This window comes from Orbicella franksi, chromosome 13 (genome assembly GCF_964199315.1).
Source record: "Orbicella franksi chromosome 13, jaOrbFran1.1, whole genome shotgun sequence".
Classification (NCBI taxonomy): Eukaryota; Metazoa; Cnidaria; class Anthozoa; order Scleractinia; family Merulinidae; genus Orbicella; species Orbicella franksi.
The window spans coordinates 18107676-18388520 of record NC_138157.1 but is presented as its reverse complement, the minus strand read 5'-3'; the positions used below and the strand labels follow the sequence as shown (position 1 = coordinate 18388520).

The 280845-nt window shown below is 39.1% G+C and overlaps 25 protein-coding genes and 1 long non-coding RNA gene across 33 annotated transcripts in view; 13 read left to right on the top strand and 13 right to left on the bottom strand.

Moving 5' to 3' along the window:
• Positions 1-4928, bottom strand: part of LOC145465602 (uncharacterized) — a 10618-nt gene extending 5690 nt beyond the window's left edge. Inside the window, exons 1-2 of one of the 2 annotated variants that reach the window (XM_081449379.1) lie at positions 3480-4928; positions 544-1837 (exon numbers count right to left, since the gene is read on the bottom strand). In XM_081449379.1, coding sequence (XP_081305505.1) covers positions 544-1726 — 1183 coding nt within the window. In that variant the 5' untranslated portion in view covers positions 1727-1837; positions 3480-4928. Of the gene's footprint in view, positions 1-543 lie in introns of both variants that reach the window. The other variant, XM_081449378.1, reaches the window with a different exon arrangement.
• On the bottom strand, positions 4928-8193 carry LOC145465093 (Fanconi anemia core complex-associated protein 24-like). Its single transcript, XM_081448878.1, has 5 exons — positions 8083-8193; positions 7501-7650; positions 6291-6435; positions 5712-5743; positions 4928-5029 (listed from the first exon to the last, which is right to left on the bottom strand). The coding sequence occupies exons 1-5, from the start codon at positions 8191-8193 to the stop codon at positions 4928-4930; spliced, it is 540 nt and encodes a 179-aa protein (XP_081305004.1).
• Positions 8194-9137: 944 nt separating this feature from the next.
• LOC145465605 (beta-catenin-like protein 1) lies at positions 9138-25903 on the top strand. 2 transcript variants are annotated; one of them, XM_081449383.1, is made up of 16 exons: positions 9141-9522; positions 10857-11012; positions 12019-12125; positions 13071-13210; positions 13852-13949; positions 15337-15430; positions 16381-16472; positions 17192-17264; positions 18189-18247; positions 18972-19120; positions 19497-19629; positions 20121-20169; positions 21224-21402; positions 22012-22149; positions 23471-23543; positions 25033-25903. In XM_081449383.1, the coding sequence occupies exons 1-16, from the start codon at positions 9244-9246 to the stop codon at positions 25119-25121; spliced, it is 1908 nt and encodes a 635-aa protein (XP_081305509.1). In that variant the 5' UTR covers positions 9141-9243; the 3' UTR covers positions 25122-25903. The 2 variants fall into 2 exon arrangements, with proteins under 2 accessions (XP_081305508.1, XP_081305509.1); XM_081449382.1 differs by lacking the exons at positions 23471-23543; positions 25033-25903 and having other exon boundaries at positions 9138-9522; positions 22012-23464.
• Positions 25904-26594: 691 nt separating this feature from the next.
• On the top strand, positions 26595-33552 carry LOC145465742 (uncharacterized). Its single transcript, XM_081449508.1, has 2 exons — positions 26595-30033; positions 30227-33552. The coding sequence occupies exons 1-2, from the start codon at positions 29943-29945 to the stop codon at positions 30889-30891; spliced, it is 756 nt and encodes a 251-aa protein (XP_081305634.1). The 5' UTR covers positions 26595-29942; the 3' UTR covers positions 30892-33552.
• Positions 33553-38197: 4645 nt separating this feature from the next.
• LOC145464919 (terminal nucleotidyltransferase 4B-like) lies at positions 38198-58454 on the bottom strand. The gene is made up of 11 exons (XM_081448734.1): positions 57505-58454; positions 57295-57418; positions 57118-57164; positions 56605-56725; positions 54068-54163; positions 52145-52285; positions 51353-51499; positions 50331-50403; positions 47010-47124; positions 43450-44212; positions 38198-42453 (listed from the first exon to the last, which is right to left on the bottom strand). The coding sequence occupies exons 1-11, from the start codon at positions 57810-57812 to the stop codon at positions 42202-42204; spliced, it is 2187 nt and encodes a 728-aa protein (XP_081304860.1). The 5' UTR covers positions 57813-58454; the 3' UTR covers positions 38198-42201.
• A 2345-nt stretch (positions 58455-60799) lies between these two features.
• LOC145466055 (RNA polymerase II subunit A C-terminal domain phosphatase-like) lies at positions 60800-76171 on the bottom strand. Of its 2 annotated transcripts, XM_081449832.1 has the most exons (7): positions 75843-76171; positions 74040-74132; positions 71224-71314; positions 70582-70707; positions 69853-70094; positions 66106-66770; positions 60800-63314 (listed from the first exon to the last, which is right to left on the bottom strand). In XM_081449832.1, exons 1-7 carry the CDS (start codon positions 76076-76078, stop codon positions 62200-62202), a joined length of 2568 nt encoding a protein of 855 aa, XP_081305958.1. In that variant the 5' UTR covers positions 76079-76171; the 3' UTR covers positions 60800-62199. The 2 variants fall into 2 exon arrangements, with proteins under 2 accessions (XP_081305958.1, XP_081305960.1); XM_081449834.1 differs by lacking the exon at positions 74040-74132.
• Positions 76172-76541: 370 nt separating this feature from the next.
• LOC145466054 (enhancer of mRNA-decapping protein 4-like) lies at positions 76542-107537 on the top strand. Of its 2 annotated transcripts, none has more exons than XM_081449831.1 (26): positions 76542-76720; positions 78823-78889; positions 79874-79916; positions 81935-82020; positions 82386-82494; positions 82704-82803; positions 83743-83926; positions 84152-84311; positions 85570-85683; positions 86412-86593; positions 87512-87607; positions 87709-87738; positions 90124-90202; positions 91391-91674; positions 92303-92403; positions 96566-97598; positions 97886-97946; positions 98615-98822; positions 99312-99523; positions 100522-100581; positions 101098-101263; positions 103507-103693; positions 104333-104510; positions 104672-104725; positions 105323-105486; positions 107289-107537. In XM_081449831.1, the coding sequence occupies exons 1-26, from the start codon at positions 76633-76635 to the stop codon at positions 107464-107466; spliced, it is 4224 nt and encodes a 1407-aa protein (XP_081305957.1). In that variant the 5' UTR covers positions 76542-76632; the 3' UTR covers positions 107467-107537. The 2 variants fall into 2 exon arrangements, with proteins under 2 accessions (XP_081305957.1, XP_081305956.1); XM_081449830.1 differs by having other exon boundaries at positions 78820-78889.
• A 2531-nt stretch (positions 107538-110068) lies between these two features.
• On the bottom strand, positions 110069-112203 carry LOC145466052 (E3 ubiquitin-protein ligase RNF181-like). The gene is made up of 3 exons (XM_081449829.1): positions 111872-112203; positions 111447-111562; positions 110069-110774 (listed from the first exon to the last, which is right to left on the bottom strand). The coding sequence occupies exons 1-3, from the start codon at positions 112077-112079 to the stop codon at positions 110733-110735; spliced, it is 366 nt and encodes a 121-aa protein (XP_081305955.1). The 5' UTR covers positions 112080-112203; the 3' UTR covers positions 110069-110732.
• A 5-nt stretch (positions 112204-112208) lies between these two features.
• Positions 112209-113720, bottom strand: LOC145466053 (uncharacterized). Its single transcript, XR_014041802.1, has 3 exons — positions 113625-113720; positions 113448-113530; positions 112209-112782 (listed from the first exon to the last, which is right to left on the bottom strand). It is a non-coding gene; the product is annotated as an uncharacterized LOC145466053 (long non-coding RNA).
• Positions 113721-114988: 1268 nt separating this feature from the next.
• Positions 114989-134547, bottom strand: LOC145464949 (uncharacterized). The gene is made up of 12 exons (XM_081448762.1): positions 134166-134547; positions 131427-131487; positions 130551-130689; positions 129383-129470; positions 128512-128599; positions 128343-128440; positions 127300-127396; positions 121632-121734; positions 120875-120921; positions 119756-119869; positions 118024-118138; positions 114989-117256 (listed from the first exon to the last, which is right to left on the bottom strand). Exons 1-12 carry the CDS (start codon positions 134257-134259, stop codon positions 117170-117172), a joined length of 1131 nt encoding a protein of 376 aa, XP_081304888.1. The 5' UTR covers positions 134260-134547; the 3' UTR covers positions 114989-117169.
• Positions 134548-139264: 4717 nt separating this feature from the next.
• LOC145465092 (creatine kinase U-type, mitochondrial-like) lies at positions 139265-142580 on the top strand. The gene is made up of 4 exons (XM_081448877.1): positions 139265-139817; positions 140690-141088; positions 141658-141737; positions 142437-142580. Exons 1-4 carry the CDS (start codon positions 139265-139267, stop codon positions 142578-142580), a joined length of 1176 nt encoding a protein of 391 aa, XP_081305003.1.
• A 1698-nt stretch (positions 142581-144278) lies between these two features.
• On the top strand, positions 144279-148514 carry LOC145466051 (histamine H2 receptor-like). Its single transcript, XM_081449828.1, has 2 exons — positions 144279-145117; positions 147379-148514. Exons 1-2 carry the CDS (start codon positions 144346-144348, stop codon positions 147702-147704), a joined length of 1098 nt encoding a protein of 365 aa, XP_081305954.1. The 5' UTR covers positions 144279-144345; the 3' UTR covers positions 147705-148514.
• A 698-nt stretch (positions 148515-149212) lies between these two features.
• On the top strand, positions 149213-153734 carry LOC145465594 (uncharacterized). The gene is made up of 2 exons (XM_081449371.1): positions 149213-149657; positions 151901-153734. Exons 1-2 carry the CDS (start codon positions 149348-149350, stop codon positions 152449-152451), a joined length of 861 nt encoding a protein of 286 aa, XP_081305497.1. The 5' UTR covers positions 149213-149347; the 3' UTR covers positions 152452-153734.
• Positions 153735-155390: 1656 nt separating this feature from the next.
• LOC145466455 (uncharacterized) lies at positions 155391-157696 on the bottom strand. The gene has a single exon (XM_081450177.1). It carries the CDS (start codon positions 157027-157029, stop codon positions 155530-155532), a length of 1500 nt encoding a protein of 499 aa, XP_081306303.1. The 5' UTR covers positions 157030-157696; the 3' UTR covers positions 155391-155529.
• A 565-nt stretch (positions 157697-158261) lies between these two features.
• Positions 158262-159587, top strand: LOC145466753 (collagen triple helix repeat-containing protein 1-like). The gene is made up of 2 exons (XM_081450461.1): positions 158262-158477; positions 158900-159587. The coding sequence occupies exons 1-2, from the start codon at positions 158262-158264 to the stop codon at positions 159251-159253; spliced, it is 570 nt and encodes a 189-aa protein (XP_081306587.1). The 3' UTR covers positions 159254-159587.
• Positions 159588-162410: 2823 nt separating this feature from the next.
• On the top strand, positions 162411-165050 carry LOC145465091 (collagen triple helix repeat-containing protein 1-like). Its single transcript, XM_081448876.1, has 4 exons — positions 162411-162466; positions 162998-163100; positions 163193-163402; positions 163967-165050. The coding sequence occupies exons 1-4, from the start codon at positions 162411-162413 to the stop codon at positions 164318-164320; spliced, it is 723 nt and encodes a 240-aa protein (XP_081305002.1). The 3' UTR covers positions 164321-165050.
• A 783-nt stretch (positions 165051-165833) lies between these two features.
• Positions 165834-185271, bottom strand: LOC145466751 (ATP-dependent DNA helicase Q4-like). The gene is made up of 17 exons (XM_081450458.1): positions 184343-185271; positions 184112-184200; positions 182546-182579; positions 181918-181985; positions 181362-181538; positions 180529-180662; positions 179263-179994; positions 178896-178973; positions 177591-177887; positions 173857-174074; positions 172454-172546; positions 171757-171893; positions 171003-171272; positions 169749-169931; positions 168759-168970; positions 167850-168138; positions 165834-167487 (listed from the first exon to the last, which is right to left on the bottom strand). The coding sequence occupies exons 1-17, from the start codon at positions 184353-184355 to the stop codon at positions 166015-166017; spliced, it is 4497 nt and encodes a 1498-aa protein (XP_081306584.1). The 5' UTR covers positions 184356-185271; the 3' UTR covers positions 165834-166014.
• A 124-nt stretch (positions 185272-185395) lies between these two features.
• Positions 185396-190371, bottom strand: LOC145466752 (uncharacterized). Of its 2 annotated transcripts, XM_081450459.1 has the most exons (4): positions 188868-190371; positions 188199-188262; positions 187150-187557; positions 185396-186345 (listed from the first exon to the last, which is right to left on the bottom strand). In XM_081450459.1, exons 2-4 carry the CDS (start codon positions 188247-188249, stop codon positions 185725-185727), a joined length of 1080 nt encoding a protein of 359 aa, XP_081306585.1. In that variant the 5' UTR covers positions 188250-188262; positions 188868-190371; the 3' UTR covers positions 185396-185724. The 2 variants fall into 2 exon arrangements, with proteins under 2 accessions (XP_081306585.1, XP_081306586.1); XM_081450460.1 differs by lacking the exon at positions 188868-190371 and having other exon boundaries at positions 188199-188276.
• Positions 190372-195313: 4942 nt separating this feature from the next.
• On the top strand, positions 195314-205686 carry LOC145466111 (uncharacterized). Its single transcript, XM_081449887.1, has 2 exons — positions 195314-197025; positions 202226-205686. The coding sequence occupies exons 1-2, from the start codon at positions 195359-195361 to the stop codon at positions 202872-202874; spliced, it is 2316 nt and encodes a 771-aa protein (XP_081306013.1). The 5' UTR covers positions 195314-195358; the 3' UTR covers positions 202875-205686.
• Positions 205687-205801: 115 nt separating this feature from the next.
• LOC145466108 (uncharacterized) lies at positions 205802-214459 on the top strand. The gene is made up of 3 exons (XM_081449882.1): positions 205802-209889; positions 210512-210688; positions 211218-214459. The coding sequence occupies exons 1-3, from the start codon at positions 206990-206992 to the stop codon at positions 211714-211716; spliced, it is 3576 nt and encodes a 1191-aa protein (XP_081306008.1). The 5' UTR covers positions 205802-206989; the 3' UTR covers positions 211717-214459.
• An 83-nt stretch (positions 214460-214542) lies between these two features.
• LOC145466110 (uncharacterized) lies at positions 214543-218289 on the top strand. The gene is made up of 2 exons (XM_081449886.1): positions 214543-216768; positions 217166-218289. The coding sequence occupies exons 1-2, from the start codon at positions 215267-215269 to the stop codon at positions 217770-217772; spliced, it is 2109 nt and encodes a 702-aa protein (XP_081306012.1). The 5' UTR covers positions 214543-215266; the 3' UTR covers positions 217773-218289.
• A 76-nt stretch (positions 218290-218365) lies between these two features.
• LOC145466109 (pyruvate dehydrogenase phosphatase regulatory subunit, mitochondrial-like) lies at positions 218366-238929 on the bottom strand. 3 transcript variants are annotated; one of them, XM_081449883.1, is made up of 18 exons: positions 236587-238929; positions 234318-234458; positions 233291-233497; positions 232818-232951; positions 230046-230127; positions 229404-229488; positions 228533-228614; positions 228140-228261; positions 227583-227603; positions 226166-226412; positions 225256-225380; positions 223580-223928; positions 222951-223075; positions 222252-222403; positions 221401-221611; positions 220912-221007; positions 220110-220292; positions 218366-219381 (listed from the first exon to the last, which is right to left on the bottom strand). In XM_081449883.1, the coding sequence occupies exons 2-18, from the start codon at positions 234392-234394 to the stop codon at positions 219079-219081; spliced, it is 2601 nt and encodes an 866-aa protein (XP_081306009.1). In that variant the 5' UTR covers positions 234395-234458; positions 236587-238929; the 3' UTR covers positions 218366-219078. The 3 variants fall into 3 exon arrangements, with proteins under 3 accessions (XP_081306009.1, XP_081306010.1, XP_081306011.1); XM_081449884.1 differs by lacking the exon at positions 236587-238929 and having other exon boundaries at positions 233291-233492; positions 234318-235391; XM_081449885.1 differs by lacking the exons at positions 234318-234458; positions 236587-238929 and having other exon boundaries at positions 233386-233465.
• A 141-nt stretch (positions 238930-239070) lies between these two features.
• On the bottom strand, positions 239071-242108 carry LOC145466112 (plasmanylethanolamine desaturase 1-like). The gene is made up of 3 exons (XM_081449888.1): positions 241856-242108; positions 240804-240923; positions 239071-240220 (listed from the first exon to the last, which is right to left on the bottom strand). The coding sequence occupies exons 1-3, from the start codon at positions 241992-241994 to the stop codon at positions 239649-239651; spliced, it is 831 nt and encodes a 276-aa protein (XP_081306014.1). The 5' UTR covers positions 241995-242108; the 3' UTR covers positions 239071-239648.
• Positions 242109-242201: 93 nt separating this feature from the next.
• On the top strand, positions 242202-253669 carry LOC145465565 (ribosome-recycling factor-like). Its single transcript, XM_081449339.1, has 6 exons — positions 242202-242360; positions 243271-243420; positions 245798-245919; positions 249918-250009; positions 251002-251161; positions 251590-253669. The coding sequence occupies exons 1-6, from the start codon at positions 242255-242257 to the stop codon at positions 251668-251670; spliced, it is 711 nt and encodes a 236-aa protein (XP_081305465.1). The 5' UTR covers positions 242202-242254; the 3' UTR covers positions 251671-253669.
• A 71-nt stretch (positions 253670-253740) lies between these two features.
• On the bottom strand, positions 253741-256847 carry LOC145465662 (uncharacterized). The gene is made up of 3 exons (XM_081449434.1): positions 256060-256847; positions 254924-255009; positions 253741-254759 (listed from the first exon to the last, which is right to left on the bottom strand). Exons 1-3 carry the CDS (start codon positions 256212-256214, stop codon positions 254410-254412), a joined length of 591 nt encoding a protein of 196 aa, XP_081305560.1. The 5' UTR covers positions 256215-256847; the 3' UTR covers positions 253741-254409.
• Positions 256848-269344: 12497 nt separating this feature from the next.
• LOC145465772 (protocadherin-like protein) overlaps positions 269345-280845 on the top strand; it is a 32862-nt gene continuing 21361 nt past the window's right edge. The window contains exons 1-5 of the mRNA XM_081449529.1: positions 269345-272075; positions 272615-273263; positions 274027-274118; positions 275159-275601; positions 276445-276566. Of these exons, the coding sequence (XP_081305655.1) occupies positions 269918-272075; positions 272615-273263; positions 274027-274118; positions 275159-275601; positions 276445-276566 (3464 nt within the window). The 5' untranslated portion in view covers positions 269345-269917. The remainder of the gene's footprint in view (positions 272076-272614; positions 273264-274026; positions 274119-275158; positions 275602-276444; positions 276567-280845) is intronic.

Sequence of the window (280845 nt, the reverse complement as noted above, 5' to 3'; positions counted from 1 at the left end):
ATAGCTAATCACGTTCGAGAATTTTGTTATAGTTTTGATTAATAAATGTAATTACGAGTAATCGATGGGTAATCAACAGGTTATCTATGAGTTATAAGATAAAAAGCATCAATGAATAATCGATGACATTGACATGACATCGTGTTGGTCATCGATTACTCATCGAATTCGATGTCATCGATCAGCGATCGATTAGTTACGTCTGAGTAACAGGAGCAGTTAGCACAGGTTGGATTGGAGCCACAACTCAATTTTTACATGCTACGACCACTACACTGACTTTCCTTGACAACATTTCTTCCGATGCGGACTTTCAATGGAATGTTGGTATAGAGTTTGGTTGGTACTGATATTGTTCCTCACGATCGTTAAGTTGGGATCTCACATAATTAGAGGAATCAACTATTTTTCTTGGGACGCCACAGTAAAGTCAAGTCAAGCTAACAGGTTTTGGTTGGTTTACGTCACCAAACAAAGAATAACTACATACTCTCTTGGCGCACACCTACTCGACAAATTAGATATCACTCTGAATTAAAATACCTTTTGAACTCCCCGCTTGCATTTCCCCTTTTATGTCATCAACGCGTGCATTTAATTCCTTCACGTCTGACCCGACTTCCTTCACTTGTGTCTTCACATCTGTTAGTTCAGCTTTCACGTCTGACCCCACATCTTCCACTTGTGTCTTCACATCTGCTAGTTCAGTTTTCACATCTTTCACTTGCGAACCGACGTCTTGCATTTGTGTCTTCACATCTGTTAGCTCAGTTTTCACGTCTGACCCCACATCTTCCACTTGTGTCTTCACATCTGCTAGTTCAGTTTTCACATCTTTCACTTCCGAACCGACATCTTGTATTTGTGTCTTCACATCTGTTAGTTCAGCTTTCACGGCTGACCCCACGTCTTCTACTTGTGTCTTCACATCTGTTAGTTCCGTTTTCACATTTTTTACGTCTGACCCCACATCTTCCACTTGTGTCTTGACATTTGTTACATCAGTTTTCACCTCTTTCACGTCTGACCCGACATCATCCAGCCTTGACTCGATCTTGGTAAGGTGATCGTCGATTTGTTTAAACTTGATGGCAGCATCTTTTTCCTTCTTCAACTCGTCTTCCAATTGTTGAAGTCTTGTTGTGGGAAAGTCGTCTTCGCCAAGCTTTCCAATCTCATCAATCTTAGTGGTGTTTTGTCCAAGTGCAGTAAAAGCATCCTTTGCCAGCTGTATATAATTATCAAAGGTGGCCTTGTCAATCTTTTGTGTACTGATCTGGTGACAAAGCGCGTTTCGTAGCAAGCGAAGCTGATCCAAAGCTAAGGCGTACGTCTCCGCTTGGTTTCCAGTAGGGCTGACAACCGAGTGATGAAATGTCCCGGCTGATATACCACGTGGCTTCACATACAGTTTGTCCAACGTGCTGACGCCTCCAGTCCCGTCTGGCATGGAAAAGGTCTGAGCAAAGAGAGTGGCTTTGAATAAAGCTGTACAGTCCCACTCCTTGTAGGATTTGTTCAGAGTTGGTACTTTCTTCACTCCACCCTCGTTTACAAGTAACAAGTTTAGTACCGTTACAGAGTCATCCCATTTTGGGACGCATGGTGAAGTAGCGACCCGGTTGTCCCACATGGAAACAAAGACTTGACGCAGGACAACAGGGAAGTCATCTAGCACAACAGTGGAAAACTTGAAAAAGTTCAGTTGTTCCGGAGAAAACGTCATTGTCAGGCGTCCGGAATGTCTCCAAGATCCTCTGTTAATGATACTGGGTGGCAAATTAAAATTTGACAAGGGTCTTTTGAAACAGTTCAGTTGAAGCTAAAAACAGAGCATCTGCAAAGGAAACACTTTTTTTAAAGAGATTTTGCATAGCGGCAAATTTCATTACGAGGTGACAACACCACTTACTGGATGTATGTTTTAATTCAGCTTTAATGCAATCTGAAGTGTGCTGTTGTTTGTTAATAATATTAGTGATCACCAGAAAATTAGAATTCTAGTACAATTTAGAATTTAAAAAAAGAACGCGTGATAACAGGTGTTATTATACATTGAACTCACTATCTCTTTTCTGATTGGCCGAAAGCGTACAGTGAATTTTCGAAATCAGCCCCTGTGACGTCATCTAGCTGCAGATCATACAATAATTATGTCAAGGACACTCAAGGTCACGGGTAATCATGTCATGTCTGACCACGGTGCATGATTTCTAAGGGTAATCATGTCAAGTTCGAACGCTTTGTGTTACTTGCCGTTAGTGAAGCAGCAAAAAATGACTTCCTTTTTTTTTCGTTCAATGTATAATAAAACAATTATTAGACTCGGTTTTTGTGATATCCAGAATAATCAAGGTCTGCTAATAATCAAGGTCTTGAAGGAGCTTACAATTGACAAAGCCATATGTAAGCGTTTTGTCCCAAATACACGATTTAGTGTATCAAAATGTCTCAAGTTTTCCTAACATTTTCCAAAATCGGGCACAGTAAGTATGAAGACACACTTTTCTTCACATTCCTTGCTATCTACGAGATATGACAACTTGTGGGGAGGCAAGGAGAATTTTAACTGTTGTGCTTTCCTTAGGCTGCGAGCTGGCTCTTCACGGGGAATACTTAGACCATTTTCGATATATTAAGATTCTATCTTGGCTCCGAGGCTTGGGGGAATGAAACAAAAGGAATCACATCGAGTTTAAGTGATGAATAATTAATTTCTTTTATTTTATTCCCCCAAACCTCGGAGCCATGTTAGAATTTTAATATATCGAAAATGGCCTAATTGTCACGACAACTTTGCGGAGAGGAAAGCAATGAATATGAAATATTCTCTTCAGAAAGGAAATATAAAATCGGTGCCCTTCGTTTGCATTGTAATTAATAATTGTTATTCCGTGGGTTCGATTACGTTCAAGAAACTTCGAATGCGTTCCGAGGTGTAAAAGGGAATTACCCGAGTGTTTCAAATAGTGAAAGCGGAAGAGAAACTAAAACATTTTCTGAGAGGATTACTATGACAAAACCAGTGAGTTTCAGGACAAAAAAACTATAAAAGTGAAGTGACTGTACCTTCCTTAAGAAACCGTAGAATTTAAAACACTATTATACTTCGATTTTGACAGCGAAACATAGTATCTGGGCAGGGAAAATGGCGATCACTGCATGGTGTAAGAAGCGAGGCACAGGCAAAGATTCCAGTACTCCTGCTTTCAAAACCCCTAAGTCTGCATTCATAAAATAATAACGGACTTAAGAGCCTTCTCTCCTCAAAGAATAAGGCAATGATATACAATAAAACTCAAATTAAAACTATTATAAACTTGGTACAGCCTATTATGTTTACGTTCGATCTGGCTTATTTTCATGCGACGCGACGATCTTAATTATGCTGTATATTTACAAATGAATAAGCTTCAAATCGAAAGCAGCAGTCAGGTAAAAAAGAACAGAAAACGTGAAATAAATTGTGTTTTACCTACCGATTCACTAAGTACCTTCCGTCTCCACCGTATTTTGCCAGACATCGCGTGATCTCTGCACGATTGCACTCTTCCCCAGAACCCTAAACGCTGCACGGGTGCGCGAGGGAAGATTGGACGCACGCGCGAGGCGATCGCGCGCTCCGAGCTGGGTTGCCCCACGTCCCACACTGTGTATTACTGGGGAATTTAGAAATACTTCAATCTAGAAGTCCTCTCTCCACTAATTCTTTCCTGACTGCGAGGGATTAAGACAAGGTCGACTTGTGGCAAGTCTTTTTCCTGGCTGAGAAGTCCTTTTAACTTTGAACTTATTTACATGCATCATTATATTAAATGCATCAACTGATCAAGTCAAAGGAAAAGAAATTATGACTGTGATGGTGGTTGGAAATGTGCTCTTTTTTTATCATGGATTTTCACATTTCCTTTTGAAAAAAAAAAAAATTAGGTTTAGCTTTGATTGAGAAAATTTCTCCACCACTGGACAGAGTATTTCATCACAGTTCCAAACACCTCAGAGATACCCTGCTGCCTTTTATATGATCAACTCTCTTCTGGGTGTCTGGACATGTCACAGTTGATACATTACAAGTTCACTGATGCAAACGTTCCATTTGTCTGATTGACAAACAAATGGATGTTAAAAAGAATGATACTAAAAGGAAAGGATCTCTAATGTGGTATTTATTTGCTCTTATTCATTTCAGTTCAGCAACTACTGAATCATTTGTAAACTATAATTTCACTAAGTTGCTGAACACTATAATGGCTTGGTACAGCTACATATTTTTCAGATTTGACATTGTTTCCAAAACAGTTTTGTCATTTATATATTATTTTACAGAAGGCATCACCATCCTTGGTGAGGTCTGTCAACATTATAAACGTGTCTTTATTTAGAGTACGAGTAGTTCCTCTTTCTCTTAGTCTGTCATGTGTGATGTGAAAGAAAGTTGCAAGAGAAAAACGGCTGCATGAAATCATAGGGGCGAGATGCACTTCCCGCCCCCAGGATTTCATATTTTTTCGTGCGGTTTTCTTTCACGTCATGCATGACGAACCAAGGGAAAGAGGGAATACTCGTAGTCTAGTCTTTATTGCGCCATGTATTTTGTAATCTAAATTTCACTGCATGAACCTATGTACCTATGTAGTGTACAGGAGTGAATAGAGCACCTCTGAATGAATTGACCTTTTTACTATATTTTGGATAAAGTTTAAATTACAACCAGGCTGCGAACCTGAAGAGAAACAAAGAGTTAATCAGGGTTATGCACCACTCAGAAGTTATCAAAGTGCTCCACGTTTTGCATATCCAGTTTGGCCCACGTCTTAAATGTTGTATTATTTGACTAGTTTTTAATACTTTTTAATAAACAAGAACAGAAATGACATAATTTGTTATTTTATAATTTAATTTATACATCTTCACTACCCTTCCAGATTCACACTCCTACACTACTTCTTCTGTTGTTTCCATGTGGCTGAAGTTGAAAGAAGTCCTTTAGTTGCTGTGCATTGGCATTTCCCACCACAGTAGCCAGAGACTAAAATTAAAACAAATTAACAAGCTGAGTCTTCATCTAGTAATACTGTAGTTATGAAAATATCTGAAAGTTACACTGTGACTACTCAAACCTAGGCCACCCAACAAAATTCTCTACAAAATAATGAATGAAAACTTTGAATGTTCCCAATAGATTTCCACAAATTACCGATCTGATCAAGTGGCACATTGTTATTTTGACCATTTTTATAATTTTAACAGGCAAACACTATTTGTCAATTTGCAAAAACAATCACTTGGATGGCTTCGGTTGGGGTAGCTGCATTGTAAGTTTCAATGTTTTGCTCAACAAATGACTCCAGAATTGTTCTACATGTATATGGACTGTGTATAGTATTATTTATAACAAATTAAATTGACAACAGTCATTATTAATGGCAAAGGTAAATGCATCATTTCAATTATCAAAATGTTGCATCACATGTACTCCAGGTGTATACTGGGCTGAATGCAGCACCTTGGTGATTATTTGGCTTAGACTAGTACAGACTATAAGGTGAGAAAGTGCAAAGTGTAGTCTGTTCTTAGTCATAGCATATACAGGCATCATGCAATAATCCTACAAGACACTCTCTTCTTTGCTGAGGCCAATGACTTTAATGACAGTTTGTCAAGGTAGTGAAATCTGTACCATAAAAAAATTAACCAAATAGATTACTTACAGCAACTGAAGCCTTACTGATTTGTTCAATACCTAAAAGAAAATAGTAGATTTAAGATAAATTTTACCACAATATCAAATTATATCCAATATCTTAATAATAAGCATATGGATTCACTAGGTTTCCTTGTGTTCTGTTCTTGTTCTTTAGGTCGGGTGGCGATGAAACATAACCCCTTCCACTCCTGTACACACATTGAGTACATTCCTTTTAGGCTTGCAGAAAATGGGCTATTTCCGAGTAACCTCTTACCACTGTGAGAATACTAGCCTCCTACACAGACAGATGCTCTTTGGGCTGACACCACACAATCTTCCTCCCCCACCAATGGCATGAGTCCGAAGAAAGTCTGCATAGGAGGCTGTGTTAGTACAAGTTTTCATGGGAAGCCATTCATACATGTATGAAAATGTATTTCACCTTTGCATTCATTTTCAAGCAAATCAAACTCAATTTCATGCGCAATGTTTTGACCGAAGACTCAGAAACAAACTATTGTCTCATAAAACAATTACCACATAAAACAACACCATGTTGAGTTTATATAACAATGGTGAATAGCTATAATAACCTACTTACTATTAAACTTGGATAACAGAGCCATTGCTTTTTTCTGTCCTAATCCTGGCACAGTCTGTAAAGTTGTGAGAACAGCTTGGTCTGTAGGTTGTGGTTTCATTTTGATGCGGTAAGGGTTACTTTGGGGCTTGCTCTCCAACAAGACCTGGTATGAATTTTTGAATTCATGTAACAGTGATACCAATAAATTATAATACTGTTTTATGCCTGGGGGTTTTAAAAAGGGACAGGCACCGGGCAAACTAACTGGCTGTGAGGACGATTTTGCTTGCCTAGTTTGACCATCTTGAAGGAGGTTTTTTTCTGAAAAGAAGTTCAGTCCCATTTCAAAAAGTTTTGCATGTGTGTGTAAAACAATTGCCTTCCTGCTGAAAACCTTAATGAAACCCCTGCAGTTATGCCAAATGATAATTGTTTTAAGTTATAAATCACATAAATCTGCATAAAATCATCAAAGTGTTTCTATTGGCTCAGTGACATGTTTATCAACATTAACATAATGCACATATATCATAAAATTACATGGGCAATATACATTGTATATCACTCATTATATCACACACATTATTAGGTCAATTCCTTTTGGTAAGGCTAACACTGCTCTGTGGATAGAACCCTTAAGTTAGTATATTAGCTAAAGGTGCTTCAAAAAAAGACGCTTCTTGCAGACAGTAAAATAACTTTCTGAAACGTTATCTATTGAAGTGGGAAAACTTTTAAAACTGTTATCACTTGACAGTGTGAAATTCCATGCATGTTCCATATTGATCATGGGGTAAAAGTAAAGAAGAGCCCTCCCCCCCCGCCCCCCACCAAAAAAAAAACACTGGCGGTTGACTGTTGATTAACTGTCGGCCAATAATCATGGTAATCTTCCTCAATGTATAGTCCAATAATGAACAGTCTCCCAGTCCCCAACCTCATGACACACTCGTCAATATAAGAATTATTATTTTTCTGCTGCAGGGGTTTCATTAAGGGCCGGTCACCAGGCAAATTGACCGGCTGGTTTGACCATCTAGTGGAAAGTTTTTCTTACAAAGAAGTTCAGTTCAAATAGTTTTGCCTGCCTGTGAAAACCAGTTGCTCTCCTGCTGAAAACATTAATGAAACCTCTGCTGCTCTATAACATTTTGCTATTCCAAACTCTCTGGGGGACTGAAACTGTTTAAACTTCTGGAGGTTCATTAGAAAGGAAACGATAGTTTACCATTTGAGCTAAGATTTTGCCAGCTTCCACAGGTGATGCTACCGGAAGAAGTACCAGTCCCCTCTCAATTACAACAAACTTCTGCAAATCATAGAAGTATTGGGAACTAAGGGATGTCTTTTCAGCCAATATCACTCTTCTAAATGTTGCCTGAAAAAGATAAAGAAATAGCAATGCTGTTTTGATTCTCTGCCAGAGGCTGTTGGGCATCCTACTTATTGGACTGTGAGTTTGATGTCATGAAGACCTTAGTTAACTGTCAAGAGTTGGGCAGTCCCAGTGACTTATCCATTAAAGATAGAATATCGATAAAAATGATGATTGGTTTCATTTTGTATGTTTCAACCATAATGCATGACAAACCATCTGCACACTGTAAGAACCCTCTATGACTTGATAATAGGAGGTTGTCTTGCCAACCAGATTGCAGGTTTGCTGGAAGTGAGCCTCTGGGATATAGAGTGTATGCAAGGGTTAAAAAAGAAAGACAGAAATTTATTATAGTTTCTAGAATTTGCAGCATACTAAATGGGAGAATCCAAAAAAATCTTACTCCATCCCACCGAAATAATTTTACAATACCTTGGCAAATTTGAGCAGCTTCCCTTTGTAATTGTATCCACCCACTAGATCTGCTTCAGTGAGATACAATACTCCAACATCTGATGATGGGTTGAAGTCTATTATTCCCATGCAGTCATCAATTTGAACAGTAACATGGCTTTCTGACAATAAACCAAATTATTGTACATTGTAGCCACTATCTGTCTTTTCATTGGCTAAAAGCCTACGGTTAACTCTGGGAAACAGCGCAACCTACAGATTATTCACTAATCTGCGAGCAGACTAGTGAATAATCCGTAGGTTGCACGTGCAATGCATGATTCCAAGAGCAATGTCAAGTTCACGTAAGAACATGGCTTGTGGAAAATAAACTGTGTTCGGTGCAATAATGTATTTGTTGTTATTTTCTTTAAAACAATGTATAATAAAACAATTATGAGATTTGGTTTTTGTGATATCCGAAATAATCAAGGTCTCGGTAAGTGTTATCAGCCGAAGCCGAAGGCTGAGGCTGATAACACTTACCTTGACCTTGATTATTCCAGATATCACAAAAACCTCATCCAATAATTGTTTACAATCAACTGATTATTCATCAAGTAAGCATTATCAGGTGGTCATCCATGTTGGTTGATCAGTCAGTCAGTCAGTTCATTCATGCATCTGTGCGTCCAACCGATAAATCAATTAATCAAACAACCAGATAATCAATTGATCAATCAATGAGTCAGTCAGTCAGTGATTTTGTCAGTTAGTCAATCAATCAATCAATCAATCAATCAATTAGTCAAAACAACAATCAATCAGCCAGCCAGTCAATCATCCTACAAGTCCATCCATCTGTCAGTCCGACTGTCCGTCTGTTTATCCATCTGTCAGTCACTCAGTACTCAGTGAGTGAGTCAGTCAAGTCAGTCAGTCAGACAGACACATTTATATATGAATCAATGAATGAATCAAAATGATAAAACATTGTACAGTTGGTAATAAATTAGGTCTTGATCAAGGCAGAAAGACAAAGAGCATAATGATTTACACGCTCTGAAACAGTTGCGATTGTTCTGTCGTGTTGTTTTCAAATTTAAATTTTGGCGCGAAATAGGCGCGAGCAGTTACTGTCAAACAAAACAACTAAATTACAACAAACAAACCTTGGAGCGTTTTGACGATCTCACTACCATGGAATCTTTCGTTGACAAGTATATGTCCGGGGAGAATGCAGGCGCCATGGAGCCTTGGTTGAGTTGTGACTTGAGAAGAACGCGACGCCATTTTGTTTGGGCTGAGTGCGTGATTTGGGATCAGCGGTGCAAAACAAAGAAGGAGGCGCAAGCTACGATTGCGCATGAAATTCGAAATGCTCGTTTGGAAGTTTCTCTCGCGTTGTCAACACTTTTGGTGAAAAATCCGTGTTTTTCCCCCATCAAAATGAATGTTTCAGAGTTACTAGCATTTCAGGTATGTGGAGTTTTGTGTTGGGTATTATGTTTGTCTTGTAGAGGTTGTAGGACGGTTGCTATTGGCGATAAAGATAGAAATCTAAAAATTAAGCGTACGGAAAAAGCTTGAAGCTTATTTGCTGTTTTTACTAAGCCTAAAATTTTTCTCTACTAGCCATAACCCTTTAAGCCCCTGTAGGAATGCTGCATTTTTCTAAAATGGTAACTGTAGAAGGGAAGACCACAAAGTAATACCATAAATTATGGTTATTAACCCTGGGCTTTTTCAAGTTCCCCAGGGGTTTTCCGGTGGGCTTGTAGATGGGATTTGGAGGGGGGTCTTAATATCCGGAGAGAGGCTTTTCAGCGGTATAAAAAAGGCCTTTTGAAATAAGCTGATGATCCCAACACCCAGCAGTATAAAAAGATGTTTTATGTTTGTGGGAACAAGAAACACTAGGCACAAGTAAGGAAATAAGTATGCAAAGCACAGAGGTCATTGTATGAAGCTTCCTCATAATTGCAAATACCGAACAGTGAGGTAAAAAAAGTATAGGAGACCTTCTATCCTGAGTGTTTATAACTGGAATAGTTTTTTTATGTATACATATAGATGGGCCTCAGGGCTGTGCTCTAGAAGCACCCGGGTGCCACAGGCAACTAACTTTTGCCTGTGGGTGACTGGAAAATCTTACTTCTTTCCTATAAGTTTAAGTGCTGGGCACACAGGATTTCATGGTTAGGAACCTTTGGGCTCCTTGTAATTTTTCTTAGTCCAGAGCCTTTGCCTTATAACCGGCAGGGCTTTAAACCAGAATTTTACAGTAGAACAATTGAAAGTTATTGTTTGTGTTATCTTAAATTACCGAAACAAACATAAAGGATATCACAGACTGGATTAAAGGATGTCCAAAATAAAAAAAGAAAAACTTTCAAAAATGCCTCATCCCTTGTATGTAAAGTGTCTACTGGGTACATACCGCTACACAATACCTTGATGTATATTCTCTATTTTCCAGTTGCTGTAATGCACTCTGTTTGTCCCCAAAGTTTGGATGAACTATTGTTGTGAAATGCCCTTGGGAATATGCAGACCTCCCAAGAGAATTTCACAACAATAGTTTATGCAAAATTTGGGGGGCGGGCAAACAGTTTGTATTTTGGGGAGGTGGAAAATAGGGAATGTGTTTTTATCAGACGTTCATTTTGCCATAAAACAGGCAAACGTTGCAAAACTTGAGGAGGTGGTTAATCAAGGCTTATATAGGAGGGGTTATGTTTGATTCCTGACACAATCAAAACCTCAAAACTACCAGTTTGTATGTCTGATACTGTGCCTGCTTATTTGTTTAGCCTGAAAGAGGAACAAAAAGGAAGAAAGGAGAAAATGCCAATCAGCAATCTAATGATTCTAAAAAGAGACCGATAGCCGCAGAACTGTCAACAGGGTCTGGTCTGTCAGAGGAAGAGAGACTAAAAATATTGGAAATGGTGGAAAATGAACCTGAGGTTAGTGATCAGGTTGAAAGAAATTCCAGAATTTGTTGGGATCCATACTGGTTATTTTATAGTTTGTTATTCTTACATGTACAGTGTACATGGTTAAAGACAGAAACTCAGAAATTTGTAAGTACATGTATCTGTACATAATTAATGGAGGGGAATGGTTATGAAATGTGTCAAAGTTCTTTTTTGTATTTTTTTGTTCTCTTTTTTGGCCTTGACCGTGCATAAAACACAATAGTTGTTTACTCCATACTGGGGAACTAACCAATGGAAACGTGTTGGTTACGTAATTCATGCATAGTGTATGAGTGCAAACATAAGATTGTGCATGGTCATGGACCTTCCAACATAAATCTTGGCATCTTGGTTTGCTCCTTTGATGTTTTCCAGGCTTCATAACCAGTCCCCTCTATTAACTATGATCTGTACCAGTGATATATTTTATTTATCTTGCATGTACAAAACCCTTATGTACAATACAATAATACAAATACAAACTTTATTGACAGTCCCTTAAGAGGGCTTTTCAGTGACAAAGAAAATTTATGTACTGTAATGGTAAAAAATAATTTAACATGCTCCAATGGAAAGAATATTGCAATTGTAACATCCCCAAAGTAGATGTGCCACTTAAACTGTTTCCAGATTAAATTAGAATTTAGAAGTACTTTTTTTTGAAATAGGAAAACCAGAGAACCTGGCAAGAAACTCTCAGAGATAGACTGAGACCTTACACCAAACTCAAACCACAATTTATTGAGTCCTGATCAATGTTTTGTTCCAGAAAATATCCATTCCCTATCCCTCTGGAAATTCCACTTTTTGCTCATTCTTTCATTTGGGCTTTTAGCCTTTGAGACCCCCCTCCCCCTTGAAATTTCCAATAGCACTCCTTGAGGTGGGTATGGGTATTTTCTGGAACCACACAATCTGGAAAGATGTTTAAGTATTGTATTCAGTCAACACTCTTCATCACCATTTTGATTAGTGATTTATGTTTTACATTTAGGTTGAAACTCTTGATGTGGGTTCTCTCAAGAGAATGCTACTTTTCTTTGAAAAGAAAGTGACAAAAAATCAAGAAATGAGGATAAAATACCCAGAGAATCCTGAAAAGTAGGTCGTTTTACTTTAATTTTGCTAAAGTTGACAGTTTGACACTTGGTTAAACACTGACTATAATTTCACTTAATTAATTAATAACTAGAAGCTCCATGTAATGCTTGATCACATATAAATTATAAAATTTTGAGATATTTTAAACTCTTAACTTAAATAATAATAACCGTTTCACATTTCATTACAAGCCAGTGTTTATATTATTCAGTTCTAATGGCTGGTTTATTAAAACTCTGCTGATAGATAATTAATGCATCCAGTTTCAGTAGCTGTGTGTCAAAGTTAAGCGTCTGTTGAATTGCATTTTCACATTGTTTTTTTGAAAGTTTAACCAAAATTGTCTGCCAGACGTAGTGGGTAAAGGATTTTTGCCTAAAAACAAACACTTCAAAAAAGAAATTAGTGACAAATAATTCACAAGGATCCATTGTTGTGGTCCATATCACAAAATTTAAAACCATTTACTGTAAATTAGCAACTGCCTCGAGAAGTGGAGGTTGGGTGTCTGAGGCATCCAGAAGCTTCCACTATTGGAAGCCAGTTCCTGGATGGAGACTGCTCTCATGGCTGGCAAATCCTGGCAACCCAGCCTTGAGCCCCCACATAGAAGGAAGAAAGCAGGCACACGTCACACTGATAAAACAGTGGAAAGAAAAGGGGGGACAGGGGAGGGGAAAAAACCTCTGGGCAGAGTCCCTGTGCTTGAGACTCGGATGCTTGAGGAAAGCTGACATTGTGAAACTACTTGAACGCCTTGTGGCCCGAGGGCACATGGAAAGCTGGCACATGTGCAGATCTTTGTGCCACTAACCGCAAAAGCAAGACTTGTTGTTAACTCTGTTAGATTGCATTTAACTTCATTTAAAAGTGATGTTTTTTTTCAATTTTCAGAGATTTCAGTAATGCGATTCTATCTGTAATAATTGTATTTTGTTTGATTAGATTCATGGACTCGGAGCTTGAACTTAATGATGAAATTCAGAAGCTACATGTTATAGCCACAGTACCACATCTTTATCATCACATTGTAGAGGTTAATGCTGTTGGAACCATACTGGGCTTGTTAAGCCATGAGAATTCAGGTAGATGCTGATCAATGGTACATGTATTTCAAAAATCAACATCAGGCTAAGCATATTGGCTACTCACTCCAAGGAAGGTCATTAAAAATCTCAAAAATGTGAAGGAATTTTTAGAACCAAAATTTGTAAGGGAACACTTGAGACCAAGACACATACCAAAGACTAGTTGAAGTACAGCAGGCAAATTAAGTCATGTCTGATAGCTCCAGGCTAGTGGATTTTGCTGTTGGGCTAGTGAATTCCTTCTTTTGCTTGCCCTACAGGCAAGTGAAGTTTTTTAGAAACATTTTGTTAGGAAATTTAATTTGCAGATTGAAGTAATGTCTGTTAGAGATGAAGTTATTGACAGTATCTAACTGAGTTTTGATTAATCAAAAATGCTATTAAGAAATTTTCAGGGGGATACTGAAATTGACTTTTGGTCCACTACATCATATAGTACTGTTAGAGCTTGCCCAAGCTCAAACCCTGGCTTTTTTTGCACCCTGCAAGTGCGCTCCATGGACTATTAACAGAAGATAGCAATGCCATCTTATGCATGGGTTTCTTCTCGCACACTATTTCCATTGTGTGTTAAATGAACATGAATGTATGCATTTGGTGATACATGTTATGTCATTTGTTAAATATTTTTCCCACAGACATTTCCATAGCTGTTATTGATCTGCTTCAAGAGATGACTGATGTGGACACACTGAATGAGAGTGAAGAAGGTGCCACTGCCCTTATTGATGCACTTGTAAGTTTTTTCTTATATCTTCTTCAAGAAGACAAGGGTCTTACTCTTTTGGGAAATTTTTGGTAGTTTTTGATCCCTACTGTCCATCCGGAAATAATATGAACTGTCTCTGCTGAAAATTACCAATCATCTTAGGGACCGTTCAATAATTACCTGGAGAGGAGGGCTGAGAAATGGGTGAAACATGCCCCAAAACTAAATCATACCCCTCTCTCATTAAGCAAAAATTAATTTCAACCCCCTTCACATAATGATAATATTAATGCGAAACCCCCCCCCCCTTGAAAAGAGTCTCCCCCCATTGATTCCGTCATGCCTTGTTTACTTGTTGGAGTTCTTCCTCTGGTACAAATATCACTTCAAATACTCTTCGACATATGTCAAAGAGTCATTTGAAGAGTCATCAGAATCACTGGACTCTGAGCTTTTGTCATCTTTGCATGAATTGGGAGATTCCTCATCTCCTACAGCATCTCTGGCACTAAGGTCACTGCGTGCGTGGGTGAGAACTCAATCAATCAACTCAGCCTTGCTTCCACTTATCTTAAGACCTTTTTGCTTTAGATATATTTTCAGCTGCTTGTTGGTAAGTGCTTTTACATCTTTTTCAATTGTCCAAGAAATAAGCGGAAGAGTGTTTCTTTCTCTTACTCTTTTTTTGGCTTTTGCATTGAGGAACTAAAGGTGCTGTACATAACTTTTACATGCAGTCTCGTCCACGTTGTACTGGGAACATACCTCTTGCAAAGACCTTTCTTCAGAAGAGGGCAATTTTCCCTTGTTGAACAATCTCTTTATTAAATTTTACATCCAACCCCCCCTCTCTTGTTGTCATTTTCTCCTATCCCCCCTTCTAATTTTCCAAGCCCACCCCCCCCCTCCCCCTCTAGGTAATTATTGCACAGTCCCTTATTGGCCCTAAGTTTTAACAACTTCTCTGACAGACACTGGGGGCTTGAATCTTAAAATATTGTTATAAAAATCAAGTCCACACTGTCTGACAGAGAAGTTGTTAAAACTTAAAAATCCAAGCATATTCATTTGGTGATGTCTGATGGTCCCTACAAGTTCACTATGGTAATTTTGGAAATATAACTTCCTTTTGTGAGTCTAGCAAGGTACACAACTAGGTGGAGCTTTCATAAAATTTAAATTTGGAGAATATAGTGAATGTCAAGCAAAATATTAGTACAGTCTTAGAGCACCTTTGATGGCTGCACATGTTTTGATTTCTTCATTTTCATGTTGATCTGTCAATGGTTTTAACATAATTGATGAGTACAAACCCTTGTTGTTTCCCCAGTTTACTTTCTTGTTACTTTGTACATGTATGTTCTCTACATTGGCTTTCATTTAATTATGATACAATGTCTTCTTATTGTTATAGATGGATGGTCAAGTTATTGCCTTGTTAGTGCAGAACCTGGATAGGCTGGATGAAAATGTCAAAGAAGATAGTGATGGTGTACATAATACTTTAGGTTTGTCAACAATGAAACTGGGTTTGTGAACAACAGTACAACAGTACTGTTCGTTGTGTTGTTCACTCCTCTAAAATTTGGCGCAAATTTAAAATCTTATGCATGTTAGTGAGATTATAGAGATGTCTCTTGTCATGCTCTGTTCATTTTCTACACTGAGGAACGGCAACTATTACTGAGAGTCAACTCAAAAAAATTCCCCGCTTATGACACAGTTCTGCAGAGATCTGTATGGAATGTTTTGATTCGTGGCTATTTATGCTTGGAGATAAATAAACAATAACTGATTTCCGAAAATGACAGTCACCAAAGTCCCACACAAACTTCTAGAGTGGGCCAGGGCCAGGGCCAGGGCCACGCTCTCCCAGGAAATGTTTTGGATTTTAACTCCTTAAAGTTCCTGTTTCTTGGGTTTCTGAGACATTCTAAAAAATCTGACCTATTTCCATAAAATGATGGAAACTGATATGGATCTGAAGCTGAACTGAGTAGTAACCAGTCACAAATGCTCTGCAGAGTTTTGTAGAGTTATTTTTAGGTCAGTTTCAAACCTCTATCTCACGGGGAAAGAAATTTAGACTTAAACAAGTTTTGTTTCCCTAACCTAATGTACATAAATTTGAATGATATGTGAATCAGTTTAATTTTGTGCATGTTAAAAATCCAGAATATTTTCCTAGGTATTATAATATATGCTAAATGTGTTCCTCAAATTAATGACTGAAAAAATATCCTAGTGACGTGATAGACAACAGACAGTAATTTTCTGTATTCTGACAACCTTAGGAAAGATCCTTGAAGATCTTTGATAAAATGTTTGAAGTTCATTTAAGGTCCTCGTAGATTTTTGTTAAGATCCCCAATGGGATCCTCTAAGAAGCACCATGAAGATGTTCAAGGACCCTTGAAGATCCTTGAAAGACTTTCACCATGTTTTTACCCCTGAATAGGAATCATAGAAAACATGACAGAACTCAGACCAGCTGTTTGCCAGGCGGCAGGTGAACAAGGCATGCTTGGATGGCTTCTAAGAAGACTTAAGGTAACTGTCCCCTTAATTGAGTGACAGGGTTTCTCTATATGCATCTTCTGAGTTATTGCGTCTGAAGACAAAATTCAAGGCCCTCAAAAGTCCTTGAAAAGTGCATTATGTGCTTAATGGTCTCTACCATTTGTTGTCTTTATTACTGATGCAATTCCTTTATGTATCTATTAAGTAGTGCACTCTGGCTCTTCTATATGGACGTATGGGTTATTGACCACGTGTGAGGTCAAGATGGCTGGATATTGGCCAAGTTCTTTTTTTTGCATGTCTATGGACCGAGACAGAGTTGAGGTTCATAAACTCGCAAAAAAAGAATGAGGCCAATATCAAGCCATCTTGACTGAACAGGCTTGGTCAATAAAGGATTTATTATATGGCTCTCGGGGAATTTTTCTTGCGGGACACGGCGGGTAGTCCCAAGCGGGCAAGATAGCATATCTTGCCTGCTTGGGTAGCCAATCACAGCGCAGGATTTGATTCATCTTGCCCACTATCAGAGCTAGCAATATAATAAATAATATTATAGCGGAGTATAATAGCATAGTTACATACATGTATCTCCTTGAAAACATTGAACATTGGTCTTTGAAAGTCCTTTAAAAATTCCATTGATTTTGGTGCTAATAAGTCGTTTGTTTGATTTTGATTTTAATATTTTGGAATAAAACTAGGAATTGATCTTAACAAAGATATCAAACACTTTACACATTTTGCAGCAAAAACCACCTTATGATGCCAACAAACTGTACTGCAGTGAGATTCTTTCCATTCTTCTTCAAAACACAGAAGGTAAAAAACACTAAAATGTATTTTTTAGTGGTGTCTTAGATTAGATTAGATTTTTTTTGTTTTGCAGTATTCCCATTATTGTTAACAATCAATCTATAAATAAATTTTTCATAATATTAACAACAAAAGCACAGAAACAAATATTGCAATAAATAGAAAGTAAACGTGTGTAGTGACCAAGGGAGCTAAGGCTTTTGGAATGGTCACTGCCACGTTACATGGTACCCACAGTACATGAGCAAAGAAATGACAACAAATCAGTAGAATAGGGACACTCAGAAACAGTGTACAGTGAAACAGTGTACAGATTAACAATTGAAATTGATTTCATTTGCCCTCATTTACAATTGAATCATTTACCCTCTAAATAATATTAACCCTTTCTTTCACTTCAACAAAAATGTAGTAAAAAATTATTGTCTATGGACTGCTAACTGTGAAGAGAGAGAAATAATTTGGCAATGTTGCATGTGTTGTGGGTTGATGTTATTTAAGATTTTTCAAACCAGTTTGATTTTCATTTCCCTTGTTTCAGATTATGATAATGATTTAGAGACAAATATTGAACATAAAAAGCATTTCGGTTTTGAAACATTTTGAACCAAACATGAATGTAGACCACAACTCATAAGCTTACATGTAGTTCATGGCAGTCTCAATGAATCAATCAATCAATCAATCAATCGATCGATCTTCATTTGTACTCACTCTTGCTCAAAATAAAAAAAAATTACAACTAGCTGCCTGGAATAACCATAGGGGCTAGCGGAGTTAGGCAGCCAGTTAACATCAGCATTAAATAGAAATTAAATACAGGTCAGCAAGAAACTTCAAATGATCAGTGAAACTGGTCATGAATTCTACTAAAAAATAGTTTTTATGAATGAAGGAAGATGACATGACAATTTGTTTTCTCTTCACCAGAAAACAGACAACTTTTAGGAGAGCTCAGTGGAATAGACACCTTGCTACAGTGCCTATCAGTAAGTTCCTTCAGCTGAAATCTTTTAAAAGGTCACAAGCCCCCATAAAAACAAGACAGTGTTTTAACATCGTCCAGGGCGGAGAAAAAAAATTGAAATCGAGTTGCCCAGTAGGCCAGTATATTTCAGTTGCCTCCACTAAAATATTACTTGCCCAATACGCCGATTCCAGAAAAAACCGTAAGTTGCATGCTGGCGGGGCTTAATAGTCTTTGAGCTATCAAAATGGCGGACAAATTGTAGGGGGAGGAGGAGAAATTTTGAATGTATGTGGGTTAGAGCTACTTGTCTGGGGCAAGGAAAAAAGGGAAAAGGTCGGACACAAGTGTTGTGCGGCCGCAAACTCTATAAATTGAAGCAAAAACGTATTTTTGTTGCAACTTATGTTGCAATTACCTGGTATAAAATGCTCTGGAGTAAGCGTGTTGCAGCTAGTGTTGCTCAAGAAGAATATGTTCTACTTTTTGCAATGCTTACTGCAATGAAAACGTTGGAAAACAAGTTCATTTATATGTTATACTGCGCAACATCCCTTGCAACTTGTCCAACAACAGCACAACAAAATTGCAAGACAAGCTTCAGACAAAATTTCGTAGTGTTACAGGACCTTTCATAGGCTTGTGTTTTCAAGTCTGGAACGTAGACATCTTCAAGATGAGACCGGTACATTCTCTTCATTTCAGTTCCTGAAGCTTCTAATCAGTATTTATTAACACCATTGCAGCTGTACAAGCGATATGATCCCACAACTTCAGATGAATTAGAATTCATGGAAAATCTCTTTAACTGTCTATGTTCCTCATTGATGTACAATGCCAACAAAGATCTTTTCCTGAAAGGCGAAGGTCTTCAACTTATGATCCTCATGTTAAGGTAAGCTTTACATGTAAACCCATTTTCTTCCCAGTCCTTTATCATTCTTTTTTTATTTGTTAGTTGTGCTATTCTGCTAGTTTTAAACAACAGTTCTCATTAAAGGAACTATGGCATGGTTTGTGCATCTTGAAAAGTTTAGCCTAAATATTTCAGGTTCGTCATTTGCAATCCATGTCAATCGTATCCATCCTTAACCATCCTTGTTCAATTATGGTTTATTAGTATCTCTTAAGTGTTTTTCTATCTTAGTAAACTATTATTTTTAGGTTTCCTGAACAACTTAAAGGTATTTTTCTAGTTGGCCAAAATAACTCAAACTACCGTGACTGAGCTCCTTTAACCAGAGAGTGAGTTGGGCGGTATTACTTTGCAGAGAAAAGAAACTTTCTCGGAGAAGCTCCCTGAAAGTGTTAGATTACTCCATGCAAGGAGCTGAGGGCACAGAAAACTGCAGCAAGTTCATTGAATTTCTGGGACTCAGAAGCTTATTTCCGTTGTTTATGAAGGTAACTGAATGCTGCTATGCATTTTCGAGCAATAAGCCAGAGCCGGACAATATTAAGTTTCCCTTTACATTTTTGTATTTTAAGTGCTAAGACTTGCTTTTGAAATTGAAACCTCTAATGTTCCTAATCAAAACCTTTCAAAAGCAGCAAAGAATGCCCATATGAAAGTAAAGTGAATGTGACAGAACTCTAAAAGGGATTGCTCGTAAGCTCATAAGTAAGGAAACAAGGCTTGAGGTGAATTTTGAGTAAGAGAGTCATATACATATGCATAAGACCGATTGACCATACCCCTGTCATTTTTATGCTAAATATGCTTTATGGACCACTCTGAAAGCTTTTGGGTACACCAGCATTCGCGAGACAGAGAAGTCAGTAAAATGCATTCTATCACATGGCCAAATTCTCTTGAAAAGATTGTAGAACATTTATGATGAACTGTGAAGATAATTTACCTGTTGGTCTTAGTTTTCACACTGCCTGTATTTCAGCCTCTTAAGAGCAACAAGAAGGTTGGTTCTTCAGAGAATGAAATAGAAGGTGAGTTTTGTAATTTTTGCTGTTAGGTCAATCTCTTCACCCAACTGAAGCAAAACGCTGGTAACAACAACAACAACAACAACAACAACAGCAACAACAACTTTATTGTACTCAGTCAGCTAGAAACTGAATGAACAAAAATAAGTAATAAATAAAGAGTAATGGCTGCCCGAAATAACCTTAAGGGACTAATAAGACTGGGCAGTCATCCTTAGTGATTTAAAGCCATTATTTATTTGGGTCAAATAAGAAGAGGAAATAAGAAAAAGACATTAGGTAACCTGCAAAGGACAAGGATCTCATTCAAGAGGGTAGCAGCCTGTCACTGTTGAAGAAGTGATTACTATCTAGTTCTGTGCACACAAATGCCTGGTGTACTCCCCTCAATCATGCGTAACATTGATAGAAGCATAACGTACCCGCTATCTCGAACTCTAGGGGAAACGAAAAATAGTTTGAGATGTCGCAGGTTCAAGATAGCTGACAGTAAGATAGCGGGGAGTTTGAGAAAACCGAGTTCGACGGATAGCCAAATTCAAAGAGAGTTTTAAACTTCAAGTATTCTCCTGTTTATAGACAATACGCAGTGCTCTTTCTCTTATTCTCATGTTTATAGACAGCACGCAATGCTCTTTCTCTTATTCTCTTGTTTATAGACAATGCGCAGTGCTCTTTCTCTTATTCTCTTTTTTATAGACACTACGCAGTGCTCTTTCTCTTATTCTCTTGTTTATAGACAATACGCAGTGCTCTTTCTCTTCTTCTCTTGTTTATAGACAATACGCAGTGCTCTTTCTCTTATTATGTTGTTTATAGACAACACGCAATGCTCTTTCTCTTAGCTTATTCTCTTGTTTATAGACAATACGCAGTGCTCTTTCTCTTATTCTCTTGTTTATAGACAATACGCAGTGTTCTTTCTCTTATTCTCTTGTTTATAGACAATACGCAATGCTCTTTCTCTTATTCTCTTGTTTATAGACAATACGCAGTGCTCTTTCTCTTATTCTCTTGTTTATAGAAAATACGCAGTGCTCTTTCTCTTTCCTTACAGAGCACACCTGTTCAATAATCATGTGGCTGTTCAGAAACTTATCCGGGAACTTGAGAACTCGTCTTGTGCAGAAGTTTGTTGAAAATGATCACCTTAAAGTGGACAGGTTAATGGAACTTCACATCAAGTACCACAACAAAATACAAGACTGTGATGCCAAGATAGAGAAAGAAAAACAGGTAGGATGTTGGGTTTTATCAGCTAAACAGCAGGTTCTATTATCTCTAACAACTTCTGCTGAGATGGGTTGTTCAAAGCCCGTTTAAGGTGACCCAGGATTAGCGAGAATTCTGATTTCAGCTTTGTAACTTTTCGGTGAGGTTTTTTGTTTATATTGTAGGTCCTTCATTTTTGAGTTTGAATAATCTCAAACTACACAAAACATAAGCGGCGAAACACAATTTTTTACAAGAAAAATTAATACTTTGATTAACATTTAATCCCGGGGGCCGTTTCTAGAAAGCCCCGGAAACTTTTTGGGTCCGCAACGCCATTTTTAATTAATCTGCATCTAAAAACAGAGAGGTGTATACGCCTGAAACGTCTAGTATGAAGGGAACTTCTATTCATATTAAGAACGTGTGAATAAAACAGCTCTGTAATCAAAAGGTTAGAGATTTTGCTACGGCTTTCCAGATGTGAAAACCTTTCCGGACCTTCGAGAAACGGGCCCCTGCAGCTGGTTTAGCGTAAAGCGGCTTTCCAACAACCGTGCCTTGATGCATGTGTGATGTCTTTTCAAAAAGCATTTGATTCTAATTTTTTTGTTGTTTGTGTAATCTTAATAGGAACTCTTAGATGAAGGTGAGGAGATGGACGAGGCGTTAGAGGACGAGTTTTACATGCGGAGACTGGACGCTGGTCTGTTCACTCTTCAGCTCATAGACTGTATCATCATGGAAGTTTGTTGCTCTGGTGTGACTTCGGTAAAGAACACAATCACTGATATATTTTGTTCCTTTTGTTCCTTTATAGTTCATGGTAAGGTTAAGTCTGCATTCGAGGGAAGTAGTCCATCAGGCCGGAGCTTATTCCTGTTTCGTTTCTGTAGCATGAAGCGACTAGGAGTATTTCTACTCCCCCCGGATGGGATGCTAGTCCCTCGCAGGGTTACCCCCAGCATTAAGTTCGCCGGTGCCTATTTATACACCTGGGTGGAGAGAGGCACTGTGAGAGTGAAGTGTTTTGCCCAAGAACACAACACAATGTCCCCGGCCAGGGCTCGAACCCGGACCGCTCGATCCGGAGTCGAGCGCACTAACCATGAGGCCACCGCGCCTCCACAACAATTCATAACTGAGGAAAAAAAGGGGGGCAACTGGAACAGATCTTCTAAACACAGACGGTGGTACCATGGCCCCCAATTGTCATTTTTAGGTTAACATTATCGCTCTTTACAGTAAATATATGAAAGATATGAAATTTGAACCGCGGGGAAATATGTAAAGACATGCATGATCATCACAGTTAAAATAACGCCTGAAGAAAAAAAATCAGTCTTGAACGGGATTCGAACTCATGACCTCTGCGATACGGTTTATGTTTCGTGGTTCGGTAGAGACAAAAATAAAGACAATAAACAGTAGAAAACTCATAGAAAACTCAACAACTACTTTTAATGGCGGAGCACATGGAGCGAGAAAGTACATTGCTCAAAGTACGTGATCAGGTCTCGTGTAGAAATACTGGAGTGCGTGACAGCATTACGTTACAGTGTAGTCAGGCTCTACCCATTGAGCTATGAAGCCAACTGGGAGCTGGACACATAGTTCGTAATATACCCGTAGGTGGTGAAGAATACAGTGAAATATGAAAAATCTTAAATTTGGACTGCAGAGAAAGAGGTAAAGACATGAAAATTATTTCCTTTTCGGTGTCTTAATATCTCGGCAAGAAATATTAACTTTGGAATTTCCTTCCATCGGAAAGTCATTTGAAACCCTTACAGTCTGGTTAGTCCTCGCGTTGTGTTCTTGGACCTAGTGAACGTAACTTTTGCAATGCCTCTTTTCACGTTGCTTAAGAAAGGACAATGACAAATTCTTTAACAGTTTGTCGGTCTCCCAGTGAGGAAACTTGTGAGGGACTAGCTTTGTATGCAAGTTTAAATTGACCGGTGTGCAGTATTCTTACTTCCTTGGGGTTTTCTATTTGAGCCTTTGCACTGAAATTAGAAACTGAAATTTATTGGTCAATGTTTCAAGTCTGTTTCCTTGTTTGCGTAATGAACAACTGTCATCTTTATAGATAAAACAACGGGTGGTTACTCTGTTAAATCAACATGGAGGCTCTATGAAGGACATTAGAGCGATTATGAGAGGTAAGCAGAGCAGTTTTTCAGTTTTACTTAGCGGTTTCTCAAAATGGCTGCTTTTTGTTGAAGTTTTGTTTGCATTTGTTTACTGAGCTTAGTAATGACTGGGCCAGAACCGAAACCAATCACGTGACTTTTCCCGCGTTTGACACCGGCGACGGAGATTCCACTTTGCGTTCTGATTGGTTTGCGACTTTGTTTGCAGCCACTGTGATTGGCTGGTTGGTAACTTTGTTTTATGCTTAACCACGGTCGATAGAGAACTGCTCAAGGTAGTGGTAGGGTCATATATTTAGATTGTCTTTAGAGAGAGATTTTGGTAGGAGAGATAGATGCAAAAATATGCTACTACAGTAGGGAGAGTTACCTGCGCGGCTATAAGGTTTGCTAAGAAAGTAATCAAACGATTCCTCTGTGTTCGATACCAGTATTATGCTACCAGCTGAATTACTAGTTTTACTGGAAACATGCCGTGATTTCAATTCAAACCTATTTCACTTTGTTCTCTATTGCGAAATCATTGTCAAGGAGAAGTTAGAAAGTCTCAAAATAAGCCTTCAGATTTTCTTTACTCGGCGAGACTCGAAAATAGTTCAATACCGAGAAAAGATTTATATTGAGAGAACAAACAATCAAACTCCCCCCGGGCACTGAAACTATTTGTGTTTGTATCAGAGTTTCACTGCAGATAAGTAAAATGCTGAAACCATTTTAATTTTCGTTATATAACGTGGCCTACATTACTCTATACGAACTAATACAATGCGAAAAAGAATCGTTCTTCTATGGGAGGATTCCATATTTTAGTCCTGTTCCGGCCGCTGCGAGGCAGACAGACAAAAGGAAGCGCCAGGAAGAACAGCTTGACAGAGAAGTAAAACTATTGTGCTTTGGCAAAACAAGTACCTGCAAAATTGCCGGAAGAGAGACTGCACCAGCGTCTTGGTTTCCGTCTGACGCGTTAGCAATGTAGCAGGCCTTTCCACAAATATCTATCTTTTCGGAAATTCTCTAAAAATCTTCTAAATTTCACAAAGTTTTCTAAATATCTCTTATTTTGTTTTCGTAAAAATACACCGATTTTGAATCACTTGGGCCGAAACTTTGAAACTTTTCTTGCAGTAGTAGGAGTTGAGGAAAGACGATTCAGGCACCTGGATGTTACCAGCCTTCGCCATTTTGGAAAATTTCTGCTTTAGCGCTTTTAGTGAAACGGAATACATTTTTCGAGTGGAAAATCGCTGAGCTGGATTGTTTCTGGCATAGAACTGAGAATTGCTTCAAGAGAACAGCGAGGGAAACACATGGCTTAGCCAAAAAAAAAGCTATGAATATTTCTATAATATCCTTAAATTTTCGTAATACCTTCTTAATATCTCAGAAACTTGTAAATATCCCAAAAAATATCCGGATATTTGTGGAAAGGCCTGCAATGTAGACCGCGTGGTTTTGGTCAAAATCCAATGGCCGTTTTGTTTTGCTTGTATCTAATTAGAATATGCCGCGAGTGTTGGAGACGCCAAGAGTAAAGAAAGCCGCGAGGCTGAGAAGAAGAGAATCCTGTCGCTCATCGATCGATTTTAACCCATTGAAACATGCGGTTGTCTGAACAAGCTCCGTTTGTAATACTCGAACAGTTCCGATTTGAGTTCGAGAGCACTCGAGTCTCCGAACAAAGTCACGACAGCTTGCCAACATGACGAAAATCGCAGGATCAGTGGATTTCTCAGTGGCGTGATTTTTTCATCGAAGGAGAACTGAACTATTATCCGTCTGTTCTTTATACGCCTGCCATTCATCGTGGATTCAAGATAACACATTTTAGCAGCAATTGGGCAAATTTATTAAATACTTGCGAACAAAACACTTGTTGCTTACAATTTCTACGATTCTAAGCAGTTTTTCCAGTAGAGGTGTTTTGTAACCGAAGTGCCTCAACGACGTGCAGTTAATGCTACAGTGCTTGACTAAAGAATAAACAGATCAAGAACCAAGACTTGGGCTTTGATTCTTGCATCCACAGATCATTCCCCTCTAAGCTTTCTAAACTTTTTGTCAGGAAACCACGTTTCTGTTTCGCAGGTTCCCCTTCTCGTTATAGAAAACAGCTACTTTATTTGTTTGTCCAGGATAGGCGTCTTCAAGACACTTCTTGACTGACTCTGACTGAACGTTTTCGAGCTATCCTAGCAGCGCGCGTTTAATATGAGAGAAAAAATAGTTTCGAATACCATTCGTACAGGTGTTAGACGAGATAACTTGGACTATGACAAAGCCAGTTTCGACATTTTGTCTGTAAACGCAGCTGAATGGTCAAATTTAACATTTTTCCTTTTTGGCAGGGCCTCACTGAATAACACCTTTTGGTGATGTGAGTTCCCTGGTTAAATAACATTATTATTATTATTATTATTATTATTATTATTATTATTATTATTATTATTATTATTATTATTATTATTATTATTATTAGACTTATTAGACTTATTAGACTTATTAGACTTACCGGCTTTTTTGTCGACTTGCTGTCATATTCTTTGGTTTGCGCGGTGGCGACACAACCTGTACGTAACAACCTCAGTGTACATGACCCGGGAAATAACTGTTCCTTTGTGAGCGTTCTGTGACAAGTAGCATGACATCTGTGCATGACAAGCTAGCCCAATGAGGCGCTGAGTTGTAAAAAGTGGCGTATCCGAATTTTTTCGCAGTGTTTGTGTTATCCTTCCACTGGACGAAAGCTGCTTCGGTCAATTCTCGCAGCTGAACTGTTCTTTCAGTCATAAAAGTTAAAGGAAGTAAAGGCAGATGTCAGCTGCATTTGTCTCGTGATTTTTTTCTTCCTCCCTTTTGTACCGATGGAGGCTTCAGTTTAATCTTACTGTTCGTGAGATGTTTGGTAAGAAATGTGACCATGCCTAATCCATACCTTGTATACATACGAGTCCTGTCAACAATGTTCTTTTTAAAACATAAATATTTCATCTACACCTCTCCACTTGGTTCCCCATATTTTTGGTGAATACTTGAGGTCCTAAAGGGGGGGGGGGGGGGGGGACAATTTTCAGTCAGGTACTTTTGCAATCCACCGCCTTTCCGCTCTACACTCCCTACTTCGGACTTAAGTCGCGATCCGTTGCTGTGCTTCTTTCACACAAAATCGTGCTTCTTAAGGAAACGTGTTATAACAGGCAATATTTGAAACAGCCATCGGTGAGGAAACTCCGTCTCGTGTGTTAATGGTGGACTATCACAAGTGCTTTTTTTAATTGATCTATCTTATCTAGCGTGCGTTGATTAATTTTTACTCCCTGGATTGTGAAATGTCTGGAAATGTTAAGCTGTTTTACGTGGTCGTTACAATGTCTATTTACTTGAAAGCACTTTGCGTTCTACTTGAAGCATCGGGTTTGATTGTAAATTATTTTATAACACCAAATGAATTATTCAGAAATTCAATTATTTCAAGTACGTTATTTTCCCGCGAATTATTACGTGGAAAACAGCTAACGATGTTTATTCAACGTAATTCCTCAATTTCAATGCTGTTGGCTGACTGCAGGATGGTTTCTGTCGAAATCTTGGTTCGTGTTGAAAACATTTTCTTACAATTTCGTAGCGATGCTTAATACTCTCAACATTTTTTTTTTTCATGATTTAGATTATTTTTCCACTAATTTTGTCCTCGGCACATATTTTCCTGTGGCGACTGTTTTATTGATGAGTTAACGACAGCAGACTACTAGTGATTTTAAGAAAACCATCATAATGCAGAATGCAATAAGCCCAATGAATTACGTGACGTCAGAAGGCGATTCGGAACCGAAAGCTAGCCTTCTGTTTGGTGCGCGAAAATCCTGTTATAAATAGCTTTTAACTGGGTGAATCGGCAAGTCATCTTGAGAAAACAAGTGCATTGCTTGCTGTTTGACAATTTGTTTTATGCAAATGAGAGACGCTGCCTGTCACCGAACGGGCGTTCTTTTTAAGCCGTAAATCATTCAGTTATTTTGGTTTTAAATGGTTTCCCACGTTTCCGTGGCAACCTGTCTGGGCAATTCTACAATGTGCTACTCTGTGAATTGAAACTCGGAACAAAATTAACGAAAATAAAGAAAGCTACGTTGTGACAGCTATTTATAATTTTGTCTTAATTGCAGACCTAAAGTTTTAAAAAAAGGTTTACGGCGAAACACAGCAAAGAGGATGAGATTCGTTTTTAAGCTTTTCCGCTCTTTCGGTTTCAGCATACAGTGAAATTAATAGTGGTACATGTTCTTTGTGTTTGTAAGTTCATGCCACCAAAGTGTGTTTTGTGGCTGTCAATTAAGCTTGCGGTTTACCTTCTCAGCCATTCGGTGCTTTCGTAATTGAGCAATATTACAGAGACACAGCGAACAGGAGCTTTCTAAGCCGAGTGTGCGATTTTAATTCAATTTCTGCGAAAGACATCTCTTGTTAGTTTTGCTTACGAGTATACCCCACCAGAAATAATTAAAATTTGTACAAGTTAGCTTAAAACTTGATCTTTTCTTTTTCAGTGTCCGATGTTTCTTTTAGTGTCAAACATAGCAAAACGTTTATTGTTTAGCTGTGCTAAAATTTATGGCTTTCACTGATGTTTTTTGACATGAAAATGAGATTTATGTGAATATCGCCTCGGAGCAGGATGATAGCTTGTGATATTTATGATTTGTTGGGGTGATATTACATCAGGCGAATTGAGAAATTCGAACTTCGCGTAGGATGGAGGAAAAGGAAAAAAATAAAAAACACTGTCGTGTTCGACCTCGAATCTTTTAGGCAATTTTCTTCCGAGTATATTCCAGTATGCTGCCAATATGGTTTGTTTTGCTTGGTGGGAAAAAGCATCGTTTGACCGAAATGACATGTTACTCTACTTGTCACTTCGTTTCGTTGTAAACAAAACGAAATGTATAGATATATTTATATTCCTGTATCAGTAAGCTCCATAGGAGCGTTTCTTGACGGAAATTGCATTCAACAGGCTTGATGTAATGGTTTTGACCCGTGGTAAAGTGACGGTTTTTTACGTCATGGGAACCACAAGTGTTTTCAAGAACAATCTCCCGCGTGGGTTTTTATTTTACTTTAGAGTGTAAATAAATCTTTTTTCAGGGTAAATTATAGTAGTTTGATTCTCAGTCCGGATGTCAACAGATAAAACCCTATTTTAGTTTTTTCCCTCAGGTTTTATATCATGTCGTTTCTTAGGTTAAATTGAAGAAAGGGAGAGAGAACTAAACTCCTTGGTTTGTTAAAACAGTGATTTAAAAGCAAGTTTTAAAGTATTCTGTTCTTGAAGATCTTCAAATTTTGATGTCTACCTCTCGCTTGGAAATTTGGACAAAATATTAAAATCGGACCTGACAGGTCTCTGTGCGTTTAATGCCGAAAAAGAAAATAAATAAATAACATACAGTGTCGACAGAGGAAAAATTAAATACCTTTCGTCTTTGTCGTTGAAAGCGATTGAGAAATATCTCATAATTGATACAGGAGAGTTGAAAAATTGCAAATATATTCTTTTTTTTCACGATTGCTAAGATAAGACCTGAAAAATATGTATAATATTAAAATAGGCGAGAATATTGTTTGAATCCCTACAAGTAAATCAGTGAAAGTGGTTAATAATGTGGACTCGGAAATGTCGCTAATGAAGCTTCCTGTAATGATATTTTCAGCCAATAGTGTTGAAGCGTGAACCGCTCAGCCAATCGGGTGACAGCTGGTCGCTTTTGGCGCGATTTCGTGCCCGTCAGGCCGCATTTACCGCCAAAACTCTGGTGCGCCGGCGATAGCTCATGCATATTAATTTTCATAAATTATTTGTGATATTTTGTATGCAGATGAGTGGCCTGGCAACAGGTGGCCCAACAAGTAGCCTAGAGATCTCATCGAGTACAGCTTACACAGCTCGAGTTTCCCCGTTCCACAGCAAACCCCGCCTCCAAAACACCCTGAATAATAGCCGAGATGTTTCGCTAATGGGCCCGAGGCCTTGTCTTGAGTGTTTATATCCCCCTTGCTTTCTCGTATTATCGGAAATGATTAGAAACTGCATTTTATTTGAGAGAGGCTCCACTGGACAGCCACTAGGATTTGTGTTCTGAGCCCGAGAGTCGGTGTGGGAGTTGCGTTTGAATGAACATCGACCGTGGTTTCCGGTTGGATTTCTGAAAATTCTATAGGAACATGTGGGCAGTGAAATATTGTTAATAGCTTCTGTTGACGGATGATCGCGAGATGAATTTCCAAGACAAGAATTATCTCCATTTATTAAACTGTGGTATTGGCGCGGATGGCTCGTTTCTTTCCTGGAGAATGGTGAATTTCGTACTGGTAAGATATGACGTTGTTGTCAGTGGACGCAACTACTGAGAAATGCCGAAATCGTTCTTGATCAAAAAGGGAAGAGAATATGGAAGCCTGTCTTCAAACTCCGGCTTCCAAACAGACCCGGCTGTTACCGAAGGTGAGCTAGGCGTTTTCGCCTGTTTCAAAATATCTTTCCTTTTTATTATTATTTTATATAATTTTTTTCGGGCCAAGCTTTTGTATTTTGCTTGGTTGTTTCGTTTTGTGCCGTGGCCTGACACAGAGAAATTTGTTGATTGTATTCTCTTGGTAACACCTGTTGGGTTTTTTTCTCTCGCTTACCTTTTTAGGAGCAACGAGCGAGTCGGGAAAGGCATCGGGCTCACAAACCGTACCACATACCAAGCTGAAACACCGCGAAAACAGTAAAAAAGCGAACGGACTCGCCGAGGAGGACACTAAAGAAGAGAGTTTAGATGAAAACGGGAATTGTGTTGAAGATTGTGGCGCTGAACGACGTGGGGATCGACGCCAAAGAGGCGCTGAACACACCAGCGGTGGTCGAAGCCGGTACGTGTGTGCCGAATGTGGTAAATCGTATGCCACGTCGTCGAATCTCTCCCGACATAAGCAGACTCACAGAAGCTTGGACAGTAAGCTTGCCAAACGCTGCGAACACTGCGGCAAGGCCTACGTATCTATGCCGGCCCTGGCTATGCATGTTTTGACGCACAAGCTTCTTCACAAGTGTGACGTCTGCGGGAAAGCCTTCAGCCGTCCGTGGCTTTTACAAGGACACATGAGGTCGCACACGGGTGAGAGGCCTTTCCTATGCCCTGAATGCAATAAGGCATTCGCAGATCGCTCGAATCTCCGGGCGCACATGCAGACGCACTCCCCGCTCAAGCAATTCAAGTGCGACCGCTGCGATCGAACGTTCGCTCTGAAATCATACCTCAATAAACACGCCGAGTCCGCCTGCGCTCGCGAGATCACTACAAGCAAAGCGCAGTAAACGGCAACCGACACGATTCTTCGTTCTAGAAGCTGAGGTGAATAAAGAAAAAAGCTAAAGCAAAACACAACTAACATAGGTAGTTAATGTAGCATTGTGTTCATGTAATGTTATTGGTCGTATAACCTGTAGAGCGTTTATCGTGAAATAGAGGATGTAGATTTAAAATTGCAGATTTGGCTCTGCGAAAAGACGCTTCAAAAATTGTGGAAAAAAAATATTTCAGGCTGAATTTATCTTAAGCCAAAGGATGAGTTTGTCATGATTAATCTGCTATATGTCTCAACTGAGAGACATGCAACCAAGAGTATTAAGAGATTTAAGTTCTTTCTGGGAAAGAAAAAATATATTAGCTGTCATTTTTGGTAGTATTTACCTTGTCCGACAGTGAAAAATAAGCGTATTTGCTTTGGCTGTTCGAGAGGAAGTTGATTGGGCTTCGCAAAAGGAGAGTTTTTATTTATCCGCTATGCCACCAAGAGTTCGATTTCATTTGAAATCTCACGGAAATATCACTGAAGTAAAATATATTCACTATGGGAAAATTCTCCTCCTGCTATGCTGTAAATCCATTATCTTATTTCGCTAGAAAGTAAGAGTTTTTTTTCGTGTTTATTGGCGCAATTTCTAAGGGTATTTGGCTCCCTTCGTTAGTGGCAAATTCGTTGTTAATTTTAGCCTTGTTGGTTCAGTTGTATTTTGTATTCATTTTTCTTACGTTTTTAATATTAATAAGGGGCCATTTCCTTTACTTTAAAACTGAATAATTCGACCGCGTCGATGATTTTCTCCGCTTTATAATTTCAAAACGATCATACGGAAAATAAATTCAGCAAAGAAAATAATTTGTAGAAAGATTTCGAATTTACACAGGCTGCACTGCCAGGCGGTTTGTTTGCTATGTTTCATGAATTAAAATTCATAATTTATTCTTTCGCTAAAAACCACGTCTTTTGAATTAAGTAATTGTATTGAAGACGTCGTGAAGAACCTTGGGGTATGGTTTGGAAAGGATTTCCATTACAGTTGGGTTTCAAAATATAATTAAATAGAATTTTTAATTTTCCTCGCCATTGTGAGGAATTGGCCGAGGCGCACGACAAGATGTTTTAAGCCCTGAATTATCAATTTAAATCCTTGAAACACAAGACCAACGTTAGCGCGGAAAGCTAGGAAGTTTGCGTATCGTTTCATTTATTCCACGGCCTTTTTACGGCCGTTGAATATTTGGTGATCAAATTATATTACACTCGTTTTGGACGATAACAATCTGTCGTTAGATAGTGAAAAGGTTCGAATCCTTCCCGGTTCACCTCTAGTAAAAGCGTTATTTACATCATAAATCTTCTGATACAGGGTTTATGGAGAAACTATCGCTGACCTTTAGTCGTTAATTGCCATTTTCTCTGTAATTAATACATTTGTCGTTGTTTCAAGAAAATGTAAGACATGAGGTTACCTTTTGGCAAGCTTTATTGGACTGACTTATAAATTACAATCTCCATTCGTGTTTCGATTGCTCTAAGAGATTTTAAGATTTGATATAGGTTTTGGGGTTCCTATTACATGTCTGTACACGATGTTCAGGTCATTTAAAGGGCTAAGGTTATTTGCATGTATTAAGGGCATTTGTTGAGATCAATGAATTACAGCCATGTAAAATTAATTGTACATATATTAACGTGTAAAAAGGAAATCTTAGGAAATGCATTTTATCCTTTCAGTCCTAATCAGAAAGTAATTTTTTTTCTTGAAATGTCAATGAACAGTCGGCATGCAGGTCATGGGAATTTGGAAATTGATCAGCAAGAGGAATTTGGTACTGGGATAAACGAATTGTGAGGGATAATATGTACATACCTGGCGATATCAGGCGATACCAGGGGTTAAGATACGGTAGTAATTGATCGCACTGCTCGGTCGGGCGATATCAGAGGACTTTCTGCTCTTATGGGGCTCCTCAGTTTTATCTGCTTCACAGATTTTGAGATATTACTTGCGTACACTGAAAACACGCCTCAACATTGTTAATATTTTAGCTTGTATATTTTAAATACCGTATTATTAAGGTACATTTGTTATGTAACCTTTAAAATTTCTATTTTGCTAGTCAGAAAAAATGCTATATTTGCGCTTTGCGTTAAACTGCTTATTTCACTTTTTGTGGAAATGTCGTTGTCATTTCGTTGCAAGAAATGGAGTGTAACCTAGCAGCAGCAGGTCTGTGAACAGATCCAGGGGAATATTTTCTGTATTAACTACTTTAAAGGCCCCCAGTGAGCACCTTCAAAGACTTGTCTGACGTCACAGGTCAAGTTCATATCACGTTGATAATCTGTTTGTAATCTATTGTGGGTTTTCTTCTCATTCAAAAGAGGCTTCTGCAGTAAATGTATTCCTTTGTTGTGGAATCTCTGATTAAACTGTGACAGGTTGCCATTGAGTCTGTGTGTTTCCTGGCTAGTCTATTTTCTCATTCAGCAGCACGGCACGACAGGTTCCGTGTTTAAAAAAGTTCTTTTGTTTCGGAGAAATCGGAGCCGAAAGTCGTGCAGACAGGTGTACTAAATGGGGAAAGGGGCTCGTGTCGGGCTCCGCTCATATCGAAGCAATTTAAGAAAAAAGCCACTAAAAGAAATAGGGGCAATGTTTGCTAGATTCTAACGGACAACAGTTTTTTTTTTGGGGGGGGGGGGAGGGTAGGGTGAGGTTTGAGGGTTTTTTTTTTTTTTTTTTTTTTTTTTCATTCTTTCTCTTGTGACCAGCTAGTAAACGAGAAAAAAGGAGCGGAAAAATAGCCGCGCAAATTTTACGGACGAATAAAAATGGAGTAAAATGAAGGCGAAGATGTTTTTGTAGTAACGGCTATTCGACCTGTGAAAAGTCGATTTTGCTGTTTTTTTTTTCTATCTGACGGGCTTCAGTACACACTGATTATTATGCTGAGCGCTTACTCGTGGGGTTTTCTCGAACTCGCGATTCATCGTATCAAATGCTAAACACCTTCAATGGTTTCACATTATATGACTGAGAAAACTACTTCATTGTGATTGGCTGAGAACAGACCAATTTATCGCTAATTTTTAATTTGCACTACAGTGCAAATTAACGCGAGTCCGTTCGTAATTTTCTCAGCCGTATAATAAACGACTAATCGTATGAAAGCTCGAGCAATTAAGCATTTACACTACTCGTGAAATTGGAAAATTCTTTCAAATAACACTTGCCTAAAAGCTCGTGCAATTTTGAGAGAACTTTCAAATATCACTCGTGGTGTGGATCCTTAATTGCTCGAGCTTTCATACGATTACCCACTCAAATATGGGTTTTCACGAGCCAAAATACAAAATGCACCCAGAAATTGAAAGAAATGAAAACTGCCATCTGATAAATGTAGAATTCTAAAGGACGTTCGCGCTTATTGTTTCTGCGCATCCTTACTGCGCACGCAAATTCACTCGAGGGCGCGCTAAGCAATAAAATGAACAATGATAGGGCAGATGGCCATTGCTATAGCTTTGCCTGGAATTAACGACCTCGGACGTTCGGTGACTCCTATTTTTCTTTTTGATGGATCATTTTCTCTACTGATTTTCTACGTTTAGCGAAAAAATGAAGAAAACCTATCGACTAGAAGTTTGAATTGTTTGCAAAATGCACCATCGAATTCCGTTCTTTTTAGCTCTTCCTTTATCCTTGCGACGGTTTCAAATGCCTCTTGAAGGGTTAAGTTTTGTGAAAAAGTTGATAGAATTTGGAATTATTTACGCAACAGACCCACTTCTACAAAATATGACCAGGATCGTTTGCCTCCGTTGACTCACCTCCGATATTTTTAACTATAAACCCCTGTAAACCATGCTGAATTACATGCGCCAATTTTTCAAAATCAGGCTAGTTTTCCAAACGCTTTATCTCTGAAACGAAGTCGGTGACGCCCACTTTTTTTTCTTTTGCATTTCTGACGCAAGTAACCCGTTATCTGACTGCCGTAAAAATTAAAAAAAACCTACTGACTGGAAATTTTTCGCCCGAACGTGCTTAATTAGGCATATATTACTTTGCCTAATTCTCGGAGCTGTAGACAACGAAAGTTGCCGAATATCTGCACAGCTTTGAGGTGATCAACCTCGTTCCCAGGTATTTTCCCTTAGAAATTAGGAGGGGCGGGTAAAGCCCTGGGAATGAGGTTTTTCAAGTGAAAAATGTCCTACAGAAGAGTGAAAGCATACGCGGCAATGCCGAAACGTATTATGGGTGGTGGAAGTATACTTTTGTAATTTCGAAACGGGGACCAATATGGTAAGGACATTTCCGCCCAAGTAAAGTTTCCAGTAGCGAATGGGCCACTCGGGCCGGGAGCGAAGAAGGACGGCCCTTTTCGCAGGCTAAGTTTCCAGAAAATCCAGAAATTGTTGAATTTCCGAAGAGGGAACCATTCCACCGAAAATTCCGGAAATTCCAGGAGGAAAGCCAAATGGAAAGGAAAATGGATTCAAAAATTTCGGTATACCTTGCAACGTTGTCCTCTTTTCCGGAAATTCAAGAAAATACTGTTCCATTCGCCACTGGAAATTTCCGGAAAAGCAAACCGGAATTTCTTGTAGAATGGAAAGCGTGCAAGGTTTTTCCTTCGCTCGGTGTTAGTATTACCCATAATAATATGTGTCCCATTTTCCTCTCATCCAACTTTAGCGATTCCCGGCGGCCACTGTATTTTTCTGTTTACTGGATGATCAATGCCTAAGACAGAGACAAAGGACTGCTCGCGGTCTTGAAGTTTAAATCATTTTTGTCATATGGAAAGGTGAAGAGACTATGATCTAAGATCAAAGTCTCTTTTCTTACGTTTGTGGTGGGCAGTTCCAGGGCGTAAAAGATCAAAAGCCACACAGTTGTGTTTCTGAGATGGGTTTATCATTTAAGACCCAAGGATTCCGATGAAACAAACGTAGATGTTTTTTTTTTTCGATTGCGAAAAGTTTAATATAGCAGCTTATGCGTCCCATGGCGAGGCAAGGACTGGTGTGATGTATAAAACGATCAATGAGATCACGAGAAAGTACTTTCTGAACCGCCTCGTCACACTGAACCTTAAACACTACAAAGAAATATAATTTTTGATGCAAGAATGCAATGATTGCTATCCTCGTGGATGAACACCGTGTTTGCTTTTATCATAGTGCTTTTATTCAGTGAACATTACAAGAGACCTTTACGCATGCGCTTGAAGAATGTCGTAGCGATGTCCGTAGCGATGTATTGCATGCAGAGCTAAACTATTACGCGCGTGCAGTATTTGGTCAGCGACCATTCACGCCAGTCATGAAGCTTCTGCGAACTCCTGAGAATTAAATAAAGTAGTTGTGTACGTTCGCGAAGGGAGCGGATGTGCACAGGTTGAGAGGAGGCATCTATGCTAGACTACCAAAAGCACTCTGGTGACACCTTTATAACGAATGTTTGACAGTTACGTGATCTATGGCTCAGGTTGTCAACTTTATGACCTAGAGCCAGTGATCAACCGGCCGGTGATTCTTCCTCAAATATGCTCGTCAGGATAATTTGTGTTTGATAACGAATTTTGGCAGACGTAGCTTTCATACAATTGTGAGAAATCACAGCGCACTTATTTCTCCGCCGTTGTTCCAGGGCGGTCGGTTGGTCTCCACCCACAACCGTTCAATTAGGTCACCAACAGACCTTCGAGAAGTTTTTAAGAAAACTCGCTTTTCTCCTCCACACGAAATTTATGAACCCATATTTGTGTGGGTAATTGTTTTATTACTTAGCTCTTATTAACCGAGCAGGAGGTTTGTATGGGAGAATCTTGATCGAGGTCGTGAGTACAGACCGAACGCAGTGAGGTCTGTACACACGACCAAGGTAAAGATTTTCCCATGCAGACCGACGCAGGGAAGGTACGTTTTTTATTGGGGGGGGGGGGGGGCCGGGGCTTCGGAGGGGAGGGTCATTAGTAAATGTTTTACAAATTGGGGAGGGTCAAACCCGTTTTATTCGCAAACGAGGGAGGGTCACAGTTTTTTTTGGCAAGGAAAAAAATTACTCTATGTCGCTTAGTTGACTCTTATTTGTTAACAAACACGCGAAGTGTATAAAACCTAAAACTTGTATATACAAGCAAAGCTACCAGTCAAGATTCATCTAAATTATTTACAGGTGTCGAAATGTTATATCAAAAAACTATCTTCTCCCAACTAACATAATTGTCTCCCTCGACCAGTGGCACTTTCGTCCATATTTTGATGGCAGTAATGTTTCCGCGCGGGGTTCTGGTATAAAATCAGTCTCCGGTGACGATTCGTTACTTAAGCTACTCGGGCTTGAACAGATAACTCGATCTACCACATCACTTTGCGAGTCAGTTTCGACCTCGAAAAGTGATGAGGTCACTTGTTGCTGCAGATTTCTTAGCGGGGGCTGCCGAGGTTGTTGACACTCCATTGAATCGTACAGCAAGCTGCCAATGTGCGCTTTGATCATTGCGACCTTTTCAGCTTTTTTCTCTTTGAAGGTGATCTTGTGATGGGAAAAGTACAAGGATAGCTCTTCCACCCTCAAGGACGACAGCTTATTGGAGTTGTACAGTCCAACCCAGTCAATGTCATTGTACTCCCGGTTCAGCCGTTCCATTCGCTCCCTTTCAGTCTCCTCTTTCTTCTTCTTCTTGCACATTTTTATCTGGGCAAGGTGCTCAACATACTCTGCCACAAGCTTTCTGGGGACAATGCATTTATCTGGAAACTTTCTAATAGCTTCACTGTCCCCACTGACTAGTTCACTTTAATTCCCCAAACAATTGTTTAATCTGAGCAAGTTGCTCCATCTGACCTCATGAAATCCTCGCATTCACCACAAGCGCATTTCTTTCTTTCTATTCCTCGCGCATCCTTGCTCATTTTCAAGTTTTCACCGTGCAATCACACGCCACGCAATTAACTGCTTTGTGCACAGACGCGGTTATGTGAGTAACACTTCCGGTTAGTTATTTTCACTTCCGGTTATTTTTGTCTTGGAGGAGGTGGGGGGAAGGTCTGATGTTTTTGTGTAGGTATTTGTGAAGGGTCATGTATTAATCCATTCTGGGAAGTGGGAGGGCCACGACTTTTTTCGGAAAAAATTTCTAAAATACCCCGACCCACCCACCCCCCCCAATAAACAACGTACCTTCCCTAAGCTTGGTTAATAAGATGTTTATTATATGACAAACAAGAACAATTTAATTCGTTTAATGTAACTGGTTTGTACTAGCTGACATTTTGCTTATGAACTGCGATGAGCTGAATTTAATTCTGCCAAAGTTTGCTCGTCCTCTACTTTTTATCCTCATTAGGCTTTTGGCACTTCTATGAATATTATTAGAAGAAATAGTCAATGATTTTGCATTTCAGTTTTTTTTCACTACATTTCCGGTCTAGATGGGAAAATCTAGACCGTTTCAATATCGACTTCAGCCAGTCAAATTCGTGAGTTTGGTAGTTCCCAGTCCTTGTGAGACAGGGCCATATAATAATAGCTACTTATTAACCTCGATCGTTCAGTCTCTACGGGAAAATCTCACACGGCAAGGCCGAGGTTTGAGATTTCTCCGTTAAACGGAACTTTCGAGTTATATGGCTTTTTGCTTTGTTTTTGCATGCCCGTAATCGGTCCGTGGGCATTACTGGAGAATACCCTAGAATTAGCCAATCAGAGCGCGCGTCATATCGGCTATAAACACAAGCCATATAGTAACATTTGTTAAAATCTTTGAAGGTCTGTAGGTAGTGTAATCAAACTGTTTAAGTTGGGGATCAACAAGTGGATATTTTAGGAAGGAACTAGCAGCGAATAGGTGACAATCTTATTTCAAGCATCTATCCAATCAAATCACGCCTCCAGAACAGCCTTTTCCTCGGCCAAAGGCCCTACCGGCTAAGCAGGGATAGACGATTTTGAGGACGAAAGCGAGTCTCGCTGCCCGTCATCAAGCCCCGCACTTTGTTTCCCGCCATGCAACGACGCTTATGCACGAGAACGCTCTGGGTACGAGTTGAGGACAAAGAGGGACTATTTCGGGCCTCGAGGCCGGGGTCAAGTTAGGCTTTCATTAAAACCAGGACTTTTATTTGTGATCTGACACAACTTTATTAATTTTTTTGGAAGACTTTTGTAATTTTACATAACGTCAGTATAAAAAATCTAATATTTTCTGAGAACGTAGTATGCAATTCAGATACTTTCATGCGTTTCAAAATATAGCGCAAACTCTCCTCGAGCCTTAATTTTCTATATACATAAAATCAGTTTAACGACTTACAATAATGTACAAACATATTACTTTTACTTATTCAACGCATGTTAAATTTAATTTAAAGTCTTTAAATATTGTTGATGGGTGCATTTCGCTGGGAGCTAGTCACCAATCGACCAATTCTATTTGACTCCTAAAGTCAGCCTTAAAACATTTAATAGACATCCTTCTCAGCTACCTTCTGTTATTGGCTAAAGGTAATATTTAAAGCAGGCTCGAGAAGCTAAGTATAAACTGGACTACCGCTGAAACCAGTTCAGTAATTGAAATTAAACTGAATTCTGAATACAACAACTTAATACGAGAAAAACTTATGCTTTGATAAAACAAATTCAAGCATTTCCTTTCTATTCAGTCTAGCCCCATGTGGTCAACTACGTTGCTAGCAGGGTCCTCAAGTCAAGATAGGCTCCTGTTTTTCATTGCGTTTCGACTCCATAATCACTCTCAAGAAAATCAACTTGATCACTTGACTTTCTTTGGCTAAATGACAAAAGAATTACTCAATTGAGTCTGCCACTGTCGGTGAAAATTTATGGTAAGGGCAAGCTTCTCTTGACTAGTGACACCTTGTGCAACGTACATGACCATAAAAGCCATCCTGGCACATTTAACATGTGCAGATAATAAATTAAGTACGGGAGACTCCGACTCTTTAGGTACTACAGTGAAACCCCAATTTGATGAACATCTGGTTAAAAGGAACAGACATACAAGACAGAAAAATGGATGACTGACCTGTGGAACCGGCCACTGATATAGTCATGAACTGGTCTTTCAGAAACACAATGAACATTTTATAATTATTTGAGCAGTGGTTAACGAAAGTAATGGCTTTGGCTTCTCAAACATTCACAGTTCACTGGATTGAGGTTGCATGGTACTAAAAGGACTTGCTAAAACTTCCTTTCTTGATTTTGACCTGCCTGGTTTTAATTAACACCAAGAACTACTGTCTTAATAGTGATATTAAGGTTACAGGAAATCCATACTGTTAAATTGCAATATTCAACCCTTTACACTGTAAATTCCCACGGAACAAAACTTCTACTAAAAGCCTACAATGCGTATGAACACATATTTGTCACGCCGACATGAGAATTGGAACAAGATCTAACAAACTCAGTATGATGTAAACAAAATTGTAACTCCATCCTTTTAATTTTTTTGCTCCCATGACCTATAGCTCATGGGATGTCCTTGTGTAAATTTTGCAAGCATTTGCCATCAAATATATTATTGTAAGAAATATTCATTTCACTATTTTTGACTGGGAGAGTGATTTCAAAAAGGCCAGCCCAACAAACTGTCGGTCACATCCACAAGCTTATGTTGAGAAAAAAAAAAGGTTTGAAACACTACGTACAGTACTGCCGAGTAGTTTTTTTTTTGAATGAAAAGAAGAAAAAACAAGAAAGAGATATGAATGTGTTTTACTATAAGAAAACACAAAATCAAACAAAACCCCTCCTGGATTCAAACGAAACTGAAAAACAAAATAAAACAAAACTAAGTCTATAATACAAACTTATTCTCTGTGATACAGAGTTGAATCTGGTCGTGACGCTTGATTTCTCATCTTTTCCAGAAAATATATAACAATCTGCAATCAAGGCTTTCCTCATTTTAACAAGTTCAGAAACTATAAGTCACCCTACAGCAGCAACGACCCATTCTACATTTATTTTAAAAATGAATTAAATTTCATAAATAACACTTTGCATAATGTTTGACAAATATATACCCTCAAGTGAAAACATTATATACTGGAATGCAAAATAGATAATTCTATGACATAACATTCAAAGGTGCATATTTAAAGACGTAACATATTTATTAGAAATCGGTTCAGTTTGTTATTTTGTTCTTTTTTTTGAAACACTTAATTCTTATAAATTCTCCTTCTTCTTCTCCAAGAAGACACGAAAAGCTTCCTGTTCCAGTTTTGTAAAAAAAATGTTTCTTGAGATTTCTCATACAAGGTGTTTATTTTAACTTTGCTATGACAGTAAAAACACTTTAATAAATTCTACATAGCACAAGGAAAGCCTTCATGCATAGCCCCCGTTACAATTTCAAATTTTGTTTTTTAATTTTTTTTTTTTACCATCAATTAAGCCATCTGCTATTTCAACCAAAACGACAGTCAACTTAAATAGAAAAGACAGACTTTCATGGCAATAAAAAGATTAAGGCTATTATTTTCCACCACCTGTGTGAAATAAAATTACCAACAAACCCAAAGAAAGATAAAAGATCATAGTAAAATGAAGCCTAGTAAATATTTCAAATAAATACTGTCAATACTTATTTTCATCAAACACATATTAGCATGTACCTTAAGCAAAAAACACAAGACAGTCACTAGCACTTTGAAAATTATAACACAAATATACATTGTTTACACTGCTATTGTCAGTATAATGTTAACAAACAACAAAATAATTGACTCTCTGATGTTTAAATACTAAACAAAGAGCAGAATATGATCACACTTAAGGTCTAATCAGTGTGTAAACCATACAATGTACTAACTACACAGTATTACAATTAATTAATTTACAATTATTTTACAATGGTTTGCATGCTTAAATACAACTATCCTCCTGTGGATACAAAGCTTTTTCCCAAAAAGGTGAAAGATTAAATTTTTAAATTAATTATTTCTTAACTCTTGAAACACAAATTGTCAAATGCCTTACAAGAAAGGAGAATGGCAAAATGGAGGAGAAATTTCCATCTAACAGAAATTGTACATCATTTTCTTGTTCATTAAAAAATACTATGGTACATACTGCTTTTTTTTCTTTTGAAAACTATAATTTAAATTTTTCTTGAATTGATTCCTGTTTCAATGCCCCCTAAAAGACTATAGTAATATTTTTCATGATGTAAATGCATGTTTGAAATATCATATGACAATTTAGAGTGTAGTATTCCTGGAAGAGAAAAAGAGAATCATGGTTCTCCAAACCTCTGCAGTCTTTTCAACTTTGTCATGAGCTCCTACCCTTTTTGCTCTTTGGTGATTTTCCATGTTTCTGTTTGGCAGGACTCTTTGATCTGCTGTTTGTGTGACTTTTGCAGTTGTTGTTGTTGTTGTTGTTGTTTTGATTGCTGTTGTTATTGTTCTTTTTATGGATCAAAACAGCTGCAGGAGAAGAGCTTTGTTTTCCTATGCCATTGTCTTTGCTCAGGTGGCTAGAAGTCATCAAATCCAACTTTGGTGAACTAGCAACCACCGTATTCTAAATTCCAGCAAAAAGTAAACATGGAAATTAAACATATTTAAACCTTGAGATTGTCAAGTTGAGAAATAAGAATATTTCTTTTTTAACTTTGTCATCAACAGCAAATGGATAAAAACAGTATTCTGGAAAATTGTATTCCAAAGTGGAATCTGATATTGTCAAACACCTATCAATGAGTGAAAATACTTTGTTGAAAAATTGTTATCCTGGATTGGCTGAATGCTGAATAATAGTTTTAATGAGATTTGTTCAGAAACAGTTGTGATGTTCTCTAGCTCCTGTTGTACTTCATTCAGTCACAACATAAGCACTTCTCAGTGCTGCTAGAATTGTTACTTCAGAATGATAATTCTTATTCCACTCATGGAAATGGAATTCTCAAACTCGTTAATAAATCATTAAGTCTACATGAAAGAAATCATAAGGCTTTAGTGTGAGAGTGTTTCGACACCTGATCTTCATTAGCACACTTTTTGACAATTTAATTCCTCTGTTTTCTCCTCTAGTTTCGATTAGGAAGATGCATCAAACACTCAAGAGAGTGTTTCACCCCATCTCCAAACACCTTCAAGGTCATGAAAATTCTATGCTGTACATCATATTTTCAACTACCTTCTCTGTGTTTAGAAATCTAGCAAAACACTCTCTGATTATTACTCCCCAACATATAAGTACTTGAGAAAGATGAAGTGTTCATGGCATCACCAGGAGGGTTCCCACTTACACAGAGTCGCTACATTTGTCAAGCTAAAACTGTATGGCCAACATTATCAAAGTAGTGATTTAACCAGAAGTCTGGTATTTTCAGACTTTAACTCAGATCTTTCCAGGGTTACTCATTTCCCTACCACTAGTCAAGGGGAACAAAGAAATTGGGTACAAGGGGGGCTTATCCTTGGGTTTTTATGGTATCTTGTTGAAATATGAAATCTATTCTTAATGATCAATCACTTACACATTTTGCAACCTTAAAGATTTTCTGTTGCAACTTACATTGTTATTTGTTGTCGAGGTCTTATGTTCATCAGCCTTTTTTTGCACACCACTACTTGTCGGTCCCAAAACTGACACAGTTTTAGACTTTGATGAAAAGTCAAGTACTGAGGTCTTTGTTGTTGTCACCAGGGTTTGTTTTGATGAAGAAATCAACGACTGTTTTATCACCCCTGAATAAGAGGTAACTGGTGATGAAGAACTTGTGCCACCAGAGTTCTCAGCTGAAGGTTTTGGAGTTGAAGAAGATTTAACATTACCTGCACTGTTAAGAGTTTTTGTTTCACTAGTCATCTTTTTCTTTGCTATGTTGTCCTGGGCAAGTGAATCTGCTAGTTTCCGAACAGAGGTTGCTGTCCACACCGAGTTTGTGTTCAGTTTCATTTCAATTCCCCCAGCAAGAGCATAAAGGCCGTCAGCACTTGGATGTCTGACCAATGGCTCTCGCTCTTTCTCTGAAATCATGTTGTTTACCGAGACATATGTTTCAACATTTGATTGTGATCTTCCTAGAGGCCATGTGGCACTTTTGTTGCAGACATCTTGTGATGCTACTCCTTGAGTCTTAAAAACACCAGGTTGAATGTGTCTGTTTGCTATACTAGCATATGTTGGAGCTGACTGGCTAACTTGAGTTATTAATGGAGCACTGTATGCTGACCACACACTGGCTACCCAATCACGATATTCAACTACGTTATCTGTCAAGCGCACAATCCGGCTGAGGTAACCACCTGTTTCCTCTTCACTCTTCTCTAGATTTCTGTCAAACAAAGAGCATCAGTTAAACAGTCAGAAGAGGTCCAATTATAGACACTAAAAGTAAAAGGCAACCAAAATACCCATAAGAGTAATACAGAAAGTTCTAGCAAGCTTAAAACTGGGATGGCTGTTTGAACCAAAACAGATCCCGTGTTACAAAAAACATGACATTCCCCACGCTATATGCAGTACACTTTGAACCAAAACCAGATTACATGTGCTATGCTTATAACTCAACTTACGTCAGTCATTATTTAGGTTTCAAAAGGTTGAATGCAAACAAACGAAATAATTTCTGTTGTTCAGACAATCTTCTGTAAAACTCAAAGAAATGATCAAATACAAGTTTCCTTTTCCATATTCTGTTGTATTAGCCCTTTCTCACTATCCAAATGTATTTTGTTTTGTGATTTCCAGTGTGATGCCTCTGTTATTGATTTTTTTTCCTCCAAGCATTCATCTGTTTACATTCTGTGAAATAAAAATTTGAGGAAGGAAAGTTCCCAACCTCCCAAAATCTTTCTAGCAAAGAAGTGATTTTAACTCATGGTGAACTAAGGTCACATGGAGAGGTCTCAGTCTGCTCACATACAAAACCAAAACAACCCCTAACCATACTCAGCCCTAGGCCATCCTGGTTAGTAATTACTACTTATTATATGGCTGTGTCTCACAAGGACTGGTAACTACCAAATTCACAAATTTGATTGGCTGAAATCTATATTAAAAGCAGTCTAGATTTTCCCATCTCGACTGGGATCTAGACCAGTAATGTTTTGCGGTGAAAAAATTGCAAACTAAAATGCAAAAATATTGACTATTTTGTTCTAAGAATATTTATTTATTGAAGCACCAAAAAGCCTGATGAGAAAAAAAGTAAAGACGATGAGCAAACTTTGGCAGAATTAAGTTCAGCTTATCGCTGTTCACAAGCAAAACGTCAGTTAACTACAAACCAGTTACATTAAACGAATTAAATTTTTCCTGTTTGCCATATAACAAACATCTTATTAAGGTTACTTCCCACCTTTGCGGGTGCCCTTCAGAAAAAAATCGTACATGCACCAGTTTCAATAAAACCTAAACAAACTATATATCAGTAGAAAGCTTAATAAATGTAGTTTTTGAGAAAAATATAATTTAAGTGACTTTTTCTTTTGGGAAGTGTCAGCAGCCGGTAAACCATGAAATGACCGAGAGTTGTTCTTGTGAATTAATCGGGTATCAAATGCCGCGGCACGAGCAAAATGGCTGCACAGTCTTATTCAACAGGCACCAATCAACAAAACGGTGTCAGGCTTTTTCGATATTCTGATTGGTTAACAAGATATCCTAGTCCAAAGTTGAAGAAGCTAAAAACATACGAGACGCGTTACGTAAATGGTCGTCACGGGAAAAAAAGATTTCAAATATGGTAATTTCCTGACACTGTTTTGTTTGTTATTATCCGTGGAATGCTTTGGCCAAATTTTACAAAAATCCGTGAAATCTACATACCCTATTAATTCGCTCAAAGTCGACACATTCTACGAGAAATCAAACGCGAGATTTTCGCTCAAAAAGGTTTGTAAACAACTCGCGCCGCCCCAGGAGATTATGTCGCCTCTTGAAACTGCAAGCCAATGGCGTAACAGGACCTCCTGGTGTCAACTACAATGGGTTAGAATTTCCCGGGAAAAGTGTTGCATTACAGTCACGTTTTCGATCTTTTGACCGGCAAGACGAAAGAAAAGCAATCCTGGTAATGGGTAAAGTTGCCAAAGGCAAGGTGAAATCCCACGTCAAGAAACAAAACGCATCAACCGAAGAAGAATCAATTGAATCGAGCGAGAACATTCGGGCTGCTCTAATATCTAAAATGAGGTCTTTGGGGTAGGTTGTGTTTTGTTGATTTATAAATTATTTGAAGTCAAAGGAAAGCAAAAAGGCGACAAAGGTGCTTGGCCGAACCAAGAGCCTTTGTCGCTTTCTGCGAGGCTTTTTTTTCCTTTCTTGCCCAAAACCTTTCCTTTTTCTCTTCTTTGGCCCTGGTTTTTTCATTGATTTTACCCAAGGACTTCTTTCTGTTTTAGATTTCTCCATGAAACTCGAATGCGCAATGCACAAAGAAAATATGCAAATCACATGAAATAAGAACCCGCTTCCCGCGAAATTTCCTCCAAGACGTCACCTACTTATGAGATTTTGACACCTTCATTATTCATTAACTTTTATTGGAAAACAAATTTTGTTGAATAACGTCAGCGATTTTTGAGATTTTTAAGTTTTTTTTTCTGTAAATGTTAGATAAAATGATAAACTTCAATTTAGGCAAATAAAAGAAAAAATGATTTTTTTCACTCTTGAAGGTGGGAAGTAACTTTACTGAACTTAGTTGGTCTGTATGGGAGAATCTTGACCTCGGTCGTGGTTACAGACACAACCTTGGTCAAGATTCTCCCATACAGACCTCCTGCTTGGTTAATAAGAGCTAACTGCAGGTCCTATTACAGATATGCAATTTGCCACTTTAGAAACAAGAAGAAATCAGTCGCTTGTGGGATCATTACTGGGAACTTAATAGCTTCTTGTCTTTTGTTTTGTCCCAGGTAAAGGTCTCACGAGCCACTGCAAGATGAGACGTGCTCCAGTTTCCTTCTTGTTTCTGAAGTGGCAAACTGCCAGTTAAGGGGTTAATAGAATGGAAAACATTAACTAAGAAAAACTTGTTAGTTCTCCGCTAGCTTCATATAAACTTCTCAATAAATCTTAGTCTCTACATATGCGTTTAACTCTTGCCATGGTTTTCACTTTCTTACCTGTCATGGGTATTAGAAAAATCCTTCAAAACAGCTTTGCTCAAGGTTTGATAGGCAAATTCAAATGCTTGTTTGACATCCATAAATTTATAGGAACTCTTACCTATGTAGTTACCTGCCACAAGAACACAAAAAGATACATGAATTTCATAAAATTACTGTTGGCAACTAAAACAACCTTAGCAAATCCAAGTAATGACTGGCATAACATTAATTTATATCAATTATTTTGCACCTCTGCAGGCATTGGAAAGCTGACAGGGTGTATTTGCTTTTTGAATGAATTCTACTTTAAACAGAACCACGCACAGGAGAAAACCCTTTATGTAGAGTTTATACTCTTATGTCTGCTTAATACAGAAAATGAATTATACATTGTGTCAAATGCCATTTAAAGGAATGTTGGGTATTGTAGAATTACTCTCAGAAACTATATCATTGTATTTACAGTCAAACATGTATAAAGTGGACACCCTTGGGACCCTCCACTTAAAGTGCCACTAACCCCAAAAATTGTTTTCGCTAATATAAATTTCCTTTTTCTCCTGATCACCACTGCGAAAAAAATTATCGTTTTAGCTATTTTCGTTAATTTTCCATGAATTTTTAAAGTTTGCAAATTTGCCCATTTCCATGTTCACGACCGAGGAATAGCGGAGAATGGGACGAGCTGGCCTTCGACGTCACTTCGGGAATAACAATATTTTGTTTCTGAGAAGAATGTATGGGAACATGCAACAGTGTGTCAAAATCGTTGCAGAATGCAAGGAAGATATGTTGTTGGAGGCTGTAGCAATACAGGATGTGTAGAATAGAGTATTCCTCTTCATTCAATACCTCTATCTCGATGAAACTCTGCCAGAAACGAGAAAAAGACCAAAGAAGTGGGCTGATCTGTGCAAAGCTAACGCCGGGGAGCCGTTGAAGATTTCTTCGATCTCGGGTTCGCCGTTACTGTAAAAACCTAGAGATTTTCATGGCCTGTATATTCTTCTCTATCTCTAGTGGAAAGCTTAAAATTGTCTAGGTACTGCATAAGACACGAATTTGGGATAAGCTGGGAGCCATCTGACTATTTCGAGCGCAAACGATCCTCCGATGTGAGTCCCAGACGAAACTATAGGTGACGAAATTACACGGTAAATTAAACGCATTACGTTTTGAAATAGAGACTTGACTTGTCTAAACGAATAGTAAACTAAACCTACGTTCTACAACGACACGAAGAAGATTGTTGAGGCTTCGAACTGGTGAACTAGCTATGTATTTGTGGATTTTAATAAAAACACATGCACGCTGGAGGTTGCCTGTAATCTGGCTGTGTTTCTCAATGGCCATTCCGAATACAAAATTGTTTTGCTCTTGGAGTTTCATCTTCGAGGAACGAAATACATCTAAATTACAAACTTAGAATGGATCAAGCATTTATAAATATATGAGGAAAGTGAAACAAACGATTGAGATTCGACCCTATAGCAACCGATGGAGATTGTTGTGCTGAAAAGAGAATGCACTTATCAGTCAACCGAAACGCAAACTAATAAGTCGAGGACTCCCAGGTTATTAGCGTGCGTAAAATGGACATTTCATTCAAAATAACAGTGAAGTAGAAATGTATTCATTGAACTGAAAGTATACTGAATCTCTTTTCAAGATCTTGTTGAAGGATTTTCCATGATTTCACTAGTTCGGAATATGCAAATTTGTGTAGCTCGTGTTCGTACACAGTAATTGAATGTGCATATTCTACGGTCGGGCGACAATAACGAAGCGAAAAGTTACCTCACCTTCGAATATTGTTTGCTGACATCTCTGCTTATCTCTTATGTTAAAACTATTTTCAATCAATGATCTGGAGAAGTAGGCAGGAGTGGATTACGACTGCATCACATTTTAACTTGTATTTCGGGGGAAATTAATATTTGAATGTAAAAGTGTTTTGTCACTCCGAAATTTGCACGTTCCGTAAAGTCAAATTACCAACTCTTCGTGTTCATTGGCATCTCTATAACCCTTTAAGAGCTGTAAGCTAACTCTTCAGTCATTGTTTGTACCTTTATAACCCAAATGGACCGGCAAATTGTCGATCCTGGCCTTAATATAATTATACAACGTGGCGATCTCGACTAGCGACCCGCACTTCGAAATGGAAAAAAAATATGTACTTCACAGCTGTCCAAATCGTAGCTAGACTCCGAATTGTAATGCTAGATGATACAGTTCTTTCACTTAAAGTTCTTGTCCAGTTTTGATAAAATATGAATCACAAATACCCCGAAAATGTTCTGACTGCCCTCGAAGCTCAGTCAAAAGTCTCTTGAGTGTTTTAGCCCGGTTCCCGAAGTGACGTCACTAGTAGCTCGACCCAGATCCCGCTTTGCGCAGTCGTGAACATAGAAATTACATGTTTAAACGCTTATAGAAATGCAGGGATTTTATCAATCGAGATAATTTTTCACTGAAGTAATCAGGGAAACTAGTAGATTTTATTAAAGGAAAAAAATTTTTTGGGGTTAGTGGCACTTTAATACAGGGTGTCCATTGAAAACAGGTTCCCTCAGTATTCGTTGTAAAAGAGTCATATTAATATTCCTTATTAAAAAAAGGCCTTGAAAGGGTCAAATACCATTCCTGCAAACGTAGAAGAACTACACGTATGGAATACCGTATTTCTAGAAAAAGATCACTATCCTTTGTTCTCAAGTAAGGTTCTGAATGGTTAACTCTTTTCCAAGTGACTTGGTTCAAATAGTCGCATGTATTATGTATAAAAATTATTTTGTTTTGTTAGTTTGGTCATGTGACCCTTATGTATACTCTGTTTAACCATAATCTATATAAAATAGTTTGATCAATATTATTATAAAACAAATACAGTCAAACCTGCATTAAGCGGACCCCATATTAAGGGGACACCTTCTATTAAGCGGACTGCAGCACAAGTCCCCTTTTCTCCCCCCAGATTTACTGTAAAAAAGGCCTGAATTCAACGGACACCTCTATTAAGCGGACACAGACATCTAAAAATTTAACTTTTATGGTCCTTTCTATTGTTAAAAACCTGTATTAAACAGACATTGGAAAAACGATGCATGTTGTTCAGCCATGTTTTCATAGATTGGCCATTCAGAGGGGAGTAGAAATACTCCTAGTCGCTTCATGCTACAGAAACCAGGATAACATCTGGCCTGATAGGCCACTCGGTTCTTATGCAGACTTGAACTACCAAAACTTCTAAAGAGCAAACATTTCAGTGTGTAACTTGGTATAATGAGAAGAGAATGTTCTATTCGTAACATGTTAAGAAGGATTACTCTGTACCTGGAGTGAAGGGATCTTCAATGCACAACAGAGCACATGATGGACTGAAGACATCACCCATACTAAGCAAGACCTAAAGAGCACATAGACATTGAACATAATGACTAGATCAATGGTAAGTATAACTAGCAAGACAAAAGACCCAATACTTAATATATTTTTAGCAAGAACAAAGACTTACATAGAAGGTTTCTCATATTGCTGTGTCAACTACTTTTTCATTGATACTAAAACTTCCTTCCATTTAGAGCAGCAAGAAACACACAAAACACGTTAGTTCTCAGAGAAATCACACAGTTCTCAAAGAGACTGGTAACACAACCCTGTGAATTGACAGGCTAACTCACCAGAATCAAATTTTGGTATAGAGCAGTTTTCAATTGAGTGTTGTAAAACCAAAACCAAAGTAATCACTCTAGCCAATCACAAAGGACACAGACAATACAGTGAATGAATCAACACTTGAATTATATGTAGCTGAGGCAATGTGTGGGAAAATGTATACAAATGTGTCATAACTGGTTTTGGTTTTACTTCTGATTGGATGAAAAAGTGACGTGAGTTTTCTAAGCCAATAATGTAGTGTACATATAGTAAACTTGTAAGGTAAGGTAAGGTAAAGGTAAAGTCTGCATGCGAGCCAAGTGGCCCATCAGGCCGGAGCTCATCCCGGTTTCTGTAGCATGAAGCGACTAGGAGTATTTTTACTCCCCCCTGGATGGGATGCTAGTCCATCGCAGGGTTACCCCCAGCATTAAGTTTGCCGGTACCCATTTATACACCTGGGTGGAGAGAGGCACTGCGAGAGTAAAGTGTCTTGCCCAAGAACACAACACAATGTCCCCGGCCAGGGCTCGAACCCGGACCACTCGATCCAGAGACGAGTGCACCAACCATGAGGCCACCGCGCCTCCCACCGCGCCTCCCTCCCATAGTAAACTTGTACAAAACCAATAACTTTTTCACACTCAAATGAAAACTGCTCTTATTCAAAATGCTCTCTATAAATAGTTGGAACCCACCTCTTGCTTGCTGAAGTATGTCCCACCACCTTTTACTCGGATGCCAACATTTGTGTAGTTAAAGTTACGCCCATAGAGTTCAAAAAACTCAATGAGAAGAACCCCCAGGTTGTGTTTCATTGTTCTACCCTCATTCCGAGGGTGATGCTGTAGAAAATCAAAAAAGATGTTCAAATAACTCTTAACACAGCTTGCTAATGTTTGGATCTGATACAATTCACAGTCTTGCCCTTAAATTCATCATGTCGTACAAGTCAACTGGATATAATCCATACAATCTTCATGTGTTGTGACTAAAAATGTACAAAAGCACCACTGGCATGACATGCCATGTAGAAACATGGCTGGATAGTAATGAGAATTGCTACACCCAAGATTGCATCTAGCCAATCAGGTTTTGATATCAAGTGGCATCAAGTCTCTGACCTGGTAAGGCTGGATTTACGGCCAAATTTAGATACAATACAAACCTAATTGCCACCTGATAAGCCGCTGATCAAACTAGTCTTAAGTGCATTGTTCATACTTTAGTGAAATGCCCTCAAGTCAAAAATAGCCACACTTGACCAAAATTGCCTGATATGCCACTAAAGCAACACAAAAGCATACCAGAAAGGTAAGGTAAGCTACATGTATAAAGACTGAACAACGTGATTTTTTCTGTAAGGAAGCAACAGGAGTTTGGTAGTTTATCAATAATATCTCCAAGTTAACAATTTTTTTTCCTCACAACATTTCTGCTTGACAAAGTACTGTTACTGTGGGGAGATAGTAGATAATGATTAACCACACCTGTAGAAAGCTGATGGCCATCAGGATAAGGCTGTATGAACTAATACCACCAGTGAACACTTCGTTAAGTTCTCGTGTCAGGAGCAACTGTTTCAAAACTAACACCAGAGGAGGCAAGCAAGGGAAAAGTTCTATTTGGTCCTGAAAAATGAAAAAAACAAACCATATCTATAGTGTTGCTGGATTGACCATCCCAACAGACCTTATGGAAAATTTAGATACCCAGAGAACCAATCATACTGCTCCTGTTAACACAGATTAGTTTCCTCAATAAATAAAACAACTCAAAACAAACAATAATTATCAAAATTAGCAGTTGCTCTAAAAAAACAAAAAGGTTTAATACTGGGCAACAGTTATTTATCAAAACTAAGAGCCTGGGGGAGACAATCTGACCAAACACAGAAAACAAATTAATCAAAAACAACACCTGACTTTTATGACTGTTCTGTTGTTGATTGTTTGTGATGTGCTTATTGTTTGTGATGACATAAAGTTAATTGAATATTAATCAAATTGCCTGTGTCCCTGTCTTTGATAACTGTACATAAGATGTATAATTTACCTATGAAAACAGAGGACACAAAGACAAAGTTTCAGACTCGGAAATATACATACAAAAAAATGAAAAATCTAAATTTTTTTTCCATGACTGATGTCGCTCATGATTGCTTAGAACACAATAAACATTCCAGATATATTTTAAATGTTCACGGTTTTCTGAGTTAGACTGTAACTACTTTGATGTTAGAGTTTATTTCCAAGTAATTCACAAATACAACTACCTTATTTTTTTATTTGAAATATTATGTCTAAGTAACTATTCCAGTCCAACAAATATATTTTATTTCTGACTACCAAGGACTCACCAGGGCAACCAACTTCACAGGTTTAGTTGCCTGACATTTGAAATAAGGACAAACAATATAATTATATATATGTTTCATTTTGCCCACTGTTGCAAATAACAATTTAAGTCATGGACAGTGAATTCTAAAGTTTCTACCAAATTGTCCAATTCCTCAGACATATGGAGTGTATGTCAAGGTTTAAATTTTGCTTTGGAAGAGATCTTTCAGTTTAATTTTTTTCCTTTGCTTCATATTGCTGTAATGAATATGAGACAAAGGAACATGTAAATGAAATCTCTTTCCCCCCAAAACAAAGAAAAACTGAACTGCAACACTGTATGCTGCCCTAACTCACAATTCAGTAACAGTTAAAACAAAAAGTAGCAAAGGTTTTCCTCTTAAAAATAACAGTTTGACTATTTGTGCCCAAGTTTTAATATGGACTCTCATGCAAATCAAAAATGATTTTCTGATTATCTAACTTAGAGATGTCAAAATAAGTTGAGCACTCTTTCCTTTGCAAGCGGTACAGTAAGTTCCATGACTATGTTTAATTTGTGATTAAAAATTAGAATGTACATGTAGGTTACAGGTAACAGATTAAGTAACGCCGCTTATCATTTTTCAACAAAGAAACAACACTGGTATACGATCTATGAATATTATAACACCTCAGCCACTTAACTTAAAATAAATATTGAAAATTCTGTTTATGTCAGACAATACTGTTCCACAATAATTATGGAAAGGTGATGATAAAAAAATAGAGCAATAAAGATTGTGTAATAAAAGCTACTATTTTATGCCAAACTAACGAATTTCAACTGTATGACTAATGTCTTTTTTTCTTTTAAGAAATAATGGCAATGCTAATCACTAAGGGCAAACCACAACACTATGTCACACATTTGCATAAATTTACATCAACTGAAATTTATTGTTCCTAAACATGATACAATTATTCACACAAGTTTATTCACACCTGTATCTACTATCTGGTAGCATATATGCACATGTAACTCATCGACATGCTTTAAATACATACCAGGAAAGCATCTGAATAGACTATTACCTTGACAAATTCTGCAGCTTTTAAGCCCGCTGGAACATTAAAGCTGATATCCACTTTGACGTTAGTTTTTTGGTCTGTGAGTTTTATTATTGGAACCTGTGTAAAGGGAAAACACAACAAATGTCTTTTAAGTGCAGGTGTTTCATAACAACAATAGTGAATACTAAAACTTCAACATTTTAGTAATGAAGAAAATAACCATAGCTACCGGTACCACAGTTGGTGCTTTTTACAAAGAATGAATTTTCCACTGGAACAAAACAATTTATATCTTTTGAACACCATTAATTTGAAATTAGGGGTTAATGTTACCCAATGTATAAGTATATTTTCTATCAAAATAGAATTGGGGTACGCCTTCATATTTTATTGGTGACAGTAGGAAGTGCACCAAAATGCTGGGAGGAGAAGTACAGTAAAACCGTCATATAGTAAGAGTACAATATTTATTGTGAAAGCAAATCTGAGCTACATTGCATGGATATTAGAAGGTGGGAAATAGATAATAGAGTAATAAAGCATTAGCCTTAAAAAGGTCATGTGGAGTACCAAAGGAAGTAAAAAAAAATATTTGACCTTGGTGGGATTTGAACCAATGACTTGTGGATTAAATCATTATTACTCTACCAACTGGACTGCGAGGTCAGCAGAGGTAGCAGGTCGTGGGTCAATACAGAGGTGATTCATGGCAAGGTAGACATTAGCAGAGGTAATCAAATGAATAAAATTTTCAGCATTTACAAGTTATGAGTGATATTGGACAATTCTCTCAAAATTACATAAGTTATCATGAGTAGTGTAAATCTGAAACCCATCCTTCATTGCCCAAGCTTTGATACGGGTACTCATTTACTATTTGTGACTAAGAAAATTAAGTACAATAACATTCACTTTCACTGCAGTGCAAACTAATAATTAGAGATAAAATAACCTACTCTCAACCAGTAACACTGAAGTAATTTTCCAGTCATACAATAAAGGGTGCAATTTCAAATAGAGAGTAGCTTACTAATGATCTGCTCCCACCTGCCCTCGTAGTTAAGTCAACATATCAACAATGGTCTAATCCAGAGGTGGTGTGTTCAAATCCCAATGATGGCAAAGAATTTTCTTGACCTTGATGACTGGCCCCAAGCGAAATAGTGAGTTTTGTTTCCCAAGACCCTCAATGTTCCATGAGGCGAGGCTAGGGGGAACATTGAGGTCAAAGGGAAACAAAACTCACTGTTTCCCTTGGGGCCAGTCATTTAGTGTTTTGTTATACCTCCCAACTCAAAAATAGAAAAAACTGCGAAGAAATTGTTTGCTTGATGCCAGCTGGTTCACAGATTTGCTGCGGTTTCAAAGAGCACGTCCTGATCACATGCAAGTTGAAAGTTCAAGTTGTTGCTTCCCTAGGGAGTTAGTGAGTTTTGTTTGCCCTAGGAAGTTAGTGAGTTTTGACCCATGACACGTTCTCCTCCAATCAGAAAACGTATTTGAGTTGGGAGGTTTAACAATAACAGTTAATGGTTCAACAAACACTTTTTGAAACATGACTGCAACTGGAATAGTCTCATTCCAAAAAAGTTGTCACTGTGTTCCTTTGCCTCCTCAAGATTATTGAAACTCCACGAGAAACACTTGAAAATGAAATTTAAATGCCATTTGAAGGTTTGGTGGCTTTTATCCTCCACTTTGTAGGTTTTGTTATGTTAAACATGACCTACGTTTGGCTCTCATTACAACAGTCTTATAACCTGGCTATGGGAAGTTTTTATTAGGCTCCTTTACATTATTTTCATGCTTGTCACATTAACATGACTTGATCACAAGACATTCAAACAAACCAACACTTACCTTGAGATGTGAATACAGTCCACTTAAACCAAAAGACGTATTCAGGATTTAAAAACAAATTATTGCGTCTTGTATTTGTTTGCTTACGCGTATGATGGAAGCTATGCAGCTAACATTAAACGCAGTCTAGTATTCCTTCTCTTCTCATAGACAGTTATTCCTCTTTTAAGGAGACAGGAAATGAAAAGCAATCAGACATTTTGCAGTCAAAACCTATTATAGTTTTAGTTTCTGAGAAATGCCAAAGGGCACATCGTCTGACAAATACAGCGACAAAAATATATTCAAATTTCGCTGAGGGACGAACCCGCAATAAATTAGCATACCGAGAATGAGTTACTGTGTAGCTATCAATAAAGCAATCATTCGACAAGTATTTTCGCGCCCAATGTCCACAGTTTTATGACTGTTTTGAGTGCTAACACTTCCTCTATTTCACATCTTTATTAAGAAAATTATCTCTGTCACGCTACCCGTTAAATGCAAACAGCTGTCCGCTGTGAAATAAGCAGTAAAAAGCTTTAAAACGTCTGCCTCTTAGTGCAGTGAAGAGAGAGGATGTAGAGAATTTTAAAAGACAAACATGAAGCTTTTTACCAAAGTACATTTTAGAAGATTAACGTATTCTAATCGCATACAAGAACACACAACAGCCTGAGATGAATATAAAATAAAGACTCAAGTCATTTTTTTCTTACCGATGCTTTGTCCAAGACCTTGATCGAGGAGACTTCTGCGATCTTGTTTGCAGTGAGCGCTTGTTCCAGCGTCCATAATGGTGGTCTCTCCCAGTTTCCAAACACTACAATATCTATGTCGCTGAGGGCAGAAATGAAATTCAATGAACAAAAACAAGGTGCCATTGAATAGTGTGACACAAAGACTATTCGAGGGTGCTTACGTTCAAAATAGAACGACTGCTCCCTCGGTCTCGGGTTGCATTATGTGTACACCCTTATTCGTTATTTTGATCACCACAAAACGATTCATTGAAGTGAAAAGTACATGTTCAACTTTTGTTTTAAATACTTTTAGCCCATAAAACACCACAAATCGTTTGCGTTAGATTGTTAACCCAACGACAACAAGATCCAGCCAAGCGAAATAAAATAAAGTACGAAACACTAACGGCACAAATACAATCAAACACCTTTTGTCAATGCATACAAACGACTTGGTCTGTCTTCGCAAGAGAACTCGACTACTCTCACCTGGTTGGTAGATAGAGCCCCGTCCGAAAGCTTCCGTACACTTCCACCTGAAATGTAATACAAGGAATAATAAGTCGTTACTTTCTTGACTCTTCAGCTTATGTTTAAATAATTTCTTTTGAACTATTATAAGAATTCAAAGAAAAAGCCCTTGGTATAGTTTCTCCTCGTACGTACTTCAGCTGTAGGCCAGAGTCGTAAAATGACTTCTTGAACCCTCGCTATCACTTCTTGTCGCATAGCATGTTCAGCCGTTCGTGGTTTCATAAAATTGTAGAAGTCCAATATTTCCTCGTGAAGCCTTAACAAACGAAAGAAGAAGCGATTAGCTTTAACGCTTGAGGGTTGTCGCGTTTCCACAATAATCAATACTCTCACTAAACTTACCCAACTGGCCCGTCTGGGTAGCTTTTATCCTTGGACCGCCATGGGGTTTGATTCTCAAACCTTTTCTTCTTACTGGCATGATTCTTATCCGAATTTATCATGTTATTCAGTACGGTACTCTCCACTACTTCGTTTAAAGTATTTTTGCGATTTAAAGGGATGAATTCCCCTCCACGAAGATTTTCGACCAAATTCGCCGTTGGTGAGGTGACATCCTCCAACACGTTGCTCCATTTATCACAAGCTGGACCCTTTTGCTCTGGTTGAATCCAGCCAATTCTGGGATCCATCATCAGTGAACAAAACATTGATTCCTTGAAAAACGCTGGCTTTTTCTTCCAATTCTTTTACAGGTAGTATTCACTTCAGCCGTCTTCGCTTCCTTCCTCCCACCAGTAGTCAAGGCAAGTACGGTTTTGTAATAATTATGCACATGTCATTATTTCGACCAATCAGCCGTTCAGTCCTGCTGAGCCCGCGTACTTCCTTGGAATAAAATCAGCGTGCTACCGTAGAAAATTAGTATGAATTAAAAATTTCAGTGTTTCCTTTATAACCCTTTCCTCAACAACTTGACTAACCTATTTACTTAAATAGCTGATTAAAAAGTTTTGAACGGAAACCAGGATTGAAATTAATTTCTAAAGATTCTCACTCGCTGTCACGCTTATCAGAAAAGATGTCAACCATCCCACTCACTCCCTATGAATTGTTCTGCGCCGGAAAATATGTTATATAGAACATCGTCAGCATGACCCAGTCTTTTCACATTTATAAATTGTTATAAACTTGCCCGTCAACAAGAGTCAGAGCTTTATTTAGATGCTTTCATTTTGGGTTCAGCTTTTGAATATTATAAAAGACTTGTATCAGTCTCTTTATCAGGAACTGTCAGATTGTGTCTCAAGGCCCACTATTTCCTTTTTTCCCGTTTTGTTTCTACGGTTGATTCAAAATAACAAAGCAATATCGCTGAAATGTTTAATTAAGTAACACAATAGCAAAAAAACAGTAGCAGAGCTAAAGCCCTGTCGTCAGCGCGAGACGAAACGAGCAATATGTTTGGGAACGGGTCATTCCATAAATGTGCCCTATAAATCAATTAAATTTATAGAAAAAATATTAAAATTTTCAATATAATTGGGGCACTGCAGATAGGGAAGATTTCTTGTCAAAATAATTCACAATATTGCTGGGTTGGTAAACTTTTATGTATATTTGCTTTTAGGAGAGAAGTTTGTGTAGACAAGTCTCTAGAAGAGTAATATATCACATGTAAAGCATTTTTTTCGGCCTAAAGATTCTTCATAATTACGTAGGCAGAAAGCAGAAAGACGCGAACAATGTAAACTTGGCAAGTTTAATTCATCAATCTTTTCCTAACCCTGTGGTACTTAAGATTCTTTGCATTCTGATTGTGTGCTTCTTACAGCCAATCGGATATACTCCATTAATCTGGATAAAAATCAGTAGTTCAGTGAAGTTTGGCACGTTTCGTTGGGAAAGCCATTTTGTTCGCTTCGTGTTATTTCATTGGCTTCCGTTTTAATTACACTCTCAGCAACCGACATTGAGACTCCGAAATTTTCACGCTTTGCTCCCAGTCGTGCTTGAAGATACAAGAGAAATATCCAGTTATCAATTTGTAAACCTTTGATTTTCAGAAATTAAGATTTAATTGTTTTTTCGTTCTACGTATTTTAATTTTTCAGGGACTGACTATAAAAAAATCTCGTCCACGTCTTTCTATTATCTTTGGGGTTTCTGCTGTTAGGGAACGCGATTGCCAAATTTTAAGAATAAAAGGCGAATATGTGTTAAGATCATTAAGATAACTAAAAGGTAATCTCATGTAAAGAACGTCACGCCTCATCGTTATTAACGAGAATGTCGGTCTCTCGCGTGTGTCGAACAATGAAATCAGTTGTACCCAATTAGATCTCTTTATCATCACATCCCTTCCATTTCTCACCTCCTGCAGTTTGTTTTCGTCCATAAACAGCAGCATTGACTGTTTTATCTTTACTTCATTAGGATGACAATCAGTTTTAAAATAAGTTTATTCTCTCCCCTTTTACTGCCTGACTTTGATCACCACACGGAATAAATTAGTTTGGCCCCGTACAAGTCTTCTACTTGTCGAAATATTGGTTACGGAAGTTGCTCTAGAGCGTTACCTTGTATTAGCTTTGTATTTCAAATCGATTGGACTGGAGTACGTTTAAGCGTAATACAGGCAAAAAACGATACCACATTTCAGGCCTCATTAAAATTAGTAGAACTGGATTCCATTTAAAGATTTGACAAGGGTTACAAATTTGCTAATGCTGATGCGAAAAAAATAGTCCCTTGTAAACAAAGTATCCAATGCCAAGCCAAAGTGAAAACATGCCCTATTTCACACCAAAATGGTGAAAATCTGTGCCCCTTTTAGACGAAAACCGCTCAAAAATCAGGGGCTGCACATACCCTTTATAGCCCATATGAGGGAGTACCCCTCCAGGCTTTCAGGTAGCTTCACGACTGAAACAGGCTAAGTGTAATGGTTCAACAGTGGTTCAGAACCTACGATTAGGCTTTAAATTCTTCAAGTTTTATTTTACTTGTTTAGGAAACGTGAAAAAAGTGTAGAATTGCAGAACAGAATGCAGACGTTCTTTTGGCTTGTCACGCAATCTTTTCTCCGTCACGAACGAGCCCAAAGAGCGTCAGAGTAACAGGGGAATCGCAGATTTCATATTAAAAATGTTTTACAGTAGTTCTACATTAAATCATGATATCATTGCAGCTACATTGTACGCCTAAAAATGCCTGGCATTGTGTTTGATCGGAAAGAATCTCGCGAGTCGCATGTGCCGCCTAAATTACCTTTTACGGTTATGAATTTTCAGAAAAAACGTTTGATTACACTACCTGTCATTTCAAAATGCAGACTCCGTAATATTGGCCCGAAATTAGAACTGCGAGTAACTCTTTTATGGTTACTAGCAGTTGCTCTGTTCTCTTATGCAATCGATTAAGACGGTAAAAAGAAGTATATTTTGGTCTCACTTCTTTCTCCCGTCATGCTTGACAAAGTGAAGGTAAATGAAAGCCCGCTCGTAACCAATGGCAATGCTCAGAGATACGGTTGGTCACCGAAGTTGCTTTTTGCCTTTTACGGTTAAGAATGCTTCGTCCAAAATATGTTTGTTTACAAGTCGTTTCAAAGCGAACGATAAAAGCTGCGGGTTAAATCTGTATCGAAATACAAAGAGATAGACGTTTGTCAGGCACAAGAAAATCAGCGCCCACATAACAACATATTAGAGTGAAGTTTTATTCATAAAATTAACGAAGTTAATGACAAGTGGCTATATCTAACTACAGACCAGCTGCAAACGTGCGTGACCTTAGCATAAGTGATGCGAAATCTGAAGTTCTTGGCTTGTAATGACAGCGCCCTTACAATGAGCAAAGACAAAACAACTTTTAAAATCTCTTTGTAGTTATCTGTTAACAGACATGCACGTTCAGGGTATTTCACTATTTGTTTGCACAAACGATTATACATTAACCTTAGCAGGATTTAAATAAACATTTTTTCTAATAGGATTGTGTATGAGCACACGTTGTCACGCCATTTCAAGTGTCACGCAAGACATCTCGATAAAACCTACAAGGGGTTTTGGTTTGTGGATCTTGAAGGAAGCTACAAAGTGTTTGGTATCTCTACTTTCCCGTAAGTTTGTGCAAGGAACAGTAAGAAATGAGAACATTTCATTTGGCAAGCGGAGGTGACGAATGCGTCGTTGCACGTAGAATGGATGAATGCAATGGACCGTTTAATTTCTTCTGTGTCTAGTAATCAATGAGCACTAAATTGACAAGGTGTATGTAGTTTCTCTGAGCTGGCGATGTCAGCCACTCAAAAAGGGTTAGGTGCTAGGTCACGCGATTTTATAGTAATTTTGCCCATCCACTTTAAAACTATTTTCTGCAACCTTAATCTGCCAGTGACAATGCTCATTGATTTGTTTGTTAAAAGCGGGGTGACATTTCTTCAGTAAATTTATATTTCATTGTTATTTTCAGGATCGCAGCATAGACAGGAATTAGCAAAAATAGCAAGACCACGCCCTTTTCAAGTACGCCAGCATGATTCATTTCCCTTCGTGCTTAGTGGCACACAACACCTTACCATGCGTGCAGCCTTTCACCCCTTCTGTGAACCTTCTTTAGAGCTCTTATTACGTAAAGTGCTTACTTCAGATTCCGACATTATTTCTCCTTGATGATCATGTCCTAAATTCTCATAACCTCTTTGCTGAGTTTCACGATATTACGGGGAGAAACTACGCAGTGATAGCAATTAGAGCTGAAAGCTTAGAGTATTTTACCATACGTGCAACATTTCACCCCTTCCGTAAACCTTCTTCAGAGCTCTTGTCACGTATAGTGCTCACTTCAAATTCCGACATAATTTCTCATTGGTGACCATGCCCTAAATTCTCCTAACATCTTTGCTGGGTTTCACGATATTACGGGGAGAAATTACACAGCGATAACACTGCGAGCTGAAAACATTTGGTCCCAATTTTCACACCATAATCCACTTATGACCATTTCCTGAATTCTCGTAAACCTCTTTGCTTGGCAGTGTATTGATTTTACCGGGACAATAACACTTTATAACACAACGAAAACGTCACTGACTCATGAATGAGACAACTCTGCATCCAACATGGCCGCCATATCGTCATCGTCATCACTAGGTGTGGAACGGTGAGTATAGTCGTCAGAGTCTGAGCTGCTCGAATCTTGTTCCTCCTCCTCTTCTTCTTCTTCTTTTTCCTCGCCTTTTTCGTCGTCGTCGATCTTTCTTTTCTTGTTTAGCCAATCATTGTTCTCATCTTCCTGAGAGTCTTGTTCTTCCTCTCGCTTTCGTTTACTAGTTGATCCAGAGTCCGATGAACTACTCGAGTCCGACACACTTCCTATTAAATCGCTCTCTTCGTCGCTAGCATTCATGAGGTCCTCGACCTCCTTGTCCATAGCCTCCACTTCGGACGGTGAAAATGATAATAAAGGGTTTAAGGTAGACAGAAGAATATCAGCACTACTCGCCGAATCAGACCTGGATTTAGTTATCACGCCTTCTTTGTCGACAACATCCACGTCCAAAGTGTTTTCCACTGCAGTTGGCTCTAAACTTAGGCCAGGTGTCCCGCGAGGAGTCCCGCGAGGTGTACCTTGATCCCGAATCTGCTGCCTGTACTTCTCTAACCCTTCTACAGGAAACAAACGCTCGTCCACCCACTCCCAGCGTTCATGACAACAGAATAGCCACCCGGGATTGACGAGTTTAATTCCCCGAGATTTTACCGCCCGGTACGATTTCTCCGTGCCTAGCCTGCCTGCAATCACGTGAGTGGTGACGTCACTGTTGCATTTTGTGTCTTTGGGTGTAACAATCCCGTTGCTGACTTTAGCGCCCAGGCCGCGAGCGATGCGCCACGGTTGACTATCTTCCTGCTTCGCAGAAGTGGGAATAACGCCAGTAAAAACTACGTTTGCGCCGCGCAATACGTCACGACGTAGTTCGGTGACTATCACCTTCGCGTCGGGTGTTGTTGTTCCAGGGGAACAGTATTTGACGGTGCTCGGAATGTTTTTGGCTTCCTCAGGAGTCTTTGATCTAATGACGTCCATCGTTTCGTAAAACACTGCGTGTATGCGCCTTAAAATGTCCTCAAGATGGAGAAGATAATCATCGTCACCATCGCCAAACTCGTAGGTTTGTGGCTGTGATTTCCTGATCTTCGTTTCCACTAGGGCGTTGTAAAATTAAAAAAATATAAAGCAACGTTAGATGAAGGAAAAAAAAGCAAAACAAGTATCCTTCTAAAAGCAAATAAGCCACGGATGAGACTACTGTTCAATAGCTTTCATTTGAATAGTCACACACTTGGGTTCCGTCCAAGTACCATATGGAGCATAATAAACATCACAGACACATGGCCGCTTTATTTTGTAGCAAAACGGCAAAGAAACATTTATACGAATTCATTACCACAGAGATTAACCCACCGCACCATGGATTCCTATTTTGTCACTCCGCGCATATCTCCAGTCAAAATTGGTTTGCCAGTCCCTATCTAGTTTTTCATCACAGCCTTGCTACTAATGCGTTTATCATGGCTGATGAAAGAAAAGTGTGTCTTGGGTAGTTTTCACTTGAGTGTTCAAAGTAATTCCATTTGCTTTGGTTTTCAATTACCACGAAAGCGATTGGCTACAAAGTTCGCGCTCCTTTTCATCCAATCAAAAATCGCTCTACTTTGTCATCCAATCTTCCAATTAAAACCAATTGGTGGTTTTCAGTGTCACGCAATTCAAAATAGATCAAAATAAAAATCAATACCGGTCAATAGATAAAGTCCAGAATCTGGAAAATGAAAGAAGGTAAATATACAAAGACTCTCGCCAAAATTCTGGTCACAGCAATTTTTCTTTTGCGAGATATGCGGAGAAATTTTTTACCCAAATTTATAGAGATTTGTATGGAGACGCCATTCTGGTGCCCATCCGTATGGGCACCAACATGGCGGCCGGAAACCAACAGAAACATCTGTCATTGAGTTTTGCTATAAAAGCGTGAATTTATCCCTCGAGGAACTCTGAAACATTAAAATAATACTTTTTCTAAGACATGAACTGTTCAGATAGCCAAGTTCCCCGAAATAAGTCACTCTTTTAACCATCATGACAGCTGTCTAGGTCGTCATGTAAATACCGCGTCATGCAAAAGCTTAGAAATTCAAGCGTAGTTTATCACAAAACCAAGAACCCATTCGGAGCGAAAATTTGTATGAACATTAGTTTTCAGCTGCTCTTATACATCATTTAAGTAAAATCTCAGGAAGATCAATAGTTTTGTGGTTCGAATTTTAGTGACGTCATGTGAAAACGAGCTATCGTGACTCGCTCGCGCACGTTTTCCCGCGCTTTGAATCATGTATTTGCCTTGAGTTTTGATTGTTTCATTGGATTGCCTGTGTCCGTTGTTATTGGCCAGAGTGATTCCTTTGGATCTGGTTTTCCGGCACTCGATATTAAAAAGAAATAATAATAGTAATTAACAGATACATCATTTTATAAACTTATCGTCTGAGTTTTACTAAGGTGTTGTCCAAAATACAGGAAACTAGCACGACTGAAAAGGTCACATTCTCTAACGAAGAAAGTTAACGCGATGGGCTCAAACAACACTTTGGTAACAAACAACAGAACAGAACAGAATAGAACCATACATAGTGCACGATGTTTTTTAAGACTTCAACAAACTGTTTTAACGTTTGTAATTTACTGTAATGTATTCTCAAATGTAGTTTATGTAATGTTTTGGATATTTGTACTTGTGAAAGGACAAAAAAATAAATAAAGAAAAGAAAAGAACTAGGGAGAGCTTGAAATCTTGTACAAATCCGACTTAGTTATTAAAATAAAGTTTTGTCAAACAGAGAAAAAGTGCTTTTGAAGTTGCTTTGCGTTATTAAATTTTTGAATTGGCTGTAGGGCAGGATTCAGAATTATAGGTCAAATTAATCGATATTGGTGTTGTGAAAATTTACCCACTTCTTTATTGAACATGTCTGAATTAAATCTTCATGAAGATGGAGTGTTAATTGTTTTCATTAGTCATAATGTTCTTACAGACAAGAACTTAATTTCAGACACCTATAGCACTTTTGTCAAGGACTCTTCCTGAAACAAAGTTCTAATAAACTAGTACATGATCTAACAATTAATTTTGTTTCTTAACTACCCTTCCAAGGACACTGGAAGAGCTTTAATTCCCTCAGATTTTCATTAGTAAACTTTTACTTATAACTTTCGTAACATGGAAAAATAACAAGTACGTTTGTTTTTAGAATGATTTAAATATCGCTTTGGCCACGGACGATTTTCGGAAAGGCAACAGCTGTTCCCAGATAAGCGTAATAAAATTTCGTTTCATAAAACTTTCTGCCAATTTAATCTTCAGCTACAGAATCCCAACAGATTATACTGTCTGTTTACACGAATATCACTCTGCAAGGCCCTAAGAGATATGGATAAACAACACAACGACAGTTGGGGGAGGGGGGGGAGGGGGGTTTGGGCAATAGCTTGTGCAAGAATGTTTTTTTAAAGTCAAATAAAGGACCTGGTTAGTAGAAAGCACTCGCTCGATTTTTTTCCCCCACGGCTCTCCTTACACGGTTTGTTTTTCATCAGTTTTTGCTGTGCAAGAATTTTTTTTTGGAAATTGCCTAACGCCCCTCCCCCGTGGCCAAAGAAGTAATGGTCCGTCCCTGAAAAATATCCTCGTTGGGTAATCTTGTGGTCCGGCTGACTTGTCGTCTCTTCAGTTGTGAGTGACGATTTTTACATTGAGAGGCTCTGAAATGCTATTTTACGCATTCTTTTGGAGATATGTACTAAAATAAAAAACCGATTATGGAAAAGGTCAAAACGCCAAGAATATTTACAGATTACAAAGACTTTTACAGTCACATTTTTAGTACTTTCTCAGCTTGTCACGAGTATTGCGTGACACGCCGGAAGTGTGACACTTACCTCCTTCACTTCTCTGCTGAGCTGTTTCATCTGTTGTGTTATCACTGCAATCTGAGGTTTCTTGTTCTTCACTACTTTCAGCCTTTCCATTATTGTTCTGTTCAGTGTCTTTGTTATTTTCGTTCAATCGTTCAAACGTTTCAATCGATTCTTTCTTGTCGGTTACATCTTTAGCATCATCACTTCCTCCATTCTCGAGCACTTTGGATGAAGTCTCATTCAGTTCAACTGTTTCAACAACGGTTTTCATGTTATTATTATCTTTGCACTTTTCAACAATGGGCTTAGTATTGTTCTTGCAAGTTTCTGTATTTTTATCTACATTCGGAAGATCCGCCTTCTCTTCACGAACTGCTTTACTTTCAGTCTCCTCTGAGATGACATTTTCTTTCTCTTGTTCTTCTTTAAAATCTTCGCTGTATTCCTGAGAATTTAACTCTTTGGGTTTGATATCACCCTCCTGCATCTCAGGTACATCGACAGGTTCTGCGGGGGAGGTTTTCTCTTCCTTTGGAGAAGGAGAGCCACCGGATGGGGCATTGATATCCCCCACCCCCTTAAAGAACTGGTACGGCTTGACATGAACCAGGTTCGAGGCGAAATTCCAAACATCCTCGCGATCATCGATAATGCAAACCATGGTATCACCACAAGGAAATAAAGACCTGAAAACACGAGTTGAAATCAACAACAACAACAACAATCACATAATCAGCTTCGTGCCCACATAAAACAGCTTCTAAGCTGAACACTTTAGCAACCCGTGTTGACTGACTGCCTTAGATAGAGGTATCATAACCTGGCACATCAATTATTATTTTTTTTGTCCATTGTGAAACAACATTTATGTTACATGACAGCCCAGTCAAGATAAATTTCCCGTAATGTATATGTCTTGTTATTGGACATTTAGTCTGGAATTGTCTTTTTTTTACGGCATAGTGACTGTTTCTGCTAGTGTATGTAGTACTCTTAAGGTCATTCCACTGAAATAGAACCTGCGCTGAGATTTTTGTGCAACTTTGCCTATTCATTGTTATATTATAGGAACTTAAATTTTGAAATAAAAATGAGGGGTCCCCATGTTCGTTTAGGAGCAACAGCACCTTGTTTATACCCAATAAATTCTTATAATAGCACCATTATTGTAGTCACGATTACTTGCTAAATTCACGTTTCCGACGATTGTTTTTGTTCTACACTGAGAATTGGTCCGCATTTATTTTACACAGAGAAATTTATTACTCAATTCAAAACAACAGAAAAAAATGATAGGTCACCATACTCGTTTGCGAGAAAATGACGAGTTACTTCTCCCGGGGGGGGGGGTACTTTGGGAATTTCTGGGTGGGGATGTGCCACTGGGACCCTGGAACCCTTAGCCTATACCAGAGCTAGTTCAGCTGAATTTTGCTACGCTATACTAGAGTAAACTCCCCAAATCCCCCCATCTATCGACATTGTTGAGGCTGATTTGCGTAAATTTAAACTTGCCGATTTGATTTTTTTATATTTTTGAGTGGCAATTCCTGGTTTCCCTAGTCTAGATAAAATCTTCAACCAACTAGTCAGTTTGTGAAAAATGATACCCTATTCTAGACCCAAACGCTCTGATTTATATACCCTATCCTAAAGTAAACTGCTTGAAAACCATACCCTTCACAGCGGCACATACCTATATAGCCCATATATGGCAGTGCACCCCCCGGGTTACTTCTATGGCGAGGTCCAGCCGTAAAGAAAAAGCCGCCATTTTTTAATGCGCGCGCAATAATCACGTGTGAAATTATGCGTAGTAGGAATGCGCAAGGCAATACTGGGGAATGACCTTAAAGGCCCATTACCTGACCTTTTTGAGCCGTTGCCAAGGAAAATTTATGTTCACATAACCTCGTCACTTTCAGTTAGTTCAGAGTTATTTCATGTGTTTTAACTTTTTTATGATCAGTAACACCAGTGATGACATCATCAGGCCACGCCCCTGGAGATGTGACTAATTCTGAAAAAAGGCTCCCAAGCATATTACGTTATTGGGATTTTTTTTTCATGGATTTAATATTTTAATTTTAATCTTAATTACGCTATGCATAGATTTTGTTTCATTTTTAAAAGGTCAGATTTTGAGAAAATTTTAAAATATTGAAAAATTCACAATTTTCTGAAAAAAGCGTAATTTTACAAAGGAATGCATAGCTATGTTTCCAGCATTGGCTTAAATCATAACATTGTTAGCATTTAAAGAAACCAGAAGTGCGCGACATCTATTGGAAGTTACCCCATCAGCATGTACGCAGTTCACACTACCAGCGGCACTTCGATAAGTTCAAACGAACCACACAAAAAAGAAATCGAATAGTTTTTATTTTTCTGTTGCCCTTGTTTTTCTGTTTTTCTCTTATTTATTTTTTGCTTGTACCATTTTACTTTGCATTTTGTAAAACACAAAGAAAGAACATCTTAAGCGTAACCAAATTTGCAAGTTGTTGAATTGTTTCCGTTTTCCGTGCTCAGGCTGATGCAAGTAGCTGGAAGTGAAATTTCACCTCCTTATGCACACATAAATCGGGTATTGGACCCTTAATCAGTTCCTAGCTTCTACTCTGTAAGTGCTATTTACAGTTTCCCTAAGTGCCTGTAGGATACAAAATTTGAGAGTGTGTATTCACGGTGAAATTCCTTATGTATGACAGCGACAAGATGCATGGAGTGCTCTTTATTTGATCGACAATTTTATTCTGGAACTTTAAAAAGTCTGATAACTGCTGGATTTCTGAAATGCAAACCATGCTGCTGAAAATTTCAGGAGTAAAATTAACAGGAACAGAAATTTCTGATAAGAAATTTTCGATAATTGGGGCAAATACCCTCATACAACAAAAAAAATGCCACTTTGAACTTTTGAATCAATGGCAAATTGAACAGCATTTTACCAGAAATTACTGTTCCATTTGATTTTTGTTTGAAATTTCCAGGATGTTTGGTTGAAATGGTTCATATTGTGGAAATTCAACTTTTTTTCGGATTTTTCATAAACTTTCCAAGGACAATAATAGTTAGCGCAATTTGCCATTTTAAAAGTTCCAGAATTTTTGGTTGAATGGAAAGCCCCTTGTGATGATGTCGTCTTTACAGGGAATTCTGGAAAAAGCTGTTCCATGATCATCACTGGAAATTTCTGGAAATTTGAGCTGAAATTTTGGGTTGGATGGCAAGTGCACCTTGTGTTATCTAGTACAGAGGAATTTTTGGCTATAGAGCACAGACATTACAGGGCTTAATGCTAACTTTTTACACCACTTTCCACCTTGGAAAGTAGACTTCAAATTTTAATTTCCATCTCAAAATTTTACTTTTCAGAATGGAGGCTGGAGGAGTCCTGAATCCAAATGGGGGGATTTGATTGCACCATACTACATGTATTTATCGCACCCAGACCTACTGGGCAGCTCTCTTGGTATTCCAGTATGGTGGATCGGTAAATGCTAGAATGGTGTAAACTTGTCCTTTTGATGGAAAACAGAAAATCATTGCCAGATCTGATTATTTTTATCATTTGATTATTTTTTATACACATGTTTCTGCATAAAAGTTACTTTCCAGCATAGCCCTAACTTTACTTCCCAGATTGGGTAAGTAGTTTGGTTCATTTTCAATTTGTTAGTTTCCAAGAAATAAATTCACTTTCCAATGGAAAGCAGGTAAGTGCTAGTGTTGAACCCTGCATTACTGTTACACAGTTATACTAACCTCAGATCATGAGATTTAGAAAATGCATTGAAGCATTCATCTCTTGAGCGAATCCTGTGGGCAAACAATTTTCCAGCAGGGTCCAACATCCTGGCAATGGTGTGTGCATACATCCTTGAGCCCATGGTAAAGATGTGAAGCTCATACAGTTTAGACACTCGATCCAGGAAGCTGATGGCTCCCGGCCTAATCTTGGTATGGTACCACACAGGGTGACCGGGTAGTTGGAAGTGATGGACATCCTGTGTACGTACACACAAGTAAAGGTGATGTTACACAAGCCGATTTTTAACACTGATTTATAACAGTTGTTCAAAGGATGGAAAATAATATTTACCAAATAACTCACTACCCAGTGGATAGCATTGTTGGTTTTGTTGACAGCAACATATATCAACTGGAAAGCGAATTACGGTACTTTGTATTATTCACTCTTTCAACAACCAGGGCTAAGCCACATTATTCAAACTTTGATCATCTCTAATCTGCAATTAAAGGTTGACCAGAGTTTTATTTCTCTCAGTTTTCAAAAAGAAATACAACTAGTGACCAATTATTATTTTTAAGATACACAAGTAAAACTAGACAAGCTTCATTGTGCAATGAGCACCCAGGCTTTGGGAGTACAAGAAGTACTGAGAAAGTCAAGTGTCTTACCAGTGAACCTAACACAAGTAGCATAACAATATGCAATATGCCACTGTGCTTCAGACTAAGAGTAGTTTATACCTCCGTGTCTTCTGGTATCAGTTCCATAGTTGTGTGAATAAGAGTCTGGTCCAGATCCACAACAAGGGACAGTCTGCGGGTTTGAAGAAGTCTCTCCTCATCCTTTTTTCCCAAAGCCTCAGCTTCCTGAAAATATAAGGCAGCAAGTTTATTTAGACAAGCTTATTAAACACTGTAATAAAAAAAACTCATCAAGTGAGGGAAGCACATTCCACTTGCTTCCCCAACCACTTCAAACTCTTAATTTTCTGAATGACTTTCTTGATGAAGTTGGTCATAATTTAATAGTAATTAGCATTATTCTGTCAAGAAGAAGAAACCATCAGTCTTTTTTTCCATTGAAACCTCTAACAGTACCAATAAATCATTATGTAGAGATAAGGGATGAAAATATTATGACAAAGTATCATCAATTACCATACTTTTTAAAAGTACACAAGGTACACAAAATTGCAAATAAATTAAGGATAGCACATGTTTTGAGCTTGGGATTTTAGTTATGAAAAGTGACCTGAGCTGTACTGGTACTGTCAATAACACAGCTTGTAAGTACCGAATTGGAACTCTTGGCTGGTAGAAATTTATTGAATACATAATTACCTGTTGAATGGCACAAAGAGGACTGAGTGAGAAGTAAATTACCTGCTGGCTCACTTTGAGCTCGGGAATGTTGTGTATGAGAGGTACAGATGCCAGGGTTGGAGAGGAAGGTTCATCTTGTTCTTCATTGAGTCTAAACCAAAAAATTGATATTCTGTTAGGGGGCTATGTCTACATCCAATGCATTTGCCGGTTAGCTAAGTGAAATCAATCTAACCAAATCAAGTCAAAGTCCAAGTCAAATGTCTGGGTTATGTTAAATGTAATATGCTGTATTATCTTTTTCTCAGCTTGTAAGCGGGTGGAATTTGACAAATCCTGCAATCTGATTGGTTCCTGGAGTGGGCAGATTTTTCTCATCTGGACTGCCACAGGAAGCTGAATCCATCAAGTTGATCTATTTTCACGAACGAATTGGCGGTAATTGTCAATCTTTCACCCATTCTACCCTTTCATAGATGATTAATCAACACAAGTTTATCTCTATTCACCTTTAAATGGCAAGGAGAGTCACTGTAAGTAAACTAAATTGAGTTTTTTGAAGTTCTAAGAGTTTGTTTCGCTGTTTGTAGCTCAGCCCTGTAATAGCGCTTAATCCTGGGCGTCTCTCTCCGTACAATTTTAAGTAAAAAAATGAGTCAATTTCAGTTGAATTTACCTATCTGATCGTTGCTGTATTTGAGAGAATTTCTGTGGAATACACATAACAAATTTCTTCGCTATCTGCTACTCAACTTACGGTAGAAAAGTCTGATTTCAAGTGATTCGCAACAACTAACAGAAATGGTTTTTGTAGTACAACTTCAAACTTTGCACAAAATTTCACACTGGAAAAATAAGTTTGGAGAACTTAACTGGTCAACTAAATGCAGCTAACATAAAGTAGTTCGAAATAAATCTGTTCTTTAATGTATCTTTCTTTCTCTAGTATCTGAGTTACTTGCTCGTTCGCTCTTAGATCTTCTACAAATGTTTTGTGGATGGCGCATAAGCCAATTCAATAACAAAGTTACTTAAACAAACCCAGTTGTAAGCCAATTTACCCCAAGAAAAAAAGATAAAAATGTTATTGTCCCGCTTAGGTCGGTCCGTATAGTGAAAAACTGTGACCTCGGGCTTGAAAGTGCTGCCCTCAGCCTGTGGCCTCGGGCAGCATTTTCAAGACCTCAGTCACAGTTTTTCACTATACGGACCTCCCAGCTGGCCAGTAACATATATTTATCCAAACAATTATTTGAGAGATAAAGTGTGTGTTTAAGTACTACCCAGGCCAACAAGAGTGCTGTTCATGAAAAACAGAATGCTACTGGTATTTAGAAACAGAGTGCTGTTTAGAGTTAACAGTGTGCTGTTTTCACTAGTCTGAGCACTTTTTTTGGATAATGGCAGGCACTAAATTGTGCCTATTTCCCATGAGAAGGTCACAAACTAGGGGAATTGGCAGGTCTGAGTACAGGTATTTTTTTTGTCCTGTAAGAGACCAGCTTAACAGGTTACTTGCACCCTGGGTTCAAGCCTGCAAATAACAGTCGGTCATCGGACAATTGTCCGGTAAATTTGAGGTTTTGACAGGTAAAAGCTTAGCCTGGTCGGACACTCTGACCGGGCATTTCTGCTAAAGTGAAAAATAGTTTCACTGAAAATTTGTGGCCGAATATGGGACAAGTTATTTTGTTATACTGCCACACAATACTATGCAAAAAAGCTTTGTTATTGGTTTTGTTTTTATTCCAATTCTGAGAATTTTATCACGCGCAGTGCGTCGTCTCAAATGTTATGTCAAATTATAAACACATCACATCAGCACCACTATTCCTACGTGTTAATTTACACATTTTGCGGTGGCATTGTGAAAGATCGTGAAGCCCCACTTAGTCTGAATTACTTTCGTCTGAAAACTACTAAAAACTGAGGTCTTATGTCATTACTCGTTGTTTGTTACCACCAAGTGTTGTGGAATTAATTTTCAGTCGTAATACATTGACCTGATTAAAATATTATAGAAATTGAATACACGGCCCAAATACTCATGTTTTGTTTATCTGAATGCAATCGCTTTCAAAAACTTTAAAACCTCTAAAACGTAACCAAATATTTTTCTAGTCCATATTATCAAAAATCAGTTTAATTTTTAACCCTTTATAGTTTTTTTTACGTCTGTCGGTGTGGTTGAAATATAGTTTCCGTTCCACAGACATGTTTTTGTGAAAAGCATGAATGTACAAATTAGTCACGCTTTATAGTCATGAACACCTCCAATTCCACATTTTAAATAATTACGCAAATGTTTTATTCAATTGACCCCGAAAACTTTCAGAGGAAACTTGCTTTCACAAAAAGTCGAAGAATTCATTTCAGCCAATTTTCAAGTCTCCGAATGTTATTGTGAGGTTTTATACTGACAAGCTGTCCACGCGGGAGATTGTTTCATTGCTTTTCCCGTTTTCCTTAGACGTCGTGGGAAACTTGTTACGTTGGAAACGTTTGTGTGACTAGGGGTATAAATGTTTGTAAATTTGTCAATTTTTTAACAGGTAAAATAATACCAGACGTGATGTAAAGGTCCCCTTGCTGGTGCTAGTAGCGATTTTACACTCAGTTGACTTTTAAGCTATTCGAATTTGCAACCAATATTTTGGCGAAGAGTCTACACTGAAATATCAAAATGTCTCAAATGTCTCTTTTTAATTTCTAACGACAAACAATTTTTTTTGTCCGGCCAGACTGGCTTTTTGTCAGGTCAAAACTTGTCCTTGTCCTGACAAATGACCTGCCTATGGACAAAAATTATTTGCAGGCTTGTGGGTTAATTTCAGGCAAGAAAATGGTTTGCAGTATATTTTATGGAAGGGACATACTTCCTGAGGTCAGCACCACAGTCACAGCAAAGGTCCTTCATAACCATTCTATGTTCGCACTCTGTTGCTTCATCTATTAACAGCACTGGAGTTCTAAAAAGAATTGATCAGGTAATTTAAAAGGTAGGTTAGAGTCTGCATACGGGCCAAGTGGCCCATCAAGCCGGTGCTTATCTCCAGTTTCTGTCATATGAAGTAACTAGGAGTATTTCTTTTCCCCACTGGATGTGATGCTAGTTCATTGCAGGGTTACCCCTCATCATTAAATTTGCCAGTACCAGTTTATACACCTAGATGGAGAGAGGAAATGTGAGAGTAAAGTGTCTTGCTCAAGAACACAACACAATTTCTCCAGCTAGGGTTTGAACCCAGACTGCGCAATCTGGAGTTGAGTGCACGAACCATGATGCCACCGCACCTTCACAAAGACCAAAAAGACTGCAGTTATAAAATTGTGTTGGACTCAAATTGAAGTCTCAAAATCTTAGTTTCTGTTGATTTTAAGATGGAAATTACTGTAAAATTCTGACAAGCTCCCTAAATCTGAGATACAAAAATCATTCTAATTTATTTTACTTGACTATGGGATTATATTTTGATTGCCTGAATTTTTCCATACAAAGAAGATCATAAAGCTCTTCAGAGATCTATGCATATGTAACTCACTGAAACTAGTACATGCTACATATTTATGCAGAAAAAGTATCTAAAACCAAGCAACAGCCAATTGGAGATACTGCAGGAAATTTGGCAGTCTTGTGTTAACAGTATGGATTGTTTAGGTTAAAATCTGTAATATTACTTTAGCAGGAGATAAACTGTGAGTGTTGTAAGCTGGATACATAATGCCAGATTAGTAAAGGATGGACCGTTATATTTTCAAGGTGGGTTAGGGCAGTTTTTCTGAACAGGAATTTTTGTTCAGTGTCAGACTATGCAAGAATTTTTCTATTTAGTCTGTGCATCTTTTGCATGGCTTGTTTTGCTTAATATTTTTTCTTTTAAATTTCTTTTCAAGACAGTTTTTTGATAATTGCCCAACCCTTCCTCTCATCAAAAATAGAATGGTCTATCTTTGAGTGTTAGAGATAAATGTATGCAGAAAGTTATGAAAACTACAGTATATTGGTTTGATGGAACGAAATATTCCCCATACTACAGAACACATTAATTCTGACAATTGGATTGGTCGATCAGTATCCAATCAAATCCTGTCAAAATATTAGCGGACTGAAATGGAAAAGACTCGAGCGTTTCAGTGGAGGCAAACTGGCCTCAACGGAACTGTCATGTGAAAACTAAAACGAAAAGATTTAGAGTTGGTTTCTGATCTTGATGTTTTATCAAGTGGAATAACACGGGAATAATGTAATTTCCATTCGCACAAAAACGAAGTTTTCATTTTCTTGTTTCCTCGAATTTCCAATAATTGCATACAAAAGCACTCGTTCCTGTTCAGTTTAGGTCGTTTAGTAATCTTAAAACGTGCAGCTATTCATGGTCTCATGTTTTAAACACACTTTGATCTTTCAAGGTCGTAGAAAAATTTCTAATGGAATAGATTTCGATACAAATTACCACAATATACGGCAAGATATTGACGAGGTACGATTTCTGTAGGCACTTGAATTGATCAAACAGATGAAAACAAACTTTTCAGCAGCAAGTCGGCTGAAATGTGATGGATGTATTTGCAAGACTTTAACTCTCTTGAAACCAAATAAAAATTGCTTAATTGTATCAAAAAATGGGAGCTTGCATTTTTGGACGTGATAGTTTTCAGCTTCATGATGTTTGCCTTACCTGGCTGCAACGATGTCTCCCTCAGAAACGAGCAACTCACGGACTTTGCCAGTGAAAACTGATTTAAGTTTCGGCTGAGTTATAAACGATCCAGTTCTTTCCGCTTCGCCAACAATTTCATAAAAGCAGAGAACACTTCCTTCTCTAACCTCTGAGCCCGCGCAAACTCGCCATCGCAACAGCTTTGCAGAGGACGTGGTGGAAATAACAACTTCTCTGGCTTTTCTGTCCGCCATTTTGGTTTCACTTTTCGCGCGTGGGGTCAATAATTAACTACGTAGGGTGGGGGGAGTATAAAAATCTACTCTCTATGATAGGGTAAGTAAACAAAGCGATTTCGTGTTGGTGAACAGGGGAAATTGAACGTGGAAAAACAATCGATTCTTTTTTAAAACCAAAGCTACCAAAAGATGTTTTAAAGCAATTAAAGTAATACAGATCAAGAGAAAAGTTGTTTCTTTCTCATTGCACACTTTGTATAAGTACAAGTTGCTGGTCCTTGGAAATTTTTTGACTACCACACCCTTCGTTGAAAGGCAAACTCATTTCGTGAAGCACACTATTTTTTAACCAGGGATTTCCATTCCTTTTCTTGTAAGGTCCTCCAGTGAGAACTCTTTTCGCGACTACACTGCGCCCGCGCGCAATCGAGGGTTCAAATTTGAATAATTTATGCGTGCGCCTTTGTCGCCATGTTGCAATCCAAGAGCACTTCCTCTCACACAGGGAATTTGCTAGTTTAGAGGTTTTGGTTTCACTTTTATAAATTTCGCTATTGAATTTTGTACTCATGGACGATAATGCAAGAGGAGTGGCCTCTAAAATACTCTGCGACTTGCTTAATATTCCAAAAGGTGGAAGTACGGTCGCTACTGATGGTACGTACTAATGTAGCACGTTTTACGACAGTTAAACACTTTTGCTTCTATTTGCGTACAAAAGACAAAATTAAGCCACGAAATGTGAATATTCAAGAGAGCATTTGAGTGTCCGTAAATATTAACCTTTGTTTCAGTGGACTCTTCACCTAAATTATAGGAAATCAAGTCTTTACTTAATTCTGTTCCTGGAATCAATTTTGTGATTGTTATCTGTCAAAATACAAATTTGTTTGTGACGGAAACGGCTTTGAATGTCGGCAAAACGTAGCTATTATCTTACATCATTTGTGTAATGTAATTGTACTGGTGTATGAATAGGCTCTTTTAGTAGAAATTTTACCATAAGATTTAACTTGAACATTTACACATGAACTTGTATTATCATATTTTTAAGTACAGTGAAACCTGTATTAAGCGGATCCCATATCAAGGACGGTGCCTAGTTTTTTTAGTGCACACACGTTCTGCGCATCATGCAAGGCATGTTTTAAGCACCACGCGCATTCTGGGGTTGACATTGACGCAATCAACTATGCTACCAAGCATACGAGTAATATGAAAGCAAAATTTTCCTTCTGTGACCAAATCAAGTTTAATGAACCTGTGCGTAAACCAGGAACACCAGAATAGAAGCATATCACTAACCATTAACTGTTAACGTCTTCCAACTGAAAAACCAGCTGTTATCTGTTGAAAATTATACTGAAATCCAACTGTAAACATGTACCTGCAGATGGCATAGAGTGCACGCAAAGCAAGGGTGAGATATTCAAATGTTTTACTTTCTGGGGAGGTAACAGGAAAATATGTAACGGGCACTGTGAAAGTTTTCAAAACAAGATCAATACCTTTAAAAAAACGCGTGGTTGGGTTACCCTACATTTTATGTTATGAAATGGAATTGGCAAGCCTATTCAATAAGTGACTAGTTTCTGGTGGTGAGCAAAAGGCATTTAGACTGTATTTTAGCTGAACCAGAGGAAGACTGTCAGAGACGTTAAAAGCACCATATGCACTGTCTTTAAGCAGACACCCTCTGTTAAGTGGACACCAGCTTGAGTCCCCAAATTTTCTTCCCACATTTCATCATCATCATCATCATCATCATCATCACTTCTCGAGGTGCCAGTAGGTTCATAAGGTCTTCCCACATTTACTGTAAAATAAACTGGCATTCAGTGGACACCTCTGTTAAACAGATGCAGACACCAATATTAAGCCATTTTGTTGCAGAAAACGTGCAACAAGCAGACACTTCAAGGGCATTTTGCCTCTAAAGGTTCAGCTGAGACTCCCTTAACATTGTTCAGTGATGTTGTTTTAAAACTAAGTGATTATTTCAGATTGATACATTGACTGACTGGACATTGTGCTATGAGCAGTCGTTGATCTGACACTGTGTTACACTGTGTTACAAAAGGGTTAATAATCAAGTATTATTGCACAACATATTAGAACCTGTTTTGAGAGGACACCCTGTATTAAGCGGACACTAATGAGGGTCCCAAGGGTGTCTGCTTAATACAGGTTTCACTGTACTTGCATTGAAGTTACTTTTATTTCCTATACATGGCTATTAAGGGTAACTAAAAGGGCCAGTAACTAAATTCAACCAATCAGAATGCTTTATTGCCATGCTATTAGTTTCTCAGCTAGTGTCACACAACACATTTACTTACGTATATATTTTATTCTCTTAATGCTAAGTAGCATATAAGACTGTCAGTCAATTCACCAGTTTACAAATAACATGCAATAGGTGTGCAAGTATCACATTAATTTTAGCAATGGGTTTAACAGGTTGTGTATAAGTTGTTTCTAAGTCTCTTCTTGCTGAACCTACCCAACATCTTAGCTTTTGTTATCCAGAGGTAATACACAAAAATAAGTATGCTTTACTGTCATTATTAAATAAAATTGTTACTGTACATTTAGTTTCTTAATAATTTGATCATGACCAATCAGGGTGATTTAAAGAAAACAATTTTTTGAACTTGTGTGGAATCTTATACAACTCTCTTTCTTATGTTTTTAATGCTTTTATATCAAAGTATAACATTTGTGAGTAGTAATGATATTAATCCTTTTTGCATTAGCAGATAATCAAGTAAGTAATGGTTTAGAAAGACAAGAAACCGGAGAAAGAGATGCTGATGATTCTATAAGGTAAACTGTGTAAAAATGTGTAAACTTGGTGCAGTGTCATAGCCAGTGAACAGGACTCTGAACCGAGTGATTTGTTTTTTTATGAATCAGTTTGGTTTTTATTTTGATTTCTCTCTGACAATAATCAATTAATATGAGATAAAGGAAAATCTTTCAAACCAGACTCAAATAAGCCTTCTTGAAATATTGAAATTCTAACATGGAGTAGCCTGCAGTGCAGGCGTATTTTGCACAAGTAAGTGCACATTTTCGTATTAGGCTGCCATCTTGGATTTGGTAACTGTGGAGGGTTGGGGTGAGGGAAAATTTGCTAAGGGATTAAGTGTGAGATGGAAGAAATGGCCTCTGCCCCCCTCTGCCCCAACCCCTCTACCAGTCAAGCATCCAATTACAATCTAAGATGGTGACATTGAAAACCTGGTTTCGTTCCAAAATAATGCCTGCACTGCAGGCTAAAGATGGGGCAAAGGTTTAGATTAACAGAACAAAAGAAATAATGTCAGAGTCGAGGAGTAAATAAATAAATCCCCTAAACCTTGCTGTCAGGTTACTCTGAATATTTTAACATTTTGAAATGGGCCTGTTTAATTATCACACTTAGATTGATTAAACTGAAGTGTGGCCTGCTCGTTTAGCAAAACACAACAACTTAGGTATGAACTAGCAGGCACCTGTCAAACAGACATTGCATGTCTGGGGAAAGAGACAAAAAAAGGAAGGAAATAGTGAGGAAATAGCCATGTCATCCCCACCCACCCCCAAAACTCCACCTTCAAGAGACCATGCATTGACATGCCAGAGTGCTATGCATAAGGCACACATAAGTTACTGCTGTGTACATTTACATCTCCACATTTTTATCACAGCTGTTTTTAAAATGTCAAGCACACGTGTTTCTCAGATTCAACTTAATTCTGGTTTGACTTACTACAACTTGTTATGCTTTATCTTGTTTTAAACCACATTGTTTTTTCTTTGTTGCAGTGAAACAGCATCGACAGCAAGTTCACTTTCACCTTTAAGAAGGGTAAAAATTGTTGACACTGTATAACCTCTGAGTTAAATGAAATGGAAATGATTTCATCTATCAATTTTGAATTTTAATTGATAAGCATTAAAATTCGCACTGGCTTCCCTGCAATTTGAGTGGCTACTTTAAACAAGCATTGATTGATTGGTTGTTTAGGTTTAAGTGTTTCATTCTCATGGGCTGTGAAACTAATGAGACAATCTCAGATAGTGCAGAGCGCAATTGATAGCTCTGGTACAGTAGTCCCATGAGTAGTCACCCCTGCTTGGTTCACTTCCGGTTTGTGTCTACCTTGTTAGTCTGCTACAGCTTCTCCCCTTTGCAGTGTGTATGTTTCAAGGTTGTATTTTCATTCAAGGTCCAAAAATTACGCACAAATTTATTACTACTGGTGTTTTACATTGATTTTCGTTCATTTTAAATTCAATAATATGCTGAAGCAGCAAACGTGACAATTTAGCTCTTCATGCCATCTCTGTAACTTGATACTTCTGTTTTCCTCGCAAAGGCATGTAATATGAAACCCTTGTTTTCTCCAAAACATATGGAAGATGTCCTTGTTTTTTGGAGATAAATGAAAGAAAGTTAAATATCTGATGTAGTGATGAAGAAACGGAACAGAAACGATGTTGTTTTACTAAAAATGCAAATTTTTACCGATGAACAAGAACTAATTTAATTATCAGATAGTCACGAAACACCACTTTCTTTTTCTGTTGCCACCTTTGTTGTTAACAATAAAACAATTCAAAATTAACACACAATGATATTGATGGCTGAGAAGCATTTCAACGAAAAGTGTTGAAGATAAACAGCGCTACTTGACCAATATGAATGAGTCTCCTCAAAGACTGATTAAATTAATTTGCGCTTTTCATTCGATGCCATGGTGTCTGCAGCAATATTTGAGCATTTTCCTGGTTTCTTTTGTTACAAATTTACAGTTTGCGGAGTATTAAAGCCACTAACTTGGGAACTTTTTGGTCTCTCTTACAGACACAATTAAGGCAAGAAATAAACAAGCCGTTAAGGAGAAGCAATACATTTGAACCCTGACAAGCACACTGTTGTAGATTGAAAACAGCAGATGATATTTGTTGAACCGATCTGTGTGTAATTCTAAAAGCTACGTAGCCATAGTAACGTTTCAGTTTTGCAATAAAAAGGGACAATTGGCGCTACCTGAAAAATAAATGCCGTCCTTGGTGCCATGACATGATATATAAAATACCACATGGAAAGATAGTGTATAACACTAACGATGCTAGAACGCATGTGTCTTACATGTTGAGCTCTACCATAAGTAAAAGCACTCAACATTTGTGCGTGATTCCGTATGCAATGTATCCTTCACCTGATAGAGAAGCCACGAACGCTAACTAATCTACGCGTGCATTTAGGGCAAATTAGTTTTGTTCTAAGGAGATTATTGTACCACAAGGAGAGCAAGGGGTTACCTGAAACAAATATATAGCTTTGCGATGTTCAAAGCTAAGTGATGGCGATGAAATGTGTTTTACGTAGAGTACACATGTACCTTTCCCACCCTACCCTCACTACTTCCTTGCCTCTAGACTAATTAATTAATTGAATTTAATTAATTAAACAAACATTAAAGTTTACACCTTAGCGCCATAGGGCCATAGTGCCATAGCGCCATAGCGCCTTAGTTCCTTAGCGGCAGGCAGCTCCCATAACCATCCCAATAGTGCACTCTGCACTGAAAAGGTGCAATGTTGAGCAAAAAGTACTGCAATTCCTGAATAAATTGCATTGCTGAGAACCAATCAGATTTCCTAGGAGTGATTTCAAAATGAGTGTAATAAATGATATAACATGTACCACATTGTGTCAGAGGAGGGGAAAGGGAAAGGGTGTCTCTGTAGGGTACCTTTAATTTCTGATTCTAGTGTCAGGGAGGGGAGAGGGAGGGTTGGTAGCATGCAGTGAAGAGTTTCTGATGGTTGTGAAAACTTTTAGGACTAATCCAAGTTTCTTATCTTGTTCTTTTGAAGGGAAAGGGACAAATATCTGATGTGTCTACTTCAGATAGTGAAGGAGTTGCTTCAAGAATGTCTCTTGAACCAGTAAAACAAGTCATGTAAGCTGTTGATTTTATATTACCGGTATTACTAATCAGTTATAAGATTAATGGTAACATGATTATGGTACTGTTTGGGAAAAAAAGAGAGTATGTACAACACTGTCAGCCACCTAAAATGCTATAGATGCTGTGCCATAGAATAGGGAAATATTTTTCTCCCAGGATTTCAGTGATTTTCTTTAGCTTCAGTGTAGTAAAAGTCTTTTTCAGGTGCTAATGTTTATCTTGTACCAAAGTAAGAAACCAGATTCAACAGAAAAAAATAAACAATAATTGATTTGAAGCACTATAATAGTGACCCATGGGATACCTCTGACTGAATGTTACGTGTCTGTTGCTGTATATTTTTGTTTCTTCTACAGACACATGACAGGCAATGATAACGAAGGTAGTCAGTCGGTATATGGAAGTGATGTTGAAATTGTAACCAGTGGTTCATCCACTCCAACAAGTGTTACGGCGAGTAACAAGGTGAGTTAGAATACATTGCATCTGTAGCAATTGGAAAAACCTTTCAAGAAACAGTTTTCTTTTCAATTATCTATCAGAATGTCTCCATTTTTGTTCCCTATAGTACCTGTTATAGGTTTTTCCAGCTCTATTTTTCACTCTGTCAACCTCTCCAAGCTGAAATGAGCTTAACATGGTCACATTCTCATATCTGATTCATTGTTTTATAGATTAAGTTTAATTCAATGGTGAATTATGACTGGGAGCTGAGGTATTATAGGGGACGTCTGATAGCCGTCAGCAGCAAGTGTATTGCTTATGCTCTAAGAGGTAATAAATTAGTCTAAATGATATCAAACATGAGAGTACATGTTTCATCACATTTTCAAATACTGAGAAGGGAGTGCAAAATACACCTCAGAAAGAATATTTTAAACAAAACTTTCAGTTGTTTGGAAAAGTGGTAAACACTCAACCATCTCAATTGTTTGATGTATCTTCTCAATGGAAAGTAAAACTAAAGAGAAAAGAGAGAAATAAATTGATAGAAGTCTATGTTAGTCAAAGTCAGATATCCAAGTACATTTACAGTTATGATTTTGCTTGTTTTACCCCATTTACTCCTGTACCAGCTCTAATCGGCTGTGATGAGCATTGGCCTTTGCTCCACCTTTGACCAAATTTGGTATCACTTATACCCAAGTTCTTCCTAAATTTAATGACAGTGCATGGGTTGAACAGTTTTAAAATTATGTGATTCAAGGATGTCATGCAATATCCATGTTTGAACAGTTTTAAAATCATGAGATTCAAAGATACCTGTAATATTTAACACTTAATGACTGGTCCCTTTGGGGACAGTGAATTTTGTTTCCCGCAAATCTCAATGTTTCCAAAGATGAAGTCAAGGGAAACATTGAGATCCAAGGGAAACAAAATTCACTGTTCCCAAAGGGACCAGTCATTACGTGATTTGTTATTTAGCAAAACAAAACAAAAGCAAATTGTGGAAAACGCGCTGAGATTCCAGCGACAACATCAGGCCACCTTCAACTGCACAGTTTGATCACGTGCAACAGCAGTCAACATTTTGCGGGTAACAGTAAACTGTTTCCTGTTTGACGTCATAGCTTTTGCAATGTTGCCCGCTCATGGCATTTGGCTATAAACAGTTTCATTGTTAGATGTCATGTGACCGTGAACTAGCCACTGAATGGGCGCACTGTAGCAGGAAAAACGCCAGCTATATAACAACAATGTTTGTTTCAGGTCGTCAAGGTTATGTTGTAAGGCTCCTTAACCCTGAGACAGCATCTAGGACTCTAATCAAGGGATTTGTTGGTATGATCAGTGAGCTGGCTTTTTCCCACAAAGACTCCAATACCTTGGCATGCGTTGATGAGGGCGGAAATGTTTACATCTGGGTCATCCATGAAGAAAATGGCCAACTAGAGTATCCTTTGGTATCATTAGCAAGGGTAATCCATAGTTTCATCCTGGCAAAATAATAATTGATTGTAGAACCTCAACTTAACACATTGTACTTGTGAGGTGTTTTAAGAACTACATCTACACCTAATTTGAAGAACTGCTTCTACATCGACATTTAATTTAGTTGGTAAAATCACAACAGTTTATAATAGTTGGTTGCTTAATACACACCTTAACCCATTCTTAGATACTCTGTAAAACTTCACATTAAACGTCCAGCGAGCACACTCTCAGAGTATCACCGACTGATATGGACTCCTTACATGCCTGATGCTGAGGAGCAAGAAGGGAGTGAAGAATCCATTGGAGAGGAAGGCCGTCCACTGGCCATCACACATGGAAATCAGGTTGTTACTCTTTTGGGTTTAAAGTACAAGTTCATTCACTCCACTGTTATTATATTCTTACTGTGGAGATGTTACTGTGTAAGTTGTTTGTGCTTGTGATGTCTCTAGAAACAAGAGCATCCTTTCACTTCTTGGATATGATGTCTCCATGAGGATTTACCTTCAGTAGGCTAATAGAGACTTCATAGCAGCCACCTCTCCACAATCTATTTTCCGTCCTAACCAGGGACGAACTTAAACTTTTTACTCTTGTGGAAACCTCCCTACAGCATCCACTCCTCTGCCACACTGATTCTGTCTAAGGGAGGCCACTTTAGAGAGGTTCAGCTTTATTTGCTATTTGACACACATATCTCATCATGAACACCGTGGTGATGCTTAGGCTATGGGGCATGTGTCCTCTCTTATTGGTCCTGGAAAGGACACTCTAATCAACAATATTAGATTATGACCTCGACATTTCTATGAGGTGATAGTTGTTGAGGCTTAAGACCGAATCAACTATCGCCTCATAAAAATTGGGAGTGAATCTAATTGCTAGAGTAGAATTCTAACTGAAATTTCCTTCAAATAACGAGTTGAATTATTTCTGGTCTTAGTATTAAACTTCATGCTTTGGAGAATTTGCACGCACTGAATTGTCATTTTGACATTAATTTTGCAGTTGTGTATGCACGCTTATCAGTTTCTTTAAAAAATCCGCAGCTTTTTTAGTTCAAGAAACCAGAAAAATTAATGCCCTCCGTATAGTCTTCTCAGGAATTTGATTATCCATTTATTTCTAAATGTTCTTTCAAAACTTTGGAGAAACGAGGAAACGTTGCAATTTTGTTGACCACACCAAGCCACTGCACGCTAATGGCTGAGAGTGTGCAGTGGCTCAGCCAATCAGATTTCAGCATTTGCCTAAGTGTACTAGTAGAATTCTACTAATCCTGAGTAATGTCTAATAAATGCAGGCATGCTTTTAGAAATTGGCACATTTGAAAACCTCAAGTGGTACCGGTACTCTGCAAAATTAATATTTCAGTATCATTTTTTGCCCAACCTGGAATTCCTGTAAGTAGAACTTCTTTTCACTTTGTGCATGTAATTCACTGTTCCTCACTTAAACGTTGTTTGTCCCTTGATAAGAAGTAAAAGTGGAACTTTGTTGATAGGGCACAAGGCGACCAAAACTGTGTCAATTTAAGCATTTCTGGCAGCATTACAAAACACCCTGCCACACTAAACATGTTCAACATCTTGCATTTAACAGGTGGAGGTAATAGATATCGATGCTTTGGCTGAATCATGTGGAAGAGCAGAAGTGTCGTTTGACGAAGTACAACAAAGAGAAGGATATCTAGAAATCCGAGATGGGCACTCAAAGGTAAAACACTATAACTTCCATTAATTTTTGTTGTGTGAGGAATATTTTGAAGAGTCTTGGGCCTTCTTAACAATTTTTCACTAGATACCAAACCAGATTGTATGATACTAGAAAATATCCCTATCCCCACGTGGAAGGTTTTTGGTTTGACCTCCCACCCACCTGGATTCAGTCATACATTCCTTTACAAATTTTAGCAGTAGAGACCTCCACCCATTTGGAATTTCCAGTGACTGTCCATTGGGTGGGTCTGGGTACTTTCTGGAACTGCACATTGTAGCACATACCAAGTAAGAACATGTTCGCAGTTATCACCAGGTAGTGATGTTTGTTTATTTGACTGTTTAGTCTAGTTATAAGAACAATAATTATTACATGCTATTTATAATCACATTATACTTTGAACTGATCTCACTATTTGAAAATTACTTCTGATCAACATTAAACTTTTTCTGAAGTATTTCACCTCTTTACAATCTTCTCATTGTCTCATTAGCAGGAAGTGTGTTAGGTTGGGCTGTCCAATTTTTGTGTGTGTGATGTTTTGAGCCCTTTTTTATGCCCTGAAGGTCTTAAGTAACAGTTTCAAAGCAGTCAAAAAGGTTCTGTTATTAAGGGCCTTAAGAAACAACATAAACATCCTTGAAACATCACCAAAATGTATTAAACGTACCATAGAAAAATTCCTGTTAAAGAAAGAATTTAAAGTTGTAAAATTGTTTCCTTAGCCAATATCAGAGGGAGCTCTTTCACCAGATGGTTCAGTACTAGCAACAGCCAGTGAGGATGGTTACATTAAGTTTTGGCAGCTGTCTGACAAAGTAGAGTGTATGCATGAATTCCAGCCTCATGGTGGACAACCTTTGTCCTGCATGATTTTTACCGACAATCAAACCTCACAAGATAAAGAGTGAGTGAAAATACTCCAATTTAGAGAATGATATTAGCATGATTTGGTATGTCATTCCAAGAACTCTCCTGTTAGCATTTTGTTTAGTTTTGGGGGGCAAATTTGCAGCACCATGGGTAATAATGAACACAGGACAAACATTGTGGGACACTTGTTGTTTTGCTTTCCTCGTGAATAGGTGATGGGACAATAATCCTACCTTAACCTGTTACAATGTTGTTGACTGAAAATTCATTGCCTCCCATTTTGCAACTTGCTTGAGAGGAGGAAAGTCCCTATTTCATTTATATTCAGAAACATTTCTATGCTTCTACTGTACACTGTACACTTGGAACTCTAATGCAGAGTGTATGTCAAGTATTAAGTGTTGAGTGTTTGAGAGTGTAGAGAGTAGAATGTAGAGTGTGGAGTTCTGTATAGTAGATGGTGCTGAGTATTCATGCAAATTGTTCACATGTATAGACAGTGTACTACACTGTCTACTTTCCACTGTTTTACTATGCACTCTGGTGTTCTCTACAAGTGTAGATAAAGAGTGTGGAATTTAGAGTGTAAATTGTTGTGTAGTTGTTGTTTTGGGTGGAGAACTCTGCACTTCTACATCATGCACTCTAGTGCTGTGTGAAAATGTAGGGTGTAAACGTTGGATGTGAAGGTAGAGTGCAGAGCGTTAAGTGTTGAAGGGTATAGCTTTACATTGCATGCTTCACTGATGTAAACTGAAGAGTATGATTTCAATTATTATATTACAGTATTATATATAAAATACATACATGTCTGTGTAGTCAGGCTAGGTCCTCAAAAATAGTTTTTTTGACAATGTTAATTGCTACCATTGATTTACTGAAAACTCATTAATAGTACTCTTGGTTGTAGGTTGTTGGTAAATAACAGTATTATGTTTTTTCTTCTTTTCAGTCTTCCAATGTGGCGATTTTTAATTACAGGGGCCGAGTTTAACAGAGAGATTAAAGTTTGGTGCACAGTTACATGGACATGTTTGCAAACAATCAGGTAAACTACTCTCAGAAACTTGCAATGATATGATATGTAATCAATCACATTGTTCTTTTAGGTTAAAGTAATATTTGTGATTTTGCTCATGTCACTTGCAGATTTACATCTCAAGATGTGCCAACTTCTGGGTGAGTTGTTTGAATAATTTAAATTATGAAACTCAGTGTTTCTACTTCACCCCTAGTCATGGCTTTTGATAATAAAAAAATGCTTTACCAATCATTTGATGGCAATTTATAGATCACCAGTTTGCCAACACATAACTAACAGCCCACCACCACAGTTGAGTAACACACTATAGCAGTGTTTCTGCCAGAGTGTGCCATTGCGGGAATCCTGTGTTGCAATCAGAGATGGCCCCCAGAAAAACGAAAAAAGGGCCAATTTGGCCCTTTCCTTTTACAAGACGTCAGGCTTAACACAGGCATAATATTTTAAAAGCCATCCAAGGACTCAAAATTGTGATCGATACCGTCGCCAATGCAACTAACATTTCATCCTTGGCGACCAAAAATTCTGGTTTAGTCGCCATATTACGGCATAATGGCGACTATATTTCTCTGTGTTGACGATCAATAACAGTTATTTTGTCACACATTATGTCCTTCTAGAAAATCATATTGAAAGATCTTTGCTTCTAAAACATTCAACATAAGAAAAGAAGTCAATCTGTCCTTTTGCTTTGCTGTATTGGTTCTCTCATATCGGAAAACTTCCAAATGGCTGACCATGTTTGAAATCACCCTATAATGCATTGCAATCCCTTGATCATTGACTCCGTCATGTACAGCTAAGGATTGTTCTCTTGTAATGCACGGATCCTTCATACAAGTACCTGATTCAAAAAAAACTTTATTGAGTACACTATTGGATGAGAACCTGTGAAAAAACTGTGAAAAACCTATGAATTATCCTGTGAAAAAACCTGTGAAATACTAATTTTCATGTGTTTTTTCAAAGGTTTTTCACTGTTTTTTGTTTCAGTGAAATGTCTTGATAGCTTATTCACAGCTTTTTTCACAGGTTTTTTGAGCATATTTTCAGTGAAATTTCTTCACAGGTTATTTCACAAGTTTATTCACAGGTTTTAAAAGTGAAATTTCTTCCTATAGATCATTTTCACGAGGTGTCATCACTTTCTAAAATCCAAAATGAAAGAGCCACCAAAGTTTTTGTCCTCATCAGGCACAAGAGGCGGTATATTTATATCTGCTTACAATTTTACAGCTCAATAGCGTGCTTCGTTTGGAATCCAGAGCATTTTGAATTTCAGGGTAATGGAGGTGCGTGACGCAAGGCTATGATCAAGTTTGTTGAAAAATATATACTTATCCCATGATTTTGAGCCTTTTTAGAAGTTAAAGCATTAGGAAAAGTGCTTATGTAAATGTTTGTTTGATCAGTACTCATAATCAGTTGCCAAGATAGCCAAAGTAAGTTCCAGATGTTCACACTATTTTCAGGCCGCTGTATTGGTGTACCACGGAGGTACACCAACATGGCGTTTTCATACTGGGCTTTGTAAATATCGGCGAAACATTTCGACGAATATCTGAAGTTTGGGAAAACGCACAGGCTAAAAAAACTTGGAGAAATGGCTTATTTAGTTATCTTCTATAACATCATAATTTCATAGCTTTTTCCACTGGATGGTTTTCGATTTATTTTTTTATTGTGTGACAGTGAAAACGATCTATTTTGTTCACATGTTTTTTCACATGTTTTTTCATAGGTCTTAAAATTCACAGGTTTTTTCACAGGTTCTAGATTTTGTGATTTTTCTACAAAATTTAGCCCTTGCAATATTCACAGGTTTTTTCACAGGTTTTTTCACAGGCTGTTTCTGTGTCACATGTTATTTCATAGGTTTTTCACAGGTTTTTCACAGGTTTTTCACAGGTTCTCATCCAATAGTGGTAGAAACCCTTCAAAAAGCACTTACTATTAAATTTTATCATAGATCCTAATACACTGCTTTATTTCTCTTGGTACCCTGATGTATTTTTTCCTTCTGTAGCTTTCTATTTAGTGGCCCCTTTTGTAAAAATTGGCCCCTAAAAAAGATCTTCAGGGGCCACTTTGGCCCTCAAGTAAAATTTTCTGGCTGAAACACTGCTATAGCTAGCTCTCAATTGACTCGCAGTTGACTGACTGTCTGACTGACTGACTGACTGAGTGGTTAATAAGACAGTCAATCAATAAGTCAGACAGACAAACAGTCAGACAGCCAGTCAGGTAGGCTGACATTCATTCATTCATTCCATTCATTGATTCACTGTTTCATTCAGTCAGTGCATCAGTGCATCAGTCCGTCAATCCATCAGTCCATCAGTCCATCAGCCCATCAGTCAGCCAGTCAGTCATTCAGTCCTGACTGACCATCTGATGGACTGGCCAGCTGGCCAGTAGTACAGATGGCCCTGTAATACATATGGCCAATTAATTGTGACAATGATTTACTGTGAACTTATTGATGAATAAATCATAGTGACAGCAATGTTTTCCCTTTCAAGTCCTATCCATCGTTCATTCCTGAAAGTGAGCTTGGACCTCTCAGCATCGTATTTGGTTATTTCAGATGTTCTCAAAAAGGTATAAAATAATGGCTTAGCTATTAATTTACTAGACAAGTGTTTAGGTGTTTTTTTCTACTAGTGTTTCCAATCTGTTTGTGTTTCAAGTTAGAATCTTCCCAAAGGAGTTCAGGTTTTCCTTTACAGTGAAGAAACTTGAACCATGAACACTCGGCTTTTTTGTACATTTTTGGGGCAAATAAGGTTTCTCTAAAGTATTAGCTTTTGTACACTGTAAAAATGATAAATCTTGTACATTGAACAGGCCTCATTCTATAGTCATGAAAACAAAAATGTTCAAAAAATATTAATGGTTTGAGTGTCCCTACTGTAATTAATGTTTCATAGATTTTCATAAATTTTGGATTGATCGGGTTTTTGGATTGTGTTCAACACCTTGGACAGATTCTTTCAAATTCTGGTTGTTGTCAGTTGGAACAAACTAAATAAATGAGGAAACTCCAATCTTCAAAAGATCAACTTTAATGAGCTACATGTAGGGTAAAATGTTTGCATTAAATTTTGGTTGTTAGCATCATTACACCAGACTAGAAGTAGTGGCGAATGATAAGTGCAGGACTTTGCAACATGGTGAGACTAGCTAGCATTTTCCCTTGTTAGCTCAAGACACTTCATTTTTGACTATTTAAATTGTGAAACTGCGAGTGTGAGATTTTCAGTCTTGAAATTCAAACCCAGAGTTAGTATGAGAGTGAAGTCTTACAAATAAGTCTTCAATTGTAAATGCTTTTACGAGAGATCAAATCTGAGTCACTTGCAAAAAGGCAAGAACCTAAGACAGCTTTGTAAAAACATCAGACTGTGAGATGCACATAACTGCTAAGAAAATGAAATTGCTAGACCTGTGAGATTTGACTAAACTATTGTGAGATCCAGTGTTTTTGAAGGACCATTCACCACCCCTCTTATGTAATGATACATGTAGTTTCCAAGATATGGTCAACATGTAAGACCTCATCTCTGTATGTTCAGATGTTATTGTAGGCATACTACAGTTATTGTTCTGGACCTGGCAAAAGCTGGAAAATGCCATGCACCTGATAAATCACTATCCAGTGGATATAGTGTGGTTTGTTTTGTAATTCATTCATCTACTGGATAGTAATGTATCCTGTGGCTAGCTTTATCCACCCTTTGAGTGACCTGAGCCTGAAGTAAAGGGATCTTTCTTGCCTCCAAAAACCAGGTTATTTATGTACTCATGTTTCATCAAGACTATACCTATGGTCAAGCACATGTCACATCAGTGGCAGAGTTCCTACTCACGCAGCCGCTACTTAGTTTTGTTGTTGGCCAAGTTAAGTTGTTCAAACTTAAGTCACATGAAGAGCAAAATGGACAGGAAAATGGAGAAAGCCATGATGTGGATGATATTCATTCATCACATGTGGGACTAGAAGAGTTAGCTGCTGGAGATAAAAAGGGAAAGAAATATGGTGTTCAGTTACAGCTCTATTGCATTCAAACCAAGTAAGGGCTTATTAAAGGAAGTTTTATTCTGATTTTATATATATTTTTGCACCAACTATTATAGGTATTTTTTCAAGTGTAAATTATTCCAAATTACTAAGTAAATAATAATATGTGGGTGTCTTGAAATACAAATTTCTCTTTCTTTTATCAGTGATTTCCTGACAATTTCTGAGCATTGTCTGGTGTTGTCAGAATGCTATTTTTGAAAATTGTCCTGTATATTCTGATGTATATCCTTATAAACACATCTAGTTTTTGATTAACATTGCTTGGCCATTGATTTGTAATCTGGTATAACAGAACTTACCCTAAATCCTCTGATAATCATCTGATGGCTTTTTTGTTGCTCTAAATTCTTTGGTTTGAGAATCCTTGTGGGTAGAGGCATTAAGATGAATTAAGATGGCATTAAGGTACCTTAATAATCACCTTTTAACAACTGGGCCTTTTGCATTTAAATTATGAAAAACAAGCAACATTTCTGAACATTGGAATTTGTTCTGGATTTGAAAACTCTATGGTAAAGATCTGTTCAAGGATAACATTGTTATGGCAAGAAAAAGCCAATGGAGATAAATGCTACAGTGTCACACAGTTGATGTATTCTTGATTTCTGTCACTGCAGAGCAATGCAAGAGCTTCTGGTGCACTTTCAGCCTGAGCCGTCTGTTCCTCCGCCCACTCCATCAACACTGTCCTCACTTGCAACTTTAGAAGGTCAATCTGGTGAGTCTACTCATGAAAATATATACATGCATGCACAGACTTGGTATGCTTATTAATTTTCTAAGGGGTGAAAACTTGGTTGTAAATTATACTTACAGTACCGCTCAGAACTAAGCGAACATAAAACACGTGTTCTCAATGAACCCCTAATGTGTTTTTGCCAACGTGATCGGGCCAACGTGTTAGCCTTTGTTATTCATAACCAATGTTCCTTTTGTGATGCTTTGTTATGGTGAACAAAGCAGGACTTCAGTTCAAAACAAATGCGTGATTTGTAAATCCACGCAAAGCGAAATTCAAATCAAAACACAGCGAATTAACAAGCCAAGTTGAAAATTTGACCATTGGAATCGCAGAACCGCTTTGTAACACTACCACTGAAGGGTGACTCTGAAAGCCGGAATGATGGAATGGCGGAACGACGGAATGGCAGAATCACAGAATGGCAGAAAATGACCCCGAATCCTAAAAGATGGAATCATGGAAAATGACCACAAATCCTAAAAGATGGAATCATTGAACAGCTTAATGGCAGAAAATGCCCTGAAATCCTAAAAGACGGAATGACACAAAATCACCCAAATTCCTAAAAGACGGAATGATGGAAAATCACCTGAAATCCTAAAAGACGTAATGATGGAAAATCACCCGAAAGTCACCCAATTTCCAAAGAGGAGTTAGGGAAAGTGAAAAAAGGCACAGGTTTGTGAAACCCCCCTCCCTGTGTAAAATAGTAATGTCTTTTGTTGTTGTTAAGAATTTGTTATCCTTTAGATTTCTACTTCCAATTCTCATGTAGCTTTCGCATATTACAGTCGAACAAAGTGACAAAATCAAGAATTTCCATGTGAAAGGTTGTGTCAAATCGTCACTCCGTCACACTGTGCAGACAAAGTGAGGTAAATCCTAAAAGCCACAGATTGGCGGTGATAGTGGGGTGACAGGCCTACACAACTCCTATCCACCTGTAATAGCCGCTTTGAAATTTTTGCTTGAACTAGTATATCTTTAAGGATCTGCCCCTTTTGTATATATTGTACAACAGGGGGATCTTTGAATATTTTGCTAAGCAATAATCCTGTGTTTTTAGGAGGACTTGTCACCAGAGTAGAGTTGTTAATAGAGGTCATAGGTCTGTGTGGTTTCCGTTGTTATCCGCGTGTAATTTGTAGAGTTTTCATGAACATATTGGTTACTTGCATTTTGTATTATTACGCCAGACCCAGCTGTTTGATTAACTGTTGCAAGTTATGCTGCTTCTTGTCATGGGTGTCATATTTATCTTTGTCTGGCTTTGCCAGAGATAGCTGTAGCTTTCCTTGCGGAAAGCTATACGGTCTTTCTTAGAGAGACGTTCTTATGTTTGTTGCATCAATTTCATCGAGTTTTTGTCCTTCCAGTTTGTTTGTTCTGGCACTGCAAATTTAGATGTTCATGCGCAAGTTTGTGTACTGTTTTGCGTGTTGTTTATGATATTGTGTGGTTTTGTTCAGGCAAAAGCTCTGAATTTAGGAGTTCTTCCTATGATTGTTCATCCAACTCCACGTTGTGGTCGTCATTGCTTTTGTTTGCGATGTTGTCTGGTTTTTTGGAGACTGTTAATAGTCCTTCCTTTGTTAGGAGGCTTGTAGCCTTGTCGTTCAGGGTGGGGGGGGGAGTACATATACTAGTTCGAGCAAAACTCTCAAAGCAGTTATTGCAGGTGGATAGGAGTTGTGTAGGCCTGTCACCCCATTGTTATCACCGCTGATCTGTGGTTTTTAGGATTTACCTCGCTTTTTCTGCACAGCATGACAGAATGATGGTGTGACACAACCTTTCACATGGAAATTGTCGATTTTGTCACTTTGTTCGACTGTAATTTGCGAAAGCTACACGAGAATTGGTAGTAGAAATCTAAAGGATAACAAATTCTTAACAACAACAAAAGACAGTATTATTTTACACAGGGAGGGGGGTTTCACAAACTTGTGCCTTTTTTCACTTTCCCTAACTCCTCTTTGGATATTGGGTGATTTTCCATCATTCTGTCTTTTAGGATTTCGGGTGATTTTCCATCATCCCATCTTTTAGGATTTCAGGTGATTTTCCATCATTCCGTCTTTTGGAAATTCGGGTGATTTTCCGTCATTCCGTCTTTTAGGATTTCAGGGGATTTCCATGGTTCTGCCATTCCGCGATTCTGTCTTTTAGGATTTGGTAAAACATTGGTTGTGATAAGCGCATAAATGATTTTCTGAACACCGAAATCTCATGGGTTTGCCCTGTGCATTCCTCCTATTTTGAAGAGAATCCCATTGAATGAAATCTTTTAAGACAGCAAGTAAGATAACAATCATATTGTTGTGACGGCTCTAATTTGCTTAAAGTTTCAAACTTTACTGATGCGTGAAAAAGTCATGCTTTTGTCATGCATGCCTGTATAGTCCTGTGCTTGTGCTCACCGACTGAGAAACTTGCTTGTTTTAAAATTTGGGTTACTCCAGGAAGCTACTTCCCAGTAAATATGTTGTTTTGTTTTTTAACCGTTGCCACAGGGGCCATTCCAGACAGAAAAAGCCATTTCAAATAAGCTAATTTCACGCCACTACCACACCGCGGGTGTGGGACTCCGGGACACAGCATAATAAAAATTGTAACAGTAAAATTCCACCATGTTGCTGAAAAACAAAACAAAGCGAACCCAGTATCTAATTCAGAACCAACCGATAAAAATGTACTGTTATGAAACTGATGAAAATAATTATAAGCCAACAAAAAGCCAAAGGCTCTCTCTCAAGCTGTAACGTTATTTTGAGACACTCTCGATTCACAGGTTGCTTAGCATGTGACCAAAATCTTCCCACTGTCAGTGTGACAAAATCTACCGAACGATTCATTTGCGAACGAAAACTCTCTCCAAGAATGACGTCAGCAGTGTTTAGACTTAATATGGCTTACACTTTAGAACTAAGACCTCTTGTGTAATGGTGGCTGTATACGTAGTAAGGTCAACGATTTGGTTGTTTGTGAGTACATGTGAGAATCAATTTCTTCTTCAACTATACGTTTTGATGGATATAAATACTTTGTAGCACATGTAAACAGCAGCTTACGCCGATCAAAGAATTCGAAGTTTCATCAAACCTGCATCCATTCATTACTTTTTCTTTGGCCGTTTGAACGGCTGCCATCATCTGTTTAAAACATTTCTTAGGCCATTTGAAGTAGCTGCTGGTATCGTCTGAATTAACAGGTGTAAGTTTCATAATCCAGGTCGGTCCAAATTCGAATTAAGTTCAGCTCATGAATAGTTCGTTGTCTGATCTGAACTTTAGCGTTTAATTGTCAAGAGTTAAGAATTTGTCGTTTTAATACTCCTTATGGTAAGTGCCAGTGCTGGAAAAATATAAATTCGACCATTCCTGGCACCGCAGCGAGTACTGTCTTGATATGCATTTTCATGTGCTAAGTTTCTAGTGCAAAGAAGTTCTTGCAGTTTTAACTTCTAATCGCAAAGAAGCTCTTGCGCCTTGCAGGATCCAAGCGCTATCAACCTGCAAGAAGCCGCAAGAAGTTGCCAGATTGCGGACGCAAAAAGAAGTTCTTGCGCATGCATTGCTTTTAAGCTTTACTGTAACCGCCACTATATTCAGCCAGTACAGGAGAATTAGAACTTGTCTGCTCCTTGAAAACACATCATATTCATACTGAATGTTAGCGAATAATAACCAAGCTCATCTGTACTAATGCATTTACTTTAATACGTTATAACACAAAGTCCAAACACAGTCTAATGTGGCAAAATGCGCGCACGCGTTCAACTCTTTGCATTAAAAATGTGTGATCAATGTTCACTTAGTTCTGAGCGGTACTGTATGGTAAAATGAAGTTATTAAAGGAGTTTCTTTTTAGCATAAGTTTTCTAATGATTGTCAGTGCTAAACCTTCATGCTTGTGGCACCTTCATAATTCTAATTCATGCTTTATAGCCGCTGAGAAACAGCTCTCTTATGGTATTCAGTAATCAATGTTTACAGTATTACCTCTCTACTGCACCAGCTCACTTGATTAGCCAGGACATTTTTGGACAAAAACTTGGACTGTCCTAATCCTATTTTAGGTTGCCTTTAAATGATTAGAAAGTTAGGCTTTAATTATGTGTTTTGTTTTGTCTGTGCAGTTATCCATGATGCATTGTCTGACTTAAGTGGAGTAGAAACAGGAACAGAAGCAAGCACAGATGTTGAAGAGCCTGATGAACATACTGATGGACCACTCCCAGTCAGAACAAAACTAATAACACCAGAGGCTTTTTCGAACTCTGTATCCAGAGGCTCACCCCGCCCTGAAGCTGTAAGCAGCAGTGGTGGAAGCAGTGTTACCATGGTTTCTGGACTGAATAACTCACAGGTGTCAGTTGACGAACTTCTGGGTTCATCTGTGTCATCAAGACTGTCTGACAATACTGTCAGGTCAAGTAATTCGGCCACACCTCAAGGGTCTTTCACTCACGATAGCGGTCTTTTAACACCAACATCCCTGCCCCTTCCTGGATCACCAACAGTAACCCAGGCACCTGATCCTCTTGCAATTCCTATTCCAAATTTCCAGTCTAGTCCTCACCCAGGATCAGTTCAAAATAAGTCAAGTCCAACATCTTCAAGTTATGAGCCTTTAGTGCCTGTTACGAACAGTGAGACTCAATCTGCTACTTATGGTTTGATGAATACAAGTGTTGAGAATGGTTCAAGTGGCTCAAAGAACACATCTCCAAATGAAAGGGGTAGATCAGGCAGTTCTGGCAGTGTAGAAAGAGATATTGACGTATCTGTTGATGATGATAATAAGGACGAAGGAGAAGAAGAGTTGCCAGAATCTCAAAAACCTGAGGCAGAAACACAAGAGGAAGTAATTGAGCGAGATCGAAAATCCAGCTCAGGATCCAGTACAAGTGAAAGTTTGAGACCATTATCTGCTCATGCAGTAGGAAATCTTATTAATTTAGAAGATGTTGACAAGGGTAAAGATGATATCGTCCAAGCAGATGGGGAAGATATGTTTACAGAGGAAAATCTGTTAGAACAGTGGGACATGAATGTTGATGATGAAGTAGTTCCAACTGGACGGGAAAGTCCTGAGTCAGCACATGCACTTCCTGTTGGCACACCAGTAGAATCCAGTGGAGCAAGAAAGAGACCTTCATCACTATCAAGGTATGCCTAATTATGAAATAATTAACAGGAGATCATAATTCTTTTTGCTTGTTGGACAAGTTATCATCATGTAAAGGCTGACAGTTCTAGACCTGATTTGTAGTGTATATACGTTGATCTATGCTGACAGCACTGTCTAGATCTTACATTTGGAATTCACACAACAAAATTGATGGTTCTGATAAGTCTGCTTGGATCAATTTAGATTTGGAGAAGTTATTTTAATGGAAGAGGAGGAGGAAAAATATTATTTAGATTAATAATTGTTTCTTTCCTCTCAATTTTAGATTTGTTTCCACACCTGTAAGTACAACAGATATTCCCCCACAGCAAGTCCAAGTTGCAATGGTAAGAACTCCCTCCCATCCACTGATTGATTAGTCAATACTATATTTAACATTACGATAAATGAAATCTTAAGAGGAATCCACATAAGCCCTAGTTGGCTTTTGTTCAAGTCTTCTATTCAGGTAAATTTGGAATTGGAAATGTTGGTTTATCAGGAGGTTCAGGAGGGAGAAAAACTTTATTCCCCGAAGAAAACCTCTTGAAACTAGGATGAGAACCAACAACAAACTCAACCTACAAGTGGCAGCAAACCAGAATTGAACCTGAGCCCATTTGGTGGGAGAGGAACACTCTCCCTGCTCCCCTCATCTAATGATATACATTATGGGTGACCATGTTGTAGCCTATTTACAAACCTGAGCTGGGACAAGAATTTGCAAGTCAGACACAACACAAGCTTGGAAGCTTGGACAGTTGTGTCTCAAGTAACAGCTACTTTGCTATACAAGCCACAATGGGTGACAAGAGTAATGACGCGTTTCGATATTAACCTCATTTTCTTTTTCATTAATTTCCATGTAGTGTTAATTCTCTGACACCCCCTGTTGTCTGTACAGTTTTATAAATAAAAAACAACAGACTTCAAAAAATGTAGGTTCTTGTACACGGGTTTTTACTGTAATAGAAAATGGCTTTTCAGTAACCTAAAGCATGACTGTACTTTGCAGGATGGTAGTATCTTGTCATCACTTGGAGAACTCCTGAGTTTGGTCAAATCACAGCAGCAGGATATAAGTGAACTACGTCAGCAGCTGAACATGTATCAGGCTGATCAACAGCAGAAAATATCAGCCGTAGTACATGAAGTGCAGATGATTGATGAGAGAGTCTCCACCAGATTGGGAAACGCACTGGCTGAATTTTCCAGGGAGGCATGTATCCAATTGTCATCATGTACACTTGGTGTAGGTACCATTCTCTTACCTGTCTCCTACCTCTTGGCTCTTAAAATAATAGACGACAGATCACAGTAATTTCCCTAGTTTAAGTTACCCCATAAAAATAATTTAAACTCATCACCAATAGATGACCTTGGAAACTGGTGCCTTATAGGTCAGCAGGGGTGAGTGAATGCTTCAGACACAGCAGGGAGGTATCCATGGTAACCCTGTGAGCGGAATCAATAATAATAATGTTGTTTATCGGAAACAAATGAACACAGAGGTATAAGAGAGTGGAGCCTAAATTCCAGTTTCCTAGGTAGTACCACAGGCTATCTAGCAGTAACATTGATTGGCAGACCTTAAAACAAGGCTTGGCGTTTAGTTTTGGAATATTAACAGTAATTATTTTTTGGAGCATGATTTGTAAATGCAGTTCCATGAGTTATTGCACAGAACCATGTTTCCTTGACCGGCTACTTAGCTCAACGTCTAGAAAAAGCTCTGCGTGAGAGACACTCTGGAGACAAGAAGAGACATGAACAGCTTCAGAGTACCCTGTCACAAACACTCACCACCACCCTGTCAGGAAAATTGGACAAAGCTCTCAAGGCTGAAGTTAAGAGTGCAGTGGTTCCATCTGTACAGAAAGTATTGAGCTCTCTACAGGAGCAGCTTAACACTACATTGGCACAGGTATCTATAAAGTATTTGTAGTACTTAGCTGAACAGACTACAGTAACTGTAAAGTTCTGAGAGTAGTGACCCTCATTATGACCCCAACAAGCACCATAGTTCAGCAAGTCAAACATAAAAAAAATTTTGGTATAGATTATATATATATAGATTAATATATTGCCCTTGCACCGTCAGATCATTTTGGTGCTGCTTGTTTTTCATAACCAGCTAAGTTGTGTTTGAAGTTGCTACTTTGGGAAAGTCATTACTTCTAGAGGGTCCCTACTTTGTGGATTTGGGAAGAAATATCAGAGGTTGTTAATTCCAGAACTTGATTGTGTCGTGCTAAGTCCCTCCCTCCAATTTACCTTCATGTTTGATTTGAGATGTTATTGCACAACTCTGATGTACATTGTAAATACCGTTTTCCTGCCATTGCTTTCCAGATCAAATATGGTGATTTTTTTTTTCACTGAGAATGACAGTATTTCTGAATATCACCTAAAAATTTCTGAAAACTTTCAACTTTCCAAAGTCTAACAAAGTTGCAGAGTTATCAAAGGCCAAATACAGCTTTGTCCCCCGACGTTTTCCTCCTCAAAATTAAAATAGTTTATATCAAGTAAGTTTGATTTATAATACGTACTTTGAGATTTTTTTACTGAACTGAGAGTAAAGTTTGCACACTTTTAAAGGTAATACATTTGATGTCATAATGCCATATACATTGACTGCTGCCACTTGAAATATTTTGTATTTCATGGATCCACAACAGACCTTTCACGCATTCTAACAAACAATGGCACCGAGTCGAGTTCATGGTGGACAAAAATACAGCAACTGTATGAAAATGTCCACCCCAACCTTGCTCTGGTGCTATTGTTTGTACACACTGAAGTGGAAGGTCCATAGGCTTGTTAGAACATTTAAGAGGGTATGCTAAAACTAATACCAGAGAGGTTGCCAAAGTGAAGAGTTAATTGTGTAAATCCCTCACTCTGGAATTTTCTTGTTAGAAACTAACTGCTGCAGACAGTGTTTTGAAGGACAGTATTGCTAAGATGGTGAAAAGTAAGGTACAGTGTCAAGCAAATGACATACTTCTTTTGTGTTATTTTGAGCAATGAGACTTAACTTACCTGCTGATAGAAATTTAGTAACAGTCTCTGTCATACAGCCTTTCTTGTGCAATGCCGTAGAAAAATATATTGCAAACTGATGTCAAGATTAGGTGAAGTGAATCAATTTGGAAAAAGGTGTTCAGCTCTGCACTTGTCAACAACTTATTATAGGCATGTACAGCTTCACATTCTTTATAATTATTTCTAACAAAATCAATGTCACAAAGGTGGCATGATAAGAATTCTTCACTGTCTTAAGTTGGGCCAGACTACAAAGTATTCTGGCCTTTGGTCAGGATTGATGGTCCTTGCTGAGCTTAGTCCATCTGCCCTGACTTCTAGCCAATTTTTTTTTTTTTGTCTGTCTGTGCTTCTCACTCAGCTCAAAGGATTTTATCAGCCTTAGGTTACTTCACAAACCACATCCTTATTTAAATCAAATTTCTCACATTATTACTCTTCCGTGAACAGGGCGTAGTAGATGCCATTGGTGGGGCAGCAGCAAGTGCACTTCAGGGACCTATCCAGGTGACTTACCGTGAGGCATTCCAGAGCACCATTTTGCCGTCATTTGAGAGGGCTTGCCATAACATGTTCCAACAGATAAATGATTCATTTCATAAAGGAACACAGCAATGTATGTTGGTTTTATTGGTTTGTTTATTTGTCTGTTTTTTCCTTGTGTTTTGTTGATGAGTGTTTTTTCCGCCATCTGTTCTTAAGGTCAATCTGTCATCTCTTCTGTGTTTCCATCACATCTCATTGGACAAGCTGTTGTTTGTTGTTGACAGTAGTTATGCTTAATTCTGCCTAATTCTGCCTTTTTGGTATGCTCTGGTAGCATATCAGGTGAGTTTGGTTGAGCCATGGTTTGACTGTATTTTGGCAAGAAGCAGTCCAGGCTAAATACTCATGGTGAGACCAACAAGCCTGAAGCGTATCAAAAAGGGTATGATTAAGTATTTACAGTACTCATAAATCAAGCCACGTCAAGTCAGCGACTTGATATTGCAGGTTATGATTAATGCATCAAGTATTTTCACTCGCATGAGATTGGTTGTGACTGAGCTAAAACCGCGGAATGTCTGAGTGATATTCCCCAATTTTTAAAAGATCCTGTGACTTGCGAAAAATATTTTAAATGTTAGTAAACACAATAGCCTCCATTTGACTTGAAAAATATGCTCAGATATTTGTCCTTGAACATCATCTCTCCCTTGAAGCTTGCAGTTTTCCTTGAGTTTTTCTCTCAGAAAACTGCTTGCTTCTCTGAAGAGATAATGTCTGCAAACAAATATCTGAGTTTAGTATCCAACTGCAGTGAATACCGTCCAAATAACAGTACAAATATTTAACAATTATTCCATGAGCGCGCGTTGGATATGAGATGGTAAATAGCCAGTGAGGCCCGTAGGGCCGAGTTGGCTATAACCAATCTCATAACCAACAAGCGCAAATGGAATAATTGTTTTGTTAAATTTGGTACACTGGTATACTTGGAAATTATAGCTTAATTTTATTGGATTTTAATTTTACAAAGCAACCGGAACTCGATATGGCAAAACAACAACAAGTGGGAAATCACATGGCATCTGCACCCGTTGTAAACTTAGTTGAATGAAAAATTTGAAAGCAAAGCAAGCGAATTTGCTGAATGAAATTACAATCAAGTAGAATTCAAGGAACATCTATCAAATGAAGGAGATATAACTTTGGTCAGAAAGTTTGAAAAGCGATCAAGTTCGAGTCATGGAGAAGTGCTGAATAATTGTGCACTTGCACATTGCCGTTGTAATAATGCTGCGGAAAACTTTGATCGCCATGTGACACAGATGTTGTGCCAAAATTATTCTCGACAAGACCTCTTTCAGGATTCCCTTGTTTTGAAAGCCTTGGCATTTCGAGCTGTACAACATGTGTGGAGCTCATTGTTGGCCAGACTCAGAGTCAGGGACAGAAACTATCTGAGCGTCAGATTCATCTTCAGAATCTCCGAGGCCACCCTGATCAGTGGTTTTTCGTGGCTGGTAAAGAACCGGGCTTACTTCGGTTCAGCTCAAAACACTAAACTCCTTGAGGTGTTTTTCGCAAGGACAGAATTGTTGGCACTAGCTGTCGTTGATTCCCTTGTCCTCATCGGACAAAAAAGAGACCGAGATAAAACTAGGTTGTTCTCTGTAGCTGTGCGGGATTTTTGCTCTTGGCCGATCCGAGCTTGCTTAAGTCGAACAGTTTCCTCATCTGCTCATTGAAAATTGGTTTCTTATGGCCGGACTACGCCGGCAATGATGCCTGTTTACGTTTTCCGGAGGCCTTTTACAAATGCTCTAATAATTTTTTTTGCCTTTTCAGTGATAGTGGAAAACAGTTTGTTGTGCGGCGGAGTGCGAAGGAAATGATTAATGGCAGCTCTAATCGATTTAATCAATGAACTTTTGCAATAAGTGCCATCTTTCTTCCTAGCAGACATGTAAAAACACTTCAAACAAACATTCTGTTCTTCTTTTGACATTTCTTATATTGCTCTATTGCTCTACAGGTTGGCGCGTGCACGCAAAACTGTCACACTCTCCCTCTTTTCATTGATAAATTTATTGACTACAGCAGTTGGAGAATAAATCCCTTATTAGATGTTTTGGTTTTCGGGCTCGTCAAAATACGGTACAACTCGTAAAAATATACAGCGATACTACACACCAAAACATCTAAGAAGATATATATATTTGTGTGGCAAATGGAGGCTATTGCTGATATATCATGACAGTAAACAAGGCTTCTGATTGGCTAATGATATGGCAGTCTTGACACAGCGAGTGATTTAGAATTCTTAAAACCATGTAGCTCAAATGGTAGTTTAAATTGTTACTTACCCTATCACAGACCTGCATCAGGTTACAACTGCTCTGGATAACCGTAGAAGAGAAGAGAAAGAATCTTTTGAACCTGTAATGCGACAGCTAGAAGCACAGACACAGTCATTCCAGGCCATGACAGAGAGACTGTCATCAAACATTATGGCTGACTTTGAGGTCATGTTACAAAAGCAATTGTCTTCATCCATAGAAGGGTAGGTGCATAAATGATACGTAGTTTTTTTACCTTACACCTTGCATGTACATTGTTATCCAGTCTATTTCTTTTTCATTATTTTGGGTTGTCCAGGACACTTTGAAAACAGCTTATGCTGACAATACTATCCCGGCTCAATGTGTTGATGATGATGATGATGATGAGGATTATGATGATGATGATTATTATTACGTGTACCAGTAATATGATGTTTGTGCAGATAGTAACATTACATTTCAGGAGAATAGTGTGACCTATTTTATTCTTGTTCAAGTAGTTTTTACCAACTTTGAGTAAATGTCTGCACATGAACATAATTTGAGCATTCCTTTTATAGGAATGAGCGTTCCTTTTATAGTCAGCGGCTATAATCACCACCTAATATTGCAATGTTCAGGCTGTACTTCTTTACACATTTTGGCGCTCATGTTATCAGTCATTGCAGGCTGGGACTCCTTTAATCTAACAAATTTCAAGCTGTATAAATAATGTGGATATAAAATAAGTTTGATGTTCGTTCTTTTAAATGGTCCACACTACCAGTAATTGTTTTTATTCTTATGCAGCTTGGTTTTTGAGGACCAGAGAATTATTGTCAGAATGGTTTTTGATTGCATTGTATGTGTATTCTTGGTAGTTTGCGTGAAGAGATTTTCTCACGGCTGTTGTCAGAGGTCTTAGCATCAGTCCAGGATTCAGTCCAAAAAGAAATGGGATTGGGCTTGGAAGGTCTGCGTCAACAGCTGAGTGAGATGATAGCATCATCATCAGCAGAAAGCACTTCACAACAGGTCCCTGATATAGCTCGTACTCAGGTTGGTGATAGTGAAGCATAGAGGAAAGTTATTATTGGGCTTGTTTTAATTTTATGGTCACTTCATGTTTCATGGACTGTTGTTAAATTTGGAATGAGTAGACTGCCTGGTTTGTGTGTAAGTCATAGTTTTATCTATAAAGTTAATACTTCTCTCTACAGGTGGTAGTTTCCAACTTGCTGAAATCTGGACAAGTGGGGCAGGCATTCCAAGAGGTAGCTTTTTGTTCTGACTTTGCAAAGTTCCTCCTTTATTTTGTTTATCATTGAACAAGAAACAAGATACATAACAGAAAGGTGGACATACAATGTATCTCCAAACCCCTCTTGTGTTTAAACTGTTGCATCTTGCTCAACAATCTGTGATTTCTGAGAGTATTTCGCATCATTTGATAACAGGATGTAAATAAAGGTATAATATGAACCTTTTCACCTGAAGGCTTTTCACAAAGTGGGAGAAGCACGACAAATAGGTGACTAAAATTTGGGGAAAGTGTTCTGTTGAAATATGTTATGTTCACTCCCAGTTGTAGTGTAGCTATTTTTCTGCTGACTTTTTCACCTCTTGCTCAAATATCTTTCAGGGTAAATGGGGATTGTTCAGTCAAAACAAAGATGAGTAAAAAGTGCTTTGCTACAAAAAATACAATATGTTCATTCATAAAATCCCCAGCTAACTTCTCCAGTTTTTTAATTGGGAAGGTTAAAAGAAAAAGGAAGATCAAAGTCTCTGAAAATGTTTCTGAAGGTTTCCCAAATATGGCATTAAATAGATCGTGTTATTGGTGCTGACAGTACTGCATTTTCTCTTAGGCCCTGACAGCCGCAGATCTAAATGTTGTGATGTATGTTTGCGAAAATGTTAATCCTGAAGAGGTCTTCTCCCAGTCACCTTGTCCTTTATCACAGCCAGTATTACTGTCTCTAATACAGCAACTGTCTGTGGATCTCACCATCAACACAGAGCTAAAGCATAAGTAAGTATGACTATGAATGTGGTTTTCCAGTTGGATTTCTGTATAAATAAGTCCAGGGGCTCATACTCTCCCAGTACGGTCATGAGTAAGCTTGGTTACAAGACTGAAAATGTTTAGCGCAGAGTAGAAAGACATCTTCAACTTCAAACACTCAATTATGATTAATAACAGGTGTTTGTTCATATCCTATGTTTTCAAAGGAAAATAAGCACGAAAAGAAAGTTGTAAGAAATCAAAACTCTACCATGTAAGTTAATTATTTTCAGAAATATAAACCACAAAACAACAAGGACACCACATGGGATCACGCAGGAATGTCCTGGCAGTGAATCGTCCAATACTGGTTGATTTTAGATATTGGCCTTCTGAACTAGCTAAGTCTTGTATGCTTTCTCTGCAAGGTCTGTACTTGGTGCTTGTACCCAATCATCCTTGCATTAGAAATTAACCTAGATGTGTAAGGTTAAACATAGCTCGATGGTCAACCTATAGAATAGTTTGTGCATGAATTCTTGCCCAGAGCCAGGCATGCAATTTTTCTTTTTACCACAATTGCTACTAATCTCGCAATGTGATTGGCTAGTTTGCCTTTGTGGATTAGACTCCAGACAACGCTGCTCGCATCATCGTGTCACGCAATGCCTTTTTCAGCTCGCACTCTGTAAAAAGCATTGTCTTTGATGTTGATATTGTGGTAAAAGGCAGATCGAAATGTGGTTTAGCGTGGTCTGTACTCTTATCGACAATGATGCACGTCGTCACAGTGGTCAAAATTTGTTGTGGACTCTCTCAGCTGCGCCTCGCAAGTCCACAACATTTTGACCGTTGTGATGATGTGTCGATAAGAGTACAGACCATGCTAAACCACATTTGATTTGTTAATCAGCTCATTTTGTCTAAATGGTCTGAAACTTCAGAGCAGAAAAACGTAATCTAAAAAGCATGCATAAGTTTTGTCTTTGTGCCAGGCTCCAAGGTTGAAAAAATGGCGGGAATTTCATCGATCTTGTAAACAAAAAAGGCTACGAACTTTGCATGCTTTCCCAATTTTCCCAGTAAGGAGCAACATTTTAACCTCACTAATGGAAAGCTAGTGTATTGCTTTTGTGGGGAATCAATTTTTTTCGGACAAAATTAACCTAAAGAACGCTTCCTAACTTCCCTGCCGTATACAAGAAATTTTGGCTCGAAGACATTTATTCCACAAACACTCTTTACATATTACATCCATATAAGCACACCACTGAATATATAAGTAAGAGAACCTCTCAGCAGGCAGGGAAGCCTTGTTTTCTTAACAGTGAAATGGTGAAAACAATTTATGCTCTTCCAAGTATAAATCAATCAACCAAATGACATCCTTGCATACCTTATTAGCAGTCAATCGTTCATTACACCATTGCAGCCTGCACTATTACTTGAGGCTGCAAGTAGAGTTAGGGATGTGCAGAGAGCTGTACAGTACGTTTTTCCGCTCTGAAGTCTGAAACTGGTCCTAACATTGGTTGTTACCAGGCCCCAGTCGGGCAAAGCATGGATAGAATGCTATCCTGCCATCTATTGGAAAAAATCACAGTCCCGTGGATAATGTGGCTTGTTTAGAACCAACTCTTATCCACTGAATAGTGATTTACCCGCTGGATAACGCTTTCAACCCTTTGACAACTGGCTCCAGGTCTTAGAGCACAGCACAAACAGTAAACAAGTCTTTAGTAGTCATATTTTTGATTTATTTTATTTTGATTATGATAAATATTATTTTCCTATGTAAGTCATGTTCTTATTGTCTTTTGACATAACAGATACATAGAAGAATCTCTCATGGCACTGGACGCACATGATGAGGTCACAAGAGAACACATGCCAGGTGTTTTAGAGGGGTTATGTCAGCAGCTTCATTTGGCTATCCAAGAAGCATCAGGTCCCATGCAACGTTCTCTAAAGATGTTACAAATGGCTGCAAGGTCACTCCTTAGATAGCCAACAGTAAGCAGTACAAAAAGTGTAAATGGTAGAGAATCAATGGATAACAGCTGTACAGTTTGAGAGAAAGATGGTCATATTTCATAAAGACTAGATGCTGAAGCCAGAACTTATATTTACCAGGACTTGCCTTGTGTTAGTACGTTAATGTTTAAAATGCACGCTTCAAAGGGTCAATCTAGGAGTAGATAGAAAGGTGTGTTGTACTTTGTCTTGTTACTGTTTCACAAGTGAAATGGCACTTGGGCACATCTAAAAAATGATCCTGCAATGGTCAACTTACTAAGTAACTCTTACTAACCAAGTTCATGGGCTGTACTGTAAGTTATGGACCAAGTTTTTTCCCCATCGATCTATGGCCCAAGTGTGAAGCACGCAAGCCATAAATTGAAGGAGAAAAACAAGGATCCATAACTTACAGTACGGAACAAAAAAACGAGGTTAATGAGATATTTATTATATCTCTACTGTGTGTCTGATGGGTTCAGGAACAATTTCTATTCATGTGGAACAGATTCAAATTTCTGATGCACCACGAAAGCAAAACAAGTCACTTTGAAATCATTGTTAAGTGACTCTTAGTCATTAACAGGTTTTATTACACAAGTTCAGAAGTAAAAAGAAAGTTTTAAACTTTTACTTGCTAAAAGGTTAAGAACACTGATATTTAACAAAACATTTTGGCAACAAAAACAGCTTTGAATTTTAGCGGGCCATACAGTCAAATACCGTGTGCTAAGAGAGATATAATAATAACAGTTGTATTGATAAGTTTAATGAAAAATGGCTATCTATCTTGTTTGACATAGATCTTCATTCAAAACTAAATCAGTGATGCATGAATTGTGGGGTGGGAAGTACTAGGTTCTGTTTATGTTAGTCACTTGTTATTCACCATTAAACATGAAGTTCTGGTATACAAGTGTAGACAACTACATTGTTTTACAACAAGCATACTCCAACTTTTCTTGTAAACCAGTGAAAACTGTCCTAGAGGGAGTTTGGTCTTGGTACATGTACCAACAACTGTATTGTGGTATTGTCACTCTTCTCTCCAGATGTTAAGTAAATTGGGAAAGAGCCTTTCCATGCTAGTCTAAATGAGCATGGTGGGATGAATTTTTCCAATGATAAATACAAAAATATCGGTGCTAAAACTAAAAAAAACTTGTCAACAATCAGAGTAAAAAAATTATTGTCCAATGTTATACCAACATGGCACTGATGAGTTGACAAAGGCCTGGTTCACACATGTGACATAACGACAAGATCACACAAATGCAAAAAGCATCCTATGTTGATGTTGTATCTCACCAATGTATATCTGACCAATGTGAACAACACAACATAACAAATTAAAAGGGACATAATGACGTAAGCATAATGACATGCAATGTAAGGAAAATTAATGTTACGTTTTCTTGTATGTCACAAACTGTGTGAACCAGGCTTTAACGCATTACCAAGAGTTTGGTTCACGCTGTACTGGCAATGGTTTTCCTGACAAACTACTGACACTTACCAATGTTTTGCCCAGCACACCATGTTTACAGTACTGTGGCTGACACAGCTAATGGTGTCAACCCATTTGATGCGTTATGGAGGGCACTAGTCTGGCTATAATACCACTGACAGATTACTAGTGCTTCAATAATACACCAACAACGTGTTTGCGGTCCTTTTAACTGACAACCTACCAAAATAGTAACAACTTGGCTCACAATAAGCACATAGAAACAAAAAGAGACAAGAATAAATAAGCCAATATTTTGTTTTTTATTTCACTCACTGCCATTATATCACTCATTTGTACACTCTTCTAAAATTAAAATCAAAATGACATGTATTTCAAGTTAGTATTTGGACAATATTGGAACTTAATCATTTTCACGTGAATGATTTTGGAATCAGTTCTCATCATGAAAAAAATATATTCCTGTATGTTTATAGTAACCATAATTTGTCATAAATAATAATCAGAACCTTTCTGTACAAGTAATTATTTCATGTCAGTTTTTGTACTCTTTTTTTCAGATAGTAGAATATACAGAAAAATGATTTCTTGGGGAAACTCATTGTTATTATTATCATGATTTTGCCATCTACCCTTTTCAGGAATGAAAGATAGTTCTTACTCTTTAACTTTATTTTCTGACCAACAACTCATCTTCCTTGGCTGAAAGATTTTGTGGCAATTGTAGTAAGCTGTTGAAGTTTCTTGTTAAAATTGCTGAAGTGTGAGTTCAAAGATTTTGTAGAGGAACTGTTCATGAATGTGCTTATTAGAAATGATGAGAAGCAACATCACTGTATATCTCTAAATTCATTAGTATGCTTTCTTTAGAAGACGCATGACCATGCAATGATTTTAAGATCCCTCATCAAGCTTGGGCTAAACAAACATGGAAGCATCTTGCAAATTTTAAACCAAAAAAAGGCAGAGACAAAATGCCAAGTGTTACTACTTCTAACATCTTTGAAACATTTTTAGACAAACAACAACTCAGGTTTACATGTAAAATTTGAAAAAAAAAAAAACGCTAATTTTTAACAGGCCTTTTCCTGCCACCTGCAAAACTGCCAATTCCCCCCCCCCCCCTACCCACCCTCCGAAATAACATACAAGCGCCAATTTAAATAAAGGGTGATTTGGTAAAATGTGTCCCAAAAAATGATCGACGAAAAGCGTAGAGTTCCTCAGACTCTACAGCCTCTACTCCCTCCATTTAGCACTGCCTTCTCTACTCTGTAAGTAAAAAAAGCCGTACTCTTCTCATCTCTTCTCTACTATACTCTATTCTATTCTACGCTATTCTACTCTACTCTTCCGTACCCAAACTCTACTCTACTATACTCTACGCTACTCCACTCTACTGTACTCTACGCTACGCTACTGTACTCTACTCTACTCTACTCTACGCTACGCTACTCGACTCGACGCGACGTGACACGACGCGACGCGACTCGACTCGACTCGACTCGACTCGACGCTACGCTATTCAGATCGAGTAAATTTAAACACAGTAAAATTCATTTAGCTACTTACAATCATACTTTAATTTTTAACTAACTACCTAAAATACAGTTAAAATTTTTTTGGTTAAAGTTCTTTTTTTCTTTTTTCTTTTTAATTTTATTAATGCAATAACTTACATTACACTACATACAAAAATTACCTATTACTTACAATGTTAACGTGACTTACAATTTAACGATACTAACAAAACTTATAATACCAACGTTTACAATTTACAGTTGTTTCTTCAGTGGGGCAACTCGTCTCTGCACGTTGGACAAGTGGCCTGCTACAAAGAAAAGAAAGCATCTTTAATCTTGAATACAACTCTCCCCCTTATAGAGATTGAATTTGTAGCCATCAGAAATTTTACCCTGTTTAGTCCATCAACATTTTCCCGCTACATTCCACAAAAAAGGCCTTTATCAGGAGTTTTCGTGCTGGTATGCTGCCACTCTACCAACGAGACAACACTTACTGTTTTGACAACAAAAGTCCAAAAAGTTTAATCAACTTTTATCTGCCACAAAGTTCAGACTCGCCGCTTCAGTGTGCCTTATCAACACTACTTTCTTCCCATGACATTATTTTAGTAATTAATTTGTATAAATCTTGCACAGTGCCAAGGAACCTCAAACTCATTCAAATAATCTGTTGATAATCTGCGAAAGGGTTGTACTTCGCCTCACTTGTTTACACGAGAATGCACAAAATCGAATGTAGCTTTCTTTCAAGAAAAAAATTTAAGGCTACAAATAAAACTAGCTTAGTGGCTCGTGGTCAGTCAGTCAGTCAGGAAATGTTACAATTAAAAACTTGACTGTAACAAGTCTTCCCAGTAATAATTATCTTTATTTTTTAATTCTTTGCAATTGAAGAGATACCGTGTTGAAATGAATTGTCTGTCTGTTTGTCAATCTGCCTGTTTGTCTGTTAATTACGCAAATATTAGTGCATTTACCATTTGTAGCCATGTTGTGATGCACTGATTGTAAAATTCATGGCTGCATGGCAGCTGGGTAGATTGCTCACCCTCTTGGAATTCTCTTAAGCAGACAGCACAGCATAACTTAAGAGCTGTAGGTAATTTAACCAGAAAATATCAGTGAAAACGTCAAATAAAAACATCCTTCTACAACCTTACTTTTAAAGTACGCAAATTTACCATCAAGCGACACTAAAAAAGGTTGCGAGTTTCACTAACCGTTAGAAGTGACCACAAAAATATTGTTGACGCAAACATACAGATCAATCAAGGTGGATCAGACAATTATTTAATAAACAAAATGACAGCACTGTATCCACAACTCTTAAACTTTGGAGCAAATTATCAATTAAAAGAGGTGAAAAGAGAGAGAGAAGAAATGCTTCATCACCTCAGCACACAAAGCCAAGACTCTCCCACTTTTTCCGGAGTCATTTTAACTGTCAGTAGAGATGCAATCACTTCCGGAAGAGCTGGAGGGGAACCCTCATTGGTGTCCTGAGGATGAGCGGTAAAAAACTTAAAATACAAATACATCAGTACAAAAATTAGTGTTTGGGATGTTCCTTGCTTAGTCGCCTCACCTTCAGCCAAACCCATCAAACTCATTGTAATTGGTGTAGCCCAGGAATTCAGTTGCTAAAAACAAGATAAAGAGCTAAGGACAGGATTCCATGATTTGTTCTGTTCAAGAGTTCATTAACGCAGATTTAAACATGTATCACTGTTTCCCCCCCCCCCCCTACCAAGTCTACTCCCTATCCAGCCTGGGATTGTCAAAATCTTTAAGTTATTTATAATTTTTCTAAAGGATATGGAAACCATATGCTGGAAATTCCCCAGTTTACATTTCTTTCCCTAGCCTCTTAAAATCCACAATTTACACCCATACAAATTGGTCAGTCTCCATAAACTTTTACACTCCTAACAAGGTGATCAACTGTCCCTAATACAACGGCTACAATTTCATACAGCGCCTCTTTAATCGCTAACATATCCCCGTAGGCAGACCTTGGTGCAATCAGGGAGAAAGTGTGGATAAAACGTAAAGATTCAAAATTAACTACCACCTGCACTCCCCCTCCCTCGCTTCCAAAAGGAGCAACGCCCCGAAGTTAGAGGAAAATTTCACTATTTGTTTAAGACAATATGTTGCCTAAAATCTTAATGAAAGCACTCATTCCAAGCTCCTCTTTCTAACAGCTCACAACATCACCTCATAGCATATGATGGAGACAACTGCCTCGTGTATGGAAATATGGTGCAATACTGTTTACTAACCTCTTCCACAACAGTTGTCTCCCACTCCATCCTGAAAATAAATCTTTGTTTTAGTTCTTCAGTGTACTTAGTTAATTATTTAGTTACTCATCCCCTAATTGTAGATAACTGTTCTTGCCCATTGCTGGTTGTAATATCGTGCTACACGTAATACTTCTACCACAGGCAGCCCAAGCTCTCTCTATGAACCAAACGACTCCTCTCTGGTGAACCAGGGCGACTTTTTTGAATTCCGGTTTTCCCTTTATAAAGAATTCAAAAAAGTCGCGTAAATCAAGTTCAATCGGTAAAATAACCACACCAGGAGCAAACAACACACATATGAAATAAGGTAAGCCATTTTTATTGAGAATTTTCACTTTTAACTACCTCCATGGATATCTTGTAGAAAATCCCACATAAACCCTTATAATTCGATGCCATATTGTGTTGCTCGTGTGGTCCATAGAGAGAGCTTGGGCTGCCTGTGAACTAACTAAAAATGACGAGGTTATATGAGAATAAATTTTTCGAAGCAACGGCTCGAAAAGGTCAGTTAATGGACCCTTGAACCTCATACTTCGTAATTTGCAGGTTTGTAAAGGAACTATTTAGTAAGATTAATGTGTGTAACATACTACGCACTACGTTCATCACTTTTCGCAGTCAGAATCAAGTACAAATTTGCTTTTGTACCTCAAAAATCGATGAGCTTACTTTAGTACTCGGAGTAGTCAGCACCCGTGCCACGTCTATTCTGCCCACATCCAATAATTTAGGATCAAAGAATCATAGTTTACCTGAAAAGAAGAAGACATTTCGTTGCTCATTATATTTCAAACGGCTCAAACTATCAAAACTGAGTGAAAAGGAATGATTTTAAACAAAAAATACCTTCTTCTCTTTGGGCGCCATGTTTAGTTGGGACGCTCGCAAAGGATCTTGGAACAATAGCAAGGCAAGACATAACACGCAAACTGCGGTGATAAACATGGCAATAAAACGCATGTTAAAGAACAAAGTTCATTTACTTGACGTTTCTTACGAAACGTCAAGTAAATGAACTTCAAGTAAATGAACTTTGAGTGGTGCACGTTACACACGAGAACGGGTCGGGGGGTGGGGGTGAGGGAGAGAGAAAAAAGAAAGATTTTGTTTGTCTACCTCCAGAGCAAGCAAACCGAAAAGAGGCAACTCAACTTCTGGTCAGATTACTCGCTCTTGGCCGCAGGTGCCTAGTTCAGACCCCTTGCAGCTTCGGCCACCTGAAGAACTGGAGGAGGCTTGTCCTTCGAAGTTCATCTCTTAAAGTTCTTCTGTAATTTGGATTTTTGCAAAAAATTTCCAAATAAGGTCCAAAAATGTTAATTTAGCCATCGGGTAAGTGACGGACAGAATCCACAGGATCACTAGCCCTGGGTCATCAGAGAGGATTACCTTTGCACACTGTGGGGTAGATGTAAAACATGTTAAACCTTTTTAATTTGGACTTAGGACCTTGTACTATTCTCAGAATTCCTTTGTGATTCACGTTTTAATACTCGTGGAGTATCGTGGAAATCATACGAAAATAAAAGGCATTTAAGCTCACATTAATCGGGGGTCAGGATTTATTGTCTACACGTGGTTCCACAACGGTAAGTTATTTTTTACGACTGGTAAGACAATATTTTGCAAATACAGTTTTGTACTGAAATCGTGACGACAGCACGACAAATGCCAGTGAGACGGTCCCGCGAATTCATGTCCACTTCACTTACATGCGTTACAGTGCTCAGTAAAACCGGGTAAGCGACATATCAAACACGAAAGACCGTGTTTGACCACATTTCGAAACACCGAGAAGAGAGTTGAAAATATGACGCGCAGCGGAGTATTTTTGACGAACTTCGAGGTGTTTGGAAATGTGGTCAAACACTGTCTTGAGTTTTTGATATATCTTCTCAATCGAGACTAAAACTAAGGAGAAAACGGAGAAATAAAATCGTTAAAATCTATGCTAATTAAGATCAGATATCCAAAGAACGCCACGGTCATGATTTCCTTTGACGTCCTTGATAATTCCTGTCTAAACTTAATGAATTATTAATAAGTTTGAGAAATGTGAATAACAGTCTGTTTTCTCAACAAGATGCAAGACTCTTTAAGTAATGTAGAAGAACTGATAAACCCTTCTGTATAGAAAGCATTGGATGATTCTTGTTCATTTCTCAAAAGCTCTCCAGTTTGTTTAGTGATCATAATAACTGGTTAAAATATTCAGAGTCAGTGAAAGACTTTTTATTCATTTAGTCACTACCATACTAAATATGCAATACAACATAAGGCTTCTTGCAGAAGCAATCAAGTAATATGGCAACTCTGCCAACTAGCCACACACAGAAGAACACCACTTATGACACTACTAGGACTTGCTAATAGTTGTTCGCCAAGTTCTAGGACAATATTAAAGAATTAGTTGCTAAAATTTTAAATGTACCTACCTACAAATTTAATTCAAGTTCACTTTCATAAGTGTACTACGTAATGAAGCATTTAATTTAAATTAAATTAACCGTGAGAAAAATGTACCGCCAAATCATTTCATAAATCAAATCATAAGCTTGTATTTACGTTGCGACTGAGTAAGAATTTATATTTTATATTTCTTATTCAAATAAAATTCATATGTGAATTTCCTATTCCTCCAATCATTAAATACTGCGCAATGCAGACCAGCAATGCATAAAATCAATTAATTACATAACAATGGAAAGGTAGCCAGCCAGGTGACGTGTCTCAGTATTTTGTTAGTTTCTCCATAGTCCAGTTTTCGATAAAATTTAATTCTAACATGTGGTGAGGTTTAGGAGATTTAAACAAAAGAAACTGTTTCTTTTTTTTTTTTCGATCTTATTCCTTTGATTCAGACCCCCGAAGCCTCGGAACTAAGTTAGAAATTTAATATATCAAAATTGGTCAACTGTGCACACATTTTGCACATTACAGGACGGTTCCGTGCGAAACCCAAGTTTTCAAGCTTTAATCCTTGATGTAGTTCATTAGATTGAAACATTTGATTTACAAGATTTCCAATCGCAGAAACATGAACGTCAACTGCTTGAGTTTTGTCACCGGAGAAGGAAATCTATGATGTGCAAAATGTGTGTACACTTACGCTAGGATCAGATACTTTTTCGACATGCAAAATAGTCCCTGATTCCTAAATTACCGTACAAATACTTCAACCTGATTTCTTAGGTCATGTTTGTGCTGTAAAGTTACGTGTTTCTTTAAGTTAAGACTTAAGAGCAGAGACCAAGGCCTTTTGCAATCGAATTTTTCTTATGTTCTGCTGGACTTCTTTGTTGGCAAAGACTTCAGTATAAATTTTAAAATAATTTTGAGGAGGTTGGAGCAGGCGATAAAACAAAACTGTCTTTTAAGGTCAGGTAGGTAGATAGAGTTTTTCACTGACAAACAGCAAATTTCAAACTGTTAAGTATCAAACTTAGAAAGTTTGAAATTTACCATAGTCAGTTAAATGTGATGTTTAAGCTTCCATTTATTTAGAAGGTCTTATAATACCTCGAGTGTTGTTGTTGTTGTTGTTGTTGTTTTTGTTAAGATATCGCTGATCTTGTCTCAAACTGGTAGCACTGACTTCCCAACTTCTTTTAAGACAATTAATATTATGGACTTGGTCAATTCTCAGATATGAGATATGCTATCCATTCCCACTCCAGATGTGAGGTTAACTCATCGGTATAACTAACTGGCCGCGGTTGTTCGAAAGGAGGATAACGCTTTCCACCGGATAAATCACTGTCCAGCGGATAGCGTGGTTTGTCTTGTTAACACTTATCCGCTGGATAGTGATTTATCCTGTGGAGAGCGTTATCCAGTCTTCGAACAACTGGGGTCTGGTGATCAGATATCAATGTCCACACACTATGTAGTCCGACAAGAAAGGGAGAAGTTAAATAAGCTTTCGGCAGTATATATTACCAGTTATGAAAATTTAAAATTTCACAATAAAACACTGCGATAAAAATGGAAAAACTGAAAACCGTTTTGGTTCAAAAATTAATGACGACGTTTTGCCGTTTGCTCAACGTAAGTATCAAGTCAACTGAGTGAATAAAAATGGTACAAAGTTAAAAACAAACTAAAATTCCTACGGGACACGAATGCAAAGGAAACAATGATATAAAAGTGTTGTTAATTTTTTTGCTCTTTTTGTTACACTTTGTTACAATGTTCTACCATTTTATCGCAGTGTTTTATAGTGAAATTATTAAGCAAATCTCTTCTACGAATTCTAAAATATAAACTATAGTTAATAAACTTAAATTATGAATGTTTGTATTTTTTTCTGAACATCAGTTCTCCTCAGTTTCATTAAAGTACATCTCTTGTCACATGCTTTACCATGTTTGCATTTCATGCAATATATTAATTTAATGATGTAAGCCTGCGTTCAAAAACTCTTTAGCTTCTGCTGCTTTTTGATCAAACATCTTCTTGGTTCTGATCCAAACAGGATCCTGAAAGCACAATTAATAATTGTTTGAAGTTGTCCTTCATTAGCATGTTGGGTGATTAAATAGACAATTTGACTACATATTCTATGCCGTAGTTTGGCGAAAGCTTGGAATTAAAAGAATGACAGCAGCTCAAGGCCTCAGTCAAATCGTCTATTTAACAATTTAAGGAAGGTTTTTTAATATTAAGGAACACCCTGTTTGTAACAAACCAAGCTTGAGATAGCAAGACAATTTATAACCCCTGAACAAAGGTAAGGTAAAGTCTGCATACGAGCCAAGTGGCCCATCAGGCCGGAGCTTATCCCGGTTTCTGTAGCATGAGGCGACTAGGAGTATTTCTACTCCCCCCTGGATGGGATGCTAGTCCATCCCAGGATTACCCCCAGCATTAAGTTCACCGGTACCCATTTATACACCTGGGTGGAGAGAGGCACTGTGAGAGTAAAGTGTCTTGCCCAAGAACACAACACAATGTCCCCGGCCAGGGCTCGAACCCGGACCGCTCGATCCGGAGACGAGCGCACTAACCATGAGGCCACTGCGCCTCCCAGCAGCTCAAGGCCTCAGTCAAATCGTCTATTTAACAATTTATGGAAGGTTTTTTAATATTAAGGAACACCCTGTTCGTAACAAACCAAGCTTGAGATAGCAAGACAATTTATAACCCCTGAACAAAAGTAACCCATTAAAGCCTGAGAAGAAGCTGTTATCACTTAGCTGCCAAAGAAACTCATTTTAACAACCCCAGTGTAACATGTTCTTCTTACCTCTACTAATTTCATTAAATAAGGTGTCATCTTGCTGGCAAATCTCTCACTACTTTCACGTGGTAAAACAGAAGGCAAATGATCTATGGCTACCACGTCAAGAGGCTTACTGCAGCTAAGAAATAAAACACAGAATAAACAGGGTCCAAGGAAGAGTACATAATTGTGAGAACTTCAAATGTACAAGAAATTTCCCAAAAATGTATAATAAACAATTAGATTATGAGCTCTAAATTTCTATTGCGTGAAAGTTGACGAGGGCGCAGCCTGAGTCAACTATCACGCATAGAAATCGAGAGCGAATAATCTAATTGTTTTAGTATAAATCTACTAGTCATTCAAAACTTAATCTAAAACCTCTCCACAGACACGTCGAAGACGCCAAGAAGCAGCCGTCATTTTGTTAACAAGGGTACACTGCACACTAACTGCTGATAGTGTTCAATGGCTCAGCCAATCAGATTACAGCATTTTCATTAGTATACTAGTAGAATTCTACTAATTCGATTTAGAATTGCCCTGAATTAAACAGAAATCCAAAATCCTGAGGGGAGTAGCATTTTCAGGAATGAAAGAGATGGAACATGCAAAGTTCTTTTAATGGCTAAGAGAGATATGTGGTCTCCTTTCTTGTGTTTTTTGGAGGGGTGGGTTGGAGTAATGCAGCAGTTTAACCTGAGCATCTGTTTTGATGTTTGAAATGGTGTGTGTTTTGGCGGTTTTAAGAGGCTGGTGTATCTGCAGGGTTGTATTCAACACACCTTACAAGGTGGTAAATGGTGGCTTTACTTGCACCTCACTTTCTCTTTTTTCATATTTTATTTTTTTTATTTTAATATTTTTACCTATTTTTTTTTTTTGGGGGGGGGGGGGGAAGGAAAGGGCCATTCAAAAAATACTACTGACACAGATTTTTCCACTTGCAAATAATTCAACAACTCAGGTTGTAGACTCGGGCAAAACTTGTGACGCAGGTATTGTAATGATTCAATTAAGTAGCTGGGCACTAATGTACTTTTGGTATCCCAAAGGAGGGTGCTTATTGAAGAGGTGGCTCTTTGTGAACTACAGCTAGCATTTTAATGAACAACAGATCCCTTAACTAGAGATGGTAACATTAAGAGCTTTCAAATTTGTAACACCATCTCCTTGTCCTTCCAAACCAGTATGTTTACATTCAGATTATGTGTAGCAAGCTTTCTCATACAAGTGAAGAGCTTTATGCAGATTCTGGCCGCATGAAAATTTGGACAAGAATGAAAAAATCATTCACTCTTACCTCAATTTTTGAGAAACTAACAGACAAGAAACTCCTTGCTCATATGGGAATGCTTGGCATGCAGGCTACGTTCAGATGAGAAACCAAACTACATTGAACTTTCACTCACTCTAATCAGCCTATTCTATGGCAATTTCTTTAATGCATGTCACTACTTTTGCACTGGGCACATATTGGATTGGAAGGGGATGCTCATTGGAATACAAGTGTTTATTAAACATTAACAACACTCAAAGGGAGTGCTTATCAGAAATGGGTTACTTACTGGATGCAAGGTACTAATAAGATTTGATTCAGTATGGTAATTAGTGCAGTTAAATGCTCACACTTCTTGTTCTAATTCAATGTTGTTCTAAGAATGACATATAAAGATACCTAGGAATCTATACAGCTGATGAACACTTTTCACTCTTCACAGACAGATATTTATTCTGTGTAAGTATATAAACCCACCTGAGTTTTATTCTCTCACATGGCTGATCAAATGTAGTTATTGACTCATAGAATGGTAATGGATTGTATGGATTATTAGGATCACAGCTCACATCAACCACCACACTCAAATTCCTGGAAGTAAACAATGTATTTAGTAATGTTGTACAAAATGCCTCCAAAAGTAAAGCTAGTTATGATTATGATTATGATTAACTGGTGTAGCAGGCTAATCTGGCCCATGCTGTTCTTTTTCTGTAATGCCCACCCTGCATAAAAAAAGATGGAACGACTTTGTATTCCCAGGTACAATAGTAACAATAGAATAATTATTATTCCTTTTAATTACATGTAGGTATTCAGTGACCAAGTGATAAGGTGATTTTATGTTAAAGGTTTATAGCATGCCCAAAGTAAATAGACTATGGCTGGGTTGTGCAAAAGCTAGTTAATGCTGGCCCAGGATTAAAAGTTAACTGGAGTAACAACTTTTCTTGTATAAAATGTTTTTCACTTCTTATGTTCTGTGTAGTTTGAGACTACTGGAGCTCAAAACTAAGGACAAACAATATAAACACAAAAAACCTCACTGAAAAATACAAAACTGAAATCAAAATTCTTGCTAATCTTGGGTTAGCTTAATCGCGCTTTGAACACCCTGGCCTGTAAGAATATCATATTGGGTGATTCAGGTCATGAGCAAGCAGTGTTCCAGATAAATTTTCAAGGCAGGGTATCAATAAGGAATTCCAACGGGTCAATTCCCACTGCTCCACCAAATTAGTATAACTTTCCTATTTATTTCTCCGGTCATGCAGATGACTAGGCTCAATTTCCGCCACTCTCTTGGGTCCCCATGCCATAAGCACGGCCTCATTTCCCGAAACAGCGGCTGGTAATCGAGCCTAAAAGCTGACCTTGTCAGGTTTTTGACCTGAGACCCCTTGCTTATCTGGAACAAGGATTGCACATTGATAGTTGACTATTTTACTTCATTTCTTTCCTTTCAATCTTCTTTGTGTCATGTGGCAAATAAGGGCATCAATAGCTCGTTACTTTAAGTACCTAATACCCACAATTGAAAGTAATAATTCTTTTAAAAATAACAGTAAATACCCTGTAAACTAGCAATGTATGTACCTGTCATCTGTCTCCAACATTTCCTTTATAAGAAATGGTGGAATTTTCTACAAAGATGAAAAGGAAATGAATTGAAAAATACTAGAAGCACAGAATGGCAGAATGGAATGGTTGTTAGAATCATGTCCACACATTTTAAAATTGGCATGCACATTGGCTTATTAAGCTGCACAACAGAAGGCAATTTCAGCACTTACCAACTGATCATAGAATAAACTGAAATATTACAATAACGACGCACTGTACAAGAACACAGCTGTGAGGATGATTTCTTCACTTTGCAAAATTTTATAAATGCTCTGTGCACAAATCGGATCCCTAATCAAACCACTAGTACAGTTGACAATGTAACAATTATTCTACAATAAGATGGTAATTATGATGATACAATGAGGTGCATACCACCAAGTTGGTTCTACATCTCATATCTATCACAAGTGCAAGTGAAGATCACAAGATGATTTTGTTATTGGCTAAATTTTGTTCAAACAACAAATGGCTTTCCAACCTGGCTGTGATACAAAAAGGGAAAATTACAGGCTGCATAATTTTGCAGGTTTGACAGGTTTTAAGTATTAACCACGTGAAAAGAGCCCTCTTTACAGATTGCATCCTGTGAAAAAAACTCTGAATTTTTTTCACACATTTACTCACACAGGGCTAATGCAATAGTGACACACTAAACATGTGAATTTTCCATACCAAAGTGATAATTAAGTAACAAAGATCGATAGTCATCCAAAAGAGTTTACTGTACCTCCATTAGAAGAATGCAGTTAACAAGAATATCATAGTCCAGTATCTTCTTGAAAGGGCCACCCGGCTTTGTTTCATCCAAATCCCATTCGGCAATGGCAGCCCTAGCAGTGAAAGTGACGAGGACAAGTGTCACAACTAGCAAACACACAATGTTGTTGTTTAACTTACAAGCGTTCAAGTTCAGAAAATCAGCGTCATAATTTTAATGAGAAATTATCAGGGGTGAATGGAGCATTTTTGCGGTGGCCACATTATGTCAACATTGCCAAACAATAGAAAACTTTGGCAATAAGAAAAGAACTCATTTCCCACAGGGGAGAAATTTGATTGTTTAAGAACACCAACATGTTCAAAATAGTGGGAGTTCAAAATAACTGGGTCAGCATGAAACATGAAAATAACAATTAAGGTGGCCGAACACAGTTTTCGCATGCGCTTTTACTGATGCAATTCAGCGCGCACACAAGGATTGCAAAAAACAACATGCCGTCAATAGAGCGATCATTTTATTTACTCAACTCCTGCACTATCTGTGCTATTTTTCTCTTCAATTGAATGCAGTGTATTGATGGCTTTGGTCTTTTATTACAAAGGTATCTTAGAAAAGGTAACGATACAAAGAACCCAGCAATTCTTAGTTTTTCCTTTGTTACCAGAAGAACCCAGTTAAATGCAGTGCATGCGTAGTAAGTCAAAAAAATTGCAATTGAATGAAAAATTGCACTCTCAGAAATACGCCTATTTCTTGAGAACCACTCATTAGAATTTCACGAAATTTGGCATGAAAATACATTAGGAAATAAGTAACTGGAGTATTGAAAATAATTCAAGTTTAACAAAGGAAATTCTAGATATTCCAGTGAAGCTTCAACAAGGGATCATTAGAAATCTCTGTTAAATTATTAGCAAAATGGTGTTAACTTGTGAGAATCATTACAAGCTTGTTGCAAGCAAATTATAAAGAAAATCTAATGACTAGATTATCTACAAATAAACAGAACCGATTTTAAAGGCCTGTTTATATTTATTCATGTTGCCATGGCAATGGCACATACGTCAGCTTAACCATCAAAAAACCAAAGTTTGTGTTGTTAGCTTGCTTGCTGCCATTTTTGAAGACCGAGGGATCAAGGGTTTTAGAGAAAAAGGTGAATGAAATGCAGTTACCAAAAACTGTGTTCAGCCACCTTAAAGGGGCTACGTCACGACCCGCGCATGTGCGAAATTTGGCTCCGTTCTCATTGAGATTCAAATGTATCCGCCATCTTGAATTTATCGGAGTTGTTAAATTTTGCGTGAATTTAGCCGTTCTTGGTTAAAATTATTACGTCTTTTTGTCGCGTGTGTGGATTTCGTCTCATCGATCTACTTATTTTATCGCAGAGGCAAATGGGAATATGCTCCAACGCAACGTCCATTTTCTCTTTCTTCTGTTGTTATCCTCTTAGGAAAATCGCATCTCCTGTTCGTTCTCAAGCGCTTGTTCCACAAAACAGAAAACAAATGCAAATCGTGGCTGCCCTTGCAAGATGTGGTAGTGAGTGCATGTGTGGTTCGACAGCAAATCCGTGTCGAAAACACGGTGAGATTCCTTATTTACGCACTTAGCCTTGATGTAACATAGTTTGTAAGTAGGTATCGAAGGCTGCACGCGAATGGAACGACTAGATTTCAGGCTATTTTTGGTTCTGTTTGTGTTCAAGTCTTCATATGTACACATGTTCATGTGTACAGCACGTCTTTTTCATTCAGGCCAAACATTTCACTAAGCATAGAGCAGTTTCGAGTTTTTGCAGTTTGAATTGTCTTTTCCTTGAGCTGAGAATGTTTCTAGGAGAGTTTGATTTTTCAGTGATAACAATGGGGTGACAGGCCTACACAACTCCTATCCACGTGTAATAGCCGCTTTGAGAGTTTTGCTCGAACTAGTATATCTTTGAGGATCTGCCCCTTTTGTATTGTACGATAGGGGGATCTTTGAATATTTCGCTAAGCAATAATCCTGTTTTTAGGAGGACATTTCACCAGAGTAGAGCCGTTAGAGGTCATAGGTCTGCGTGGTTTCCGCTGCTATCCGCGTGTAATTTGTTGAGTTTGACACCTCTGTTTTTGGCCACGTGCTATTTTTTTTAGCTCATTGGATTGCAAGATATGTTTTAAGCTCTCAACCCACCCCTGGTACATCCACAGAAGGACAGATGACAAGTGTGGATGGAATGCCTAACCCTGCACCTCCTTCTAGCAACTCGGCAATACCATGGTGCAAGTGTGGCATGTACCAAATTATGCTACAAGAAATAGACTGCAATGACAATAGCATGCACGTCTTCATGAACGCCGACTATTGGCAAAATGTTCTCCATAGATACGGTTATCTGGGGAAAGGAAACCAGGTGTGCCCTTCCTGTGTAGTAACAGTTATCCATTGGCAATATCCCTCACACTGGAGTTTATTTGAGATTCAGGGCTGATTAAACCAAAACAAATACAAGTAACAAGTTCTTTCCCCCTGAAGAAAAGCCTACAAAGAAAGCATTATTTTATAGTAATATTGGAAGAGGCATTTGTTTTGTTAATGTAAATCACCTCCACACCTTGTTTTCATCTTCATCATTGCACATTCAGGATGGGTGTTGGTTCATTATGCCGAAATAAAATGCATGCTCAATACATGGTTCTGAGCTGAAAATTCACCAACAGCTAGTTTATGAATTTGTTCCTTTTATAACAAGGTCAAAGTTTATTACTGGAAAAAAAATCAATACAGAAAAAAGATCAATAAAACAAGGTATAGACTAGAAGAGTACACTGGGATTTTTAATGAGCCAGATTTTCAAGCTACATCTCTAGGCAGGCTTGTGCAATTTTAAAAATATTTCCCTACAACTGATGGCAGTGCCAAAACCCAAAACAAAACCACTGAAATGAAACTCCTCACAACTGTCAACAGCCAACTGTAACCTGAGTGTTATTCAGGCTAACCAGGGTTTTATAGAGCTAACCTGAGTGCTATCTTGTTGTTACATTTTGTTTGCAGGGCTGCAAATAACAGTCGGTCATCAGTCATTGGCCGACCAAAATTTGCTCATGTCCAACGAAATCCCAAATGTGGGTGGACATGATGTCTTGACAATTTTTTTATTGTAAATTACTTTACAGTAAGGGTGAATAAAGATCTACTGTGAGTAAATCTTACTTTTTCAGTGATGCCCGACCACAATTTGTTTTGTCTGGCCAAGATGGTGTTTTAGTGGGACATATGTCCTTTCAAGAGAAAAAAATTATTTGCAGCCCTGGTTTGGTTATTTTGTTTCTGGTTTTAGTACCTGACCTATGCAATTTTTCCATTTTTGCTAGCAATGTTTCATAATATCCAGTAGTTCCAAAAGACTTTGCTTTCATCAAACACCCTGGGACATACTGTATTCAATAACTAGTCATGGTCAGCACAGTCACCAAATAGTAATCAATAAATTTTATTGACTATATACATGTACTTTAGTGGAGATGTAATTTATTTTAGAGTGGGAGAGAAGTAAAAATTGGTTTGATCATGTCATTGAAATGAAAGAATATTGGTACACATTGTAAAAAATAAACACTTTATATGTTTGAGGACAATTTGGATTTTAAGCATCTACACTGTATTAGAAAAATAATTTGACAGTATTGAAAGACAACTGTTCCCATGGAGATGCTCTAAAAGAGGCCATATCTTGTAAACAGGACTTCCTTATATGTTCAATAAGATGCTATGCCTGTAATATCAACATTGGTAGAACTCGCTGTAACATCAGTATCCTCTCTGCAACAAAGACATTGAACACAACACATATTAATCATACAGTCAGTACATATATGCATAAGTGAAGCCTTGGAGCTGATGGCTCATAGCTGCCAGAGCTTATCCTGGTTTCTGTAGCATGAAGAGGCTAGGAGTATTTCTAATCCCCCTGGATGGGATGCCAGGCCATCGCAGGTCACCCCCCTACCCCCCCCCCCCCCCGCCCCCTCGCAATTTGTTAGGTTTCCCCAACAATTCACTGGTACCCATTTATACTCCTGGGAGAGAGGCACTGTGAGAGTAAAGTGTCTTGCCCAAGAATACAACACCGTGTCCCCAGCCAGGGCTTGAACCCAAACCCCTCGCTCCAGGGACGAGTGCACTAACCATACATGCATACATACACTCTATTGGCTCAGCCGCATAATATAGTCAATTTTTGAATGCAACAAACAAAACAGTAACAAATATATAAAAAAAACTATCAAAATAAATGCAAAGTCATGCCAAATTGAATTTTGAGCATTACTGAAAAGGATGCAGAGCACAAAGGGAATTTTGTATATTTGGATAATAAATGTAAAATGTGGAGGGCAGGATGACTGAAAAAACATCAGTTACTTGACTGGGCCTTTATGATTACGGCTGATCATCCACCCTTACAACAACAGAGCCAAGAGTTTATAGTAATAATAGTCCTGATGATGCACTAATTAACACACTTGTAAAACATACAGAATAGCGAGGCATACTAAATGTAAGTGACAAATTATTTTGTTTTGAAAGGGGAAATTTCACTTGTAGAAAAATCTAGTTCATATGCCCAGTTAGAGTACATTAAAATAAGTAAATAGGTTGTATTGACTTCGAAGGAAACATATATGAAGAAAATGGCGAAATGAATTAAATGAAATGACTACACATAGTTATTGCTCCTCTAATTTAAGTCAAAGTTGCGTGTGGCAACTTGTTTACAGTTGTACATATCAGCTCACCTCCAACATGGCGCCGTCATTTTACGGAAGAGCTATCTTTCAGTATCTTCTCTCGTCTTGTATTTTCCTCTACTGACTTAACTTCCTTTATGTGAGGGGCAAAAGAATAGGAAACATGTAAAATGACCAGATAAACGGTACAAACAAAGTGGCAAACTGCACGTGAAAGATAAACGAAAGGTACTTGCCTTCGTCGTTCTAGGGAAAGAAGGTGGCCAGCAAACGCTGAATCACACCGATATTCGCCATAAATCATCGCAGATACAGACGAAGAATAAAAGTGGCAGTCTAGCAAAATCCTTCGATGGCCTTTTTACCAAAACGTTACTCCCTCAGAAACTGAAGTGTAAATCCTCTTCCGACCACTTGCAGATCACCGACCGCCTCAAGAAGACATCATACTGCATCACAACATCCACGGAAATTCACTCACAAAACATCGAACACGAGCCAAAATCTACATGTAAATACTCTACAACAGTCAATTGACTTATAACCACTATCAAAAGAATAGACCACGCAAGGATGACAGAGATATTTTTCGATAAAGTTACGAATACGTCCTCGCCGACGACTTTGAAAGTTTGAGGCTAAAACTTTCAAACTTTTTCGTGACTGCACGCGCATGCGCGAACGTGACGTAGCCCCTTTAAGAGGTTACTAATATGTAATCAACACAATAGGATGTATCTTTTTATTGACCAAGAGAACACTTGAGGATGATGCTCGTTACTGAACAAGATTAAAGTCCAATGAAAAGCCTAAATTGTAGTTTTCCAGCTGTGTTCCAAGGTGGTCTGACATCATAATGACAGGTAATTCAAAGAACCAAATTTGAATTAGCAGGGACCAACTGTATTCATGACATAAATCTCACTGGTTCTTACTTTGGAAGACCCAGCTTGTGGGCAATCTCTAAAGCTCCTTTACCACAGCGACCAAGAGCACCAATCACAATGATCCGAGGAAACACTTCGGGAAGACCTAACATGTCAAATGTGAAAACAATTACATCATTTCAGCTGACAGAAATAAATATATCTACACCAGTAGAATTACTGTACTTATCTAGGGCAGAATGTTTGCAATTCTTTTCATTGATAATTCATGATGCACTAAATTTTGAAAGTACTCCATATTTACATGCTCAGTTTTTCTCCCCGATATACAGACATCTGATATATAACCTGATTTCTAAATCAAGTTATATTAAAATATATGATTGAGAAAAATGCTTCATTCAAATTGTTTTACTCTGATCATATCTTATCAGTGTTTTGGACTGGTAGTCACTACTTACCAGAAGTCCAAACCAAGAAACAGACGATGAGTGTAAAATGTTTCAGGTTGAATCTCAGACTCGCCTTGATCGCGTGAGCCCTCAACATGCAAAGAGAGAGGTCTGCTGCCTAGGGAGACTCCCTGATAAAACGACAGGGCTACTCGCTGTACCCTTCAGGCAGGTAAAATATATTTAATAATGTTCTGGATTTGTGCTGCTTTAAGGTGTTTAAGTTTATCATTGGACTTATTGTGGTACCTTTTACAGGGCTCTAAAAAAACTTGAATTCCAGCATGTAGCCCTCAAATTTGGCTTGCCCTGGGCAAGTTTTAGTTTGTTCTTTCAATGATTTAGTTGGTAGATGACTTGCCTGATCCCTTGTCCAGAAGGAAAATCTACTTGTCCTGGATAACCCGATGGCACTTTTTTTGAGCCCTGCTTTTAGGGTAATAAGCTGACAAAGTGACAGTTGATTTATTATTTTAGGATTGAAACCTCTTTGGTGTGAAAGTGAATTTAAGACATGTCCTCAAAAGGAGATTCTGGTAACTTTTAGGGATTCTTATGAAACTTTCCAATGGAACACCCTGTCATTTTTATGGGGACATCCCCCCCCCCCACTCCCCCGGGCATGTTCTAGCTAATTACCTTTCAACTTGGCAACTTGTTTGAGTTGTAGTTTGATGTGATCAACGAATGCAGCATCATTACCATAAGGTTTCACTGCAGCCATTGGTATATTGGGACTGTTGAGAAAGTGAACTTAATTACAAAATTTCAAAGTTCCTAAAAGCAGTTTACTGTTGCTTTCTTGTACCTCAGTTGCTGATGGCACCAAGCAAGTATTCCCAGACCCATTCCACCAAGTCCAGCCATTCCACTAAATTCAGCCACTACTCTTCTTCCTGAAAATAAATGGTTAGAAATTCCAATTAAATTGACTAGTAAACATTCGTTGACTCCTAATAAATAATAATATTAAGACAAGTTGATATGATTGTTCTAGAAGCAGTGGGCTTCATGACTGCCAACTTACATTTTCAACTCTGAAAAGATCATTCTATTCCAGTCAGTTTTAGTATTGAAGGGATTCTAAGCTGCTTTTAAGTCCAAATCTAGATTCATTTTTGATCAAATACGTTATGACAATCGTAATTAAGGCACACAGGTTGAGGATGACATCAAATACTAATTTGGACACAGCTGTAGATATACACCTACATGTAATAGCAAAAACTTACAATAAGTCTAATCTCAATTTTTTTTTGCTTTAAACCACTCTGACTAGAAGTGTTTCAGAGTCTAGTATCCCACTAATTTCACACCATGCAGTTTCGTTTAATCTGTTTTTGCTGGTAAACATTGATCAATGTCCATCGAATGGACTGAAATTATTAAAAATACTTGTGTAGAATAAAACAGTGTCCCAAGAAGTACAGTGACATGCAATGCAAACTTTCTTTCACATGACTGATGGACAAGACAATTTTGAACTCTTTTTGTTAATATTCTATGTTATGTGACAGCACCTATCAAGGGGTTCTGTCCTCGTGTACCAGTTCACAAGAACTGATACAAAAGATCCAACAATGTTCAACAGCTAAACAAAGGTTCGTAAAGAAAGGAGTACAATGGTTATTCCCTCTGTGTACCGGTACACCAGGACACAATCTATCAAGGGGCCTTACCAGTCTCATCAGTCATAAACTCAATGTCATAAATGGTGCCTCCTCCCTTGATGAATCGGTGGAGTAAATCTGCCCAGCCTGTTTGATTCTATTAGTTATTAATTAAAAGATAACAATTAAAAAGGAAGCATATTTAAAACAGTAGTAATTCATACATGTATAATAAGTCAACAATTATTAGACCCCATTTTGATTGATTCCTACTTATGATCTATTGGAAGACAGACATATGGATGACATCATTAACAACTTTTTTTGTCTCTATATAATTATATAAAACAGATACATGTAGATTTCTTGTTGCCCTGCATCTGTTCAGAAGACTTCAAAGTGTGGTAAGAACAAAAGGTCTTACCACATTTTGACGTTATCTCTGATCTATTACATAACAATACAGATGCACAACAAAATATGCATGGAATCTAGTTATTAGTCAACTTGAAGCATAAACATTTATCAGAACAAAAAATTGTCAAAAAAGAGTGGGTCATCCATGAGGACACAGTATTTTTTGTTGAATTATTTGGCAACTTTAAAATGAGTGATCTTAAAATAATGAAAAGGACTAGCATTCCTACAACTTAAGAAGAAAATAATATTGTAAAAATGCCTTTGCATCATATCAATGCCCTATTTCTATATTCACAAAAAAAATTACAAAAATGTCAAGTGTTCATGGCTCAAGTGTCCTCACTGCAATGCTTGAAATGTCCACTTTCCAAATTCACTACCCCTTTTAGCTACTTTCATATGTGTCAGCTTGAGGTTAGTTTAATAACTAGCCTATTCCCTGGTGCATTGGACTTCTACACTCTGGATAAAGTGACCTGGGAGCTGAAATGCTGGCGATAACCTGTGTAGAGTAGCATCTCATCCAATGGCAAGAGGCAACAATCCTAGCAAGGCCGTCATTTTGTTTTGAGTCACCTGTTTCCTTGGTGTTCACGCCAGCAAAACAAACTTGTTACTTTGTGTATGAATTATATCAATAACAGACAACTTCACCTACCATTAAGAGCCCATCAAGAACACTCAGCCATTACAGTTGGTTGTGGCCCTTAATGACAGCCCTGCCTAGTTGCCTCGGGGCACAGAAACTGGTATGAGTTGGAAAATGAGATAGTGTACATCAAAGGTGCAGTGCGCAGATGGCAAAACGTTTTCTCACCTTATATGCATGAGCAAAGAAGATGTGCCTTTGAGATATTGGGTCTTCACTGTGAGGAAGTTCTTTTAGTCCCAAAATGAAGGCCTCTTTGGGAGCAGTGACCCAAGACCCAGCAGGGACCATATTGATACCTGGAATGCTTAAAGATATATAAATAAGAGCTCATGTCTGTCAAATTTACTGATAAATATTTACTGAATTTACAAAATACAGTAAGGAGTTCAGAAAAAGTAACTTAACAAAAATGCACATACTGTAAGTGGTAGTATAAATAAAACATTTATTAGCCAGCAGTACAGGCATTTTCTGTTTGCAGTGTGCTCGTGAATTAAGGGTATTAGCTCACGATCCAGTAGATTTGCTGCCATGTTGGCTTATTTCAGCATCACTCCTACACCCTAGGATGCCTTTTTGTCTTTCCCCAAGCCCCTCCTGAGTTTGAAACCCAGATGGCCCTTGCTTGATAAAAATAAACTCGCACGCCAAAATATGCCTGCATTGAAGGCTAAACCCTTATGACTTTCCCCTTAGAATATTTGATGGGTAGTTCCTCAAAAGCAGCAGAACAAGGTACCAACTTTATTATGTTAGGATAATTTTTAATTTAAATAATTAACAGTAGCACCTCAGGATCAAAATCAAGCAAGTTAAATTTTGACATTTCAGAAGAGAACCCTTATAGGGTGTTACTTTTTTTTTTTTAAATACAAGTATACTCTAAGTAGAATTCTCAGTAGTTTCACCAGTGGCATGTAAGAAAATCTTAAATGTTCTCAGACCTTGGCACAAGTGATGTGTAAAAAGAAATAAACACTTTTTTCATCCCTCGCCCATGGACAGCTGAAATCATTAATTATTATTACAAAAACCACTAACCACTGAAATTCCTCATTTTTGAAGACAGACTGGTCAGAGCATTCCACTGTAACTTTAAAACCTAAATAGGAAAGAAATCACAAAAGTTTAGTCTATGAAATGTGTGGACCCTTTTAGAAATATCCATACCCCACCAAGGGAAGGGGGTGGTGAAATGTCTAGGGACTTTCAAAAAGGGGCCGAAAAGACAGTTGAAATAGTTTTTTGATGGTTTTAATTGTTCAAAACTCAATATGTAGTCACCTACTACTAAGCAGGAGGATAGCCCCTGTGAGAAGGCTAAGTAAACTCTATCACGTTCTTGATCTTTCTTCCTTCAATGGTGTAAGGTAGATGTAGGTTTCGAAACAATGACAATTGGTACAAAAATTTCCCAGGGAAGTTTCCAGAAAAATCCAAATTGCTGAATTTCTGAAAAGCACACCATTAAACCAAACATTCTGGCAATTTTGAAACAGGGACAAATGTTACAAAAACCACCTAGGAAAGTTTCCAGAAAAATGGAAATTGTGAAGGTGAACATGACACGAGTGTGGGACAAAGAAAAATTCTGAGTCCCCGACAGGAATCGAACCCATGACCTCCCGAACACTGGGCGGGCGCTCTATCCACTGAGCTACGAGAACTCATGGAGAGTGAGGTCATTTAACTGAGTTCATATATGACAGGTGTCCTGCATACTGCTAGGATCAACGCTATCAAAGTCATCGTGAGTAGTGATAAATTAATAAAGATGGTGAATTTTAAGCTTGGTAATGAAATGTGAAGGTGAATTAATCAACATGACACGAGCGTGGGACAAAGAAAAATTCTGAGTCCCCGACAGGAATCAAACCCATGACCTCCCGAACACCGGGCGGGCACTCTATCCACTGAGCTACAAGAACTCATGGAGAGTGAGGTCATTTAACTGAGCTTAAAATTCACCATCTTTATTAATTTATCACTACTCGCGATGACTTCGATAGCGTTGATCCTAGCAGTATGCAGGACACCTGTCATATATGAACGTCATATACGATTCCTGTCAGGGAATTTTTCTTTGTCTCACGCTCGTGTCATGTTGATTAATTCACCTTCACATTTCATGACCAAGCTTAAAATTCACCATCTTTATTAATTTATTAAAATGGAAATTGTTGAATTTCTGAAAAGGGCACCATTAAACCAAAAATTCCGCAAATTTCAGGAAGATCGTAGTTAAGGTGATTCCTTAGTATTGCATTGCGTATCCCTACTGCGCACGATTTTCGCATCATTAGCCCGTGCACATGAACGTGTGCACCTACAAAACATAAGAGATTTCCCTCAAACTAAGCTCGATAGCGAAATAAATGCTCCTTTTCTCTTAAACGAGCACGGTAACCCCTACTTTTTATTTCATAATTTCAATGAGAACAATATCCTCAATGACTGAGAAAAGAATTAGCAGAAATCTATGGCTACTTTTTAGGCAAATGAAATAAATACTACAGAGGGAGACTTAATGGGCCCAACAGCGCATGTCCAAATTATGTTTCCTTTAAAGGATAAAAAAATGCAGGGTATTTGAAGACATTTTTTCTGGGACGTAGATGAATAAACAATCAAAGAAAGTCAAACTCTGTGTGATATAACATGCTACATTGAAAAATAATCTCGCTTATTTGTTGCGCACGGAGATTACTAAAAGTCACCTAAATAACCGTATTTGTCAGCATATTGTGGTATGAAAACAAGTACAGTGACCCCCTCTTTTTACTACGTTCTTAACATCTCCTTGTCCTGTAACAACAGCATACCAAGTTTCATCGGAAATCTATGGCGGGTTCTTTTACTAGGGAATCACCTTAAATGGAATGGAAATTCCTGGTAAGAAATTTCCAAAAATTTTGGTATACCTAGCAAGGTAGTCCTCTTTCCCGGAAATTTCAGAAAATGCTCTTCCAATCACCACTGGAAATTTACAGAAATGCAAACCAGAATTTCTGGTTGAATGAAAAGCTCCCTAAATACCAGGGTGTTAAGGAATGGGATTTGGCCATAGTAAAAAGTAAGTAAGTAAGTAATTTATTCAGACACATTTCACCAGTGAGCCTGGGACTCGTTGTGTTATATGATGTGTGGTAAGGGTATAATTTGGATATTTCCCTTTCATCTCACCACTGGGAATAAAATGAGTTTGAGAAAAAAAATTTTCAAAGTTTTTCCTTAACAAATAAAAGATAACATACTGAATCTTTGAACAGTCAAAGGCTGTGAAAAAAGGTGACAAAAGGGGGGGGAGGGGTACCAATTATGCATCACACTGAATTTTCCTCTTAAACCACGCATCACGGATATTTTTTTAACCGATCACACGTCACGTAAAAAGAAGTAAGTACGCCCATGGCCTGTTACAGGAGCCCTCGGTTGTTAGGGAGGAAACAGGACGAGCGAGAGCAAAAACGAGGGAGGAGAGCCTGGAGCAGGCTAGTACGTACGCCCATTGATGGTCACAGGAATCAAAATCGCAGAAACGTTCGGTGACTTTGCATAAATCTTAAACAGTTATCATGGAATATCATGACATTTTAAAACCTTACTTCCCTGTAACCTGGCAGAGCACATGCTGGACCTCTGGAAAATCACGGTAGGGGACACAATGAAAGTGTTTTGTTCTAACTAACCGAGCACTTATTATAACGACCATTAAATCGCGTCTCCCGTTATCAGCAACACGTTTACAGATACTGTTATTCTGATAAGCTTAGGGTTTACCTTTTTCGATTAAATCCTGGCATTTCTCTGGAGTCAAGGCTCTCCGTTGCTCGTTTGGTTTCGTCTCGGCGCGAAGCCAAACGTGATCGCTCATGATTTGGCAAATTCTTGATGAACCGTTGTAATAAAAGTGAAAAAAATTGATTACCAGCAAGTATGAAAAAGATCAGGAGCCTCTGTGCTGAGCAGAACGAAACGTAAACGAGAATAAGGCCGAAACAACGCAAAAGCTAAAGAAATGAAGCTAAATTGTCACTCTCCCCAGTCGACCCCGAGCGAGACCATCCCGTCTTCGCGCTCCGCACTTTTCTCCGCGCTCGTGTATAGCGTTTCACGGTCTCCCCCGCATATGATCATCACTATTCCATCAGATGATAATTGGAAGTTGTGTGCTTCTGTATGACGTTATCGCACTAAATTTGTGTTCTCCCAGCAGAGACTGAAGTAATAAAAACTGGATCATTGGATAATGCAATTCAAGGGAGCCATCCATCGTGGTGGGTAGGGGGGGCGGGGTAGCAATCATGATCCATCAAATACCTTTGCTACTCGTTGGCTATCTATCATCTCATATCCAACGCACACTCGTGGCATAATTGTTAGATAAACGCTTTTGTTAAACTTCACAGATGGGTTTGTTTTTCTATCGACAGAAATAAATTTTGGAACGTAGACCACCAGGTTGAGAATAAAATCCAGTCTGATACACGCCATAAAGTTTTAAGTAGTCTGCGAACAGGCTCCCGGCGAGGACGGAAAAAAAATTCCGGGAGAAAAGCGAGCAGACGAGCGTAAAACTGAAGAATTCAGAGAGCGATACGATCAGGGCGGGACGGCTACGTTCGGGCTCGTCGAGAGTCTGCTTGCAGGCCAAGTTATTAGATATTGTCGTCCCACAAACTCTGTGGGGTCTTGTAATCACTACCGCCGTATAGATTTAATAGAAGGACGAGATGAGAAACTGTTGCCCTGTAAATGTAATTGACAGACAAACAGTCAGACAGACAGACGCAGACAATTAAACAGATAGATGGGCAGATAGACGGAAGCTGGTTATTTTCGAGGGATGACGTCATTCGTCATCGGTGCCGCTATGTTTGGCGTAAGGTCCTTACTGAACAGAACGTAGCTGCCTCCTCCACTGGCTTTCCTAGGTTTTCTAGGACGAGCGAGAAGCGCAAGCATGGGAAGACCCTTTCGCTGCGTTCCTCTGCGTTTTTGATCGCCGCGCTGCCCTTGATGCGGGACACGCGTTTTAGAAACGCCCAATCAACGCGCGCTTTAGCTTACCAAAGCACGATGTCGGTGACATTGCAGCAAACAAATCAGACAACTAGAGCAGCAAATTTTTATAAAACAAGGCTCCATAGGTTTGTGCCATCATTATTTAACTTCAATTATCTCGCACACATAAACCCCGAGTATTTCACAGCCAGTTTTATAAACAAAAGGAATTGCAATATCTGCAAACTTTTGTGCTATACCGCTAACCAGATATAAATGGCATCTTAGGGTGCATTTCTTTGGGATGGCAGAATCAACAGTACAAGATCACTCGGATTATTATGCATCAAAATAACCGATTAATACTTGACCAGGTCCTTTGATGCAACATGATCTGAATGATCTTGGATCACACTGATCCTAACCTGGATCAAGGAACACACCATTAGGCAATGGATTACAACACAGCCTACGACTAAACTACTAGTAAACTCCACGCTTTGTAAATGGCCAACTGCTCAGCCTCCCGCTAGTTGGGATTTTTAAGAAGTTTCTGTTCAATTTTCAATATTTGTTTGCTCATTTCAGTGTCCTCAATTAGCACAGTAGTGCTAAAGACTTTGACACTTAAATAACGTGATTTATTATTTTATTTACTCATCATTGTCAGCAATACTTGAAAGTGGCATGTACTAAAACCCGAAACAACGAAACGAAACCACCGAAACGACCGAAACGAAACCACCGGAACGAAACCACCGAAACAAGCGAAACGACCGAAACGACCGAAACGAGTAAAATAGTAAGTAAATAAATAAAAAAGTTTAAAAAAGCCTTGATTTCTAGCATGTTACTATGGCAGCCGGACCTCGTACCCAGATCCTGCTCTTAAGCCAAATGTGTGACATCGTGACATGACAAACCAGGAAGACATCGAGAAAAATGTGGGTATTTTCACATTCTGAATGGTATTCTAGCTAAAACAAGAAATCTAATTTCAAAGAAAGGTTTTCTGGCCGTATCGTGGATTCTTAGACAGTGGCGAATCGAATGATCTTTTCGAGAATGACTTTGCAGCATTCTTCGTACGAACCAGGACTTTCTTTAATATATATCTCTAAAGAAAAACGAGGGCGACTTAACAGCTTTAATCATATTAACGTCAGGCCTTCGTGACTCCTGCAGTTCTCAAAGTAATTTCTTATTAGGGGCTCAGCTTTTCACGGATATTCTTGAGATTATGTTTCCGTACATCCCGGACTCGGCGTTGTCGATTCGCCACCGCCTAAGAATCCACGATACGACCAGAAAACCTTTCTTTGAAATTACATTTCTTGTTTTAGCTAGAATGCCATTCAAAATGTGAAAAATACTCACTTTTTTCTCGATGTTTTCGTGGTCGTCGTCGACAACCTTGCGCTCATCCATCTTTCAGGTTTGAGATGTAACGATGGCAAACATGTGGATCTGGGTACGAGATCCGGCTGCCATAGTAACGTGTCAGAGATCAAGGCTGTTTTTTTTTTGTTTTTTTTTTACTTTTTCATTTATTTACTTATTATTTTACTCGTTTCGCTCGTTTCGCTCGTTTCGTTTCGTTGTTTCGGGTTTTAGTACATACGGTAATCGACCTACAATGAAGCTTAATCTGGTCAATCTTTCGTAAAAAAGAAAGCTTTTTGGTACCAATAAAGAACACCTCAGGCAAATCATTTGGGCGATTTAAAACTACGCTTAAAACATAAGTACACTTAAGCCTTACATGTAATGGTAAAATAATCTCACCTGCTTCGAGCAGTTGTAGACATGTGCGCGGTGTAAGCGGCGTGCGTTGCTCGTGTGGTTTCGATTCCGCGCGAAGCCAAAACTTCATAGATCCGTCAGCACTTGCAGAATCAGCCATGTCAACATAAACCAAGAAAAACAGTTTGGCAAGGTGGACAACAACTCTGAAATTTTAGGCCTAATTGAGACGCCGAATTTTTCATGAGCCGAACCTAATACGTTGAATTAAGTACATGAAAAGTTCGGCATCTGAATCAGTTAAGAACGCCTATTTGAATTTGGAACGGCTCAGACGTTCTTCCCGCCTAGCTCAGCCGGGAATTTCGTCTTTGGAACGGCTTTGATTCGGACGTCGAACTTTTCATGTGCCGAACCTTCTGCATACACCTTGCCTGAAAACCGCTGATGTTTCGATGTGTGTTCGGTTCAAACTAAATTAAGTTCGGTAAATTAAGTTCGACCTCTGAATCAACAGGTGTACTTTTGATAATTTGGGTCGGTCCAAATTCGAATTAAGTTCGGCTCATGAAAAGTTCGGCGTCTGAACTGGGCCTTACTCTCTCCCTCGTTTCGCAAACGACTTCCTGGCGACCAACGAGAATAACAGGGGTGGACTGGCCCTGCACCCTGGACAGGAAAAATCTGGAACTGGAATGGCCAGGGGTGTCCAGGGGCGGCCAGGAATCCAGGAACACGTGCAACTGTTTTCGTCACGTAAGCTGTCCGGTGTGTCACAAACTAGTTGCGCTCGTCTCGTCAAAGTCTTTATAGTCGTGGCTTTGTGTGAAGTCGGGTTGTAGGATGATTCGTCGAGTAATCTGTCGGTATGCGTCGGTTTTCTGTACACTGTCGTTCGTAGTTCGTTGTTGTCGCGGCTTACCAAACAGTTTAGAAAAGGAGCTACTAGTCCTCTAGTAGCGTAGCCAATTGAAATGCAGGTTTTGCATTAGTCCACTAGTTGGGTGATACTAATAACACTTAGAATCGATAATCTTCTCTTGTCTAAAGATATAGCTTTTTTTTGGTCTAGAGAAAAGACAGAGATTTAAGAGTTAGGCTCCAGGTACACTTTTCAGAATCAATAAGAAAGACGATTCTTAGTTTCTTCCTTGGTCTTCTGTTATCTCGTTATTTTGTTACCTTTTTTTCATCCACGCTTCTTCGCAGTGAATTATCAACAAAACTCGAGGAGAGACTGTTTTTTTTTCGCCCCACCCTCTCTCTATTCCTTGCTTAAAAAAATGCAGACTTCAAGGTGATTCACTAGAGATGACAGTTGAAATAGGACAAGCCCCTCCCCTCCACCCCCACCCCCCCCCCCCCACTCCCCACGTTTGGGCGGGGAAAATATCGCTGATGCAGTGTAAATTATTAGTTTGACAAAATATCTCCTTTCGTGATTTGCCCGAAGTAAGTCAGGTGACAAATATATCTTAGCCACTGGCGAAGCTCTCATCACACCCTTGAAAGAGATATGACAATATAAAGGTGCTGTAGAATTCCTTGCATTCCCAATTAGCTTCTCAGACGCCTTGTCTACCTGTCCTTATTTCCTGCGATCCCAGTACCCCGAGATGAAACGTCTTTTGATTTCTCCGGAGTTTTGGCCCGATCGTTTTCATTTGAAACGTTCGCTCTACCTTTCGTGGGAAACAAAATAAGGGGAGAAAGAAAAACGTGAAACATAGATCTACTTCAAACCATTTACTATAGATCTACTGTATCAGCTTAAGGAACAATTTGATCTTTTTCATGATAAAATCTGGAAGTATACATGATTCTACTTCCTGCAAGGCAGCGTTCACGAAGCCATGACCATATCTTCACTAGTTCCAACTTAGTTCTCGTATCCGGTGATCATTTGATTCTCTGCAATACAAATAAGTCTATATCCATTTACAGAAAGAAGTTCGCGCGATAATTAAATCCTGCCTTGAAGTTATTATAGCTACGCAGGCCTTGCGAAACTAACCTCGCGGTTATAGCGCGACAGTAATTCTCGCGCGTGTATCAAGTTCATTGTGACGTCAAAAACCTCAGCTGTGTTTCCACGGTGTTTCCACATATGGCAAGGCCCCAAAGCTACACAAATGGACCGGGGAGATCAAGGGATTGCGGCGCTTGCAAAATCATTGGCAACAAGACTCCTCGGTACAGTGGTGGGACATTTCAGTGGCAGACAAAACAAAGCAGACGAAGAAACAGACTTCCTTTTAGGGAAACTCGCGCAAAACAACAGTGCTGTCTTTCCATACCTCACCGACCTGACAGACCTGACTCTGCGAGACCTATCAGAAATAAAAACTTGCAAAGGTTTTACATTAAAGGATGGACTGCGCCGTGCAATTCTCAACAAAGACAAAGCAGGAATCATTGCTGGGGACGAAGAGTGCTTTGTTTTATTTCAAGGTGTGTTCGAACCTCTGATAAAAGAAATTCACGAGATTAGCACGAATCATTTGCCGATCTCGAGCCTTAAAACAGACGCCCTGGACAGAACTGTGTTTGATGGACAGTGCGTGCTCTCCTGCAGAATCCGTGCTCTCAGGTCCTTGAAAGGTTTTCCATTCTCTTGGTTTTGTACCACTGAAGAAAGATTATCCATTCAGATTATCGTGGTTGACGTTTTGGAAAAGCTACAAGGTGTGTTTACACTGCGGTGAAAATCACAATGCGTTCACACTAGGTTGAAACATTTCTTTTAGCCTGATCACGAACGAAACATGCTCCACTCATTAGACGTTACCTTGCGCCAATCTTCAGACAGAACAAATAGGTTTGTCAAATTAACTTATAGCAGAGAATAGTAAAATGTAACAGTAATTCCAAGCTGTTTTTTTTTTGGTTTAACAATAACACGTGTTTGGAAAAGAACAACTTACGTGAATAATGCAATTACAAACAGATTCCATTAGAAGAACCAAGTCATTCTCTTACTAAGTATAATCTCTTATTATAGACATATTTTCAGTAATACCCTTGGACGCGTTCTAGTGCAAGCTTTCTTATATTTTACGCCCAAGAAGAAGGGATCTTCAGCAACAAGTTCAAACCGAAAACAGAAGAAATAGATCGGGGACTTGGACTCACTAGATAAGTTGTCGACACACGAATCCTCTTTACTAGTTGTTTTGAGTTCTTTATCGTTATATTTGGAGAATTTTTACTCTGATCGTTTCTCTCAGGGGCTTCGGGGTTTTAAGGAAGGTTAACTGTGATTTTCGTTCGAGTGTCGAAAAGTAATTGGATTGGCGTCACTTCGCTACACGATTGCTGCCCGATTGGCTTAAAAAACTCGCGCCACTTTCTCATCCAGTCAGAGGTAAAACCAAAACCTCGCACGCGTTTTCCCGCATTATGGATCATGTAATCATGACTTCGAGCTTTGATTGGTTCACCGTATTTTCTGTGTCCTCTGTGATAGGCTGGAGCGATCACTTTGGCTTTGGTTTTACGACACTCAATTGAAAACTGCTCTAACCTGGAAAGTGTTGCGTTTTGTTTCTCCCTAAAAGGTGATCTCCACGGCGAATTCATTCCACTAAATCAGCTAGCAGACAAGAATCTTAACAAAATGTTACAGAGCCATCGCGTATTCTTGAAACAGAGATGCCCCTTAAACCAAGCTTGGAAAGAAGGGAGAGGAATATGGCACGATCGAACAAATAATTTGTTGATTTTAATAAATGAAGAAGAACACATCAAGATTATCTCTCACCAGTCTGGAGATGACTTATTCCACGTGTTTGAGAAACTTGGTCATTTGCTTCTTGAAATTGAAAGCCTGTTGATGAGGAATGGGTACGAGTTCATGCGCAATGTTAACTATGGTTACCTGGCGTCCAGACTCCAAGAACTTGGCACCAGTCTTCGTGTCAGCGTCACTGTTAATCTCCCTCTTATAGCAAAAGTAGGTAAACAACTTATTAGGTCTTGTAGTATGACCCGAAGGTTAGGGGTGGGGGGCATTTGAACACCATTTTTGCCCCGGGGAGGAATATGATCAACTGAAGATTCAAAATGACTAATGCCCAGGGGGTTTCCCGGAGGGGATGTTAAGGTATATAACTGACTGGTATATTACTTTCATTGCCTCTGTGTGGACGTTTAAACACTGTTCTCGTGACCTATCTTGTCTTGAAATTATCTGTTTTTCTGATTGTTCTTCCACTAATCTGTCTTTCACACTTCGTCATTTGGGTTTCCACAGGACTCCAGGCTCCAATTTATCTTGAAGCGCTTGGGTTTGCAGAGGAGAAAGTCAGGTTAGGGACCAGTTCCTTGTATAAAGCAAAAAAAAAAAAAAGAGAAACAACTGCACTGGTAGTGCGTTTACAAATCTAAACTGTGAGGAAAATGAAGTATGTTCTGTTTTTATATGTACTGCAGGTAGAAAGAACTCGCAGTCGTGGCTGGAATTCAAGCAAATAGAAAATGAACTGAACATTCTTTCTATTTTCTATTCTTGTCTTTTTCCATACAGGGATCCATTTTCCAAACGCTGAGACGCGTCGTGGTATAATATTTGAAGTCTCGAACACTGGAAAGATTGGATTGAGTGAAGTAAGCTCGTGAACTACGCATAGTTTATTACAGTAGTGAAGTCTTAATTTCGTTTAAAGTCCACTCGAAAGGACCAGAAACAAACTGAATGGCGGTGCGTGGGTCTCTCTCGTCCGCAAAGGTTTCTAAAGAATATCTATATACTAGAAATGATGAAAACGAGGAGAATGACAGTGAAGCTAGGGAAGAATGACTGCCATCAATCGATATTTCCCTCCTCCTAAACTCAACCTCCAGATAATCCGCGGCCCAGAAAGCGACTTCTGAAAAAAACGTTGAAAAGCGGTAGTACTCACTCAACTGAAGTCACTTAATCATCTTTATTTTCCTGTAATATTACGTTTGTTCCGAGAAATAACTTCAAAATCTAAAACCATCAATCATTACCTGGAATGTCACAACTTTTACACAACTTTTCATTCTACCGTTTTGATATCATCATTTTGATATCACCTGATGTCACGTTATGTCATGTCACCCCAAGTAAGAGACTATGATCTACAGCCTCTTACGTCATGTCACGACACGCGCACAAGTCATGTCACGTCATGTGTGAAATGTTGCAATGTGATGTATGCAATACAATAATTGTGTAACGTTATTTAGTGCAGTGTGGTGTAGCGTTGTATAGTATAGTATGGCGTGGTGTTACAAGATATTGTTTCCAAATCAATCCTATTTTTATCGATTTTATGTCAGGTGGATCTCATTCAACACGTCGTCACAAGTGTGAATCATCTCACTCAAATGGAAGAAATTCTGGCAAACCATCGTCACATGGACTCGTTTATCACCAAGATCGTTAAAAAGACGCAAAACATGAAGAATGAGAGAAATGACTGACTTTGCCTTCGTAGCATCAGCTCCAGTTAGACCAGTCCAGGAAAACTAGAGTTGCAGACTGGATGGCTGCTATTGGCTGTTACCATCAATCCGCTTCATAAAACACGTGGCGGATTTTTTTCAAGTCCGAGGGCTTTATATCTCATGATACCTATTAACAAATATCATTCACTTTGAAAAGAATTAACACTTTCTATCATCATCATCATCATCATCATCATCATCATCATCGTTGTCGTCGTCGTCGTCGTCATCCTCATCAACACAATGATAGTTTGACAATGGTGGTTTGAAGGTAAAGAGAGATAGTATCAATACCCAAAGTAAGAAGACTGTGATGCTGGAATCTCGTAAAATCGTTGTGGTCACGAAACAAGCACTTGAAAATACAAGAAATGCAGATGTTTCATGGCAATGATAGATTTTTTCCTATGTAAAGCGCACCTAGGACCAACGATTCAAAAAAAACTTGTGGCTGATATTGAAAGGATTAACTGATTATCTTTTAGATGTGGCTTCTGTATGTCTCGTGGCGTATGATAAACCACCGGTATTCTTTTTAAATAAATACCATATGAATGAAAAACCAAGGAAGGTTTCAGAAAATTTCGATACCAAGTATAACTTGGAAGGAATTGAAAAACTGAGACGAATTTGAAACAATCGCCACAGCGGTGCTCATATTACTCTCGTCTCCAGATCACTCATCGCCAGGTGACAGAAGAAATCCCTCTCCCCCTCCCCCCCCCCCCCCCCATCCCTTTTTCAGAGAAATTATAAGATCTGATTAAAGGATTATTTTTCGTGGCTTTATGCAAGACACCAAGGAGAAAGAGACATTTTGAATTGTTCTGTAGGAGGTCTAAATTTTGGAATACGGGCAACTAAGCAGAGTCACCCATGAAAAAAATAGAAAAAAAGAAAGAAAAACGAACTAAAAGGCTCGATATTCGATCAATACAAATCTCACGCTAATGAGATAACGTCTGACATACTGGAATCTAAATTTAGAATGTTTATAGTTTTCGTGAAGCAGTCAATAACAGATGATCTATGACCGCTACTGGAAGCAAACGACATCGTCTCATCATAAATACTCAGTTTGAAAGGGCATATTTCAGACACTCGGGCTCAGACACAGCTTGTGGCAGGTGGACTTCAACAACCACGGGCAAGCTGAAAATTTTTGATGTGGTTTATTTTTCATTTTGCTGATTGCTGCCATCAATTTTGTAACTGCGTAAGAGAAAAGTCATTAGTAAAGGTTATAGGTCGTTATAACTTTGAGTGCTTGGAAGGTACTTGAAACAGAAGTGGGCGGCGTGAGGAAATCACTTGTCATTGCATTACGAGAAACAAATCAAATTCTTCAACATCTTCAGCGATTGAAAACACCCTGTGGCATACGTAACGAGAAAAACAAGCGAAACAAAGCGTGCTTACGAAACAAAAGCGGTTAGAATATTGGGTTTTGAATGATAAGCGTTCTATATATAACGCTCCCTTTGAAAACCAACGGAGTGTGAATCGAGGTAACAAGCCCACCCGCATCTAAAGAATGACATAAATAAGCAGACTATGTATTTTTTTACCTTGTCCAGAAAGTTCTAAACAAAACAAAGTGAAATCAGCCGCGAGATTTGGCTGCAGGTCCTGTGACTGATACGTAAAGCGTGGCTTGCAGGACGAAGTAAGCGCTTGAGTTTTAAGAAAACACGGCTTGGAAACCAAAGTTGGTCGTTTCTTTGTAGCAGTTTCGCCAGCTATGGACTCTTTGCCTTCAAATGCATGTCTGCTACAGAATGTTACGATCGATTCATCAACGAATTTATCGTCATCCGATAAAATAGAGAGAGCCTTCAAAACTCTCTTCCTTGTGCTTATCGCCGTGGCAAATATTACGGGCAACTCTAGTATCTGTTTGGTTGTTCTCAAAGACAGACATCTGCGCGTTACGGTACGGAATTACGCGGTGGCGAGTTTAGCCTTGGTAGACTTGCTCTCCGTTCAAATCATGATTTTCCAAGTTTTAACTTATTTCAACATTGGTAAAGAAGCCTTCATGTGTAGCCTTATGGGCAGGATATTTGGCTCTCTTTTATACATCAGCATCTTGCACTTATTTACTTTAAGCCTGGATAGATATGTGGCCATATTTTACCCCTTACGCTACCGGTTTATGGTTACGCCGAGACGGGCAGCTGTTGTTTTGTTAACAATCTGGATTGTTCCAATCTTTTCCATTCTCTTCCTTCCGGCAATAAAGCTCGATCTACACGGCTATGCAAGCTTCTACGGGTGCATGGACGAAAGCTTGATAGAAATCACAGACAAAAAGAATCATATTCACATGGGTTTAAATGTAACGTTTCTGTTCTTTCTTCCTCTTCTCGTGATGATGTGGGCTTATTGTCGGATCAGTAAAGTTGCTTGGTACCAGGCCAACCGAGTGGGTGTCGCTGTGATTTCTGCAGTAAGACTGCCTCTAGGCGGCAGACTCCCGAGAGCAAGAGATAGAAAATGGGCTAAAACACTTGGTAAGTCGATATCGTAACTATGCATTAGAAGCTATGATTTTTTTGACACATAAAACGCTATAAAATTAACAGACAAGTCTAAAACAGAACACTGTTGATACTGGCTTACCTGGGTAAACTGCGTCATTCGAGTGATATACTAGTAAACAAGCGTGGCGCAAATTATATTTATCAGCTGTGATTATCTAACCAATATTACAATATCTGCCTTCACTCTAGCAGCTCATGATCATAAGGGGGAATTTGTTCTGATTACGAAACGTACATTAATGTCGTGGGAAAAAAAATGATGACCCCTATATTTTTTCAAAAAGATTAGAAAATTTTTCTCTATTTTCTATTGAGGTAGAGATGCGCGCGCCTCTGCCTCTAAATGAATTTTTATGATTAGCTACGAGTTTCTTAGAGCTAGCATTAAACAAATGGATCAGAATTAATTTGGAGAATTGATTAATATATCAAGTTTGGGACTGAATCGAATCATGACCCTGAACTCTTCTACCTAGTGCTTGTGTAAAATTTGCTTAGCACACTGGAAAACTAGAAAATCGGCTTTAACGGTTGTAATCCACGGAAGGTGTATACACAGATTCGATAGACAAAAATTGTTTGTCTTCATATTCACGTCCCGTACGTACGATTTAGAACAATTTTGATGTATATTTTCGTGCTTTATAGAGTTCAGTCACTCTAAAAACTGTGCGGCGGATCACTTATGCCACAAACTCCTGGCGTATTCAGATCGCCGTAATCTGTAAACGCTCCGTCAGTCCAACAAAAGGAGCCTCGTTTTATGTAAAGTTTTCTTTTGAAAACAGCGGTTTGTTTCAGACAAACCACTGGGTGACATTGTTTTAATTGAACTTGAACTTGGAATGAAATCTTCCGAGAGTAGTTCAGTGTAATAAACAAACTTAGGCTCCTCCCACACTACGCCCGAGAGATTTGACGGAGTCCCAACTTTATTTTTACGGTTAGGCCTACCGTACACACTAATCTGTCACGAAAACGGAGCTTTTCGAAAACGCTCTTCAAACCGGAGGAGTTTGAAAACGCCAACTTTGCGTTTTTTGTGTGGACAAAAAACATTTTTAAAACGGAGCTTTTCAAAAACGATGACGATAATCACGTGATTTCCCTGACTGAGTTTTCCTCAAACACAAATCCAAAATGACCGGTGATTGTTGCGTTTTTAAATTCCTTCGGCGTAGCGTGGACGGTGCATTAGTGTCAGGTTATCCTCTAAACTTGTGTTTTATGCGCGTTTAAAAATGAGAATTGTACCTTGTATTTGGAGCTAAGGCATGGAACAAAGATCTCAATGTCGTCAAAGTAAGGAATTAAACTCCACTAAGTTTAGTGTTGAACTAATATCGTTCTGAGTTTGTATGAAATTTCTACTGCGAGTCTCCCATGGAGAAATCAATTTTAGGGACCTTTAAGAGAATTACGCTAAGGCTACAAAAAAAGAAAGATTTAAAGTAATATTAAACAAGTTAAAATCGTTTCATTTCGCAATTTATTGATATTGTTACAGCGGCAATGTAGATGACTAAGCATTAACTGAAACAATTTAATTATTTCATATTGTAACGCCACATTTTAGATGACGTTATAGCAGCTGGAGAGCTACACCAGTAGAGCAATGTCGGCTCTTGAGTGTGTTGAGGAGTCCGCCTTGGTCGAGATTTTTAATTTGACCCCCTTGAGACAATTCAAGGACCTCGACTGGAGAATCTTTACGGTTTTACCAATTTCTCAAGTTTTACTCTCCAAGAATATTTTGACCTTTTACAGGTCCTACTTTTTCAACAAACTTTAACAAAGTTTGTATAACAATGCATAGTTAACGTTTTTGATGGATTTTTACGCTCGTGAAAGAGACAGCAGAAGTGGATTGGTTGAAGGAGCTACGTCACGGTTTGCGCATCTTGAAACGTTTAACCTAAATTTTTCAAGTTCGTCGTTTTGTAATCCGTGTTAATCTTCTCCATCCTCAGCCATCCTTGCTTCTTTATGATTTATTGTTATCTCTTTGGTTTTTTTTCTATCTTAGTAAATTACTATTTTCAGGTTCCCTTCAGTTTATTAAACTCAAAAGGTCATTTTGTACATGGCCAAAATAACTCAAAATACTGTGACTGAGCTCTTTTAATGAGACGGTAAATTAACATCAAAAACTTAGCTGGACAGCTTGAACAGCACTTAATAGAAAAAGGATTAGAGTCCCTTACTCTCTTTTATATTTCCTTTTCTTACAGCGATCGTGATTGGTGCATTTCTGGGCTGCTATCTACCAATAGTTGTGGCATCGTTGGTGCACATTTACAGTGAAGAGACATCGTTTCGCTCCTTGGGAAAGGTTTTAGAGATTTTATTGTTCCTTACTTTTTTAAATACTGTTTTAAACCCCATGATTTACTCTCTTCGGAGCAACGATTACAGGAAAGCCTTCAAAAGGATATTTGGAACACATGCTCAAGAGTCAAGTAGCGATCGTCGCCTACGTCTGAATTATGCCACACAAGAACTGGAGAGTCTAACAGTGTCTAGTCTCGTGACATCATCTCACGCGAACACTTCATGAAACTGAAGAAACCATTTTAATACAGTGAGCTCTTTCAGATAAAGATAGACACCTTCCGGAACGGCTCTAGCTGTTTATCTTGGAGAGTTGTCCGCAGTAAAAGAATTAACTCGCAAATAAATAAGTGAAATTCACCCGGGACCAGCGAGACGTACGACAACCATGTCCCCTTGGGGGAGGTGTCCGTCTTTGATTAAGAGAGCTAACTGGAGCGCCATTAAATGCAGTGGACCACGTTACAATTTTTACAGCCATCTAGTGGCGGAAGGTGAACATTACAGTTGTTACATCATACGTATGATGAATATAGCTCTATAAAAACAGTTAAATTAAATTCGAGAAAGACAACAGTGAGTGGTATGACGCAGTGAAAAAGGAGTTTTTCTGTGACTGTCATAAAAACCTTTTTCTACAGTAAATCAAGAACGTGCATAGTAAAAATTACTAAATTAAAAAAATGAGCATTATCAGCAGGGCCCAGCTATTGTGTACTGAGATAGAAAAGAAAAACTTGTGATGTTTTCAAAAAAAAATGCATGATAAAGAAATAAAAGTTTATATCAATAAATTTATCGACACGGACATTGGATGGAACTGGAATGGAGACTGACTTTTTGCCTTTGCCAATCATTGTGACGCGAAAGAAAATACGCGGCGCGAAAGAAAACACGAGAGGCTGCGCGTAGTAAATGTAAACAAAAACTGAGTCATGCGAATGACCCTTACTGAATTCCTGTAGCGGTGCGATTTAGTGCCCTAAGCCCACTGCCAATAAGCGCGCCCTTTCTAATGTGCGCTCTCCTTTAAGTATCGTTTTCTTAAGTGCCCCAATTCTATTTAGCTCACCATCATAAAAGTGACATTGAATACCTGGAGTAGAATGATTAAACAAGTAAACTTTACAGTCTTCTTCCTCAGCTGAACGTAATATTGGACATACTGGCTTGGAATAAACAATAAAATGATGTCACGACTATCACAGTACAATGCTTAACGCCAAGAAACATTCCGGTAGTTGGGGTCTTAGTTAACGCCCTTACTATTGATAAGCCATCTCTCTGGAGAAACCAAAACCAAATTAGCAACCAGGGAACAGGTTCACGAAGGCCTTTAAGATAAAGATGTCTTGTAAGTATTGTTCAAATACAAAAGCCTAATGCTTATAGAAAATGATGCTCAAGATTCATCTTAACTAGGAGCGCTTCATGAATCTAGTCAGGGTGCTAAATAGCCTGCGAACGGAGACTTATTTCCGGCTAATAGACAAAGTTAAATTCTTTTAATTTACTCAGGCATCGGATTGCGCAAAACAATTTTGTGCTTGAACAATTTTCTGACGTTTCTCGACCCCAGTCTCGACTGGTCATGGTTACAAAATATTTATCCCGTTCCCATTTTGGACATTTTTTTCTCCATTTCCAGTGACTTAAAGGAGCTCAGCCACGGTGCTTTGTTTTTTTTTTTGGCCACGTACAAAATCTCCCTTAAATGGAAGGAAACCTGAAAATAATAGTTTACTAAGATAGGAAAACATCAAAGAGATAATAATAAACCATAAAGGAACAAGGATGGTCAAGGATGTCAAAGATTGACACGGATTGCAAACGACGAATTTGAAAAATTTAGGCCAAACTTTTCAAAATATGCAAACCGTGGCTGAGCCTAATTACCCCACCGCGCAAACTCGATTCCAGTGTCTACTCGTCCATTCAGTTTTTGCCACGACAAGAGGCGAAGCAGGTGAAGTAGTTAGCAGTCCTAAAATGAAAGTTCGAATCGCCGATGAACTCCCAATTGTGCCACTTGGGAGTGGAAGTTTGACGGGGAAGGTTTTAGTTTCACTTGAAGATAACGCAGGGTTTAGCATGTACGAATTTCACGCTAAACCTGGCGATGAAGTGACGCTGGCGGCATTTCACCCAAATCACAATCACATCTACTACTGTGCCGAAGGTATGTGGTCTTGTTAACTATGATTCAGTGTTCCAAGCCTTAGGATAAACAGATCGTTTATTTACTGTACGAGTTAGTGAAATTCTTTTGGAACTTAACGGTGCAAATGACTGAAACGTTCGATATGCTAATGGCGACGAAAATTTTCATTGCAATCAGTCAAACGTAACGCAAACCTACTTGTCACGCAACTACTTGTTGGCTAACCTTGTTCCCAAGGTATTTCATCAACCCCCTCTCTTGCTCCAGGCTCCCGGAGTCGGGAAGATGAGAGACCCTGGGAAGGAGGTTAATTATTGGCGGCAAATTATTCTTAAAATGTCGGTCTAAATCAGAGGATAAAGGTAAAGCATAAAACAACGAATTAGAAACAGTAAGGATTTTAGACAAAATAGGATTTGTTGAGAAAAGGGCAGACAGGTAGTGAATGTAATATGAAGTGAAAGTACAGTTTAATTACATAAACAGTACAGTGGAGCTCTTCCTTATGGCCACTTTATTCTGGTCTGAACAAGAGCTCAGTCAGTCATTTTCTTAATTAAAGAACCCCTTTAATACGGATTAACAGGTTTCCACAGTAGCTGCTTTAATTTTCAAGCAGGAATCACATTATAAAGTAACCCCTGACCCTCTCAACCGGCACAGAACAACCTTTGCACAACTCACCTGGCAAGAGTACCCTTCGCTATCCAGGTTTGAATTTAGACGACTGTAGACCAAAATTAAACTGACAGTCCCGTCCCTGAACCCACCCTGCCCCGCCCTATAAAGGGGGTTGAACACAGACTCTCTCTTCTCCCGCCTGGGTTTCACCCCTATACAGAGTGGGTAAGGGAGAGTTCAGCAACTGGACTTAATCGCTGACTGCCCTCATTGTCTTTTGTTTTGTTTTTTGATTTAAAGTAACACACGTTTAACAAATTACACATATCACAAATTAAAAATTACCATAACAAATTACTCTGCTAGGGCTACATTCATACTACAATATACATGACTTTTTTACACCAGGTGCTACTTACTTACAATAGGAAAACAAAATAAAACAAAATAATTAACTAATTCTGACAACACACATAATTTTGCTACAATTAAATCAAACAGGGGATAAAAAGAGCAATAAGAAAAAAAAAAAGAGAAAGAAAAGAAAAGAAAGAAAAGGAACACTTAAACATACAAAATAAATGGAAAAAGCAAAGAAACAACTAAAAATGCAGTTAAGGGGGAGGAGGAACGATTTCTAAATTATCTTGATTTGATACAATTAAGAGTAACTTAGTTTAATTTGATAAGGAGCGTAGTCACGTTACGAGTAGTTTTCAGGTGTTAATTTACAAATTTTTAACTTTGTATTTATAATACAAATTACTAAATAAATAATTACTAGAATCAATTATTGATTCTAGTAATAAATTCGGTAAGTACAAGTGAACTATTGTTTAGTTTATTTACATACACATAGAATTTCATGGAAAGGAGGGTGTAACTGAATTTTCTCACTAGCACTGGGTATTTTGGGTGCTTAAAGGTAGCGAAAAGCATTGTTTTGGTATTTGGGTGAAAGTTGGAACCATCCTGACTTTGCATGGGAAGGTTTTTGTAAATTTGCAGTCAATAAAGGTGTGTCACTGTCTGTTTGATCGACCAGCACATTATGTTCAAGCTTGCAAAATTCCTTTTTACAATAACTGTCTAATTTCTTGCGCTGATTGGCTCATTTTTATCATCAATAAGAGTACAGACGGATAAAATTTTAATTTATGCAAGATTTCAAGTTTAACTTTCAGCTGTCAAACTGTCAACTTTTTAACCAATGAGATTTTATTGACTTTTTTTCAGTAGCCAATCAAAAAGCGAGAAAAACTATTGACAATGTTCTTGTCATTTTGAACAAAATTCACTTATCTTTGTTTACGGCAACTTAAAGGTGTCTTTTCCCCTCATTTATTCCCAGCATTTAACCATTTTGGGGTCTTATTATTGTAAAAAACAAATTGACATCAGTTTTTTATGCGTATGTCCTCTTATTGATGATAAATTTTGTCATAACATTGTCAAAGTTTATTATGGAACCACTTGCCTGCGGCTCATGGTTCCACAGCCACTTTGACAATGTTATGATGCAATTTATCATCAATCAGAGGACAGACACATAAAAAACTGACGTCAATTTGTTAATTACATCCATAAAATACCCGAAAGTCTTATGTTCCTCATCAAACATATCCACCCTTTGTTCACAGGACGAGGTACCATACACAACGATGCAACTGAACAGCTACCTTTTACTGCTGACCATCTTCTTGCTCTTACATCCGAAAACACTGTACGTGCAAATGTTCAGGAGCCAATGAGAATCGTTGCAGTTTCGGTCCCACGTGACCCAAGCATGTCTCCTTTGACTCTGCTTATGAAGAGCCTTAGTGAGGTTGTTGGTTCAGATCGCAATGTCCCCTTTGAAGGTGGCTATAGTCGAAGATTTCTCGCTGCCCCTGATGGGTACAACATTTCATTTCACAACACGCTTGCTCATGCCAGCTTTAATGCGCGCCTTCACTATCCACATAACATGGAGGCAAATTACTTTATCAAAGGCCAAGGGGAATATGTCTGGAAAAATGGCCAGCAACAATTCGACTTCGAAAAGCATCATGGGACCATGCTACTTGTTGAACACGATGCCCATGAGGTCAAGATTGGAGCTAGTGACTCGATTGCCATTTGCTTGTTTTCTCCACCTCTCAAGGGTACCGAGCGGCTGAGGTTAAATCAGGAGTCTGGGTCGTCTTATTAGATCCTAGCCAACCGGCGGTGAGGCCTTTGTCTAAACTTGAAAATCTTTTCTCGTGTCAAGTTTAGAGTAGCTCTGGAGGCGAGAATGTTCTTTGGAAGATTTGTGCGGTGTAAAAGGAGGCAGATAATTGCCCCATTATTGTCATTTTTTAAGATCAATGTAGTCTTGGAGAATTCAACCTTTCGTAGACTAGTCAATGAATAAAATGGGTCTTATTGTGATTCAAGGAGAAGTGTACTGGATGTTTTGTAGTAAGGAAAAGCGTTGAGTGGCAAGTGAAACTTGCATAAATTGAACATTACGAGTCATCAAGAAAGGTTCTACTGGGTTTCTCTCTAATAAGAAAAAGTATTCTTTAACACAGAACGATGAGTATTTAGCAGTATGTGTCACATGTTTTGCGCGTAAAATTAATTGTCATAACCTGGTTTCTTTCCGCTCTTTTGCTCGGTTTCTATCCACATTTTCATACCCATCACAAAGCGTAGTAATGCCGACCAAGGTAAGGTAAGGTTAAGTCTGCATAGGAGCCAAGTGGCCCATTAGGCTGGAGCTTATCCCGGTTTCTGTAGCATGAAGCGACTAGGAGTATTTCTACTCCCCCCTGGACGGGATGCTACTCCATCGTAGGGTTACCCCCCAGCATTAAAACGCCGGTACCCATTTATACATCTGGGTGGAGAGAGGCACTGTGAGAGTTAAGTGTCTAGACCAAGAACACCGGGCTTGAACCCAGACCGCTCGGTTCGGAGACGAGCGCACAAGCACGCCTCCCATTTGCGAGTTTATTACGACACTTTCGTCGAAGTGAAAAGCTCTTTATTCACCAGTTTAAAAAAATCACCACTGACATCCCCCGTGTCCAAAATATTCAGTTTGTTGTTTGCAAATTAGCTTTTATGGGACGACCATCGCAAATGTTTGGAGAGAAGACTGAAAATCGGCTTGTAGCACAACAGGTACACTCTAAACGTGATATGAATACGACAGATCAATTTACAATCTTACCAAAAAGGTTATCTGTGCCAGTAAAGATTATTTTAGCTCAGGATATTGTAATTACGTTGTCTTTGACATTTTGCTTTCGTATGGTCAGTCTTGGAAGACGCATCTTCAAAAATAATACCAAAGCTTTTTCAAGTTTGATGTCCATAATCCATCTCAGTCCTTGTCATCATTTTTTGGTTAACTCTTATCTGTTTAGTGTTTTTCGTCCTCAATGCAGTATCATTTCGCGATGTGAAATTCATGTTTTATTTTAAATAGCATCTAACAGGGAACAACTTCCCCATTTACCTAAATTACAAATGTAAAAGAAAATGAAATCAGTTTGTAGCAAAACTTAAAATCAATAAAAACTTAGACAACAGATGGCATGCGATAGTTGAAAGAAATTGCAATTCAATTATATATTTAGATGAAACAAATCGATGTAAATAAAACAAATAAACAAAAATAATGAAACTAATTTACTGAGCGAGGCCTGTTTACATTGAGAGTAAGCTGTTCAACGCATATCAAGATGAAGATTTATCCATTTGAGTGAGTGTAAACATCCACGTCTGCCGCTAAATAGTGTGCAGTGTTCTCAGCTGCGTGAAACAGGCAAACGCAATCCAGTCTACGCATGATTAAAAAATTAGGCTCCATAAAGAGAATACTGCAGTCAAAAAATTTTCAGTTAACACGATTAGTCTTTGTTGAAGGGTGTTCCTCAATACACGCTCAGTTAGCGTCATCATAAACAACTGCTGGTAAGAGATAAAGTGAGTTTACTATCTTGTTCTGCGGTATCTTCGTCTCTTCAGTTTTAAACCCGTCTTTTTGACAGAGGGATATAAAATATTATAGTCCATTGAATCGAAGTTTGGCAATAAAATTGCGAGTGTGATTTCCATTCAGTCAGTCGATCTTTATTTAATTTGTGTAGAAAAAAGAGCGAGTTAAGTCGATTTTTTTCTAATTTTTGTAGAAAAAAGAGCGAGGATTGCCATTGTGTGATTTAAACTTTTGTCTTGGTCTAACACACTCGTATACTCTTTTTCCATAATATAAACCCTTATACTATGAGTCTCACGGTTCCCTCTTCGGCACTGAGTGTAGACACAATTCGGGTTCCTTTAACTCTAGATAAAAGTGTATCTCAAACTCATATGTCTCGTATGTGTAATGCCTGAGAAGGTTTTTTAACACCTAAAAAGATACAAAAACGTTTTTTTTTCAATCACTAAGCTTTGTTCGTCGTTCCAAGAGTGAGTTCATGTGGTTCGCATTCAACAACAACAACAAAAAAATCATGCAGCAACGTTGTAACGTAAATAGGTTCACCAATTAACAACTAATACATCTTTAGCGTTAATCACCGAGAAATGATTCACTCGAAAAGTTTGTAGAACACGAAAGAAGCGTAAGGGTTGCTCCAGGCGCACACGAGACCATCTAAAGCTTCTTGAGTGTTCGGCTTGAAACTTCCCGAGAAAAGAGGTGGACGATCTTGTGCTGCACGTGGATCCAGCCAGTCTTACGAGTTGTAAGAAGTTTACCAACTCCAGTTGATAAGAAGTCTACCTCCACGCTGGAGGCAGCGTGGCCGAGTGGTTTAGAGCGCTGGTGTTGTAATCCGGAGGTCCCGGGTTCAAGGCCTCCACCCTGCCACTAGCGGGTTTTGTTTCTCGGTGGTCCCGAGTTCAAATCCTTGGTCACGTTTGGTCAATAACCAACTGGTCGGCCTCCTGCCAGTTGGGATTTTTGACTATGTTACGTTTACGAATAAGAAGCGATTTTTCTAAACATTTAACTATAAAAAATTGCGATAAAATATTTTTAAGCATATTGAGAAAGTTAAAAATCTTTGTTAAAAAACGACGACGTTTCGACGTTGAGTTAACGTCATTATCAAGTCAAAATGATAGTTGATAAAAAATGTATAAATAGTCAGTAAAACAATAGTTCAATGAATGTGTTAAAATGTTTAAAGTTAAACAAAGAGTTTGCACGGATGGAGTCAGTTTGCGTGTTCAAGCTTGGATTCCGTTCCTTTATGCAAAGCATCTCATAGACGAGGCAATCAAATTTCCCTTAGCGCTTTCGGAGAATTCGAAACTGGCTTTCGTTGAGGAGGCTTATGTCCCCGTGGGCTTCCAGAAGGTGTTTTCCAATCGCCGAGTGTTTATGTTCAGCAATGCGTTGGTGGAGGTGTCGGGCTGTGTAGCCGACATAATCTGCATCGCACAGATCACATGAAAATAAATAAACCACGCGTTGTTGATTTACGATCGGAGGCTTGATTTCTTTGGGCTTGAGATCTTGTTCCAGTTTCTTGCTAATAAATACTGGTTGTAGGGTAGTGCCAATCTTGTGGTTGAGATCGCGCATTTGCCTTCTAACCGCATTAGCTGATGTTTGGTCCTTGAGGGGAAGACTAACTCGCAAGACACGGCCGTCTTCCACTTGTCTTTCACGTACACCGGATGAAAGGTTCAGGATAAACTTGTTAATGGTGGAATTAATGGTCGTTATCGGATAATCAAGTCGAGTAAAGATGGAGCGAAGTCTAGTGCATTCTTGATTGAAAGCTTCAGTTGTAGAAGATAGGGCGTATGCACGATGAATCATTGTTTTGAGCAAGCAATGTTTGTAGCGTTTATCCGTGTGGCATTGGAAATGCAACAGCACGCCAGTGTTAGTCGGTTTTCTGTACACTTGTGTTTCAATCTTTGTTCCGTTCTTGATTATTTCCATACCGATAAAGGGGATCTTGTTATCAACCGGAAGCTCCATCGTAAACGACAGGCTGGGGTGGAGGCCACTAAGGGTAGTCAGGAAATCAACTGCAGCATCAGTGCTAGGCATTTTGGCCAAGGTATCATCAACACATCTCTTGTATAGCGTAGGCATCAAACCATTACGGGTAAGCTTGTCTTCAAGGTGACACATAAAAACATTAGCTATTAGAGGGCCAAGGGGCGAACCCATTGCCACGCCGTCGACTTGCTCACACAGCCGGCCATTAAATTGGAAAAGCTGGTTAGTAGTGGCGATTTCAAGGAGTCTGGCAAGTTGATCCTTTTGCAGGTTAAGGTCATAGGTTTGGTTGAACCAATCCTTGGCAAATGCTTTGTCGACTAAGATGTTGATAGTCTCATTTAAAGGTACGTTTGTGAAAAGGGATGCGACATCGAAAGAAACCAAAATGTCATCATCTCCAATCGGTGAGTTGCGGATTTCTTCAGAGAAACGAATGGCATCGGTAATGGTGCACTCGTTAATAGAGAGTGGTTTCAGTTTTTCCTCCAACCGTTTAGCCAGGTTGTAATTGTAGGTTCCAGTTGCAGATAAAATAGGCCTCATACTAAGATTGGCTTTGTGGGTCTTAATAGCCTCCACCCCAGCCTGTCGTTTACGATGGAGCTTCCGGTTGATAACAAGATCCCCTTTATCGGTATGGAAATAATCAAGAACGGAACAAAGATTGAAACACAAGTGTACAGAAAACCGACTAACACTGGCGTGCTGTTGCATTTCCAATGCCACACGGATAAACGCTACAAACATTGCTTGCTCAAAACAATGATTCATCGTGCATACGCCCTATCTTCTACAACTGAAGCTTTCAATCAAGAATGCACTAGACTTCGCTCCATCTTTACTCGACTTGATTATCCGATAACGACCATTAATTCCACCATTAACAAGTTTATCCTGAACCTTTCATCCGGTGTACGTGAAAGACAAGTGGAAGACGGCCGTGTCTTGCGAGTTAGTCTTCCCCTCAAGGACCAAACATCAGCTAATGCGGTTAGAAGGCAAATGCGCGATCTCAACCACAAGATTGGCACTACCCTACAACCAGTATTTATTAGCAAGAAACTGGAACAAGATCTCAAGCCCAAAGAAATCAAGCCTCCGATCGTAAATCAACAATGCGTGGTTTATTTATTTTCATGTGATCTGTGCGATGCAGATTATGTCGGCTACACAGCCCGACACCTCCACCAACGCATTGCTGAACATAAAACTCGGCGATTGGAAAACACCTTTTGGAAGCCCACGGGGACATAAGCCTCCTCAACGAAAGCCAGTTTCGAATTCTCCGAAAGCGCTAAGGGAAATTTGATTGCCTCGTCTATGAGATGCTTTGCATAAAGGAACGGAATCCAAGCTTGAACACGCAAACTGACTCCATCCGTGCGAAACTCTTTGTTTAACTTTAAACATTTTAACACATCCATTGAATTATTGTTTTACTGACTATTTATACATTTTTTATCAACTATCATTTTGACTTGATAATGACGTTAACTCAACGTCGAAACGTCGTGGTTTTTTAACAAAAATTTTTAACTTTCTCAATATGCTTAGAAATATTTTATCGCAATTTTTTATAGTTATATGTTACGTTTATTTGAAATATTTGTTTCCTTTGTTTCAGTGACATGCCTGTAAACTAGCTAGGCCTAGTGCTTGTACAGCTAAGTGCATGACCACTATAAATAAGATTTACATTTTACATTTTACATAATGTCGGGTTTTGTCTACTTCTTAATTCTTAGAGACTTGACACTTGGCCGAGTGGGCCTAAATTGGAGCTCTGCTCGTTCTAATGTCTATGAAAACTGAAAATTTGTATTCTCGACAGATTACCCTAACAATGAGGGCTAAACTATTGATGTTGCTAACATTTACTGCTCTACACGTTGTGACACCTCAGACGGTAATGATTTTTTTGTATTTTGTTTTGTATTTTTCTGTATTTTTTTGGTATTTCATTCTTGGACCATTTGTACGTTCACTTCTTAATAACTCTTTTCATGCTTCCACTACAGACCTGCACTTCAACAAACGGTGTTCCTGGCATTCCAGGAACTCCCGGCATACCCGGACCTCACGGTCGAGACGGCGCAAAGGGAGAACGAGGGGAGACTGGTCCCAAGGGAGATCTGGGCTCCAAGGGTGCCCAGGTCTTTTCTAACTGGAAACAATGTGTTTGGCAAGAGAGTGATAACCGAGACTTTGGATTGATTAAGGTAACACTATATGTTCACGAAAGTCTTGAGAATCAATAATTACTATTGCATAAGTAACTATTAGACAGCCAGATCTGTTTGCAGGACATTTTAGAGCGGTTTTCAATTGACAGTATTAAAACCAAAACCAAAGTAATCACTCTAGCTAGTCACAAAGGACACAGACAATACAGTAAACCAATCAAAACTCGAAGTAATTACATGTAGCTGCTAACGCAAAGCGCGGGAAAACGCGTGAGTCACGATTGGTTATGGTTTTACTTTTGACTGGATGAAAAAATTGGCGCGAGTTTTTTAAACTAATCGTGTAGCGTGGTTGATGCAAAGCCAATTACTTTTCGACATTCAAATGAAAACCGCTCTAAGTACGCCTAAGCTCTGAGACGCAATTTGACTTACTTTCTTTTCCTTCAACTCTGCAGGACTGCATCTTTCAAAAGAAACACAAAGATACTTCCTTACGCGTGTTCTACTCTGGCGCTCTTCGCATCTACAACTGCAACAAGTGTTGCAAGCGTTGGTTCTTCACCTTCAATGGCGTTGAGTGCAGTGGTCCAATGCCAATTGACGGACTTGTTTACATCCGTGAAGGGAATGACCTAGAGCCCCTCCGTGTCCGCCAGATTGAAGGGTACTGTGAGAATATTCCTAAGGGAGGAGTGCGTGTGGGGATCAACGTGGGAAACTGCGCACGTCACGATAATGCAGACGCGCATTCTGGCTGGAATTCAGTGTCCCGGATTGTGGTGGAAGAAGTACCCCCTGCTCAGGCGTAAAATAAGAAACATTACAGTCCTGCGACATGTTAGGCTGTTTACAGACCTTTCAGTTTTGCTGCAGCGAACAATTTGACAAAAAAAAAAACAAATCTTATTAGCTTACTCCATAAGGTAGCCCCAAACAGATAAAAAATTTTAAAACCTATGACAAGATGTGGTATGAGATTTCTTCTTTCGGGATAGAAAAAAAAACTTTATTACTGTCAAGGGATATTATCATCTCATGTTTCGTCTCAAATTTACAACTCACTTCTGTTGAAACATTTTAAATAATATCACTACTCGAAACGTTTGTGTGTGCTGATTTAGATTTCGAGACTCGAGAAGCACCATTTTCTATGAATCATCCCCACACCCTTTGCTAGCTATTGGTACAGGTGTGGTTGTGGGGATAATTCATAGAAAATGGTGCTTCTCGAGTCTCGAAATCTAAATCAGCACACAGAAACGTTTCGAGTAGTGATATTATTTACTAGCGAGGACTCAGTATTAACTATGATGTAGTGGACAGGGATCTGAAAGAACCATCATTTGGTTTTAAAGATATACATTTTTTCTCAGAATAATACCATGGTATCCTTGTTTTAGACATATCTTTAATGTAGAGGCCAGCGTATCGTTGACTCATAAGTAAATAACCTAAGGTTGAATGAATCGAAAAAACGCTACAGAAAACTGAAGTGGTATTCAGCATCATACATAACATGTATTTTGTATGAATCATCCCCACACCCTTTGCTAGCCATTGGTACAGGTGTGGCAAAATAGTCAGTCAGAGCTCCGGACATCAATCCTGCAGTAGTGTCTAACCCTTTACTGGTAGACCGGACTGGAGAACATTTCCTCCTTCATTCATTTCATTTTTCGTGGATAGGTTGTGTGTAGGGTGAAATCATAAATAGCAACTGTCAAGGGCGCCTTAGCTTTACTATGCTTATATCCTATCTCACTGAAATTCTCAAAGTCGACTTTAATTGGCTATACTTGACAACAGAAACGATTCCATGAGTAAATTCATTCATGATCAACTAGCGCTGACTGCGCTGCGAAAGTCAGCCCCAGACTGCATGCATGAAGGGTCACTTCAAAATTAAGTAAAAAGCCGTTACGAAAAAAATATGATAGCTCGAATTAAGTTCGCTTGCGCACTCCACGGACCTCAAAGCGTGCTATTTTGAATGGATAACTCAGTCAACCACAGGCAAACAACGACAAGGTTGCCTCGTTTGGTGTGTCCGCCTTAAGTTAAGTTTAATGCCAAATTGCTTGAGTAAATATCTCGAGGCAACTATCGAAAAGTACCGAAAGTTCGTGATCTGCGAGATCTTTTGTCAAGAAGAAATTTATGGTACAAGCAACATCACAGGCAAATTTCGTCCCTAAAAAGTTGGAAAATGCGTATCTGTCCATAACCCAGTTTGAACATTTTCATGTTGAAAAGTGAATTTTAATTCATCTAGCGCCAAAGTCAATATTGTGACTAAACCTGAAGTCCATAACAAATTCAGATGAATCGAAGTTACTTCTTTTCTTCTCTATTTTCAATTGTGTAGGTTTTAGATTGTTCAGCAGATTAACAGGTACAGCTAATGTGCAGTGGTTTTGGATGTAGCCCTATAACCCGTCAGAAACCTGTTGACAAAGGCATTATGTCCATTATCTATTGTTCTGTTCATGACTGTTGTAAGACCACAGCGATTATTGACTGATTATTAACATAAGGATCACGACTAACTGCTTGTTTACAAATTCATTTTGAACGGCCACCGAATTAAAAGATTTAGTAGACTACAAAGACTGTTAAGCTCGAGCCACTTTCAAACAAACGGCAGTCACCCGGCCGGGTAACGGAAAATCTTTGCAAGACAGCCGAATTTATTAATCCGCCACGCTGTTTCCCCACGGGGCTCAATTTATGAAAAAAAACTACCTCGTATATTTACGAATACTGAACCAAGAGAATATCATAATCCGGCTCTTGACTGAACATAGTCTGTATAAAAAGAGGGTCTTACAGGGGTATTCTCTTCATGCGTGATTAGCTGATTTTATTTTCAGTGAAACGTGAATTAAAGAAATTATTCTTCGTGATCCGTGACCTGAAGGTTTCGCGTGACCCGTGAAGAACCTGAATTATTAACCGATATTCGTGATTTCACTACTCTATTCTACGTGATTTTGAGACGCGAGTCCTCCGAATGGTTAGAGTCGTCTGTCGAGGGTGATTTAGGTATGCGATTTGCAATATGGAGCCTTGGCCTTTTACGATTTTGCTTTCTTCAAACACTCTTTCTAATGCAAGAGCAGGTTATTAAAAAGAGTACATTACTAGCTAATTTTCGTGATTCGAGAAAATGAAATTCATTCGCAATTTTTTCGGTTCGTGAACCGTGCCAGAGACCTCCCCCCTGCACGACCCTCTAAAAAGAAGTCAGTCTTCTCACAGTGTGAAATATCAGGGGAAAATCAGCTGAAAAATTGGTGCATTCACACGCTTGAACTACAGTGCTGCTTAGGGAAATTGCAGGGATTGAAACTCTATATTTACGCGGCAACCAAGTCAAAATATAAGGCCTCATCCCATTGGACAAATCCACAGCTAACCAAATTGCTTCAGCGAATAATAGTGCGTGTTAAAATTAAAAATAAAATAAATTAGAATTTCAAATCTTTTGTCAGTTCACAAACTTGTTTTTACGAGGTTATCATTACACAAACAAACCAAAAGTTCACTAGATTGGAAAAAAAATTATTTTTACTTCAATTTTAAACAGGGACGCTGAGTAAGTACTGAAGAAGGGAGCATCCAGTTTATTTTATTTTGTTCTTACTTTGATGTTAAATGCTAACACTTGATATTATATTTGCTCTACCGTTCAGTATAATATTCTTACCTCTCAGACAATTCAGACATTACTTTCCTTCACAGGTGAGTGACTGTGAGATTTCAATCGAGTCTAACGCACTTCAACAGGGCTGTTTTGACCATGATAAAAAGAGAAAACCGTGAGCAAAAACGCACGACCAGATCGAATAATTGAGACTGACAACGGCATTAAAAACTCAAACTGTTCCGAATTCTTGGCTGAAAAATGGTTCTCGATTCCACTGATAAGACGAAACAAAATCACATCTAAGCTGAGGGTTATTACAGATGATACTACGTGAAGCTTACCTAGTTAAACTCCGAAAACTTCCTGAGCACACAGAGTAGGACTAGAATCGGTCAATGTAGAAACAATAACTACATCACACAACAAAATTAAACACCGCTATCATAATCAACGTTCTTGGATCAAAGGCTCAAGCTTCTCCAAAGCCGAAAGGTAGCACTGATGGGTAGAGGAGAAAGCTACCGGTTCCTGCACTGAAAGTTAATGAGAATTAAAATCACCGCTCGGAAAGGTCTCTCTCGAAGACAAAAAATTCTCGACGTGCTAAAATACAAACTTGTAGATTGCCTCTCGGCAGACTGTATGTAAAATTTCAGTGAATACCCTGCCATCATTCAGTCTTGTCGCGTAGGCGGGCTTAAAGCTTTCATCCCACAACGAAATAGCTGTGTACAAACTAACATGTTATATCTATGTTATATCTGTTAAGACAGTGAAAAAGAACAGTAGAATGTTTTCCAAAAGGATCAACAAAAAGCAAGTGACGAACGTGACATAGTTGACATTTTTCTCAGTTTGTCCCTGACATCGATTCAGTGATTAGACTGTTTTTTTTTATACTCGACAGGATCGATCTGTGGACAATGAAGACTCTTCCATTGACTGTTTTCGCGTTATTCACGTTATTCGCCAATGGCAGTTTATCTGTTATGGCTAACTCAACTCAGAAGGTCAGCTGAAAAACTCATTTGAATTTGTGAAAAATTATTACTCTTCCGGTTTCTAAATTTTTTATTTCTTTCATTTCATTGCACGTTTTCAGTCCTGCACAGTTGTTCAGGGCCCTTCTGGCATTCCAGGAACTCCCGGCATACCAGGCCCTTACGGTCGTGACGGCGCAAAGGGAGAACGAGGGGAGACTGGTCCCAAGGGAGAGCCGGGCTCCAAGGGAGAAGCTGGTGCCCAGGCCTTTTCAAATTGGAAGCAATGTGTTTGGAAACATAGTGATGACCGGGATTTTGGATTAATTAAGGTAACACTAGTGTGATGTCTTTCCAGAACTTTAGACGTCCAGTAGCGGACATACCGCACTATTTTTCATCATCATTGCAGCACTGCATATCATACAGTAACTAGTTTTCTTACAAAAAGCAAGCTGACCATCTGGGGCATTTTTGAGGAAGGGGTCACCACAATCTTAGTTGAGAGTTAACCCACCTTGTATTGTCCAATGACATACATGTTGAGCAGAAATATTTACATGATGGTACATACGTATCGCGTGTAAGCAATACCTAAAAGCAAAATAGAAAGACGGTAAAATAGAAAGCACTTTTAGTTAGGAAGTTTTGCTAAACTTAAAAAACACACTAGTTGCATTTGTTATGCTATTGTCATGCGTTCGCAATTCTGTTTGCGTCATTTAACATCACTTCTTGTATGGTTTCCTCTAAGTATTGAATCTCTCACCACTTTGTTTCAGGTCTCTATACATTACTCAATACCGTGCGCCCAGCCTTTCGGGGGAAAGGAATACCTAGATTTTCCACTGATGCGTTAATCTGGTTTTATTTGTTTTTCTACCTTTCTCACACAGGACTGCAACTTTCAAAAGAAACACAAAGATACTTCCCTACGCGTCTTCTACTCAAGCGCTCTTCGCATCTACAACTGCAACAACTGTTGCAAGCGTTGGTTCTTTACCTTCAATGGCGCTGAGTGCAGTGGACCAATGCCAATTGATGGAGTTATTTACATATATAGAGGAAGTGGCGCAGAGCCACTACGAGTCCGCCATATTGAAGGGTACTGTCAGAACATTCCTAAGGGAGGAGTGCGTGTGGGGATCAACGTGGGAAACTGCGCAAGGCACGGTAATGCAGACGCGTATTCTGGCTGGAACTCAGTGTCTCGGATTGTAGTAGAAGAAGTACCCGCTCCTCAGCAGTGAAAGCTAGATTGAAAAGAAATCATTCAGAAGAACCAACAAGGATTAAAAACTTTACCCAGTGATAATCCTCTACCTTGAGCCCCTGTAATTGGTGAATGAAAGGTCACATTAAAACTTGAAAAAGTATGCGGTGGTTGCTGTACCTCTTTGGAAGGGGCGGGGGAATGACCACGAAGACCATGAGGAGAGCCGCGCTGGTTGTCTTCACATGATAATGAAAATTGCGAAAATTATTTTCTGAGTGCCAATAACTCAAAATCGGCAAAATTGAACTGGTTTCCTTTGATTTCTGAGAAACGGTACGTGGTCATACATTGCTTTGGCGTAAAATATTTCTGTTCATTTTCAAACACCAATCGCGCAAACCATAATAATGAGATCAATATTCCATAATTGTCTATCAAAAATGATTGTGCTCAAATTCTTCCGGTAACGTGCTTACCATTTCGCCAAAACACCCCGTAAATTCCGGTTGAAAGTCAAATGGACCAGTAATTTTCCAGAAAATCCGTTGAGAAATTGTAGACTACATCCAGAGGTCGGAAATTTCCTTGCCCTTAGCTACGTTTTCCAGCTTCCAGTCTTTTATCACCCGAAAACAATAACGGGAAATCTAATTAGGTGATATCAACAGGCCAATTCCGAGTTGCCTTGTGCCAATGTTTCAAACGAGTCTTCGTGCAAAAGCTTTCATGTGAAAATGAGTTGGATTTGCATGAAAATGAACATGTAGGCGAACACATTTCCATATGAATTGTTTCGTGCGAAGACTCGTTTTGACTCAGAGGCGCAAGGTAACTTGGAAAATGGCCAGGTTAAGTTTTGTTGGCCACATTACAAAGGGAGAGAAAGAATAAATTTTACACCAATTCTGATACTTTGGCAGTTGCTTTTTCAGCGACAAAACGTGGTCGCAATCCTCTATTTAAACACATCGTCCAGGACAGAACATGTAAAAACTGTAAATCCTGGTTCGTAATATTCCGCAGGATTTATCTTTTTGACAAAGTGGACGATGAAACATACCTTCGTGTGTTTTACTCTGCAGCTGTCGGCTAAATCTACGCGTCAACAATTGTTGCAGGCGCTGGTACTTTATGCTGTCCGCCATATTGAACACTATTGTGTGATCAACGTGGGAAAGTGGCCTGGTTACAACATTGCAGAGGCCCTTTCTAGCTGGAACTCAAGTGCCAGCTCCACAGCAATAAATGATTTCGCATAAGTCATTGACAAGGTCAGACAATGGAACAAACTATTCAGGATGGCAAACTTATCTCTTTTGTCATTGTAATTCATCTTTTCTTTGGCGCAGGTTTTCTCCAGCTCCAAATAAATTTGAAAAAGTAATTTTTAGTTGTTGTACGTGGTGAGGAAGAAGGGCGAGTAATGCAATAACGCACTTTGGGATAAGTTGATTTATTCCTGAACTGAACCGAGGAGCACTTGGAGCTAGACATTGGCTCCTTACTTTGGCGAGTAAGGATTGAATTGTTGGAAAATTAACAATAAATGCCGTATACAAGATATTTATTATGTAATCTATAAACAAGCATACAATATGATATGCAGAAAAAGAAAATTAAACATCTAGTCCGCCATGTTATGCTATGTAAAACATGCGTTTTCTTTACATTGTGACATGACTTTCACAACTGGAAAGAGGAAGTTAACAGACACGACTACGGGACATCTCATCTAAATCTTATCAATTCTTGCGTGGCGAACTTTCGAAGACTGTTAAACTCAACATCCAGGTGCTTTCTCCAAAAACGGCGGTCTCGGCCCCATACCTCCGCGGGATAACACGGACTATCGATGCCGTGAAATATTCGCGCAACGGCTCGACCTGTGAACGAGTGGTCGTGATGAACCCCAAGCAAAGCTCTGATATCACGTGCCACGATGTCCCAATTCACGTGATCGTCACGTGTGATACTCGAAGGGATACCTTTAGCACCTTTTCTTGCTTTGACCAGAGCTGCAAGCTCTACCTTTGTCAGGTCGTTACAATCTTCAAAATAGCTCCGCACGAGCTGCTTGAGCTGTTTATCTGCTTCTTCATCCACGGCGTCGGCGCACTGCCAAAATTCCGAGCACGACACGCTTTTGAGCGAATCATAAACGAACTGAAGCTGTTGCAGCTGGCTTCGCTCTTCTGCAAGGATTCGATCCTCGAGAAAATCGCAAACGCTGTCTCGCTCTGAATCTGAAAGATCACCAGGCGCTCGATGGTGCATGGACAAATCTGAGAACTCCACTAAGATCCCTGATTGACCCATGTTAGACAGAGAATTGTCAAATGATAATGAGGTGTTCCATTGAAGTGCCCTGAGCTCACGGCACACAGGGGCTAGGTCCCAACCCATCTTGTCCGCTAACTCAACCACCGAGAAGGTTAGCGAGCTAGACTTTTTAAAACCAGCCGCCGTTGTGGTGTTGAGCGAGACGGCAGCCGCTATGGGTGGGATTTTCTGCGCAACAGCTCTCAACTGAGGATACCCTCCATAAAACTTAACTGTGCAAGTTGACTTGACTGGTTGTAGTACCTCTAGCCAGCGGCGAGGATGAAGCTCGAGGTAACACAACAGAGTGGCGATGCTCTCCTCGCGGAGATCAAGTTCTTGAACAATACTTTCGGTTATCATGGCGACCTCGTGACCGCCACAAACACGACGAGAATTTTCTTGGGTAGATTGTTGATCTTGTTGCTCTGGGTCAGCGTGCTCTGCCGAATCTGATTTAAATTCATCACACAAATTTTTAGCGTCGGTAGGAGGCTCGTTAAAAGGTTTATTAACACCCTCCATTTCGGAATTGCTTTTTTCTACGGGATCAGTGCACAATTTCAGAGTTGAATCAAAACGTTCTGCTTCTTCTGTAGTTACTTTGTCGTCTCCAAGCTCTTGTACCTGAGCGTCAACTTCTTTCTTGTGCTGCAGTTCAACAGCTTGCAACTCAGCCTCCAGATTGGAGTCCAGCGCATCACCACACGCCTCTTCGAAGTCCAATAGTTCATTCTCGTTATGTCTGTTAGCATTTTTTAATTGTTCATGAAGTTTCTTACATTCACAACGCGGAAATGCTCGTTTGACCAGCTTCTTAATAGCAGACCGGTCCACGGTGTTAGCGTAAACGTGACGGCGGAGTTCACACATGTCTTTACCCTGCAAATGAAGGAACATTGCTACAAATGTTTTTAACAACCACTTCAAATCCGATAAGTAGAGCTGGTCTTATTTGTCACTTCTATGTACTTTTGGTCGGTTTATTTCCAGAGGGGTTTCGTCAATTTCCGAAGAAAAAATTCCTTCATAGCAAGGGAAGCCCTGGGGAAAAAACGCGCAATTGCATTCCACTATCCAGGTCCCATTTTCGATGTCAAACTCTTGTACAAGTTATTGCCTACCCAAAAACTTATGCACAATCTAAAGGTGAGAAAAAAATTTCATGCCCCAGAAAATTGCCCATCCTCCTCACCGTAAAAACAAGGACGATATCAGCAAAGATTTCCCCAGTATTCTCTCACCTCGGGGTCCAGAAACACGTGACAGTGCGAGGGACGCCCGTCCCGTCCCGCTCGACCAATCTCCTGAACATAGCTTTCAAAACTGCGTGGTAAGTTGTAATGGATTATAGCTCGTACATCTGATTTATCCAGACCCATACCAAATGCTACAGTCGCCACCACAATACGCAGCTGACCAGTCATGAAACGCTTCTGAACACGGCGTCTCTGTGCCGCGGTCAGTCCAGCGTGGTAGCATTCAGCATCCCATTTAGGAACGGCTGCCTTAGATGACTTCTTCTTGCCTTTACTAAAGCCGGAAAGAAAATGACTGGTTGTCAAAGAGATCGAATAGGCCATTTTTGATATATTAAAATTCTAACTTGGCTGCGAGGCTTAGGGTAAGAAAACAAAAGAAATTACTTATTCATTCCTCAACCTCGATGCAATTTCTTTTGTTTTATTTCCCCAAGCCTCGGAGCCAAGTTAGAGTTTTAATGTCTCGAAAATGGCCTATTTACACATACCGATAAGTAACCAGTACTATAGCAAAGTACTGCTATATAGCTTTTCTAGTCATGCTACGGTTTCATCCACAGACTTACATTTACTCTACTGATTTATAATTACTTAACATTGTTAGATGGCTTGCCCCGCGAGAGGACAAGATAAACCAAATCCTGTCCTGTGATTGGCTACATGAGCGGCTCCATCTTGCCCGCTCGAGATTACCCGCTGTGTAATAACTCTCTCTTGTGTGGTTTTAGATCTCGTCTACATCACAGTCCATAAAGAAAACAAACTTGCTTAATATTCAGCTATTTTGACCTCATACTTGGTCAGTAACCCATATAACTTGGTTGTTGGCAAGAGGGGGAAGTCTCTTCCAACCTGGCTGTACTTGTGTCAGTGGATTTTGAGAGTTCTCACCCTTTGGTTTTCTTTTTCTTTTTCACAGTCTTCTCCTCCTCCTCTTCCTCTCTCGGTTCATCCTGACCGTTCCAGCCGGACGCGAGCCTGGTGCTCTGCAAACACGTGCGTAAGGTTGAGGCCAGTTTCTCGGTCTGCTCTCGTCTGGTGCAGTAGATTATAATTGAATCACACTGGGAGAATCGACGGCCTTGAAGCAACTGTAACAACGCCTAATGAAAAACAAAGTGTGCATTTACATTGTACAGCCACCCGGTAAAATGCTACTTCATTGTCCTGTCTCCTGGGAGGAGGTATTGGGTTACAAATTCTCTCGTTCCTTGCAACATGACAACAGACCACCGAGAAAACGAATATTTTGAGAGGAAGCCACATCAGCCTCAGCTGGTTTTCATGCAGGTCCTCTGTCCTGGTCGAATTGGAATTTGGATATGTTGGTTTTTTTGTGGAGGGAGGAAAACCGGAGACCCAGAGAAAAACCATCGGAGCAAGGCGAGAACCAACAACAAACTCAACCCTCATATGGCACTGGGCCAGAATCGAACTCAGGCCACATTGGTGGGAGGCGAGCGCTCTCGCCACTGCGCCAACCCTGCTTCCCAGAGATATGATATGATACTTTCATCTTTCATACAAAGCGTTTTCACTCACGTGGCCAGCAGCCATTCAAATTTATTGGAACAAAAGAAAGTGTATACATAAGAAAAGAGTTCAATTCCCACAGGATTGGTTTAGTACACCAACATGGCCGCCGTTTCATTGTTTCAGGACACCAATATGGCTGCCATGACGTCAAGTGAAAACACTCTATTCATAATCTTGACACTGTTACTTTCACAAATTGCATGTTTCCATGGTTATCAATTTTATTTTCATTTTCCATTCTTCAAGCAGTCACTAACATAAAATAACTTTTGAACCTCTACGGAAAAGAGGCTCACACAACGGAAAAGTTAAAAAAAAAAGCTGTGAAAAGCTGTCAAGTTGTACCTGTGTCCTGTCACTGTCACATGAAACAGACAGAAACAAGTTGGGCGGTACAGCTCCGCCTCGGATCACAGCGCCGGGATCGTGTGCAATACCGAGATGCTCAGCGACCGAGCTCGCTGTCGCTTGTGTGGCCGTGGCCGTCAATCCCAGGAAACAACGCACACCGAACTTCTCACGAAGAACCTATAAAGATGAACGAAAAACAGTGTCAAGGAGTTACCAGCTTAAGGTGATACAATAATTTTCTTGCAGTTTGGACTGACAACATCATGAGAAATAAATCTCATGAGACGGGTAAAGATTTAGAAGCAAAGCAAGATGTTTCTAATTTCACTGGCTTATTTTTAGAAAAAGGCTGAGTAACTAATGTTTGTTGAGGAAACCATTCAAATAATGATCAACACGCAGTAGTTCCACGGGATGCTGCTTGTTCTCCGATATTGTCAGTGTTGAAGCCGACAAAGACGACAAATACAGGACACGTTATGGACGTACAATCAGACGTCCCAAGAGACTGTAGAACACTTTCATTTATATGCGAGTGAGCGTGAGTTTGAGTTTGGTTGCGTGTGTGCGTATTTTTTTTTTTTTGCTGTTGCTTGAAGAGTCAGATCACAATTCTCGATGTAATACTGCCGGATTAAACTGCTAGGTCCAATTCTGCGAGTGTTAGTCGTTTTACTGGGCCCGTACAGTCAGAGTGAAGAATTCATAATAACAATGTATTTTAACCTCAAACTAGCACGCTCATGAGAGTGAAAAAAACAAACAAACAATCATCCCGGCAAAAACAAAGGCACTTATAACTGGTTAATTTAATAAGTTGTTGTAGACACATTAACCGAAGCATATCAAAGACCTAGCAAATAACGTTTCACCCCCTTGCTCCGGTAAGACGTAATTTATTGATATTCTTGTCCCCTTAATCAGAGGCAAAGTGCGGACCTTATACGGACCGAAAACTGCCTTTACGATCCGTACAAACCGCAATCGACAACACTTTTTTCACCACCTCGCTTAGGTAAGACGCGATTTATATCGGTTATCCGAAGTCCCCCTAATAACGTGCAATTTTCTGACCGCATACGGACTGAAAACAGTCTTGTACGGTCTACAAAACTTACCGGATCGTTGAATTGCCTTTTTTTTTCGAACTATGGAAAACTACTAGTTTGCAAATGATTGATCTCAACACTTTTCCAAGAACGAAGTCTGGTAATATTAACAGCATGGAAATTGGTCACTGCAACCTACCTTACAAACTCTGAGGTAGGAAGGTCGAAAATTGTGCGACCACTCAGAGACACAGTGAGCTTCATCTATGCAAGCGAATGCAATCTGAGGAAGCTGCGAAACAGAAGGGAGACAACCATTTCCAGAGCTCCCTCCTACTAGGGCCTCAGGGGAGAGGAGCAGGACAGACACCTTCCCGGCACACAGGTCTTCTACCACCTTCTGACGCTGGGCCTTTGTGAGGTTTGTGTGAAGGCAGGCACCTTTCAATCCATGTGGAAGACCAGTAACCTGAACAACGGATGTTACAGTAAATAGTACTTCAGTGACAGTCAATAAGCACTTTTATTACATGACTAAGCTAGTTTGTTTAGCGGGCCAATAACAACGATAAACCAATCACACTGCTCTATAGCTGGTCCAACAATTGCCCAAGTATTGGACCAGACACTGCCCCGAATGATCTTGCGTGACCACTCCTATGGGTTTTCCTATGGTTATATTGCTCATTTTTTAAAAAAGAATTAACTTGAAATAAAATAAAAATACAGTAAAAAATGAAAATCTCTTTTCTTTTCTTTCTCGGACACGAGTAAATGCTAAGCTTGCCTTCAATCAAAATTGTGCAATTGAAGTTTATGCGTGTGTTTCCAGTCCATGATGTTGAATTTTTTTCTAAACATTCTCAGTCGTGCAATAAATCTCATGGCCGTATAATTATCTCCTGCACATTAACCACTCTGAAAGGAGTAATTTGAGCACATTGATGTTGTACCTGATCTTCCATGAGAGACACAAGAGGTGAGATAACCAGTGTTAAACATGGCGACCTTTGTGCATAGAGAAAAGCCGGGAGCTGATAACACAGAGATTTGCCAGCTCCAGTTGAGAGCACCACCAGTGATGACAAACCTACAGTTGAAAATATGCACAACAATCAAATGCCATAGTTTCTATTCCAACAATAATTTTGAAATCAGTGGATTCATAAGCTTTGCAAAAGACGTCATAGCTGACCAAGGCACATGTAAATTGTAACCTGGGCCTAGCACTGCACTAAATACATAATCCTGGCCATTTGAGTCATTAGATAGTCGTCAATAATTTGTCAGTTATAAGTGCTCTGTGGGTCACAGAAGACTTGTCATGAGTCCACAACTTTAGCTTTTACATTTAGTCAAGTCACTAGTCCATGCCATGCCACTAGTGCGCTTGCCTCCAGATCGAACGGTCCAAATTAGAGCCCTGGCTGGGTCATTGCGTTGTGTTCTTCGGCAAGACACTTTACTCCTACAGCACTCCTCTCCACCCAGGTGTATAAATGGGTACTGCAGGATTCAATGCTGGGATGGACTAGCATCCCATCCAGGAAGGAGAAGAAATAATTCTAGGCACTTCATGCTACAAAAACTGGAGATAAGTGCTGACCTGATGGGCTAATTGGCTCAGATGCAGACTTCACCTACACTTACCACAAAGGATTCTCATTACAGCTTCCTGCTGCCCTGGTCGGAATGATGAAAATCCTAACTTCTCTAGAGAAGACAACACTTCTTTTGTAATGTCTGAAATACAATGAAAAGGAAAATATTGAGTCATTACCATTATTATTTTGCTGTACGTCAGCCCCCTTTTCTTAGTCTCTTTTGTGTGACACCAAAGAAAGTGGTATAAGAAAAATCGCCACAAACGTAAGAATGTATGGTCATTTTTCATCTCGCAATTTCTGTTCATAGTCAAATTTAGTGCGAGTTAAGTTGGATGTCACAGGTACATCCATTGCCAGTCCTGAGATGTGAGATAAACTTCTGAACTCTAGTTTACTAGTGACAATGTACATAATCCCCCCCCCCCCCTCAAATGCTTGGTGGCCCGTTTGAATTATCTTACTTATTTTTTATTTTATTTTACAGATTATTCGCCATGAGGTACTAGTTAACCCCACCACCTAACCATCCCCCTAAAAAATTGGTAACCTATTCCCTGGAACCACAATATAAATAATCATGAAAACCAAAAGAAAAGAAATTTTTCCAAAACAGAGGAAAACAAAAAAAAAAGTTAACAAGAACAACGTGTGACAATATTGACACAAAGGCACTGAGGACAGACTAACTTATATGAACGAATGTCACCTTGATTGAACACCAAACTTAATCTATTATAAAAAAATGATTTCAACTTTTTCTTAAACGGTACTAACTTTAACTCTGACCTTATAAGGATAGGTAATGCATTCCACAAATCAGTTATTCATATGAAGAAAGAGTTACGGAAAAGAGCTGATTTGGTGGTTTTGTTATTGAGGAAAAGCCCAGAAGATCCCCGATGGGAACGCCCACTACAAAATTGGACAAAGTTATGTAAATTAAAATCAGTAAGTCCAGAATTACACTTAAAGAAAAATAAAGATTCATAGAACAGTAATTATGTTCATAGTACTACGGATTTACAGTAACTACTCCAATGAACATGTATCAAGTACAAGTGTATCTTATAAGACAAGTGTGACCGTTGCCATTTGTTAAGGTTGTGAATCAACAGACCTTTTTAGCTTGGGCGCTTTGTTTTCCCATTACAGACAACGTGATATCCTCTAGAGAATTGTTCCTGTATCCATCTAAAAATTACTTATTTACATGTATATACACGTGACTATTTCAAAATTTGTAAGCAGAAATTCTCAAGAGTATCATCACATGGTCTGAAATGAGGCAACATTCCGCCCTAGCTAAAAAGGTCTATTTTATCTGTATACTGGAAAATATATTGTTTTCATTAACTTAGTTCTAGTCCATGGAATTACTGGGGTAAACTTACTCTTTGTCTTGTTCCTCTTGAACATAACAATCACAATCATGTTGATGTTACTTACCAATGGGCTTTCCATTCTCTGGCTGATAAAAAGGCTTGACTGCTGGGGGAGGGCTGGGTGGTGTGTACACAGGCCTAGGAAGCTGGTGTGGTAGAATCACAAGTTCTTCATTTTGTGAGGAGTCATCCTGTTGCACTCCTGTAGCCATCAATGCAGCTTCCTCTAATGTAGGGAGTGGTTCAAACTCCTCCATCTCAACATCATCTGTTTCTTGTTCACTTAAGTTACAAACAAAGACCATGTTACTAGATGATTTAAGAGGTTAGGTCAAGCAATTTCAGGGTGAGGTGTATAAATGGGTACTGGCAAATTTAATGCTAGAGGTAACCCTGAGATGGGCTAGCATCCCATCCAGGGGGAGTAGAAATACTCTTAGATGCTTTATGCTATGGAAACCGGAGATAAGCGCCAGCCTGATGGGCCACTTGGCTTGTGTGCAGACTTTACCAACCTTTACCTACCGAATATTGGTACCCTCTACCCTCTCTGTAAAAAAACTACTACTTTCCCAAAGTAAAATAATAAAAACCAGCACATAATTCTTTGAATTTCAGCTTCCACAAACATGTTCCCCATTAAGTGGAGAGCATGTTTATGAAGCCAGTTGCAGTTGAAGATTGCAACAAATGATGGTATTTCAGTAATATGATTGTAATAATAATACATTTTTGTAGGGTGCATTTCTTAACTCAATGTGCCTAGCAGTAAATAACTAACTAACTAAATAAAACAAAAAACTAACTAACTAAATTAACTAAACAATATTACTTATGAAAAATAACAGACTAAAAACCTTCTTAAAAAAAATAGGTCTTTAGTTAAGTTTTAAAACTTTCCACATTATTTGCTTTCTTAATGTGTTCTGGTACAGTACTCCATAATTTCAGTGCAGCAAAAGAAAAGGCTCTTGCATCATAACTGTCCATTTTAACCATTTGACAACTAAGTGACAAGCGTGATGTAGATCGTAAATTGTGCGATGGACGGTATTCCTTTTTGAAGGTTACAGGTAATTAGAGGTAAATGTTTTTATTTCCAAAGTTTCTCTAAGGTATCTGATATCCTGCAATGGCAAAGTGTACAAACCACACCAAAAGCTCAAAGAAAAACTAACTACTTCCCCTAGCTACATAATAAAAAGCAGAACTCAATTATTCAAATTTCAATTTCCTACACCAACATGATCACCGCTAAAGGGCTGAACATGTTGATGTAGCAGTTGAAGTTGAACATAACAACCAATGGAATGTTCTTATTCCTGAACTTTTCTTACAATATATGACAACCTGTAATTGCACAGTGTACCTACCACATCAAGAGTTCCGATTAATTCTTCTTACGAATCAGAAATAACTTAGCCTTCTTTATAATCATACATATGGAATTACTATTTAAATGTAAGAGAGGAAAGCTACAGCAGAAAGTCTGTAAATATGGATGTTTATTACCTCATAACTTTTATGATAATGCGAGTTTCATAAAACTCACATGTAGCATTAAGCACATCAACGTTCTTAATCTATTGACACTGATTAAAATTTTAGGATTTAGATACCTTTTAAGTGTTAGGGTTCTTTATACTCTGGTCATGTGACTGGCCAAATATGGCCAAGATTTAAAACTCTTCAATGGAACAAACCTGTGCAAAATGTTTATCCTTGGGAGGTCTGGTTAGACAGTTAGAAACCTTCCTTAGTAACAAATTCATGACCAATAATATTAGTGGTTAAAGGGGCTAGGGCACGCTATTTTAGGTAATTTCGTTTAATTTTGTTAATTAGAAGCTCTAAACATCAAAGTAGCAGAGCAAGAGTCTTTCATTTGCAAAATCATGGCCACATAACAACTGAGAATGATTTTCCAGCTGTGTAAATGACATTTTGATATAAACTGATAAAATTTGAAAAAAGGTGGGCCAACGTTTTTCAAATTTACCCAAATGCAATCCATTTTAATCCTCTCCAGTTTTGTCCATCCATGTCCCTTCTTGGCTTTCCTGTGTTTTGTTTGAGATCTTCTATAATTTTGAGCCGTTTTTGTGATATTTTAGTTAATTCTATGACCATTTAATCAGTGCTGAAATTGCCTAAAATTGCATGACCTAGCCCCTTTAAGAAGGACCCCCCTTAAGAGCTCATTGAAACACTAACTACATTAATCCATTAAAGGTAGATTAATCCTTCTAATTCAACTTACTACACAAGCATCAACCCAGTTAAATGGTGAACATGTTCATGTAGCAAGTGAAGTTGAAGATTTTAAAATTCATGACCAATTAGTAGTTAAGAGGGACCCACCTTAAGAGCTCATTGAAACATTAACTACATTAATCCATTAAAGGTACATCAATCCTTCTAATTCAACTTACTACACAAGCATCAACCCAGTTAAACGGTGAACATGTTCATGTAGCAAGTGAAGTTGAAGATTTTAAAATTCATGACCGATTAGTAGTTAAGAGGGACCCACCTTAAGAGCTCACTGAAACACTAACTACATTAATCCATTAAAGGTACATCAATCTTTCTAATTCAACTTACTACAAAAGCATCAACCCAGTTACACGGTGAACAAGTTCGTGTAGCAAGTGAAGTTGAAGATTTTAAAATTCATGACCAATTAGTAATTAAGAGGGACCCACCTTAAGAGCTCATTGAAACACTAACTACATTAATCCATTAAAGGTACATTAATCCTTCTAATTCAACTTAATACACAAGCATCAACCCTGTTAAATGGTGAACATGTTCATGCAGGAAGCTGAGGTGAAGCTGAAGATTTTAACAGCTGGTGGGATTTCAGTAACTGTTCTTATTTTATAACTTTCCCTACAATAGCTGACATCCTGCAGTGGTTAGGCATACCTAACACATCAAGAACTCGCTGAAAAACTAACTTATGACACAAACATATGTCCCATTAAAAGGAGAACATGTTCCTATAGTCAGGACTTCATCAGCAAATGCTCTAAATTGAAAGTTTTCCTATGATACAAGTACATGGAAACCTCCTGCAAAGCCCAATGTAGAACATCTACCTCCCAAAGTTACTCAATGAAAAGCAGTACCTCTCTGATGGCTAACATGAGCATCGTTTTTAAAAATCTACTTTGCACTACTACAATTCAAAATACTACAATGATTCAATTAAGCACCCTAGGAGCTTATTTACTTTTGGCAGCTAGAGGGTGCTTTTAGTAGAGGGGGTACTGAGGGCTACAAATATTTTTTTTTCTCTTGAAAGGACATATGTCCTGCTAAGACACCATCTTGGTCAGACAAAACAAAAATGTGGTTGGACATCACCAAAAAAGTAAGATTTACTCATGGTAGATTTTTAGTCATCCTTACCGTAAAATTATTTATGATAAAAAAAAAATGGTCCGGACAACATGTCCAACCACAGTTGGAATTTCGTCGGACATAGACAAATTCTGATCAGCCAATGTCTGATGACTGACTGTTATTTGCAGTACACAAACAGAAACTGTAACTCAAGAACTGTAACAATGGGGGCTGAAAGCACGTCTTGAATGCTGCTTTCGCTAAGGGGACACTTGTTGCAAGAGGACACTTAATGGAGTAGGGGTGCTTAATGAAAAAAAGGTCCTCAGTGGGAAGCACGTGTTAGAGAGGGAGCACTTACTGGAAGGAGGGCACCAGTATTGCTGTAATAGTAAGTTGGCATCTATTGGAAAGGTGCCCTTATGTCTTAAAATAGCCTGACAAACATACCAACGTTTCAAATTGCTGCCCAAACTGTTGTTGTTTCGTTTAGCTCCTCTACAGTTCTTAGCCCAGTGACCTTCTTGTCCACACTTATAACAAGCCCCAGATCCCCCTCCTCTTCCACCACCCCTTCCTCTGCCACTCCAACTTTTCTGCGGAACAAATTCACCACGTGATTTCATGATCTGTTTCCAAGCCTTCCTCTTGTGTGCAGATCCACTGATACCACCACCACGCCGGCGATAAGAACGGTGCTTCATGTTAAGTCTCTGAAAATTGTCACTGACAAGGCCTGATGATGCTCTGAGTGACAACAACAACAACAACAAAATACATGTGAAGTGTAGCCCTAGTTAAAACATAGTGTTTTCATTGGAACTTGCACTTTATCGTGCAGTGAACTAGCATTCCACCCAGAGGAAATACGAATACTCCCAGAGATAAGTTCTGACATGATGGGACTAACCTAACTGCTTACTAGTATTTGTCATACATGTACTACTATATAGCCCTACTAATGTAACCTTAAAGAAAATAATCTACCACAATCTGATGTTTATGTAAGGTGAAGCTGGATTGGTCGAATCTGAAGAAGCTATAGTGGCTCCATGCAAGTCATTTTAAATCACTTCAAGTGTGTATACGGCCAGCAGGGTTTTTGTAGTTTTGTTATCTCTATAATGTGTAGAAAGGTATTCTAAGAAAAAAATTGGATTTCGACATTTTAAAGCCCTAAAATCTAGCTTTAAAGTTCCCGCTTCAGCCATGCCCAATGAAGTTGACCGTGAGTCAGTGCAAATAAAGAGTCTGGGTTTCTGAATGAGTTGTGACATCAAGTCAGGAATTGCCAAATCCTGCTAGTTCAGGTCACTGTTGTTTCAGTAGTGGTGAGGAGTTTTCGTCGACAAAAAACAAACAAACTAAAGTTGGTGAAACAATGCGGTAGTCAGGCAAGCAAAATAAAAGCATGAAGCTTTGAGACGTTCCTGAAGTGACGTCATTCGTCACCAATCTTTCATTAAGTGGTCAACATCATTGGGTGTGGCCAAAGTGGGAAATTTAAAGCTTGACTTACGGCAAAAAAAGCATCAGAATTCATTGTTTGGTTTGAATACATTTTTAGATGTTATAGAGATACCAAAACCACAAAAACCCTGTAGGCCGTATGGACACTTTAAAGCTTTCAATTCTGAACATTCACCAAGAAGTTCTTACAAATTTTCACTACTTTGGAACATCTCCCTGCTGCTATTTCTCACCCTTGGTTCATTGGTATTATTAGTAATTTAACATATGGAGGAGAAAACGTACTTTGCTTTGCTACTTTTATGACGGGTCTCTTGTTTAGAAGCCTTTTGGGGTAGATCCTCTTCATCTGCATTGTTCTCTCTGTAAGTATAAAACATTGATGCTATTCAAATCACTTAGCAATCCCAAATAAAGAAATCACAAGTTTTAACATGCACCTGTTTAGAAATGTTTCACTACAGAAACAACACTATGATTTTGCTACAGTGCACAGAGATATAAGTCAGGTCGTTTCATATTAAAGATTTCTGAAACAAGTCACTGGGCATGGCATTTGCCCTATTGTAATGTGTGCACAATCAGAATGTATAAAATTCAACAAGCCCATGTGGTATAAGAGTATATTTAACAGCCCTGTTCATTAACTTACTCTTTGCTTTCTTCACAGATCTCCTCATCGATATCACTTTCACATCGCAACTTCTTGCAAGGCTTCTCCAGTTCCATGGTGTCTCTTCCAGCTTTTCTTTTATTTCTTGTGACTTCTAGAGGAGAATTCCTAGAGTCTTCAATAGAAGCAGATTCTGCATCTTCTCCTAATGCGTTGGACATGATAGGGTTTGAAAGAGAAACAAAATCTGAGCCACTTGCACAGCTTTTTCTTGATGACTCATCTGCATCACTGACCTGCAGATGAAGTTCTTCATTTGTGTATTTCTCATCCTCTCTTTCTTTGCATTTGTATGTTACAACAGTTTTGTCATCTCTTTTACAACTTCCATCCACAGCACTTTTCAGATTATTTACGTTTGATTTAATTTCAGGGCTCTTCTTTTTTGTATTCTTTTCCACAACATTAAAGGAATTCTGAGACGTTTCTTTATATTTCTCAATTGAACAAGAAATTTCACTCTGTCTACTTGTCCACAAAGTAGTACATGTATTTTCTCTGTCTGAGTTCTTTTCCTCACTAGTGGACATTTCCTCATCAAAGTGAATGTTTTCTGATTCAGATTTACTCTCTCTTAAACTATTCGAATGCGACATACAATGGTCTGTATCTAACTTGGGTTTATACTTTTCAAGCCAGGCTGATGAAATTGTTCCCCTTTTCTTGATTCGAACATTTCTTGATTGATGACCAGAGAGTGGTAAACTTGAACTGTGCATAACAAATAAGATGTTTTTTGTTAATTAATGTGAAACATGTCAAGTGCATGAAGAAGCAAACTAAGGTGAGCATTGTGGAGAGGTTTGACGGTATTTTTGATAATCCCTGGTGAAAATATTTCAGGGATCTTCAAGGATCATCAAAGATCTTCAAAAGGATCTTTGAGCATCTTAATTTTCACTGAACATCATCAAGGTCCTTCCGATCCAGGATATGGAAAAACATAACGGATCTTACAACAATCCTCCAAAGGTCCTCAAGGAGTCTTAAAGATCTTGGAAGATATTGCAGAGAATTAATTTTGTACTGAAGTCCTGGTAAAATCCTAATCAAATCCTTGACAATCTTGAAAGATCTTTGCCGAGATCTTTGGCAAGATTGTCAGTTTATAATATAGGTTCTTTAGCAGGTTTTTCAATATCTTGAAGGATTATTAAAGATATTTCAAGGTTTTTACCAGAGATGACACAACTATAGACTCAAAGAAGTGATTGCCATGCGTATGAACAACATTAAATTGTTTACCTAATTCTATTCCTGGTAGAAGATGTCATTTTGTGTTCAGACATATCAACTACTTTAATATCTTGAAAGTTATTATCGATACTAAAGGCTGGCTCGTTTTCAGTATTTCCACCTCGGTTGATTCCTGCGACATTCTGTTGAACAGAAAGAATGAAAATTTAATAATTTTGCACGTACATGAACAGGGTGCAAGAAAGATTGATTTCTCAGCCCTTGCCCATTGGTTGAGCTGAATGAGAGTCTCTAGAAGCATGAAAGGACTTGAAGGGTAATTTTTTAAAATATTTATTTATTATAATACTACATGTACACTTTAATGATAAATGCCAAAAAAATTTCTTGTCAACTCCCAAATAAGGTAAATCTCTTCTCAAATCCCCCAAAAAATTTGAATGTGCTCACATTCATTAAGTGTGCATAAATGTTGATGAAAATTGTCATAAGTACAGGAGTTTCCAGTGAAAAACGTTGACAAATTTAAACTCTTATCAATGCAGATTAATGCTTTGCCTGGGCTTTTAGATTAGCTGACCTTAACATCACTTTTTGAGGCACGTGCTGCATATGAAACAAGTTAAGTCACAGCACTTTGTGTCCAGTTCCCAGGGGTTTTTGAAAACATTTCACTGGTAGAGGATTGCACCAGAAATGTAAACTAAGATAAAGGGTTTGAATGATGCTGGAGACTGAATTTTTCAGGCTTTCTTTTAAACTGCTTGAAGTAATGTTCAACTGCAAAGATCTCATTTTCATTTGCTCATCAAAAAGTACACACAACAAAAATATTACACCAAAACAGCTTTTCAATTAAAGCATCCATAACATCAACAAACCTTATCAACATCATCCTTCTTTGCAGGTACATCATCTCTTTTCTTGGGCCTCTGCCCATGGCACAATCTTATGGGTGTGATATCAGCCCAATAGTTTGCACGAAAAGGTAAAGATGAAAGTTTTACATCTGCAACTTTCTTATTCAAAGTCTTGCCAAAAACTTCATCATTGTCTTCCTAATTGGAATTAGAGATTGAGAAATATAACTAAACAAAAAAGTAACATCATTTCACAAAAGCAAAGGGCTACTACTCTATCATTATACAATTAACACCTTCATTGCAAGTGGAGGTCCTCGGGAATCTGGGAGTGGACACTACTAAGGAAAGGGGAAGGGAGTGGGGGGGGGGGGGGAGGGAGGAGAAGGAGGTGAGAGAATGCCATATAATGCTAACACCACACTTGCTTGTCATTGTTAACTACGTGTATTTTGCATTTAACCATCTGTAAAAAAAGCTACAATAAGATGATTTGATCATCTAGTCTCTTGTCATGATATAATACATATTACATGATTTGAAACTTCAAAAGTGTAAAATAGATCTAATTAAAAACCTGTTTGCATCCTTCTGTCTCTACCCTGGATGTCGACTCTTTCAGTACTTTGTATCTCTTATAGGATTCTGGGAACAGTAGCATAGAAAAAGGCACTTTAAGCATCACTAAGTTAAACAAAACTTTATCTGAACCACATGTACAACAAGCTGTTGAGCTGGATGGTAATATTTGACATGGTTGTTTCTACAGTGAGTCCATACACTATAATTATACAGAAGCTCGAAACTTGAAACTCAAGCTTTGAAACTTAGTTCTTGATGCTCTTAAACATCAAGTATCAGGTTTTGAGTCAAGACTGTCAACTTACGTTTTGACTGCTACTGTACGACCTTGAGCCATACATTTTTAAATATATGATATTCCCAACCAATGAATGTGCTCAGACCTTTTAAGGTCAATGTCTTTAAGCAACATAATCAAAATATTCCTTGGACTACTAGTCAGGAATCTTGCTTCAACTACTGGACAATTTCCCAAAGGTGATCATTTGGTAAATTCTCATGAGCTCTGTGATGGAGTATGCATTGATGTTACATGGAAAAATTCAAATCTGATCACTCTTAGGTCTTCAAAGGCTCAATTACAAGTAATGCACCCTTGAAATGTACTTTGTAAAGTAACAAACCTTTTATTTCATCTGGACCACTGTTTATGTCATCCTGTAAAAGCAAGTGGCAAAGATAAAGTTAATCCTTTTAACTCCAGCAGATGATTCCATGTATTTTATAAACTCTCCGTACTTAATATTTAGACTATAGTTAAACAGCCAGGTTATTATTATTTTTTAATTTACTAATTTTTCTATTGTACACGTCAGTAAAATTACACACAGATATATTAGTAGGTTAGGAAAATAGGGGACCCTACACTATCATAGAACAAAATAACTAAACTGCAATAAGTCACTTCTGTAAGAAGCCTGTTCCTGCCACCACTACATGCAAGTGGCCTTCATGAAGGCTCTATCCTGAGGGACACAATGTTAGGAAAAGGGGCTAGGAGAGCCTGTATATAGCTGCAAGAATTTGGACTCAAAATAGCAATTGAGGGAATTTAAATCAGGGATTTTTCCCAAAAAACGGCAATTAAATCTTATAAATACCTACAGTATTTCCAAGAAATATCCTTTGAGCATGAAAACTAACATTCTCTTCTACTCTGAGGTAAAGAGAAGGTGATTCTAATTTGTCTAGAACACATGAATGCAAGTTGTTTAGCCTCAAAGTACATGGTTAGTCCCAACCAGATGTCAATAACTTTCATGCTTTACTGTGCATCCTAAAAAGAGCAAATTATGGAGGTTTTGCACCCAATCGAGTTTGCTCCCAGCATTTAATCTTGTCTTCACCCTTGAAAAACAAGAAATAATCTTTTTATCTTCTGGTTGGGGCCTAACTGGTTTGAGACTTATCAACCAGATAGGCCAAATTTGGCTGCAGTGCCAGACTCCCTTAGAGATAGAGCATCAATCATATCTAAATAGCACACCATGTGAACTTACTCAGACTAACTGAGGTGGAATAAGGAAGTCTAGGAACAATGCAAGCAAAACCCCTTTTCTTATCATAAAAAGCTGAAAATAGAAAGCCAGAAAAGGAAAAAAAACTAAAACTACAACAGACATGAAAATTGAAAAAAGTGTTCAACAGCGATAATTAGGATGGCATTCAGAATTTAAGGACATCTAGGTCCATTTTGTCTGTCCTCTCCCCTGCCTATTCCTCCAGTGGACTATGGTAGGTTATTTTGCCAGAGATCCCTCCCACAGGATCAGGCTTTTAGCCAAATGGGTGTCCAGGCATCCTGTGGACGGCCACTTGTTAATTAAAAGAAAATCGTTTTATTTTTCATATTGTTCCTTACAAATTGTCCATTTGAGCAGGCACTATAGCGCATAATTTTTGAACGACCATTTTTCAAATCCTGGCGAAAAGCCTGCATGGGATACCCCAGGAAGTTGCCGCTTAGTTTTGTCTTTCCAAATGCAAAATGCAAAACCCTCCCAACAAAATAAAACTTTTACTATTCTATAGCCAAAAAAATCCAAGTAAGGCCGTACAAACAGGTCACATGCATCGATGATCGACCGGCGCCGTCACTTCCTCTTGAAATGTCTTGCAAGTTCCAACTCTTCCACAAGATCAGAATTACAAGTCAACTTTATTTAATTATCCTCAGTCTAATAACCTACCTTGTTGGGTTTACGGCCATGTGTTCGTTCAAACATGTTTTCCCAGCATTTCAGCTCTCGTTTGAGGGTTGATAGCTCTTTCATGGCTTCTATCAAGAATGAAAGAAATTTGTCTGTCTAAAACTTTCGCCCGCTATTTATAAAATTAAGCTTATGCAAAGCTGAGCTTGCAGACGTATTTTTTCTGCTTTGCAAAACGTAATAGGGCAAAAAAATTATCGCTTTACTTACTTGTTCCAATCATGTCTGCAGCGTCGACTATTTTGTTCTTATTGAGTCGTTTCGAAGCGACAGAATGAAGAATTTGTTCACGTCCGCCATAGATATCGTCACTCCTGGCATGCTTTGTTCCACTTTGTAACCTTCCCGCCAAGAACAAAGAAGACGAGTCCTGGGTACTAGCGCCTACTGTTGCATTGGAGGGAGGGGCTGCTGGGGGATCTTTCGCGAATCGAAGGAACAGAAATTTGTTGTTTATTGTACCGTTAAATACAATAGAGGTAAAGGATGCTTTAGAGAATGACCTAAAATTAGAAGATCTATCTTAGCCTCGCTCAGAATTGCCATCAGATGGCTCATCGTCTACGGCACTACTGATATACAGTGAGCTATCCGTGGAAGACGTAAAAAGCTACACCTCTTTTTCTTATATAAGAATATTGTTTTTCCGGCCGAGGCTTATCATTCCTATTTTTCTGCCAAAATATTCTTGTGAACATTCTTAGATTATAGCGTATGACATTCCGTCTTCCAATGTATTTGGTGTCTGGATGGTGTTAAAGTAATTTTGGAGGTAGTCTGAGTGCAATTCAGGGAGTAGTCGGGCGAGTAATTTCACAATCAGACGAGCGCAGCGCGAGCCGGACAACCATTTTGCTAATTCTTGCTCCAGTCCCTTGTGGGGGCAAAATTTGATCTATTTAATGAATTAATGAGGCCATTTTTGGCCGAGTGATCACTTCTCGCCCCCACATGAGAACGGAACTAAGAAATTTTTGCATAAGCAAAATGGCCTATTAGTAGCACGATTAGATAACTTTAATTGGGTATCCACGTGATCATGGGGGTAATTACATTTTAAGTAGGCGCGCGGAAAACCAATCATAATCGAGAGTTTTGCTATAGATCGTACGATTTGGCTTTTTACTGTCTCGGAACTGAAATTTTAAGACGTAAGAACAGATGTACATAGCATATCGAAACTCTCATCTCTTCTATCAATATCAAATAACTCAAAATACAGTCTTTCATTTTATATAGCTTTACATATGATTACACCAGAAGCTTTCTGATTACACGCACTGACATGTCGACACTGTTCACACCAAAAATAAAAAGTGGAACAAAGTGTATAACTGTGATTGAATTATGCTATTCCGTTTCCGTTAGTCACGATCTTACACATTAAAATATTAAATTGAATACTGTTCGCTGTACAATGTGCCTTTTGCAGCATCTAAAGCGCAAGGCACTTCGAGTTGACTGCTTTTGTTCCCGATGACTGTATCTGTGTTGAAACTCCAACTGTATGATCATAAACAACTTGTCATTTACGTCACGTTTATGTTACCTAATGCAGGTTACAGATGACACAATTTTTCATTAGCATTCACTTATTTATAAAGAGAAGATGGCCCCAGCAGTTCGTCCAGCACACGGGCTAAGTGAGTGTTCTCGTAACTTTCTTCACTCCGTTTCTCCTTACTTGCAGTTGACTCATTTTTATTAGATGAAATTTGCTCGTTGCTTTTGCCCATAAAGACGTTCGCTACAACACCTTCGCTGCTTGAATTGTGAGAAGCCCTTGTTGCCAATCCTTCGCCGAAAGATTCGGGTCCAGTGTTTTTCGCGCTGCCCAGCTGAGGTAAGTGCAATTCTCTCCGTTGTATTTGGATGTCTCTTTTCCTACGCGATGGTAGAATGACCCCAGAAACGTCAGGAATGCATTCGTGCCACACTTTGAGATACTTGGACCCACTTGGAACACTTTCCAAGAATGGCATGTTGGCTTCCACGTCGCAAGTTTGCTGCTTTGCACAGCGCTTCCTTATTTGGTCAGTTACTTGACTTGAGTCTGTGTCTGCGATCAGCGGTAGAGAAGATAAATCGGCAGACGTCGAGTTAGCGCATGTCACGGAGTTGCTTCCTCCCCAACGAGCTTGCGTTACTTTGACTCGTTTGCCAGCGTTGCATTGCAGTAACGCTCGTTTACCAGCGCATACCACTGTCACGTTCTGCGGAAATGAGAATTTACATGAAGTCCTTACCTCCAGCCCTTATGGTAACGGTTCGGCTAATTCAGTTGCTAACTGCGGTACACCCACTTGTGTCAGGCAAACGAAATGATATGTTAGAATATGGGAGTTAAGCCGTCGCTTCGTTTATCCCTGTTAGAACTGGATACCATATCAAAAAATAACTTGAAAAGGAGGTTACCTTGGGGAAAAGGCAAATATGGGGAATTAACTCTCTTATTCTTCATTATTCCTTGCCATTAGAATTTCCAAAACTAAAGTGAACTTCGAACGGAAGGAGACCATGTCAAGGAACCCTCAAAACTAACTACTCTCACCATTCTGGTAAATTACTATTTTTACCACAATTGCTACTAATCTCGCGATCTGATTGGTTAATTTGCCGTTGTCGATAAGAGTTCAGACAACGCTGCTCGCGTCAATGTGTCACGCTCTTGGTCAAGCTCTGAAAAAAACATTTTCTTTGACGTTGATATTGTGGAAAAAACAAATCGAATGCGGTTTGGCGTTATCTGTACTCTTATCGACAAAGATATGCGTCATCACAGCGGTCACTGCGCCTCGTGAGTCCACAACATTCGATTTGTATTTTACCACAATATCAACGTCAAAGAAAACGTTTTTTCAGAGCACCAACAAAACGTATTTCACATTGATTATCCCAAGAGCCCTTAAAAATAACTTTAGACATGACGGTCAAGGTTATCGCTTGCTGTTTCCTTGTCAGTGGGCGGAATAAGAGGTAAAGGATGGGTATTCCAGCCATTTACCAGTTCAACCTACCGTTTGGACATTATACAAAGGTGTGAATATGTCCGTGGTAATCTTCCACATTGGATATCCGGGATATCCTGGCATTCCAACCTGTCCTGGAAGGCCCCCGAATCCTGCCCCTCCTTTCAACCCCGGGGGCCCCGGGGGCCCCGGAGGCCCGGGTGGACCAGGCGGGCCAGGCGGACCAAACCTCCCAGGGGGACCGGGCCATCCTGGCATGCCAGGGGAACCTGCAAGTCCCATGCTCCCTACGGGGCCTTTTGGTCCGGGAGGTCCCTGCGGCCCCGCTACACCCTTGATGAAAAATCCCATGGAAATGTCTTGGTTGAGAAGGTCGAATGTTTGTATGGAATTCAGAATTTCCTGGGTGACTTCCTCACCAAGTCTGGGCCATTGCTCTCTCGGAATATGAATGAGCTAAAAATAAAGAGAGGACATTAATAAAAATAACATCAAGCAAGCAAGCAAGCAAGGTTTAAATTTCGGGAAAAAGCTACCAGGAAAGCAGTAAGGAACCTCATTATTTAATGACAGCAAATATACAGCCTGCCAATATGGTCCCCTCACGCTACCCGTAGGTCCAACGAGTGTTCTACGAGCGTGTCTCTCGCGGGATACGCTCGTGTGCGCGATATAAGAGAGACGGGTATACAAGCAGGTATGAACAGGTTTGGAATTCAGCTTGGGTCAAAGGAAGAAAAGATGGGAACGAACTGTACGTTGTTTCATTTCTAAAGAATTGCTCTTTTTAAAATAGATATTCCTGTATCTTGGATTTATCAATTCAAGTTTAAAAACGTTGCAAGACACAAGAGAGTTCACTTGTCTTCTGTTTTGGCGGCTTTGATATGTATGCATAATTTAGGAGTACAGATAAACTGGGGCAGGTTCTTGAATTGCAGTGACATCGTAAAGGGCAAACTTGATGGTAACTCTAATTAAGTCTTCCTTTTAACATTTGAATCTGTAAAATAAACCTCGTACTCGAAAATGTATCAAATTATCACTAAGGCCTTTCACAAGAGCGATATCTTAAAAAAAACACTTCTTTTACTAACCTTAACACCAACAACCAGTTGCAAAAACAAAATCACCCTGAAATGTTCCATGGTGGTTTGATCTCTGAGAGCAAAATAAAAGTATTTAAAATGACTGTATAGAACTCGGTAGAAATATTACTTTAAATCAAATCAGCCTTTCATTCCTTTTTAGGGCTTTATACGATTCCCGAGTTTTGAGAGTTTTGTCAGATTTAAGTTGCTTTATAAAAATTGTACGATTTAACGACTATAAGTTCATAGCTTGTACTGTGATAACGACAAGCGCTAGAACTAAAATTCTAATTTATACTGACGATTTAATGCATGTCGAATTCAGTAAAATGTTTTCGTTTCAATAAGGGATCAATGCGGGGTTTCAACTTTAAAATGTTTTTGCTTAGCAATAACGATGTTTATAAAGTTCGTATTGGCATAATTAACTATAACGTAAGGTTGGGAAGAAATACTCCTTTGGTAGTTTAATTCGAAATTATATTGACTCGCGATTACAAATTTTCGTGGAATGCGACGTTCACTTTACTAATACCAGACGATTGATTTTTAACGCTCGCAAAAAAATTGCCTTTACAGATTTTTGGAAGGCGCTGTAGCGCTCTCTCTACCGTTTGATCAAGGCCACGAATAAACCTTAACAAATGAAGCTACTAGAGAACACTTGGTACTTACCCGATTTGGAATGAAAATGTCAAAACTACACCATGTTCAAGTGAACTCTCTCTCTGCGGTAAAACTCTAAAGTTCGACAGTAAATAGTAGTTACCGTCAGTTGATATTTAGAATGTGTTTTAAACGAGATCCACAAATCTTCGCGGGTAACGAGTCTATGACGTCATTGCCAAGTTGCCACCAAGTTGTTTATAAAATGTATGCTCGCGACAGACAGGACGGCCTAGGGGGAAGCCTGCAAGGAGACAAACGTTTAGAGCTTTTCTGGCCAAACATCATGATTGATATGCAAAGTTCAGAGTCTCCAACTTTAAGTTACCTCGCCTTCTCTGACCGCGATAAGCAACGAGGGTAATTTAGGAATCGTGATAGTCTATTCCCTGGTAATAAAGATTTCAATTGCTACTTTGCTATCACTCTTCTCGCTCCGCCCTCGACACTCCTCCATAGGGAAACTGCAAGGTCTGACTCAGCACTTATGCGGCCAGCAATTAATTTTCATAGAAAAGGTAAAAAAAGAAAGCTAAATTGAACGTCTGTAATCACTTCCCACTATAAAGACTAAGTTGAAACTAATAACGTCACATAAGGTAAAGTCCATGTCGGGCTAAGCGGCCCATACAGGCGGAACTTATCCTGTTTTCTAAAGTATTAAGCGACTAAGCCCATCAAAGGGCTACCCCCTACATTATATTTTGCCAGTACCTATTTATAAACCTGAGTGAGCAAGAACAGAACGCAAAGACCCCGGCAAGGGCTTAAACTTGAACCGCTCGATTCAGAGTCTAGCGCTAACCATTGGATACACTAGCCTGCGTTTTTCCCGCCTGCAGAATCCTGATTGATTAATTTAAATTTCAGGCGCGCCGGCCGTATGCAAGGATAGAAAGCGTTCCCCTGCGAAGAGCTACGCTCCAATTTGCGCGCCGGAAAGCTTGCTGTACGGGTTATAGGCCCTCACGATAACGTCACACGCAGGCCAAGAATTTGAAAGAGCAGAGAAAAGAGAATTGTAATCGAAAACCAAGGCAACCATAACTGGCCAACCACAGCGCGTGCAACTGCCACAATGGACCAATTAGAACTCTTTGTAGGTCCTTAACATTATTTTTCAAGCGCGGGAAAAGTTTGTTTGATTTTGCATCTGATTACCTGAGAAAACGATATGTTTGTCGTTTTGGTTGCATCGCATATACTCCCGAAACTAATTACACTTATCAAATTGACTTCAATTTTTTATGCGTCTGTCCTGTTATTGATCATGAATTTCGTCATAATATTGTCCAAGTAGCTGTGCATCCACGAGGCGAATTACAAATTCACCAATGAGCGCACGAGAATTTCTGCATTCATTGTAAAAACACATTTCGAGCCAGTCACCTGAGGACTTAAAACGTAAAACCAAAGAAGACAGAAACTGCTTTTGACAAAGGACTGAAACCTGCGGTAACGAATGAAATGGGAGCTGCCGAACGATAACTACAGGAACAAAGCGAGCTCCTCCCCCCCCTTCATTGAGGGAAGATTTACTCACTTGGCAAGTAGGAGACTAGGAACACAGCGGGATTAAAGTTCCTTAATTTAAAATCATGCTAGGACGAATTGCTAGATGGTATAGATCACCCTAAATGATTCCCACTGTGAAATTTTCTTTCCTAACAGTGAAAAGTGTGGAAAACATGTCACAACAAACTTGAACCGTGACGTGTTAACGGCTGTCGACGGGGGCATAAATTATAAAGACCAGTCTTTCATCTACATCTACATTCATAATCTGCAAAGGGATTAAACCTATCACTGCAGATATGAAAGAAAAAAACAACAGAAATGTAACTAAATCAATTTTGGGATAAAAATAAGAGATGAGACTGGCTCTACACGCCTCAGCACTCGGTTGGTCTATAACTTAGACTTGTTGCTTCGTGTTTACAGTTTAAATACCGGCTGGCTTTGTTAGTGGGGAAGTGGTAACATAAACTGTAATATGTCAATTCAAGTTTTGGCCAATTTGCGACTGTTTTTAATTAACAGTACAGTGGAGCTACGCCAGCTGAGGCCATAATTTTTCCGTTGGGCCGAATTAAGAGGACTGAGGGGGGGCATGCACTGAGTCATAAAATACCCCTAGCCATCCTAAGACCTAGATAACGTTGACGTGTTTGCCTCGTTTAAGAAAACGGCCAGTTTGAGAATTAATGGTTGTTAAAAGGGAGAGGGAAAACAAATATTGTTTGATAATAATATGATGATATCATCCCAGACTAAAGTGGGGAAGGCCCACCCTGTTCATTGGCATATACCTCTACGCAGTTTCTAAGGCCTCGACCGCACCACGCATGAGAAATTTGAAAACGCAGCTTTATTTCTAAGGTTAGGCCTACCGTCCACACTAATCCGTCACGCAAACGGAGCTTTTTGAGAACGCTCTTTAAACCAGAGGAATTTGGAAACGCCGGCTTTTCGTTTTCGTGTGGAGGGAAAACATTTTGAAAACGATGACATCACGATAATCACGTGATTTCCCTTCCCGCGTTTTCCTCAAACACAAATCCAAAATGACCGGTGATTGCTGCGTTTTCAAATTTGTCCGGCGTAGTGTGGACGGAAAACATTTGATGCGTTTTCAGATTGAAATCTCCGGCGTAGTATGGACGGCGACTAATATAAAGCCATCTCTGCCCCTTTCCAAGCTCAACATTTCATTTACGTATGAAAAACTCGCACAAACCGGCACAGACTGAGGTGCCTGTAGAACGAGGCCGTGTCTGAATGTGCGAGCGGTTTTCGACCAGGAAATATACCGACGTTAACGTTCAAGAATACAGCTCGATAAAAAGAAAACACTAATTTTCATAATAATAATAATTTACCAATTTATATAGCGCATATTTACATATTCTGATCAATAACGCTTTACAATCACTATAAAAATAAAATAAAATTATAAATTATAAAAATACTTCTTAAAAAGATAAGTCTTAAGTCGAGATTTAAGACTGTCAAGTGATGTTGCTTGACAAAGCTCTTCAGGTAGGCCATTCCAGAGTTTCGGAGCTGCTGCTGAAGATGATCTGGTCCCCAATGTTGGAAGCATCTTACCGTTGGGATGGTCCAGTAAGAGCTCACCAGTAGACCTAAGATTATATGATGAATTCGATTTTATACTAATGAGATCACTAAGGTAAGTTGGTGCAAGGCCATAAATACATTTAAAAGTCAAAAGTAAAATCTGATAATCAATACGCAAAGAAACCGGCAGCCCGTGCAGCTCATAAAGCGCCGGTGTAATGTGAGAAAACTTTCAGCAGTCTTGCTGCTGCGTTTTGTACACGCTGTAATTTAGCGATCTGCGCCTTTGATAAGCCAAACAATAAACCATTACATAAGTCAAAACGGCTGGTTATAAAAGCGTTGAAGAAGTTGTTTATCGGTGGATATGCCCAACTGCACGTCTAGATCAAGTTTCCCAATGGCACGGTCACGGGGTGTAACAAACCCCGAGGCAATATCGATGTTATCAACTAATGAGTCTCGTGGTAATAAGTAAATAACTCTCGCGTACAGTTTTAAAATACGAGTCACATAAGTTCACTGGTAAGGTGACACTCGCATATAGAAAAATAAATAAAAGAGCCACGGTTAGGAGTTAAACGGAAAGGATCAGAATTGTTTATTTTTGGTTTCAAGAAACAAGATCACTTTGAGATTTGTTCCACTTCGTGTCACTCTAATCGAATCGATCGTCTTTTGTTATGAATGGATGCAAATTGTTATTGAAGTAAACAAAAGACGATCTTTGCAACTGTGATTATAATTTTTTTGATGTTTTTAAGAACGTCTGTTTAAGAGGAAGGAAGAAATTTAGGGCTGTGGCCGGCTAAAGAAAATTATGCTTTTAGCAAGTATCTCTTTCAGTTTTCCGATAGCTTTGGGTTTGTTTTCTTCAAAGGAATTACCGGCTTCAGGAAACATAATTCTTGCATTTCCACATTATTGACTTCGCATATTTTAAAAGTTAATTTGTCTGGAGTAAACGTCTTTTAATACTGAACAATTAGCAAAGCAGGAGTCACAGTATGAGTTGCCTCGATTGTCTTTACTTTCAACAGCCTGCTGGTTTAATTCATGCTAATCGTAGTGTGACAAGATTGGAATAACAAGGTTAAATACGGCGCTTTATATCTTTAAGTTCAATATTTTTACTATTCAGTCTTTATCCAGTCTTAAATAACATATTAGTCTCTGCCAGACTGGTTACACTTATCTACCCTGCCATTTATAGTTTTAAAATCATTCGTCACGTATTTTTCCTCTTTTGGTTCGCCTTTTGAAAGTGAAGTTTGTCGTTGACTCTGGGATTTCCTTCAAATAATGTTCAGCAATTATAATTGCGGCCGAGTTTTAACAGCTTTATCTTTCTCTGAGTGTACCTGAATTTAAAACTGGTGTTCATCTCACCAAATTTTTTGTAATAATCTTTCAGTAAACAAGCTATGTAGTCAATATCTAACGTGGAGTGAATATCAAAAATACTAATGTTGCTGTTACAAAACGAGAACAAAATATTTTAACATTGTATTATTTTTCTCCTGAAAAACGATAGTCGTCATTTTTCAGCGGCTTTCAAACAGCAACAGAACAAACTCAAGAACTTGCCTAAGCTGACTGCAGAAGCTTAAATTTAAACCTTTAAGAATGATTATCATGTGACAGTTCCCAAGCAATATAAAAACACTTACAGTCACACAGAGCAAGAGCGAGCGAAACAATAAATTGTAATGAACTACAGAGATCTCGCCGCGATCAGTGTAGATCAGATTTACCCCTGCGGATAAACAGCTAGAATTTTCTTTGTAAATAATCGTTTTGTTATTTTAGAACTATTAAGTAAACCCAGATTTGACAAACAACTTGAAGTTTGATGACAAATTCGTATTGTTCGTAAACTCACGCCCAGGTTTACATCTGATATTACTAGCAAAATGTTCCTTATACATGTATTCTACTCTTACATTTTGTGAGGAAACATTCAGTTTGCCAAAATGGTAACTTTCTTTATCCTGAAAGAGTATTTAAAAGTACAAATTCTTCCAAGTAGGCGAGAGTTGTCGAGTCAGATCTCTAAAGAAAACGTGCGTTTATTCGTTCCGAAGGAATTAATTTTCAACGTTCCTTAATTTAGTAAAGGCTTCCGCTCTATATAGGCCCGAACAAAAATATCTTGCTTGCGTGAGTTTCTCAGCATGCTTTTTAAAACTGGTCCAATAAATACAAATGTTCTAGAGAAATTTAATTGTTCAGTGAATGAGTTCCTTCTGAAAGAAGGATTAACAAATTTGGGGGTAGTAATCTCTTGAATGCCCCCACAAAATTTTCTTGGATCAATTATATTGATATTTCCATACCGGGTTGACGTCATTTGTTATCAAAAGACACACTGACGAAATCTGTTTAATCCCAGTGCTAAACACAGTGAAATTGGATAAAGAAATCACGGCAGTGTGAAAAAACGACAGATTTCAAACTTAATTCGTGACAGAGTCCTACTGTAGGTTAAATCGCTTGTATCACGTTAAACAGATAATTAGGGAACACTTAAAGACCTCCATTAAAGCCCGCTTTTTCTGAGCCTCTTTAATTAGCCTTCTCTTCAGAAAACAGAATGAATGAAAAGAGCTTTTCATTCGTAATAAGGCTCGAACGTGGAACATGACGTGAAATAAGCGTTGTTATCTGTTCAGAGCTCAATATTGGTTATATTTCATGAAGGATTCAGTCTATTCAGGGATTATCACGAACCTTAAAGAATTATAAACTCAGATCAAAGTTAACGAGACAGTGCCAACATAAAATAAATATCGTGTCAGGGCAACAAATCTTAGTACTCGAAGATATCTGAACCCCGGATCTGAACTCTGTCCAGCTGTTGGTATTCGTGACTCCGAAGTCTGATATATTTTGATATCTGATCACTGCGGGTTTTCCAATAAAAATAAGAGAAAACAATAAATTTATCTGACGTCTTTAGTGAGCCATAATCGCTAATTGCTCACGTAGAAAATTTTTAATCGAATCAGATCCAATTTGCGTTGAATTTATTCAAACCCGGAGAAAACAGCACTTCATTGGTTATGCGCAGTATATTTTTCAGACTAAGGCGCAGTTTCTGTTTCGGAAGTGGGGAGTGCATGCTCTTAAAACAATTTTGTGTCAGTGTGTTTGACCCAGTAACCACCGGAAACCACAGCGGAATATAATGTCATTGTCGCACTCAGTGATGACGTTACACGCGCGGTCCTATAGAAAGGTGGGAGAACTATAAACGCGTCTCACATGCGTATAAATACTCGAGGGTACATTGAGTCGGTGTTCTTTACAGATGTTTAGCCAGTACGTGCCGCCCTGACCAGAAGTAATCACACAAAGTTGGAGTCAGTTGAGCAATATTTATTCAAGAGTCGCCGAAAAGAAGACGTGGTTGCCAAACAGAAATGACAAATCACCCGGGTGCGCAGTCTCATGATAACCAAGCAGTTATAATCGAGTTGCCAAATGGCTCAACGGAAAAGATTGCGGTTCGCGATAAACTCGACTTGACAGTGCGTGATCTTAAAGTCACTTGCGAGCTGCAGTTTGGAATCCCTTGTAATCTGCAACAACTCTGCGCATTAGAAAGTCCAGGCCAGGAGCTGAGCGACTGGTCGCCACTCAAAGAAACTATCCAAACGATCGGAGATGTTGTCATTGTTGTTCAAGTACCCGTGTGGTGGAACAAGTTTATTTGCGTTTCCTTGAACAATGAAATCGAGAACGTTTGCATAAGAGCTAAGCTTCCTATGCAACAGATCAGCAAAGAGGAAAGATTATTCGTCGCCTTTTTCATCGCCTGCTGTCGAGGCCACGAAAAATTGCTTCAGAGACTCCAAACTCTAGACATTGAGTTTGACCACCACGGAGCAACCGAGGCGGGCAGAAATCTTTTCCACGCTGCAGCGGCAAGTGGGAATGTAAACTGCGTGGAGTTCGTAGCCAAACATTTGATCAAGCCAACGAAGGAGATCTTAACAATGCTTGACACAAATAGAGAGACTCCGATTGATATTGCACGCAGATTAAATCACCACGATGCGGAAAGATTGCTTTATAAATACATGTACAATGAGAAGGGTGCGCGACATGAGCGCAATTCCACCGAATCTGGAATCGATTTGAGCGAAGAGTGTAGGTCAGAGGAGTCAGATGACTCCTCAGAAGAGAAACAAGCTCAAGAAGAAAACATTTCCGCCCTCGAAGCACCGCACACTAGCAAAAGTGCGAGCTCCGGTGAGACCAAAATTGTTGCTCTCGAGAACGAGGAATTAGTGATCACAGAGTGTGACGAAGGCTTGAGTTTTTCTGGAGAGTCGAGATCTCAGAAGGAACCACCCCCGAATCAAGTCAAATCTCAAACTGGTGCGGGGAACTACAGCCCTCAGCAGGAGCAGAGAACAAGTCCATGCTCCTCGGAAAGCTCGGACGAATCGTGCAGGATTTCCCCGAGGCTAAACAGACCGCAAACTCTCAACGTACAGTCCAATCAACACTTGCTTCAACGGAGATTTAAGGAAGTTGATCCGCGCAGGCCGAAGAGCGCGCGAACGGTTCGGTACCCGAAGATCCACCTTGACGAGGAAGAAGTTGACGAAAACGACAATCACCTTCCTCCTTTAGAAGTTCAAACGCGCCTAAACCATGCTCCAGGAAACACGCTTAGCTTAGCCGCGTCACCTTTGCAGCAGAGGAGGCTCAAACAAGCTGTTGTCCGGACTAACAACAATCCGAACACCCCCCCGTCGAAGCAACTATTGAGTACCTCGAACGAAACACCTGGCCCCGAGGAAATGATCACGAAAAGCGCGCCTGGGTCTCCACAGAGTCCTCGACGATCGTTCAAGCCCTCGATGAAGGCTTTTAATGCCGGCAGCATCTCGCCGGTTTCACCTCAAATGGCGCGAGTGCTGGCAAATAGACGTGGGTCTGAGCCACTCGCGGCTCTAGGCGGGACAAACGGCATACGATTCCCTCGGAGTAGAAGAGAAGCTATCACCACAGGTGATCTACATGGTGAGAGTAAAGCGCAGGTTAACTCTCCCATAATGTTCAGAAGAAGCAAGGCAAGGTATGTGCATGTTAGGCTATCAGGGTAGTGTTTGTATACGTGGCTCATGTCTCTCTTTATTGACCTTCACAGCAAACCAGAACTGGAAAGTTAAGCTTTGCATTTCTGAACAGAATGCCAGGAAGTCGACTTATCAGTCGTGTAGAATGAGTATGACCTTACGTAACTTCACACAGCGAAGCTTCGCTAACTCGTAAACACGTTTGACTTTTCTTTTTCTACCTATGCGTGCTTCAATCCGCGGTCAACGCATTCGTGAAGTTCTCTTAAGTTAGGGTCGCTTTGTAAACAAAAGAAAGTTGACGCAGTAAACAGACTATAGTGTTTACACGCTTAGGGCGCGCTACAGATTATATTGCCGATTGCGAAACTAAAATGGGTGAAATACAACACAGATAGAACGTGCGATTACATGTAATCCGTAATGATCATGATCTGCTTAAGATACAGAAGGTCGAGTCGTAAAACAACACTGAAAGAAAGTTTCACAAATTGTGAAATCTTTACATGCAAGTCAACTGCATTATGTCTCGATGACGTCTTTAAAGGCTCTTGTTCTAACATATACTTGTTTTGGGTCAAGCAATTTGTTGGGATATGATTTTACGTTCATTCAAAGATATAAGCTACAAATTTTGAAACAAAGTAGATAAAAACTCAATAAAATTTCAGTCTTATGACAAACAAAGACGGTTTCTAAGTAATTTAGTCCACGCATCAATTGTTTTGTTGTGTTTGTAACTCATTTTTTTCTCTCGAATCAATTAATTAATACCGTGCACCGACAGATGTTAAGTTAAGAATTTTGTAATCTGTTTCAAAATCTCGTCCAGTTCTGGTGAACGATAATCTTGTGCAAATCAGTTCTAGAGATAGTTCTGTGTTTTTCTGTTGCTCGAAGCTATCTCAGTTTCGATTATTTGTTCGGGTGATCTTGACACGATTCTTATGTCGCAAAATCACCTTAAAAACACATGACCTACCGACCCTCTTTAAGTTATTCCGGCGCCTGGAAAACCCCATCAAAGTCGATGTTTGAATATTTTTCCGTTTTAATGCTTATATTAAACGTAGTATTGACGTAGGCAGGAAAATATTTGTATCATATTCCTGTTGTTATTTTCTGGTACCAAACTCGGCGAGTTGTCTTTTTACACAAGGTAGTGTTTTCTATGTAACTTCTGCAATGTGTACAAAATTTAAGATGATTTGTTTGGACAGGGAAATTTAATTACCTCTTATGTTCTTTGAAAGCATTCGTCTATGAACTTTGTCCACTATCTTTGTCCGACGAAGTTTGCATTTCATTGCAAAGTTACACTAAAAAGACAAAGTTGTGTAAAAAGTCCCGTTAAAGAGATGTGAATTTTTACTAATCGCAAAACAATAACATGCTAGTTAGTTTCCGCTCGAAAGAACTTTAACAACTTGAGGAGATTTGATTAAAAAGATTGTTTATGTTTTTTTGGCTATGCGGGATGTTCATTCTTTCAAGTGGAGACAAAAGTTCTTTTCAATTCATGTGATACGCCAAGTAATTTTCATTAGCATTCTGCGAGCACGGCATAGGGTTTGTTTGTCGCGCGCGATTTTGTCGAGAATGATTTTTGTCTTTTCCACTTACGACTAAACGAGCAAATTAAAATTCTATCCAAATCTGCAAAGATTAGTAGCCACGAGGTATTCACGCACCCGCAATGTGTTTTCCTTGTTGAATTTGTCAAAATACTGCTGTATCGTCTGCAATATTGTTTGTTCGGCTCGTAGCACGTGAAGAAATAATTTCTACTACCGCGCTCTAGGAGTTCTTAAACTGCAGCTTTTGCAAAACCAAGGGGGCGGGTCAAAGAGACGGACCTCTAGTATAGTTCCCTAAGCCCTTGTTATTTTTCTCTAGCTGTCGTCTTGTTCAAACTACATGTCAAAAGTTTTTTTTCTTTTTTTTTCCGAATCATTTACACTTCAGAGCACTACTCCTAAATACTAAAAATGCTTTCCAGTTGTGTTGCCTTTACCGTGCTGAAAATAACATGAACCACAGTAGTTTTCCTTTGCTCGCATTCAAATTCTATTTACGCAATATTTTGACATTTGGAACTGAAGCAAATTGGATTCAACCTTTCATGGAAAGTCACTCAATAATAATTGCTGTGTCAACTTGATTCATTTGTTGCCACTTGTGCGTGAAAGACCCACTTGAACTCGAGAATTCGTCTGAAAAAACAACTCGAAAACCGTGATTTAATTTCACAGTTTAGATACGAACTGCTTAAAATTACAGGGAGTTTTTTTTTTACGTCATTTGACTAATAACCAAGCTTAGCTTTGTTTCCGTTGTAGTGATGAAAACCGGAACTGGGCCAATCAGGGCGCGAGAGTGGAATAATTTTGTTTTTCTTTGTAATTTCTTGTGCGGTCTCCATAATTCTATAAGAAATTATCCACAACTTCCGGAATTTTAACAACGTCCTTTGTTTTCAAGTCTTTCTTTTGACCGAATGGGCGTCTAATTCTCAGCATTGCGGTAATCATGTTAAAACAAGGGTAAACTTTCCACGGAAACCCAAGAAATCCAGCTTAAAGCGTCCCACTGCACTCAAAAAGGAACCGGCAACTGAGAATTGTGCCGCACTGCTGCCGGCACTGAGAATTGTGTGCAAAGCCTTTTAACTGCATGTAATATGTACTCTAAAATTGAATGACGGCGCCAAAGGTCTGAATCCACATAACACATATTAAAAATTTCCATTGCTAATACCTCTGTGTGGATAAAGATTAAGTTTGCTTGCACATGAATGCAATTTAAATGCGTCGGTTTTATTACCTTGAAAACAGCGCGCAGTTAATAATCAGTTGCCCCCGTGTTGGAGGTCGAGAAACAGCCATTGGGTAAACGGATCTAGATCTGCCACCGTCAACGAGGTTAAATTTAGGTAAGGCTTTCCGGAGGACTTTACACAGGTGGTCGAGTGCTTGAAAACGTGACACGGTTTGAAATGGTATAACTGTTAGTTAATCAGATTTTGTGATAACCGAGTGTAGGATGGGAGAATAATAATGCACAATAACATTCCTAACAAAAGAAAAACGTGGTGGCCTATTTTCCATTTTGGGAACTTAAAAACCAAACGTTGATACACAATGTTGTACTGAAAAGTAAAGTATTAGGCACAGCTTTAAAAGCTATGTCTTCTTTAGCACCCAAAGCCTGATATATCGGCTGCCAAAGATTAATGGCCCAAGATCTTTTGAAGTTAAACAAAGCGAAATTTATCACTGATCAGTTTGGCTTTCATTGTTTCGTTCTGCAGAGTTTTTACTAAATTAACCTTAACGCAAATTCGTAAAAATTGAAATTACTTTTCTTTTAGTCACAGACTCTCGTTTTCCCATGAAAACGCATTTGAATTTTCTCTAAATAGCGTGCTTTACAATTGTAAACGTATTTAAGTGCGATTAGCAAACGCTCTCACGACATGACCTCGAGATAATTATAATCAGTAGTTTAGGTCTTTTGAAGTGGCAAGATCTAAACAGCTGATTTCTGCTAACCATTCTGTCAAGACGAAACTGTAAGATAACGCTGAAAAATGAACGACTCTAAACTTTATTCCTCGTAGTTTAGTTAATAACTTCTGGACTAAGACTCAGTCATCTTTAAGAAAATCTACAACCAAACAACAATTGTTGACGATAAGCAATCGTTTGGCAATGTTATGTCACTACAATAATACAGCGATCAGGGCGGAATCTTATAGTAATATCGTCGGTAGTTTTGAAGCAATTTTACAGAACGTCGCAATGTTTGTTACGAGTTCGAATACTTGTCACTTCTGTTCAAATCAAACTTGTTTTTCAATCAGAGCCCCTGGATTTTGTTACTTAAAAAATTCGCCAGGTTTCTTGGCCGTGTGCGGCCAGAAGCACACGAGAATATTAAACGATTCTGGAATGTTTGACTCGAAGGAATTACCTTGAAGAAAAACCGACCTTCAGCTGGAAGGATGAATGCCAAATGACGTCACGAACTAACGGAACAGCCGAGGAAATGTAAACTGATTGATCAGTAATTTGTCAAAGAATTCTGTATGCCTCAACAACGATAAGGAAACGGATGCGAGCTATTAAACAGTGATACGGGGGTTAATCAAAGAGAAAATTTGTTATGTACTTCTTGTTATATACTTCGTCCACTTCGTGAAAGCGCCGGTTTCAAAATGTGTAAGCCATTTAATTTAGTTTACATTGATATTTTCTTTTTGTGAGTGATTGGTTATAAAGTAGTTTTTAATTATTGTTGAACACTTTCGGCGGAGCAACAATATAATTCGGTATCTCTAGTAACGGTGATCGTTTATCTAATTACTGCGGTCTTATGCATAAATTTCCTCTGTGTATTATAGACATTATACGCTTATACCGCTAAATTAATAATTCTAATCTGAGTGAGGCCAATTCCATCCACAAACTTCAATTTGGGTATCTGCCATAGAATCCGGGCTTGCTAACCAATCCAGTCTGTTAAACAACCTGTAGATCGACAATTACCTACAGTCGGCGCAGTTTGTTTCAGGAAAAAATCATTCGACACTCGTCTCAACTGCTCCACGCTTCAAAACAACGTTTGTGGACGCGTTTTCATTTACGGAGGAAAATATTCAGGGGGTCATCGGCGGTTAGACACTGATTTCCATCTCAGTTACGGAAAATCTCTTGACCTGAAATGTGTCTACTAATTGGAAACGTGTTCACACGGTTGTTAAGTTCTCACACGGCGGGTCCTGCGTAGAAATAAACACTTCATCCCAGAGACATCAAAAGATCTTTGTGATCGAGTTTCAAAACAACACCGTAATCTGCTTTACACAAATGCCTCTGTTGCTCCTTTACAATCCCATGATTCCTCCAACAAACCTGGATACAAGTCAAATAGTTGCAGTGGATATGTTATTCATAAAACGCTCCCTGAAAGATACACATTACTCTCAACTTGGAAATAACAAGATCTTGAATTATGACTGAGAAATAAGCCCTCACGTTTCATTAGGTATGGCAACAAGAGGAGACTGTGTAAATTTTTCTTTTTCTTTTGAATTTTAAAATGAATATTTTTTTCCACGCGTGGTTCATTTACTTGCTTGCCGACGAAGCTCACGAGTTTCCTTAGAGGCTAAGTCCTGTTTCCGCTTTTGTGTTTCAGATCGATTTGCGAGGTAAGCCTAGCAGATTCCCTCCGAGAACATCGTTGTTTCAAAGATATGGACGAGGAAGAACGACTTGACCGGCCCTGGAATGCGTGGATTGCAGTTAGAAAAGAATCACTGCAGCCTATGAACCAAGAATCTGCGCCGGACCCGAACAATCCGCGGAGAATGTCATTTCAACAATGGATATCCGAAAAAGAGCTTAATCACTTGAGGAACCTCTTCGCAAACGCGCAGGAGGAAGCGAAGACGAACGAAAAACAAGCTAAGCTACTCAAGGGGAAATCGTTCGAGGAGTGGATGGAGGATAAGCAGAGAGAACTCGAAAGGGAGAAAGAAAGGGAAAAAGATATAGAAAGCCAACAAAAACTCGAGCAAGACAAGAAATACCACCGAAGGAGGATGTCTCAGGCCGAGTACAGCAAATGGCTGATGCAGAAAGAGAGGGACGCCTTGCTAATGGAAGAGAAGAAGGAACAGCTGGCGAAACAGCAACACGAACTTATGAAAAAGAAGTGGGAGGAACAAGATGAGCTGAAGAAAAACTGTAAACAGACGGTGGGCCGAACGCAGAGCTTGCCTGTGGAAGAACGAGCAGTGCCGCGCCCAGGATTAAATAAACATAGATTTAAAACTGTAAAGTAACTTTTGCTGTTGGTGTAGGTAGGTGCGTGCCTTTTAGTAAGTAGTGTAAAACAGTGGTTTTCTGATGCTTTTCTGTATTTCCAACAGTTCGTGCTTCTGCAGCCTAGTTCTCTGACTGGTCCAAAACTCTCGTGCAGTGTTCTTTTACCAATCAGAGCAGAGAAGTAATAGTATTTGCCAATTAGATTCAGTTAGAGCACAACTTAACCACGTGCACGTGATTTTTCCCGCGCTTGCAACTGCGGGTGTCATGTGTGTCTCCTTGGCGTTTTGATTGGTTTAGCTTTGCGATTTTAAGGCTTCGTCTTCGTTTCAAATAATCCTAGTACGTTTAGGTGATGTCGCAGGCATCGCGAATGTGAAAATCTATACTAAAAGTAAATTGAAAGAAAAAAAAAAAAAAAAACCCAAGCTTTCTGATATCAAGAAATGACCCTTGACGTTCAAAAAGACGGATTTAAAGGTTTCCAGACTTTGTTACATAACCTTTTCGTACAGGAACTGATTTTAGTTCTCTTTATTGTTTCTATGCTTTATAAATCAAGAAAGTCGGCTGGAAATTCTGTTTGAAATCGTAGATCAACACAAAATTAAGTAAACCCCAAACTTATCGGTTAGTATACTAATTTCAGAAGCCTTATGACAACCATTCTAAGGCTAGGACATGGAATGAGAATGTAAGACAGCTTTTCTTCGTTAAGTCTTATCAATAACTTTTCTTTTCGGTCTATTGTTACTTCTTTGTTTTGTGTGTGTGTGTGTTTTTTTTGCACAGCTTCTTTGAAATTCGTTGATTGAAACCATAAGGCTTGACCTCTAGAGAAAGTCACCTAGAAAAGTGCGACCTACCAGCCTGGACAATTAAAATCAAAAATTAAGACCACCTCTTCCCACATTTCGATGATGGGAAAAATGGCGCGCTTTGGGTTTAGTGCCAGTTCATCATTGATTCGGGGGGGGAGGGGTGGTTTTATTTCTTATTTTATTGTGGTCAAGATTGTAGCTTAGCCTCTGTTTTTCGCTTGTAAATAGGGAGCGCTTAGTTCAGAACACAAATCAAAAGCCATAGGAATTCCCAGAAAGTAGACTTAATTCACCAGAAAACCGTAATTGTGTTGGTCGGTTATTAGCTTATTTATTCTAATCACACAACACGTTTTCGAAATCAGTTGTACATGTAAAAATCTTATTGGTTCGGAGATAGACGAATGCAGTTATACGTAGTTTGTTATATAGAGCAGTTTTCAATTGAATGTCGTAAAACTAAAACCAGAGTAATCACTTTAACCAAACACAAAGGACACAGACAATCCAGTGAACCAATCAAAGCTCGAAGTAATTACATGTAGCTGACGCAGAGCGCGGCAAAACGCGTGCGAGTGAGTTACAATTGGTTTTGCTTTTACTTCTGAGTAGATGAAAACGCGGCGCGAGTTTTTTAAGCCAATCTTGTAGCATAGTTGATGCAAAACCAATTACTTCTCGACACTCAAATGAAAACCGCTCTATTACAGCTTCGTGGTTTTAGTCTAGGCTATTGTTAGTGACACATTCTGCGCGTTCTTAGCTACATTGAAACGTAATTTAGAGTTGACAAGGTTAGATTCAGACAGACTTGAATAAACTAATGTTTCAAATCATAAGGACGATGTTCTGTTAATTTTGTTATTTAGTAACTGGCTTCCCTTGTGTCCCTGACTGCTCAAAGTCTTCTCAAATTGTTCGTGTGTTCTTTTACCTTTGTGAAAATGGCTAGCGTTTAAACAGTTTATTTTTCTTTCGGGGAAAGTCATTTCCACCAGTGGTACCATTTTTCCCGCTCGGCCAATCAGGCGTCAAACCAACACCAAACACGCGACTTTTCCCGCGCTTTCATTCTTCAGGCGCCGAACGGGGAGGGCTGGGTTCTTATCGAAAGGTCCAGAAAGGTTTAACCCTGACTATAAAGACCCTTTCAGTTGATGAAAACAAAAACAATCATGTTTTGCTTGGATCTGTGCTTGAAAAAATGGACCACGGTCGTTATATGATCCTCTGCCCACGAACGACAGATTTAAGCCAAACCTTCTCTCATTCCTGTATTTTTGGAGTCCTTGTTCGGCGGCAAGAGAGCATTTCTCGAACTTAGACTACTTGGTCAAATTGGCCGCAAGTTTCACCTTTTTAGCTGTAGTCTGAACTGTCTCGGAGGGTTGACAGCTCTGATTCAAGACAAATGCTGTCCAAACACCACTTGCTCAATCTACGCAGAAACATTTTTTTTAAAAATTTCTGTCCTGCGCTGTTCGCAGCTGAAATTTGCATTTTCTGTTACGAGCATAAGTTAGTAACTTAAGTAAATTCAGTGGCCACTCTCTCATTGGCTAACCTCACATGTGCATTACGTGACAAGTCCCTCATAAAATTTCAAACCTGAAAACGTTATTTTAGACTTCAACTTGCTCACATTCATAAGATGAATCAAATAAGTCCTAGCAAGAAATCTTTACAAATGAAGACCAAGCCTTAAAACGACGCTTCACGGTTCAATGGAGATGTGCCAAGATGTCGTGACCCTAAACACGTCATCTTTGTGACGGTTTATTTGAAGACTGTTTCAACGTGAATTCCTGAGAAGTAAAAATAACATTTTGCAACGTGAACAGAATTTTACGTTCCTCTTTGCGGAAAAGGGCAAATCGGAATTTTAACACTGCTGAACGCTGCCCGTGTCATCCATCTGTTGAATTCCGAGTACAATTATCCCCTAATATCCCTTTTAAATCATAAAATGTCCACTAACTTTTCAAACAACATTTTGCCCAAAATTAACCGCGCGTCATAAACGACAATACACTGTTTGTCCTTATCGAAGAAAGAAAACAGCGAGATTTTGCTCACAAAAAAAGCTAGAAAGAACAGCGTACTGTAGCTCTGGATCAATTTGCACGGGATCCTTTATGCAAAACTTCAGAAGTATTTTTACTAAATCAAACACAGGGCCGGGGAAAAAGCCCTCTTTTAAAACAAGAAGAAAACAGCAATATTTTGCTGACGTGGAAGAAAACTTATCGGAAATGACATTAAGGTTCTAATTGAATAACAAAGACAAAACCTACGGGAATGTTAAAAAAAGATAATGATAAAAAGTTTTGTGTGGTTCATTTTAATAATTGATTCTGGTTTTTAAGTTGTTAGTAAACTGTGCACCTACGTTTCCTCCCAAGAAAGCAAACGCTGTTTGGACTGGTTGTTTTTTTCGAACACTCTTGTTTTTTTCTGTTTGGGCGCAGTCTTTACACTATACAATCTATTCTAGTGGTGCTCAATGTGTTTAGCACAATGCACTTGTCAATTAAGGCGCCTCTCTTGTCATTGATTGTCGCGGGGAACAATAGATCGCATATTAGCTTCAAAAAATGTTTATGCTTTTGAATAAATGTCGCGGATCAGTGGAATCACTTCTAATGAAAAGTCAGCAACAACTTCGAACAATTCGTGCTAGAAACCAAGTCACGCAACCAGATTGAAGCAATATCGAAGTGTCCGGTGTTAATGCTGAATAGAGCTCAGTTTTAATTGCCACAGCAATCTACGACCAATCATCATTAATAAGATTAGTACGTGCCATTTGACGAACTTCTACAAGACGAGTTGTTTATCAAGACGAGTATAACGAACACAGAAAGCGCCTGCCTTTGCAAGTCGTTTAAAAATATTTCAACTCTGCTAACATCCTTGGCAACGTAACCCGGTACTCCAAGAAATTTCTTCTCTAACACTACACGTGTAGAGACCATTTCAAAGCATCGATCACTGTACACAAGAAGTGATTTTCTTATCGCTTGACCGATCTCCGACGGTGCTGAAGTTATTAGCAAAACTGTTAAACTGCTCTTTAGGCGACACCTTAGGGTGACAAGGAAATAACGTTTACAGAGCATCTCGGGTTTCATCTGAAAGGGAATTAGTGGCTTAAAAACACGACAACTTGCAACACGAGTATGCCACGAGGACCGAGAAACAACGTCTTTGGTTGACAAGATTGATTAGATTAAACACATCACAAACTCTTCAAAGACACAACTGCGGTTTACGGTTGGTGAACGTTACCTCGAGTCGAGTGAACCAGATCAATGGTTTGTTCCAAAGTGGATAGCAGTGACCAGATAAGCATTATGGACGGTGATACAGGCAATAAAGCTGATGAGAACGCTTTTAGAAGCAGAGCTATTGACATTCTAACGCCAGAAGGAGAGACGTTTAAGATAAGCGCAGGAGACAATGCAATGATAAAGGATATTAAAATTGACTGTGAGCTCCTTTGTGGCATCCCGTCCGACCTACAGCTTATAAGACTACAGAACAAAGATCTCTGTAACGAGGACACCGTTGCAAATCTCGGCATAACGGACGGCTGCACATTGAGAGTAACAGTCCCACAGTGGTGGCAGAAATTTGTTTCCACGTGTTATAAGGGAGACACACAACAAGTAAGAAAGAGAATCTACGTCAAAATGAGCCAGGTTTCGCGCGAGGAACGAAGCTTCACAGCCGCTTTCATCGGCGCAGTGAAGGGAAACCACAATCTGATGTTCGCAGCGTTTGCGGGAGGGAAAATGAACCTACACAGCAAAACTAAGTTGAGTGGGAGAAATCTGCTTCACGCTGCAGTTTCTGGTGGTAGTACAAGTTGCGTGGCAAATATTCTTATGAACGAGGGCAACGCTTTGTTAGAAGCACCCGACAATACTGGCGAAACGCCGGTAAAAATGGCCATAAAACTGTACGGTGAAACCGGAGATATTGTGAAGTTCTTAAACGTTTATCTCGAGCTCCACCGGCGTGATGCGAAACATTCCAGCTTTTCTAATCATTACTGGGACAACCTCGAGCAAAACAATATAAATATTTCAGATGTGGTTAGCGGGGACGGTGACTCTAATGATGGGGACGATAGCAACTCTCAATCCGATGAAAATATTAGCAACAAAATCGGAGACCTGGATCTCGACTCAGATGAACCGCCAGGAGAGAAGATCAGAATGAATTATACACAGACCGATTTTTTTACTCATAACTCTGGTGAAAGTCTTCCTTCGGTCACGAAAGTAAACATCGAGGATTACGACGCCACAAAGGGTCAGGACTCGTTGGCTGTCAGTTTAGACAGTTCATCTAAGCTTGATGAGCCACAGATCAATGCAAATCCTAACAGCTTAAGCTCCTTTGAACAGGGATGTGGACAAAAGAGTGACACAGGTTATTACAGTAGTAATAATCAAAGCACCGGAAAAGATGCGAATCACGTCACGGAGATGCTTTGGAATGAGAGTTTGTTTACACAGGGTAAAACGCCTCCAATCGAAACAACAACAAACCAGGCGTCAAATTTAGCAGCAGATGAACCAGAGGACGTTAAAAACGCGTCAGTATTGTCCGCTGACCCATCTGCAGACGACGATGCTGACTCCAGCCACTGGCCCAAACCACCGAGGCGTGCCCAGCTCCGAAAACAGAGTATTATTGACAGTCGGAGAAAGAAGTCTACAACGGAACGACCAAATTTGGAATTGCTTTTGGCGATGAGGTCTGAAAACAGCTCTCCGCTTCAAGGACAAAATAGCGAAGGCATTGTGAGCGAGCAACGAGACAGCGAAGTGCTCACGAACGAGTCACACGACAACGAACAATCTCGCGAGGGGCTCACGAACGAGTCTCGCGAGAAACAAGTCAGTGCGACCAATGTGGAAGATCAGAAAGATCAGGCTACCTTGCCAACAGCTTCTCCAAAACCTCTTCGAAGAGCTCAGCTTAGGAAGAAGTCTATTGTGGAGCAGAGGAGACGACGATCAATAGCGTCAAGACCAAACCTCGATGAACTTGCAGCTAACCGTGAAGAGGAAGCCGAAGAGGCGACCTCTGCGGAGCCCAAACCAGAGTCGTCCGTTTTGGAACCTAAGGAACAAGGGACAACTGCAGTGGAATCTAAAGAGGAAGGAACGACCGCTCCGGAAATCAAGGAAAAAGGGTCGGCCGCTGTGGAATCTAAGGAAAAAGAATCGTCAGGTGTGGAATCCAAGGAAACAGAGTCCACCGCTGTGCACTTTAAAGAAGAAGAGTCTCCCATTTCTGCAAGATACGTGCTGCAACTGTGGCAGGACCAAGCCCAGGAATTTGCGGCAGCTGCCTTGTCGGGTGACGAGTCAGACACGAGTCACTCGCCTAAAATTCCAAGGAGGGCTTTTCTTAGAAAACAGGTGTTCGTGGAGCAAAGACGGAGGCGTTCAGCAACTGAGAGACCGAACCTTATCAGACTAATGGCACCTGCTAAGGAACAGGGAGATGGTGAAGAGCCTGGCGAAGAAGCCGCTGAAATCACATGCCCGGATAAAGGAGAGGAAAAGTCGCCTGTGGAAAGTCAAAACGATGTATGTGCAATTTCTGTTGGACAGGAAAGTATTTGTTATGATTTCTCACCCGTTGCCTCAAGTGACGATGTTTCAATGAAAGAACATTATTCAGAAGATAAGGAAACACCCGAAACATCGTGGCGTTCACCAGCAGTGGTACAAACGCAAGAAAGGGTCCCGATTAGGACCTCACAGAGGTGTTCCAATACTGGCCCATTACTGGAGGCCCGTGCAACGAGAAACCAACGACATAACCGGTCGGCTTTGAGTGGAGACGAATCGGACGTTAGCGACAACGAGCAAGGCGTGCTCCAAGAGACAGTCGCGCCCATCAACCGCGTGGTAAAAACCCAGCGACGAAGGCGTCTACCCGTATTACCAGACAAAACGATAAAAAATGAGATAAAATTACCACTCATCAAAATCGAAGACAGTAGTTCTTCCGTGAATTCAGATTCACGTGATGCCCACGTGGCTAATCAAGTGCGCGCTTCTGGGCCTGTGAATGGCGAGATGAGATCAGCAGCTATCGCTCCTCATCCTCCAGTTTGCAGATCTCGTTCAGGATCAATATGCAGTGAGGATTCAATGTCATCTGGAGAGGTGTACTCAGACAGACCAAGGTAAGATTTATGGCTGCTCTCCTCGACCGGAACAAGTTTTGGAAGACATTCCTGTCGCCTCGCAAAAACTGCCCTCAATATTGCATCACTACATGGCAGTTTATTTGCTATATATTAATCCTCTATCCCCACAGACATGAACAGATATATCTACTACCACATGAAAATGTTGCTCAATAGCTTTCACTTGAATGGTCGCATGCAAGGGTTTTCCTCACAGACTTAAAAGTTAGAACCAACTTGATCAGCATAATAAACATTACCACATGAAAGTACTGCGCTATAGCTTTCATTTAAATGGTCCCATACGAGGATTTTGTCCACACTTAAAACCACCTTGATAAGACAAAACAGAAAACACAAAAAGTACTGCTTAATAGCTTTCATTTGGGCTAAGATTTCATCTACAGATGCATAATCTGGAACAATGTTAATGGACTTGTCTGGACTGAATGAAAATGGATGAAAACATAAAGCTTACTATCCTTATTTACTTACTTGTCAAGATATGTTGTAGATGTTGGCTTCTAAGAATCCTCAATACGATCTTAAATACATGTTTTATATAAGTACAGCTGAATTGGGTTCCCTGTCTTACTTCCGCTATCTTCTTTTTTAAAAGGTCACAGAGTGAAGAAGAAAACCGATATAGTCCCCAGCCCACGCCATACGCCAAAAGTGTTCCAGTCAGACAGAGAAGGAAAAGTGTGCCAAACAACACGTTCAGACCGACACCAAACCCGCCGATTACTCGAACGAGGAGAGGTTCTGTGCAAGTGGAGGACCTGGAAGAGAAGGGGTGAGTTATTGCATGATGATCACATGATCAAATGGAGATTCAGGTCAAAGTACGAATACTAGTTAGACTTTCTAAACCCAAAACACGGGCGGCGCATAAGATCATCACGTGTCACGCCAATATCGTTCCCAGGACCTCTGTGTCTATCGCTCAAAGATAGGAAGGAGCGATAACTCTGGAAAGCCAGGTTAATGTCAGTGCCCTAGTTTCTCATAAAGTATGTTTTCGGTCGGGACGTTTTCAAACTGTTTTGATTTTTATTACCTTCTGTCTCATTTAGAGTACCATTATCTGAAAATAAGGAAAACAAAACTCAAAAAAGATTTTAAAATTTCAAACAAAGCGCAAATCAGGAGCAAATTTAAATTAAAGTTTTTGTTTGTATACAATTTCCGCCGAATTTTATGCGAAAAATAGCCTTTTGTAAGGTGTGTTCGTTTTAAGCGGCTGTTGAACATAAAGAATCATGTAAAAGTCTTTCATCAACCACGTTACTGAAAAACATTATTTTCTCGTGTAATTTTCACAGTTATCAGATAAGTCCACAACTTCGTGCAAGATTAAAACTGCGCGGGCAGCCCCGTGAAAACTTACCTTGGAACGAATGGAGAACAAGAAGACGGTCTGGCTCCATACCTGACGGTAGCGAGGAAGAAACTGAAGCAGAAAATATTAATCACAGAGAACTCAGCAACAAAGACGCGCGTGTGGACAAACGTGTCGGCACGCACGTCGACACGCGCGTCGCGTGGCACGAAAAGAAGGGTCCGCAGTCTCATGGAAATTCCCGGATGACCTTCACCGAGTGGCTTGACAACAAAGAAGCCTTGGAGCGGACAAGGCCGACGTCTCCGCAAGCGGCAAGGAACGAGCAACATAGAGATGGTGTCGGTCATGAGCGACACCTGCAGACTGCTAAGAAGTACGAGGAATGGCTACAAAAGAAGGATCAAGAAGCTTTGGAGCAGGAGGAGATGCTAAGGAAGAGAGCGACCAGAAAATTTCACAGGACATACAAAAAGAAGTGACAGAGTGAGGCTGGAATCTATCGCTACCATGAAGGAATGCGAGGCCTGGCACCGAGACTGAAATCACAGGCATACCATACTCTGACACTGGATGGTTTGCCGGTGATCTATTCAGCCGTTAATCTCTTTTAATTCTAATGAGTGTTAAAGTTTTGTTTTTTACAGGATAACACTGACTTCCTTATTAGTACTACGCGGTCGAGGAAACACAGCCATTGAGTTTTAGATCCGATGACAAGTTTGAGTTTACCCAGAGTAAGTTGACCTCAGTTCTATCGAGTTTTGCGAGTGATCGTGTTGCCGACGAGCAGTGGGCGACCTGACAGAGTTGCGAAACGACGTAAAAGCTAGTGCGCTAATTAGGTGCAAGCAGAAAATCTCGAAGTCGTCGTCGGCTCTAAAGGTCTCTATTGCGCGACTTCTGCACGAGCAATTAAACGCAATGACATTTTGTTGTTACGTCAGCTTGTCGTGACAAACACACGCCATATTACGTAACAACCAATCCAACGCAAACTGTGAATCAATTTAGTTTCTGATACAGGATTCCGATCTAAAATGGAACTTTTCCACGACTGCAAAGTCAGTCTCAAGTGGTGATAATTCCCGGAGTAGCTAACAAACACTGCGAAGGCCGATATGTAGATCAGAAAGCAAAATCAAATGACTGATTTATTGGTTGAGTGATTACTGCAACTCTTATATACAGCGTTCTACTGAAAGCCAGTTATAGAATGATGAAGAATGTTAGATAGGTTAAAAGTATGCTTTGTAAACAATCGCATTTTCAGAAAACAAATTAATATATTTAATGAAATCTCTTACAGCTGCTAATTATTACATGTACAAATATATTTGCTTTATGGTTGATTGAATAAAACTATAGGGTTTTGATACTGAAAAGTTTACGCCCGTCATGTGTCTAGACAAAATGATGAATATGAATGAGACTTTTTCGTATAAATAAACAATAGCCTCCATCTGGCGCAGAAATATGCTAGATATGTGTCCGCGGACATTATCTGTCCCGAGAAGCGAACCGTTTTCCGAGAGCGTAGCTCGAGGAAAACTGTGAGTTTTGAGGAACACATAATGTCCAAGGACAAATATCCCAGCATATTTCCGTACCAAATGGAGGCTATTATGTTTAGAATCCTTCAAATGTTTTTCGCAACACGCGCGGTATGAAAAATTGGGGAATATCACTCGGATATTCCCCAGTTTTAGCTGGGAAATATTCAGTCACGTGATGCGTTTAGACCAATCGCGCGCGAGCGAAAATATTAGATGGATTATAATGCCGGTTATAGACCCTGGGATTAATCAAATTTGTAAGGGGTTTTGGTCACTGGGGACTTAAGCTTCCTAGGGGAGGGGAAGGGGAAAAGGGAAATGAGAGAGCGCGCAGGGAAAGACGATGAGAGCGTTTCCTACGTGTTTTCTTTATTCCCTCCCCCCAGCCTCTAAATTGCCGGCCTACACGGTCAAGGCAGTACGAAAGAGGCCTCTGTGGAGTAGAGAGTGAAAAATATATTGCGTGACAGCTAACCTGGTTTAAAGTTTTGATTGAATTCTGCATGCAAACTTGATTTGCCCTTTCTCTGCCAGGACGCTAATAGGTTCACAAGGAAAAATTGGAGGCGAGCCCTTATAATCGGGATATATCATTCATCTTTAGATGACAGACTCACCAGAAACCAGGGCCGGGTTGTGCGAAAGCTGGTTAACGCTATCCCAGGATTAAAATTTAACCGAAATATCAATGTTTGTTGTGTCGAAATGTTTTCCACTGCTTATGTTTTGTGTGTTTCGAGATTACGCAAGCTCAAAGCTGAAGGACAAATAATACAAACAGAAAACCTCACGGAAAAACTACAAAACTGAAATAAAAAATCTCGCTAATCCTGGATTAGCTTAATCAGGCTTTGAACAACCCGGTCCAGGAGTGCTTATAACCGTAACCGGGGAAGGATTATAACGGAACTGTTGAAATTTTGCAGCACATGAATTGTGGATAGAATGAAAAGTGAAGAAGAATTAATCGCATCAATAACGAATTTCGAGATTGAAGATGTGTTTTCAACTCCTTTTAATAGAAAAAGCCAGTATTATTTTCCATAAGTTTCAAAAAGTTGACGTGCTCATGGCGTAGGTATCCAATGAGAAAACAGTTGTAATTGGATGCCTGAAATTGGACACCCACGTGATCGCAGGCCGATTACACGACAAATAGGCACGTGGATAACCACTACCGTGGAGAATTTTGCATACGATTAGACTCGTAATGAAGAAAAAGCCTGAAAACAAATTAAGTGCACAAGTACAATGCTTCGCCAATTGAGCTTTGAAGCAGCTGATAATGGGAGCAAGAACCTGCAAGGATGAATGAAAAGTAGTGTATAGCGTCCGTCAGCTGGTCGGTCGGTCAGTCAGTCGGTCAGTCAGTCAGTCAGCCGATCAGGCAGTCGGTCAGGCAGTCAGTTAGGCAGGCAGACAAACAGTTCGTCAGTAGGACAGTCAGTCAGTCTTAATATCATTTACAAAACAGTTACCGGTTATTGTCTTTCCTTGCCAGATATGAGCCTAGGCAAATGATCAGAAGTATCTTTGTTTGTAGGAATCAGGCTACGTAAAGGGAAAGCCTGTGATGTGTTTGAGTGCTTGTTAAGGTTTCCCTTTCTCAACTAAATCCATGAAATTCGTCATCTTTTGTTCCGTTTGTCAGCTCTGACAATTACGTCAGTTTGCTTCGCGTTTTTTTAGTCACGGACAATCACTTTGTTTTTTAAAACAAAACAGTAGTTGTTCGTTAAACAGTGAGCACTCTGGTTAGAAAGACAGACCGATAGAAATTCCTTACACGAAAATGTAAATATTAAACCATTAGATGCTTCCATTTAATCCGACAATCAACTAAATGACATACTGAGGGGGAATAAAAATAAAAGACCAAACCGCAAATGATATTGGTAAGTTTGTTTGCGAACATAATAAAAGTTACATATTTTACATCACAATAGTTACTCAGACAAGGTTGCTTGTTCTTTGATTGGTCGCGTAGTATATCACGAATCGTTAACTAAAGTACATAAAGCAAAACAGATATTAAGCCATTTTTTAGGCCCCTTGGGGGTTACCGGCTTTGAGTGTATTATTTGTTATTCTTTATGTTTTCAATCTCCTTAAAAGCGCTCATGTTAAACACGCAAACACAGAACTTAATAAGATTACCTCTTTCCCAAGTGAATACTACAAATTTTCCACAGTGTCTTCTTACGCGGACTGAAAAAAGTCGTTTGTTTCTCGGTGACTGGGCAATATCTCTAATTATCTGTAATACCTGTCGGGTAATTGGAGACGCTTTTAAGAAGATATCATTTCACTCAAGTTAGAAACACAACCAGAGATCGCGGTGGTGTAGAGATAGCAAAGTCTTAAAATCGACAAGTAGAAATATGTAATCAACGAAACCAACTTGGAAGATAAAGACAGCTAACTGACGGGATAGAAAAGTCCGTGGAAAGAAATTCAAAGGAAGGAGATCGAGACAATGGAAGAACAGAGGCAAAGCAGTAAAACAGAATCGACGAAAGAACACAGTGACGTTTATCAAGTCCCCGCTCAAGTCCATGTTCAGCTACCGACAGGAGAAACTTTAAGTTTTCAAGCCAAGCGCTCGACGAATGTGCGCGATTTGAAAATGATGGTCGAGGTAAATAGCGGTGTTCCGTCAGACTTGTTTACACTTGTACACAATCGAGGTGACAACAAAGCTATTGAACTCAATGATGAGATAAAGATGGCGGACATCGAGGCGCAACCCGCCCGTGGGGGAGCCGGTGAGGAGGACGGTGGTGAAGGAATGACGTTTGAGCTCAGCATTCCCCCATGGTGGCAGCGCTTCGTGGACCGGTGTATGAAGCGGGATGATCGGCAGATATTCAAACGCATTTTCATCAAGATGAATCAGATCTCGAGCGAAGAGAGAGCTTTCGTCGCAGCTTTCATAGCAGCGCAAAAAGGAGACGGTGAATTGTTGCAGGACTTGTTGAACGGAGATGTGAAAATTGACGTAAAAAAAACCGTGCAATGCAGCGGTCGCACGCTTCTACACGCCGCGGTAGCAGGCGGGAACTTCTCTTGCGCGGCGGCAATCTTCATGAACGATGGTTCGTCGCTGCTATCCAGAGCTGACCGTCAGGGAGTCACGCCTATGGATATGGCTAAAAACACCAACCAACATGATCTGGTGAAACTACTAAACCAGTACGTGGAACTACAGTCCCAGGAAGTTTCAGAAAGCCAGTCCGCCATCGGCAAAACGTTGGAGGCTGACATTAAAGGCATTGGGGAAGACGAGTTACGCGCTAACGGCCAGAAACACCAGGCAAATGACACGAAGACCGATCAAGTCGAGGAATCTAAACAAGACATGACTCACCAAAATGAATCAAAAGAAAAACCAGCGAGGTCAACAGTTGACGACATCATGTACAAGGTGAGGGACGAACTGGAGAGAGAAGAAGTCAATCAACGAAAGGAAAACAAAGAAGAGTTCAGCGAAGGACCTATTCCTGCACGTGCTGTACCCCAAAGGATGTTACATAGAGGTTCCAATCCTCAGCTCAAGCTGCACATGCCATTAAGAGCCTGCCGGTCACTAAACAACCATGATAGACCTTCTTCTGCAGGTTCTGTGCGCACATGCGTCGAAGAAATAAGACCGTTGACTGGCAAACCTATCCCGGTGGTCAAACAGGTTGAGGAAAAGCTACCTAAAGTGAACACCCCAACCTCATCACCTATGAATTCTCCGCGCTTGGGTCGTAAACTCGTTCCATCGCTTCTCAACCCGGAGAGGCCAGGAAGTCCTATCCTCAGCCCCAGATCTCCATTGCATCCCCGTCCCAAGTCTCCCTTGTTACCTCGCCCGAGGTCTCCCACTACTCCGCTGATGAGAACACAGGCGATCCGTACGTACAGCTCGCCTGCGGGCTCACCTGAACCGAGGAGAAGGGCCATGAGCTTGCACGTGGGAGAGAATGGGAACAGGTATGTAGGGTAAGGAGGAAGAGAAAATAAAACTGTAGGATTTGAATCGGTGGCAGTAGTAGAGGTAGCACCCTACTATGGCCCGTCTGCAAACAACAGAGAGTTGCAGATGTGCATTTGAAATTACAAGAGAGAATAGGAAACTTTCTGTTTCTGCATTGTTAAACTAGCAATTGTAACTCGTCCCTGAGCTTTTCTCTCCTTAACGAAAACTGCCTGACTTTTGGGTTCAGTTGAACGTGTTATTTATTTTTTTTTTTGGCAGCAAAATATTCGATGAGGTTTATATTTGGCTTAACCTTTTCAGTACGGCCCTCAACGCATAGAAATAAATATGTTTCCCGAAGAACATATCTTCAGAAATGCACTGAGTAGGAAAAAATATTTCTAATTTCAGACAAATGAGCAGCCAGATGAAAGACTTCCTAATGTCACACTATGAATCCCGCGAAAGCAAGCCCTGGAACATATGGAAGACAATCAGGAAAAACCAGTTAGACCACTTTGATGTGTCTGACGACGATGACGATGACGACTCGTCATCCGACGATGAAAACGAAAAGCTCGCGCGCTTTTTGCAGGCGCAAACGTCGAATCGTCGGAAAACATTTGAGATGTGGCTAACCGATAAAGAGGCGCAATTGGTCAGAAACCAAACAATATTGGCAGGAAAAGCGAAGAAGGACGCCATGACTAAAGAGAGAGAGGCTAACAGGAGACAATTAACTGGAAAGACATTCCAAATGTGGCTTGAAGAAAAGAGCGAGTTCAAAAACCAGGAATTTTTCAAGGAAAAAACCGCCGAGAGCGAGCATAGCGAGGAAAGAAAGGCCGAGGCGGTGAGAAAATATCAGGAGTGGCTGCGAGCTAAGGATAAGGAAGCCTTGGCACGAGAGGATCGATTGAGGGAAGAGGCGGCGGCTAAATTTACTGAAACAAAGCAGAAAAGAGACGAAAAAATGCAACGAGCGTGGTACAAGAAAAAATTGACCGACATGTTTTAACCCCAAAATAAATATTTCTAAACGGGAAGAAAAACCCGAAACTTTCACCAACCACCTTCTGCGGAATGAAAGTACTGCTTAATAGCTTTCATTTTTAAATTAAAATAATAATAATTAAAATTCATTAGAGTGAACAACTTATTGGGACGTGGAAGACGTTTTCTCCCTCAACTAGGGTGGCTAACATTAGAACCTTATTTATTCAAAAAATTCAGACACTCGGTCGTAAATCAGGGGCAACATTAAATTTGTGATCAGTGCCTAGAAGGAGCTCAGTCACGGTATTTTGAGTATTTTGGCTGCGTACAAAATTACCCCTAAATTAAAGGAAGCCTGAAAATGGCAGCTTACTAAGATGGTAAAACACGAAAGAGATAATAATATACCATATGAGAACAAGGATGGTTAAGGATGAAGAAGATTAACACGGCTTACAAACGACCAACTTGAAAAATTTAGTCTAAACTTTTTAAGATGCTCAAACTGTGACGTAGCTCCTTATAATACCACTGCCAGTCACGCGCACAAGGAGATATGGCGATCACTTTCTGCAGTTTCAAAACTGAAGGTTATTAGAGATCAAAAGCTTCATCTCAAGTAAAACTATTTTATTAACTGTCTATATACATTCTACTTTCACACTTTTTTAAAAGCATGTGAGAAACTGAGTGATCAACACTTTTCAGAGTCATGCATGCCTACTTCTCTGAAGAACATTTCATTTAAATATCGCCACAAAAGGTAATATTCAGAATTGCGTACACATTGTTAAATAATTCATAAAAATTACAGAGTAATAAGATAAAAATTTCTCGGATTCAAACAAATTCCTTATTTGATTCTTATTTTTCTTCACCTTTCGACCCTCCTTGAGGACATTTATTTCGGTTTTCGTTACAGTACAAAAATACATTTGAGTTAAAATCGTTTATTATATAAGTTCCTCTGTGCAGCGTAATTGCCATCAAAAAATGACATCCACAAATACCCAAACCTTTTTCCAACAATGTGAAAAATACGCTAAATCCTAGACTTGAAAATTCCTAACTAAGACCACTACTATGTAAAAAAAAGAAATTAAGACTCTAAGCTACTTGAATTATGGAAATTCCAAAACTATCTTCAATAGAGCGGTTTTCAATTGAGTGTCGTAAAACCAAAACCAAATCAATTACTTACCAATTAGACTACTCAGCCAATCTCAAACCGTAGTAAAACCCAAACCAAAACCAAAGTAATTGTCTAATTACTTTCGACACTCAAATGAAAACCGCTCTATACTCTGTACTTTAGGTGTTTGTTTAATTCACTGCAAAGAAACCGAAACAGGGAACAAATTCCCAGCTATGTCGATCTCAAATCGGCCATCTTGGACAACAGCGTCCTGTCCCTCTCCCTGCAAGTATCCTAGACACACTGGGCGGCCGAACTTGAAGCTGTAACAAGCACTCGTTGTTGATCCCGCTGACGAGCCATTTCTTAGAATCGGCTCCCCTCCCCACGGGTAATTGCCGTCGTCGTGGCTTTGAAGAGCAATATGTACGAGGCGTTTCTTTTGTGGTTGGTCTTGACCATCAAGAAGTGCTCGCTTTCCGATAAAATCACAATTCTGAGAAAGAAAGCGGCAAGAAAAGGAGTTGTTCGTTGAGCGAAGCCGGAGAAATCCGGATGATCACGGTTTTGCAGAATTCAAATGGAATTAGAGATAGTGATGGTGATGGTGGTGGTGCCGGCGATAAGAAAAGGACAACTTACACAGGTGAGACGACAGTGCAAAGCGCCTTTCTGTCCCAGAAGCCATAGTACCCTTACGCAGAAGTTACAAGTTATTGCATTCTATGTGTTTAATAATTCCTGACTTTCGTTATTTTGTGCTTCACACCGCATGGCTTAGCTAAGAATTTTACATTCTTTTTGTGCAGGTGAAAACACAGCCTGAGTGATCGCTAGGTGAAAAGGAGCATTCTCAAAATAACGAAACAGCCCTATACCATTCCTATTTTCTGTAAAAATTTCCGTATGTTGCACTTTGACGCTTGTAGTTTTATAAGCGCCGTCAAAATTGACGACTACAGAGATAAGTTTTCTCAAATGGTCTCACGAACAACGAAGTTAAAACAAAGTTCTCTCATCTCCTTGCTTCCTTCGTTTCGTACCAGTTATTTGGCTCGTCACGCAAAGTTCTAGGGAATACTGACCATTGCATGATCACTGTAACGTGAAAAGTCACAGATGCCAAAAACACTAATTTAACCTTAGCAAAATTCCTTTTGTTGGTAACTAAAGCCAATGATTGAGCCTAGCAATGTGTACTGAAATGTAATGTTCACACTACACCTTATTCAGTTGAACTCTGTCCATAATCCCAGCCTCCGACGGAGTGATAAAAGATGACAGCTCACTTCCCATCTGAGGAATGACTCTCTCGATTCGTAAGCAGTCCACCACTGAACGACCCGCGTTTCTGACACCCAGATCCCTCCCAGCCGCCATAAGATCACGGTACAAACAAACTGCGAACTGCATGAAGAAAAAAAAGCATGAGGCAAAGTTCCGAAATTGTTACCTTACATCGGGAAAACGGACGGGAGATCATAGGATAGCCTCCTGTGTTTTGTCAGGTTTCCCTCACAGATCACCGGTACCCATTTCCAGGAGCAGGAGTAAAGCGACTTTTCCCAACAACAAAACGAGAAGATCCCGGCAAGGGCTAGAACCCAGACCTCTCGACCGGGAGTTCAACTTTAAATCAGAATTAGTTATTATTTAATATAAAGCGGTTTTCACTTAGGTTGAGTGTTGAAAGCAATTAGCATTTACGTTAGTTTTGCATTATTAAGCGAAGCGATTGGCCGAGAAACTCGCGCCACGTTTTCATCCAATCAAAAGTAACATCAAAACCAATCGTGACTCTCTTGCACAAGTTTTCCCGCGCGTAGCGTCGACTTCATATATTGGCTTTGAGTTTTGATTGGTTCGCTGGATTGTCTTTGTGATTTGTGATTGGTCCGAGTGACAGAGACATAACCCTGGTTCGTAGTTTGGTTTTGGTTTTACGACACTCAATTGAGAACGGCTCCAAACGACATGTTCAAATCTTAAGACCACATCAAAGCATCTGTTCGATGACGTAACTCACCTCTGAGGGAACCAAAAGCTTCCAGTCATTTTCCTGGTCACCAAAGCAACTGGTCCTGAAAACCTTAACACCTGAGGCATAGCCCAAGTCAATGTCCTGAAAATAAAGCATGTTTTCAAAGTGCGAAGCATAATAATAACTGAAAAGGGTGATCGACTGGCTGACTGGTTTCCTTGCTTAAGAGATTCTCATCTTCACGGCCAGCTTTGCAAATGTGAATTAAGCTAATCCACGATTAAAACCACCTTCGAATCGCAAAGATTACACTGACAATTCAAGCTAGGGTTTCGGTTATTTTAAGTCGTTTTCGTCGGCCGTTCAGTTTTTATTTCTTTTACTTATCTTCGGATCAACTTTCAATTTCGAACAAGTGTGTCTTCCGGACCAAACAAAGACTCGAAAAATATATGTACGTTCCTTCCACAGTGCTACGAATTTAAAATCAGTTTAGCTCTAATATTATTCACGAGTGTATTATGCAGTATTCACCTTTGCAGTATTCACCGGGAATTGGCTATCGTCCAAAGAGGTCTGGGTGAGACTTTGAAGCAGCTGACGCGAGCTCGGGCCCAGTACCCCCAGAATAACGTATCCTGATTGGATGTTACGGAATGTGATCGTAGAGCCCGATGGGATGTTACGTGAAAGCAGTGACTGAACAATGGTTACGCGCTCTGAATCATCCAGCAAAATTAAAAATCTGTTTGAAAAAAAAAAAATACATCGCATGATAACAGTTAAACTTGGAGACATCAACGGTAGATACAATCGACATCTCTAAAACGGACACCGAAGAGACGGAACAGTGTCCTTATTAGAGACGTCACAGATATGACGTCAAAGTAAAGGCTCCACTAATGGTAAAGTGTTCTCTAACAGTGCAGTGCAACAGTACAGTAACTTTTCAAGTGTGCGCTGAGAATTTGATGATATATCAAGAAGATATGCCTCGGTAGATGATTTCCAGTATTCTCATTACCCGTTTTCCAAACTATTTTATTGTAGGGGGGATTTACGATATCTACAATCATGGACAAAAGTCTTGGGACAAATTTGCATTTTTGGCGCTTTTGCGCACACGCCCGACGCGAAAACAATTTCACCTGCCTAACCTCGCCCCCTCCCCCATGCAATGTTGAAAACTAGTATCTACAATTTCTCCTATTTTCAACATTGTATTGGGTGGGGAGGGGGAACAGCAACGCGTTTTTAAAAGGATAACAGCGCTTTTTTAAACTTCGGTTATAAAACACAGATAATCCGTTACACTACATAAGTGTTCCAAAGGCTTTTGCCCACGATTGCAGAATTCTGTAGAATAAAGAAATTGATTTTCTCACTTGTTTTGTGCATTTCTTATCACACTGCTGCTCAGCTCTACACCTCCGTACTTGTTTAGTACCAACGTACGTACAGTACCCCCCACAGGAAGGGCAACATCATTGGAACACAGGTACTGAAGAAATGTCTCAACCTCTCCATCCTTGTTGGACTACAGACAGACAAAACAAGTTGGAACGATGTGCGCTCTACGGCAATTGTTGTTTGTATCCAAATATTGCCCATAAAAGTTTGAAATAATCAATACACCAAACATGTAAATTAGCTCGATATATGCAATTATCCCAATTGTCCCGTTGAACAAATCATTTGTTGTGTTATTTCCTCGATTTGAACAAACCACGAAAACTAAGAAATCTGGCCACAAATGTTTGCGAGTTTTGTAACTCAGACAGCGGTACGCTAAACCTTTTATGAATTCGAATTTATTCGGCAAACAAGTAGTTTTGTTCTAAAACACTTTTTCAGAGCTCGTAAAAATGAATTCTTCAAAGGGCAAATCAAACATTACATCCGAAATAAGAGAGTTCAAGGTTTTAAGTGAAATATTTCTAAGTGCATGGAAACTGGAGCACCACCTGAACTGGTCATTTCATGCTTTTTTTTTTATCATGTAGTAAAATTTTTGATTTATTACCTAAACTTGACGTGACCGAACACAAAGAGATCTTTTACTAATCAGTGTTTGCTTGTCATACCTCAATTTCAAAAAGACCGAGAGAAGTCAAGTCCACCATAGCCACCCCCTCAGTACACGCTTTGTACTCCACCTCTGTACTACCAAGCCAGCTGGGTTTGCCAAAACCGTTCTCACGGGAGTGGTCTAGTTAAGAAAAAAACACTTCGAATAAAATTCACAGTTGACATGTGTAGACACAAAATAGCACACTTCTGCTGAACACAGGAGTGAGGTTCGCTCCGAAAAATTTCATACTGATCACGTGACGCTACAGTCTCTCACTGATTGGCTGTTCTTTCAATATGATTTCTTTTTTTGCGCGAAAGAAACAACCGACCCCAGTCACTACAAGGATAAAGCTGAACTAACATTTACCAGTCGATGAAAGGAAGTAGAGCGAAGGACCATTCACTCACATGGGAAGCTGAAGAAAATGTCCTGTACACAGGACAGTTGACGACAAAAAATATCGCAAAGACATGTTGAATGAAGTGTTTCAGGGCACAATGCTTCCCGCTCTTTTTTGCCGAGTTTAATTTTTCGCGTTGAATCCCAGTCGTTTCTTAAGCGGGAGAATTGATCCAATAAAAAGAGATGCCTGTTTACTGTGTGTTACAGGGACGACAACTTTCAAACCCTTGACATTACCTTGTCCTGCAAGAGAAAACCACTTAGCAACTTCCCATCCCATCTTGTCACCCCATGATGCACCGGCGGCATCCAGCTCTGAGAACAGCGGCGAGCACCTGAGCCCGCGCGCACGGATCCTCTCTGAGTATGGGAACCGTAACAGGTAGTGCCAGCTAAGGGTCTCTTTCACGCACTCTTGTAAGTAACGTTTGTTGTTGTGATGAGGGGCAAAGCGACGTATGTCCACAGACGAGAGATCCATTGTGGGCTCCCCAGCTGTGATCCATTCTGCAAGGGCCATGCCTGCTCCTCCTGCGTTGGCGATACCACCAGAATTGAAGCCAGCGGCTACATAGAAATTACCAACCTGAAAATAAAATGATTACTCTTTTGTTTATCCAAATAAGTCCTTCTTTTTCACTCAAAAATGTATTAGAAGTGATTGAAGGCCTTCTATCGGCATACTTGGCTCTTTCTGTCCATGAAACGAAATAGAAAATGATTTCACCAAGTACTGCACTATGAAAACCCTGAAGAATTTTGACTTTTCAAAACTGTCATTTCTGAGTTACATCAGTGCAAGATAGTTTGAGAAAGTAGAACTACCTTTAACCAAAACAATAGCCACAACAGCCTAGCAACCCTTATCTCTTTTTCAGACCTTGGCATTGATTTTTCCTGGCGTTCCTCAAACCACACAGCTAAACTTGAAAGAGCAAGATGCATACAAGAAACTTGCGGTTTAAAATCTCTCATTGTCCACGTGAACAGAAACTAGTACTAAGCTAACAAGCTTCAAACGAAATCAGAATGTATAATACATCAAAAGTCATCCTAGGTGTAAATAAACGCAACTTGGGCAGTTGCGAAAATAATGCCTGAAAGAAAACTCAGGCGTGGACGGGATTAGAACATGACCTAAGTTGTGATAAGTTAATAAAGATGGTGAATTTTAAGCTCGCTAATGCAATGTGAAGGGGAATTAATCAAGAGTCCCCTACAGGAATCGAACCCATGACCTCCCGAACACCGGGCGGGCGCTCTATCCGCTGAACTACGAGAACTCAGGGAGAGCAAGGTCATTTAACTGAGTTCATATATGACAGGTGTCCTGCATACTGCTAGGATCAACGCTATCGAATTCATCGTGAGTAGTGATAAGATCATAAAGATGGTGAATTTTAAGCTCGGTGATGAAATGTGAAGGTGAATTAATCAACATGATTAATTCACCTTCAACGTGAATTAACCAACATTGATTAATTCACCTTCACATGACCTAAGGTGCATTCACAACTGCGACAATATTTCGCGTAGACAGGAATCTTTTGCCAACAGTTCAAATATATGATATTTCATATATTTGCTTTCTTCTCTTCGTCATCTAAGGGTATATAACGATATTTTTTTTAAAAAAATGACCAGCTCCCAGTTGTCTTGATACCTTAGTCAAGAACTACACTGATAATGCAGACGTCACGGGTAAAACCCCTTTCAAGTGCGAATATTTTCTCAGGTTTTATTTTTGCAACTGCCTTGGTAGCGTTCATAAATGCGACGATCTTTCATGTAGTATATCTTTATATCCCACAGGTCAAATATATAATATTTGATATATTCACTTTCTTGAAATGAAAATGGTTTAGCTTATGAAGCATGTATCCTCTGCACATCGCCGCGTGTTTACAACCTACCTCAGGCACCTCACCCAGCAAATAGCGCGAGTCGGGAGTGAAGCTCTCCGGGCCATTGATCATGCTACGAATCTCTGCCTTCTCCATCAGAGGCATGCGGTGGAGGATCTTGTCCATTAACTCGCCTGCAAGAACGAAATGTTCGGTTATGTGTACTCCGGGGCGGGGGGGGGGGGGACTCCCTTATATGGGCTATATAGGTATGTGCGGCCCCAAAGGGTATGGTTTTTCAGCCGTTTTAGTCATAAATAGGGTATGGGTTTTTCTCTAGCCTTGATATGGGTATGTTTTTAAGAAGAAACCACTTTTTCAGCATTATCGAAAAGAAAATTAACAAAAGCCCTTCACAAATTATGTTTACGGTAATTTAACATTGATCTGAACTAGGGAACTAATTATAACGCATAAATGGGGTTTCGAATCTTTGCTCAGGTCATAAATAGGGTAGGGAATATCGCAGATTTTGGTCATAAATAGGGTAAGGGTTTTGGGAAACGGGCCGCACACCCCCATCCAATTTTTCTGAGAGTACCTCCCCCGGGTGTGTACTAACAGGTGCTAACGCTAGAGCAAGAGGTGGTTTCTATGTATTTTTTCAGGCTTAACATCCTGATAGGTACCAGGACTATTCCGGCTCTCGATCGCCATTTTAGATTTAACACCCCAAACGGCGCAACTGAAAAATCACTTTACTTCGAAGTCCCAAGCAGACTAAGGCTTTTCTCATCTTGGATTAAAAACGTTAGTCATTCACTCTTTGAGTCCAGCCCACCAAGGAGCCCTGAAGCCCCATGTTTTCTGTCTGAACGTCCTAGCTCCAGTATTTGCAGGGTCAAAGCCCTGCAGCAACACTGCACACTTAATCATAAAACACGATAATACACTAATGAATACATCAAAATATACCTACCGAAGTGCTCCCAGTTTTCTGGTAGAAGCTGATATTCAAATTTTTTAGGGATTCCTTCATGGAAGACAGGGAGGCTCTCCATTTCAAAACCTCCACTCATCAGTCCACCGCTCCACTCCCGAAAAAATATCTGCCCATCATGATCTCGAACCACTGGCAACGAGTAGGGTACACCGTCTATTGGTTTGGTTACTATGTAGAAGTGTTCCGTGGAATGAAGGGGGAAGGACACTTTGGGCTCACATTTCTGATGATACAATCAGTTAAAAGAAGAAGGATCAGATTGGTGGAAAAATTCAACAAAGTGAGAAAATATATATCTAATTAAGTCATCTCACCAGTGGTGAGAACCTACTATTAAACCTCTCTAATAGGATACAGACACCACCACTGACCATCAAATAAATGAATGGAGTGTTATCCTTATCTCAGAGGTCGGAGATGTGGCTGAATTTCAAGGGGGCTCTAGCGGCCGTAATATATTCCTCTTATTAACCCAGTTTAAGGTCTGCACTGTAACTTACGGATCGGTAATAGACCGATTTCGATACATTAAAATTCAGCCTAACACAATAGACCTCAGCACGAGGCTCTGGGGAATAACCCCACAAACTCTGTAGTTATTCCCCAGAGCCTCGTACTGGGGTCTATTGTTCTAGGCTGAATTTCAATATATCGAAATTGGTCTATTGTCTCCGCGCTGAACGCGGTGGTCCCCTACGCAGGCGCTACAGTGGAACCTCGATTTAGCGAACCTCTATATAATGAAATCCTCGGCATAACGAATGACAACATAAAATAGAAGGTCTGTAGACAGACTAAATCCTGGGGGCAGAAGCGAGGATTTTGGGCGGCCATTTTTTTCCTCGTGGTTTTTTTTATTTCGCGTCACACACGACGTACTAAGCAAAAGAAGGACTACTCGTGGTCTACGTGTGCCGTATCGAAAAAAGAGGACCCGTAACTTACAACAGAGGCCGATAAGTTGAGTTAATAAGATATTTAATTATATCTTTGCTGTGTGTTTGACTGGTTCAGAAAACCATTTCAGGTCACGTGGAATGGCTTGAAATTATAGCAGCCCGTAAGGTAGCATATGACCTGCTAATTTAACCAATCACAGCGCGCGTCATAACTGAGAGAAATAATAAACCACATGTATGTTTTTGATTTAGAATAGGAGGTAGGAGAAACAATGCCAAACCAAAAATCATAAATGTACGTATGTATTAATGTTGTGTGGACATTGGTTAACAAGTAACAAGAATATCTGAGAAGAACCGCACAAACGCCTTTCTCTGAGTTCTTCTAAACAATTAATTTCAATCTGAAAGTATTTACAGGGCTGGGCCATATTTTCTACAAAATGTGAAAAAACTGACAAGATGGTAAATAAAATCATAAATTATTTTCTTACCTGACCAATTTCCCACGCCCACTTTCTCATGCAAAGGAAATAAAAGATGTTTGATTTACTTTTTTTTTACATTTGTTAAGAAGTTCATCTTCTATTCACGTTAAACTTTACAAAAGCTAGACATGTTCAGATGGCAAATTAATCTGATCTAACCTGATCTGTCGTAACCCTAAGCATAATGGAAAATAATTACAAGTCAATACATGTATTTGTACAGGTCCCTGGCAATGTTTTTCTTTATCAACTATATATATATCAATAGACTGAGTGGTAAGATAGACAACTTGGCAACATAAAACAGCAATGTGATTGAAAACATACACATACATGTAGCAGTTGTGCATGGAATATAATCAATTATAAAGAGGGTTCCCCTCCCCCCACCCTAAAAACAAAATAATCACAATAATCACAAAAATAAATGAGCTTCAACAAGATTTAAACCAAATGAACGCTCAATGCTTCATTGTTGTACCCAGTGGTTGGGAAGTTCTGTCAATTAAACTAAAAATCCACACTCGTAAAGCAAGACACATTAGGTGGTTCTAAAGATTTACCTGGCCTCCACAGTTGACCAATATCTCACACTTGATACTTCCACTGTTTGTTTCTACTGCAGTGATGGATTTTCCATCTGTGATAATGGCATCGACAGCAACTTTTTCAAATATTTTGACACCTGATGAATTAGAGACAGCAAATTAGGGTATATTCACAAATTCTCACACTCAGCCTTAATTACTAAACACCATACCATTCACACTGATGGAAACCATAGATAATAAATTTTAAAAAGATACGCAAATAATGTTATTATAAATAATGAATAGGAATTGGTGAGAAAATCCCAAGGAGAGGCTCTTTATTCACAGGTTGGAGATTGAACTGGCAATAATGTTTATCTCAGTCTTTTTAGATGAAAAGTATGTGCAAATAAATTATTCCAGTACCATTTAAAGTTGCTCCTTTGGCCAGCGATTGACAAACATCACTAGATGTTGCCACACCTTCACTGGGAATCCAGAGACCACCCTAAAAACAAATCAAACTTTATCAGTGAGATTTAAGTGTGGCTAGTACATGTATATCAGACCATTCAAATAAAAACTTAAGTATTGTGCAGTACTTTTATGTGTCCCTATTTATATGCTGTACAAGGTGGTTCTAACCCTTAAGTCCTTGTATTAAATCCTAAGTGTGTGACAATTCAAATGAAAGTTGTAATTGTGGTTTATGTGGTCCTGTAATGCTGCACATTATGCAGGAGTTGTTCTAGCTAGTTTTTCAGTCTGTGTATAATCAGCCCCTGATATCAAAACGTGGTTCATGGCCATAGCAATGAGACCTATTATAAAGAAAGTGTCTAAACCATTTGGTGGTTATTTCTCCGATGGTATTAACTCCAGGCAGGGGACTCCCATATCAAAAAGGTTGCAGATCTATGCATGTTGTCTCACCTACCTGAAAGTGTATAAATAAAACATTTTGGTCTCACTTAGGTGTTGAGAATGAAATGCCACTATTTTTCAGTGTCAAAGTATCCTCGAAGAGATAATAATTAAAAAACTCTCTTATTTCCATTTTTAGGCTTGATTTCTGCCATTCTCTCAAGTCCCGTCCACTAGCCCGAGCTCCTTTCCCAAACAGTGGCTGGTAATTAGGCCTATTCCATTTTAAGTGGTATCTTCTAGTGGTCAAATAAAGCTCGAACCACGTCCAGACTGGTGTCCTTCAGGGGTTTAATTTAAGTTTTCGCATAAGCATTCCCGACCTTTTCACATGGCAGTTCCTCTCCCCTCCCACCCCCCGTAGCTTACTCACCAATATGTCATCAGTTCTCATGTCAATTGGTATCAGCTTCTGAATTTCTGTTACTGATAACATTTCAGTATCAATGTTACTGGCTCTGACGAAGTAACAAGAAGATCAAGAGGCAAAGTCATACCTTATTGCTACTAATTTTTGCAATAACTTAATTTTGCAAACATGGAACAGGCATATTTTGTGAGACTTAAATTTTGCAATTTGGCTAAGAAAACAAGTCAAAAGGAACAAAATTTTGCAAAAATTGTCAAAATACTGATCTTCATTTAATCACAAACAGTCCGAGAATTGGCACTACTAACTAATTTTCCAAAGCAATCGTTTCCAATGACACTGAACAAAACCATCAACATAAAAGAAAAGTTAAAACAGTTTGGCACATTCTTTTGCAACAAAGCAGAGCTATATAGAGTACAAGACACAGTCCATTTCTGCTTATGAATGAAGGACATGCATTAACAACTTCTTTAAACGGATCCTTGGAAGGAGATTTTGAAGCTGATTCGCCCTGAACCCCAGCAACTCCTGCTTTTCCCCATCCTTTGTTTTAAAGAATTATAATTAGCATGGTGTTGAGTTTTTCACAGTTAATTATTTCAAAAGCTATTTATCTTCCACATAATTCTTGTAAAGTCTTACCTGCCAATAGCTGCTCTTCTTTTCAAGAAAGCCATGCGCTCCTTGCTTTGGGCCACAACCAATCCACCACACCTTTTAAAACCTGTAAATTAGAATTGAAATCAATTAAAGGAAGCGTAATCTAATAATCATTTATCTAACCTTGAGCTCTGAACCATGTAACTTAACTTTTCATGTGCTAATTCCCCTTAAACATAGAAGCAATTGTTGCATTTTACAGACAACCAAACAATGGAAAAACATGCATCCATTATGAAAATTCCTTTTCATGAGTAAAAAGAGGAAATAATAAATATCAGCAATTAGATGAGTTGATGATCTATATTTTATACTAAATGGGGAGAGTTATCCAATTAATTCCTGTCCGTTAGTTATTGCAGTGGCCATCACCATTAGTTAGAACTGCCTAGTTTCTTGCCCTGTGTTTATGCTTGATATGTAAGATAGCATCATTAAATGAGTGTGCAGTAAGGATGCATGTGAACAACATGTCCCCAACCCAAATCCCTCCCTCCTTCCCCCACCTGGGTGGGATTCCAGTTGTCTGCCGACAGTTGTTCTAGGCAAGTAGATTTCCCTAGTAGTGCACTGTATGGGTCAGTTTAGACAATGCCATTTAATTCGCTGACTACTGTCACATGCGGCATGCTTACAACATGAGTTGTTTCATCTGCATCAAACTCACAACTTGCTTATTAAAATGCATGTGAAAGACACCTGCATTGTATTGTAAGCTTGTCACATGCAACAATAGCCTGCATAGCAGTTGTTTCCTTTCACACAAGTGCACAAGAGGTGAATGAAAAGCTTGGGAGGTACACAATGGCTTTTAGATGGGAAAGTGACTGTGTGCACCAAAGCTTTTCATACAACTCTGGTGCACTTAGGACAGAAACGACTGCATCACACAGGCTAATATATCAACTGTGATAGTACAATCTAAATTTACCTACAATCCCGGACAAAACAAGTTGGGACAGTTAAGCTGGATCATGTATCCCCCATCCCAGGGCTGTCATTAGTAGCTGGCAGCAGGCGATTATCATTGGCTACTCTTACGAAAATCGCCAGCTACTTCACTCACGAAATGACACCGAAAGTTTAGATACCGAACAAGTCTGAACAGCACATTCATTTTGTCGGTAGAAATGTGAAAAGTAAAGTATCTTATTTCCAAATTGCAGGCTTTTCTTCCAAGAAAAGTAATGACAAAGTAGGTTTTTCAATAATTATCTAAGCAATAGACCACAAGTTTTTATGGTTTATAGGCTGATAAACCATGCAGGATGTTGGAAGAACACGAGAAGAATTCGTAAATCACTAGCCACAGGCTCGTGATTTACGAATTCTTCGAGTGTTCTTCCAACATCCCAAGTGGTTTATCATGCCTCCAAACCATAAAAACTTGTGGTCTATTGCTTTTATATAATAATTCAGAAGACACATGAAATTTCCATGAGTTTAATGGCACAATAAACCATAGCTGATTGACCAATCAGAGTGCGCGCAGTCATTTAATTATTATATAAATCTTAAAGTCCACGCTGTGTACTGAGTAGTTACTAGGACTCCTCTCTGCTGTTACATAACATTTCAGTGTGACATTGCACATGACTGAAAAGCCACATGCATTTATAATATGGCTGCGAAGAGAAGACAAGGTTTGCTGGATAATTTTTTCACCGTTGTTTCTAAGATGCCAAAAGATAAGTGTTTAACATTTTAAAACTTCAACCACAAGGTTTGCTAAAAGTGTCGTTTTTTTGGCACAAGACAACTTGATACAATTAATTAGCATTTCATGAGAGTAATTGAACCAGAATGGCCTTTTCCTGGTAACACTGCAGGAATTCTATAAGGTAGTTTCCACTGAGATTCCCTAGCTCGTCCTCAAATGTCAGAGAACTAAATAAAAATCTCTCTCCTTTATACTTCATTCTACAAATTCGATAAAATTCGATCAAACTGTTTCACCAGGCAACAAACTCGAGTTTATTCGTAACATCTGTAGACAAAAACTTCTATTATTATTTATAAGAAGGCCTGCCTTAGAATGTCTCCAGGAAAAGGCTTAAAATGGTATTTAGGCTTCTGTAACCCTAGCAGGTGCAGAAGGAGCTTACTGCAAATGTAGACTTAATACAAGTTTTTTGCTCTCCATTGTGATTGTCTTTCTGGTGGGAAATGCCTCTTGAAAACACTGGAAATGGCATTTGCGAGACTCTAGATTTCAAAATTTTCTCCAGAGGGGGAGGGGGGAGCCTACTATTTTTTTTATCAGCTATCTACTTCAAAACTTACAGAGAATAAATATATAAAACAACTGACTAATCATTAAGACTGTTCTTTTCAAGAAGTGAGACTTGTTAGAATTTCTCTGAGGAAAGGCAATTTCCGGCAATGCCAAAACGGTAAATTCATTTTGCTTCCGGGGGCTTTATCCCCTGGATCCCCAACCGGGCTCTGTGCCTGTACCCTGATAGGGGCCTCAGTGGGCCCCAGTGGGCCCCAGACCCCTCGCCTGTGGGGGGGGGGGGGGAGGGGGGGGGCCTCTGGCCCCCAGAGCTGTCTACTTTCAAAATATCTCTGCCTACTTCAAATCTTATTGACAGCCCTGCCAATCCCCCGTAATCAATGTTGGAAAATGTCATGTTTTTCTCAACAAAAAGGGAAAAATCGCCAGATTATCAACATTGTAAGTGGGGGGAGGGGAGAACTTGCTTCATGTCCCAACGTTTTTGTCTGGGATTGTAGTAAGTTATTATCTTTTACCTGTTCCAACACCAGTCTCCTCCTCCAGGGTACTGTACAATTCTACTGAGTAATTTGACAGCTTAGTTTCTGCAGCAGAAGAACGAAGCTTTCCCAGCAAACCAGCAGCATGCCATGTTGTTCCACAGGTCAGACTGATGAAACAAGTTAAAATATATCCAAGACTTCTAGACATTATAATGGATCACCATTGCTTAAATTAACCAATACCGCAAGAAGTGACTAACAACACCTTACTACATCTGATTTTAGAATGAGGTGCACCTATGAAACAAACGCTGAGTCATTTCACCTTGCCCTTAAGTGTGCAAAAAGGTCCAATATGTTGGTCTAGAAAATATCCATGCCTCCCCCCTCACAAAGGTTTTGTTTTTTTAGTTTGGACCTCCCCTCCGCAGTCAGAAAAAGGAGTGGGTGACTGCTCGCACTTTATAATAATAGCTGCCTCCTTCATTACCTGGAATTCAACTTACTTTCCTTGTTCCAAAAGCAGCACATCTTTCCATCCCAGTTTGGCAAGGTGGTATGCTACAGAACAGCCAACTATCCCCCCGCCGCAAACTATTACCTGAGCCTCTGTAGGTAATGCCAAGTCAGATGTTAGGTGCCTATCATGGTAGTTCTTGAATGTTGTCTGCTTGTTTCCATAGGTACTGGAAGGAAACAACAGCTGTCCTGTTCTGATTCAAGAAAGAAGGAAATAAATGCTTTGCTAAGGATGAGTCCTTCACAATTTAAGTCTGTAAGTCTGAGTTCAATTATCTGATGAAAGATACTGGAAAACAGCTTTAAACCACAGTGTGTATGACAGAAGTTTATTTATTCACTTGATGGAATCTACATGAGATTATGATATGGGAAATAAAAACTTGGATATTGTTTTTTCTTCATTTGGTTGTTTTGGCCTTATCAAAATGCTTAATTAGGGACACCTCCCTTGCGTGGCTTTGTCTCTTGGCACTCGCATCAGGTTTCTCCTTGGTCATATCAAGTTTAGCGTCATCTCAAAGGTCATTCGCTGCCTATCCTTGCTAGTTTTACCCTCCCTACCCTCCCTGGTTTCTATTCATTGCCTTGGTTTTCTTTATTAAATTGTATTTTTGCCCCAAACTCATGCGTCTCTTTTGTGTCTTAACTAATTGTGTTTTAGCCATCTAAAAGCATGAGATTTCACTTCAGGTTGGATCACAAATCATGGGGTTTGGAAACTGGGATTAGTCGGGCTGTGATGTCAAAGTGAGAATGTAAGTGTACAGTATCTTTTGTAAATTTTTATAATTTTGAATCACAATTGGAATTATGCAAGAGTGTATAACACTTTTTTTTCATTTCTTTTTGTTTGCTTTGAAAAATATGTTGACCTACATTCTTGTGTCCAGCATAACTTCTTCAGCCCAAATAATAAATTTAATGTTCAATATTAAGTTTTTAGATATTTTCTGTGTAAATTAGAGTATAACTAACCTTTAGGTTAAAACAATGAACATGCAGATCAATCACCTTGTAAAGATGGCGGGTTTGGGTAAAACATCCCACAGTAAACTGCTCTGTGACTTCACGGCTCCAAGTCGCCACATCCCTCCACTCCTGTAAGTCAGTAACTTCAACACTTTTAATACGGATTATATTCTAAACATCATGCTGGCAAGAAGAGAAGGAAACAGCAAATTATTAACTCGAAATGATTACCGCAAAGAACTCTTCTTTCTCTCAGGATTTTGATACATTATATGCCAAGCCCTACATAAGAAAATTGATGTAATTGTTATCTTGAAAAATACATGTAGGGAAAACAAAACACAAAACGGTGATTTATCGGAAAAAAAAGTTGGAGAATGATTTTTTTTAAACTTTCCCTCAATGTTCCCTACCAAGACAAGAACTCTTTTGAAAAAATATACCCAATCAAAAAGATAGGTCCTCATGCATGCAAAAGAGATATGATGGGCCAGTCATACCCCATTTATGTGTACCCCCATTTATGCATACCCCCATTTATGGGGGTTAGGCTACCCACAGGAATTTGATTGTGAGGTCTGTCCCCTGGGCAGGGATTTTGATTGTACGCCTGGTCCCTAGGGTAGGGAATTTGAATGGTTGTCATCTTGAAGCACTAAGGGAGTCTGGTAATGAACCATCAACTATCTTGTAAATAATATTCAGAAGTCAGTGGGAGTAGTAGAGTCAAAGAAGGGAAAGTAAAGCTATTTATTCATCCTTTTACTCAGGCCATCCATACTCTTAGTCTAAACTTGTGTGTAATTTGAAAGAATTTTCAAGCATCACAAGCAGTATAAATCCTTAACTTACTGCTTGAGCTTTCATATGATAATATTTACTCATTTACTATACAACTGAGAAAATCACAAAAGCACACCTGTTGATTTGTACTCCAGTGCAAATTAAAAATTAACGATAAATTGGCCTAGCTGCTCTCAGCCAATCACAATGAAATAATTTTCTCAATTATATAATAAGTATATTAATTTTGTTGTGTCAATGCTTATCTGTGTCTTATTCATGAGTTTCCTTTGACCTAGGGAGTTGAATTTTGATACTTTTTACCAATCATGTTGTAATGTGGGAGGGGGTTGACTTTTTTTTGTCCCCCCATCCCTCGGGCTGAACACTGATTGGTGCATAATTTTAAAGGTCTGAAATTAGGCATTGACTTCTGGTTCACGTCAGAAATAGCTGAACAAAACTCACATAGTTAGGTCTGAAACAGGACCCAGGTTTCAAGAAAAATACCACACGTTATCAAAAATTTGGCCCTCAGAGTCCCTCCTAGATTTTTTTTTTTCCTGTTTGATTTGTATCTCATTGTACTGCAGGAGAGAGTTATTCTGGGATAATGCGTGTATGCATAACCAATATATACAAACCTATTTAGATGTTTTCATATGTGTATTAGTTTAAGGTTGAATAGGATAAAACATAAATTATGATGCTAGCCCAAGGGAGGGGGGACTCCCTTATATGGGATATATAGGTATGTGCGGCCCCAAAGGGTATAGTTTTTCAGCTGTTTTGGTCATAAATAGGGTATCAATTTTAGCTGATTTTAGCCATTTTGGTCATAAATAGGGTATGGGTTTTGCACTCTAGCCTTGGTATAGGTGTTTTTAAGAAGAAGCCACTTTTTCGTTATTGTCGAAAAGAAAATCAACAAAAGCCCTTCACAAATTATGTTTGCGGTAATATAACATTGGTCTGAACTAGGGCACTAATTGTAGCGCAGGTCTGAAACAGGGTTTTGATTTAAGGGTCAGGTCATAAATAGGGTTTCGAATTTACGGTCATGTCATAAATAGGGTAGGGAATATCGCAGATTTCGGTCATAAATAGGGTAAGAGTTTTGGGAAGTGGGCCGCACTCCCCCGCCCCCGGGGATGCTAGCAGCTACCTTGTACGTTAAAATCCCGCTAACTGAAAGCTCATTGAAAACTCCTGAAACCCTTGATCACCCTTATAAGCTAACAGTACATCTTTCCAGGTGAATCAAAAGACGCACAGCCATAAGAAATTCAGTTAATTCCGATCAATAAAGGGCTAAGCATAAGAATAACAGTCAGCCACTTCAGCAACTCGATCCCGTAGACCTAAGAAGGCCGGGTCAATGAACCTCGAGGTGTTAGTATATGCGCGTGAAATTAAGGGTCGTCGACTTAAATAAATTGCATAAGTTTGTACTGGAAATTAAAATAAATGGCAAAGAACTCTAAGGTTAACAGAGAACAAAACAAAAAAAGTGCTCTTTTTAAATTACCTTCGACGTCCAGCTCTCTATACAAGCTTTAGGTTTCCCGAAGGTACGTCGTGTATGCGGATTGTAAAATACTACGCATCGTGAAGTGGAAAAAGAATCGTGAGAAAAGTCAAGGTTTTTCCATTCCTTTATCAAAGTTAAACTGGTTCATATCTCCTTTCTCGCTCTATTCCACTTAAATTCTCTTTTCTGAATTAATTTTCTTCCAAGGCTTACAGCAAAGTAGCTGTCACATGGAACTCTGTCACGCAAAGTTGCATCTCCAAAATTGTGTCACACAACATGAATCTTATTACCTTCAAAAGTTTATCCAGATTTCTTTTTCGTCCCGAAAGTAATAGAACACTGTATTTTTACTCAAATCGTTTATAAATTAGTTATTTTAATAATGCCGAATCCAAAACATGTCAATTCTTTCTAAGTTAACGGTGACAATGTTGTCTGGTTTGACTGGTGATTTTAATGAGTAAGCAATTTTTTAGTCAATGTTATATTAGATCAGCAGTTTAAATGAGGGGACTTTGTAAGAGAACACATCAGTTTTTCACTGTGGGTTTTTGTAAATAATATTGGACAACAGACCTCTAAAATCACTTGGTAGACGTACCATGGTTTTGGCTATTGGTTTGCTTTTGTAGGGAATTTACAGGTTTCAACTTCAATGACCAGGTTTTTTCATTACTCTTTCTGTAACAACAAAACTCTAGCTTTTACAAGTCACACATCACAACCTCCACCCAAAAATCTGACAGCATTAGACAAAATAGTTTTATAAAGTTTATTCCCTACATTTTCCATACTTTCACTAACAGCATACCAAATAGAATAAATTATACTTTATTACTTCCCTCCAAACCACACAGTATACCAACACTATTTCAAATATATACCTCGCTGGTTTCCAATACTCAGTGAATTATTTTCAGAAAATTGTTGAGTTAGAACAAATCTGTCTTTGTTTAAGTTAAAACAATACTTTATATCTCCTCTAAAGAAAATACAAAACATTTTGATAACTAATAAGGTCATGAGACATGATTTTTCTGGATAATTTCTATTCTGAAAAGTCTGTAAATATACAATAATAATTACTGTTACACAAGTAAAATCTCTTGTACACCTTAGTAAAATTTCAGGCACTAGTACCTCTCAAAACAGAAATTACGTGAACCCTAGTATAATATTATAGCCCACATGCAACTTAAAACAGCATCATGGAGACTTTGCTACAGCAGGCAAAAACAAAATTGATGTTGATCTCAAACAAAGTAATATATAACATCAAAATATATAATATTAACATCTGTGACAATAATTATTGTAAACTCTGGCTGACTGGTAGGGGTGGCCAATCGTAACTAGAAAATAATTATTATTGTGGGTCTAGGAAACTTTTGAACCAATCTTAGAATCTTGGAATATTTTGTAACAAGTCACAAAGTCTCATATTTTTCTGATTTTGGAGTCTACAATCATGCAAGTCTCAGGCTCAAATTTTTAAACAATGGTCTTGGAGTCTGGCCAAGTTTGGATTTTACCATTTGTCACCCCTACTTGTACCATTTAGGTTACTCTGCACCAGAATCAGTTACACTGCTCAACCAAATGACAGTCTGTAAGAGATTGTTGGTAGGCATTTATAACAACACTGTGGTGTACCACTTCACCCAGAGAAACCAATTTTATATGAATCAGGTAAAATAATTTTCGGTCACACAACCTTACATCAAACCCCATAAACTTTGGACAGACTTAACTTTGGATGCTTCAATTTGAACAGACAATTTTCCGACTGATTTTTTTTTCATTTGAAAATATTCAAACAAAATTTTCGAAAATACAGTACTGGGAACTTGTCTTCAATAAGTTAAATAAAGGTGTTCAAAATGAGGGACATAAACCGATCAGAAGCCCAACTTAACAAATAGAACGTGTTAAGTTGCAAAACTGAGAATTTCTTGCATTAATTATGAGCCTCACAGAGCACTAAAGGATATTTTACTGTCTTTGCTTTGTGTAACAAGTCATTTGAAATGCAGGTATTGGTTTCATCACTGACAATTCTGTTGATGTCCACACCAACCACAGTGAGTACACACTGAAGTATGGCCTGCATAGCAAGCGTTCCTGTACGAAGAGCTTTTCCGCATTCTGGCCATGTGTAAATTAGAGTGAGAGCAAAAACTCAGCAAAGCAGTTGGTGGTGAGGCAAGGGAGGGAATTTTCAATCAAGATGGCCGCACTGCACCAATTGGGAACCCTATTTGTGGGCGAACTGGTTTTTCAAAATCGAGGGGTTTGTAGGGAAGCGTTCCCTCCTCGCTTCACCACCCCCTGCTTTGTCAATTTTTTGCTCTTGCTCCAATTCACGCACAGCCAGAAAGCGGAAAAGCTCTTTGCACGGCAACGTTTGCTATGCAGGCTAACTGTAGCATGGAAGAAACCAAGGACATAAACTGTTACACAAATAAATTTTGGAAGCTCTTCTTTTACTTTTCACATTAATATTCCATACAAACACCATTGAAACTTGTGACATCACAAGTACATATAAAACTAACTAAAAACTTAAATATACATGTACTTAACTATAATACATGACTAATAAAATACACAACTTACTATTCTATTCTACACAATTTCTATTCTAATTTACTGCTGCACAATGTCAACTTGCAAATGCTCAGTTTCAACCCTTTAAATTTTTGGGACATTAAAAATTTTGGATGGCAAAAACCTTTGGGAAAGGTTTTTGTGTGAAATCAAATGCATCCAAAATTTGTGGGGTTTCATTTTGAAGTAAAACATGTGTGTCATCGCCTTTGATTTATAATTTCATTTATTAAAATCTCCATTAGGTATATACCTCTGACAAAACACGCTAGCTAGTAATTTTAATTTCCCAACTTGCAAGACATAAAGTCTTGTTACATATTTCACAAGCTACCTCATATGCATACCGTATGTCATTTGCTTGTATGTGGACCTGTAAAAGTACTGTTTTTGTGGAGGAAGTTGCTCTTACTGGACCACTAGAAGTTGATGAAGTATCCTTTGTCTTATTACTTGGATTTCCCTGCCCACTTGAGGTCATCAGATCTAGGTTTAACCCCTGTTGTTTTCTCAATCAGCCACTCTAAACACTGCCAGAATTTGATCACTTCAAGTGGATAGTTCAACCACCCTGTCGTAATGCAGAAATAGGTCTCGTGAGGAGAGACATGGTGAATGCGGTGATGCTTTCGTGGTAGGATTATATGCCAGTCCTGAAGCTTTTGAACCCACAATGGTAGACCAAAGTATGTGTGAGACCACTTGTGGATCTGGTTGGTAAGGGTGACAAAAACTACCAAGGAAAACACAAAACAGTCCATTTTGTAAGACACTTCTATGGCATCTTGGTCCAGTGTGAAATATCTGTAAGCCATATAAGATAACGCAGGCAAGGTTAACATGCAGTTGTCACCATTGGTTTCAATCAAATCATGTCTTGTGATGGCTGTGGGGTCCACATGGTGTTCTCGGAATGGACGGATAAAGGCCTTGCCAAAGATAGGGATATCTACTGATCCCCATGTGTCAGCTCCCCAGTGAACCAGACCAGACAAAAAATCAGCAGCAAGTGCACCAGTAACTGAGAATAAAAATAGTCCTGCTTGAGGAGAAAACAATAGCAAATCCTAACAAAAATAAGCAAAACAGAATCTTGCTTTTTTTCTTGTCACCTTATTGGTCAGTTGAAGCTCTTGAAGAGCTCCAGATCCTTGTTATCAGATGAAATAACCCCGACAACCAGCTACAAGTACTCCAAAAACAACCTGTCAGACCAGTAAGGGTGCTAGAATCTTGCCCTATAAGCTAAAGCAGGCTCAATTTACCATATTATTAAACCCTATGAGGTGCAGCACCAAAATGGTGAGGTTCCCTGTACATCCCTGTCTATCACTACCTACTCATTTATACATGTAGAATACATGTCGTTACATAATTAGGTAATTTTTTTGCAAAACAAAGTTATGACTTAGTATAAATTATATTAGACTTTTTTGAATATTTTCCTTATTTACATTACTTCATGGTAATCACTATTTTATATTAATCATTGCTCTACTCAGAATCAATATTTTATCAAGACAGTCATGGAATATGTTAAATAATTTTGTGAAAATACTTTAAGTAAACCCTCAGTTTTGTCAAGAAGTTCTCATGCTACTCACCAACCGCAAATATGATTGTTCTGATTTCACTGAACTTAAAATTCTTACACAGGAAGAACAGAACAATGCTTGACAAAATGACATACGATGTTACACTAAAGGTTTCCAGACGTCTTTTGCCTGAAAATTAAAATAAAGAAAAAAAAAAAAAGACTAAGAGTACTATCAATCTGCTAGTAGCACCTAGATGGTAGCATCAAGCATCCGATTGTCCAGGTTTACTCAGAAAAAAAAAGGGTAGGCTTTGACCCCAAGTGATGAGAAGATGAACCACAGCGCATGTACACCCACACAGAAAACACACGTAGCCCATATATTTAGAAATATATATATATATATATCTTATTAGATGTTTTGGTGTGTAGTATCGCTGTATATTTTTACGAGTTGTGCCACATTTTTACAAGTTGTGCCACATTTTGACAAGCCCATAGGGCGAGTCAAAATACAAACAACATGTAAAAATATAAAGCGATACTACACACCAAAACATCTATTGAGCGATTTATTATAAAACTGCTGCAGTCAATAAATTTATTAATGAAAGAGGGAGAGTGTGACAGTTTTGTGTGCGCGCGCTGACCTCTACAGCAAACAGGTTTTCTACTGTACAAATAACTGTACAATATCGCTGTATATTTGTACTGCTATTTGGACGGTATTCGCTGTAGTTGGATTATCAATGAAATATATGGTATCCAGTCGTTTAGTCCCCAAGGCAATTAGCCCCTAACCGTTTAGCACCTAACCAGAAGTCAAAAACACTGTCTATTTCTCGTTTTTAAGCTTCATTGGGGGCCAATCGACTTTCTGGTTGGGGGCCGGCTTGGGGCTAGTCAACTTGGAGGCTAAACGAACGGTATTAAACAATTTTAAATTAACTCTTACATACAAGCGTTAAATTCAAGCTGTAAAAAAAAAAAATGGAATTAATCGATATTCAACGTTAAGGCCACTGATTTAACGAGATTATATTTAGATAAACCTATCCCGTGGCCAAACCAACTTGAAGAACTTTTTATTAAGCCAGAATTGATTATGCAAGAGCAAACCTTTCGTGTAGCCTCTAGCCAAAATTTGAGCGTTGACAACTTTTGTCGCTCCTGGTCCCTCGACAGGCAAATTTTTCACCTCAGAATGCTCGGTATCCCCTTGATCTCCATCGTCTGTAGCATTCTGACTACCTACCATTCTAAAAACGACGCATTTGACGAAAAAGATTAAAGTGACTACAAAAAGAGTTGCACAACGCCCAGCATAATTACATGTAACACGCGACTAAATCATATGATAATCATTATAAAATTCAAAATGGCGGAAAACATGCGCGTTAGAAATATATGAAGTAGTTACTTCCAGGACAAATTTACCGCTGACCTGTAGTCTGGCTGTAAATCATCAAATTTTCGACAATTGTTATCCAAAATACGCTGGAAAACCACTGGAAATAAATGAATTCCTCAGTTTTTTCGCGACTTTCAGCGACACTAGGTGCGAGCACAACAAGGACAACGTATGCGAGGCTAGCTTTGGCTCGATTTTATGCCACAAAGAAAGGTAAGGGCTTGATGATTGCGCGCACATGCTTTCACGTGCATTCACGTCAATGGTAACCCTCGGGATGATGGGGATGGGGTGCAATCCTGCATTGACCCTACATTATGTTATCTTAATCCCGGCGTAGTCAATCGAACCCAATCGAACTGTATTTCAATCGAACTAAATCGAACTCAATCCATGAATTGAGTTCGACTGAGTTCGGCAATCGAACCAAATCGAACTCACACAAAAATGATTGGACAATCGAACTAAATCAAACTTTTGATTCTGAACTCTTGAATTTTTGTAACACTGGTGTTGAAAATCAATAAGTTTTTCGAGGCTTGAGTTACTTTAGTATAACTCGGGGGGTACTCCCATATATAGGCTATATAGGTATGTGCCACGGGATAGGGTAGGGTTTTTGAGGTTTTCGATCCTTAATTGCCCTTGTTTGCATTGTGTTCCAGTGTGATCCTTCCTGATAGGGTACCTAAATATTTGTATCAGCTAACTATGCAGTATGTAAATGCCAGCTTAGTGAAAAACAAATGATCTGTTGAAACTGAACTATTCTTTGATGACCTTCTCCAAGTTATTATTGGCCTTCCCCGTTGTCTTTTCCCCTCTGGTATCCAGAACAAACTTTATTTAGCAACCTCCTTGAACATATTGCAAAGGAATTAGTAAACTTGCTTCTCGTGGTTGTTGAGTTGTATATTAAACAGTTGGGAACTTAAAGACCACCAATGCTCCAACAGTGCAAGAAACATTCAGCTTCTCAATGTACTTCTCTAAGTTGCAGTCTTAATTGAATGCAGATATACGTGTTGCTAGACAATTCCTCTCAAAGGACATTACTTTTTCCTTTAATACTTACAGTCTTCCTTACTTCACTACAGCAATATTAATCCTGCTTTTCTTGTAGGAAAGAAGGCTAAATCCCCAAATGTTGCAATTGACCATGATTTAGCAGAAGGGCTGGTAGATTTGGAAAAATTAAAAGCTACCATGCAAAAGACAGTGGGCAGCCTCCAGCTTGAATTCAAAGACAAACTAACAGTCAGCATTCAACCAAGTGAGTTTTAATTATCCACTGAGATGTAGAGATGTGGTAATTCTGTGCTATGTTTAAAGTAAAACCTCTATCATGCAGGGAGGCACAGTGGCCTCATTGTTAGTATGCTTGTTTCCGAATCGAGTGGTCTGGGTTTGAGCCCTGGCCGGGAACACTGTGTTGTGTTCTTGGGCCAGACACTTTACTCTCAAAGCGCCTCTCTCCAGCCAGGATGTTTAAATGGTTACTGACGAACTTTATCCTGGGGGTAACCCTGCGATGGACTAGCATTCCATCCAGGGGGAGTAGAAATACTCCTAGTTGCTTCATGCTACAGAAACCTGGATAAGCTCCGGCCTGGTGGGCCACTTGACCAGTATGCAGACTTTACCTTTTTACCTTAACTCTATAATGTAGCCTTCAATTAAATGGCGAGACTTTATAGTGGAAACTTAATAGTTTTAACAAACTTCTGTATTATAAGCAAGTCTGTCAGTCCAACCAAAGTCGCAGGCAAATGTATGTAACAGAACAGAACATCAATATAACAAACCTTGATATAAGGAGATCATTTTCATATTATGAATGTTTGCGTAAGCCCAAATATCAAATCAACCCCATAATGTAACAAATAAATGTCACCAAGTCAGGTGTGAAAGAAACAGGATTTATGCACTGCCTCTTGTCAATGGAGAACACATTTTTACAGATACAAGCCAAAAGACAGGCAATCTACATTGCAAGAATTCTTTGATGACACATCTATTATCAGTAGCAATTTTCAATTTCTAGCATCCAGTAGTTTTCTGTTGTTTAATAAGCACTTAATAACTGGCCCCAAGGGAAACAGTGAGTTTTGTTTCTCTGAGACCCTCACTGTTCCCCGAGACAAAGCCAAGTGGAACATTGAAGTTGAGAGGAAACCAAATTCACAGTTTCCTATGGGGCCAGTCATCAAGTGTTTTGTTGACCAGTTAACCTCTTCTTCTTCCCTTTCTTCTCATTCCCAGCCTCTTCTCAAAGCTGTACATATGCATTCATGTAGCTTCCTCATTTTAGGGTGTTGTTCTCACTGTGTGCTATTTTTTTAAGCAAGACAAAATTTAGCATTTTGTGAATGTCACTTCATTGTCATCTCGAATTCTAGCTAACTTTTCTCCAAATATCTGAAATTTTATTACTGTGTATTCCATAATGATTCAGTTCAGTGCCCTTCTTTGATAAGTGCCACTTTTCTACATGTAGTTAGTGCTCCCCCTTATAGTGCTGTTGTTTAATAAGCTCCCCTATTTTGAATAATTTGGTATTAGTGTCCCCATAGTGAACGTAACATTCAATCGACCGACATAGAATAGACTTATTAGATGAATGAATCTAGCCTGCGAACAGGCTCCTGGCGAGGACAGAAAAAAATTTAGGCGAGCACGAAACAGAAGAATTCGGAGACCGAAGCGATCAGGGTAGGGACAGGGGAGTCTGTGGACTTTGTTTTTGATGTGCCTATCCGCCCTTGGTGATAAGCCTGTAACAAATCAGTCAATGAGGTAATTAGACCTATCAAGAAGCTACATTTCTGGTACTTGCAAACAGCTCTAATCGAACTAATCAAATAGCTGGGCCGGGCGTCATAATATAGAGTGCAAGTAAGCAACATGAGCACAGAATGTTTCAAACACTTTTTCCCTCCAGAGCCAATACTTAGAGAGCTTAAAACATATTTTGCAATACTGAAATGAGCCTAAAGAAATTATAAGCACATGATAGTGGTGTCAAACTCTGCGAAGCGACAAGCAGATAACAGTGGAAAGTCCGGAAACCATGCCTTTGACCTCTAAAAAAATTGCTATAGCACCACCGAATGACTCCACTCCACTAGCTTCTACTTAAAATTCCTGCTTGTAACAGAGCATTAAGTACCCTTCAGAATCACTTGTGAAGTAACGAAAGGTTGAAAGACCGAAACTTAAAGGAGAACGGCAAATGCACTATTGTAACCAACCGTTGGAGTCATATAATTTTACAAAGATCTGTCAAATGTTCATCTCAAAGATGTCAACAATCAGCGATTTAACCAATCACATCATGATAACAGGAGTTGGTATCATAGAACAGCGGCATCAGTAGAATGTCTACAGGCTCCCTCGCTTCGTTCGGGCTCACTGGGAGCCTGTTCGCAGGCTAGAATGAATCATACATACATTTTTACATACATACATTTTATTTTGTTTTCAAATTAAAATTACAATTATAACATGCCCGCAGATAGCTGAGCTAATCTCAGGGGGTCATGTTTACTCGAATTATGTGGTTTGCATCCAATATAATATTGAACGTGTTTATTTGGAATAATGAAACAAAAATTATGGCTATATTATTTTACAGGTAATATTTTTTTCAGATGTATTAGACAAGCTCAAGGTGCAATCACAGAATGGCAAGGAAACGTTTCCACTCAGTCAAGTGGCACAAATCAAACTTAATGATAGCATGTTTGTTATAGACTTGAGAGATTCACCTGAGGTACGTCAATATTTTATTGCCAACCTTTTAAATCCTATGTGTATAGTGTTCAGCATTTTATTTGTCTTTGCAACTTTAGTTCGAATTTGTCAAAAGTACAAGTAATGAGAACAAGTTTAATGACAATAACTGTGCTAATGATAAATGTTATTATATGGCTCTGTCTCACAAGGACTGGGAACTACCAAATTCATGAATTTGATTGGCTGAAATCGATATTGAAAGCAGTCTAGATTTTCCATCTAGACCAGCATTTAGACCAGTATTAAATGTTTTGTGGCGAAAAAGTTGCAAACTAAAATGCAAAATCATTGACTATTTTGATCTAACAATATTTATTTTATGGAAGTGCCAAAAGACCTGATGGGGAAAAAAAATACAATTCATACAATTATGTATTTATTATGTACATGTATGTACCTGAGAAACAACAAGAAGCCTAATATTAACAAGCTTGTGCTTATTTCAAAATGATGTTAGATTTGCCTGTTCTCAGCCAATTACATGAAGTAATTTTTCTAACCTCTGTTTCTTTCTTTTTAAGATGTATTTTATCTGTTTTTATTATTGTATCTTGAATAACACATTATTGTTATGTACACAACAGACACTACACCATGTTGTCACAACCTCATGCTTTTTTTACCTATCATGCCTTTTGAACTTTACAAGGTGACAAGGTGGTTAACGATGATGCATACATGACAATTATGTTCTGTTCTGTTCTGTTATGTACTGTAGTTTTGTGTTATGTTGTCTTGTGTTGTGATGTGATGTGATGTGATGTGTCATGATGTGATGCGATGTGATGTGATGTGATGTTATGTTTTGTTAAACCGCATAACACGAGGGCCAATTCCCACTTTTTTTACATCCATTTTGAAATTCCACAATTTAACTGCCTAAACATAGTACCATTATTTTGTTGAACCAGTAGCTGGTTTGCTAAAAAAGCAGAACCCAAAATGCTTTTACATCTCATTTTGCATACAAAACAGAAACATAGGCACGCAAGGCGTGCAAGAGTTAATTTTGCGTGAAGTGTCGGAGATGGAGCATTCATGGAACTGTTTACAGTAATGATTTGGTTAATTTGACAAGTTTTTTTGGTTGCGATGTACAGCAAGAAAGAAACTGGGAATTTGTGATGTACATGCGATGTTACATCGGTCATGGTAAGATAGCTTAATAGTAAGCCATACTAGTAGTGATCAGAGATTATGAAAGTGCGTTCGACGCTCTCACTTTAATATATATAATACCGTAAATAAATGATTTCACTAGCTGACTTTCAACCTTTGTCTGTTGCTAAAATCAACATTTTTCAGCAGCATCCTAGGTTTCACAGTCAGATATAGATATGCATAGTGTCAAAGTCCATGCTAGAGAAGAGGTCACGATTTGTTGATACATTGCATGACGCCGCCAGTTTCTGTAGACTCTCAAGTTTCATAGAATATTTAAATTACATACATTATTCTAAGCTAGCATTTGCAATCGCGTGCTCGTTTCACGTGGTCGTTCATCGTAAACAAACTCCGTGCGACTTATTTGAGTATTTCCCCTGATGAATAAAGTAGTCTTATGGATCTTGCCTTCAAAGTACTTTTTCACCGATTCCAAACAATAAAATTTTGACCGGATAAAGACTGAGCTATCTGTCACGACTGGAACTAATCAACAAATGCAATCAAAATGTAGCTGTTCCCACGGTTATGATCCCAAAGCCAAGTCGTGTTAATAGACAAGACAATTCCCTCAGATTTTGATAAATGCTACCATCAAAGCGTTTAAATTCGCCAAAATCTAATGCTGAGAGCACATAATAGCGAAGTGTACGGCGACTGAATGGAAAGAAGTCAAAGAAAGATCCATCGGAAAGACGAAGTCATATGGCCTGATCACATACTCACATGTTCGCCACATGTCTTATCACATGTCTTAGTATTAAACAGTACCAGTTTACTGGCAGTGACATGACCCTGCAAAAGTCAAGCGGGGCAGGAATTCCTTACAGGAATGTGGGTTTTTCAGCCTATAACTGTGCACAGGGAAACCAACCCTGGAAAGCCACAGGTCAAAATTAGGTTTGCATTCCACTTCATCAAACGCAAAAATGTTTGACTGAACAAACTACAGTAATCTGACACATCTGTAGATTAATGTAGATACCATCTTATTTTCTGACAGGCAATTTGATTCGTTCTTTGATACAGCCTGCACTGTGATTGGTGTGACACGAGCGCATGCATAACTCCCTCACTCACCGATCACATAGCCCTTCCAACCCCCAAGAGGAATTTTTGCTCCAGAATACTCAAGTCAATTAAGAGACTTTTTCGCATTTTATACAAGTCATAAGTTTACCCTTTTTACACAACACAACACAACTTCACCGAAAATAGAAAGAAAGAGACAAAAAACCTCTCTGACACGTTGAGAGTCTGATTTAATTAAATTGCACTTTGACTTGGTGCCACGCAGTTCTTAAAGAACATTCGAACAGTTTTCATACTTTTTACCTTTAAAAATATCAGACTGAAATGAATGTCATCAAATAAAACTTTTAAACTGCTGCTACAGAGATGTAAAAACTGTCCAGAAATGAAAGCTTCTTTTTTGTTTAATATCCTGAAAACAATAGCCGATAACTTGTCAGCTGTAACTGAATTTACTCCCATATAAAAAACAAAAGTGTTAAGTTACCATTTGTTACTAAAGATAGCAAACATCTTGTGGGAAAGAGTGGTGACGATTCGTCAGCTCCAATTGAATTTACTCCCTTGTGAAAAACAAGAGTGTCATATTACCTTTTGTAACTAAAAAATAAAAATATCTCGTTATATTTGCAGGCAACAAGAACAAAACAATTGTTACCCGCACTTACTATTGTAAATGTTAGAACTGTTTCAAATCTAAATAGTCTCATCTCCTCTAAAACATGTCCTAAGAACTAGAAGCAACAATTCGTGACCTCTAATTGAATTTACTCCTTGTGAAAAAACAAAAGTATCAAGTTACCTTTGTAACTAAAAATGAAAATATCTTGTTTCATTTGCATACTACTAACTCCTGAACTATTTCAAACCTTAAGGCTCATCTTGTTCATAACTAAAATTCTCAGCCTAACCCACAGAAAATGTCGAAGTAAACCCAATATATGAATACTTCCTCCTCTTTTATAGAAGAATAAATAATGTTATGGCCGTTCTGAACTCTATCAGAATCAAATCTTGTCACGTACCGTTTACCTTTACAACCAGGATATTTCATTGGCTGTTTATAGTAGATCCAATCTGATTGGTGTGACATACATACATCTCTCACTCACTTACTCACTCACTCATCCATTGACCTGTCCATGACATACCCGACACGCAGACTAAGAGGTTTTTTTTTTTTACAAAAAAATAACTCAAAAAGATGCAATTTAGAACAAAAAAAAAGCAGTTCATGATTAAATCTCACTGCTGTGAGCCAATCAGATTTCAAGGATCACCAGTGATTTCAAAACAGACGTAATAAAGAAAAATATTACTCGTATGGATTTTGAATAGACCTGAGGGATAGGAAATGATAAGAAGAGCCTGGGACAGGAGAATGCTAGTAGGAATGATAGAAAAACTCGCCCCCTTTCTTTTTATTTTCTTGTTGTAACACTATTAACATTTTGGCAAGGATCTACTGTGCAAAAATATTTGAAACCCCAGAGGAGAGGGGAAGCTTCTCTCTTCCCCTGCAAAGAGCCTGCTTGCAGGCTAGAAATTCCACTTTGCCTCTCCTCTCAGATATTCCAGTAACTTGGGGTGGGTTTGGATATTTCTTGGAAATTCACAATAATTTATTTATGTGTAGAGCTCAGCAAATGTGAACCAAAGCATACACAGTGTTGCTTTTACCCATAAGTTGATATTATTGTAAGATCAGCATGCAAGGATAAAAAACCAAACATTGAACATGTTAATTTTAATTATTTCCATTCTATTTTTCTGTTTTAGCTGGTATCTCAAGCTGCTCAGGCAATTAAAAGTTGGAACACAAACTTGGAGCCAACTCTGGATGGTGATCTGATATCTATACCCATCCCCAAGTAAGACTTGCTCTACAGCACCTTTGTTTTATACAGTCAGTCCAACTATACCTTTGATGTCCTGGTCTTTGAAGCTCTTATATACTCCACCTCCAAATGATGTTCCCCATCTTCATCTTCCCCTTCATCTTCCCCTCCTTCTACACCTTTACTCACCTTCACCTCCCCCCTCTAGTTGCCCTTTACTTTTTCTCTTCCTTTCTTCCATACTTTGTCCCCTTGTTGATGCCTTCCTCTAGTCTCCATGCCTGCTTCTTCTCTCTCTTTCAATCTTTACCTTTACTTTTATGTCTTTCCTTTCTTTCTAAGTCTTTTACACCCTCCCTCTTACTCTCTCCCTGACTACTCACCCATTTTCTAATTCACCCAATACCTTTCCTTTCTTTTCCTTTTTGCCATGCCTTCCCCTTTTTCCCACACCTTTTTCATGGCTACTACCCCTTCCCCAATCCCTTCTGACACATTTTGCAGTCCTCTGATTCCTGTTCTCCTCCTACAACACCTGTGATTTCTTTTCCCATGTAAAGCATTACGACAAAATCCGATAGAAAATCAAGCAATTTCAGTTCTTAGTGGACAAAAATCTGGTACCAGAATAATTTTAAGTATTTTACAGTCCTTTTTACATTTTCTTAAAGCTTAAGATATAAATAGTTGCCTGAAATAACGCCGAAAACAATTTCTCTTGGGAACGAGAGAAAACAAATTTCAAAGTTCGGAGAAATTGTGCAAACGCAGGTAAAATTTCATCATCAGTTTCATTTCACCAATACTTTCAAGTGATGCATGCGAAGTTCAACATTTGTTTTTGACGTTTTGGTTTTGCTAGAAATGATTTTTTTTGAGAAGATATTTAAAACTGTCATAGTGAAGTCTGCAATACGATGTAAATAATCTTGGTATAAAGTTTTTGTCCACTTGTTACTCGAACTTCTGGTGAATTCCGTCCTAAATCCAAACATGCCACAACAAGAACATCTTTTCTTTTGCAGGGTAACTCAGGAATATCGCGAGAACTTAGTAAAGCTGGCAAAATCAACATGTGAACAATACAAACAAAGCCTTCGAAAAATAAGGCAGAAAGGCATGTCGGACATTAGGAAGAACAAGAAGGGAAAATCACAAGATGATGCCAAGATGGTGGAGAAAATGGTAACAACTAAAAATTTATAATGTTAATAAGTTTTAATACCAGCGATGTTAATGACGGATATCGTATTTTTGAGTGGGTCTTTCCTGATGCCCTTGGCTGAACATGTTTTCAGTTTTCCTGTAAAACATTCATCAGGTTTTCCATCTACATTTTATATGCACTTACTGCCCCCTTCTCTTTGAAAAGGTCTTTTACAGAAATAAACCCTTCTCCAGGATTTAACAAAGCTCTCACAGTACTTTAATCATTCTCTACGGAGTTAAAAGTTGTAAGTTGTCTAAAATTAAGTTGGTCTGTGTACACATGTACTTCTCTGTAACATTATTTCAGACATTTCTTGTTCCCCCTTACGAGGAACAGTCAAGTAAGCCTCTAAGCATTTTGAAACTTCGTGAGATTTTCATTCATTCTCATCTTTTTTTCACAGGTTGAACAGCTTACAGACCAGTTTTGTAATGATACTGATATACTCCTAGAAGAAAAGACTAAAGAACTACTAAGAAAGTGAAAGCTTATTTATTCCTGAAGAAAAATGAAATGGTGATCCTGTTATGAGATGTCTCTTTTATCAATGAAAGCTGTAAATAGATTGGCATCGTTCTGAAAATTATGTTTGAAATGTATATAACTCGGGGTGCTCCCATGTGGAAGGAGTAGGGATGTTTCTTAGAAAAATTGAGTTAATCCACCAAAGGACAGTAATTGGAACATGGGTCAAGCTTTATTTGACACCTAAACGATACCAACGTAACCCAGACACCCAAATAAGAGCTAAGTAACTTTAAGGAGCCTTGTCGCCACCTGTGCAAGAGTAAGATTTGTCATTGCTCTCGTCACTGTCATCGGATGCTTTCTAGATCGATTTGAACAACCCCCACAGTATCAATTGCGAATGCAACGCTGGAAGATACTTAGGTGCGTAAAAACTTGGACAGTCTGTTTGTCTTGAACGCTTTTCAATGAGACTTAGCCTGCGAACAGGCTCCCAGTGAGCCCGAACGAAGTCCCCGCCCCGATCGCTTTGCTCTCCGAATTCTTCTGTTTCGCGCTTGCCGAATTTTTTTTTCCGTCCTCGCCGGGAGCCTGTTCGCAGACTCAATGAGACCAAACTTCACAATTTACAACCCTAAGCAAGACAATAAGCACCCCTGTCCCCTTCACAAGAAAGTTCCCCCCCACCACCTCCCGGGGGTTTATAATAAGGACATTTGGTAAGATACTTTGAAAAACTACTTTTGGGCTCTTCTGGGAGCTGAATGCAACAGTTGGACGTGTTCATCATATTTATCAACTGGACATTTTAGTTGACAATATCACTTTTTACCACAGGTTTCTTGCTTGCTATTTTAACTGTCGGGCTTCTCTATCTATCAGTGGAAATTTAGTAAAACGTACTTAAAATGTCAAAGAGAAAACCAAAAATGAACACCATGCAGTAAAACCATGAACAGCTAAACTTCATGAACGTGGCAATATGAAAATCAGTACAATGGCCTATATTTACATTGAGATGATTGCCTATTATAGTTCCTATAACCTATAATTCAATGCGATTTAACACAATTCAATGCTAAGTTCTTAATCTACGTCACATGCGCCCATTGTCCATCTTCAGCAGTGTATTAGGTGTGCCGCAAAAGATATAGGTAGCCTGTCAGATTTAAAATATCGTTTTAAAAATTCTCGTCTTCTTCAAATTAAAATTTTTTCTTGGGAGTTCTTTGGGTGATGTTTACATTTAGGCATGAAAGGAAAAAAAGAAAGATAAGTCATGGCGACTTTGAGATGTGAGGGCATTGTATCCGCGGTTTTTTCAAGTCATTGCTGACTGTTGATTGAGAAGATTGTGCACGCGAATAGGGCGGGTTTCAATTGACTCCAGTAAAACCAAAACCAGAGTAACTACTCTAGCCAATCACAAAGGACAGACAATACAGTGAACCAATTAAAACTCCAAACAAGTGCATGTAGTCGACGCAAAGCGCGGGAAACCGTGTGTATGCTTGTCAAACAGGACCAAAATGTCGAAAAGTGATATATATGTCCAAATTGTAATATATATGTATGGATTATTGACCAAGTGTGAGGTCAAGATGGCTTGATATTGGCCAAGTTCTTTTTTTGCGTGTTTATGGACCGAGACGGAGTCGAGGTCCATAAACTGGCAAAAAAAGAACGAGGCCAAAATCCAGCAATCTTGACCGAACAAGCTTGGTCAATAAAGGATTTATTATATGGCTTTCTTGGAAATTTTTCTTGCGGGACACTCCGGGTAGTCCCGAGCCGGCAAGATAGCTCCATCTTGTCCACTCGGGTAGCCAATCACAACGCAGGATTTGATTCAACTTGCCCGCTCACGGAGCTAGCCATATAATAAAGCTTAGTAATGCAAAATCAAGGCAAATGCGGATAACTTTCGACAGTCAAGTGACAACCACTCTCTTAAATATAGACGTTGCCAGCAAGGCAGCTAAATTGAAAAGCCATGACACTCCTCAGACGCATACAAGAACATTCAGACACTTGAGTTCATTTCATAAAAACGTTTTATTTGCAATAAAGAAAACGTATACCATGCTTACATTTTAATAAAACCCTTACACTGACTTGTATTACATTAAATGCCACTGCTTACTGGAATCGTAAATCATCTAAACCACTAGTTAAATCTCGTTATTAGAACTAACTGCAATTACATCAGCAGGCCAATTTTCAAATGAATTTCTGAGTGATTTTCTCCGGGGATCATCTATGTACTAAAAGTCCGTGGGGAACTCCCATATAAAATAGTCGGGGACGCTCGTGGGAAAATTTGAATTAAACCCCTAAACGGGACCATGCGGGTGTGGCTTGAGCTTTATTTGACCCCCTAAGACGCCGCTAAAACGGAATTAACACAGTTTTTTTTTATTATTTCTTCCAGTGCACCCTAAAAGATACTTTCACGTCTAAAAATCCCCTGGGACTGAAAGTGGCACGAGAATTACATTTGTAGATCAGTACCGCCTAAGCTGTTCCGTTAAATTAAATGATCAACGGTAGAACTATCCTGGACAAAAATTGCACGGTTCACCTGCTCACTTTAGAATTGTTTTTTTTCTCTATTGATATTTTTGTTAAGTTGGAAATGAATCCGAGCCACACCCATCAAACGAGATTCTGATGTCTTTAAAAGATTCGTTGCATAAATTTCTACGATAACTTTTATATGAGAGTCTCCCACCCAGCCCCCGGAAGAGGGATTATTTTACTCCCTCGAAGGGTCTTGGCCATCTTGAGCACTTTCCCGCCCCTTTTTATTGGCGTTCATTGTAGCAGCAGTCTCTTCCTCGGTCCTCGTGTCTCCAACGTGCAGGCTGCCATCTGGATTATTTTTAACACGAACGCTCTTGTACTGTTCCCTCAAGGCGCTAAGTGCTGCTGCTGTCTCGGCGTCGGACTTCTTAGTAGCTTCTCTGTTGGCTTCCTCGTGTGCTGCAAGATTTCCCCCTTTTACATTTTTCTCCCGCATCTTTTGATAGCTCTTTACAAACTCTATTGCTGCCTTCGCCGTCTCCACTGGTTTGTCTAACGTCTTTTTAGCGAGAGTACCAAGACCTTCCAATAGGATGAAAAGCAAATAAATCGAGTTTGAGTAACAGTCCAAGACGCTTGTTTTGCGCGCGGATCGAGCGAGGGTCTTCACGCTTCGCTCGCGCCCCGAAACCTCGCCAATGGTACAATTCAACAGTGAGCGCTCATATGAACCTATTTTTAAATACCTGTTCTGTGGCCGGTTTCATCTCTATCACGAATACCGGTTTTTCCAACATGTACTGTTTTGCCTTTAGCTTTGATAGTTTTTCCTCTGAAAGCAAATAAAGAAGGAAATAATTAGTGAATTTATAAACATTTAACCTGGCACATTCTAGGAAATAATTTTCTTCGTCGCGGTAACGGCGGATTTCACTGAGTCGCTAATCAACCCCGGCTGATCAGGTTTAAAATCCTTTCTGCGCTATTATTGTGGAACCATGGCCATGGTATTTCCATGGTATTTCTTCGAAATAGGCAACACTTATTTCTTCTGTAAGACATCGGCTCTTACGAGTGCAAACTATGCCGCTGACATTAATTATTATGGCGTAATTTTATTTTTATTTATTTTTTTGCTATATGATATTCATTGCATTAAGCAAAATAAAATGGTTGTTGTTGGTAATTTCTCTCAGCTTGGAGTTAATGTTGGGACCAAAGCTAACACAAAATCTCTTCGTAACAAATTTTGACTCCATGTTACTTAAAAAATCCAAATACCTGTTAAATTAAGACAGTGCGTAGGGAAAACTTCATAGCTTTTAAATATTAATTTTAGGAATTATTGTTATTGTTATTATTGTAATAGTTGTCACTACAGCCGTTCGGCGAAGATTGTATGTGTTTTTGTCTGTCTCTAAACGTGTGTTACTAAGATTTCTTCCTGTGGTTATTTTTTTTGCTTTTCCATTTCTTGCTTTCACGGAAACGTTTGTTTGCGCTTCAACTGTGACCTCTTTCAGCAACCGATTTTTTAAATTTTTTCATTTTATTGCAAACAATTCGTTCAAGTGAGATTTACGCCATGTTAGAGTAATGCAGTGATTCTGGTGATTCCCTTACTTATTTGCGGTCTTGTCAGAAGTTCTGAAAACATTGGAGAATTAGTGGTGATGATCTTACTAAAATATTAAAAAAAATAAACGTAAAATCCCTTTATATGAAACGCGTAGTATCCTGAAAACATATAGCTACAGCGTGGACGCAAAGAACAGTCTTTAGAAATATAAGAATGTCCCTCCAGAATCTGCCAATTTCGAGCACTTTTTTAACGGCCTGTATACTCTCAAACAGGAAGAACGGTACATGTATTTCATCTTACCGCTCAGTTTTCGTGGAGCTATATTCAGAACTGGACCGCGAACCACTTTTTGAGCTGGAACTTCGAGAACTTCCCCACCATCCTTCGCATTGTCCAAGGACATCCACTGTTAGGATGACTGCAAGAATCACGAGGGCTAGTGTGTACAGTTTCATCTCTGTTCGCTCGCTGTGGACTGATATCGATGTGGTTCCAAGCCAAACCGAACCTGGTCGTGTTAACACTGAATACTCCGGCTGCTCAGTTTTATGGGGTAAGACAGTCGTTAGGAAATTTCAAAAATGATCCCGGTTTTAGCAAATACCGGACGTAAAATCATCTTTGTCTAAGCGGTTTTGAGACACTTCCTCATTGGAAGTCTGACAGGATCTGAAGGGAACTGAAATGCTATTTGACTTCCCCTCCACATTCTGCACAAACATGTGTGGTATACTGGATCATATAAACTAGTCTACAATTCTTGATACACAAGAAAAAATAATGGATGCCAAAGCAACAAGTTTCAGACCTTGGCGACTACGGGTGACTGGAATTCAAAACACATGATAATCGAACAGTGTTGAAAATATTTGAACCTATAAATAGCAGATTGGATATCACTGACACACTTCAGCACGCCAGTATTTCAGTTCGACCGTACGAAGGAAGGTGAAACGCTCGCGAGGATATACGAATAGATGTGATCATTTTTACCTTGCCGGTCGTGAGCGTTGTTGTTTAATAAATAGAGAGTTAAAAGGGACACAACTAAAGCGATTTTACTTCGTTTTTTGTCACAGAATTGCTAACATTATGACTGAGTACCTTCACTGGTACACCAAATGTTCCTAGAACACGAGGAATTAATAAAGAAAGAACAAAGTTTGATTGGTTTAAAGCGATCTTTTTCTACGTCATGACGACAAAATTTCGAAAGGTCTGCCAGGCTTTTTCAATTTGACATCACACTCTTGTGTATGCGAAACGGCTCTTGTCTCACTATTTTTAATGCTTTAATACACTTACTGACTTATACAAAACAAGACCATTGCAGCAAGGTTTCTATTGATGAAAATATGTCTTTTGGGTTTTGATTTCTTCGAAGTCCTGCTGATTATAGCACACGAGCTTAATTATCATGAGTACAACAATGGTTTTGCACGTGCGGTGTAAATCTTTGTTCATTTCGCAGCCCTCCAGTTTGCAAAACAACAACGTGAAATGTGCAAATTCTGCGCATTTTGGACAATGTGTATTTCCACGTGGGATTGAACGCTGACCTTGCACGCAAGCTTTCTGACTGATAGGCGTCAAAATTGATCCGTTTTAGCAAAAACCGGATGTAAAATTATCTTTGTCTAATCGGTTTTCAGAAACTTTTATCCGGCTCTAAGCGTTTCAGTGACAGCCTGGATTTGAGCAAAACCTGTCGGACCTGAATATCTGAATAAGCTTTCGCTTGAATATATTGTTGTTAAAGCACGACTGACAAGAGAGAGGTACAGAGAATCTCTTGTGTTAGGGAGTTGAATATAATAGCGTTTATTTTTTTGAAGCATTGCCTTTACATCCACTTCTACTACTTCTGCTGCTCTGAGTAATAAAAATCGAAAGTTTCCAGCTAAATGGAGGTTTTAACCAAGGCCAGCAAGACTGCTTCCGTGTGAATCATTGCTAAAAGCTAAACACACTGAGACTGACAAAACGAGCAACAGAACTAAATACGAGGGAAGATATATGTGGGCTGACCTTGACTCAAACTGTTGGACAACCATGGATGATCACTAGACCGACATAAAAAAAAAATAATTCGTCAACAATACGCATAACTTTAAGTTTAGATGTATTTCACTTGGCTAGCCTCTGACTCTTCGTGGAAATAGAGTCCCATGTCAGAACACCTTTAACTTAGGAAAGATAAAGTTTTCAGCGCTTTGCTAGCGTGGAACAAAGAAAAAAAAGTGAGTCTTGGACGGCATTCGAACCCGTGACCTCCTAACGACGACGCCGCTCTAACAGTCACCGCGAAAAAAAGAACGCATGGTCGTATTTTTACGGGCGCTCTGATCACAGATACGGAGAGACTCATGACTAAGATCAGCACTTGGTCAAAAGCGTCCTTTGTAAAGATGAATAATAGGAGAAGGTGGATTATAAGCTCTTTGAGTAAAATAAAACAGTCTACAATTCTTGTTACACGAAAGGGAAAAAATACCGACGTAACAAATTCTGGGATTGATGGCTACGGATCAACGGGAGTCAAAACACACGAAAAGAGAAGAGATATTTTGTAGATGTTATTTTATAACAGCAGATTGGATATCACAAAAGTCAAGGTCACCCTCAAGCATGTCAGTATAACAGCTGAATCGTATGTAAGGAGCTAAAACGGATGGGTGGGGACATCTTTACATTCCTTTCAAATCAATCCAATGTAACTTGATTGCTATATCATAATATTATTACATGATCACGATAATCGCCTGTTTTAGCTTTAGTTTACAAAAGCTTTGGCAACACTGTACGTATTTATGGTCATGCAAATAAAGCTAGTTGTTGTTGTTGTTGTTGCTGCAACTTACATATCATTTCACTACGAATGGAGCCCGAGCAGGCATGCAACTGAATAGGTCGTAAAAATACATTTTTTTTTTTAAAGTTACCCAAAAACGACCTATTGGACATAATAAGCAAGCATCTGAAGCGGAACAAGGAAGTTGTGCTCACACTAATAGAATAGCCACGTTTCATTACAGGAACTCCCTTATGTTCCATCCTCTAGGGTTTTTCTTTTTAACAGTTCTACAGGCTCGACACAGCGTGAGAAACACTTCTCACTAGCTGGTTTTTAAAGTTAACTATGCGTTCATTCGTCCATTCTTGCTATACATTCAACCACGTTTGTGTAGCTTTTGTAATATTCTTATTTTTAGCTAGTATTTCGCTGATTTTCTCGTGAGTATTTTGTTCGAAAAAACAACCGACTGCAGCCATTTTGATTTTTAGCGTTGGCGCTTCCCCTTTGTTTCCATGGCAACTACCATGTTGTATTCTATATCCTTGTTTTGCAGTCTGTAAGCTATCTATGCATTTCTCATTGAACACTTAAAAAAGTAGTATTTCATATTGTTTTGAGTATATTGTAAGATTCTACAAGACTGGCTAAAATCTGTGAATATTCTGCGACCCCAATATTTACAAACGAAACATTCCGCTCCACCTCAGATTGTCTCCAGCAAGTCACGATTCTGAAGTACTGTAATATACATATATGTAAACGCGTTTATCGATTTTGATGAATGTATGAATGGTATTTTCAAAAGACATGCCAGCTGGTTTTACGCAAAATGTGATCGGTTCCTTATCAACCCGGGCCATTATTTAACTGGTTAGGTGGCTCAGATTTCACCGTTTAGCGAATGATTTTCTTTTCATATTGCGCCAAAGATCTCCTCTGGGGATGGCGGCTATTCAAAAATAAAAGTGACTGGAAGGATCAAATTTCAGTAGTTTTAGCTGGAATGCTTTCTTTGCTTTGTTCATGCGCACTAAGATGATAACAAAATGCGAGTTAAAAAAACAACCAGGAAATGATAAGAAACAGACCTCCTCGAAGTTACCACGATTATCAGTTGAGTAAGGCGCGACGAAGTTTTGGTGACAAAGTTTTGGACTTAAAATGACCGTTTTGCCACGGGCAAATTTCCTCGTTTCCAATGGTAATAATATTGTCGCTCTGAATTTCGCGCGCTTTTTCGCTCGCGCCAATGACGTCAAAGGCCAACAAGTTGCCACTGAAAACGGAGCCAGTTGCTCGTGACAACGACACAAGTTGAACGTTAAAACCTGGTCACCAAACTTTCGTCACGCCTTGTTCAAATGATAATGTAGTATGTGAAGTGATGCGAAATGTTAACGTTAGAGCAAAACCATGATACTCCTATGGGTTAGGGTTGGGAAAAATTTAATTAGAATATAGCGAGTTTTTTTTATAAACAACTGAGAATTTTTTTATATGAAATTACTGAGAGTCACTGTCTCTTTCTAAAATAATTTAGAATGATTTGCATCAATGTTCAGTCTCTTATCTCCATAGTGACGTATTACATGAGTCACTGCTCCGAGGTCAGTTCCTTTTCTGTCAGTAACTTCATTATAAGCTGAACATGCTCTGGCTCGGCGTGCAGTTCTGAGAACTCGTTAATCGTGGCCAAGTCCAGTTCATATTCATCATCCGAGGAATCATCTGAGTCTGAGTCTGAATCCAAGCCGTCAGGGAAATAAGGATCTTCAGGCACAAGCTGAAGTTGTTCCATCGTCAGTTGACTCGCTGATTTTGTCTCCTCTGTCTCAACTACTACCAACTGCTACTGTTCGATTGTTACAAAGCCTGGCTCGTTGTTAAGTTTACTTTCCATTCTTTGGAGATGCTCGCTATAAATTAATGCGCTGGGTTGTGTCAATTGTAGCAACTCCGTTTTCACCAATGGAGGAAGCATGGTTCGTTCTTTCAATGGAGGCATGGCTGGTTCCCTCACAGTTCGCACCACTGGTTCCCTCAAAGTTTGCACCACTGGTTCCTCAGTAGCAGGTGTGCTTGTTAACAGGGTTTCTTCCTTAAGCATTCCTACTGTGGACGCTAATGGCCTCTTAGCATCCACCAGATATCCGAGCTTAGTGTCCACAGGCTCATGTGCATCACCTAGCTCCTGGGTTTCCATCGTTTTTTCCTCCACGGGTATCCTAAAGCTTGCTTCTGATGTTCCCATACCTGTAGCTACCGGAATGTTAGAATCCCCAACCTGTCCAAATGGCATCGACATTTGAAATGGCGCTCGAATTGTCTCCATTATCTCTTCAAGCTGCGCAGCGCGGGGTGAGGCCGCCACTGACTCTTGATCTGTTTCCGTCGTGTCTTCGGCTGGCTGAACGAGGAATGACTGCATAACATTCGCCCATGCAAATGAAAACTCATCAAAAACTGACGCTTGGTTTGTTTCCATTTCCTCCATTTCAACTTTCTCAAAGAAAATTCCACTTTCCTCTTGGTCTATTTCCATTGACTCCAACTCTTCCATGAAGCTTGCACTGAATGGTGCCTTAGCTTCACTTCGCTCTCCAAATAAAAAGATCTTTGCATTCTCTTCTCCGCCTGTCGCCATTGGCTCCGGCAATGCAATGAAGGCTCTTTCCGGCGGACTATCAACTATTTCCATTAATTCCCGCTGCTCTGCTGTTTTCTGTACGTCTACCCGGTGTATTTGCCTTGAAACAAATTCAGTTTGTGTAGAGATTGAGACAGCATCTGAGATACTTTCAGCTTTCCTTTTGACATGTCTTGTACTCCCTCCCAGTGTCATGTTCGATGGATGCGCGATGCCAGTAATATAAGTTCGGACGTCCCAGGGCGTGGATTGTTTACATTCTTCCTCGTTTCTTGTTCGCTTTGTTCTAGCGACTAAGGGTTCCTCAACAGTCCGTTCTTCAACTGACGACTTTCCACTGGTCTGGGATTTGCTGACTTGTGAATCTGCACAGACATTACCAGACCAGAAATGACGTGAACGTGCATCTAAGGACGAGGCATTCACCCTGAACTTCTTCCCACGAACCTCCTTGTTCTTTGTTCGCTTAACTGTTGAGACTTCAGGCTCCATCTCAATCCGTTCTTCAGCGAAACATATGACATGGCTATGGGTTGAGATAGCTTCGGACTCTGTAGAGACGTATGCATCAGTAGAGCAGAATTGACTTGAATGCAGATCTCCTAACGAGGTATTTTTCTTAGACGTGTCCTTAAGGTAACCCTTCTTGTTCTTCGCTCGCTTTTGCACAGAGATTTTAGGCTCCACGTCAATCTGTTCTTCAACTGACGATGAGTCATGGTTGAGGGTTACGACAGCTTCGGAATCTATACAAAACCTAACCTTCCTCGCCGGACGTAAATGCGCATCTGCTGACAAGGAATTTTTCCTGAACTTCCCCTCAGTGCTACCCTCCTTGTTCTTTGCTAGCATTTCTTTAGGGACAGTACGCTTTACCTCAGTCGGTTGTCCAACTGAACATGTGTCATGGCTGTGGGTTGCTACAGCTTGTGAATCCGCACAGACATTAGCAGACCTCATTTGATTTGGACGCACAACTACCGTTTCCTTTTCTTGATCCTGTGGTTTAACACGAGGTAGGACGGAAACATGACTGGTCAGAATTAAACCTGGCATGACTTTCCCCGTCCCTTTAAAAAAATCTTTTTCTTTGACTGGTACAGTGGGTGCAGGAGCGTCCACATTAGCGACTGAAAATAAAAATGGTGTTACCCTCTCCTTCACTTTCTTTTCCGTCTTGCTATTACACACCGACACGCTGCCAGCAGAATCCGCCTTAGAACGGAGAGTTGACGGCTGCATTTCCTCTCCGTTCGTTTTGCCGTCACTGAACAATTTCACTTGCGTCTCCGTTCGTCTGGCAGCTGCTGGGAAACCGTTCCACTGTTTCCTTCCAGCCCAAGAACGCAGCGAGGAACTCCACAGCTTTGGACCTGTGTTTGGTGGAACTCTTAAGCTCACAAGATTATCCCACGCTGTCCGTAGCGCACCCGAGCACTTGAATAAATGACCCTGGTCAGATCCGACTGCAAAATCAGGTGAAGAAGGCACAGTACCAGGATGAGCGGCTACAGTCTCCTGCAGTTTTACTGCTTGCCAGGAATGATAAACATTTGCAGCGGCTTTGTTAACGTTCTGTGCTCTCCTTTCATTGAAGTAAGGGTGCTTAATTTCTTGGGATGTCTGGACTAGTTTCTCTCCGTTGACTTGACGGCAAAATGTTAAATGGCAGCAACGGAAGTATAAAGCTGGAACAGCACTTCTGATACGACAATACAATTTATTAACTAGACGCACCAAGCTCAAGCCTTCGGTTACTTTGCCGTTTTGTCCTTGGCGTTGATTTCTGCTCTCGATGTCGCTGTTTGCTGCAAAATTCTTTAAGTCTCTTGAATCTGACTTGGAAAATGTTCCTTGTGGATTATGAAGAAATGGTGCACCTTCTTCACCTTTGAGGTAAGCAATAAATGCAGGCTCCGTATACGGCGTCTCCACCATGCTGTCTCTATAAACATTATGGGCGTAGGCGTAAATTTTCTCTGGTACAAACAACAGCGCAGTTGCCACAGAATTGACAATAACAAGAAAGTGATGACGGAACTTGCTCCTTTTGTTCAGTTCTCGTGATGCTGAAGTATGATTGCAACAGCACGGACCGGTCACTGAGTCCACACCTTTTCTGTACGCTAAAAATGCAGGATCCACATCCTTCCCGACCGCCGTGTTATCAAAGTAAATATCAATGAACCTTTTCCGCCCACTTTGAACGTAAGTGTAAACTTTCCTCACCAAAGAAATCACCGCATTTGACAACCAAATCACAATACACGGAATAGAGAGACAAATGATAATGAACAAATCACGTAGTTCGTACTTGCGCGTGCAGTTACGCGCGCGAGCCGGCGCGAGCGCTGATTCAAGAACAGTATGTTTTCTATTCAAATCAGATTGCGAGATTAGTAGCAACTGTGGTAAAAAAACAAATCGAATGTGGTTTAGCGTGGTCTGTACTCTTATCGACAACGATACGCGTCATCACAGTGGTCAAAATGTTGTGGACTCTCGAGGCGCGCCTTGTGAGTCCACAACATTTTGACCACTGTGATGACGCGTATCGTTGTCGATAAGAGTACAGACCACGCTAAACCACATTCGGTTTGTTTTTTTACCACAATATCAACGTCAAAGAAAACGTTTTTTTCAGAGCGCGAGCTGAAAAAGGCATTGCGTGACACATTGACGCGAGCAGCGTTGTCTGGACTCTTTATCGACAACGGCAGATTAGCCAATCACATTGCGAGGTTAGTAGCAATTGTGGTAAAACTGGCTCTTAATGAAAACGTTTCGAGAAAATATTAAAAAGGAAAGACGAAGTCTTCTACAAAAACATATGCGAGAGTTAAGCTGAAAAAAATTGCGTAATTATAGGCCGCGCCCATTATACTGGCCACACAATGACATTTCACGACAATTGTTAAATTTCTCCCATGCCCACTGGTTTTTTGGACGTTAAAGAAGAATATGGACGATCAGTTCTCCCTTGTCTCCAGTTTTAGTTTTACTCACTCAGTTGCATTCAAATCTCCAATATAAACTAGCAACATGACATATCAGGACTGTGTTCTGCAAGCATGGAAACGGTCGGAGTTCCCCTTACTGTCAGCGCTTTTAGAGTTCTTTGATCATTGGCTATGTTGATTGGATGAGAAGATACGTGGACTAAAACGTAAAATGTTCTTCTCTAGTGCAGAAAGGGTTATATTGATCATAATACAAATTCAATTGCTGCTGATATTGTTCTTAGGCGACTATCGTAATATCGCTTGTTTTAGCGTGCACTTCTTTGAGAGTTTATCATTGCAAACTATTTGACATCATGTGTAAAATTGGGCTGAATCGTCAAGAATGCATCTGAAATTTTCTTTCTGACCCAGGATTAAACGTTAACCGAGGTATTAGTTTTTGTTGCATAAAAATGTTTTCTACTGCTTACGTTTTGTGTAGTTTGAGCTTAGTCAAGCTCAAAACTGAAGAACAAACAGTATAAGCAGAAAGCCTCACCGAAAAGTTACAAAGCTCAAATCACAATTCTCGCTAATCCAGGGTTAGATTAATCGGGCTTTGAACAACCCGGCCCGGCATTGCATTCATTGCCTTGTTTTCAAATTTGTCAAAAGAAATCCCGCTTGGCTCTGATCAGTTTCCATTGAATCTCTCGGTGATCAATAAAGCTTTCAATCTCTGATGCCTCACCTATTCTAACTAAAAACACTTTTGCATACAGTTCTCCACCTATTTTTGCGGTATTTCAGTGGACTTTCTGTAGCTTACACTATCGTCGACAAGATGAGAGATGTCAAAGACCGGGGACGTACTCCCTTATATGGGCTATATCAGGAGCCATAATCGCAGCTTTTGGTCATAAATGGGGTTAGGGTTTTGGGAAGACCCCGACCCAGTTTTTAAATTTTCTTAATATCCTAAAATTTCTAAATATCTCAGAAACTTCTAAATATTCCAAAAAGATATCCGGATATTTGCGGAAGGCCTGGTGAAGGACAATAGAGTTATCTCGACTGGACAGTTGCTGGAGTCCGGAATGTCAGAAAATGCGTTGTTAGTTGCAGTCGATATTTAGCACTTCAGCGCGTACCTTGTCTTGGCTTTGTTAATTCTTTTTCATGCATGCAGCTTTCATTAGCAAACTCGTTTACTTGACTGCTTGTTTACTTTCTTGCTCGCTTGTTTAGCTACCTGCTTGCTTACTTACCAGCTTGAAATCATTTGCGTGTATCCACTGTTGTGTTTTTAGCGCACTTTGTTGCGGAAACCGAGGTTATTATACGCGATTTTCGGCTTCTGCTCATTTTTGAGAAGCCACTTGGCCGCGTGAAATTATATCAACTCAACTCTAAACTCGTGCGAAAATATACTGACATTAATCCCAAAACAACCAAAAAGCAGTCTCTGAATAACAGTAAGCAAGCAGTAAGTTGATAGAAGAAATCCGAATTACAAGTCTTAGGCTAGACGAAGCAACTCTGGCTAATTCGTGAGTAAGCATGTTGCATGTGAAAACTCGTACGGTTTAAATTAGCTCTTAGAAAACGATTTCGAATATCAGCCACTTCTGCCCACTTCTGTACTAGTCTTCCTGTCAAACGGCATATATTCAAGCAATACCCGCGGCTCCGCCTACGATCAAATGAGCCCTCAGTCTATGTCAGAGAGGAACAGATGTACTTCCATAAATAATAATAATCCTAAATATAAACCGACCAGCTGATATTTAGCTTTCTTATGACATTCTCGAGGAATGCTCAGCCGGAATTTAATCAAGTACGATTAGTGTCATGTCTCTTTTTTCAGGGAGTTCGAGCGAGTATGAGAGCGCGCGCGTGAGATCACGCATCATGCGAGGTAATCGTTTTGCGCGCGCTAGCGTGTTCAGCTGACAGAAATGACAGCTGAAATAAGAGTTTAAGTAATTCACTTAATTAATACCCACATATAGGCAATTGTCACTTCTGGCTAACCCGAGAGGTTTGAACATTTAACCACGTAGTTTTGCATGTTTGAAAACTACAAACACATACTTCATGAAATGGCGGTGATATTTTATTTTGCTTCCGTCTCGCCTTACTTCATTCTCTTCCTCTGATCCGTTTCTTCTTTATGCTACTGAAGCGGACAAGCTGTCGCGGCGGTCAAAGCAAGTTTCTTTCGAGTTTTTCCGTTTTTGCTCACGGTTCGCAACTCACAGTGATAAGTAGAAAAAAAAAGAAAAAAACTGTAGAACCAGGGTAGCTTTACTTTAAACCAGTCCGGCTGTCTTTTCCGGCTCGGAAAAACGATTGTTGCGGGAGCGGCCATTCGAGTCATTAATCTAATCTGCGATCAGCCGATCTTTTTTGACCTGCCCACGTTCGCCGAACTGAAAGAACGTCTGATCGCAGGTTATCACCAATCTCAATGTCCAAATTACGAAAGAGAGAAAATTAGCGATATTTACGGTATTGTTTTAAAATAAACTACCTAAAAATAAGTCACCGTAATCCAGGATTACAAGTCTGGCGACATAGACACCACATCAACACAATCCAGCACTGTGATCATCGTACTGTGATCGAACACCGAGGCCCATTCGAATTCTTGGAACGGCCCTTTCTCAAATTGACGAACTTTGACTATGGATGATAAAAGACATAATCAAGGAACAGCTTAAGTTTGTTTGAGGCGGGAAAAGTTGATTTTTACTCGAATCTAGTTGGTAGATGCAAATACTTCTTTATGGAAATGTTTAGTCTCGCGTGACAGTTGTTTTTCAACACTTCACACGACCACGAACTCTCCTCCGCGAAGAGATCATACAGGGTAGGGTGAGGAATGGAATGTTACAGAACAATATTAATAGAAATGCCATGATATTTTTGGCGTGTCAATCCACGAGTCCTTTTAATAATTCGGAAATGGGTTTCTCGTATTTGGTGTATACTTGTACAGAAGGTCGAAAATTTGCCACAATCAGGCCTCGGTTGTTCGGAGGCTGGACAACGCTATCCACCGGACGAATCGCTATCCAGTGGATACTGAATAGCAAAAGAAATCACCCTATACGCTGGATAGTGATTTATCCGGCGGATAGCGTTATCCGTCTGTCGAACAACCCGGGCCAAGTCAACAAATGTGGTATTTAATCAGTGCAAAAGACGTGGACGCGAATTCTTGCCACATATGTATTCCGAACTAAACTGGCCAAACCTATATCGTCCTCTCTTGACTCTGGTTCTTGTTTTCGCGGGTACCTCTTATCTAACGATGTTAAATAAAAAACTGCAAAAGAAGTGCCGCGAATCAGATTTGATCTAAAATGTCTCCGACCTTTTTTTTTTCCGTTCACAAACTCTTCAATTTGACATTACTTGAAAAGTAACAACGCATGCTCAACCGCCCGATAATAGTAAGTGAAAAAATTTGAAATCATAGACGTAATAAAGCAGTGCTGTATTTTTAGAAACAGCAATGCATAATTGATCAGTGATTCGAAGGCTACGTTCTCCACTAAAATGTGGTTACTTAAAGAGATGTCTGCTCATAATTTTTATAACTCATTCATAATTTTCTTTCCTTTTTCTCCCAGCGCGCTGACGTTTCCAGTGAGACCTACACTCCCCAATAACACCAATCTTACTGATATATTCACTGTACATTGGCAACCTTTTCACGATATTTGCATTTTGAAGTAATTCAGCGCCGTATTTCCTCCCGAATATCACTCTTCAACTGCTTCAGTAACAAATGAAGTTGCAGCTGTGGACTATGGGTAAAACAGGCACGAGTTGAACCAATATCAAACAAACAAACTTTCTCTTGTGATCCATAACAACTGTCCCCAGACCACCCCTGTGAAGTGTGATCAAAGTGTTCCAAACGACCGTTCATAATATATTCAGTCTAGATAAGACCAATGTACACATTAAATTTCAATCAGGCTGGATCTCGTTTTACTGCCCGCTGCGAATAAAAAGTCAATAATATTTTTGGCAGTGAAACTTTGCCTTGGTTACATTTTTGTCCGTTTTTCTACTGCATAGAATATTCACCTTTTACTTCCGTAACAATTCCAATCGTTTTAAGTTGGTTTTTCATTGCCTGCGAACAGGCTCCCGGCGAGGACGGAAAATTTTCTCCTCGCTTCAATTTGTTTTCTTAAATTATGACTGACTGTTATTTGCGAATGATTAAAAATTAATTTGTGTACGCACTGTGCACGATATCCATCATTTCTGAAACAGCAATTTGGCGTGATGCCACAAAATGCGATAAATGAGGAAAAGAAATAAATTAAGGCCAATATTTATGTTTGGGGGCAATGCTGGCAATCCATCAACAAGGAGGAAATCGATAAGAAAACCGAGAGTGCAAAAAAGCAAGATACATGCGATTGATGGAAAAGATAAAAAGCTATAAACTGCTCGAAAGAATAAAGACATCTGAGAGCAGTCTACTCAAAGCTAAAAGGTGTTAAGGCCTGAATAACAGACAACGTCTATGAGGAAAACGATTGAAAAAATAAAAATAAAAAAATAACATAAAAGGAAAACAAGGTTTCCCTCGGGAAAATTTTACTGCCTTCAAATTAATCAAACTTTTCCAACCCACGTTATAATATTTTGTTTATTGTCCATTCCCAAGTCTCAGAGACTTGTAGGATAAAAGATGATTTCTCCCATATCCCTCTTAGCTCCAGTCGTTATTCTTCTGTTTCTCAGCGGCACATCAAAGGCTCAAAGTTCTGTACCGTTACTTACTCATTCTTAATCTTTGCGAGGGCGTGATCAAATGCCGAGCTCGCTGTGAGTCACTCAAGCTTGGCCTCAGAGGCATTGTATCTGGAATTTTCAGTCTATTGTTTACAACTGCATCATAACAATTATTTTTCGTTTTGTTTATGACGGACAAATCTCTTTCTTTAGTTTTGGGCGTGGGAAAAATTCTGTGAATGTCATTACGTTATCTAACAAGCTAGTTAAAACGAAACAGAAATTTCTCTCGTCTTGATCGCCCAGTCAGTAGTTATTTCGCTTTGAAAGCAACGAAGGATGGGTTCGGTCGAGATCGGAATGTAATATGGAATGCAAAAAGACAGTGAATGCCAATAAATGAACGCGTTAATGAATTCCCAAAAGGCGCCGAAAGCAGGTAACGATTGGTGGACAATACGTCGGAAGTGGGAAGGGTCGGAACACAACGGACAGTTCAAGTGGTTGGCAGAAAAGAAACTTCTTTACAAGACTTGAATCTGTTGACTACTGTACACAAATATAACGACCTTTTGCCTAGTTTATGATCAATCGACCCATGCAATGATAGATCAGGATAAAAAGTATTAAAATCAGCTTGAATTCAAGCCTCAATAAAAAACTTTGAAGTGCATTTCAAATACCCCGCTAGCATTCCTGCTCCGTGACTGCAGTGTTAATTCGGTATGATGATTGACGGCTCTTTCATCAAGCCGCACATGATTGGTTAGTTGACTGAATATCGCATTATTCTCTCGCGTCGGGAAGGAAAAACTGCTACTTTCCGTTTGGCTGGCAAATTCTTCTTCGGTTATAGCGAAGAAGTGAAACCCTATTTTTACAGTGTTTTCGGAGAATCTGGGTTTGCCAATGTTTTGTGATCGGTGAGAATAATTCAACGTTTGAAAGGATCAAGAAATCAAGGCTTTTGGAACTCAAGCCCGCAACAACGGAACGCCGAGTGCAGTAAACATGCGAGGCATTAACGTCGTTAGTTTATTCCTCTGTAGCTTCTGTTTATTGCACACAGCTATTGGACAGTCCTTTGATGTAAGAGTTAATCTAGTAGAAGGCAAGAGCGCTGGGCATCAAGTTCATTCATTCCCTACGCCTGCGAGTAATCAGATGTACACGTTTTTTCCGGCGCAAGATGCCGATTCGAAAGCTGCTCTAACCCTGTTTCAAATTTCCGAACAAGGGGTCGTTACAACCACAAAACCGATCGATTACGAGACTGGAGAAAAAAACTACTACGACTTAGTCGCCATTCGGCGTAATCGTGGCGATAAAGAAGGAGGTACTCCATTTAGTATTCGAATCAGCATAACAGATACGAACAACTTTAGTCCGACTTTCCCACAAAACCTCTATCATGGAAGAGTGACGGAAGGTTCTCCTGCAAACACTATTGTTATGGGTTTGGAAAATTGCTTCGCTGAAGACAGGGATACTGTAGGTAGCATATCTTATTCCATAAGTGGTGGAAACGAGAATGGGTACTTTAAGGCGGAGAAGGCAATGGCAGGCAACCGTGCTTTTCTTGTTTTGAAGACTACCAATACCTTTGACCAACTCCGAAGGGATGTCATTCCTGAAGTTAACCTGACCGTGCGTGCAAACGATGGTCTTCGTTACGGAACAGCAAGAGTCACCGTCAAAATTCTCGACGCTAACAACAACTTTCCAGTGTTTGACGAGAGCAGATACACGGCCACGATCGGCGAGGACACTACTCTCCTGACATCTGTGCTACGAGTTCGCGCGACTGACCTAGATGAAGGTACCAATGGCGGGGTCTATTACTACCTTAAAGGATCGTCACCGTGGTTTTCCGTCGATGCCATCACTGGAGTCGTCAAAGTGGTTAGTCAGCTACCCAATCAAGCAGTGGTCACGATGGATGTCATAGCTAGAGACAGGGGTACCCCAAGTAACCAAGTGGAAGTCGACGTGAGCATAAACATAGAACTTATCCCTAATTACCCTCTACCTGATTCTCCCAACCCCGGAGTCAACACGCCACCGATTTTCCCAGAAGAGAGCTACTCTGCAAATGTACGCGAAGATTTTCCCGTTGGTGCTGCTCTTCTTATCATCCATGCGGTTGATCGTGATCCCCCTGGACGCAACCGGCGTTTGCGATACAGTTTAAGTGGAGACAACGCTTTCGCAATTGGTTCGACTAGTGGTGTGGTTACTCTGAGGAACCAGTTGAACTTTGCAATTAAAAACAAGTATGACCTTAATATCGTTGCAACTGATGGAGGAGTAAGTCCACAAAGTACCACAGCTACTTTGACCATTTTAGTGCAGGAGGTGGACAAAAATCGCCACGCTCCCGTGTTTCAGTCTTCAACAGCAAATAAGCAACAACGTGCAGTTACAGTCAGAGAGAACAGTGCTGCTGATACAAAGGTTGGTAATTCTATCAGTGCAACTGATGCTGATGGCACTCAAAGGCCAGAAGGCCAGGTGGTTTTCTCTATTGCCTCTGGATCAGGTTTACCATATTTTAAAATTGACAAGAACAGTGGTGATTTACGAACTGTTACTGTGCTTGATAATGAAAAGCAAGCTCAGTATAACCTGCTGATTGAGGCTCGTGACAAAGCCCTTTATCCTCTCTATTCCCATTTGTACATGATGATTACAGTTCAAGGTGAAGATGACAACAACCCAGACTTCTCTCAGCCTGTATACTACGCCAATGTACCTGGAAAAGCTCCTGCAAACACCTTTGTGACGCAAATCCATGCCACTGACAAAGATGGGGACCCAGTCTCATATTCAATTGAAAACCCTGGCAATGCTTTCATTATCCAGACAGATTCTGGAGTTATTTCAACACGTAGAATGCTAGATCCTGCTAATGAGGAGAGAAGTTTTTCACTTTCTGTTCGGGCCACTTCAAGAGCCAAGGAATCGCAGGCTCAAGTCATTGTGACTGTCATAAGTGAAGAGAACTCTCCTCCAACATTTGTGAACCTCCCTTATTCTGCCACTGTGCCCGAGAACTTGGGAAAAATCAAGAGCCTGTTGTGTTTAGCTGCCAAAGACAGTCAAGGCAAAACTGTGAAGTATGGACTTGTTAGTAACACTGATGGCAAGTTTTCTGTGGATGAAAAATCTGGTAAGAACAAACTTCAGTCTTGTAAAGATTGTTTGAGTACTGTGATACTACTGAAACCATGTTCTGTTGCTCTTTTTTGTATATTACCACAACCAGATAAGTGTTACATTTGAGTGCCCTAACATTTGTTTTGTTTTCAATTTGTGTGGTATTAATGTATTTGGATTGTTATGAGAAAAAAAACATTTATTGAGTCCAAAATGTAACTTGTGTAAAGGAAGAAATTCCATAGGTTACGTAAACACAGAAATCTTTGGGGTTGCTACTTTCAGGAAAAAGTCAGGGAAAATAAAACTTTTCTCAAGGTCAGGGTAAAGTTCAGGAGCTTCTACTTTTAAATCCTTAAAGTCAGTGAAAAGTCAGGGAATTCAAGGTTTTCTAAAGTTTTGTGTCAGGTAGTGAAGGATACATTGTATGATTTTGAGTGATTTTGGAGTGGAAACCTTTCAGGTTGCTTACCTTTGTGGCTTTAATTAACTCTTTTGTAGCCAACTTTTCTCCTTGGTCGTGATTTTTTACATGTATTTCTTACCATTTAGGACGCTTCACTGTCACTGGCTCATTGGACTATGAGTCTTATACAGGAGGTGTGTATCAAGTCCAAGCGTTAAGTGGTCCCCTACAAGTGGCTACTGAAAAAGTCACCATTCAAGTCACGGATACAAGGGATCCACCAAGGTTCAGCCGAAGCAAATACACGTTCCAGATAAACGAAGATGTTGCTCCTGGCACTACAGTGACTAAGATCAATGGGGATGGTTCCTCAGGTGGATTGGTCATTAATGATGCAGACACGCCAAAGACACAGTTTGACTGTACGATTGAAAACATTAAATCTTTAGATGTTGTAAATCAGTTCAAGGTAGAATTAGATTCCAGCAATAACATTGGTGAATGTAAACTTGTCACTCAGTCTTCATTTGATCACTTTGATACCCCCAAGTTTACATTTGAAGTACGAGCTACAGATGTGAATTATCGAAACATGTATGCATCGGCTGAGGTGGAGATCGAGATAGTAGACAAGAACAATCATAACCCAGAGTTTTCGCAATCCGACTATGCGACTTCTGTAAGCAGTAACTTTCCAGTGAGAAATTCAATCTTAAAAATCACGGCAACAGACAAGGATGCTGGCTCATTTGGAGAAATCACATATCAGCTACTTGATTTTGAAGACAGAAACAGGTAATTCAGTTTTCATGTGTCTTTTTACTATTTCGTGCTTTCTAACGAACATGTGGAAAAGGAATGATCATTAAGGTGGCTGCTCATAGTTTTGTGACTGCATGCATATTGAGGACCAAAGCGTTTCTTAGTGATCTGAGCAAGCTCAAAGGAAAATGTCAGTGTTGAGCAATATTTTATGACATTAGCATGACTGCAAAAAGCAAAACTGATGTCCAGTGAGTTTTTTTTGGCATTTCCTTAAGTGAAATTCCATGAAATTTGGTAGACTGGTAATAAATATTTAACTTTAATTTAGTTGGAACTCGTTTTTTAGGAAAATCCACCTGATCAGTTTTTCTGCAGCAGGAAAAGACATACATTTGCAGAATTGAAAAAAGTTGCAGTACAAAGCTTAGTTTTCTCGTGTAAAATTTGTATCTCACTGGATTTGATATAACTGTGAAAATTTTGGAAGATTTTATCCAGGAAATTCAAGAAAATCACAAATAAAGCCATATCAATTGCAAGAAATGACATTGGTTTGGGCATTTTTAATAATATTATTCAAGACTATAAAAGCCAAGATTTTAAGAGAGATGATTGTGAAACACTAATTACTGGTACGTTTGATATGTTTGAGAGAACTGGGTGTAAAAACGAATGCAAAACCAGCTTTTAAGATATAACACCAGCATGCGCAAAGCAAATGATGATTACCCTATAAAATCCACCTCAAACCATGTAAATGTGTCATGATCTAATTACTTTTTTTGTTTTACAGGTTTAGTATTGATTCCAGCACTGGTGTTTTAACTAGTGCCAATTCACTGGCTACCAAGAAGTACCAACTACTTGTTCAGGCATCAGATAGAGGTAAGCTGATTGCTTAACAAACACTGGCCAGTGTTCTGCTTTGCTTTGTTCTAAGAGAATACTAAGAGCATGAAGCTAGGAAGTGTAAAGAAACATGCTTGACACAAATAAGTGTGTTTCTCTGCTTGCCCTCTCTTCACAAATGCTTTTTAACAGCCAGAATGATTAGCGTATTAAAGGATTACTATTCTGTTTTATAATTAATTTATTTTCTAGCTTTTATGTTTTTTGACAATACTTTGTACATCTTTTTTTTTTTTTTTTTAAACTAGAAGATCTAGACGAGTAGCAGAACATTTAATGCAAATTGTAATTTTTCTGGCTAACAAACCCTGGATAAAGTGCATTAATCATCAGCTTTGTAATTTCATGGTACAATTCTTTGTGAAGTATTAAGGTCGGCACACACGAGGGGGTTAGTCCCTGTGACTGGTCCCTGTAACAAGTCGTAGAGACAAGTCCCATCGTGTGAACTGGCCATTTATTCTTCAAAATTTACTTGCAATAGTAGTCCCACAATTTCAAACCAGTTTGAATCTTTGGGACAAGTCCCTGCGACTTGTTCCTCAATATGTTTTGTATGATCTGTTCAAGGGGCAAGTCCCTGCAACCAGTCCTCTTCAGGTGAATAGTTGTAGGGACTAGTGGCAGGGACTAGTCTCTCGTGTGTGCAGACCTTTATGATTGAATGGCATCTCCTAACACTTGAATTCCTTGAAGGGTTTGGTTGTGGGAATGAACATCTGTGAGACTAATCATGTGGACACGCTGAACCCGTCTACAGCAGTCATGTTTGCCTTTCTAATACTAAGCAAGTTTATCAAGGTTTATTGAACCCAATCTTTGTAGAATCATTGTCTTGCTTGCATCACAGGTGTGCATCACTGAATACACACTCATGTATACAAAGTTTTTATAGCACGCTTTGCTAACTATCTTATAACATGAACTATACCACAAACTTGATTTCCTTTGTTTTGAGAATTTTCGATATTGTATTTCTAACAACTAATGTGTTGTTTTTCTTGAATTCTTTTCAGCACAAAACAACAATGATGTAAGAAGGAGTACTGTTTCAGTGTATGTGTATGTCTACGCTCCTGGAACTACAGTCATTCAATTTAACTCAGCAAGCTATTCAAAGATCTTGCCAGAAACTTCAGCTGTAAACACTCCCGTGTTCACTGTATCTGCTAAGGGCCCTGATAAAATTACGTATAAAATCGTTGGTGGAAATACAAATAGCGCATTTAAGATATCACAAAATACTGGACTAGTTAGTGTTGCTAGTTCTATTGATCGTGAAAGCAAATCATCATATCAGTTGGTTATCCGTGCAGAGACGGCTAATTTGGCTAAAGAAGTGACTACTACCATTAACATTGGCGATGCAAATGATAACAAACCAAGGATCACTTTCTTGAAAGACCCCAAAAACATTGCAGTTGAAGACTACTCACCAAGGGGAAGTTTTGTGATAAAGGTAAGTTGCATTCTAGAAACCTACGTGTAATATATTCAATAAATTAGTGTTAAAGACGCAACGAAGAGACCAACTCTTGACTGTTCAAGAGGTCTCTTTGTCGTGTCTTTAACACTAATTTACCAATTCCTATTGAGACATCGTATCCTGTGGATCCTCTTACTGGGAGTTTGTCATTAGGTAAACCAATTTTACACTGTGTAATATCAATATATAGGTCTGGAGAAAATTACCTCTGACAGCATTTACCTCTAAATTGAACGTACATGCAATTGTCATGTCATGGTTTAAATTTATTTTTGAAATTTCTCAGGCTGTTTGGCTTTTTTATTTTGTGGTAGTAATGACTGTGGGTGGGAGAAATGAAAATGATATTTGACTTTTTGAGAATTTCAAATCAAAAGCAATCATATTTACCACAACAGCACTTGTGTGCTTCAAGAGCAAAGTTGTTTTGACTCTTTTTGTGACCTTGTTTCAAACTGAGTGCCGACATTTGAAACGGAATATACTTTTGTAAATTAGCCAAAGCTGTTCAATTTAGTGCCAAGCAGACCCATTTTTTGAGACAATTTAATTTCACTTTGTTTTGTTTGGTTAGTGCACAGACCCAAGGTGACTTTATCTAAAGCTGCCGGTGAAATTGATAACTGGAAAATAAACAATAGGATATTTAGCCCTATTCAGAATTAAGTAATCCATGAGTAATTTATTGATGAGTAAACAGTGAGTAATGGATGAGTAATCAGTTGTGATCAACTGATTAGTCATTGACTATCTCATTGATGTTATTGTGATAATTTATTTGCTGGGCACCTGAAACTATTTGCGTTGCTGTTATAGGTGACTGCTATTGACCGGGACGTTGGTGATAATGGAGCAGTTACGTACAGCATCACCACCCAGTCCACACCATTTCAGATAGACCAGAATACAGGTGTTATTACAGCCTCAAGGGAAATAAGGTAACACTGAAACAAACTAATCGGCGATTAGAAAAATGTGTTCATGCAAAAGGTGCATGGTACCAGGGTCCGGGAAATGTTGTTTAAAAAGTCTGAAGTGATCAGTTTTAGAGTTATCTCAGTACCTTTCAGGCTCAGGGCTCAAAATTAATGACCAACTGGTGGCATATGCGACTAGATTTTTGGCCGTGCACCTAAAAAATCGTGTGGATATACTAGCGCACCTTAAAAGCCAAAGGACAGTGCAACCGACTGACTGACTTCTCTAGTGCTTCCTCACCTGACCATATACTAATGTACTCCGATTTACAAGGCAAAAACAGAAGCTGCAAACAATAAATATAAATACTAGGGTATCTAAAAAATAGTAATGCTGCATCACATTCTGTTGATAGTGACATATTTTCCGCAGTGATTCATCTACCTGTGCATTCCAAGACTTCCAGTAACCTTTATTTCTTAAAGTAGTGTCAAATTATGGGGAATCTGTCCTTGTATGCATCAACTTCATGCATGATGATGCATCAACAGTAAGGTGTGACAAGGGATCATGACAAAAAAGCACACAGTGATCTGAACTATGTTTGGACATAAAACAATACATAACCTGCAAAAACAGGGAAAAAAATCCAGCGAGCAAAGCGAGCCATTTAGTGCAAAATAAAGAATTCCGCAAGCGTAGTCTGCGAGTGAAGCGAGTGGGAGTGGGGGAGCCTATAGACATTGTTTTTGATGCGCTGTTCCGCCCCTTTGTGATTAGCCTGTTACAAATCCGTTAGTATAGGTAATCATACGGTTTCGAGTTCAATTTGGAATTAATTTGCACGACTGAGTTTTTCAAAAAGCTGAAATTGCACGAGCCGCTTCGGCGAGTGTAATTTCAGCTTTTTGAAAAACTCACAAGTGCAAATTAACTCCAAATTGAATGAGAAAAACCGTATGATTACTTAATAATATAAACATGAAAAAATTCGCGCGGAAGAAGTGCCGGAAGGTCTTTCTTGAAGCCATTTTTTTGTCATTTGAGAAAACTTTTTTCAAAGTTTCAACACAAAATTTTCGTCGTCATTTTACGTGATATCATTTTATTAGAAAAGTTCCTATTTTCTTTCAGTCAATCGTAATCCAGAATTTCGATGTGTAATTTGCACTGGTGTTACACTTTTTGCACTGATGTTACACTTTTTGCACTGGTGTTACACTTGAACCGCACTGCTCTCAGCCAATCAGAATCGAGTAATTTTTTCATGTGTATTATTAATAAGGTAATTAGAGCTGTCAAAATTGATGTTTTTTTTTCCATGCTGATGTATCGGCTTTTGATAACATTCTACTGCGCGTGGGTTTTGCAGAACAGGGAATTGCAAAGTGAACGGAAGCGTACATGTATTTGCCATTTCTGCAAAAAGTTGTTGAATCCACCTGAAGGAAAAGAGTGCCGGTGGTTTCAGTGTTTAACAAGTTAAAAAACAAAGAACTGATTGCGGTTTCTGGTCAAGAGAGTGTGGTTTTGGCTGCCGAAGTTGAAAAGCTGGGACATTGTTTACACCATGCATAGAATGTTTCTGAATTGCCTTGCCTTTCTTGTGCCAGACAAGTCCTTTGTGTGTTTCTGACCTGTCCATGTACATTAATGACTCACTGTTGCCATGAACCTTTGGAGAAATTGGTACATTCACCTGATCAGTGTTCTACACCATCTAGTTCTAAACGACCTACAGCCGTTCAATCGCTGACTTGTGAAACCCCTTCAGCAAAATGCAGTGAAGATGAAAACGTGATCGCCTCAAGCAACAAAGAAATTGCAATGGGCAAATCTTCACAGGGATCGCTCAACTTCCTACTGTTGAGATCAATAAATGAAGAGGTATTCCCCAGTATCATTTTGTTTGACTTTATTGGAGATTGCAAATTCACGGTACTGTAGCATTAAATTTGCTTCTTGTGCTCTATGCCACATGGATTCCTTGAAGGAGAACATCTTTGCAGAGGCTACTAAGTGAGTTCTGAAAGAAGTTGTGAACTTTTCTAAGAAACCAAATTGTGTTCTCAAGACAAATTCTGCTAATTCAGTGTCTAATTTGTCAAATGCAGAGTTTTAACAGCAGCTTTGTGAGAAATATCCACATTTAATTTGCTTCCTGGCTGCGGTTTGCAAGTCTGTTAAACCGAAATCAGTGGAAAAAGGTATTCTCTACGGACCAAACACCTTGAGAAACCTGAAGCAAGGAATGCTTTTTGCGCAGCTGCCTATATTTGCCTTAAACAACACAACCAGAAGCTCAGAGCCTTCCACAACAGAAATGGTTGGTGGTTGTTGTATGGCGGCATGAAAGCGGCAACATTGCAAAGGTGTCATCACAGGCCTAATCGTGTCAACCTGGTCTTTCATTACAGGCATTACAACTAAGACACAAGCACGTTCCATTTTCCATAAGTATTTCAGTAGATGTGGCAGCAATAGTTGAAAACTGAGACCCTTCCCTAAACCAGTCGGTAGAATTTCAGAATCATCACTCTTCTGTGCCACCTGGTTGCACAAGTGCTGCTCCCAAAGCCAAATATAAACTTTGAGCCCAGAGGCTATGAGCTGGAAAAAAGTATGACAAGGTAGTTTTGTTAAATTGGCACCTCTTGGAGTGAAAATGCCAGACCCACAAAGGGAGATCAAATTTCCCATGATCACCACCACCAGTTTTAAATGTGAGTCCTCCCTTTCAGGGACAGAGCAAAGGGAGGTCTTTTAAAATCTTTGCGAAAAGAAAAGTGTTCAAATGGGATGACGGATGCAATGAATCATTCCCAAGCAGTGGCAACAAAAACTTTATCTCTTTTTGTAAGTTTTAAACAATATCACTAGTTACTTCATAGTTTTTGCATGATGCCTCATACATGAAATCGAAAGGACAATCAATTTGGGAAATCTTATTGTTAACAAGTCCTCAAATGACAACTAAATTATTTTCAAACAACATTGCTAGTCAGTTGACGTAGTCTGCATAATTTAATACATATGAAATCAAAAGGATCTGGAAAATCTTATTGTTAACAAATCTTCAAATTACAACTTAATTAGTGGAATGTGAAGTCACAAATATCGTGATGCAATGGTGTGACAGCTGCCAAAATATAAAAGAATTCAATAAGAGATGAAGGTCTGGTACACTAACCATTGCTTTTAGACACTCTAAGTATGTGCATATATTTTAGAGCCTTTTTATCAAAATTGTCAAAATGCAAATCCCAGTTGGTAGGGCTATCCTGAAAAGTGTCACTTCTAGAAGCTGCTGATGTGACACAATGGCCACTGAGCAAATTCGTTTAACAACTCAGTACATTTAGTTTGTGGCACAATGGCCACCGAGCTAAACAACTCAGTACATTTATTTTGTGGCACAATGGCCAGTAAGCTAAACAACTGAGTACATTTATTTTGTGACAGCAAGCCATAGTCTTGTTGCTCAATGTCTGCTGAGAACACTGACTGCTCAGTTTGTCCTCTTTTGATTCACCAAAACGGCATTGAAGGTGAGATTATTGACATCAGAACACCGATTTACCGTTTGATCTATACACCAGTTGACGCACACACCTTCCTAGGACTTAAGCAACCTTACAACTCACTTGAAAGGACAGACAGGAAAATTTCACTTCCCTAGAGTATTGAAAGAGTTGCTAGAAATTTTGAAATAGACAGAAATGCACAGCCTGATTTCTCAATAGTGCGACAGACAAATTTCCATATGAGTGCATATGTTAAAGTGAGGTATAGGTACATTTACAATGTATAATGAAAGCGAGGCCTCAGCCCCTGAAAAAATCTTTGGCAGAGCTAAATTTGCTTTCACTATGAATATCTCAACCAATTTTGCCTGTATTATGCAGCACACCCAGCATGAACACAGGATACCAACCCAAAATTAGGATGCATTCTCCTTTGCTTGAACACAATAAAAAAGCCAAAGCCATTTATATTAATGAAGCTCCAGCACAGGAAGCACACAAAACATGAAATTACAAAATAACTGGTACACACAGCGGAAAAAGTGGTTAATTCTTTGTAGGAGGGCACTGTATCTCATCGTTGTATAAAATAAAAAGCTGTCATTGCCAATGTCATTGAATTGTCATTGTCAGAATACCACTGTAATTGCCATATGTATTGTCATTGTCATAATGCCATTGTCACTGTCACTATCATTACCATTGTCATTGTCATTGCCAATGTCATTGCCAGTGCCATGGTTGTTCCTGTAGCTGTTGCCATTGCCATTGTCAT

Excerpts from the sequence above, each read along its gene's own strand:
- LOC145466108 (XM_081449882.1), top strand. The coding sequence starts at position 206,990 with ATGGTTTGTTCCAAAGTGGATAGCAGTGACCAGATAAGCATTATGGAC. Across the intron at positions 209,890-210,511 it reads GTGTACTCAGACAGACCAAG|GTCACAGAGTGAAGAAGAAA; the intron begins GTAAGATTTATG and ends CTTTTTTAAAAG. Across the intron at positions 210,689-211,217 it reads GAGGACCTGGAAGAGAAGGG|TTATCAGATAAGTCCACAAC; the intron begins GTGAGTTATTGC and ends TAATTTTCACAG.
- LOC145466753 (XM_081450461.1), top strand. The coding sequence starts at position 158,262 with ATGCTTCCACTACAGACCTGCACTTCAACAAACGGTGTTCCTGGCATT. Across the intron at positions 158,478-158,899 it reads GAGACTTTGGATTGATTAAG|GACTGCATCTTTCAAAAGAA; the intron begins GTAACACTATAT and ends TCAACTCTGCAG.
- LOC145465565 (XM_081449339.1), top strand. The coding sequence starts at position 242,255 with ATGAATTCCTCAGTTTTTTCGCGACTTTCAGCGACACTAGGTGCGAGC. Across the intron at positions 243,421-245,797 it reads AACAGTCAGCATTCAACCAA|ATGTATTAGACAAGCTCAAG; the intron begins GTGAGTTTTAAT and ends TATTTTTTTCAG. Across the intron at positions 251,162-251,589 it reads CCAAGATGGTGGAGAAAATG|GTTGAACAGCTTACAGACCA; the intron begins GTAACAACTAAA and ends TTTTTTTCACAG.
- LOC145466051 (XM_081449828.1), top strand. The coding sequence starts at position 144,346 with ATGGACTCTTTGCCTTCAAATGCATGTCTGCTACAGAATGTTACGATC. Across the intron at positions 145,118-147,378 it reads AAAATGGGCTAAAACACTTG|CGATCGTGATTGGTGCATTT; the intron begins GTAAGTCGATAT and ends CTTTTCTTACAG.
- LOC145466751 (XM_081450458.1), bottom strand. Across the intron at positions 179,995-180,528 it reads TCTACCAGGAATAGAATTAG|TTCAAGTTTACCACTCTCTG; the intron begins GTAAACAATTTA and ends TGTTATGCACAG. Across the intron at positions 169,932-171,002 it reads CCTACCTCAGAGTTTGTAAG|GTTCTTCGTGAGAAGTTCGG; the intron begins GTAGGTTGCAGT and ends TCATCTTTATAG.
- LOC145466112 (XM_081449888.1), bottom strand. The coding sequence starts at position 241,994 with ATGGTAGGTAGTCAGAATGCTACAGACGATGGAGATCAAGGGGATACC. Across the intron at positions 240,924-241,855 it reads GGCTAGAGGCTACACGAAAG|GCAAAAGACGTCTGGAAACC; the intron begins GTTTGCTCTTGC and ends TTTAATTTTCAG. Across the intron at positions 240,221-240,803 it reads AACAATCATATTTGCGGTTG|TTACTGGTGCACTTGCTGCT; the intron begins GTGAGTAGCATG and ends TTTTATTCTCAG.
- LOC145466455 (XM_081450177.1), bottom strand. The coding sequence starts at position 157,029 with ATGAATCATTGTTTTGAGCAAGCAATGTTTGTAGCGTTTATCCGTGTG.
- LOC145466054 (XM_081449830.1), top strand. The coding sequence starts at position 76,633 with ATGGACGATAATGCAAGAGGAGTGGCCTCTAAAATACTCTGCGACTTG. Across the intron at positions 78,890-79,873 it reads GATGCTGATGATTCTATAAG|TGAAACAGCATCGACAGCAA; the intron begins GTAAACTGTGTA and ends TCTTTGTTGCAG. Across the intron at positions 82,495-82,703 it reads GTGTTACGGCGAGTAACAAG|ATTAAGTTTAATTCAATGGT; the intron begins GTGAGTTAGAAT and ends ATTGTTTTATAG.
- LOC145465742 (XM_081449508.1), top strand. The coding sequence starts at position 29,943 with ATGCCGAAATCGTTCTTGATCAAAAAGGGAAGAGAATATGGAAGCCTG. Across the intron at positions 30,034-30,226 it reads AGACCCGGCTGTTACCGAAG|GAGCAACGAGCGAGTCGGGA; the intron begins GTGAGCTAGGCG and ends TTACCTTTTTAG.
- LOC145466052 (XM_081449829.1), bottom strand. The coding sequence starts at position 112,079 with ATGAGTTTGATGGGTTTGGCTGAAGGTGAGGCGACTAAGCAAGGAACA. Across the intron at positions 111,563-111,871 it reads AGTGGGAGAGTCTTGGCTTT|CTCTTAAGTTATGCTGTGCT; the intron begins GTGTGCTGAGGT and ends AATTACCTACAG. Across the intron at positions 110,775-111,446 it reads TCACAACATGGCTACAAATG|CAGGCCACTTGTCCAACGTG; the intron begins GTAAATGCACTA and ends TTTTCTTTGTAG.
- LOC145464949 (XM_081448762.1), bottom strand. The coding sequence starts at position 134,259 with ATGAGCGATCACGTTTGGCTTCGCGCCGAGACGAAACCAAACGAGCAA. Across the intron at positions 131,488-134,165 it reads CCAGGATTTAATCGAAAAAG|GTTTTAAAGTTACAGTGGAA; the intron begins GTAAACCCTAAG and ends TTTCCTATTTAG. Across the intron at positions 119,870-120,874 it reads ATGTTGGAGACAGATGACAG|GAATTTGAGTGTGGTGGTTG; the intron begins GTACATACATTG and ends GTTTACTTCCAG.
- LOC145465605 (XM_081449382.1), top strand. The coding sequence starts at position 9,244 with ATGGAATCTTTCGTTGACAAGTATATGTCCGGGGAGAATGCAGGCGCC. Across the intron at positions 11,013-12,018 it reads TGGTGGAAAATGAACCTGAG|GTTGAAACTCTTGATGTGGG; the intron begins GTTAGTGATCAG and ends TTTTACATTTAG. Across the intron at positions 21,403-22,011 it reads AGATAGAGAAAGAAAAACAG|GAACTCTTAGATGAAGGTGA; the intron begins GTAGGATGTTGG and ends TAATCTTAATAG.
- LOC145465091 (XM_081448876.1), top strand. The coding sequence starts at position 162,411 with ATGATACTACGTGAAGCTTACCTAGTTAAACTCCGAAAACTTCCTGAG. Across the intron at positions 162,467-162,997 it reads AAACTTCCTGAGCACACAGA|GATCGATCTGTGGACAATGA; the intron begins GTAGGACTAGAA and ends TATACTCGACAG. Across the intron at positions 163,101-163,192 it reads TGGCTAACTCAACTCAGAAG|TCCTGCACAGTTGTTCAGGG; the intron begins GTCAGCTGAAAA and ends GCACGTTTTCAG.
- LOC145465092 (XM_081448877.1), top strand. The coding sequence starts at position 139,265 with ATGGACCGGGGAGATCAAGGGATTGCGGCGCTTGCAAAATCATTGGCA. Across the intron at positions 141,089-141,657 it reads CCCTCTTATAGCAAAAGTAG|GGATCCATTTTCCAAACGCT; the intron begins GTAAACAACTTA and ends TTTTCCATACAG. Across the intron at positions 141,738-142,436 it reads GAAAGATTGGATTGAGTGAA|GTGGATCTCATTCAACACGT; the intron begins GTAAGCTCGTGA and ends ATTTTATGTCAG.
- LOC145466111 (XM_081449887.1), top strand. The coding sequence starts at position 195,359 with ATGACAAATCACCCGGGTGCGCAGTCTCATGATAACCAAGCAGTTATA. Across the intron at positions 197,026-202,225 it reads TTCAGAAGAAGCAAGGCAAG|ATCGATTTGCGAGGTAAGCC; the intron begins GTATGTGCATGT and ends TTTGTGTTTCAG.
- LOC145464919 (XM_081448734.1), bottom strand. The coding sequence starts at position 57,812 with ATGTTTTGTTCACTGATGATGGATCCCAGAATTGGCTGGATTCAACCA. Across the intron at positions 50,404-51,352 it reads CATACTTCAGCAAGCAAGAG|GTCTTGCTTAGTATGGGTGA; the intron begins GTGGGTTCCAAC and ends TGTGCTCTTTAG. Across the intron at positions 42,454-43,449 it reads CCTCGACAACAAATAACAAT|AATACGGTGGTTGCTAGTTC; the intron begins GTAAGTTGCAAC and ends GCTGGAATTTAG.
- LOC145465662 (XM_081449434.1), bottom strand. The coding sequence starts at position 256,214 with ATGAAACTGTACACACTAGCCCTCGTGATTCTTGCAGTCATCCTAACA. Across the intron at positions 255,010-256,059 it reads AGCTCCACGAAAACTGAGCG|AGGAAAAACTATCAAAGCTA; the intron begins GTAAGATGAAAT and ends ATTTGCTTTCAG. Across the intron at positions 254,760-254,923 it reads TGAAACCGGCCACAGAACAG|GTCTTGGTACTCTCGCTAAA; the intron begins GTATTTAAAAAT and ends TCCTATTGGAAG.
- LOC145466055 (XM_081449832.1), bottom strand. The coding sequence starts at position 76,078 with ATGGCGGACAGAAAAGCCAGAGAAGTTGTTATTTCCACCACGTCCTCT. Across the intron at positions 70,095-70,581 it reads TGATACCAGAAGACACGGAG|GATGTCCATCACTTCCAACT; the intron begins GTATAAACTACT and ends GTACGTACACAG. Across the intron at positions 63,315-66,105 it reads TCAGCAGAGAAGTGAAGGAG|TGGAAACGAAGATCAGGAAA; the intron begins GTAAGTGTCACA and ends ACAACGCCCTAG.
- LOC145466110 (XM_081449886.1), top strand. The coding sequence starts at position 215,267 with ATGGAAGAACAGAGGCAAAGCAGTAAAACAGAATCGACGAAAGAACAC. Across the intron at positions 216,769-217,165 it reads GTGGGAGAGAATGGGAACAG|ACAAATGAGCAGCCAGATGA; the intron begins GTATGTAGGGTA and ends TTCTAATTTCAG.
- LOC145466109 (XM_081449883.1), bottom strand. The coding sequence starts at position 234,394 with ATGTGGCGACTTGGAGCCGTGAAGTCACAGAGCAGTTTACTGTGGGAT. Across the intron at positions 229,489-230,045 it reads AGAAGAGCAGCTATTGGCAG|AGCCAGTAACATTGATACTG; the intron begins GTAAGACTTTAC and ends TTACTTCGTCAG. Across the intron at positions 223,929-225,255 it reads TGCTGGGTGAGGTGCCTGAG|GTTGGTAATTTCTATGTAGC; the intron begins GTAGGTTGTAAA and ends TTTTATTTTCAG.
- LOC145466752 (XM_081450459.1), bottom strand. The coding sequence starts at position 188,249 with ATGGAACATTTCAGGGTGATTTTGTTTTTGCAACTGGTTGTTGGTGTT. Across the intron at positions 187,558-188,198 it reads AACTGGTTGTTGGTGTTAAG|CTCATTCATATTCCGAGAGA; the intron begins GTTAGTAAAAGA and ends CTTTATTTTTAG. Across the intron at positions 186,346-187,149 it reads CTTTGTATAATGTCCAAACG|AACGTGACAGTGGTATGCGC; the intron begins GTAGGTTGAACT and ends TCATTTCCGCAG.
- LOC145465093 (XM_081448878.1), bottom strand. The coding sequence starts at position 8,193 with ATGGGAATAATAGACTTCAACCCATCATCAGATGTTGGAGTATTGTAT. Across the intron at positions 7,651-8,082 it reads AGCTGCTCAAATTTGCCAAG|GCAACATTTAGAAGAGTGAT; the intron begins GTATTGTAAAAT and ends TATCTTTTTCAG. Across the intron at positions 5,030-5,711 it reads TCAGTAAGGCTTCAGTTGCT|TCTCTGGCTACTGTGGTGGG; the intron begins GTAAGTAATCTA and ends TTTTAATTTTAG.
- LOC145465594 (XM_081449371.1), top strand. The coding sequence starts at position 149,348 with ATGCAAACCGTGGCTGAGCCTAATTACCCCACCGCGCAAACTCGATTC. Across the intron at positions 149,658-151,900 it reads CATCTACTACTGTGCCGAAG|GACGAGGTACCATACACAAC; the intron begins GTATGTGGTCTT and ends CTTTGTTCACAG.